The sequence below is a fragment of the Mauremys mutica genome, chromosome 7, assembly GCF_020497125.1.
Source record: "Mauremys mutica isolate MM-2020 ecotype Southern chromosome 7, ASM2049712v1, whole genome shotgun sequence".
In the NCBI taxonomy this organism is placed as follows: Eukaryota; Metazoa; Chordata; order Testudines; family Geoemydidae; genus Mauremys; species Mauremys mutica.
In genome coordinates, this window is record NC_059078.1 from 103,528,077 (window position 1) to 103,792,093 (window position 264,017).

General features: G+C 40.5%; 1 protein-coding gene and 1 long non-coding RNA gene across 2 annotated transcripts; one reads left to right on the forward strand and one right to left on the reverse strand.

Annotated features, from left to right (window-relative positions):
* Positions 1-3,509: 3,509 nt before the first annotated feature.
* On the forward strand, positions 3,510-211,433 carry TCERG1L (transcription elongation regulator 1 like). The gene is made up of 13 exons (XM_045025211.1): positions 3,510-3,761; positions 5,871-6,017; positions 6,968-7,148; positions 23,732-23,923; positions 153,346-153,471; positions 166,055-166,149; positions 168,091-168,179; positions 176,958-177,112; positions 185,534-185,603; positions 194,935-195,055; positions 203,083-203,172; positions 207,195-207,313; positions 210,036-211,433. Exons 1-13 carry the CDS (start codon positions 3,510-3,512, stop codon positions 210,190-210,192), a joined length of 1,794 nt encoding a protein of 597 aa, XP_044881146.1. The 3' UTR covers positions 210,193-211,433.
* LOC123374854 lies at positions 114,213-115,014 on the reverse strand. Its single transcript, XR_006581214.1, has 3 exons — positions 114,969-115,014; positions 114,818-114,872; positions 114,213-114,320 (listed from the first exon to the last, which is right to left on the reverse strand). It is a non-coding gene; the product is annotated as an uncharacterized LOC123374854 (long non-coding RNA).
* Positions 211,434-264,017: the final 52,584 nt, after the last annotated feature.

A 264,017-nucleotide genomic window follows, 5' to 3' on the forward strand; every position in this document is an offset into this window, starting at 1 on the left:
TGCAGGTACAATTCATTTTAATATATTCTATTTATTTATTTATTTATTTGGTTAGAGATGTTGGAAGCTGTGATGACATTAGCCAGTCAGAACACTTGCCTATTTAGTATCCTTCCAGCCGTGGTCGGTGTCTATATTTAAAGGGAGAGAAAAAAGCTAGCGTATTACACACTGCTGGGGGGAGAAGGGAGGCAAGGGAGGGAAATACCTTCCTGACCCTTACTATGTGCTTATCTTATGCCTTGCAGGAAAAAAGCAGCCAGTTAACTTAAATGAGTGAGCAGCAAAAAATCTAGTGATTAAAGTAGATGGAAACAGGAGGGAAGCTTTCACTGCACCCACCAGAGAGGAAGAGGTGCTGTGGGGGAGAGGTGCTTGCCCAAGCCAAGGGGGAGAGAGAGCTATAGAGAGAATGCGCCTCTCTGCTTTTAGCAGAGGAAGAGGAAACTCTGGTTTGCCCCTCCATGCATACACACACTTTCACGCTCACTATTTCTTAACCCCCGATTAAATCATCATACTAAAATTTGTCAACCCTTCACCACCACCTTTAAATTATCAGAGCTTTAAATGTGACCACAGAATATCTGACATTTTCATGTGTTTATCTTGACGGTTCAATTTTAAAATATGCAACAAATAATTTTGTTAGCAGCATAATGCAGAAGCCATCCTTTATCCTTTGGAAAAACATAGCAGATAAATCTGAATAACTAGTGGCCATGGATATTATTTTGTTCTAAGAATAGTGGGAGTACACTTAGATGTTTTTAACTGATAGTGCCAATAGAGGTCGGCGGTGCACCAAACGTGCTGCTGAAAGTGCATTTCTTTGACAGTTAAACTCTTGATACATTTATCTATAGTGGGAGCTGCTCACTTGTATGAAGAAGAGGGGTGATATATGTACTAATGATCAGAAAATAGACCCATATAAGAGAACATGGCTGAGAGGCTGAGAGTTTGGAATGCTTCTGGGTGGTGGTAGTTTTTTTTTGTTTTGTTTTTGTTTTTGTTTTTTTAAATGAAGCTCCTGACTTTTATGGGACTATATATATTATTTGGGTGTCGGACTACACTCCCCCTTCTATGTATAGAGAGGACTCTGTGTGTTCAGATCTTCCCTTCTCTCTCTATGGGGTCTAAATTGTCTTTACAGCATCCTTCTCTATCTGCATTGCACTTCTGCCTTCTGAAGGTTGAGGCTAGGGGAGCAAGGGAAGCTGGATGTGCATTATTCTCCCATCAGTGGAAAAAATTATGAAAACATTAATATAGCATGAGGCTGCATTCTCTTTCATGTAGAGAAGGGGACAGAAGAGGTAGGGGTAAGGTGGAAGGCAGTGGTGCTCTGGAGCCGCCATGACTCTGGGCCTTTGTGTAGATGGTCCTGGGCCTTTGACAAATTCCCTGATGTATGTGGGTTCTGGGGACTAAATATCTTCTGCAAGAAAGATAATGGAGGGAGTGGGGAGCAGGGAGATTCAGAGTCATGGAGTGGAAGATCTGAAGGAGTCTTCACCAGCCCTAAGCTCTCTCCTGCATGTTTTTGACAGGAAGGAGAAATTTCCCATTGTTCATTTTATTAGAAGAGGTGCGCCTCTCTAGGATAGTGAAGACTTGTCCTCACACAGGCGCCTTCTCTACAGTGCTATCTAAAGTACCTCAGCCCAAACTTGGACACATTCTAGGGGCCAGGTTATCTTGCTTTCTGTTGTCATGTTTCCTGAATGTCTTCAAAGCCACTGTACATTCATGGTGAAAACTTAGTTCTTAGTTCACACTGTTAGCTGTCTTTTTTATTTGATTTGTATTATGGTTGTATATTGTCCCATTGTTCTTGGTGCTATACACACAAAGTAAGAGAGAGTCCCTGTCTCAAAAAGTATGTAGTCTAAATAGACAGAGGATAAAAGGGAAAATGGGTAAAGAAGTGAAGTGTCTGTGGCAGGTCAGTGGCAGAGCCACTACTAAAACCTAGGAATCCTGAATCCCCATCCAATGTCCTAACCACTGGGTGCACTGCCTCCATCTGTAACTGTGGATAAGAGTTTTTAAGATCCAGCGTTTGCTGGTAAAAATGTTCAGTGACTTGTAGAAGTGTCCAGTCCGCCAGGAACTTAGCACTTGCATAGAAAATTATAAGTAGGGGTGTTAAGTGAGAAAATCCCTGCATCAAACCCAGACTATCTATAACTAGAGCTGGCTGGAAATTTTCCAGTGGAAGGTTTTGTTTTGTCTGTTTTGTTTTCCCCTAGGAAAGTGCTGTTTCATCAAACCATTTCTTGGAAATTTGGCAATTTTTTTTGTTTAATTTAATTTTGATTTTTTTTTCGATAAGAGCAAAATGTTCCATTTCAGGATGGCATTTTTCAAGTTCTGAAATGACTTTAGCCAAATCTTCTTAAACCTTATGTAATATAACGTTTAAAGTCAAAATCAGAACAAAACATTTCAATTTTGGTGAGACCAAACACTGCCGTTGACCCCCAAAAATTTTTATTATGCCCCTTTCCCCGGAAATCTTGGACTTATGTTGATGTTTTAAGTTTTGTTGTTCTTTCTCTGGAATGAAGTGAAAACACATTTTGAAACGTGGCTATTTCTGTGAAAGGGAAATTCTGACTTTCCACCAGCTTTACCTGTCACCCTTTTCCTGGGGTGATGATCAGCCAGGGCGCTCCTGGTGGGCACGGTGGAAAGCCCCTTTGCTCAGTGCCTGAGAGCGGAGCCAGCTTCTGGGAGCAGGGGCCTCGCTCCGCTCGCGTCCTCTTCTCTGGGGAGCTGCCGGGGGAAGGACTGAGCGTCCAGCGGTCTCCCCTAGGGGCACCCTCAGCCGGGTTAGCTGGGTGTGTGTGTGTGTGGGGTGTGTGTGATGCTTCTGTTAGAGCTGGGAGCTGGGCCTCCCCCCACAGCCCCCTCGCCCCCTGCTGCCTCCCAAGCCAGAGGAGCGGGCTCTCCCTCCGCCCCTCTTAGGCAGGGGCCCTCTCCCCTCCCGCTCCTGGCCGGTTAGCCCAGCTCCCCTCCCCGCTTTACACATCTCCCCCTTTCCTCCTGTCTCTCCCGCCCCCCCAGCATCCCGCTGCCCGGGGCCGTCCTTCCTTCTGCTCACAGAGGGGGAAGGAGTCGGTGGCGACGCTGCCTGAGACCTGCCACCAGCTGCCCCCCCACCCCCGCCCCAGTAGGTGTCTCCTGCCGGGCTATGCATCAGCAGAAGGGGAGGGAGGTCCGGGCAGAGGGCGGAGCCTGCCGGCAGCAGCCCCGCTGAATGGAGCGGAGTTTCGCTCGGCTCTGGTGCTGCCGCCGCCGCCGCTGCTCCAGCCGCTAGAGCCCGCGGGGTCACGGATGGGCATCGCGCCCTCGGCGGAGCTGTCCCGGCGCCGGACCCGCTGCTGCCTGCCCCTGCGCGTCCCGGCGGCGAGCCCCGCGAGCGGAGGGACGGCCCCGTGCCATGTAGAATGCTCCCGGCTCCGAGAGCCAAGCGGCAGCAGCAGCCTCTCCTCTGGCAGATGAATGCGGAGCCCCCACCGCCTCCCTGGATTTGGATGGTCCCGAGTGCGGCTGGGCTCTTCAGGATAGGTGGGGCCGGGGTGGTGCCCCCTCCGCTTCTGCTCTCCTCGCCACATCCTCCCCACCCTGCTCCTCTGCTCCAGGGGCTTCCCGGCTGGCAAGTCCCCTGCGAGCCTTTCCTGCCTCTCTCAGTGCCCTCTGCGCCAGATCAGCGCCCTGCCGTGCACCAGTATCCCTTCCTGAATGGGCAGGTAATGAATGCGGTTCCCTTCGCCTCGCTCTTTCCCGATCCGGGTGTTTGACTCCCGAAGTGCTGCTAGAATAGCACAGCCGACTTCATCCACGCAAGTTCGTGCGTGTCATTTTCGGGGCCAGTAAAAGCCACGCTGGCGAGGCGCAGGTTGGGGGCGCAGGGGGGATGCGGTGGTGACTGCCCGTGCAGAAAGCCGAGGGCAGAACTTTTGCCTGCTGTCCAACGCGCGGTGGTGCTGAAGTTACCCCGCACAGCCCCGTTTGTTGCAGACCCACACAGTTTCTGCGCATCCGTTAGTAACTGCACCGGCTGTGTCAGACTTCAAAGGCAGGGGGAGACCGCATAAACTATTAATCGGAGTTTATTTCGGATTCCGGGCGTGTGTCTTCGTTCTTAAGCCACATACCGTGTGTTTGTAACGTACAGAACCGCAATCCCCGCCGTCAGACTCGAATGTGCTAAGAGTTAATGTTCTGTAAGAGTCTGGGCCATACAGTTGGTCAGTGGCATAACACAGTTTATGAGAGTTCGACTGGAAAAAGCGGAGGATTGAGAGAGCAGAGATTGCATTGATTGCGTTGCAAAGAGAACCCTAATGCTGGGGCTGAGCAATGAACTGAAGGCTGTCTTTGGTCGGTTCCAGTGTATTTGTTCCAGGAAGAGGCATTTATTTTCCGTAGAAAATAATATTGTTTTATATTAGCTGCGAAAGGGCAGGCTAGGAATAGCGTTTATTACTCCATTTAAATAAGTGAAAGATAAAGATATAAGGGTCTTTCATTCAGCCAAGTAACTTAAGCCTGTCTCTCCTCCTTGCTTTAAAACAAAGTTGCCTTGCCATTTTTAATATCGCTCTACTAGAAGAGATAAGGCATTGATCACCTGAACAGTCCTATTTTTATAATATTTGTGAATGTCCCATAAGGCTTTTCCATATGCATAATATAAATAAAAAAATACAACTGGATGCCGTTGCAACATGTTTTTATGTTGTAGTGTCAGGATGCTGCCACTAGAGGTATTTAATGTCTAGGAACTAGATTTTTTCCCCTTAATGTTTAGAAACCCGTTACCTGCAATATTTTTTTTTCTTAATAAAAGAAGGGGGTGGGGGACGGCTCATGAATTGGCTCATTAAGGCTTGTCTTGTTCACTCTTTAACCCTTTGGTCTTTTCCTATTTGCTATGGAAAAAGCAGGCTGGTAATGAAGGGGCACTCTAACAATATAAGCCATTAAATTCAGTGTCTCCTATATATATAATAAATACAATAGACACTAAGATATTTTGAACCATATTAATGTAAGCAATACCTCTTAGTGGTGCTTTTTGATGAATGTTTCAATTTTTTGTCAGTGTTGTAAGGCCACTTAAAATTACTTTTGCTGGTCAGCTTTAATATTAATCTTAAGTTTTAATGTATTAGATATTAATAGCTATGTAATTTCATAGTAGTTTAGCACTTCTGATGTATTTTTAATGCTGTTTCACATAAAACTTTGAACTCCATAATCTTAGATTAATTTCATTTAGAGATTCCCAGTCAAGCATTTTAGCTGTGAATGTCTCTTGGAACTTAGTGATTTGGAAAGAGGGTGAGCAGGAGAAAAAGCTACATGCTTTTGTGTTTAATGGAAGGATAACAGCAATTATTTTGAAGTGGGAGGAAATTTGATTGAAATGCAGAAATGTTTGTACAATATCAATGTATTTGTCCAAAGAATTCAAGAGTCAGGAAATCACACATTCTGCCTTGTCTTTGTTTTGTCCATTGCCTCTGGAGACAGAAACACATACACTATCTTGTATGATGATATTTTCTATTTATATGTGACTTTTTTCCAGTTCATTGCTGATTAGTAATAGTATTGACTAGGTACTCTAACTCTGAGCCTTCTATTTGTAGATTTCTATAGCAGTGTAGCTTTGAGTGGCACACAATACATGAGACTGATACATTTTTTTTAAACCCAATGTTTAGACTAAAGAGGTTGATACATTACATTTGCTTGAAATTCACCTTTTTAATACAGTATGTACAGACATTGGTTGATTTATTGTAGAATATTTGTAATTAATTTAATTTTTTATTTTCTTTTTTTTTAAGTGGATGTTTGGAGCTCATTCTCCAGTTATAGGATTTTCACCTTCTTCTAGTGTGGAATTTGTTCCTATCTTCCCACATGTATACACATCTACTATTCCACCTCATGCCAGGAAAAGTTGGAGAGATAAGAGACTACCTAATTGCAAGGTAACTCTGAACTTTACTTGGAACATTTTTATATTAAGATCTTATCATAACAACTGGAAAACATTGAGTTTTGTAAACTGTGAAGGCATGCAGAAGGTCAGCAATCTAGGTCAAGCAAAAATCCTGTAGAAAAGTTAATGCTATAAAAAGTTGATCAATAAATAGGCTATTTCTAAAGGTATAAATCAACAATTCTCTTAAATAGTGAAAAGGACTAAAATAACTTTAATATTAGTTCTATATTAAGTCAGGTAAAATATGTTTGTACTACCCAAAATATGTGGTTTTGATGTGTTTTCCGTATTTTGGCTACTTGCAACACCTTGCTATCAACTGCATGTTTATATAAATTTGTTAGAAATGGACTCAGCAGCTGGAATCCTAGCAAAGCTGAAGTCAATGGGAGTTCTGCCATCAACTTCAGTGGAGCCAGGATTTCATGCAGTATTTGCAACCTCAGGCCTTGATCCTGCAAACAGCTAGGCATGTATGTAAATTTAAGCATATGAGTAACTATAGGATGGTCTTATCTTTTTTCACCTCCTCCATCTCTCAGCCCTCACTGGAACAACCTTGGGCTACTAAATGTTGTAGATACATTTGTTCTGCCATAGCTATCTCTGGGGTAGGATTGGCCTTATTCTTTCATATTGTGGGGTTTGGATTTTTTTTTTTGGTTTGGTAGTACTTCCTAAACTGGATAGTCCCCTTATGAGATTGTTTGTTAGATAACCATGCCCTCCCAATAGTTAGGAAGCATAAATCAATCTATATATAAGACTGTTCATGTACTTATAAGGCTGTTCATGATTTAGGACATGATCTATGGTATAAACATGTGTATATATACCTATGACAGCTTGAATCAAAGACCTAAAAAACAGGAAAACAATAAGCAATGAAACTATATTATCTTCAACTTCAACATACTTTTTATTTATCCTCTGCAGATATATTTAAATAATGCATTTGCTCTGGATTCAGCGTGGATACATCCTGAGGAATCAAGAATCTTCCAGGGACACGAGAAGCCTCTTTTAATGACAAATCAAGTAGCTATGGCTATATCTAGGCCAGCTATTGCCTCAAGGCCTCTTCCCACAGTGGTGTTAACACCTCAGCCCATACCAGGTTAGTAATAAATAATTATGAACACTTTTTTTCACTATCCATTTTCATTCTATTGATCTTATTTTTAATTTAGGTAGTTGCTTCAGTCCTGAATTCTTTTCTCAGGCAAAATTCCCATTTGGGTTGTAACCTTGATAACAAGATCCAGAACAAGAACATTTCACCTTTATTTAAATTTTAAAAAATGACGTGGAAAGAAAAAGTATAAATTTATGGAAAATTAGAACCCAGATTCCTCAGCAATCCCACTCCATTGACCGAGGGTATATCCAGCCCAATGATGACTTGGTTTATTTTCAAACATACTAGTGAGATTGTTGACATAATATTTAATGTGTAATTTTAACATTAGTTGCTTATTTTTAGAATTTGATATAGACTGGGTATAGACAGTTAATTATTAATAGGGAACACTAATTGATCCATCAGTTCATTAAAACTAACTTATGCAAGATAACATGCATGAAATAAATTCCATTAATCTACATAAATAAGGTATGTTACAGCTGCTGACGGTATAATAATATTTGTGCTAGTGCTACGTTTTATACCCAGAAAAGGCCAGAAAATGTATTGCTGAAAAGATGGATGTGACCTTTCATTAGTATTTTGTTGTATTGATCTAACATGCTAATTGCCCCATAGAAAACACTAATAAACAAATAATTAGAATAAAGATAATTGAAGCACAAATGTAGATACTAAAAAAAACCAACAAGGTACTTTTTAAATAAATGTCTGTCTTACTGAGATCAAAGCTAATGCCATTTTAAATAATGGCAAAACCATAGCTATCCTAGCCTTCATTATTATGGAATTGTTGTTATTCTGAAACTGTACTGTAGACATGTAATTTTCTACCTTCTTGAATTTTCTCAATTTTCTGCTGAATGTAATAAGGCAACATTCTTTAGGATAATGCAGGGATTTATTATGAGGGGAAAATCCATTTTCTGTCTGTTTGCCAGACTTTTTTATTTCAATTATCAATTAATCTTATTCAGCACTTAGGAATTAAGCAGAAGAATTCAAATAATTTCTGTATTTCAAAGGTTTTAATAATACTTTACAATAAGCTGCCTTCTGTTCTTGCCACTATTAATTATTGATCAGCTCTAGTGCTGTTCAGCTTTCCATAATGGATGATAGGGACCATAAATAAGTATACTGATGGGCAAAACAATTATACTGCTTATGCATCTCTACCTGGATGCCTTTTACTTAATTTGTGTCCCAAAAATGTATGCACTGTTTTGAAGTTTATATCTGTGGCTGGCTGCCATGTTGATGGATGCTTTTATAAGTGCCTGATGGAGTGTATTTGGAAGTAAAATACTGGTTCCCACATGCATTGGTGGTCTAGGAACTGGTAGCATTGGGTTCTTTTTCTTTTTTTTTCTGGTGACTTCTGTCTATAAATACCTCCTAGTAGTAATACACAAAGAGGGCCTAATGCTGTAGTGCTAACTTAAGTAAAACTCACAATCAACTCATATTAATGTAATTAAATGTAAACTACTGGAGTTAGTCTGCTCCAGCTCCCATTGAAGTCTATGAATGGGATTTTGTAAAACACCAAAATGAATTAGGTGCCTAATTTACATTGACTTTCAATGAGAGTTAGGTGCCTAACATACTTAGGAGCTTTCGAAATTCACACTCATTAAGAAATACCTCCCCGCCCCCTCTGCCCCCTGGACCCTCTGTATCTCTGTTAAATTTATTTCTGTTCATGGGGACTGGAAATGCCATGTTTGCATTTCTTGGAGTTTCTTCATTATCATATCAAAGGTGCAGGGGCGGCTCCAGGCACCAGCACGCCAAGCGCGTGCCTGGGGCGGCAAGCCACCGGGGGCGCTCTGCCGGTCGCCGCGAGTGCAGCAGGCAGGTTGCCTTCGGTGGGATGCCTGTGGAAGGTCCGCTGGTCCTGCGGCTTCGGCGGACCTCCTGCAGGCATGCCTCCGAATCCACGGGACAGGGGACCTCCTGCAGGCAAGCTGCTGAAGGCAGCCTGCCTGCCGTGCTTGGGGTGGCAAAATACCTAGAGCCGCCCCTGCAAAGGTGGATTGGGACCATCTATTTCTGTCATTGTGGATCCCCCAAGATCCTGGACCAGAGGCCTGGACCATCTACACTAAATTTAATTAGGAGTTCTTTTCATGAATAAAGACCACAGGATCTAGTCTACTATTAGCACTCAAATAGACACACAGGGCCAATCCTCAGCTGGAGTAAATCAGTATAGTTCCACTGACTTCACTTTCTCAGCTCTTGTTCTTGTGCCGTGTGTCTGGCAGAAGTCTTCTGATCATGCTGAGTGTCTCCATTACAAATTCACTCTTTCTTCATTTAATTGTGCCACCTTCTTAGCTCTACTTCTCCTTCAGTGAATCCGATACGTACATTTCCAGCCATCGTTGGAGTCTCTCCACAGTCCCTTTTTTCTGCCCTCCACTATACCATCTCCTTTCTCTGGCTCGGCATGCACCTCCATCTCCTCCAAGTTACTGGTGCGCACAACCTGGGTATCATCTTTGACTGCCCTCCCAGGCCCACACATTCAGGCTGTGTCTAAAACATGTTGCTACTTCCTACACAATACAGCCTTCCATCTCTCCAAACAGCTAAAACTCTCTTCCAAATTGTCCTCATTTCATGTTTTGACTATTGTAACCTCCTCCTATCTGGCTTGGACTACTGCATCTTTGCCCCCCTCAAGTTCACTCAAAATGCTGCTGCCAAGATAATCTGCCTGACTCATTGCTCTGCTCACCTCATGCAATCAGCACCTTCAGTGGCTCCCTTTTCATTTCCAAACTTAAGCTTTTTGAGTTAAATCCTGTCCCCACTGAAGTGAATGGGAGTTTTGCCATTGATCTCAATAGGGTCAGGATTTCACCTCTTTGTCTTCACCTTTTAAACCTTTCACACTATTCAACAATGCTCCTCTAATAACTTAACATGATGCCAACCCCTGCCTTTATTTCTGCAATGTTCTCAGCCTTTAGTATCCACCAGTCAGCTTCACTTTCAAATACTTTTGCACTTTCTTCTATTTTGCCCTTTATGCAGAAGGAAAAGTCCCTGATATAATTAAATTTAACATTCCTGTAGGGGAGAAAATTCCAAATAAACTCACCACTATAGCTTTTAACTTCAAGAAAGGGCATTACACAAACATGAGGAAGCTAGTTAAATGGAAATTAAAAGATACAGTCACAAGAGTGAAATGCCTACAAGCTCCATTGACACTTTTTTTTTAAAAACACCATAATAGAGGCTCAAACTAACTATATACCCCCACCAAAAAAAACAATAAGAGGATAAAAAAATGGCTAAACAACAGAGTAAAAGAGGCAGTTAAAGACAAAAACACATCAGTTAAAAAGTGGAAGTAAAGTCCTTTTGAGGAAAATAGAAAGGAACATAAACTCTGGCAAGTCAAGTGTAAAAGTATAATTAGGCAGGGCAAAAAAGTATTTGTAGAGAAACTAGTAAAAGACACAAAAACTAAGTGAATCAGAAACAAGAAATCGGCCAAATAATCGGTGGGACCACTGGACAATTAAGGTGCTAAAGGAGCACTCAAGGAAGACAAGGCAAATTAATTTTTTGCATCAGTCTTCACTGCAGAGGATGTGAGGGACATTCTCAATCTAAGCCATGATCTTTAGGTGGCAAATCTGAGGAACTGTGCCAGATTGAGGTGTCAATAGGGAAGGATATGGAACAAATTGATAAACAGTAATAAGTCACCAGGGCCAGCTGGTATTCACTATTGCTTAAATCAGTCTCTGTACCAGGTGACTGGAAGGTAGCTAATGTAGAGTTAATTTCTTTTTTTTTTAAACACCAGAGGTGATCCTGGCAATTACATGCCAGTAAACCTAACTTCAGTACCTGGCAAATTGGTTGAAACTGTGGTAAAGAACACAATTATCAGACACATAGATGGATATGATATGTTGGGGAAGAGTCAACTCGGCTTTTCTAAAGGGAAAGTATGCTTCGCCTCTCTGTTAGAATTTTTTGAGGGTATCAACAAATATAGACAGGGTGATTCAGTTGGTATAGTTGTACTTGGACTTTCAGAAAGACTTTGACAAGGTCAACACCAAAGGCTGTTAAGCAAAGTAAGCAGTCATGGCATAAGAGGGAAGGTCCTCATGATCAGTAACTGGTTAAAAGCTAGGAAACAAAGAGTAGGAATAAATGGTCTGCTTTCACAGTGGAGAGAGGCAAATAACAGAGTCTCCCAAGAATCTGTACAGGAACCAGTGCTGTTCAACATATTCATAAAACCATATGGAAAAAGGAGTAAACAATGAGCTGGCAATGTTTGCAGTTGATACAAAATTACTCAAGAAAAAGTTAAGCCCAAAGGTGATTTTGAAAAGTTACAAAGCGATCTCACTATGTTGATAAATGCAAAGTAATGCACACTGAAAAACATAATCCCAGCTATACATGCAAAATGATGGGGTCTAAATTAGCTGTTATCACTCAAGAAAGAGATCTTGGAGTAATAGTGACTAGTTCTCTGAAAACATCTACTTCTTCACACAAAGTACAGAAGAACTCATTGGCAGGGGATGCTGTGAAGGGGAAAAGTGTAACTGGGTTTAAAAAAGAACGAGATAAGTTCATGGAGTATATAGGTCCATCAATGGCTGTTAGCCAAGATGGTTAGGGACAGTATCCCGTGCTCTGGGTGTCCCTAAGCCTGTGACTGCCAGAAGCTGTGACTGGATGATGGGTTGGATTACACAGTAACTGTCCTATTCTGTTCATTCCCTCTGCATCTGGCACTGGCTACTGTCTGAAGACAGTATACTGGATTAGATGGATCCAGTATGGCCGGTCTTATGTTCTTATAATTCATTCATCCCCTGCCTTATTTTCCAATTCCCTTCTTAAAACTCACCTCTGCTGCAATGCCTACAAAACACTGTCTACTGACTATTGCTATTATAGGGATTATTCCTCTTCTCCTTCCTTTCTTTTCTTACTCCCTCATTCTTATTAATTTACCCATTCCTGCCATTCCTCACCCTCTTTCTACCTTCAATTAAAAAAAAAAAAGAAAGAAAAATAACAGAGTTGTTCCAATTCTTCACCATATTCATTTGCTTGTATGTCTTCCTTATCCTCAACCCTTCATCTGTTTTGTGTCTTTTAAGCCCTCCAGGATAGACATTTTCATTTAGCTGTAATTTGTACAGTGTCCATCACAGTGGGGCTCCAATCTTATTTAAGGTCTGTGCATGCTATCACAATAGAAACAATAGATGTTGTCACTGTGGAAATCAATAGCATTCTACTGAAGCCACAAATGTTGTCTAATCTTTCCTGGACTGAACTGTTGGAGCATGCACACAATGCAGAGGTTGAAAGTGGGGTGGGGAAGGGGAATGCAAAGGCCTTGGCTAGTGTGGGCTCTTAAAACCTGCTGCAAGCCCACTGTTCTCTCTATCCTCTCTAGCTGTGGCACACAGCAGAACTTCTATCCACTAGGAAAGCTGCAATGTAGGGACAGCAAATAGTGTTTGCCAACAAGAAATGGGTGTTTGTTTTCTCCACCATTTTGCCCTCTCCAGTTGCAGTAGGTGTTAAATCTTAAGCTGCCAAATAAAAATGACATTACAAGTAGGTCTAGTGTTGCTAAAGCCACCTTACTCTATACTGCTTTGAGTATCAGAAGGGTTGAGCCTTTATTGCATTGCAAATCCTAACTTTTCAGATTACTTGACACAGAACTATAAAAGGAAATGGAAACCCACACCACCTGGAATCAGATGCTTCAGTTGCAAATTGCGGAAGATGCTGGCCCTACTTAGATCAGAATGGTTTTCTGTTGTGTTCCCCCTCGCACCAAAAAAAAAAAAAAAGCCCTGGGAGACTCTTGTCCAGTCAAGCCCATACATTGGATCCATACCAGGAGTCAATTATTAGTAACAATGTCCTTGTTTCTTCAGTTCAGTGGTCATTTTAGAATGAAAAAAGAAAATTCATTAAGAATAGGCTTGTGGGATTCGATTTTTGTTTTTTATAATTTTGATGGATAATATTGATTTTTAAGCATTTTTTTTCTTTCACAGTTGTGGGAAACTGGTGGGGGGTGCAGTGTCAGGCAGTAGGGAAGTCAGACAATTATTTATTGACAGGAAACCTTGAGATTCACAAAGTTATAGCTTTATAACCATTAAAACACATTGTCAAGATCACATATCAAAATATACAAAATGAATAGCCATAAATCAAGCTAATAAGTTCTCAGGCAGTATTTTTCTTTGTCTAGCTGTACATTTCTATTATTGATAGAAATATTTGATTTGTGGTTATACAGTGAAATTGATATTTACTGATAAAAATCTAATCTTTCCTAGCCTAACTATGAACTGTTGGGGGTTGGTAAATGCTAACACGCATAATTTAGTGCTAACACAAATAATTTGGCAGTTGCACATACTAGGTACTGGAAGGTATTATTTGTTCTGAAGAAACGTAATTGGTTATTATTCCCTGGCAGATAAAAATGGATTTCAAAACCTTGAATTTATGCACTTACAATTTTATTTATCTAAAGAAAATAACGACACATTATTTTCTCACTCGAAATGATTGTTTATTTTTTTATTTCCACTAGACAAAGCACTATCCTGTATCTTATGTTGCAGATATAATGTCTACATCTTTTTGCAAGGAAAATGATTTATATTTTTCTCTACTACATTGTGCAGTCTGCCATATGGAATAAAGTCATGGCTGGTTTGCTATGAGTCGGATGTGCCTGCTTTTACTTGTATCCTCGCTTAGGGGATGAGACAAGGCCAAAGCTATATGAACACTGGAAGTCTTTCCAGGAGTCTTGAATTAGCTGTCTAAGCTGGTCATGGTCTTCAGAACTGGTTCCATGTGTTGAGTTGAATTATTAGAAATTCCTTGGGATTTTTGTGAGAAATTTTTTTGGGGGGGGGAAGAGGGAGCATGAGGAAAAATATCCCCTGTTTCATATCATTACTATTAAAATTATTGAAATTGTTTTAATGTTTCAAGCTGTGTGGTTACGGTTTGTTGGCAGGTTTGCTTCTCAGTCACTGTTTTGCAGGCAATGTTCTTTTTTGTTCTTTTTTTTTCTTTTTTTTTTAAAGCAGTACACTTTTTATTAGTGTTCAAAAAGGCTTTCCATAGAAATCTTGTTGAATAAGCCTTTCATATAGCATGCTGTGAAGAAATAGAAATATATCTTCATTATATTAAGAAACAGAGTTGCTGCTACTTAAACAGAAGTAATATATTCCATGTTATGAAGTATCCCAAAATACCTGACTGCTGATTACAATCAGTACAGGCAAATGTACAAATAAACTCAAATATATAGCGAGTTACAATCCCTCATAGCCTTAAGAGAAAATGCAGATGCAATGTTGCTGGGTGCCAACACATAGGGCTCGTCTTAAGCAACTGGACAAACACTCAGCTAGGCTGTCTGGGAACCTGTGACACTCTGACATGTGGAGGGGCTTCAGTTGGTTTGTTAGATAAATGATGATATAATGTCTCAATCCACCCATCCCACTATAGCTGAGCAAAATTCTGACAACTTCCACATTTGTTTAGTCATGAAACATTTTGGCATTTCTGAGAAATTTTTGTTTTGGACTGTAAAACCTCATTTTGACATTAAACTGCATTTCCCAATTGTCTCATGGAAGTTGTTGTTCTGGCCACCATTCTCTCATATGGACAAGGCTCCCTGGTGAGACTGCGCCTCCCGTAATGCATCTAGTCATGTGGCTCCCATGATGCACCATGCAGAAGAAATACTTTGTGGGAGATGTTGTCCTCCAAAGAGCCTGGCCCATGAGAGAAAATGGGGGCTAGAACTACCATTTCTGTAAGGCAGTGTGACTGTGGTTTAATGGTTTTTAGAACTGACTTGAGATTAAACATTTTTGATCAGTTCCAAATTTGAAATGTTTTGATTTTTGGCTGAACCAACCTGAAATAAAATATTTTGTTTAATTTTCCCAACGGAAAATCAATTATTTTCATCAAAAGGAAAATATTCCCACAGAAAATTTGTTTTGCAGAAATTGCATTTTCATTTGCAAAATCATTCCAATGGACAATTCCTGACTAGCTCTCCCATCAATACACTGTTGCTCAAAGAAGCAAATCTTCGGCTTCTTTCATCTGCTTGAAGGGAAATATCAAAAGGGATATCCTTTTTCATATTTTGTAAAGTATGCAGAAGGCTTTAAGATCCTAGATGGAACATATTAATAAAAGATGTTTCCAGCCCCTCCCATAATATGGTCACTATTATTCCTATTCTAAGACCCTGTCTTCAGTAGGTTATAATTTTGCTGACTCTTTTTAAAAAAAAGTAACTAATATATTTCATCTGTTTCCAAGAACAAAGATAGGGAAAACTATATTTTTTTTGCCCATGTTAAATTCTAGTGACTTTTTCTTGGAACAGTTCTAACATCTCCATGCCTTAGACCATGGACTTGAAATTTGGCAAAGGAGTGTCCTTTGTTTCAGGGGTACACTCTTTCCTGCCCCTGTAAAAATCTGCCCTTATTTGGCTAATTATAAGCTTTTGAAAAATTGCAGTTCACACATGCTCAGTAGAGATTTTTTTTACATTTTTAGCTGCTAAATTTCCTGAAAATTTGGTCTCCAATGAGCATGTTCCAGCCTTTCAATTGCTGTTATAGGCCATGCTGGATCCAGGTCTGGGTAGTTAAACTGAGAGCAGTGAGCCTGTCTGTCCTGTGCTATCGATGGAGCTTGCTGGGCCCAGGCAGCATGGAGGAAGAAATGGCCTGGTTCAAAGGGTGGCAACAGCTAGATCTGCAGTGGGAAGGGAGAACGGAGTAGATTGGGACAAAGAGTTTGTGGATGGGGGTGGAAATTGGGACTGGCTGGATGAGGAGATTGGGAGCAGAAGGAGAGTAGTACTTGCTGGGCAAGGAGACGGCAATGAGGGGCAGAGCCTGGGAGTTGGGTGGCAGGTGTGAGAGACAGGGACTGGTTGGGCAATGAGGCTGAAACTGGGAGATGGAAAGGAAAAATGGAGTGGACTGGGAGATAGTAGGTTGGACTTGTTCTGAGGATGAATCAGGGCAGTGTATTGAAGGAGGTGGATCCCTGCTTCATTTGTTGCAAAAGTTGGAAGGTGTGTAATAAGTGAGAGGGGATTGCAGGAAACGAAAGGATGATGTCACAGTAAAACAGTGAGCCATTCTTTAGACCTCTTTTAGTCCCTCTTAACTGCATTCCTCAGTGAGAGGCTCGGCTTCCTTCATATTCCTTAAGGGTGCAATCACATGGTTCAAACACTCTGGAACTGGATCTCTGGATGGTAGATGGGAGATTGTGCTATGTTTTGTAAGGAGGTATTGATTTGTTGTCTTCTCTGTGATGCTTTTATCCTAAGAAAAAATGTCTGTGCTGAGAGAGAGCTTTGTGGTAACTTGTAACTGCTAGCCATGCTGGTCATAGCCCTTGGAGAGAAAGCAAAGCACAGGTGCTGGCTGTTAGGTAGACTGGCTTTCTGGGGTTACCACAGTATATGGCAGGGGACTGTGTGGTCTTAAGACTCTTGGTCAGAAGGCAGTCGGACAAGGATCCCTGCCCAGACACAGGTGATAGCTGGACCCTGAGACCTGATGGGATCAGAAAGCAGGCCTGAGTTAGTTTAAATTCAAGCTATTTATCCAAAAGTCCTTTCTTTGTCTATTGGTCTCAGAAGAATCCACTTTGAACTATTATATGCGAGCATTCCCAGGTGGTGGTACCCTTATGGAGGTGCTACAGCCAGAGTGAATTTGCCTAATCATTCCCCACTGTTCTTAGTTCCTGGACAGGGCCACCCAGAGGGGGGCGCAAGTGGGGCAGTTTGCCCCAGGCCCCGCGAGTCCTGGCCGAGAATCCCTTTCCTCACCCAACGGCGGCATTTCAACGGCGGGTCCTTCAGTGCTGCCGAAGACATGGAGCGACTGAAGGGCCCCCCGCCACCGAAATGCCACTGTCGCAGACTCAGAGTGCCGCCCAGTGAGTACAAGCTCCCCCACTTTGCCTCAGGCCCCCTGAATCCTCTGGGCGGCCCTGTTCCTGGAGGAAGTGTAGTTACTCTCCCCCGTGAAATCAATCATACAATCCCTGGCCCAAAATTATTCATAAACTTAATTCAGTGAGATCTCCCAAAGATACTGCAAGGAATTGCCAGATCTGTCTCTCAGAATAAATAGTACTCTGCTTTACAAGAGTTGGCTAGTCAGTGGTTAACCCTGTCATTTCCCCTGAGAGAATAGGACTGCCTGTACTGAACGAAGGTGAGACCTGAATGCGAATTACAGGAATCTGCAGACCTAGGTCCCTAGTCTGGAGGGAGAGGATCACAAGATACTGCCCTGAGAAATGTAATAGCCAGAAGCCAAAGTGGAGTGCCCTCAAGGAGGCCACCTAGAGGTCAGAGGCGCAGTTAGCTCAGGAAATATCACAATCGTATGTTAGGATTGTGATATTTTTGCAAGTAGGCACGGCTCCTTTCCAGCTACTATATTAGCAGGACTGGCTCTAGGCACCAGCAAACCAAACATGTGCTTGGGGCGGCACAATTCCAGGAGTGGCAAAAAACCCTAGATCTGGCCCTGTATATTTGTGTGTGCTGAATACCTTAAATATGGCAACCTTTGTGGAAAACATCAGGCAAACATCACTGCATCACTTGAGATTCACATTTTTACAGGTGTCTTAACAATCATAAGTGATAGACATAATTCCTTGTTAAATGAAATCTTGGATTCTGCTGCACAATTACTTAGTAAATTCAAAAACAAGAGGAATTACATGGCAATATGCATGGCCACATGATGACATTATGCATGTGGTCGGCGGGTATGAGAGGGGAATCTGGCCCTTTGTTTATTCTGTTTATAATTCCTTGATTCAAGCTATTAAACAAGGAAATACATTCAACAAACTGGTTTTATGAATTAAAGAAATAAAACTCCATCTTTAAAAAAAATCGGGTGTATATCTTCTCCTATGTACAATGTGTTAAATTAAAAAAGGTCAACAACTGTACATTAAAAGTTAATACATTTATAATCCTAAAGGGATTTAAGTGATATTTTATTTTATAGTGCTTTCATTTGCTACAAATATATTTATAAGGCTTGAAAAATATTTTAAATTATTTTTAAACATAATTTATACATAAAGATTTAGCAGTTTCAAAGTGTTTTTTCACTTTTTTACAAGTGTTGTCCTTGATATTTCCTTCCACACTCTACTGTTGAACATGTATACAATATATGTTACAGAAAAAAAGTATTGTAGAAATGTTTTAGAGTTGTAAAATGTATCAATTGTTTTACAGTTTGTTATAAAGCTATTATCACTACATGTGGAGGGGTTGTGTGTAAGTACAGACACACGCACATTGAAACATAGTTCTATTTGTATCAGACGTCTTTTGAAGATATGCGGTGAAGTAGAAAGGACTGCAAAATTAAAGTCCGACTAATTCTCTCATCAAAGTGAAGAAAATGCCATTTTAATACAAAAAGTCAGTCCCTGTGAGGCAGTTAATAAAAAAAATAAACTATGGATGGGAATCTGCAACACAAATTAAAACAAAATTAAAAGCAAACCCCATATATGTCACCAATCCTAATGAACAGATATAAAGCAAGTTGCAAGGAGCACTATGCTGCTATATTTAAGATATTCCATGCCTCCTAGATTACTGAAGTATTCCAAAGGCTTTTAACTGTTTGACATAAGTGCTGGAATTAGGCGTGCTGGGGATACTGCCGCACCCCCTGACATGAAATAGTTTCCACCATAAACAGGGTTTACAGTTTGGTTCAATGGCTCTCAGCACCCCCACCATAAAAATTGTTCCAGCACTTCTGCTGGTTGATGCAATCACAGAATTTACTTTCCTTTTTGGATGACTTGATTTTGCTGTTTTAATTTTTTTCTGTAGATCTTATGGGAAAGATCTTTATAAAAGTCCATTGTAGGCAGAATTAAAAAAAAAAAAAGACAGTAAGCCTGTAAAACTGCAGAACATTTTTAAATGAGTTTAATCAGTTAATTTGCACAGTGAGATTCTATAGTACAAAGAACTTTTTTTAAAAGAAGAGCTGGAATTGCCCCTTTTCAGATAGGACTGAACCTGTAAATTCCAGTGGCATCCAAAATCCTTATTTCTGTTTTGTTAAAGAAAAGAAACAGCCCTCTTTGTTGATCCTGAAGAAGAAATGTAATGGTTTTAACTATTTGTTAATAGTAGTAGTAATGAGAGAGCACATTCTGATATGTCCTTTATGGCTGCAAAGAAAGAAGTCATAAAAGGAACATGAGGTTGGGGAGGACATTGGGGAGACAAAACAGCAGCACAGAATCCTGTTTTATTGTCTGTATGTCATGGACAAAGTCACTGTGAATGGAAAAAGTATGCTATTGTGGAAGAGAAAAAATGAAATAATTCATGACCTAAATGGAGCACAATCTGTGGCGTGCTGTGTGGCTCCTCAGGCTGGTTATTCCTGTAGGTCTCTAAGAGTAGTGGTTCATTCTTTAAACACACCATGCATGCACTGTAGTAAGAACTTCAGGATGTGTGAACTGTCAGACGGACATGAGGCACATAGGTCAAGAATAGGAAAGCAGGGATAATTACTGAATCCCAAAACTACATAGATAATCCTGTGAGAGAATAAAGAAGCAGGTCTAACAGGAACAGTTAGTCTTAGGCTGCTGTGTGTCTAGACACTTTACCATGTATTTGCCTATATAATGGATGTTTGGGGATCAAATGGTATCTGCTGTGGAACCTGGGTTATCTACCTACTCCCTTGTTTTCTTTAATCTTAGGTTGATTCTCTTGTCCTTTTTTGTTCATGTCTTTATGGCTACTCCTGCTATCTTGTTCTTCAGTTGTTTCACACATAAGTGTGCTGCCATCATTTTAAACAAAAACCTCCCACAAATATTTTCCCCTTAACCTGTGGTAAACATCTTGTAGCAGGATGGTGGATGTCTGCTTGTAAAGAGGTGTGGCAAAGAACTGTGCAACATATTAATGGGTTTTCTCACTTAAATAGAAATCCTCTGTGATAAGCAAGCATCTGTAGGTTAAAAAAACCTTCTTAGAAGTGAACATCAATGAAAAGCCTTAGTCTTTGTTTCTCAGACATATATTGATGATAGTGTAGAACATTATTCAACTTTTGAAGTATCTTTGTGTTGACCTTATAGCAGTGGTTCTAAGAAAAGTTTTTGAAAATATCTGTTTGGCACAATCTGATATGTTCCAGAGAAGAAAGTTTTATCTGAACGATGTATTAGGATCCCTAGATATGCCCTTTCTTCCAGGAATGATTTAATACTGTCCAGAGAGAGAGTAAACTCCATCAAAGGCAGGGAAATCACCAAAACTTTATTAATTGATTGGTGAAAGGGCTCAAGTCTTGAAAACTTCTAGCACTTCACTAATTTCACCCACATGTGCTCATGGCAAGGCTGGGGGCATGGATCAGCATTCATGTCACACTCCCCGTTAGTACCCAACCTGGGCCAGGGAAGCTAATGATCCAAACAACAGACCAAATTTGATGATAATTCTGGTCACGTGCCATCTGAGGCACATTGCACATACGCTAAGAAGATGATGGCATGGCTTAGTTTGCCCACTGTTCTAGTTCCTATACTATTGTTTTGTTCCTTTCCTTCACTCATGTTGAGAATTGTATCTTTATGTTGTAGAATCCTTTTTTAATGAAAAAAATCAAGCTAGAAGAGAACATTCTCCCTCCTTAATAACAGCCTTTTGGGAAATTTAGAAGAGTCTCTTTTCTTTATATACTTTGTCAGAGTCCATGAACAGTTATAGGATTTTTTTTTCTGTTGTGTTTGGTGACAGCAGAAAATCCCTGGAATTGGAAACACAGATTCTCTATCCAAGAGCAGACTACTGATGAGGATTTGATTAACTTAACCTATAGGCCTATGAGATCCCAGAAGGAAATGTTAGAAACCACAACAAAATCATTGTCATCAGATGGTTTGACTTGCCAATTTTGAATATTTCCTTTTTGGCCCTGGTAGATGTAATCTATCTTTCAATTGTTGCAAGTTGAAATATCAAAGATTTGGTATTTGTGTTTGCTAGTGTTTCTCTGGCCTATGTGCTTGTTGTACTAACAAGGACATGTGCTTATATATGGCTTACGTGTGGTTGTTATTTTGTTGTTTTTTTTAATAGAAAATATCTTAGAACTAACATCAGGAATAACAGAAATTACTTGAAATGACTACTGTATACACTTGGTATATGTTACTAATGTTGTAAAGCCTATTTTTTTGGCAACATATTTTGCTTACATCTGCATTGCAAACAAAGACTAACAAAGAGGGGAGTGCAAGCTTAGGAAATATAGATACTAAAGGAAATCTCTTTACTCACACAGCCCACTCTCCTGTTCAGCTAAATTCAAAACATTCACAATTCTGTTGACTTCAGTGGAATGACTCCTCTTATGCCTGTGTTAAATTTGGCCACTGGTTTACTTTACCTTTTTTAGAAATATACTGGAGTATAGTAAGAACCAAGGGTCAGAGTCTCAGATCTGACCCTTCTGTACCAAGCTCAGTGGTGGAGTGGGGCATAAGGGTAGTGGTATAAAGACACCTTCGTGTCCTCTGACTTAGCCATAATGCACAACACAAAGCAGCCTCTGCACGGCTGCAAGTTGTGTGAGATGTACATGGATGTAAGGGACTCTTCTAGCTGCCAGAAATCACCAGAACACAGGGGGCACTGACTTTCCAATTTTATCTTGGCCAAGCCCCCTCCACTGGGGGCAGGAGAGGTATAGCCTAATATAGCCAGGAGAGGTTCTCCCATGCCAGAGGAATCCCTAGATAGCCACATCTGCCAGCTCTTCAGGTGGTTTATGCCAGTAGGCATGTGGGAAATGGCCACAAGATGTACCAGAATCTGGCCCTAAGGGTTCCTTTAGTCTCCAAATTCATTTGGAAAAAGAAATGCTATAAACGTGTGAAATGCCTAAAGTGACAGCTCTGATCAAATAGTGATTTTCGCAGAATTACCAGTTGGCTCTTATTGCCTAAAGGATTTCCACATGAACTGAAAACATTCGCTAAATGACATAATAAGCTAATGATTGCTTAATTTTTGAATACATAGTGTCTGAGAGAGTAACAGCTGGTGTTTGTCAAATTAGGTTTCCTTCTTAGGATTTTTACTACTCATTTTCTTGTTTATTTAACATACTTAGACGTGATTGAGCTCTAAAGGTCTTCCCCTAAGCTTGTTATATGTTAAAGGTAAATGTTACATAGTATGGGCTACATTCTTCTCTTCAGGCCCAATGGAACTCCCATTTAAATGAGGCGGTTCTCTGTGGATAGAGTGCTTACAGTGGCAGGGTTTCTATGTACATGCAACTTGGTATCATTGATGGCAATTACATGTTTATAATTACAAGAGAATAGTCCTATAGATATAGGTAATATTAAAAAAAATACAAATGGTTCGATTGCAAAATCAAAAGTCAGGAAATGTTGGAATGTAGAGCCCATGCAGGATTCTGTTCCTAGTTCTGATGGTAATGTGACCTAGTAGTTACAGATATCACCCAAGTACAAAGATTTAGCACATTCATCCTAAAAAGTAGCATAGCGAAGTGGACGAGACTTGCCATTTTAGATACCTGGGTTCTATTCACAGAAGGGACCTCATGCTACCTCTTGGTTACTTTATTTGTAAAATGGGTATATAACACTTGTCTGCCTTTATAAGATAGACCTTGTTCAGTTATAAGGACAGTAAAGTATACAGAACTAACACCGTTCAGTGAAACTAGAATTCTTGGTCTGTTCATGGTTCAGTGCACTTTCCCCTCGGCCAAAGATGGGGTAAGTGCCAGCAGCTGCTACTATTGTGCCCTCCCACCTCCCCATCCAGAGCTCTTCATGTGATTTGTGATAACTATATAGATAAATTACAATATACATGATGTTTTCAAATCAGGCACAAATCACCATTTCTTTATGTTAGAACCTATATTTGAAAGCATGAAAACATTATTATTATTATTTTATTTTTAAATGTATTATACAGGGACATTTATAGCACAAAAGCTATGAGTTAAGGGTAGAGGGGTGGTCTGGTGGATAAGGTGCTCCCCGGGGACTTGGGAAATCTGTGTTCAGTTACTGGCTCAACCGTGACCTTGGGTGAGTCAGCGTGTGAAGCAACTTTATACTGTGTAAAATGACACCTACTTCTCCAGTGTATTAACATAGAATTCTGATGCATCTTGATGTCCTATGAAATTAAGTTGGATGGCTGGATGTGCAGCCAGTAGAAGACTAAGCTACTAATATTACAATAATAATGACATTTTGGTGTTTCTTATATTATAATATAGGAAGATTGAAAAACACTATTATTTATAGAGTGTGTGTCTTAACTTGCCAACAAATTTGTTTCAAATGTAAAATAAAACATATTTTACTTAACTCTTCCATAGGTGGTTGCCAGAATAGCCTTAAACAAGTGGGCAGTCATCAGACGATTGCATTAGCTGCTGCAGCAGCAGCAGCTGCCATGGTGTCCGTAGATTCAGAAGCACCTCAGGGACCATCACCTACAAGTATCCAACCTTGCCATGTGCTCACTCTGTCACCTGTCAAAATACCAGTTTTGACTTCACCTTTTCCAGGTAAGAGATTTTCTTTGATACCATGTAGCTGCTTTTATTCAATCTGAATCATACAGAGACTGTGCATTGTGTGATTTTTTTTTGTCACAAATGCTTTTTGTTAAATGATTGTTGAGTAGGAATTGAATTTAACAGTTTGTGCTATATGTGGGTTTGTGTATTTTAATCCCGAGGGAAAAACAATTATTTGTATTTATTGTTGTGCTAGATTGAGATGTCATTTTAAATGATCCATGCATTTATAAAACCACTACTTTGATTCAGCTTGATTCAAATGTGCAAATGAGAGGAAATTCAGAGGTGAGCTTGAAACTCAAATCTTAACCAATTCTATGTAGTTATGTAATTCTTATGAATTACAAAAATATGGGCACAAAATCTCAATTAAATTTTATCCCATACCACTCTATTTACTTCAGTGAGAAAGAACTGTAAATCTGTGCCAGGTTGGGTGGCCCTCCATATTGTAATCACCTACTATTGGAAGGCATCTGTTAGATATACAGTAGTAGTTGATTAAGAATAAAGTAGTGCTAGTTTTTGGTGAGTTAATCAATTATACTCTGTGACTCAAGAACCTCTGGATGCCAACTGGCAGAAAGCACTGGGGTATATCTGGGTACAGAGATCCACTGAATTCACCAAAACAATGTCATGTAAGATCTCTAGTGAAAGCCTGTGTCACACTGGTCATTAAAACCCTTGTGAGATGTATGTATGGAGAATGTGTATATATACTAAAAATTATGTTCTCTAGGTCTGTAGTTAAAAACAGGTTCTTTGAGAAAAATCTAAACACGGGGGAGTCATACTTTTCCTATACTGAAAAAAAAAAATCACATCATGCCAGATGTATCCGTTTAGAGAAAAGGCTTCTTGAACTGAAATACTGAAGTATTCTAAGAAACAGAAGTCACCATAAGAAATGTACTTTTGATTTACAGTTGCACTAACATGCTCTGCATGAATTGCCATAGACATGATAGAATATTATCAAACCAAGGAGCTATCACATTTAGATAACTGGCTCAGCTTTTCAATGATAAACATGTCAGGCTAGGACAATTGTCGCTTTCCTTACAAATGAAAGGCTGATAAGGTATCAAATATCAAGCTTTGAGTGTCTGAGCAATAATCCCATTATCAATCTTTCACACTAAACTACTTTTTTATGGGTATTTTCTCCTGTGGAGTATATAGTTGCTTCTTGAAGGCAGACAAGCTTGAAAGTATGTGCTTGAACATGCTAAATAGATTTGGGATTTCACCTAAACATTAATCAGTCAGCCCATACATTTGATGCTGTTCACTTTGCAAGACTATCAATATGCTTATGTAAAACACAGTAGAAAGGATTTAATGGAATAAGCTAACAGTGAGATGGGGATGAAGCTGTCCATCTTAGACAACCTTACTCAGTATAAGCCAAATGGAAGGACCGCTGTTGACTTCCAGGGACTTGGGATCAAAGTCTAAGTCGGAGTTGGCAACCTTTCAGAAGTGGTGTGCCGAGTCTTCATTTATTCACTCCAATTTAAGGTTTTGCATGCCAGTAATACATTTTAACGTTTTTAGAAGGTCTCTTTCTATAAGTCTATAATATATAACTAAACTATTGTTGTATATAAAGTAAATAAGGTTTTAAAAGTATTTAAGAAGCTTCATTTAAAATTAAATTAAAATGCAGAGCCCCCCGGACCGGTTGCCAGGATCCAGGCAGTGTGAGTGCCACTGAAAATCAGCTTGCGTGCCACCTTTGGCACCCATGCCATAGGTTGCCTACCCCTGGTCTAAGGTTTTTGTTCTATTATATTTATGCTTGTTCCCATTGCCTTAATAAGGGACATGTATATTTTCAAAATGTATATGGCATTCTGTGACTGAGTTCACAGAAATGCAATTAAGTTTATATAGAAAATGATAGAAAGATTCCTATAAATGCTAATGCAATAAACACCTGTTTAAAAGCCTAACTTACTATGTAAATATTAATGGAGTGAGCCGAATTCACTTTTCATTACATCAGTTATATCCTCTGCAGATGCTGCGTATTTTTAGTCATAACCTAGTACACATAACTCTTGTAAAATGACTACTCATGATCTCTTCTATTGAAATACACAGTGGATGAGATATTGAAGTTAAATTAAAGTTCCTTCCCTTGCAGGAAAAAAATGGTCAATTGGTCAAAAGTAGCCCTTTGCTGTCAAGAACAAAATTACATTTCTATTTCTCCACAGAAGTTAATGACTGGAAAAGCATCAAGGAAAAATAATCTAATATACAGATAATCCCCTGTGTAGGACATACTTTACAATGCTGTCTGCCTTTCAGTTAAAAACATCAGTGCATTGACATTTATTAAGGATGACTTATTGTTCTCAAAGAAAAATAAATCTTTAAAAGAACATAATTTGTGTACCCTGGGGGCAATTGCATTTTTCTTGTCTCATGTATGATTTATAAAGTAAGTTGGTAATTGATGATCTTTCCATGTTCTCCTTGCATAAAGTTTATGTAAGGCAATGTCAAAATAATTTGCATGAAAAGTTTGAAAATAGCAGAATATGTTATATCTGTCTTAAAGCTATCAGCCTTAACATTATCTTGTTAAAACTAATCTCTATAATCAGTTATACTGGACAGCGCTATTACGGTAGCGTGATGAGTATACTACTCACACTGGCCCTGAGAGAGTTGAATTAGCTCAGGCAGGCCCAATCAGTCAGTTATGCTGCAAATGCTGGGAGATTTAGGCTGTGTAGAGGCTTGACTTCATTGGGAGCAGTCTTAGGCCAAGGCTGAAGCCTTTTACATATACCACCCATAAGGTATATGCCTGTGACCTCCCTGTGTTTCCCAAATGTCTTGACCCTGGCACTGCAAGTATAAGACCCTTTGATAGAGAGATATACACCCTATCCATCAGAGGCAGCAATAGCAACATGTGAGGTTTTGTTACTACTGGTCATTGTTAGTTCCCCCCCCCCCCATAATGATGTTACTAAGGGGACATGGCGAGAGAGGACATACTCTGTGTATGGCAACAGTCTGTTGTAAGTGCACCCATCCACTGTGCCCCATATGCTTCTAAGTCAACTTGGTCTGGGCAGAATCTAGTCATCTTTCTAGGTCTGGATCTATAGGACACACTAGCAGGCTCAGACCTCTTGTCTGAGCCCTTCCTTGTGACATGGGACTGAGCAGTCCAGCTGTCCCAGACCCTGGTACCAGTACTTTAGATCTCCCAAGTCTCCTACTTGCTTACATGTGCTTCCTCAGAGTTTTGTCTCACTGTGGGAACTCTGGCTTCTAGTTTTTTCTTGTTTGGATAGGTAATATACAAAGATCGGACTATTTTTTCCCCTTAATTCCCTAAATTCCATATAGTTTAAAAAGTGGCAGAGCTGTGTACAGAAATTGAAGTGATAGTTTCCTCTCAAAGTCCAATCCATAAGAGCCTAAAACACTGAGGCCCTGATCCTGCATCATTCAGATCAGAGTTTTGCTATTGACTTGAATGATTGTATGATCAGGCCCATAAGCAGTGAGTAGAATGTTGGTGAGGCAGAAAAATTTGGGATCCTAAAGGTATTTATGGGTTCAGAGAGGTACTACTAGGTGCAGACCAAGTGATTACAGGTGAAAAGCCCTGACCTTGGCACCACTTGTTGGCTCATCAAAACACCAACACTGATAGAGATACTCTTCAGGACAGATCTCGCTTCCAATGAAATTGATTGCAAAATTCTATTCCTTTCCTCTATCTTGTCCAAAGCACCAAGGATTGAACTGGAGAACTCCAAAGCTAGTTGGATCTGAAATAGACTCAGATCCTTTGTGTATTGGGCACAGAAGGGAATAAGTAGCACACACTTACCAGTGGGCTACAGAAAGACCACCAGAAGTTTTGACATCTTAGTGGAGTAGCTTCTGCTTTGCTAATTTGGTCACAGATTTTTACTTTAGTTAATATTTGAATGTACAGGATAAGCTGCTGATATTATTTTTATCTGATATTGCATTGTAATTTAGTTTTAAATCTTATTGACTGAATGCCAATAAAAGACCTTCAGTGGAATACTTTAGAAATAAAAAAAAGATGATAAATCAGGCTCATGTACATATTTCAGATAAATATTTAATTTTTGTTTTTGTTTTTAACATCAATGACAGCCTTTCAGGTTTGTCTTTACATTTATTGGATCAGTCTTTTGTGTTTTTTTAATATTCCATTCTTATTGTGTGGGGAAAGTGCTTATTCAAATTCTTTGTTGACTAAAATTAAAACAGCTATTTTGTTTTCTATTGGGGATTACATTGAAATGAGGTTGCTCGTTGAAAGCTTCTGCTTTCTAGGCTGTACCAATGTCATTTATATTATATACCAAAATGTGTTGGACCAAATTCTCACTCCAACTCCAGGAGCACTGAGGTGCCGTGGCAGCTGAAAAGCCAGTTACCTGGTCTTCTGCCAATTCCTCTTGTCTAAGGTGATCCCTGGCTGATGGAGAGCTAGGTTAGACACTCTCTCCTGGCCCCTGGAACACAGCAGATTTCTTGGGGAAACAGGATGAATCTGGGATATGTCTCCACTCTGGCTATCTCCATTTATCAGAACAACCAGTTGGGGATGTGGGAAACCATGTATAAAGGAGAGTAGTCTTTGAGTTGCTACAGTTTACTGGGGGAACCAGGTTGGTCCCTGACTGGTTATAGAATCCATAGGCTACAAAAGGTAGTTTAAAACCAGTTACCCTGCATCACCTGGTCCAGTATTGAGTGCACCTCACTCAAATCAGATAATATGGATGACAGTCTTTAAAACTGAGAAAAGATATTTGATATAAACAATGAGATTATTTTACAGGTTCCAAGTCTCAAGATTATATAATTACAAATTGGTCTCCATAGGTTTTAGATAGTTAACTCTTCATAGTTCAGAGAATTCTTTCCCAGGTGTCTGGCTGGTGGATCTTGCCCATATGCTCAGGGTCTAACTGATTGCCATACTTGGGAAAGGGGAAGAAATGTTCCCCTGTGTCAGATTGGCAGAGACACTAGGTTTTATTTTTCTTCCTCTGCAGCATGGGGCATGGGTCACTTGTAGGTTTAAACTAGTATAAACGGTGGATTCTCTGTCACTTGACGTCTTTAAATCATGATTTGATGACTTCAGTAACTCAGCCAGAGGTTATAGGTCTCCAGGAGTTGGTGTGTGAGGTTCTGTGAACTGCAATGTGCAGGTAATTAGACTAGATAATCATGATGGTCCCTTCTGACCTTAGAGAGTCTGCGAGGGTAAACATAAAGCATGCCTAAAACTGAATGTTATTCCTGTGATAGAGCCAAAATTATAGTTATATTTTGGTTAGTCCCTAAAGATTCATGGATCCAGCTGGACTCCGGAAGATTCTGGAAAAGATATAAAAGACAGATTGAACTCAGTGGCCTAGAGGGGAGATCTAGCAACTGACTGTTCAAATCAAGTCCATTCTTATCCACACTTCACAAACTGACAGCCCTGACCATGGCTTAGATGTGAAAAGAAAACATAAAAGAGAGGGGCTGGTCTCTTGAGCAGGAAAGCACTGTCTTTGAAGTGTGTGTGTGTGTGTGTGTACTAGAGAGCGCTATACAGCCAAAGAAGAAGAAATACTCTGATTTCACAAGAAATGTGATAAAGAATAACTGACTGAAACTGTTCAGTCATGAACTATCTTTATTCTGACTATCACATATGAAGCAGTCCCTTTATTTAAGAGGTATTGGTAGAGAAAATCTGTCACATTCAATCTTAGATCATTGATAATGGGTAACAAAGCCTTTCACATATTGGTAGGTAGTTCTGTCCAAGGCCACAAGTGGTAGTCACAAGCTGTTACCAATGAATGGCTTTTCATTAGGCAATAATAATATGAATTGGTGGCATTAATCCATTTTCTGTGGACAAATGTCAACATCAGAAAAAGCAGAAATACAACTGACATTCTTAGAGAGCCAAGGACTGAATGCACATTGATAATGACCCCCCCTTTTGACTGTCTCTTGATGTGATCCTTTCAAGATAGGGATGCAGCCAGTGCAACGCTGACAAATCTTTTGTACTGTGTGCCAAGAAATTACAAAAGGTGGTGAGCATCACATTGTGCCCAAAGTTCAGAGACAGCTGTTCAGTCAGTGGGACTTCTGCCGTTGACTTTTGGAGGACAACATTTCAATTCTAGGCTTGTTTTATAGTTTTCTGCACTTCACATGCTGGTCTCATATAATTTCTTAGTTAATTCCTGATGACAAAGCAATTAATTTGATGAAGTTAATGGTTATAAAAGTTATTGATAGGTGTGTGGGGAACTGAAGGTCATCAATAAAGCTATGGCTAGGGTTTTTTGTCCTTTTGCATAAAAACAAAATAATTTGGCAATATTCTACATTCCATGTGAGTGCCCTAACACTAAGATAAAAGTTATAAGGTGGGTCAAAGACTGGGGCATAGGCACTTGTGCCTTGTGGTTAGAGCAGGTGTTTTGCCTAGTGGCTGGACATAGGCTTCAGTAGCCAGGAGTTGGATCCCACGGTCAGAAGCAAGGTGTCAGAGCCAAGGTTCACAGCCAGAGTCAGAGCCAAGGGCACAGGAGCTATCACAGCCATGGGCAAGTGCTCGGAGCAGCTGCTGAATTGCTGCTGGGCTTAAGACGTGCTCTGCTGACTTGTCAAATCAATCAGGCTGTGTAGCCAATTAGGCAGCCCTCAGTAGGTTTCCCAGAGACCGGCTGTACTGCAGGCCCTGATTCCTGACAGGTGGGAGGTGGTACTACCACAACCTCCTCTGGCCATTTGGTGACTGGCACCTAGTCCCCATGTGAATCTAGCCCCAAACATTTTTTTGGACAAAACTCTTAAATTAATTCAGATCAAATTTGTGAATAGTTTCGGATCGATCAAAACTGCATTTTTATTGAATAAAGTATTAATCTAAATCAACATTTTACTTCAGAAAGTTCATTGATTAAAGGGAATAGTCTTATAATAGTTGATATTTTCCAGCTTGGAACTGAGGTCTCCATCTTGGTTTTCCAGATAATTCCCCCGTAACTCAACCAGCTCTGTCTTAAGGTTTTTGCTATATAACCACTCAAGACCCATAATGTAGAGATCTTCTTTGTATTTATTTGCATGTGGCGACATGATGAATTGTAGTATATTTTCTAGCTTTTGTAACTTGAAAATATTTCCAACAATTTCCCGGTTGTAGTTTAATATGACTAGATCACTTTTGTTTCCAGTATTATCCATGAAAGGAGTTTATTTGTATGTTTAACAAATAAAATATTCTAGCTTTCCATTGTTCAAAAATAATTTTAAGGTCTATTTTCTTTTAATGAGATTTGATTATGTTTAACTCATCCTTCTTCAAACTTGATGGTCTACATATAGTTCATTTAAGTGTTGAGTGGATTATGCAAAAAAAAAAATCAAGTCACTTACCAATTACAAGCTTGATAGTTTTGGATAATCTTGTTCTTTCTGAACAAAGAACAACATGATGCCTTCCATACATTGTACAAAGCAACAAAACATATGATCTTGACTTAGCTGTTGTACATCAGCCATACCAGATATTGATTCAATGTCTTCTGAAAGTGGTCAGAAGTTTTGATAATTAAGAACTCTTGAAATGATGAAATTCACCTTCAACATATCGTCAAGCATTGCTAAACTTACTTTGGCACACATGCATGATGAAATTAAATGAAATTCCACTAATCATGACCGACTTCTTAGGTAAGTATTGAATAAAACCGACATTATAGCCACCATACTAGAAGCTTCACCTGGTGGCAGTGAATACAGTGCACTAATACAGTGCTCAAGGTGTTAATATCTGCTTCTGAAAATGCCTGAGCCATGGCAAAGACAGTATATCTACTTAATAGTTGTTTCTGGCAATTTCAACAATTTGAATGCAAGAAAAATTAAATAATCTCTTGCTACATGCCTTGCAGTAACCCCCAACTACACTCTCAGCTAAACACATCAAAACATATGGAAAATTACTATACAAAGTATCAGCGCAATAAAGTATTAGACAATATAATTCCCCTCTGAAATTGGGAAACAAATCTATGCAATACAGCTTTGATGAAGGAATAGCAACAAGATTATTTTGAATTGTGAACAAGTTTTGCAGTCATATTCTGATTTTAGACCTCTTGTAGTTCACTTGCCAAAGGTTCCTTTCATTCTTCTCTCATAAGTGAACAAAGATTCTTATGATTTAGTTGAGAGTAACAGTGAATGTTTTGGAAACCACACATTTGGACAGGCACAAAGGAAAACCCAGTGGCTGGCTTCTTTATTGTTGAGCTTATGTAGACATTTTTTGTGATTTAACAGTAACTTTGTGACTTAAGATGTTCAGAAGACTGCAAATGATGATGGATGAAGATAAAGAAAGGTCTTGCGGGCAAATGAACTGGAAAGGTGCTCACAGGTGAGGGTTAGGGTTAGGGTGTGTTTGACTGACCCTTATGATCTTTGTTTGAGGCAGAATTCACTCATTTCCAGCAATAACAGGAAGTGTGGGCATTGGAGACATTTGATGTGAAATACCAAAAAGTATGGGTTGGAGGATGGTGAAAGGGGAATGCAATAATAATCCACACAGCAGCATGCTTTTACATGGCTTTAGGTTGGAGGTAAGATACAAATGATTTCACAGGTCTGAGGGGAAGTGAAAAAAGTTCCAGAAATTACATTATATTTCATTTTTTCAGTTGACTTATTTCCCTTTCTTAAATATTTATTTATTTATTTATCTATTTACATACACTTTTATGCTGGGCCTTTGGCGTGGACAAAGGGGTTCTACAGTCCCAGTAGCTGTGTCCACCTGACACTCTTAGCTTCAGGACAACCATGCCTAGTGGCAACAGTCAATACAGCTGCCATCTCTCACAGGGCTATACAGCTAATGGCCAGTGGGGGATGGGCCACCACCTAGAGGCGTGGTGGCAAAGGTTAGGAGACCCAGGCCCTCCGTACTTCACCAAGTCCCATCCCAGGGCCCTGTCAGCAGTGAGAATACTAGCCACTGGGTCAGCAGGGATCCAGCCAAAACACACGAAGTTCCTTGTCCTGCAACTGGAACAATGGCTAGGCCTCCTGGGCAACTTCCTACCCTGTCCTCCAGCAGTATATTCTATGGGTCTCCAGGGTCTTTGGTTTGTGGAGCTTTTCACAGTTCCAAGGTCTCCTGGGTGTACACAGGTAGCTGGGTATCCATCCAGTCTCAGGGGGCTTGGCCTTCACAATCTGGGTCTCCACCAATTTCCCACCAGGGAGCCTGAACCATGCATCCTCTTGCCTTGGTGGTGAACTGGGCACTGGGAGTATCCTTTTAAACTGCTGCTCCAGTTGGAGCATGCCGATCAGTGGTGAGGGGGCATGGCTTCCTCTGCCCAGAGTACAGGTTTAACCCCTTCATCTCCAGTTCAGGGTAAGTACACCTCATCACAGGATCCATTGTGCTAAACTCAGCACACATGTTATTGATATGCCTCTAGAGATACAATAAATTATAGTAAGGAAAATCACACTCTAGCAGCTGTGCTTTATCTACTGTATGGTTAAAGAGAGGAATTCATTCTCGAGTGCTGTCAAGACAGCATCCTTCAAGAGTGCTAAATTAACTTAAAAATTAAAACTTAAAATTGTGATAAACTTCTGGAGTTTATACAACTCTGGAATTTAATTCAGATTTGAGGACTTTAGGACTCCTGGAATTAGAAATTACTGACTTTGTTTATTGAATGAAGATCAAGTAAGGCAAGTGAAAAAATTATCTTTTTAAAAATAATTATGGTGACTATTTTCATACTTTCTCTTACAGTTTTCTAATCGTTCAAGTAAAAAAGGTAAAATATGAGTTGGTAGTTGTGGACTTGGTATTGTAAATTAGCAGTGAGTACAAATATTAAAAAAGGCACCATCTGCCATATAAACCATTTGCCACCTGTTCTCTTGCTTTCAGAATTACTTAATGGTGTAAATTTAATGTTTTAGCCTTTCACAGAACAGCTGGGAAGTGACTAAGTATTTTTCCTATCAGTAGCTTAACAACCAAGCACATTACATGTAAAAACACCTCTTAATGCCAGGAGTTTGCTACATGGCCTTTCACATGTCTGTCAACTTACCTCATTAGCAAATTTTGCTGATAGTAAATACAGGTTTTTATAACAATTATCCAAACATTTTTGGATGGCATTTTTTTTAGAAGGGATATTTCCTTCTCTGTGATAAACAAAACCAATGGCCAATTCAAAATTGTCATAATACTTATTGCAGTATCAAAGGAATTGTTACAGTAGCAAAGGAATTACCCGTGCAATCCTAAAATTCAACTTCCTCACACAGGACCAGATTAATTCATTCTTACTCACTCTATCTACTCAGTGTGAGTAAGGCTGGATTAATCTGGCCCAAGATAAACATCTTTTGGGGGTTATAATAGAGGAATGAAATTAGACAGCTTAGACAAATTTTTAAAAAAATGTCAGCTTGGACTACATCCTATTGATTTCAATAAGTCTTGTGGGCACTCATCATCTTGCAAGTTGGGACTCTATAGGTGCCTCCTCACACAGCCCACAGAAGTGAGATCCCAGCAGGGTTTACAGAGTTGGGCTAGCGGGGCTCACTGTAAAAATAGCAGTGTAGATAGTGCTTTGACGTTGTGGCTTGGGCTCTGAAGCCTAGAGAGGGGAGTGGGCTTCAGCACTGTCTACGCTACTATTTTTAGAGTGCTAGTGTAAGTCCCACAAACCTGAGTCTATCGAACCAGGCTTCGAGGCTCGCTTCTGCGGACTGTGTAAATGAAATCCTGTCTTCATCGAAGTTAATGGCAAAACCTGAGAGGCCCTAATAAATTGTTTTGATTACACCTGTTATCATTTGCTTGAGTTTATTGGTGCTATTATACTATTACAAATTTTGTGCATATCCTATAAATTATTATATCACAAAATAATACAAGGTGGAATGCCACAAAACCATCTTCTCTGATGCATTGTTAAGTAGAAGTTAAAAACTGATGTATTGATATGTAGAAAGTTCTAGAGCTGTTTAGTATTCCCTGAAATACAAGATTTTCATTTACTTCAATGGACTTTGGATTGGACCCTAGTTTAAAGGAGAAATACAGGATTTAGCACAGAGAAATGATTATAAAAGCTTTGTGGGGAAAAAATGAGAATACCTGTGTATCTTAAATTGTTTTTCACAGTCTTCATGTTGTTCCATGCAACTGCTCATTGTTACGAATTCAACGTATCCAGACTTCCCCTATATTGCACTTTGCATTAATAGATATCTGTGAGAGAGGACATTAACAGAAATGAAAAAAGAAATCACTACATTTCCTGGGTCCTACTTATCAGAAATATTATTCATACACTCTATAAAAATTAGTCTACAAATGCATTTATTAATAGCGTGTAGTGGGGCAGCTCCCACTCCCACAGAACAGGGGTTAAAAGCAGCCCTGGAGAGGACTGCAGTTGGGAAGAGGAGTGAGAGCAGCCAAGCTAGGCTGATGGGGGAAGCAGCCACAGCCATGGCCACCTCAATTAGGGCCCAGCTGGCCCTGATAAGAGGACTGGGGGCCAGAAGCTGGAGGAATCTCTCTAGAAGTGTAAAGAGAAGGACCTGGCTGCCTGAGGGCTCAGGGTATCAGGAGTAGAGTAAGGCTGGGGAGCTCCAGCTTGGCAAATCCCCAGCCTGAGGGTCTTACTAAAGGCCCAAGCATGTACTAAGGTTGCAGAGGGTAGGCAGAGGCAGCTGGTCCGACCCCCTTGCCAATGATAAGTGGCTTTTACAGACTGCAGTTTGCCTCAGTGAGAGGGGGCTTGATGATGACTAGCAGTAGCCACTGAGGCAAGGTGGGTGTAGATGTTTGGGGGTTCCCCTGGGAGGGGAAACTCAGAGGAAAGGGGTACTGCTTTGGGCAGAACCCCAAGGGAAAGGGCACCAAGGGCCAGGAGAGACACTGGGCCAGAGGCAGGTGAGCCACTGGCCAGCAGAGGGCTCTCCATATGCCGGAGAGCTAATTCCTGAGATGACCAACAGGAGGCCCCGCACTGGTGACTCTTCACTTCACTACAAGTGTAAATGCAATAAATACTGAGTGCCTACATTATGGAATTTGGGCATATTAGATTGTATCTTCATATTTTGTAGAGCCAGATGACTACTGATTTTATTGTTTTTCCCTCATTCACATTATTAAGACAGTTGACTTTGTTGTGGTCTCTTTTTTGTGTTCACTCTCTGAAACTATCTTAGCAAATGAGTTTACTGGAAACTGAATTGCAAATGAATATTGAATAACACTTATGAATAATTGTAATTGCTTATTTGATCTTCCACAATAGAAACATGATTCTATAACAATCCTTTCAGGAAGGAGAAATTTACACGTGACCTATGTGTGTAACAATTAAATCGCTTGAATATTGATTAGTCACTACAAGCTTTCTTTTGTAAAGGTTCTAAAGAGCAAGAATTATTCACAAATTATATTATTCAAAATTATTTAAAAAATAAACTCATGAAAACGCGGATGAACAAGAGAGAATCAGCAGATCAATTATTCACTCCAAAATTATTTGCCCCTCTTTAATGCTGTGTAATGGAGCAAACAAATTAATGTCTATAGTTATTAAAGTGATATTTTTCTCCTCAAACTAATCTTGAGCATAGATATACATCTGAAAAGTAATTTAGTCTTTGGATTGCTTTCCTAGTTGAGATAAAGCCGCTATCAAATGTCAATTTTCTCCTATTGTTGGTGAGCAAACACCCACTGCAATCTGTGAATGTTCTGCTTCTCTAAATAAGTCTCTAGAAATTGGATGATCCGTCTTAAGGTGCTTTTTACTCTTAAAAGGAAAAACCATCTATTTCTTTTATTAAGTTTTAGTTGTTTTTCCTAAAGATCTTCTTCTGAAATTACTGATAACATCTTTCATAATTAAGGATGATTGCAAGGGTAAATGTTCCTTAGAAAAGAGAAATGGACATTTTTGATCTCCCTGAATTAACTAAGGCAAAAGATTTCCATACCATAATTTTTCCCAAAACTTAGTGCATATGTTGATCTGACACTGTTCTAAGAATGACCAGATCCCAGCTGGCTTTATGGTTGGTAATTCAACTGGTTTATCCATAGAGCTTGGATTTTTATGTCCAACTTGAGTATAGTGGGATGGAATGGATCTAGGAAAATATTTCGCTGATACTGCTTTTGTCATTGGCATGGTGGATGCCCCAATAAGAAGGAAAAAAAATCTGTCTTCCTAATTCTTGAACCTTTTCAGCAAGGTTAGAACTTCTCAAATGTGGTGAAAATACAACTGCCACTTGCAGAGATTGTGTAATTCTGAAATACATTTCGTCTCTGAAAATTCAGTGACCAGGCTGACTTCCTCTACTACAAATTCCTTCTTTCCTCCTTCATTTCTGCCATCTTCTTAGCTAAACAACTCTACTTCACCAAAATAATTAAATATTATGTCCTCAATCTCAGCTGGCTTTTTGATTCACTTCTGAAACTCTTCTCTCCTCTGTTTCTGCTGATTTTCCCAATTTCTTCTAAGAGAATTGACAAAATAAAATGTGATCTTCTCCCTCTGCTCAGGTTGTCTCCTTACCCTTACCCTCCTGCAACTCTATCCTCTTTCTCCCCATCAGAGAGGCAGAGATTTCTCATCTATTCTTCTCCTTCAACCCCTCCACTTGCCCTAGTGTTCCATCCTATTTCATGTCTTGATGTCACTTGTGCCCACTCTCAACTCCCCCGACCCTTATTTTTTTCCTTAATCTCTCACTTTCCTCTGGTTCCATCCCTTCACAACACAAACACACTTTAGTATCTCCCATCTTAACAAGCACACAAACAAAATGAGAAGAAAACACCACTGTTGACTCCACTTACATTTCAAACTATTCTCTCCCGACCCCCTTCTCCCTTTCATCTATAAGCTCACTGAATGCACTGTCTACCAGTACTCCACACTGACCCTTTTTGACCTGCCAGCCATCTTTGACACCATCAACCATGCTCTTTGTCTTGAAAACTTGTCTTTCCAAGGCTTTCTTGATTGATTCTTCCCTCTCCTGGTTCTCCTCCTACCTCTCTAACTGCTTATTGAGCTTGTCCTTCAGAGGATCATCCTCTTTCCTGCTCCAACTTTCTGTGGAAAGGACTGTCCTGGGTCTCCTTCTCTTCTCCTTCTATACCTTCTCGAAGTAATCTTATCCACAAATACAAATTCAACTCTCATTCCATCCTGGTGACTCAAAAATCTACCTTTGACTCCAGACCTGGCTTCTTCTGTCCAAACTAAAATCTCTGCTTGTCTCTCTCTGATATATTCTTGTGAATGTCTAGCAGTTAGCTCAATATGGCTAAAATGAAGCTCCTAATATTCCCCCCTAAAAAAAAAAGACCTATCTTTGTTACCTTCTCTTTTGATAGCACGCTATTTTGACTGTCACTCAAGCCGGTAACCTGAGCATCAGCTCTGAGGACTCTCTAGGTCCTCACATCCAAGCTATAATCTAAATCTTACTGATTTCTTTCTGCATAACATTGCTAAGATACAGCCTATGTACAGTGCTAAAACTCTCGGCTGACCTCTCATCTCACATCCTGATTTACTACGGTTTTTTTCTTGCCTTGACAAATACAATCTTGCCTCATATCCATTCAGAAAGCTGCTGCAAAGATAATTTTCCATGTCATTGCTATTACATGTTATGAATGGCAGCAACACACAACTCTCCACAGTACATCTGAAAATAGAAAATGGTCATGTGCAAGGTGGAGGAAGAAAAGATAATTACAACATATATAGTACCCTTCATAAACTTTTAAAGATGATTCCAAGTGAAGGCTGCCCTAATCAGGATGGACCCTTGAAATGAAGCCTAACAGAAATAGCAGATGAACCAGGCCACGGTAAAAAAAATCAGTGAAAATTCCATCACAGAAAGGAAGTTATGTGGGTTTTATGACAGTCTTTTCTTTTCTTCAGTTTAGGTTTTGATATACATAATACTGATGATACAGTGTCCAAAAGGCAATGTACTTGCCTTGTTGTTGAGGTATGGATTTTCTCATTCTTTAATGCAGTCTGTGAGCATAGATGACTACTTTTTGTCCATGACCATTAGATGGTATTGCAACATGTCTTTATAAACAGTTTTAACAGCATGTCAGAGTACAAAGTGTTTTGGGGTTTGGGTTTTATTTTTAATTTGAGGGTTTTTTATTTGTATGCTTTTTTCTTATGTATAGGCACCATATAGCTCAGGAATCATAAAATGAGGTGGTGTTTAATTCCCAAACATTAGGGCAATTTGTTCATTCTTCACAGATTAAACACCTGCTCCTGCTCTTGTTGAAGTCAACAGCAAAACTCATTAACTTCAGTGGTTACAGAGTAAGCTATAACAAGCCAGTAAGAGAAGAAATGCTAGTGGCCCACTGTCCTTTGTGCTCTCCGTTGATCAAAACATTGCACTCTAAACATGAAAACACTATGACCATAACTGAAATTCATGTATCAGCAAGCAGTAAACATTACAGATGTTCCCCTAGGTAAAGTACAACAAATGAACTGTGAAATAGCTGACTATCCATATATTATGGTAGTTGTAAACTATAGGATTTTTGGAAGTAAGATTTTCAAATGCCAAAGGAAACTAAACACCAACAAAATTGAATAATCTATAAAAATAACATACTATTAAAGAATCACTTTCTATTAGATGCTGTGTAGGCTCACCAGAAAGGCATATCACTCCAGTTAGGGATTTATATATTTGACTTGAGACACACCATCTGAACATAAATTAGGTATCTTGAATAAGTCAATAAGATTTTGAAAAGTCAGGTTAGGCACCCCCTGAGCCATCCTTTGTTCTGCTCAGCAAGTCTCATTGTCTCAAGTTGTGGGTAGCCAAAAGGGAAATCTTTTTGCAATAGTACAGTAAATATAGCATGAGTAGAGCTTGCCTCTCATTTTTATTTTATTATTATTCTTTATTTATTATTCAAAGTATTTATTTTCTCTTTGCTTATAATACCATATCATAAATAAGAGATCAAATTGCAATTTTCCTATAAAATTTGTCAAAGATTTTTCTGAAACATCATGCTGAGTGATAAAATGTGAGAGTGGTTTCTTAGCATTTACAAAATATCTTTTGATGTGTTTGTAAAGATTAGTCTCCTGATAAATATAGAACCTGTTAAAATAGTGCTGTTTTTTACATAAACTAAATTGTCTTGATTAGTAAGTCAGTGTTTCTTCTTATAGGCTGTGTAGAATAATTTTGAGAGTCACCGGTGTATTATTGACAGTCAAGTTACACCACACATTTTATATAGAGGACAAGAGATGTGGGGGTGAGGGAAGGGAAGGCGGTAGGGGGAGACGGAGACAAAAAGGAAGGTGTTAGGAACATAGGTCTGATCCAGTATGGCAATTCCTAAAGTTTATCTTGTCCAGTGGCCAGTATCAGATGCTTCAAAGGCATCAGAGCCCTACAGTGGGCAGATGTGGGTTAATTTGGCTCCCCACATTAGGTTCTTGCTGACATTTAATAGTTAGAGATTGGTGTAAACCATGACGTTTGATATCCCTTACAAATTTCTTCTTATAATTCATTATAACAACACTGGATATACTTGTTATGCTTGTAAATGTCCAATCTCTTTTTGAATTTTGCTAATTTTTTGGCCTCAATTACTTCCTGTGGCCATGAGTTCCACAGTCAAATTCTGCATTGCATTAAAAAAGTATTTCCCTTTATCAATTTTAAATTTGCAACCTTTTCATTCATGGAATTTCCCCTTGTCCTTCTCTTATGAGAACAGAAGCTCCTGATCTACCCTCTCTATATCATTCATTATTTTATATTTTTTATCATATCCCCTCTTATTTATCTCCTTGCTAAGACACAATTTCAGTCTGTTCAATCTTGCTTCATATGAGTCTTTCGATGCCTTTAATCATTTTTGCACCATGCTCTCTAATTCTGCAATATCCAGTGTGTGTATGTCCCCTTTTGCAGGTAGGTCTGCAGCAGGGAGGGCAACTAATTTTCATTTAGAAGTGCAGGGTGAAGAAAATATGCAATAACAGATATAAGATATTGAAAACTCTTAAGTATGGGTTAATGAAACCTATAGGGATGGGTAAATTGCTCCCAATGTACTGAACCAAACCCAATGTCTTTTGTGTGTTTGTTTGTATTAGTCACAGCTTTTTTGTTCTGGATACCACAGAATAAAAGACAAGACACCATGCGTAAAAGTCTAGCTCCCGTTGTCTATGTCAACACTCCCAAACCTTAACCTATTTCCAGCAGTGAGCCCACTAGCCTTTCCTATATGAGGCTTAAGGATATGGGGAAAAGTGGGGTGTCTCCTCACTGTACCAGACATTAAAAGCCTCAAGCTCCTTTCTGGGATCCCTACCCTAATCATGACTCCCATACCAGTTTATCAGGAAAACAGACTGCATATTGAAGGATTGCCTGCACTAGATCCCTTGCAAGTTGCAACAACATGAACACATTATGATCTAGCCTACGCACTGGGTTCCTGGGCTACTGAGAGGAAGGTGGCAGTGGTGAAAGCACCCTCACCCAGGCCAATTTGGCAGTGAGGAGAAAATTTCTTCCCAGCCCCCAAAAGGTGACTAAAATGGTTTCCTCAGCAAGGCCTCAAGCCCCACTCCTACTCTAATCCTAAATGTGGGAGGGAGCTGTTGCTCGCAGGTGTAGAATGGTACCCTGAGAAGGGAAAAGGGCTTATAAGCCCTCCTCTTGGGTGTAAATAACAAGTAGTCTTCCACTGTACACTGCAATCCAGCCAATCAGCTACAGAATGCTTCTTCCCCTCCAGGCCACCAGAAGGCTGAGAACCCATGGGTGGGGAATGGAGAATCCTTAAAAAGACCCTAGAGTTTTCCTTTTCCTGCTGGCCCAAATGAATCTCTCACTCTTACCCACACCCCTACTCCTGCGGGGAAGAGGGGGGAAGGCAACATGGCTTGCATTTTTCTTTCTACTTAGTGCATAATTCAAAGTTTCTTTACTCAATGTCACTTCTCTAATTTTTGTTTTACAGGAAAAATAAGTAGTGGTGAGAATGTATACACCAGACTTTGGTTAGAAGAAAAACAAGTGCTTTTAATAGCACGTTAGTGAAAACACAGCAGCAATAAAAATGAGCTTACAGCCTTCTTTACTAAAGTCAACTGCTTAATCTACAAAGATAAACACACTTTTTCCAGAGGGAGAGGGAAAGATGAACAATACATTTCATTTTTTGTCAGTTGGCTAGTGGAGAGAGCCCAGCAATGTCTTGGCTATAATAGAAACTTATTGACAATGACAAAAAGTTAAATATTTTATATAGTACTTACCGAATGCAGACAAATTGAATTTCCTCATACATGCTAAACTCTTTGCATGCAAAATATCATGAAATTCAGACTTAATTTACTAAAGTTTTGGCTTGTTAAAATAAAGTTTTTGGTTTTTTTCCAAAATGTCACTAGGCTGCAGCACTGCTAGAATACCTTGGATTGAGTTTTGCGTGTAATATGAGTCTTTGAAACCCAAACTGGTCTTATCCAGATGAGGAATGAGAGATGTAAACCTCAGCAATTTTGCCGACACTCGTGATATCACAAGTGTTATTTTGGGGGGCTCTCGGCAAAAAATAGAGGTGGCTCAGGATTTTTGCAAGGGCTGTAATTTCTTTTTTAACCACTAGGGGCTGCCCTGCCACTTGTGGAAGGGGCAGACATAGCAGCTGCCTGTAGTACTAGAGCCTCCCTATATGCTCTGTGTGGGCAGAGAACCAGACCTGGCAGAGTACAGCAGAACGGTCCTCTATCTAAGATAGCAGCAGTGGCCTCATCCCTTTCCCACCTGTGGGGTATGTCTACACACTGCAGGTGGCGGTGAGCCTCCCAGCTCACGCAGACAGACTCAGGCTTGAGCTAGTGTACTAAAAATAGCACTGTGATGTTGCAGCTAGGGGGGCACCTTGGGCTCTTAAGCCCACCCAAACTTCCTAGATCTGAGCTCGGGTGGCTAGCCCAAGTCTCTAATAGAACTTCAATGTCTGCACTGCTATTATTAGCACATTATTGTTAGGGCTCCCTCCAGCACTCCAGCAATTTAGACATACCATCAGAGCCTAGGGCAAGACCCCTCCCCTGAAGGCTGGAGACAGAGGTCAACAGCTGGAGAGGAATGGGCGACTGCCAGGGTGGAGGACTCTGGGCAGTAGGAACAAGAGCTGGGTAGCAGGCATACAGGGCAGCTTGGGCCTGCATTTGTGTGTGCATTTTACATGCAATGAAGGTTGCATTTTGAATTGTGATTGATACACCAGGAAGGAGGTGGCTGGGGCAGTTCAAAAGCCAGTTCACAAGCCAAAACCATGACTTCTGCTTGTTTTGTTTTTTAACAATGGTTAGTAGGCCAATCTACTGATGTTTTGAGGTCTGACCATGACTTTTAACTCTTGGGTTGTCAGTACTACAGTCATCGCCTTCCCACCAGTGTTTATGTTGAGTAGCTGCGTCAAGGTAAAACTACCTGTGCCTTGTCTTCACCTAGGATTGTACAGCTAATGGCATAGAGAGTACACTTATGTTTGTGGATGATACCAAGCTGGGAGAGGTTGCAAGTGCTTTGGAGGATAGGATTAAAATTCAAAATGATCTGGACAAACTGGAGAAATGGTTTGAAGTAAATAGGATGAAGTTCAATAAGGACAAATGCAAAGTACTCCATTTAGGAAGGAACAATCAGTTCCACACATACAAAATGGGTAATGACTACCTAGGAGTACTGCAGAAAGGGATCTGGGGATCATAGTGGACCACAAGCTAAATATGAATCAACAGTTTAACACTGTTGCAAAAAAAGCAAACATCATTCTGGGATTTATTAGCAGGAGTGTTGTAAGCAAGACATGAGAAGTAATTCTTCCGCTCTACTCCATGCTGATTAGGCCTCAACTGGAATATTGTGTCCAGTTCTGGGCGCCACATTTCAGGAAAGATGTGGACAAATTGGAGAAAGTCCAGAGACGAGCAACAAAAATGATTAAAGGTCTAGAAAACATGACCTATGAGGGAAGATTGGAAAAATTGGGTATGTTTAGTCTGGAAAAAAGAAGACTGAGTGAGGCCATAAGAGTTTTCAGTTACATAAAAGATTGTTAAAAAGAGGAGGGAGAAGAATTGTTGTTCTTAATCTTTGAGGATAGGACAAGAAGCAATGGGCTTAAATTGCAGCAAGGGAGGTTTAGATTGGACATTAGGAAAAAATTCCTAACTGTCAGGGTGCTTAAGCTCTGGAATAAATTGCCTAGGGAGGTTGTGTAATCTCCATCATTAGAGATTTTTAAGAGTGGGTTAGACAAACACCTGTCAGGAATGGTCTAGATAATACTTAGTCCTGCCGTGAGAGCAGGGGACTGGACTAGATGACCTCTCGAGGTCCCTTCCAGTTCTGATTCTGTAGGAGTATTGGAAGTCAAAAGAGAAAGAGTGTATCTAAAACCAGGAAGCAGAAGTGGTAAAGGGAGAATAGAAGATTTAGACTGGAAAATAATTGCAGTAGCCCCCTATAGAAAAACTGTGCGTTCATGAGTCTTTACTTTAACTGGAGTTAAAGTGAAATAATATAGCATTTTGGTTATTGCTGTTATCATTTGCTTGAGTTTATTGGTACTAGTATACTATTATGAATTTTATATGTATCTCCTTTTACCATATATGTTTACGGTTATGATGTTACATTGCTGCATCACAAAATAGCACAAGTTCCAATGACACAAAACCAACTTCTCTGATGCAGTGATATGCTGAAGTGAGAAATGTTGTAGAACTGCTAAGTATAGTATAAGAGCGAAATTCTGCTCTTGGTCAGTACAAGTAAATGGAAATTGTGCATTAGTGCTAAGTATTTTGTGTATTATGCAAAATATGCATCAGTCAAGAGAAGCTCAGATTTTCTTTCTTAGTTATTTTGATGCCTGTGTGCGTATGTGCTCTCTCTCTCTCTCTCTCTCTCTCTCTCTCTCATTGTAACCTTCAATTTGTCTGAATATTTTTAATCAAACTGTTCTGTTTTTCAACTTGTACTTTTGATTTGTTTTAATGTTATAAACTAGAGATGTGACCCACCCATGAAGTTGAGATTTATATCTGAGTCCAGACTTCCTCAAAGTTTGATTCTGATCTAGGGTTTTGAAATGGCCCTTATCTAATATAAATCAATAAATTAAAACTTACTACAGAAAAAACTAAGTCTGCTGAAAAAATTTCCTTGGTCTCTGTCAATTTATAAATTCTGATAGAAAATATACTTTGTGATATGTTACATCTGAAAATGATATTGAGCATTCCATGAAGTAGAGAATGCAGTGCATGCTCAAAAGGCTAATATTTTAATCTTCCACTTAACAGTTTGCATAATGTAATTATGAACCTAATAGATATCAAGTAAATTCCATGCCCCAAAAGTATGCTTCAGATAATTTAGCATCATTACATTTAATCTTGGAAGTTTAAAAGTAGTTTAGGTCTACGTGGTACTATTTCTTTGGAAGTTTATACTAAAGAACATTGGATTTGGATGTTAATTTCAGTAAACCATAGCAATTATTTGCTCTTATCCATTAGCAATTCAGATTGGACACTTAAGATCTGTTTCATTTAGCTTACAAAACAGTACCATGGAAAGGTGCCTTCTCTTCCATTTACTGATTGCTTTAAGTCCTGCAGCTTTTAACGGTTACCACCAGGGATATCAAAGATAACTGGAATGTGAGATAGTAGTAAACAGGAAAAAATACAGATATCATATTTTTGCCAGTGAAAGAACCATGTTTATTCAGTCCCCTAGACACTGGAATACAAATGTATAGGAATCTCATGATCTTGAATAAACTGGGGGAAGTCAGAAGTCAATGGAAGTCTTCCAGTTTACTTCATGAGGGATTGGATCAGGCCTCTATTGTCTAAAAGTATAAGAGTTTAAGAAGTGGAGTAAAATGAAGTTTAGCTTGTGGAACAGAATATTTTCAGTAAAAAATGACTTAAACTGTGGAGTCTAAGTTCATGGTATAGATGTTACCCTTGGATATTTTGAGGTGTTAACTAAAATTAACCAAGCTATTTTGAAATTTATATGGGTTGGTTTCAAATCGGGATATATAGACCCCAGTCTCTACTGACTGGACAAAGAATTATATTTCTCTTCCTAATCAAGAATGGAGTCTTACTTCCCTGTTTGGGAAGACTGCAGTGCTGGAATTATGCTGATTCCTAATGGTTACTCATCAAAAAGATAAATGCAGTTAGAGTAGGGGAAACAACTCTCTTTGAATTGAGAAAACATTAGTATGAGCTGGGATCTCATTGCAGGAAAATCAGAACCTGTTTAGCAGAAACCTGCATCCAAGAGGGACTCCAGCTGAAGGAAAGTAACAGTTATGGCATTGTGTGTGCAAATAGTTCTTTGCTCCAGATTTTTATCTTGCTCTGAGGAGCTGTTATGCTGTCTTGTAGAGAGGAACTAGATTGTATACTGAAGCACGTATATTTGCTGGAGAGTGGTGGTGGTTTTGAGCTCCCAAAACTTTGTTAATGCACAATGGCCTTTAATCTTTCCTAAGCCAATACATTATCTGTTTTAGAAATATACAAAGTGTTGATTGCCCTGGCATCTAGAGCACCAAACAATTATGAAGAAGTAAGGAAAATTATGGATTCTAACCAAATTCCTTGGCTGTGCATGGATGGACACCTAATGCACACATCTGATATGGAGGCATATTTACTGTGATTGTAAAAGGAACATGTCATAATCCATAACTGAAAATATGGAATAAGGTACATAATGTAGGAATGAAATTTGTACAGTTTAAGGAGTACCATGGGAACAGTTCCTTAACCATAATGACTGGATAACTGTTAAATTGGCAATGAACTGAAAAAGAACTTGAAAAGGAATACACTGAGAAAAGTGGATTGAGGGCCTCCAGTATATGATGACAGATTTGCAAAACCCTTTACCTGACTGTAAAACTACAAAAAAGACAAATAGGAATTCTGTACAGACCTCCATATTCTCTGTAAAAACTGTCACATCTGGTATTGTCAACCTACAAATGTAAACAAAAGAAATAAATATTCAAACCTCAGCTCATATACTACAGTGATGATTGTGCACAAGAATATACGTAAGCAGAATAGAGTAAAATCAGGTCTGTAGTTTGTACCAGTTTATTATTTTAAGCAATTCCAAACCTACACTGCAGCTAAGATCCTCCTGGGAATAAGAAATTGGAAAGATATTACTCTGAAATACAATGAACTCGTTTATGGAAAAATAAGTGCTCTGCTGTAACAGAAATGTGAAGTTCCAAAGATTTAAGATGCTGCATAATTTATCGTACTCCAAAATTACACACTATTTAACTGAAAGATTCATATTTGTGCTGGAGATAATTTTCACCAGACTGGAAGTAAATTGGAGAAGCTTTACAAATATAAATATATTATCAGGCAGTGAAAAGTTTTATAAAAAGAGAAAATATTCTTACCATCTTTATCTGTACTGAAAGATATGGCAAATATGCAGGGTGCTTCAGCTTAAAAAAAATCAGCTAGGTTCATTATAACTGTTGAATGCTAAGTCTATTGTTTTGCAACACTGAATGAAAGAGCAAACAACCAGCATTAGCAGAATGATATTCATGTCAAGTTCTACTACATATGAAAAAGTAATGCATAGATTGTAAGGCCAAACACAGTCATTGGTAAAAATACCTTTTGGCTCAGAAGTAAAAGCACCAAGGATCAAATGCTCCTACCTCTTTATTCACGTGAGTCATTTCATTGTCTTCAGATAGAATTTAGCCCATGAAGACAGTTGTTACAACTTTGCCATCCTAACTGGCTATTACTGTGTACTTGTGTCAGTAGCTAAAAGAAATTCAGAGCTACAGCATCTCCCCCCACACACAAACCAAAATGTTAAACTCCACCTGCCCATTTGAGAAAGTGTCAGAGGAGATCACTCTCTCTGACAAAAAATGAAAATGATTTGGATCTTCTAACAGAAGCAAACTCATTGGTTACAAAGAAAAGAACAGTGCTGCAGAAAAGGGGCTAAAGAGATCTTCAGGAGTGGACATAAAAGCCTTGATCCTTCAATGCATCCCTGTAGCACCATGCAGCCCTATTGTTGACTTTGCTAGCCAGTGTAGATTCCTCTTGCTAGTGCAAGGGGCATATCCAGAGAAAAGAGTGCATAACCAAGGCATCCATGTGCTTTAGTAATACCTGGATGTCTGAATGGTAAGCTGATCTAGCTTACACTAGCCACCTTTTCATCGAATCATAGAAATGTAGGACAGGAAGAGACCTTGAGAAGTCATCAAGTCCAGCTCCCTTCACTGAGGCAGGACCAGGTAAACTAGAACCATCCCTAACAGGTGTTTGTCCAGCCTGTTCTTAAAAACTCCAATGCTGGGAATTCCACACCCTTCCTTGGAAGCCTATTCCAGAGCTTAACTATCTTTATAATTAACATTTTTTTCTTTCCTTAATATCTAATCTAATTCCCCCTTACTACAGTTTAAGCCCATTATTTCTTGCCCTATCTGCAGTGGACATGGAGAACAATTGATCACAGTCCTCTTTTATAACAGCCCTTGACATATTTGAATATTGTTATCACGTTCCCCTTCAGTCTTTTTTTTTTTCTCAAGACTAAACATGCCCAGGTTTTTTTAACCTTTTCTCATAGGATCGGTTTTCTAAGTCTTTAATCTTTTTTGTTGCTGCCCTCGGACTCTCTCTAATTTGCCCACTTCTTTCCTAAACTGTGGCATTCAGAATTGGACACAGTACTCCAGTTGAGGCCTTACCAGTGCCAAGTAGAGTGGGACAATTTCCTCCCATGTCTTAGTAATAGTGAATAGTGAAAATAGCGAATAGTATCGGACCAGTACTGAACCCTTCAAGATGCCACCAGATTGCTAACAAATCACTGATAACTAGTCGTTGAGTACAGTCTTTCAACCAGTTGTGTACCTGCCTTACAGTAATTTTATCTAGATCTTTTCTCCTCCCCCTGCTCTACCTCCCCACTGACTCATAAGCTGCGATGGGTGCACAATGGATAAATCCAAGTGTGTGGCCTGATGACTTTTGGAAGGAGAAAGGTTTAGGGGTAAGGAATGACAGCATAAATAATGCATAATTGCTTATCTTTATGTAATATATATTGTGTCTAAAGAAAAGACGCTGTAACCTGAGACTATGGCTCAAATCCTACACTAAATTATGGAAATCTTCAGGGTTGCACTGGATGCAAATGACTAACAGTTTGGCTGTGTGACTGTATGGTCATGTTTTTTTCAGGATTCCTACGTTTATGTAATACACCAAATGAATAATTCAAAAACTATCCTACATTAAGTGCCTGACCACGCATATCTCACTCAGGAAAGCCTCCCATTGTAAGTAGTTCACACAGGTTAAATGTCATTGATTTGGAGAAATAGTTGAAATTGTAATATTATCTCTCTCTTTTTTTCTCATAGAGGATACCATAATAATGTTCTTTATGTTTCTTTAATGTAGAACCAACAGTGCTTAAAATGGATTCAGTGGAGTTCTTGTTCTATATACTAGAAACACATACAAACCAGGCTTAGAAAAACAGTGCGTCTCAGTAGCCACTGCGCCTCTGCTGCCTTTTAGAACTCAGTTACATCTCATTTGCTTTTTACTGAGGATTAAAGTAATAATGCCCTGATGATGCTCTGCATAAAAGGGAATTAAGAGTATATAACCTGTAAAATGCTATCATCTAAAGCACATCATTTGGAAATACTACATTATTTGAAACAAATCATTTCACTTTAAGATATCTGAGATATTGTGGTACAATAATTAAGAGGTTGGCTTATTCATACGCATTGAAGGCTCTGAGACATGCTTTGCTGCAATTTGTTGCAATACGCTTTCCAGAGCTGTCTACCCAAAACAGAAGCAGGTTTTACATAAGGACACAGCAGCACAAACATACAGTAGGACTTGAACATATGCATACATGACAGTTACTCTAATTCAAGTAGTCCTCTTCTGATGGAAGAATTTTCAAAATGTATATAGTCACAGCAAAATAATCAGAGATCCTTGATGTTTTAAATCTGTTTTTCCTATCTTAGTATGAAGCCCAGAAAATAAATGTTTGGATGCTAAAAGCACAGGAGTGAGAGGATAACTTTGTAAACAGAAGTTATGTCCTTTTATAGTAATGCAAATATGGCAGGCAGAAATTATTTAAGTGAGTTTAGTGCCTGAAAAGTCATCTCATGACTGCGTGGAAGACTTGAATCCTCAAAAATAGGTACAGAATGGACAGCTTCTGTGGAGTGTTATCATATTGCCCCACCAATGCACCTCATCCTTGACCTCCATGACTTTGCCTCCAGGGAAGAGTATGGGAAGTTCAGTCTCTATAGTCCAGTGGTCCTCAAACTATGGGGTACACCCCCCTAGGGGGGTGATGAGGAATGTTTGGGGTGTGTGTGGCAGGGCCAGGACCAGCCCCCTTAGCCCTCAGCCCTGGATCCGGCCCCAGTCACAGCTCCTCTCTACCCCCAGGCCAGCTCTGCCTCTAGCCCCAGCTCCTCTGCCATCCCCAGTTCTGCCTCCAGCTGTGCTGTCAGTCCAAGCTCCTCTGCTGAGCCAACTGCACAGTAATAAAGCAGGGACACAACCAGATTCCATTACTGGTAAGAAGGAGTGTTACAGGAAAAGTTTAGGCATCACTACTATAGTCATTCTTGGCCTCTCTACTGAGATTACTACTTGTACCAATTTTGGTGGAAGTTTTTTGTGACATGGGCATTGGTTCATTAGGAACTAACCTAAGATTTATTACACGTATAGTTTGCTATCAAGAGTCTTTGGATGTTGAGCTGAATCTGAATCAGGGACCCACCGACTAAACGGCTCTGCAGCCCGTTATCAGTAACTCAAGGCATCAATTCCCTCAAGCTAGAGATTTTCATTTTTGCTTTTAATGAGCACAAATGTTAAGTCACTTCGGAAATGAAAATCTACATGTTGTCATCTTTGCCAGGTGGTATTAATTTTAACTTGTATTAAAATGAGAGGGAAAAGGAGAAAGCTTTTAAAATGAAAAGGTAAAACAAATCATATTTTGTTGGAGCTTTATTTTTGGGGAAACATGCTTGAATTCAATTCACATGTTGATGTTATTTCTAGGCTAAAGCTGGATGATGTGATTTTACAAGATTTGTAAACCACATAATATAAGCATGCTAGTTTCATTAATTTTTAACAAAAGAATAGTCTGGCTTTCCATATAGTATTGCACAAATCTAGTGCCCTTTCTTTTATTATCTCTAACAGGTGCACTCTGTTTACTGTAGGCAAAGATTATTTTGTTGGAAGAATAGAGGTGTTTGAATTTTTTCTGAATTAGCATATTGTTTGCCTTCTGAAGGATCATATTTGCTTGGTTTTAGAAGGCTGTAATCATTTTGAAAAAGATAAAGATAACAGTCCTGTTAGTATTCACTGAAGAACACTTCAATGACGTAGGGTACGTTATGTATGCAAACATACATTACTAGCCACACATATCCAAGAAATGTATTGTGTGAATTAATTTAAATTATCCTTGTGCCTTTGCATAATCATATAATTTATGAAAATGGAGATTATTCAAAATACACAAAAATGAATTTTAGTTACAGTTACTAAAAGACAAAGGGCTACATTCTGCTCTGTTATTGTTAAAGTTAATGGAGGTGCCCTGATGTAACTAAGAACAGAATTTGCCCAGAAAGCTGATTTGGCTATTGCCTGTAATTTTAGGAATACCATGGACGTGATAAGAAGGCAGTCCAAACAATGTTCTTGAGCAATATGAACAGTGAGTTTTAGTACAGATTATAGTTGAATGTGGGCAATCATCCCTAGATGCTCGAAGTAGTTTATAAATACTTTACTCATGATTTTCCTACTTACACCAATTTTGCATTAGTGCAACTGATAGAGTTCTCACATAATCAGACAGAGAACTGGGCACTTCACTTCCACAGAGTGAGTTTTAGGATCTACCCTTGATGAAAGGAGCATAGTTACAATTTAGTTGCTCTGAAACTGGGGCAAAATATAGAAATGAGCCCAATAGGCTTTAAGGAAAATGCAGGGTGATGGCATAGGTTGATGATGTGTAAAATTGGGTAGGCAAAACTGGTATCTACAGGTTTGCTTGAGAGCACCATTCACAACAGCAGGTAGTAATGCCAACTGTAATGTTAAAAGAGAAGTCTTGGGATCTGAGATGCCACAGAAAAATATTTAGATTTTGGATGAAAGACCCACAGCACAGAAGAAATCCATAACATCTCGAGAGTAGTAAGCTGTAATGACTTTAAACCATAAGAAACACTGTCTCTGTGAAACTGGGTGTACAAAGTTTTGTTTAAATGAGATGCTGATCCAGGCTGTTCCCAGCTGCTAAATTCTTGCCCAAATGGTTTTTTTTATATCCCAATTTTTGGGAGTGTTTTCTGTGGCTCAGTGAGAATGTTGGGAGGCAAATAAAAGGAGGATCTGACCATACATTTAGGAGAGATCTAATCCTACAAAAACAGTGACTGGTACTACTTCAGGGTACCTTAACTCTTCTATATCAATATTGACATGAAATACAAGCTTACAATATATTAAATTAAAGAGTCCTTTTTGAGAGTTGAGGTAACATTTTCAAAAATGTCTTAGTGACTTAGGAGCCTAATTCCCATGACACAGTCACAAACATACAGCATTTCAAATGTATTTAGGCACCAAAAGATACAGATCAGCACCTAGTGGGATGTTCAAAACCACTGAAGGAGGTTACGTGTCTAACGCCCCTTGACTTCAATGGAAGACTTTCCCCCTTTGTATTATAAATCTAAGTAGATATGCAGGAGATGCACATTATCAATATCTTGTCTTAGGTCTTGCATTTAATTCCAATGCCTACTGTCTCATGAACTTGGTTTCCCCCCAATAATATTACTTTAATATTTCAGAAAATAGGCAGCATGACCACCAGTGAGTATCAAATATAAGGAAAAACCTAGAGGTGAGACATATTCTGCATAGTGAGAAATGATAGTAGCTAATCACAAAAAAAGCATAGTTTTCACAAAATATATTTCAAACTGCGACATTAAAGGAGTGTCACTTCCATTCTTCCAACACATTTTTAGTATCAAGTAGAAACATGTCATAATTCAGAATAATTTTGAGCCACCAGTAAGAGAATCAATTGCTTGCAGTTTACACTATATTTTTAAGACACATATAGACTATGTGGAGCAGATGTACACTAATGAGGGCATGGCAGGAACAGCTGAAACTTCAATTTTATATGCATTTAAGTACTCTGTAGATTTCAAACAGAAAGGGACTGACTTCTCTAAGAGCAGACAAGGTAAAAGTGTGGCAGAGGAAACAGAGATAACCTGACTCTTACCTGTCAAAATAAGAAGAGCCAAATATCGTGGTGGGGAAGTAAATAAAATAAATTGCTTTGCATTTTGTGGTATAACTGAGTTAATAGGTGTGCTGAGTTTGCAGCAGCAACAGCTCACTGTTCTCAGGGAGAGCTTCAGTATCTCTCATAAATCATTGCATCACCAAGACAAAGTGGAGTGTCTTGTTTTGTTTCACATGAACAGTCAGCTGGCAATCCCATAGAGCAAGACGGCACCAGTTGTTTCCTTCTTTGCCAGCTTCTGTTGTCAAGAATTGCTTGAACCAGTTAAACTGCATCAATACAAAAAGAAAATCTGGCATTATGTCAACTTGTGAATGACAATAATTACCTTTTTCTGAGCCATGTGTCTACATATGCTTAGGACTCTGCCATTTAAAAACAGCATGGTATTGAAATAGTGGCAGTGATGAAGAATCAGGCTGTACAAATTACTGAATGGGAATAATGTACTTAACTCCTTGAAATTCCTTTTTTAAATACCAATGTAGAGTCCTAGGAATTGTGCCTTAGTCACAAGTCAAATGCAGCGTGCTGTTGGGATGCCTACAGTATTTATGCTATAGAATTTAAAATGTTAGGTAACAGCATTACTTTTCATATGCTTAACCGAAGCTAATAATTATAAAAAGGTGTATATTTGATGCTACTAAATTATTTGTCTTTTGCTGGTTGTGATGTTTGTAGGTTTCCTAATACTTGTTTGCTTTTAGGTTTGGAAAATACAGTGTAAATGATTAATCTGTAGCCTCTACTCAGTTTCTTTAACCTTCAGAATAAATTCATACTGAAACTATTGAATTTTAATATACTGTAAATCTATAATATGTTAAGATTAAATTAGTTCCCACTGTCTAAGGTCAATGCCAGAATAATATGAGATAGTTACACTTATGCAGTTTATCTTTGACAGGCTAAAAGATTAAAAACCTAATTTTCATTTGTGACTATTCTTGTATCACTGCTGCCTCCTGAAGATTTCCTTTTAAAGTCTGGAAGGAACTTAACTGAGCTAAATTAACAGAATTTTATTGGAATTGCGATGTTCATTTAATATTACAAAAAAACCCTAGGTTTGAGAAGTTGATTTAAAACAACAGTCTCTGCCATCACCCATTTGCTGCAAAGTTCAGTTAGAAAGAAGCTTACAAAGTAATGCTGTGCTAATGCCTGTTTTGTATCACTCATTATTCTTCTGTATTGACCATATGAAATTTACAGATAGGATATAAACCTTTTAAATTTTTGTGAGTGATTTCAGTACTTTTGAAAATGAGTGATTAATCCCACTGGTTTGAGCCAAGTATGGCAACAGCTGGTAAGTATCGCTGTCAATGAACACTGTCAATTAATACTTTTAATCCTACAACCCTCTTCCCCCCACTTTTTTTTTTGTCCATTCCTAGATGCTTCTCGAATAGACTGCTAAACCATGCGAAAAGTAGTGGTTTTGTACTATGAAGATGAAAACTCCATAATAATTTTCACCTGTGAATAGAATTATGTAAAATGACCCACTTTCCTTTTAAAAATGTATGTGGAAAAAGTGATATTTTCACAAGTGCTTGGAATTCTCCAAGGATAAATGCCACTGGTCTGCCCATGGCCACAACATTTCAAATGTGTGACAAATGGAACCACAGGCTCAATTCTTTCCTGATTGTGGAGACCTTTGGATGTAGACGTCTGAGGGGAGGTCTTATAGAGGAGATGTCCTGGCTCCATTGAAGTCACCCCTGTTTTTTTTCCTGGTAGTTTTCACCATCTGTCCTCTATTTCCTGTGTTCTGAAACCTTAAGTCTCAGCCTCTTTGTTCTTATACTACTATAAATGTGTAGTATAATAAAACAACATGGTCCCTAATGAAACATGTTGATTTAAAAATAGAAATACAAACCAAATTATCTATGACATGTACCTTTTAAAAGAAGTACTGAATACAATTCTTCACTAAACCAATAGTACATAAAAATAGAAGACGTAATTTTATAACACACATCGTGCATTTTCTTGATGACTGAAAATAAAATCTCATCTTAGTTTGTGGGTTGATAGGCTGGACTTTGAATAATTTTATATTATTTAATACAAATATTTCACTGTTTGTTTTTAAAATCACAGTAACCTTGACATAGGTTGAAGCCACTAATACTCTGAAGTATTTTTTAAATAATGGAAATAAGATTGATATAGAACAGACAAACACATCTGTGTATTATCAGTGGAAACAAAGTAGCGATAGCTTAAAATATTGCTTGGATTCTTTTGGAAAAAAGAAAAGCTTTCAGATAGATGAAATATAACAGACTGTATTAAAGAAAACCCAAGAGATGGAATTGTGTGTGAAGGTCCCAACCTCATCAAGCCACATAGCGCTCCTGTGCTGGTTATTGCATCATTTTTGCTTACGATGATAGATCAGAAAAGTTCAGTCATGAAAGCAAAATTAAGATATCTAAACTAGCATTTCTTGAAGCAGTTCTTGAACATACTCAAAATGGTGGTTGAGGGAGTTGTTTTGCTAAATGGTTCGAGGTCTGTCTTTGAGCAGAGACTTTACGTGCATTAGCTTTCTTCTGCAAAATGTTAGAAGAGAACACTCCAGCTCTCCCCAGGACTGCCCTGATAATGTGAAACACTAGAAATGATGAATTCTATGCTTGAAGCTTCTAGTAAAAGTGAGAATCAGTTTTTAATGGATCAAAAATTGGATATTTTCTGGCTTATACATCTCATATTTTGAAGAAAAGAAAGTTTTTGAGATGTTAGACCTCACGTGAGGAGGCTGGGGATTAACTTTACACTTTTGTATCCTGCGAGGATAAGACTCAAATTTCCTAGCAAGATTTATATTTTCAGATTATTTAAAGAGGTGGAAACTGATCACAAGTAAAATGTCACAAGCATTAGAAACAATGGAAGTTCAGGCAGCTGGGGAATTAGATGGTACTAGCTGAGACTCTTTAAGCTTAGTTAATTTACTTTTTCAAAAAAGGAGTAGGTTTAAAAAGTCATAACAGTTATCCATTAGTCTTGTATTATTATTTGTCCATGCTTTTTATTTATTTGTAATACGAATAAATAACATTTTACTTTTTAAGATTACTGTAGTGAGAAATCTCATTACATGTTGGAAAATAACTGGAAACAGCTTCTGTTAAAACCCCATGTACAGAGAAGATCTCTCATTTGAAGCACTGAAGGAATTAATTCCTGGCTTTGACCTTATTCAGGTGTAAAGAAGTAGAGAAGTAGAGTTAGGGACTGCAGGCCCAGTCATGCTCTCTGGTGGGATATTTCTTCAGAGAAATCTGTTGACTTCTATAGCCATATTAAAAAAAAAAAAAAAAACTTAAAGTAACAAGAAGTTAAAAACCCATCTGAAAAGGATCCCTCTGAGGATTCTTTAAAAATTAGAAATTTCTGCTTTCCAAAATGTAGCATGTAGACTTTCTAAAAGCAGTTAGAAGTCTAACTGTTTGTAGTTATTTTCTTTTGAATGTTTAAACAGTGGGGGAAAAACAGATTTCTCCAAATTTCTTCTTCAGCAGCCGTCCGACTTTGAAAATCTTACACTCATTGAATAAGTTTGCCTAAATTAAAATCAACTAGAATATTGTGATCTAGTATGTTTACTAGAGATTTAATAGATTGGAGTCCATTTTCCCCCTCTGTGCTTCAATAAAAACCCTTCCTGGCAAATTGGTTATTAGTTTAAGATGAGGAGGTAGGAGTTTGAATCAGGGAACCTGCTTACTAAAAGACTGGCAGTGCAATTGGGTTTGTGTTAACTGGATGTTATGCTTCCCAGTCTACTCTGGGTTATAGACCACTGTGGGGTAAGGAGGAGCTTTTTCATGTGCAACAGATTGATCCCAACTTTTATGAGCCAAAATCCAAAGGTGAATATTGCAAACCCAAATACAGTGATGGAAAGGAATGAGATGTGGAATGCAGTGAGAGCTTGAAATAGGGGAAACACAGATTAGAAGCATCCCTCGTTCATGCCCAGTTTGCACCCAGAGAGAACTTGCTGGCAGATTTCTGTCCTGAGCATCATCTCAATGAGTGTGTCTTTCTGGCATTCTTTTCTCTTTGGAAGCCTGCTACACCTGTTGCCTGAGCAGGTAATTATTGGAATAGTTTTCCTGCTAGGTAGTTGAGGTTGGGGTTGTCCATATTACATAATGAATAAAGTTGTGGCTACTCACTCGGGGACTGCACAAGGCCCATGTACAGTATTAGGTATGCCTCTATTTTGAGGGCTTAAGTGGGACCTAAGTAAACCTGTGCCCATCCTCTGCAGAGGGGAGAATTTCATCTTTAAACTGTAACCAAAGTGGTTTAACAATGTAATTTTAAGCTTCCCAATAGCACTGTGAGGTAGGTAAGTAATTATCCCGATTTCACAAATAAAGAAACAGAGGCACCGAAAGCTTAAGGTCTTTCTAGTTGTCACACGGCAACTCTGCAACCGGGTAGAGAATCCAAATATCCTGTCTTCTAGTCTTATGCTGTAACTGCAAGTCTGTTCTTCCTGCCTTGCATATTTCAATACAAAGCACCAATATAAATCTCTGTGGTACAGAGCAATATTGGAAAGTTACTGAGTAATAATAATATACTGTGTAATCTTCTTTAGTTTACTATTCAGATGCCAAGATGCAAGATTTCTGACCTATAGAACAGCTATAGGCCAGATTTATCTCTGCTAGATTAGTTACTTTGCATGTTCTAGGACAGCCCACCATTTTGAAGTCCAAATCAAATGTGTGTTTGCTCTGAATTATTGCCTTCTCACTTTTTATCTACAGTTTTTACAGGTACTACTAATAAAAGTAGTCAATTGCTAAAGAAACTTAACTGAACAGTTCAACTGCTATTTTTCAAAGTTTTCTGACTTTTCAAACCCATTTCCTCTTAACCTTGTTTTTTTATCACTTATGGGAATTTATGGGGGAAAAAAAGACATTTGTTAGCAGTCAGTAAAGTAATGCAGATAACAGACATCTTATCCAATACCTATTCATTTGCAGCAGATGTGACATGCATTGACATACAATATTTTTTGCCAGAGTTGTTATCTGTACACCTTTAGTTCCCACTTCAACGAACAATTTACTTCCTCATTTACTTGCTTGGAAAGTTGCTGTATGAAAGCACAGTGAAATGAAGACTTAATATTATGTTCCAAAAACACAAGTATAGAAGATACTTCTGCTTAAGAAGCATTGAGGAAGCATCTAATAGCAAATAGTAGGCATTTTGCCATACCAAAGATCTTTGGGATTCATTTGTATTTATAGCATGACTTTTGGATTTAGATAGGTATACTCCATCTTCTGTAGTTACTCTAAGGAAACTGTTATGAATGTACTGTAAGTATGCTCAATATGTTTACTGTCTTGCTCAGATACACCACAGTTTTGTGTTTTCTGTTGGAGAAATAACACTTGTTATTAAAATGTGAGTGCTGACACACATTATCCCTTTATTTGGTTTAATGATGTTTATATTTGTTGTTCTAGATTTAAAAATGAAAGGAACAAATTTAGAAATATCTTAAGAAATCTCTCATACTTCTGATCAGACATGAAACAGTCCATAAACCTTTTACATGTTGTTTCTTCTATGGCTAGCTGAGCAAACCATTTTCAGCTCAATTTTATCAGGCAGAATTGCACACAAAATAACAAGGAACACAGTGAAATAGGTCACCAGGCTAAATGGCAATAACTTTATAATGTACTTAAAAGGGTATTTTATGTGGAACTCTGCAGGGATCTGGGGCACCTGTTCATCTATGTTTTTAATGGGCCAAATTGTGACTCCATTACTTCTGTTGCTGAACAGTTATTCACGTGAATCATCCCATTGGAGAAAATGGAAATACTTGTGTGAATAATCGCTCACCAATGAGAGCAAGGGAGTAGCTAATCTTCAACTACAATCCAACCATTTCCGAGGAACTGATACTTAAAATAGTGATGCAGGAGCAAAGTCTAGGAAAAAAATTATATTGAATACAAGCTAGTTTGGACTGAGCTGAGGTATTTATGCAGCACCATTGAGGTACATGGTTCTTTATGAACATGCTTAAAGAATTCCCAGCCCTTTGCAATTCTACCCAAATTATGTCAGATCTTTTCTGGAACTGGTTTACTGTGTAATATATAGATATATATTGGCTCTGTTTACACCAGTGTCACTTCAACTGGCAGAGGATCACTCTTTTACAGCCAGAACTACAGCAGAAATGCTTAATTTATTCAGATGAATTTCTCAAAACTGTATTTACTTTTATCCATACACTGTACATGTCCTTTCTCATGGTACTTCCAACACAGCTCCCCTTTGAAAAGACAATCATCTGCTATATGGTCTGTTCGGCCACTCACACTCTTAAAGCGAGGTTATTCAGTCCAACACTTGGTTACTGAGGCATTAATCACATAAATCACTCTGACCATGTGGCATTTCTTTTGTGTCTTTTAAAGGAGTCTCCATATTGGAATACATAAGTTCAGCCTCTGTTAGCAAATGATTCTGCATGGCTTCATATCACAGACCAGATGCTAAACCATCTCTCAAAGCGCAAGGCAAATCTGCTCCATATTCACAGTGCTGGTTTAAATTCTTCAGTGCTACCATGTATGCACTGATAGACTCTGCAGGATGCTGTTTTCCTTATGTTCTGTTATGACAGTGGGTTTGGGAGACAAATGTCTTTGGAAAATAGCTATAATCTCTGTATGACTCTTCTCTTTTGGCTTTAATTATGCTCTGCGTGTATGTACCAGTCCCTAAGGTTTACTTCATTTAAGGCTCAAAATGGATGCTACCTGTGTCATCTGTTACAGTACTTGAAAAAAGAAACTAATGTAGTCTTTCAATATGAGATTCTCAGTCATCACAGGAATACATGCAGGCAATGAACCCAGCTATTTGGGGGTGGAAGATCAAGGAGTTCTATGGACAAGGGGAAATTGGAAACATCCCTAAGGTAACGGGGAGCAGGATGGAGGCAGACTTTGGAGCCTGTTGAGTGGGAGGAAGAAAACTGCTGTGGTTTTTGAAGCTTGCATAGGGGAAAGGAGAAGGATGTGGGTAGGCCTTTGGAGCATGCCCAGGTTGGGGGGAGGCAGGAAGGAAGACTAGTGACAATGGACTGTTAGGGAGCAGTGTGGAATCAGGTTTGGGAGGAGAAAGGGGAAAAGCGACTGGAAAGACTGAGGGAAGTGGAGATGAGGGTTTCTGGGTAGGGCCAGATGGGAAGGGAATGGGTTCAGTGAGGAAAATGGTGTCAAGCACAGGACTGTGAGGGAAAACTGGTATTTGTTTCAGCAGAATGGGTTCCCATTTTGTGTTTGTGTCAGGTGCATTTTTGTGCTGACAGCTGCGCATGCACACACACACACACACACACAAATGGTGTTCAGGAAGCTCTTCTGCGAATAGTCAAAGAATCAGACCCCAAGCTGACAAGATGCATTTTTTTAAATTTTAAATCTCCTGATTTTTAAGCCAATGCCAGGATGTTTTGGGGAGTGGGGATCTGCCAAATGGTTTTTAAAATAGCGAGTCTGGAATTGTGCCTAGGTCCAGTGATGTCTTTACAACTGAATAGGAGTGTTAATGCAATAGTTAGTAGTCAGACCAAAATCAGTAAGCCAGATCATTTAGCCAGATCCTTTAAAAACATCCTTATGGCCAAATATGACTTTGTTAGGCTTTATTTACAAAACTAGCTGTAAATTGGAATAACTATAAATGTGTACATCTCTGTAACTTGCAATATTTATAGAAACACCATTAAGGGGAGCTCTATTAATATATCACAATACCTTACCACTGTGTATCAATCCCCCAAGAATTTAAAATCTAAATTAGACACAACACTGCATAGCATGATAATAAATAGCGGGTGGGGAAGTGGATAGAAGAGGGATGCAACAACATGTTTGTACCTAGCTCAATGGGGCCTAGCTCATGACTAGGTCTCCTACCTACTATGGTAATATAAATAATACATAATAATAGATTATGAAATAGTTGATTGTTAGGAACGCATTAGGTTTGTTCCTCATGAGGCCAATGGAATTAAGTGTGGGATGGAAGTCAATGATGGAAGATTGACCTGAAGGGCAAGAGTGAGACTGTGGGATATGCAGGTTTATGGGGATCCTTCCATGCATCCTGAGGGTCTTTTATTCAAACAGCAAGTGTAGATTTATTTTAGATTGATCTCATAATACTTGTGTTGAAGTACAGATGCATTCTTCATAATTCTTCCTACAAGTCTGAGCATTTGTAAAGAACGGGCAAAATATATTTCAGTGTTTTGCTTCACAGTGGCCTTTCATCAAGTTTTTTATTTCCTATTTTCATTTTGGGACTGATTGATGGAGAATGAAGAGATACTGACTAGAAATGAGAATTCATTTGAAGTTCAATCCTGCTGTTTGATGGACCAGTTTATAGAATTATGGAAATGTAGAGTAGAAGGGACATCAAGAAGTCAGCTAGTCCATCCCCCACGCTGAGGCAGGATTGTTGTATTTTAGCATCTTTAATACTGTGTGTGGGCCCTCATACTTTGTAGCAATTTCATTTTCATTACAGAGATTGACATAAATGGATGGAAAGAACTGGTGAGAGTCAGGAGGTTAGACAGTCTTCTGAACCAAGTCTCCATTAACAACCAGATTCTGTGTTTGGATATATATTGCACAGTGATTGCTATTAAAACTTTTACATATTGCCTTTTACCTAATTAACATTACTCTGGTATTTCCAGTAATATTGTGATTATTGCAGCCACTTTACCATAATTAAAGATTTTAATGACAATCACTATATATTATTCTGTGATTAGCAAGCTACCATGTGCCTGTAGATATATATGAGAGTGAGGGTCAAGGAAGTAGAAAAACAGCCTCTAAGTTATGTATCCCAAGCCTGCTAAGATCTGTAAAGACAAATACGTGGATTTGGACATTAGTGTAGAGCAGAGAGTGTCTGTGTAATAGCCTGTCTTGTTTCATTGCTGCCTTGTCCATCATGCTATTGATGCCTTTCATTGCCTTTCATTGCCAATTTATAGTTTGAAGTTCAAAGTTGGTTTTATATCACAATTTATTTGAGTGTTTATTTCCTCTCAATCCTTATAACTGTAGCATTTTTAAAGCTATTGTGCATCCTTAAAATATCTGGTTCTGAGATCTTGCAATAAACAATAAAAATGTCCTGGATAATGTAACTCTTATGCATAGTAATTAACACAAGTTCTCACAGGATTTTGTGGACATTTGCTTTTCTCCCTTCCATGTCTGGCACTGAAGCTTGTGGTTTAGGACTACCTGAGTACTGTGCTTAGGTTTCAGATCATATAAAGTTAAAACACAGTTTTAGCAATAAGGCAAAATTGTCAAACGAGCTTATTCCCACACTCAACTTCCCAAAAAGCGACATTAAAATGCACATGCATTTTGACCAGCAGCAAAATGCACTGTCTCCTTTGACCTACAGATCTTCCTTGGAACAATTTGTGTGGTGATGATAAAGTCTCCTATGGATTCTTCTGTTTAGGACAGGCCAGAGATGGAGATAGGATTTCTTTGCCTGGGTGCAGGGCAATGGAAAAATCAGACCCTGTATATTTTCAACAACTTGTTAAATATGAAGTCTTACCAAAAGCGTCAAGTGTCTACTTTTTTTGAAAATAGATTTTCAGTGGCAATGATGATCAGGAGAAAATATAATGGTAAAATATATGGAGTTAGATTTCTATAGGTGAGAAGTACCAGAGGGCATTATTTTCAGTGTGGGTCAAACTTAGGTCTTATCTCAGTTGTGTCCCAATGTCCCTTTTAAGATTTGAGTTGAAAATACCTTATTTGCACTAAATGAGATAATGAAATCATATTCTCTATACTTCACTTAAAATCAATTATCTTAAATATCATACTCAATAAAAGTTATAGATCATAGAGTCGATTTATAATTTGTAATCAAATAGTATGATCCAAACTTTTTTTTTTGTAGTTTACTTTTGGGTATAAAAACTGTCATCACATTAACCTGTGCTGAATGGAGAAGACAAATAGACAGTTGGGAATGCCTCTTTACTGGCAATTCAGTTTGGTGTATTTTAACATTCACAGTAATTGTGAATGTTAAAATACACCAAGTCCATGGCTTGTGTAGTCGCAGCACAGTGCTGGGAGAGAGCTCTCCCAGGGCTCTAGAAAAACCCACCTCCATGAGGGGCACAGCTGCCCGTGCTGGGAGCATGGCTCCCAGCACTGGTGCACTGTCTACACTGGCACTTTACAGCATTGAAACTTGCTGCACTCAGGGAGGGTGTTTGGATGGAAAAAGCACTACAGCTGAGTGGCTGTAGCATTTCAAGTGTAGACAAGCCCTTAGTTTTTTCCAGTTTTCTGAGTGTTCTTTCCCACCCTGGCTGTCCCCACATACCTACCTGGTTACAAATTCCAGCTGAACCCTCCACCCACCTGATGCTAGTTTATGGGCAGACTTTAGTAGGCTTTGTTTTAGGTGTGCCCCTTAGCTGTCTCTTACAACTGTGCTAAATGGGTGATTCATTCACACCTCAGTTTGAAAGAGATTTTAACCCAAGCCATAACACCCAGCTCATAACACCCCACCTTCACCCTCAGCTTTTCTCATCATCCTCATAAGGCCTAAAATGGTGACACACAATAACCCATACTGAAAAGAAATAATCTATTGCATTACAATTGATACAAGCCTAACTCTTTATAGTAATGGAGGGCAACTTGCAGCCCACTGGCTGCATGTGGCCTGTCAGAGTAATCTGCTGGTGGGCCACGAGAGAGCTTGTTTACATTGTTTCTCCACAGGCATAGGCGCCCGCAGCTCCCAGTGGCCGCAGTTTGCTGTTCCCGTCCAATGGGAGCTGCAGGAAGCAGCGGCCAGAACGTCCCTGCAGTCCGCACCTCCCATTGCCTAGGATCTGCGGGTGGCCGTGCCTGCGTACAATCAAACTGTCTCATGGCCCGCCACTGCCGAATGTGGCCCATGGGCTGCAGGCTGCCCACCACTGCTTTACAGTGTCTTTCTTTCAGGACAGTTTGACATCACTGATATAAAAGAATTTTATTCCCATGCCTCTTTTGGGGCTTTTCTTTCTCTTGATTTCTTTTCATCTACCAGGGAAGGATCCCGTTTCACTCACAATGGCTATTGGTTCCGTGGAATTTCCTGGCTGAGACAGACTCCACCCGTTCTATTCACACATCAGTTTGAAAGCAGTTTTAACTCAAGACATTTCATCAAGTTCATAAAAGGTGTAAAAGGTCTATATGTTTTGAGAGTGACTCTTGTGTGCCTTTAAGAGGGCCCCCAATGTATGTCTACAGAAAGAGAAGGTAACAGCTGCTTCATAGGGAAAACTCTGTTAGGCTTTGTTGGAGGTGTGGCCCTTTAACTATCTCTTACAATGTTTTTAAATCTTATTCTATTAGTCTGACACAAACAGCCATGCCAAAAAGAGCACCTCAGGGCTGGTCTACATTGAACATTTACATTGGCATAGATACATCTCTTAGGGATGTGAGAAATCCACACCCCCAAAAGGCATAGCTATGCCAACTTAACCCCCAGTGTAGACCATGCTAGGTAAGCAGAAAAATCTTCCTTTGAGCTAGCTACCACCTTTCAGGGAGGTAGATTAACTACAGTGATGGTAGAACACCTCCCATCGCTGAAGTGAGAGGCTACCCTGAAGCACTGCAGTGGTGCTGCTGCAGCTTTTTAAGTGTAGACATAGCTTTGATAAAATATTTCCATTTGAGATTCCATCAAATGCCTAAATTGGAGGGTTATTTACCTCAAAGGTGTACCTAATAGCTATAATTAATGCTGATATGTTAATGTTACTGGCTCATAATTCTAAACATATTTTACCCCAGCTAACACACATTAACTCTGCTTTATCTGGATTGACTTTTGCCAAAGGGCTCTCAACCTGGCTTCAGTCTCAGCTGGTTATAGAATCCTGGACAAAATAATGGAATGGCTGATATGGGACTTGATTAATCAAGAGGAAAATACAATTAATGCCCATAAACATAGCTTTTTATGGAAAATACATCCAGTCAAAGTAATTTGACATTTTTTGATGATTGAGTGTATAAGTTTGATTGATAAAGATAATAATGTTGATGTAATATACTTAGATTTCTGTAAGGTGTTTGACTTGGTACCACATGACATTTTGATGAAAAAATTAGGATGACACAATTAACATGACACAAATTAAATTGATTAAAAACTGGCTAACTGATGGATCTCAAAATATAATTGTAAATGGGGAATCATCTTCAAATGGGTGTGTTTTTATTTGGTTCTCACAGGGGTCAGTTCCTGGCACCATATTATTTAACATTTTTATAAGTAAGTGCTATGGAAGAAAACATAAAATCATCACTAATAAAGTTTGCAAATGACACAAAGATTGGAGAGGTGGTACATGAGGAGGACGGATCATTAATACATAGCAGTCTTGGATTGTTTGGTAAGCTGGGTTCATGCAAACAATGTGTTTCAATGTGGCCAAATGCAAAGTTATACATCTAGAGAATGTAGGCTATACTTGCATAATGGGGGAGTTCTGTCCTGGGAAGCAATGATTCTGAAAGACTTGGGATCCAGGTAGATAATCAGCTGAACGCGAGTTCACAATGTAACACTGTGTCCAAAGGGACTAATGCGATCCTTGGATGTATAAACAGGAGAATCTTGAGTAGGAGGAGGGAGGCTATTTTACCTTTGTATTTTGCACTGGCGCAACCAATACTGGAATACTGTGTCCAGTACTGATGTCAAAAATTCAAGAAGGATGTTAATAAATTGGAGAAAGCTCAGAGAAGAGCCATGAGAATGATTAAAGGAGTGGAAAATGTCTTACATTTATAGACCTAAGGAGCTCAATCTGTTTAGCTTAACAAAAAGAAGGGTAAGGGGTTCCACGATCACAAACTATAAGTACTTACATGAAGAACAAAAATTTGATAATGGGCTATTAATTCTAGCAGAAAAAGGCATAACAAGATCCAATGGCTGGAAGTTGAAGATAGGCATATTTGGACTGGAAATAAAACACAAAATTTTAACAGCGAGAGTAATTAATTATTGGACCGATTTATTAAGGGTTATGGTGGGTTCTCTATTGCTGTCAATTTTTAGATCAAGATTCGATTTTTTTTTTAAAGAGATGCTCTAGTTCAAAATGAATTATTTTGGGTAAATTCTATAACCTCTGCTGTACCGAAGGTAGACTAGATTATCATATTTGTCCCGCCTGGCTTTATAATCTATGAATCCATAAAATTACTAAACTGCACTATCTAGGTCCAATGTGCATACTGAAGGCACTTCATGATGTCTCAATTAGACTCCTCTTTTTAGGATGATAAAGTCTTTCAGGCCATACCATGGAATTCCTGAAGCAATTCCAGAACCTTAGTGAGTGACTCTGGCTGAGTCTCTAGCAAAGAAGACTATTTGTCCTCTCCTTCCCAGCATGGTTTTGTTTCTATAGAGACTAACAATCCCATTCAAATCCAAGTAATTGTTGGAATTTTCATTCTGATTTGCAGATACAAACAGAATAGAAGCAAGGCTTTGTAATACAACTGGACAAAAAACTGTTTGATCCCTACAGGTACCACTTTATTCCCCAATATTACTATGATGATTTTACTCTCACCACAGAACTGGATAAAATAGGATAAAATAAGGATAAAAGAGAACCAAACCTTCACCACTCACATAAAATATACATGAATCAATCATTTGTTGAAAGTTTTAAAAAAAATCAGAATAATTTGTTTCCCATTATATATTATCATGCACCTCTTCACTTCTTGGTTATAGTCTCTGTTGATAGAGATTTCTAACTCTTTGGGGCCAGGGACTGTCTTATGTGTTTGTATGAGCTGAAGTACAGTACACCCCAGCATGATTGTAGGCTTTTAGGTGCCACTGCAATATAAATATTAAATAATAATAATTTCTAGTCCACACTGTAGATTTGTAAGGATGCTTATCCAAACCAAACAACTTCCAGATCTGTTCAGCTGTGCCCATTGTTACAGAGCTGCCAGTAACTTCTGAGGTAACTCAGCACTGAGTGGAAAGCTTTACTGACCATTCTGGCCCTGCATGCCTATACAGCACTTGCTGAACACCCATAGTTTCATACCAAGATGCAGCTGGTTCAGTGTGAAAAGGATTCTCTGGAAGATCTTTGGGCTGTGTCTAGGGAAGTAGCATTAGGAAATATCAGACTCATAATTCATCACCAGTGCAGGACCATTTAATATATGGAGATATACCTATCTCATAGAGCTGGAAGGGACCCTGAAGGGTCATTGCGTCCAGCCCCCTGCCTTCACTAGCAGGACCAAGTACTCATTTTGCCCCATATCTCTCAGTGTCCCCCTCAACGATTGAACTCACAACCTGGGTTTAGTAGGCCAATGCTCAAACCACTGAGCTATCCCCCTCTGCATTGGTAGTAACAGTGGTGGAAGCTGTGATATAGTCAGAACTCAGGATTTTTACCACTATGTCATCTAACCCAGTGAATTATGGGTCCAAATTTTGCCACTTTAAATGCAGCTTTAGTAATTTTGAAAATCTTGTCAGGAATCTTATGTTCCTATGTCAATTGCACACATTTCTAGAATCACCCACCACTCAGAGAATCTTAATTGTATGAGTAAGAAAAAGTCTTATATAAATGTATCCTCTCATTTACAGAAGATGAGATGATTAAATCACTCACATTTTAGTATGATTTTCAGTTATGGGAATGGAAAAAACATTGCTTTTCATCATATGAAGAGAAGTACATAATTTGTACAGGAAAAATGATGTGCTATCGTATTCAAAAACATCAAAAGAAGTGTCATGTTCACACAAATGACTTAGCATGAGGCATACTGTTCTTGCAAAGAGCTGGCATTTCCTCAATAGTACATCTGCTTTGGTAGATGGCAGTTAGTAGAATACATGTAATAAGCAATGACATTGACAAAAGAAGGTACTTATGTTTAATGCCACTCATTTACTCTGCCAGTTTCAGATGCTAAGAGTTGCCTAGCAAATGAATGTGTGGTGTATGAAAATACCAGTGTTGTTGAGAAAGAATTAGGATTTACACCTCTGTCAAAAATGAATGTGAAATGAATGTCTGTAATAGTGTTAAGGATGGACAGAGTTTAATGATAATTCCTGTACTTAACTCTTTTCCTTGAAACCTGGTATCATGTCTCTTTCACAGCTGTCTAAACAAAGAAATAAAAGTATGATCACTGTTGCCTCCTGTAGTTAATGTGCCCTAAGTAAGAGAGGCTAGTCACATACAGGCCAAAATCTCTGCTTGTGTAAATTGGCATTGGAACCTATCGTTTTAAGCTTTAACCCTGATGAAGCTGCCTTGGTTTCATAATGTATTATGTAAAAATATTCTTCATCTGATTTTTTTGGTATGCTAGTCTGTATAGTGCAGCATAAGGGAGATCAGGTTAAAAGTTCATGAACTGAGGAAAATGTTACTTCCTTTTTTTCTGTGTTTGTATAAATCCTAAACAAGGAAGTTTGTGAGATCCTATTTATAGTCTTTCTCTTCTCACCCTACTTTGTATTTGAAGTGGGGTTCACAATAGGAAGATGAGGTGTAATCTGGAAATAGCTTGTTGGATTTAGAGATTTTTTTCCCCTACCCCAGTTCCCTCTTGTTTTCCCCAACTACAAGCTGAGTTTCCACTGTGTATATGACAGCAAAGGAAAGAAGGAACTTTGATTGAAATAGATAAGGATAGATGTACTAAGTCATTTTTAAGTTGTTCCCTTTAGTGCTTTGCAAAACTATTAATTCCAGTGGGCAAAAACTGAGCTTTACAAACTTTTTTGGTGTGAGTTAGTAAATTTAAGGGTGAAATGTAACTACTTCCACCATTAGTAAGGCAAGTTTATCCCTGTTAAAAATGTGAAAATTCCATCTTCTAACTAATAATAAATCATGCAGGCAGCATGTAACAATGGACTCTGGGTTTTGTAGAAAAAAGCAAAAGTGCCTCAAGCTTTATACAGAAAGAGTGAAAAATAGTTTACTTGCTGAGTTAGCATGGTCCCACAATGTTTCTGCATTGACCTCTGGAAGTGAATGAGGGTTTTGCATGTGAAAGGACTGGAAGATTGACCTTGACTAGGTAAAAAGTATATTTTATCTGTACTGAATAAATCCACATTATTTAAATACTAGTGAAAACAAAGCAGTTTTAGTTTCAATCCAGTCTAACTATTCAAGGTAAATCCTCTGCTCCCACCTAGGGTACACCTTGACCAGCTAACATAGGTTAAAACTACAGTTGCCTTGTCTTTACTATGATTATAAATAATGAGTTAGTTATCATGAGTTAGCTTAAGTTGGGTTAAAAATACAGCTTTTTCCTAGGCCTTGTCTACACTACAGAATTTTGTCGACAAAAGGTGGCTTTTGTCAATAAAACAGTGAATGCGTACACACTGAAATGAGACTTTTGGTGGCAAAAATGCTCTGTTTTGGTGACAAAATAAAGCCAACTTGATGAGAGACATAAGGCTTTTTGTGCAAAATTTTTGTCAACAAAGTGACAGTATAGACACCATGCTTGATTTTATTGCTTTAATTGGCCTCCAGGAGGTGTCCCACAATGCCCATCCTGACAGCTCTGGTCGGTAGTTTGAATTCCACTGTCCTGCAGCCAGGTAAACAACCATCTGCCCCTTCCCCCTTAGAAGCCCCGGGAATTTTTGAAATTCCATTTCCTGTTGGCTCAACATGGAGAGGTCTCATTGCATCTTCCTAGGTGACCATGACAGCTTATCGCAGCAAACATTCTCCTGCTTGGACCACTGCAGAGCTGCTGGATCTGCTCAGTATATGGGAATAGGAGGGTGTGCAGTCCTGCTGCGCTTGAGTCATAGGAATTTTGATACCTATGGGCAGATTTCTCGAGGCTTGCGTGAAAAGGCTATGATCGAGACATGCTGCAGTGCACTTTGAAGATAAAGTTGCTGAGGCAAGTGTACCATAAGGCGAGAGAGGCAAACTGTCACTCCAGTGCTGCACCAAAGACCTGCCAGTTCTATAAGGAGCTGGACACTATCCTCAGTGGCGATCCCACCTCCACCGCCACGAGCCCCATGGATACTTCGGAGGGCATGGAGATGGTGGAAAGAGGACCTAACCCTTAGGATGAAGTTGTTGATGAAGAAGTGGAGTTAAACGAGGATGTGCAGGTCCCAGTGGGGTCGCCCGGTGGGGCAGGCAGCCAGGAATTGTCCTCCACTCCAGAGGTGTCTAGCCAGTCTCATCAGCCGCTCTCCGGGGAGCAAGAAGCAGGAGATACGACGCCTGGTAAGTGGCTGTGGTTTGTGTAGTGCAGAGGTGGGTTCAAGGTATAGAAATGTAGAAGGCTGACTGTGTTTCTGTGAGGTGGACATTTCCCTGTGTAGCTAATCAGTACAGCAGAACAGGGTGTAGATGCATGCTAAGATTTCATGGGAATCCTTCAGAGAGATCTCTAGGAAAGTTTCTTCGAGGTACTCTGCAATCCTCTGCCAAAGGTTCCTTGGCAGAGCTGCTTTGTTCCTTCCCCCATTATAGGAAATTTTCCTGTGCCATTTGGCAATCACTTGTGCAGGGACCAAAGTGGCACACAGGCGAGCAGTATAGGGAGCAGGACAGAAGCCACAAGCATGTAGTAGATGTACTCTCACTTCCCTGCTTACCGTCAGCAGTGAGATATCTGCTATCATGACCCCGACCTGTGGAAAAGTGTGGGAGAATTTTAGAATTTTTCCCTAGTTGGCTGCACCACAACCCTTGCAGAATGCTCTTATTCCCCATGTAGAGCACTCCTCCCCTCTCCCCAGCCAACATTCACCATGCTTTGGGTGTTCGCCGAGATGTGTGCTTGCCAACAGTCAGTGAGAAAGGGATTGTTATGTTATCAGAGGTATATTTTACTGAAATGTTTCAATACTGTGCATTAACTTAACAATCATTCTTCGTGTGCATTGTTCCTTGTGTTTTGGTAGATGTGGCCTTTAGGAACACCCCAGACATACTGGCCGAGCAGCTCTGCCAGATAACAAAGCGCCAAAGATAGAGCAAAGAAGACATGTTCCGGGAGGTACTACACTTCTCCAAGGCAGAGAAAAGGGAACACAAGAAGTGAAGGGAAGCCAAAAAGCAGGACAGAAAAGAAAATCAGGAGTTTGTTAAGGATGCTACTGAGAGGATGATTAAAGTCAGGGAAGAGCAAATGCAGATGTGGAAGTCCTTAATAATGTTGCAGACTGAGCAGATGCATGCCCTCCCTCATGCATCTGCAGCAGATTCAGAACTCTTTTCCATGCCCCACACTCCAAACTCCACCCGCACAGTCCTTTTTGCTTTCCGGGACTTCTCTGTTTCCCCTTCACTCCATCGCCTTGGACAATTTTCAAAATGATAGCTGGACCTGCACACAGCTCTGAAAATCTGCTCTTCCCTCGTACTTCCTTTCCCACCAAGCATCTTTGTGTGGGTGTGTGTTTCTTGTGCAATAAAAGCAAAGTTTTTTGAATGGTAACGCATCTTTATTTGTTTCCTACAAATTAAGATAGCAGGCACTACCAATACATACACAGGCAGTTCAATCATTTGCTTACTGGAATGTAAGGCTCCAAAATTCACCATTGTTTCCTAGGAAAACTACATGTTATGTAATATTGCAGCACAAATCACAAAGTTATATATTGTTATATATCACTAGTTCACACATTTCCAAAGTGTTGCCTCAAAGCCTCCCTGATTCTAATTGCCCCACTATGGGCCCCTATGATAGTCCTGGTATCTGGCTGCTCAAAATCAGCAGCTAAGCAGTTTGCCTCAACACTCCACCGGGAGCAAACCTTTCACCCTTAGCTTCACAAAGATTACACGTACAACACGCAGCTATGGCAATGGGAATATTATCATCATTGAGATCTAACCTGCCAGAAAGGCATTGCCAGCACACCTTTAATCTGCCAAAGGCACATTCCACTGTCATCCGGCACATTCTCAGCCTGTTGTTGTGCTGCTCCTTACTGCTGTCCTGATTTCCCATTAAGGTTTCATGAGCCATGGCTGTAAGGGGTACGCTGGGTCTCCCAGGAGTACTCTAGGCATTTCAAAATCCCCCACTGTAATCTTCTGATCTAGAAAGTAAGTTCCTGCTTGTAGCTTTCTGTACTGGCCAGTGTTCTTGAAGATGCATGCGTCATGCACCTTTCCTGACCACCCCACATTGATGTCAGTGAAATGCACACGGTGATCCACAAGTGCCTGCAACACTATGGAGAAGTACCCCTTCCTATTGATGTACTCCATTCAGGGGTGGCTCTGTTTTTTGCTGTCCCATGCACGGCAGTCAGGCAGCCATCAGCGGCATTTGTGCAGCCAAATCCGCCAGTCACACGGATTTGGCGGCAGCTCTGCGGGTGATCTGCTGGTCACGTGCCTTCAGCGTACTCACTACCGAATTACCACCGAAGCCGCAGGACCAGCGGACGTCCCGCAGAAATACTGCCAAAGGCGGCCTGACTGCCGCTACTGGCACGCGCTTGCAGCGCTGGTGCCTGGAGCCGCCCCTGACTCCACTGCAAGGTGGGTTTGGTGCCAAAATAGGAATGTGTACGCCATCTATCGCCCCTCCACAGTTAGGGAAACCCATTTCTTCAAAGCTGTCTACTATTTCACACGTCACGGTGCTTTGTAGAAGGATGCGATTAATTGCCCTTCACACTTGCATTAACGCAGCCCCAACGGTCAACTTCCCAACTGCAAATTGATTCATGCTACTTTGGTAGCAGTCTGGAGTATCCAGCTTCCACACAGCAATTGCCACACATTTCTCTATCAATAGGGCAGCTCTCATTCTGGTGTCCTTGTGCCATAGTGCTGGGGCGAGCTCTGCACACAGTTCCAGGAAGGTCACTTTCTGCATCTGAAAGTTCTGTAGCCACTGCTCATCATCCCAGACCTGCACGGCAATACGATCCCACCATTCAGTGCTCCTTTCCCAAGCCCAAAAACAACAGTCCACTGTCTGCAGCTGTTCTGTGAATGCCAAAAACAATCTAAAGTTGCTCTTATCCCTATTACACAGCATGTCAGGCAACTGGGAATCTTCTTCAGTTAGGAACTTCGTGATTAACTGCACTGCCATCTACGATGTCTTAATGACAGTTATCAGAGCACAGGAGAGCTGGGCGGGATCCATCCTTTATTACAAACATGCCGGGGTATGCAGCAAAGAAAGGCCATTGAAAAATGCCATGAAAGAAAGCTGGAAGCCCATGGAGTACTGGAACAGAAAACAATGCTTCATGGGAAATTGAGCCCAGTCCCAAGATGCGCCGTGATCCGCTCTACCTTCCCACAAGACTTAGTGGCAGAAGGTGTCGAGCTGGACTGTGGGATAGGTACCCACAGTGCATTGCTCACACTATCGATGACAGTGCCCCAACTTTGGACATGCTTTGCCGAGTGCCCCAAGGGTCGGTGCTGGGGCCGGTTTTATTCAATATCTTCATTAACGATCTGGAGGATGGTGTGGACTGCACCCTTAGCAAGTTTGCAGATGACACTAAACTGGGAGGAGTGGTTGATACGCTGGAGGGTAGGGCTAGGATACAGAGGGACCTAGACAAATTAGAGGATTGGGCCAAAAGAAATATGATGAGGTTCAACAAGGACAAGTGCAGAGTCCTGCACTTAGGACGGAAGAATCCCATGCACTGCTACAGACTAGGGACCGAATGGCTGGGCAGCAGTTCTGCAGAAAAGGACCTAGGGGTTACGGTGGACGAAAAGCTGAATATGAGTCAACAGTGTGCCCTTGTTGCCAAGAAGGCTAATGGCATTTTGGGTTGTATAAGTAGGGGCATTTCCAGCAGATCAAGGGATGTGATCATTCCCCTCTACTCAGCACTGGTGAGGCCTCATTTGGAGTACTGTGTCCAGTTTTGGGCCCCACACTACAAGAAGGATGTGGATAAATTGGAGAGAGTCCAGCGGAGGGCAACAAAAATGATTAGGGGGCTGGAACACATGACTTATGAGGAGAGGCTGAGGGAACTGGGATTGTTTAGTCTGCAGAAGAGAAGAATGAGGGGGGATTTGATAGCTGCTTTCAACTACCTGAAAGGGGGTTCCAAAGAGGATGGATCTAGACTGTTCTCAGTGGTAGAAGATGACAGAACAAGGAGTAATGGTCTCAAGTTGCAGAGGGGGAGGTTTAGGCTGGATATTAGGAAAAACTTTTTCACTAGTAGGGTGGTGAAGAACTGGAATGGTTTACCTAGGGAGGTAGTGGAATCTCCTTCCTTAGAGGTTTTTAAGGTCAGGTTTGACAAAGCCCTGGCTGGGATGATTTAGTTGGGTTTGGTCCTGCTTTGAGCAGGGGGTTGGACTAGATGACCTCCTGAGGTCCCTTCCAACCCTGAGATTCTATGATTCTATGTCAGAGTGAGCAAATGTGAACATGCAATACTGATTTTTATTGTCCTCCTTTGAGTGTCAACATGACTTTTGTCGACAAAACTCTGTAGTGTAGACAAGCCCCTAGTTGGCATTCCTCTTTCTTTATGTGTGTTTTACACAGCACTTAATTGCCTTTTGCAACTATTGTTCCCCACATGTAAAGATAACCAAACAGGGAGTTTTGTAGTTCAAATAACCATAAATACTTAGAGGAATTCAGTTTATCAAAAACAAAAAACCCCCAAAAAACAAACAAACAAAAAAAAGAAAAAAAGAGAGAGAACAGATGAAATACCAAGAAATCTCTCTACTGCAGCATTTGGGCTCTCCAGTTATTACCAACAGCACTTCACCTTGGGGCTGCACTCACTACAATGGCTTTCTGCTGAATATTGAGTCAGGTTCAAGGCTTCTGTCCTTATTTTTAAGGCCTGCAGTGAAAAGGATGCAAGATACTTAAAGGGACGTCTCACCATTAGCCACCATGTAAACCATCAACAGCTACCTTCTTTGGCAGCAAAATGACAGAGGCTATTCCATGATGATACAGAGGCTGTTTGTGAGCTGGCTAATGCTATAGAACACATCAGGATGAGCACAAATCTTGCCACTGTCAGAACAAAATGAAAAATGCACTTCTTTAACCCAATTTTAAAAACAGGGGGAGGGGAGGGAGAGAGAGAGGGCAAGCAAATAAGATCCTTTATGTTATGCAATCATATGTTATGATGATGCTGTTGGCATAAACTGGAGGCAAATACAAGTTAACCCCCCCGACACACAAATGTACACTACAAAAAAAAACATATTAGGAATGGTTTTGCACTGGTTTACTAGTACTGTTGGGCATAAACCTTACTACCATGAGGTAATCCCATTTACTTCAGCTTTCAGGCTTAAGGTGAGTAGTAAAGTAAGTGTCTGAGAGACAGGCCTCCAATCCTGAAAGCTATTTTAGCCAGCAGAATTCTGCTTCTACTGTGAATGAGTCATGATTTAAACAGTTCTGAAACCATTTTCAATATTAGGGGGAAATTTTCAAAGGTACAATGAGTAGTTAGGAGTTCATTTCCCATAAACTCCCCTTAGTACCTCTGAAAATCTCCTCCTTAAACAATATTACGTCACAAATTTGTCCGAAGAAATCAATTAGCATCAATTTTTGACCTATCTGCTGCAGGGGCAAAACTGTGCACAGAGCTTTTGACAGATGCTTCCTAGCACAGTCTCTCTTTTGCAACACGATCATGCCTGGTGTAAAACTCTGCAGCTCCTCTGCTGTGCTTGAGAAGATGATGAATTATGGACTTCTGTTGAAAATAGCCTTCAGCAAAAGGGTCTTAAATTTTATTTCAAGAATATATCTTATTTGTTTTAAAAATGATACAATATATAATTGATTTTCAATATGCATTTATATAAGTGTCTAATTTATCCCAAATGTATCAAAACCAGATCCAGGATTATGTATTTTGCTTCCTTTCTCCCCATGCATTTCATAGATTATTTTTTTCCTTCCTTTGGTTGTTTGCTTAATAAGACTACGCTTCGGTGCTTCAGCTGCAGAGCAGAAAATCTGTTTCTTCTGTAATACTGATTTTTATGGCTATAATCCCAATTTTCATGGCTCCACAAGAAAACAGTCTTTTTCCAGATTCAGAATTGCTCTCAGAACAAAAATAAGCCTGTCAGCCTTTGTAAACTATTTTTTGTGTTCAAGGGGACAGGTTTATAAGCATGCTGTATTACTAAGCACAATGTAAAATGAATAAAAGGCCAAAGGAATTTAACAAAATTTTACTTTTTTTAATTGCCATTGGCATTTCATAATTCTCTCTTTCCGTGATCTCTATTTCAAATTATGTTAAAATGTTAGTTATTACAATGAGTAAAGACATCCATGGGCTTGATTGCAGTTATTTCAGCACACTGGTGGTGGTCAGTGTAATAGTACCTATTTTGAACATGCTGGAAGTATAAGATTGAAGAGGGTTTTTGTTGGTGGTGATGCTTGTATATTACTTTACAGACATGATAAAGCTTGGCCAAAAGGAGAGAGTTGTTGCTGGCTCTGAGATGCGGGTGTGTCCTGCTCAAAGTAAGCAACAGCTGGAATATATTTGAAGGTCTTAGCTCAAATCTGCCAAATCTCTAGTTCACCTCACTGCCACCAATGTAGTTGGGTATATATGGATCCAAAAGAACAGAGAACCAACATTTATTATACTGTGTCCCTGCCAGTTCCAGAATAAAGACAGATGTACAAATACCATGCAGTAGCTCAAAGCACAAAATCTTCTCAGAACATTGTAAGAACTCCATTTATGGGTATTTTTAAGTATAGATTTCACATTTTCTTGTCTCTGCTTCTTCACTACACTTGCTAACCAACTGAAAATAGTCAGTGCACCTTGGAATAGCTCATCAGATACAGAGAAGTGTGACAATTCTGGTTTTAGAAAAGTGGGAATAAAGGCAGAGACATTTATTTATTTATTTATATTGTGGCAGCACCTAAAGTATGCCAGGCAACATACAGACAAGAAGATATAGTCCCTCCCAAAACACTTAGTCTCAGATCCCAACCTTCCAAACACTTAAATTCATAGGGTATGTCTACACTACAAGAGTAGTTCGATTCAACTTAATTCGAATTTGTGGAATAGACCTTACGAATCACAAAGTCGAATTAGTGTCCTTAGTGTGGATACACAAATTCGACTTTGTGATTCCACACTAATGGGGCCAGTGTCGACTTTGGAAGCAGTGCACTGTGGAAAGCTATCCCACAGTTCCCGCACTCCCCGCTGCCCATTGGAATGCTGGGTAGAGCCCCCAATGCCTGCTGGGGGAAAAAATGTGTCAAGGGTGGTTTTGGGTAACTGTCATCATTGAACCGTTAATCACGCCTCCCTCCCTCACCGAAAGCGCCTGCGGGCAATCTGTTCGTGCACTTTTCTGGTCAGTGACAGCGCGGACGCCACAGCACTGCGAGCATGGAGCCTGCTGCAGTTATGGCCGTTTTCACCTCCTCGCACCTTATCGTCCACCTCTTCCTCAGTCAGCTGCTGAGAAATCGGGCTACTTTTCAATGGTGCTGCAAGCACTGGTGGAGCATAGGGGACGTTTTACCAACATCAACGTCGGGTGGCCAGGCAAGGTTCATGACGCACGTGTTTTCAGGAACTGTGGTCTGTTTAGACACCTGCAGGAAGGTAGTTTCTTCCCGGACCACAAAATAACTGCTGGGGATGTGCAGATGCCTACAGTGATCCTCGGGGACCCAGCCTATCCGCTAATGCCCTGGCTCATGAAGCCCTATACAGGCGCCTTGGACAGCGACAAGGAACTCTTCAAGTACCAGCGAGCAGCGAGCAGCGAGACCTGTGACTGTTCAGTTTCTTTACAGAGAAGCTGAACCTGCCCCTGTTTCTTTACCCGGTTACTGTTGACTATCCTCTGCAGTTACATACCCCGTTCACCCCGTTTCCCCCACTTCCAACACACGTGTAAAAATAAAATACATGTTCCATTGTTACTTAACAAAGGTTTCTTTATTAATGACTTTGCGTTAAAGGGTTGAAACTGGGACGCAGACTGTGCTGGGTAGGGTGTGCGGTGATGTGACCGCCTCTGAACTCGAGGAATGACAGGCTCCTGCTCCTAGAGCGGTCCGCAGTGCCGGAATGCTTCTTTCAACGGAGCCTGCCATCCCTCCTTTTTGGGATTCTGTGTGAGGGGGCTATGTGACCTTGTGGCGGAGGAGGACGGATACAGATTCCTCTGCTGCGTGACTCTGCGGTCCAGGACAAGGACCGCTGCATAAGATCTGTAACCGCCCTCCCCCGCTACAAAGTCACGTCCCCACCCACCCACACAGAACCTGGAAACCACCTTCCATACCAACCAGGGTGCCTACTGACTGCACTGTGTGTGTGACCTGCTGCTGATCCTGCCCCCGTGTCTGTACCCTGGTAAAGGTGACCGTCCTATGCAATTACCAACCCCCTTCCCCACCCCCCCTTCAAACACAGTCTTCTGTTAAAAAAGCATGACGGAAACAGTAATTAACAGCAAAGTATTTTTAATAATTAACTAGACAGTTAGGGGATGAAACTGGGATTGGGGCTTGGGTGAGTCTGGAAGGGAAGGACTTCTCAAAATTTAGGGTATGAGAGCTTTTGGGTACTTGAGCACTCTGCTGGAGTGCAGTGACAGTTTTAACGCCCCCCGGCGCCCCTCCTTCTGGTTATTTTGGGTGAGGGGGGTATGGGACTTTGTGGCGGGGGAGGGCGGTTGCAGATACACTGCAGGGGGGCTCTGTCCTCCTGCCTGCGGTCCTGCAGAACATGCACAAGGCGCCGGAGCATGTCCGGTTGCTCCCTCATTAGTCCAAGCAGCGTTTGAGTCGCCTGCTTGTCTTCCTCACGTCACCTCTCCTCCCGTTCGCTGTGTGAGCGCTGGTACAGAGAGAGGGTCTCCCTCCATTGGCTCTGCTGGTCCGCCTTGGCTCGGGAACAGCCCATAAGTTCAGCGAACATCTCGTCCCCTGTCTTTTTCTTTCGCCGCCTAATCTTTGCCAGCCTCTGTGATGGGGATGCTGTGGCAGGTCTGGAGACAGTCGAAGCTGTGTGATGGGAAAAAGGGAGTGAATTCCTTGCAAAGATACATTTTTGCGAACAATGAACACAGTCTAGTCTGTGTCTGTGAACAAGAGCATGCACATCACCTATCTCGTGCGCACTCCTGCTGCAGGCAATCCGGAAAGCATAAACTCTGCCCCTGTTCCACCCCATTGCAGTGTCCCCCGACCCTTGGAATTCCTGGTTGAGATCCCAGTGCCTGATGATGCAAATTTCATTGTCGCAGGTGGTTCTGGGTAAATGTAGTCAGTCATTCCTTCCTCCGGGAAAGCAACGGCAGACAATCATTTCGAGCCCGTTTTCCCTGGATTACCCTGGCAGACGCCATAGCGTGGCAACCATGGAGCCTGTTTTGCCTTTTGTCACTGTCACCGTATGTGTACTAGATGCCGCAGACAGAGGCGATTCAGCAGCGCTACACAGCAGCATTCATTTGCTTTTGCATGACAGCAGAGATGGTTATCAGCCATATTGTACCATCTACCATGCCATTGTAAATTGGCAAGGTGATGATGGTTACCAGCCGTATTGCATTATACCTTCTGCTGCTGTCATAGGTGCCCCTGGCCGAGATCAGCCGGGGGCGCAAAAGACAAAACTGGGAATGACTCCCCGAGTCAATCCCTCCTTTATGGTATCTAAAAATAGAATAATTCCTGTATAGAATATGGGGCTAGTGTAGTAGAGATCCAGTGTTTCAGAGAACCAGAGAGCACAGCCGCTCCGTGTCAGATTATGCAGGAATGATGAGCTGCATGGCATTCACAGGGGGTGCTCCTGCAACAACCCCACCTGTTGCTTCCCTCCTCCCCCAGCCTTCCCAGGCTACCATTGCAGTGTCCCCTGATTTGTGTGCTGAAGTAATAAAGAATGCAGGAATAAGAAGCAGTGACTTGTTACTGAAATGAAATGAGGGGAAGGCAGCCTCCAGCTGCTATGATTGTCCAGACAGGGCATTAAGCAGTGTGGGGAAGAGGAAAACAGCATCCTGCTGCTATGACAGTCCAGGCAGTACAGAATCTTTTCTTTACACATGAAGGGCGGGGGCTGATGGAGCTCAGCCCCCTGTTGCTATGATGAAGACGGTTAGCAGGCCGTCTACTTATGGGCTGATGACGAGGACGGGTACCAGTCATATTGCACTACACCATCTACAGCAAGGCTGATAATGATGACAACAGATATCAGTCTTATTGCACCATCAGCCACCCATGAGGCAGTGCGGGGGAGAGGATGCTACAGTACAGTGCCGCAGCATCGCGTATACCAGCAGCATTCAGTACACATAGGGTGACATTTAAAAGAGTCAAGAGATGATTTTTTTTCCATTTCCTTCTGGGGGTGGAGGAGAGGGGTACATTGACGAGCTATGCCCTGAACCGCCGCGGACAATGTGTTTGACCGTACATGTATTGGGAGATCAGCCAAGAATGCAAATGCTTTTCGGAGACTGCAGGAACTGTGGGATACCTTGCGTCCTCAGTCCCCCCTCCCTCCATGAGCATCCATTTGATTCTTTGGCTTTCCGTTACGCTTGTCACGCAGCAGCGTGCTGAGTCTCTGCTACGCCGTCTGTCTGGAGATTTTTAAAAATACTTTGGACCAGGCGTAACATTACAGTAATTCCCCTAATTAGATGCAGGAGTCTCCGAGCGAGATCACCCTGAGGACGGTCACTGAAGGAGATAGAGAGCGCATGCTGCGTGAAAGCCGGCACAAACCAGGGGCCTATGCAGCCGTGCTCGGGGAGGCAATGCTCCCTGAGTACCTCATGAAAGCGTGGCGCGGAAAGGTGTGCTACCGTGGAGCACCCAATAAGGCAGCTCTCCCCAGGAACCTCTTGCGGAGGCTTTTCGATTACCTCCAGGAGAGCTTCATGAAGATCTCCCAGGAGGATTTCTGTTCTATCCCCATATATATAGACCTCCTTTTCACATAGTTCAGATTCCTGTTCCATTAATAATAAAAGTTTACATGTTTAACGCACTTACCGACTGATCCTTCCCCTGATTCAGGGTCCGGGTTAATGGCCGGGAAGCATTGGTAGGGGCTCTCCGTGAGGGTGATGAAGAGATCCTGGCTGTCAGGGAAACCAGCGTTGTAAGCGCTGTCGCCTGCCTCGGCATCCACTAACCCTTCCTCATCTTCCCCATCCGCGAACATCGCCGAGGAACTGGCCGTCGACACTATCCCATCGTCAGAGTCCACGGTCACTGGTGGGGCAGTGGTGGCAGGCTCCGAAGCGTCCGTTTGCCGCTTTGGTCTTCTGGTAGCCTTGTCTCAGGTCCTTGATTTTCAGGCGGCACTGCGTTGCATCCCGGCTGGATCCTCTGTCTGTCATGGCTTTGGAGACTTTCTCGTAGGTCTTTGCATTCCATTTTTTGGAGCACAGCTCCGAAAGCACAGACTCCTCGCCCCACACACCGAGCAGATCCAAGACTTCCCGGTCAGTCTATGCTGGGGCCCTCTTTCTATTCAGAGATTGCCTGGACTCCTCTGCTGGAGAGCTCTGCATCGTTGCCGGTGCTGCTGAGCTCGCCCCGATGTCCAACCAGGAAATGAGATTCAAACTGGCGAGACAGGAAAAGGAATTCAAATTTTCCCGGGGCTTTTCCTGTGTGGCTGATCAGAGCATCCAACCTCGGACTGCTGTCCAGAGCGTCAACAGAGTGGTGCAGTGTGGGATAGCTCCCGGAGCTACTAAGGTCGATTTCCGTCCACACCTAGCCTAATTCAACATGGCCATGTCGAATTTAGCGCTACTCCCCTCGTCGGGGAGGAGTACAGAATTCGAACTAAAGAACCCTCTATGTCGAATTAAATGGCTTCCTGGTGTGGACGGGTGCACGGTTAATTCGAATTAACGCTGCTAAATTCGAATTAAAGTCCTAATGTGGACCAGGACATATATAATTTCACATATCTGCCTAGTATCATTGAACACAGCTGTTCCCAAGTTGTGTAATCCTCACAATGCAGCCTGGTTTTTCTTTATATAGTTTTGTAACTAATAATATTTTGTACACTAAGGTGTAATAATATACTAAATAATAATAAACTCTCCCTTTTTTCCATCTTTCATCAGACATTCTCAAAGTGCTTTGCAAACACTAAGATTCAAAACATCCCTGTGAGTTATATACTTCATTACATATTTTGACTGGCTGTGGTAATGTTTAGAGTGTGCGTGAACTTGAGCAGGCAATCAATATTTTGGTTTGCCTGGAATACTTTGCCCTGAGTCTAAGCAAGCTAAGAGAATAGGTGAAAAGCTAAGAACACCCATGAAAACTAAAGTAGAACATCACTAATTGGCACTAATGACTTCAAATGGCTGAATTCTGTGAATTGGGAGGTAAGCATCAAATGCAATTAATATAAATCAAGAAGCACAAAATGTACTTTGTGTATTTGAGTGTAGTATAATTGTAATAATTTATGATCATATTGATAGTGTATTAGTGTTTGCATATTTTTTAAAAGTAAAAACATTTTAGTAATCTCAGACCTCACTAGGGCACTCTGCTATTAAATTATTGCTCAAAAATGGGGAGAGACTTCTGGTGTGTGTGTGTGAATTATAGGTAATGTGCATTTTGGAAGTGCAAATTCCAGTAATCGTATTGTTTCTAAACAATAGGAATGGAAGAACAATAGGGAAGCCACAATAAATGTACGGTTACTGCAGCTTTTTTGTGATAAGACTTTTTAAAAAATACATGACTTTATACATCATGGCTCAGATCTTGGGCTACAATATGATTGTTTTGCTTCACACTGGTAGAGCAAAGCAGGCCTACAACCAACACAGCTGACCTTGGGAGGATTACAGCAATGTTGGCAGTTACTTTTAATGGCATGAAGCTGGTGTAATGACTCCTTCACATCCACCCTCACCCTGTGGCCAGCATAAGGACATTAACCGTGGCTTCTCTGTGATCCCCCAGGATCTACTTTTTGAGGACATGTGCAGCAGTGTAATTTAGAACTGTCCTTGGGCTGCTATAAATTGTGCTGAGGGACCAGAACAACAGCCAGTCAAAGATCGGTGTAAGACAATGGTGGCTTAAGTTCTTGGCATATTTGCTTTGGCAAAAAAAAGTCTCAATTCTGCCTTCTTCCTGTTCTACTCCTCTCATGGTACTGCTATGCTATCTACCCCAATAAAGGAGAACTAAACTTAAAATGCCTTGTTCAAAAATTTTAAGTAACACTTAACTTCCAAACACCTGAACAGCAAATGTAACTTTTCTTGTCTGCGTAGTAAACACTGGCATTTTTATCTGTTTGAATAATCAAAGTGGTGCTTTCCGTGCCACCTTGGTTGCAAAGATTTGAACTGCTACTGAAGGTCAACACTCTGGGCCAGCACATGCTCTATTGAGATGGTTGCAAGGCCGACCAGCTTCTCCTGTGTCATTGTGGAGCATAGATGTGTTTTTATTAACTTCAGCTTGGAGAAGCTGTGTTCTCCACTGGCAACTGTTACAGGAAGTGTTAGAAGTATGCGCAGAGCAACAAAAGCATTTGGAAAGAGGGTGGTCATCTTATTTGTGCACATATATTGCAGAACAGCCTTTGGAGTTGATCCTGCTGAAATTTATCTTGAAAGGGCTTTCAGTTCATCACCTAAATCACTCACATCAATATCATGAAGGTCATCATGTGTCAACATTGTCTCTAGTGCCATGCATTGCTGGTGCATTGTCTTCTTCAGGTACAGTGAGGAGTTTTGGAATATCATACAACATCCCAAATATACTGCTGTGTTCCTTGAGCTGCATGAAACGTTCAATTGACTGTATTGCACAATCTAGCACCTGGTTAAAGAATTCAACTTTGAATTGTTGTTTGGGGTCTCTTATGGGATTATCCCGTGCCTCGTAATCAAAATGTCTTCTTTGGTGACACAGAAATTTGAAGTTATGTATGTTTCTGGTGATTCCGTTTCCCTCTACCACTGTTCTCCCACAAACAATTCTTGTCATAACATTATCCTCCATAATGGCAACTATGGCATCATCTATCTTCCCAATTTGGTGTTTGATAGGCTTTATTGCCTCCAATTGACTTTCCCATGTGGCACTCAGTGGTTTCAGTGTTAGAGAGGATGTTCCCAGATTTTGCTTCATTGATGAGTTGATGCAGAGAAAAATACATAGATGCTTTGAATTACATTACAAAATTCAGCAGCCTCACTAGAAGCTGAGGCTGCATCACTGGCCACCAAGTTCAATGAATGAGAACTGCACGGGACAAAAAAAGCTTGAGGGTTTAACTCTTGGATCCATGTCTTCACTCCTCTGTTCTTTCCTCTCATATTGGCACCATTATCATAGCCCTGACTTCTCATGTCAGCTATCGCAATTCCTGTATCTTCCAGCTTTTTAAGAAGCACATTTGTCATACCAGCTCCTGTAGTATCATCAATGTCAATACATTCTAGAAAATGCTCTCTGACAGTCACCATTGCAGGGACATTTTCACTAGGTTCTATTGTTGTTACAAAACGCACCATTAAAGTCATTAGTTCCGTATGGCTGATGTCAGGTGTGCAGTCTAGAATAACAGTAATATCTTGCTGACTTCAGATCTGCCACAATCTTCTGTTTGACTTTTGTTGCCAGTAACTGTATGATCTCATTTTGAATTGTTTTTTTTTCCAAGGTAGTGGTGTGTGTACATTTCTTGGGTGGTGACTCTTCTTAGATGCTCCTGGAGTACAGCATCAAACTCAGCCATCAGCTGCACAATTTTAAGGAAGTTTCCATTGTTTGGCACATACAGCTGATCTGAAGTGCCACACAGGCTAGGTTTTGGGTAGCAAGCATTCTCACAATGGCAATGAGCCTTTTCAGAACATTTTGCCAGTGAAGAGACTCTGATTCAATCTTCTCTTGATGCTGATCAGCCATGGTGGCCTTTAACCTTAGTCTCATCTCAAGCTCTTTCCACCTATGAAATGCTTTCTGGTGATTTGCTGCCTTCTCGTGGCATGCCAGATTTCTAGCCAGATTTTTCCAGTCCTTTGTTCCTGTAGAACCCAATGTGGCTGGAACATTAGACTGGAAGAGTTTACAACAAAAACAGTATGCAGCATTCTGGGGTTTTGAGTACATAAGCCATGGCCTCTCCACTTTGTCACCATTGGGAATTTCACGCCAGTAATGTGTTGGATGGAAACCTATTTTCATTGTCTTTGGAGAGCATGAAGTTTTTCACTTGTTGTGGCCCATGCAGTACAAGAAAGTCCCTCAGGCTACTGCTCAAGTGTGTCCACAGTCCTGGATCATCTAGACTTAAGGAACTAAACTCAGCAGCAGCTGTTTCTTGCACCTCCACCACATTCTTCTCTGATCTACACTTTCCTTCAGGAATGTGCAAGGTTACATCCATTTGAGATGGAGATATGGATGCTGCAGTAGCTCCCAGGTCACCTGCACTCTGACTAACTGGAAGATCAGGCATCTCCTCACCACTCACATCCTCACTGGGGCCGGAAGGCTCACTGTGAACTTTTGTGTCTCTGTATCTCAGGAGAGCTCCTTCCTGCTTAGATAGAAAAGCTTCCTTTGCTTTCTTTCTTTTTCTGAATGCTGTCCCAGAGGGGCATTTTCTTCTTTCACTCATGACTGCTGTTCTGTGCCAGCTATAGTGGCTCTCAACACTCAGTTGAAGGGGACAAATACTCAGGCTGCTAGCAAGGCCTGAGTGAGGGAAGATGATAGTGTCTTAAGGGTCTAACTGGCTCCTACTACTTCAGTGGCTGCCTGTTCTCCTCACGTGGGTTCAGGGAAGCAGCAGGAAACAGGAAGCTCCCGAGAAACTGGTGTTAATCAGTCCAGGCTCCTGGGGGTGCTAGAGAGGTACATAAGAGGCTCCTCCTCCTCTCTGTCCCTGCAGCTCCTGCTGCTTTCTCACCTTATTCCCTCTCACCTTTTCTCCTGCCTGCCTGTTATGTATCTTGTGCCCTCTTTCCTCCAGCACAGCACTCCACCATCTCTGTGCACCTAGAGAAGAGAGAATACATATGCACCAGCAGCAGACACAATTTTCTACACTCTGGGTTTAAGTGGTGTCCCCCCCACCACAGTCTGGCACCTGAGGCAGCCACCTCAGTTTGCCTCATGGTAAGGCCATCCCTGGTTACATTAATATATAATGCATAAATATTGCCTAGTGTGTAGAACTGTCGTTATGATGTGGCTATTGTCTATTTAAAGGACTATTGTGTATTAAAAAAAACCTCTGCTTTTTCCATTCCAAACTATGAGCAAAATTATCACTGAAACACCTAAGCAACAGAATGTGCCTGCAAATCAGATATTTGTGTGTGCAAATGACTCTTACTGAGGCCCAAATTATTTGAACTTGCAAAATTCCTGGAGGCTGTGCTGAAAATCATAGTAAATCATTTCTATATGGACAGGGCCATATTTAGGGGCATGCGACCCAGACGACTACCTGGAGTGCCAGACATAGGTGGCACCGGCCTCGGGATGCTATTTTTGTTAGCGACAAAAGGGAAAATAGAATGTTTGAAGTAAAATGTTTCAGGTATTCTGCATGTGGATTCATTTTTCACTAATCTTCTAGAATTGTTCTGGTCCATTGTAGAATCTTGTGGAACCTTCCAGATTTTGAGAACTACATTTTCCTTGAACTGCCTAGAATGTTGTCAGTCATACCCTCACAGTTATATAAGGGGCAGGACATCACCAGTCAGTCAGTGAAATGTAAGAACGAAGTGAGAGCCCAGCTGCGATATTGTGAACCTTATTTTATTGTGTAATGTTTTAAGATTTGAAGAGTGTAAGTAGTGACTAATAAAGGACATATTTAATGCAACGCCAGAGATATCTGTCGAACCCCACACTATAGTACAAAAGAAATACTGTTACTTCTTTTGCCACGCTTAACATGTAATGTTTGATGACTTACTAAAACTGTGGCTTATAGACTTTTGCTCTCACTAATACTGTATGTTTTACCCAAAGAAGCCATCAGGAGCTCAGTATAGGAAGTGAAAAAGCTCAACTGCAATTTAGTTTGCAGGAAAGGTCAAATTTGATGGGGAAATATCTTAAATGGAACATAGACCAGGCTTTAGGCAGTAGTGATCATCCCAGTGCAGAAGAAATTGATGAGTGAAACATAAATGATGGAAGTCCTATTACTAAGAAATTAGCAGATTTACCTGAAGATAAGGAATGGAAATGTGAGGACTAAGGTTAATATTCTAAGGCTATCACTGACTGTAACACTATTTAATACAGGTGTACCCAATTTTAGTATACAGTTCAATTTCTTGATGTTAGTACATTTTAGTTATTATTAAAATTAAAAAGTTTCTATAAGATTAGAGGAAATTTTTTTATTTGCTTATATATATGGCATGAATAAATACAGATTTACAGATTCTAGTGTGCAAATTTATCATCTTATGAGAGATAAATCATGCATGCAACTTGTGCATCAAAGTTGTGAAATGGGCTACAAATGCAATAAAAATAGGTATTCAAAAGTTTAATAAATGGGAGGAGAGACACTGAAGACTGCTCCTTACCTGGAGCACCGTTTGGTCTAGGGCTGGCCCTGTATATGGAAGAATCCTAATGCCAAAAAAATTGTGTGATAGCACAGTGCGAGATAAATAAAAGCCCAGTTTTTTCCATCTCTAATGAGAGGCACAAAGGGATGGGATCTGGTGAGATCTCCCACTGCTTTGGGACTCCCCTGATTCTTGCTATTTTCACAGCTGTCCACCAGATCAGACTCTTGTCACCTTAACAAATGTCTGGTCACTGCTGCTATTCAATGGTGGGGAACAGTGAAAATGACAAGCACGTTCATTTTAACCCACCCCTGTCAGGGCTTCCATGTTCTCCAGCTACATGGCAGCCAGTATGGCAGGCTAAGGGAGAGTCAGGAGTCTGGATGTCCTGGGACCACTGACTCCCAAGCCCAAAGGCCCCATTTTAGCAGGCTGCTAAGGAGCTGAGTTGATAAGCTGGCAGGAAACCAGACAGGTTTCCAATGGAATCTTGCATGGAGTCCATCAGAAGTTCATCAAAATCGAACTATTGCCGTCTAATGTTCCGATTACAACAAATTGGCAATTTTTGAGAAAAAAAAATGTTTTGTTGGAACTTTTCCAAACAGCGTTAGTGATAATATATGCTAATTTCTATGCTAAGTAAGTTCCAGGAATCATTGAAAGGAGACACTGCCAGTGGGGAAAAAATGGTGCCAAGCAACTTCATTTTGTTAAGAACCCTAATCTGTTTTTAATGAACTATAATATCAGTATAGTTGTAAACATATGTTTGGCATATTTTTAAAATGTGCTATTTTAGAAAATATTGCATCTGTTACACTTACCTCTCAGCTGCTTCACATCTGATCAGATGCTCCAGATTTCCTTATAACACGTGCTAGCACAGGCGTTTTGTGTGTGACAAAGTCAAAGTGTAACATCATAACAAGTTTGGATAAAATTAGTACAGGGTTTTTTTGGTTCTAGAAGAACCTTTATTTTTTACCACTTTTCACCTGTTTGGCTGCCCCAGTCTGCTTCAGTTGCTTTAGGCTATGGCTTGTTTCTTCACCAAAACAAAGACTATATATTTAAGAAACAATAACACCATCTTAAAATACTTTAGTGCTCAAGTAAGAAGTTTCCTTATTGTGTCCACTGAATGATTATAGCCATTGAACATTTCCAGATGAAATACAGAAGCAAATGAACAGCTGGATTCCACACAGCTGCATTGTTTAAAATAGGGAAAATATACTAAGAAGGTATATGACAGATAATAAAAATACATGAGAAAAATATCTCAGCTCTTGAAACTCCTATAGAAAGGTTACTAAGGATAGGATTTGAACTGACTATAAAAGCTACAGGGCAGGCCTGAGAAATGGCTTCCTATATTACATTCTCCGTGTCTGGGTGATTGTCCAAAAAATTCCATGACAAGAAATTATGGAGTAAACATCGGAGTGCTTTTGAATCCAGGAACATCACCACAGATTGAGTGCAGTTTGTTGTGAAGTGTACAGAGCTTTGGTTGTGTCTTTTGTCAAATAAGCTAGTTCACATGTGAAAGTTTTACCTAAGGCTATTTTATATGGTACATGGTTATGCATACTGCAGGCAGGAAGGATCAAACTCTGTATGCGCAGCCCTAGGACTGATATGTTTCTTCATTTTCTGTTATGATTTATTTTTTCATGTAAGTATTGACTCAATTAAGTGTTTGGTGAATTTTAGGGGAGAGTTTTGTTATAAAATAAGCCAGGAAACTTTTAAAAATTGATTATGAGGGTACAACAGTGTGTAGGAGGAGAGGATCTCACAGGTGGAGCAGTATGCTGTTTCCACAAGGGAGATGTCATGAAGGAATCCTGTCACCAATGGGCCATTGCTTTTATTTATTTCACTGCCTTAGTTTAAAAGGGGAGTTCAATACTAATGACCCTCTCTAGAGAGAGAGAGAAATGTTTTAACACCCCTGATAATGGATCAGTTTATAAGTAGCACGGGCATGTAGTGATTCAGAGCTGTACAGAAATTTAAACCTGATTTATTTTCTCCTTCCTTCCCCTGTCTCTTCACACACCAGCGTCATTTCAAATGACTTGTGTTCAGAATGAGAGAATGGGGACAGGCCAATTTGCTTGTTTTCATCAAGTGGAAACCAAATAATGCACAAATTGATTCTAACTTCTATAATGGCTCAGTTCACACTTCTTTATTATTCATGAGGTCTCTGCAGCAAATGTCCAAAAAACACAAAAGCTTTTGTGGTCAAAGAAATTGGTTTGACATATTTTCATGCTTCTCTATCATTTGAAATGTTAGACTAGCACATAAATTGGGTGGCAAAAGAACAACTGTAAGTTAAATTATTAAGCAGTATTGCATGGTCAGCTAACAAATATAATATCTTGGTTTAGTCAGTTGTAACACTGAACGTTCATAATGAAAGATTCCACTTACTATTCACTGCCCCAAAAGTTCAGTAACACAGAGGTAATTTTGAGGGGAGGTCCTGCCAGAATGTTGAATGTACCTATATTTAAATATCTGAAAACCTGGAAATAGTGTTAAGGCACACACCAGCCTTGCTCCACAACCTTAACTCTGCTCCCTGGAACTGGCAAAAAAGTCATTTTTCAATGTACATATGTTTCACTGTACTATAATAAGCAGACATGAAGCGTAACTAAGTAAATCAGTCATTTTATGTGGCACATTGTGTCCCTCAGACTTATATTCTCATTCATCTGCATGCACTCCAGCTGCCCTACACTGTGGTAGGTATTGAGTGATGGAAGGATCACAATCACAAGTTATCACAGCTCACACTGTGATACGAGGAGAGATGTATCTCTACTCAAACAGATCACTGATAGAGCCAGGCAGAAAACAATTTTCCCATATTTTGACATTTTAAAAAAATGTCTCTGTTCCACATAGGGGTAAAAAGTCAAAATCTAAGAAGAACATTCTGAACCACAAAAATAGAACTTTTTGTTTCAAAAATGTCAAAATGGGACAACTTTGAAACTTTTTCCAAAGTGTTTTTTATATGAGAAATTTATGAAAACCAACCCTTTCCCTCAAAAAGTTCATTTCAACAAAACAACATTTTCCAACTGAAAAGGTTTTATCAACAAATTCCTGCCCAGCTCTAATCCCGGATCCTTTGTTTCTGTGCAGAGTTCTGTGGGTTGTGCAAGCAGAGGAGCACAAATAATCTCTTTGTTGCTGTGAGCATTTGTAGCAATTTGGCAGCATATCATGACCGTGTACTACAGGGCAGGGGATTTTCCAAAGGAAATCCTTAGGGCAAGGGTTAAGGGATAGTAACACCTGGCAATGCTGTGGCTTGTGTATAGCAGTGAAGTGGTCGAGCAGAGGCCAGGCAAAGTCAGGTGGTGTTCCCAAGACCTGCCTGTGATGGCTTGGAGCTTACCTCTCTGCACCCTTTTTTGGTTATAAACAAGTCCAGACAGACCTCTGTCAATCAAAAGAGCACTCTCCTTCCACGGGTCTCAAGCACAAGCTCACTCCAACACACCCAGGGACTTTCTTTACCTCAGGCTTAGTCCAGCAAGCCATCTCTGACTCCTTAGTTCCAGGCACTCTTCTTTCTTTCACTTGAAAACAGTCTTTTGGTCCAGGTTCCTTTCTCGGTTCCTTCTTGGGTCACCCCTCTCAGTCCTTCCTTAAGCAGGAATTCCCAGCTCTCCTTTTTGGAACTGGGCGGTATTAGTTTCACATTTCCTCCTTACCCAGGCGTCTTCCCAGCCCTCCTTTCTGGAGCTGGGTTCTGGTAGTCAGATGTTCCAGGCCTTTCTAAGCAGGAACGCTCAGCTCTCCTCAATAGAGCTGAGCTGTGGATTAGCCAGCTGTGGGGGCTTTACCACTTTCTCCCCCAGCTGGCCCCTTTTCCTTAATTAGGTTCCTTAAGAGGGCAGCCTTTCCCTGTTGTTATTTCCTGCTGTGAGAAAAGAGGAAGCCTTTATGCTGGTCATCTTCTCTCAGCTCATCCCCAATTGGTTGGCTGAGAGGGAAGTCTTGCCCTACCCTCTCTACCAGGCTCCTAGCCCCAAACTCTTCAAGAAACAGCAATGGAATTTCCTCCCAAACACTTCTTACTCCCAGGACCACTTTCTCTCTCCCAATGATTCCCAGGTCCTTGTGTGTGTATATAATCAGGCCTTTCAGACTCTTAATGGGTGATGGGGTGGGCTGACCATTTGGACCCACTACCCTTTGGTAATTGACTACCTCATCACACTGCCTTAAACACAACTTTTGTCTTAGTGAGGTCACAGTTTAGTAGTTTCTCCTATTGTTCCCCTATGCTGCATCCCTGCAATACCCCACACGATTTGGAAGGAGAGAGAGAGCTATGAAGTCTGCCGGGGTAAATTGGAAAATCACACACATGGAGCAGAGTTGAGATAGCAGGGTGGGGTTGGTGTGTACCTTAACTCTGTGAAAGCATGTGGCATGATTACATTATCCTAATGCTTCTGCTTAATAGAGTATTTCCCTCATTTAATTAATACTATTTTCCTTCACTATACTTCCAAAGTAAAATTTGAGTATGCACATGACTTTAGAGGACACTGAAATACAAACACTTAAGGGCAGCCCCTGTAGAATGCAACAAAAGTATACAAACCCATTCTCAGAATGCTGCAAGGGCAGGACTCAGACTTACAGTTCCTTGGTGCTTCTCAGGTTCAGTGGCGACAAAATGTTCTGTGAGTCACTCAGTTATTCTGACATCAACCTGGCTGCAAACACTCTTAATTGCAATAGAGTACCATCCCTGCTACACATGTACAAATTACTTTCTCTGGCTCATAAATTTGATTTGAGACACATTATAGGTCCACCTCCTACCCCAAATATCTTTAAAAATATTGCTTTCCCAAAGGGCCAGTGGGTGCTGGGCAGTAGCAGAGATCAGTCTGACAGGGTGATATCAGTTTGGGGAAGAAGAGGGAATCTGAGCCATATTTTGTGCAAAAGGAGTTATAAGAACCATAAAAGTGTATTATTGCATGATTTTTAGTGGGTCTGTGTCTTGGGCATGACTCAATCATATGACAGATGACTAGGGAGGAGTATACAAATATTGCTCGGGCATGCAGGGGTATAATCAGGAAGGCCAAAGCACAATTGGAGTTGCAGCTAGCAAGGGATGTGAAGGGTAACAAGAAGGGTTTCTACAGGTTTGTTAGCAACAACAAGAAGGTCAGGGAAAGTGTGGGACCCTTATTGAATGGGGGAGGCAACCTAGTGACAGATGATGTGGAAAAAGCTGAAGTCCTCAATGCCTTTTTTGCCTCGGTCTTCACAGACAAGGTCAGCTCCCAGACTTCTGCACTGGGCAGCACAGTATGGGAAGGAGGTGAGCAGCCCTCAGTAGTGAAAGAATAGGTCTATTTAGAAAAGCTGGACATGCATAAGTCCATGGTGCCAGCTCTAATACATCCGAGGGTTCTGAGAGAGTTGGCTGATGTGATTGCAGAGCCATTGGTCATTATCTTTGTAATCTTGTGGTGATTGGGGGAGATCCCGGATGATTGGAAAAAGGCAAATATAGTGCCAATCTTTAAAAAAGGGAAGAAGGAGAATCCAAGGAACTGCAGACAGGTGAGGCTGACCGCAGTCCCTGGAAAAATCATGAAGGAGGTCCTAAAGGATTCCAGTTTGAAGCACTTGGAGGAGAGAAAGGTGTTCAGGAACAGTCAACATGGATTCACCAAAGACAAGTCATGCCTGACCAACCTTATTGCCTCCTATGATGAGATAACTGGCTCTGTGGATATGGGGAAAGCAGTGGACATGCTATATCTCGACTTTAGCAAAGCTTTTGATACGGTCTCTCACAGTATTCTTGCCAGCAAGTTAAAAAAGTATGGATTGGATGAATGGACTATAAGGTGGATAGAAAGCTAGCTAGACTGTTGGGCTCAATGAGTAGTAATCAATGGCTCAATGTCTAGTTGGAAGCCGGTATCAAGCAGAGTGCCCCAAGGGTCGGTCCTGGGGGCCGGTTTTGTTCAACATCTTTATTAATGATCTGGATGATGGGATGAATTGCACCCTCAGCAAGTTCGTGGATGACACTAAGCCGGGGGGAGCAGTAGATACGCTGGAGGGTACAGGGATAGGGTCCAGAGAGACCTAGACAAATTGGAGGATTGGGCCAAAAGAAATCTGATGAGGTTCAATAAGGACAAATGCAGAGTCCTGCACTTAGTGCATGGGATCCTTCCATCCTGCTACTGGCTGGGAACCGACTTGCTAAGCTGCAGTTCTGCAGAAAAGGACCTGGGGATTACAGTGGACGAGAAGCTGAATTTGAGTCAACAGTGTTCCCTTGTTGCCAAGAAGACTAATGGCGTGTTGCCAGCAGATCAAAGGAAGTGATTATTCCCTTCTATTCGGCACTGGTGAGGCCACATCTGGAGTATTGCGTCCAGTTTTGGGCCCCACACTATAGAAAGGATGTGGACAAATTGGAGAGAATCCAGCAGAGGGCAACAAAAATGATTGGGGGGCAAGGGCATATGACTTATGAGGAGAGACTGAGGAAACTGGGCAGAAGAGAGGAGTCAGGGGGATTCGATAGCAGCCTTCAACGATCTGAAGAGGGGTTCCAAAGAGGATGGAGGTAGGCTGTTCTCAGTGGTGGCAGATGACAGAACAAGGACCAATGGTCTCAAGTTGCAGTGGGGGAGGACTAGGTTGGATATTAGGAAGTACTATTGCACTGGGATGGTGATGAAGCCCCTAGGGAGGTGGTGGAATCTCCATCCTTAGAGGTTTTTAAGGCCTGGTTTAGTTGGTGTTGGTCCTGCTTTGAGCAGGGGGCTGGACTAGATGGCCTCCTGAGGTCTCTCCAACCCTAATCTTCTATGATTCTATGATATAATCTCAAATTTGGATCACTAATCTGCCCCCAAACCCCATGAGGCACAGCCATTCTTAAGGCACTCTGAGTAAGCATGTACTGCAACCCCACTATAATGCTGTTTGCTAAAGTAAAACACAAGCTCTCTTACTAGGTATTGGAGCAGATTAGCCTAGATGATAAAGCCCTGGACTGGAACTCAGGAGACCTCTCTTCTATTCCCTGCTCTGCCACTGGCCTGCTTGGTGACTATGGGCAAGTCACCTTAGTCACAGTGCCTGAGTTTTCTCATCTGTAAAATGGGGAGAACAATGCTGACCTACTTTGCAAAGCATTTGGAGCTTTTCATCAAGAGATCGCAATCTAAGAGCTAGGTAGTAGTAGTAGTATCATTTTATATAGACTGGGCAAATAGAAGAATACCTTATACTTCTTTATTTGCGTTTAAGTAAACAAACATACCAGAATGCTTGTCTGTCGAGTTCAAAATACAATACAAAAACCATGAAAGACCAAAACAGATACACGTTTCCCCTCACGTGCACTCAAAGGGTCAGCAAGAAAATATTACAAACCTTATGTAAAATGCCCCATTCTTCTAGTATCCCACATAAACCTCATCACAAGCCACTTTGCCAAATTGTCTCAAAAGGATGGACTTGGTAAGGTGCCTGGAAATTCAAGAAATGTGGGCTACTTCACGTCACGGAAGGGATGTGTATTACCAAGTTATGAGCCTACCATGGAGAATGCTCAGTCAGTAGCTTCTTCCCTTATATATCAAGGAGTTTCCAGCTTGAGCATTCTTGATCAACTTCCACAGCAGCATAGGATGCAGGAAGAGAGGCAGTCTCCAGGGCTTTGGTGGTTTTATAAGTCAAATCCAAAACTTTAAAATCTACCTCGATGAGCATAAGCAGCCAATGTAGATCTTGGAGTATTGGTGTCATGTGTACATGCAAGAATTGCTATGTTCTGCACCAGCTTCAGCTTCCAAATAAATCAAAAGGGTAACACCATGTAGTGGGCTAATCTAAAAGTGGCAGTTGTGTGGGTCACCATAGCAAAATCCAAATACAAGAGAAAAGGTTGCAACCTCCTAGCCAGATGCAGATGGAAAAGAGCAGCAATAGCTATTTGATCATCTGAAAGCAGCTGAAAATCTTACAAGAGCCCCAAGTTGCAAGCTTTGGTATCAGAGGATGAAGAAATGTTCTCAGACAGGGGGCTGATCTAATCCAAGAAATGTTATGACTACTTCCTAAATTTCATCATAAATTAACTTATTCTTATCCATTATGAGTCTCAGTCAATTTACTGATAGTGAATAGATCATATTTTTAACCACTTTGGCTAACACTCACCTGTGGGGGTCTTGTTTTTCAGTTTTATTTACTATTTGTTGCAGTTTCATAATAAATATAAAAGTAACATTGATTAGTTCTGATATGATAAGAGTCAGCTCATACTTGCAATATTATGTGTAATCCCATTGTCTTCATTGACATTTTCTGCATGAGTATGGATTAGTCCTAGTGGTAAGAAGTTACAGGATCAGGCCCTGAAACTGTGGAAATGGCAAAGCTGCAATGTGCATGATCCCTGAGATCATCTCATTATGTATGTATTAAGTAGGGAAAACTCAGCCAAAAGCCATTTTATCCAGAGTTGACTTGCCAGCCTTGCGTTCAGAAACATAACAGAGGTTAATTTTAATGAAATGTAAATATTTTCAAAACACAGGGCTTTTTCTGTTTCGAATCAGCTGCTGTATATCAGAAATATTCAGACATACTGTTCAAACATCTGGTTCAATCATTTGTAGCTAGTTTTTGAACTCTTGGGGCTCTGAGCAAAGCTTTATTTCCACAAGGCAGAAAAGCTTATGAACTCCCTTCATATTCACTATACAAATGGAACATGTAAAGGGATGCTAGAAATAAAAAAAAAGGGGGGGTACATGCTATGCATACAAAACATAGTTAACTAATTTACTATGGGGAACCACTCTTTTCATTAGACTCTGAAAGTAAATCCATGCAGAATTCACTATTTAAAACAAAGCAATCCTTAATTCCTCTGAGATCAAATATACTAAAACAAGGCATTTAGAAGGCAAGATAACAGGCAATCAGCAATCAGCCAAGATAACACACAAAGGTCTGCCAAGATAAGAAACATCAGCTGGCCAGTCAGCATGCTAGCAGGTTGACTGTTATTCCCCGATAAAAGTTTGAAATGTACAACACTCTGTCCGGTATCGGGGCGGCACGTCCGGGTCTTCGGCGGTAATTCAGCGGTGGGTCCCTCATTCCCTCTCTTCTTCTTTGAGCTGCCGCCAAAGTGCCGCTGAAGAGGAGGAGAGGGAGTGAAGGACTCACTACCAAATTGCTGCCGAAGAAGCGGTGCGTTTGAGCTGCCGCCAAAGTGCTGCCCCTCGTTTTTGTTTTGTTTTGTTTTGTTTTTTTGCCACCACAACCCAGCCCTGCTTCCATTAGATGGTATTTGTATGTGTATGCAGTTTAGGGTGACCCATAGATACATTGGCTTTGAATTCAACATTCCTGATCATTCAAAGAGATTTAAGTTCAAGTTTGCTCTGAGCATGGTGTATATAGAAGCACGTTGACATGGTCTTTGATGTACTTGGTTGCAAAAGTCATCAAAGACTGCCATGTTACTGTTCAGGTTCTTGTCAATCTTTTGAAAATCATGGTCCCTTGAGGCCAAGCAGATATTGTGGTATAAATGCATCACCTGGAAATGGTGTCTGGTAGGTCATTAGTGAATATATTAAATAAAGCTGGTGCCAGCACTAAGCCTTGAGGGAGTCCATTCTTCTGAAATCTCCAAGTGCTGATGTAGTCTAGAGGGATCTGAAAAGGTCTGCTTGACCATCAGCTCAGTTGCCAATGAGAACACATCTAGGAATAACTCTTGACATCTTACATAGCAGATCAAGTGCCAGATGGTATCATAGTCTGCTCTAAGGTGGAAAAAAACGGTTCCAGTTTTCTTCTCCCTTTGAAAGCAATTCTCAATGCACATGGTAAGTGGTCACAGATGTTTTGATTTGCTTAGAAACCTGCCTGATTATCACTCAAAAGCTGTTCTGTCATGGGTATAATTCTTTGTAGGATCTTCCACTTCAGGATTTTGTAGCTACATATCAGGAGTGATAGTGGGTGATAGCTGGCTGCTAACCAGTGGGAGTTTTATTTGTTAGTTTTACCAAAGCCAAATGAAAAACAATCACCGTAGCTGTCTGCCATATCTCTGGTATCATGTTCTCCTGTATGACGCAGGATATGAAGATAGACAGTCAGTGGTGGTTTTTCTTCTAAAGATGTTGTAGGAGTCCAGGTAATACATTGTTAAAGCTGCAGGCTTTCCCTGTTTTCATTCATTTCAGTACCTTTTCTATTTCTTTCTAGAACTAGAGGATAGTTGAAAGTTTTCATCTTGGTTGAGTTGTGGAGATGGCTTGTATTGATGCCATTTCTTTGCCTCAGAAATTGTATCTTTGCCTGCTTTAGTGATGTTGGTCAGGTGTATGGCAACACTATTTGGAGACACCTTCTGTTTTCACGTATCTGGTGAATTTTGTACTACAACTACTTCTCAATAAGTGTCCATGATCTTGATATGTCTATTTCTGAGATTGCTTTTCCCACAATGCTTTTTGGGCTACATTCAGGCTGTCTAGGAGATGGTTGGCTATTTCTGTATTGCTGAATTTTTTTATACTGTTTAAAGAGTTCTGCACATTCTTTGTCGAGAGATTGTATATAGGATTTTTGGACAGCCACATGGGAGGGACTTGGAGACATCCTTAATATTTACCTTGGTAAACCCTGAATATGCTTTGGTTTTTTGAGATGTTATGCTGGATACAGACTGTATATCTGTCAGTGAGCTTTGTCCCAGTCTGCCTTTCTGTAATTCGAATGAAGCCTTAGGCTGGTGGTCAAAATAGGTATGATAACCTCTATTTGGATAAGGATGCTGACAGATGAAAGTGCTGTTCAACATATTCAGAAATGATCTGGAAAAAGAGGTGACCAGTGAGGTGGCAAAATTTGCAGATGATGTGCAATTATTCAAGATAGTTAAGTCCAAAGCTGACTGCAAAGAGTTACAAAAGGATCTCACTAAACAAGGCAACAAAATGGCAGGTGAAACTCAATGTTGATAATTATGGGGTCTAAATTAGCTGTTATCACTCAAGAGAAAGATCCTAGAGTCATTATGAATAGTTACCTGAAAACATCCAGTCAATGTGCAGCAGTAATAAAAATAAAAAAAAAACCTAGTAGAATGTTAGGAACCATTAGGAAAGGGATAGATAATAACATAGAAAATATCATAATGCCACTATATAAATCCACACCTTGAATACTGCAAGAAGTTCTAGTTGCTTCATCTCAAAAAAGACATATTAGAATTGGAAAGGTGCACAGAAGGCCATTGAAATGATTTAAGGTTATGGAACACTTTTATATGAAGAGAGCTTAAATAGACTTGGACTGTTCATCTTAGAAAAAAGAAAAATAAGAGGAGATATAGTAAAGGTCTACAAAATCATGAATGGTATGGAGAAAGTGAATAGGGAAGTGATATTTATCCTTTCACACAACACAAGAACAATGAAATTATATAGGAAGCAAGTTTAGAAGAAATAAAATGAAATAACTTCATACAATGCACAGTGAACCTGTGGAACTTCTTGGTAGGGGATGTTGTGAAGGCAAAAAGTATAACTTGGTTCAAAAAATAAGTAGATACGTTCAAGGAGGATAGTTACATCAGTGGCTGTTAGACAAGATGGTCAGGGATGCAACCCCATGCTCTGGGAGTCCCTAAACCTCCAACTGCCAGAAGGTCGGACTGGACATCAGGGAATGGATTACTTGAAATTGCTCTGTTCTGTTTATTCCCGCTGAAGTATTTGGCACTAGTCCCTGTCGGAGACAGGATACTGGGGTAAATGGACCACGGATCTGACCCAGCATGGCTGTCCTTATGCTGGCCATGGTGGGAATTTCCAGGGCCCCTCAGGCAATGTTTCCTCTTATTTTTTTCCATCCATGTGCGGAATGAATTTTGTTATGTGCACCAATATCAAGGTCATGTGCAGATGCGCACCACCAGTAGAAACAAAAAACCTAGATATAATATATATTTTTTAAAGTTACCATAGGGAGAATTACTCCAGTCCAGAAACTAAAATAACTTTAAAAGAATAAAATTACAGAGAATATATGTGCATTGCAGGAAGTATCAAGAAGTAACAACAACACAAGTATGTGTTGGAAGGTGAGTGTGAGACACACACAGTGGCTGTGTGTGTGTGTGTGTGTGACGGTGCCCCTTTAAGTATGCTGCCCTTTTAAGTAGATCGACACTCACCAGTCTGAAGGCTCCTTGTTCAGACACAGCAGCAGCCACCAGCAAGCTCCATCCTACGTCCCACTCCTGAGCCCTATCGTATCCCTCCCCTCGATCTGCGGAGATGAGGTACATGGGTGGGGGAGGAGGGGGACATCCTGACATCAACGACCCCCCTCCGCAATGCACAGCTTGCAGAAGGTTCCCAGGCGCAGCTGGTCAGTGGCTCCAACCCAAGGCCACTAGGGTTGGACTAGGCAGAGGGCAGGAGAAGCATGGCAGTGTGGGGAGAGGCATCTGAAGTGTGCGGGACTTGATAGACTGCTGGGCGGCCATGCGGCCATGCAGTTTAGAGGGAACTTAGCCCACAGGTGATTTGTAAAAGGCAGTCTCCAGGAGACATGACCCAACTGAAGTCAGGGAATTAGCCTTGTTTCCAGCAGATAGAATGAAAAGTTGCTGGTTACTTAAGGTCATGAAGAAAATGTAGTTTATTGAGAGAAACCCAGTTTGCAAAGTCTATTCTGCTTTGATCAGATTCTCTATAGTCCCAGATTGTGTGCTGGCTATTGAAGTCTCCAGCCTAGATGCTGGAGCGATGGTAAAGCTGGAGCTGATTAGGGGGCTTGTAGACATTAGCCACTTTAAATTGGCTGATGCTTCTAATGTCACAGTAGTTGGATGTGGAAAGTCTACCATCTACATCAACTAAGTTGGACTCAGCCATATTGTTCATACAAACTGTACTTTGAGGTCAAAACCAGAGCTTATGAGAATTAACACGTGTTTCATGAAGGCAGATGACACTAACGTTGTGTTAGGAGGTAATGTGTTCAAGAACAGAGAACTGTAGCACCTCGAGGGCAGGGGCAACATTTATAACATTTCCATGTCCTTGTCTAGGCCCACAGTAACTGGGATCCAATAGATTCAGTTTGCTAGTTGTAGTTTTGATTTTCCCTGAAAGTTAATCATAGGATACACAAGAATGCGGCTGCATTGTACTCAAGGGAACCACTGTCTCTTTTTATGTGCATTTATATGGTGCCTAGAACATTGGGGCCACGAAATGGTCCAGTAATATGAATGGCTAGTAATAATTAAGCACATGTTTCTCTTTTTCATTCTTTGAGTGAATCTGCCAGCAAGACATAAATCAAAACTAGGCCATGTGCTTCATAAGGGAAAAGCTGCAGGTGAGAATTTACATGCTGCAGTAACTATTGGAGACTCAAATAATTGAAATTACTATGAAGTGAGCAAATTTCTTGATTCCATGTTATCTGATTCCCAACATTTGGGAGACGAGGTGTTGGGGGAGGAAGTCTGATGTATCCTCTAGAAATTACTTGAAATTCTTTTCAGCCTGACATTAAATAATGTAAGTTTTTTTAAAAGTGTCACATGGCTTCACTCACCATCAATTCTCAAGCAATGTATTGCTATTTATGGCCAGATTGATTGTTTATTTTCTCTGCTTAATTCAAAATCCGATCCTGTATTCTTTGAGAACCCAAACACTAACATCTAATTACAGACAACTCTGTATTGTTCTTGTTCTGTGGTGTTCTTGATTGGTATTTTAATGTTGAATCCTCTCACTGTTCTCCATTTGACCTAGAACTGAGAACCCTGAGCTATAACATAGTACAACTTATTCATCGACTACATAGTGACCCCCCCCCCTCAGTTCTGCCAATCATGCCAGCTTTGACCACAAACTTGTCTCTCTCTTCCTCAAGTACCTCCATGTTTCCTTCTGTGCCACCCATATGGATGAAATAAACCTCCCAGTCAAAATTAATAAGACCTACCACCTTACCCTCTTTTAAATCCCTCCTCTGCTGCAACACCTACAAATCACTTGCATCTGGCATTGGGAAAGCAACCAGCTGACACCTCTGCTCTTTTGCAAATATGTTTGTTTTATTGCTACCAACTCATTCCCCACCATTCTCTGTTTCATCTTGTCTAAGATTTACCTTGTGAGTTCTCTGGAGCTGGGACTGTCTGCTTTACTTGTCAGTACGCGAGCAAGATAGATCCTTAACAGTGGTTCCTCGGCACTATTGTAGTACAAAAAAATAATAAAACAAACAAAATTGATAGTAAAAACACAAGAGGTGCACAGTGCATCCTGCATTACTTCATTGAAAACCAACAAGGGCTAATGTAGTGGGACAGTCACACCGCTCCAGCCCTGAAGAGGTTAAAACAGCCCTGGGAAAGGGCTGCCCTGGGGAGCCAATAGGGTAGGCTGATTAGGAAGGCAGCCACAGCTGGGGCCACGCCCCAATCAGGCCACACTTGGCCCTGTTATAAGGGCTCAGGGAAGAGCTGCATCAGTCTTTCTCCAGCCTTGGAGGGAGAAGGACCTGGCTGCCTGGGAGCTCAGGGTACAGGGAATGGAGCAGGGCTGGGGGAAAGGCAAGAGGAGCTGAGGAGCTCCAGCCTGGCAACTCCCCAGGCTGCGGGCCTGGTTAAAGGCCAAAACAGATACTGGGGTTGCACAGGGCTGCCCAGAGGGGTGGGCAAGTGGGGCAATTTGCCTTGGGCCCCAGAGGGGCCCCGTGAGCCCTGGCCGAGAATCCCTTCCCTGGCTAGAGGTGCCTTTTTAATTTTTACTCACGTGGCGGTGGTCCAGGTCTTTGGCGGCACTTCGGTGGCAGGTCCTTCAGTGCTGCCGAAGACATGGAGTAAGTGAAGGACTCGCTGCCGCTGAAGACTTGGAGCGCCACTCGCTGAGTACAAGCGCCGCAGTGGGTGGTGCCTTTTTTTATGTCTGCTCCCTCTGGGCGGCCCTGGGGTTGCAGAGGCTGCAGGCAGAGGCAGCTAGTCCAACCCTCTTGCCAATGATGAGTGGCCTTTTACAGGCTGCAGTTTGCCCCAGCGAGAGGGGGATAGATGATGACTGTCAGTAGCCACTGAGGCAAGGTGGGGTTAGAGGGTTGGGGGTTCCCCTGAGAGGGGAGACCCAGAGTGTGGGGGTAGAACCAGGGGCGGCTCCAGGCACCAGCATGCCAAGCGCGTGCTTGGGGCGGCAAGCCACGGGGGGCGCTCTGCTGGTCGCCGCGAGGCAGCAGGCAGGCTGCCTTGGCTGGCATGCCTGCAGACGTTCTGCTGGTCCCGCGGCTTCGGCGGACCTCCCACAGGCATGCCTCCGAATCCGTGGGACTGGGGACCTCCCGCAGGCAAGCCACCGAAGGCAGCCTACCTGCGGCGGCAAAATACCTAGAGCCGTCCCTGGGTAGAACCCTGAGTAAAAGGGCACCGGGGTCTGGGAGGGACACGGGGCCTGAGGCAGGCGAGACATCAGCCGGCAGAGGGCGCTCTGGAGATGGAAAAGAGCTAATTCCCAGGATGACCAACAGGAGACACCGCACCAGTGGGTCGTCACTTTGCTACAGCTAAGAATATTGAAAAGAGTAAACCAGAGAAAAGCTCGGATAAACAAGGGCAATGTAACTAGACTATTTCTGCAAAAGTCAGTGAATGCTGCCAATGCTTAAACCATAATCTATTTGTGTTTTTTACATTAAAAACAAAACAAAAGGATTGATTTGGAGAATCTCTTGTCAGAGATGAAAGTATGCTGGTACGGTCCAGTACGGCGTACCGGCAAGAGCCAGTACGCCGGGCCGGACTGGACCGGCTTCTGCGATGGTGGTTTAAAAGGGCCCAGGGCTCCAGTTGCTCTGGGTAGCCCCAGGCCCTTTAAATCCGCGCTGGAGCTCCGCAAGCCAGGCTTGGGCGAGGATTTAAAGGGCTCTGTGCTCCTGCCGCTGTGGGGAGCAACAGGCCCTTTAAATTCCCTCCGGACTTCCAGCAGCCGTCCCTTTAATTCGCCCCGGGGCTCCCAGCCACCTCTGCAGCTGGTAGCTCCGGGGTGATTTAAAGGCCCTGGGCTCCCAGCCACAGCCGGAGCCCCAGGGCCTTTAAATCTTGAAAGGCCCTGCCCCTTCTGGTTGAGGCCCTGCCTCTTCCAGTTGAGACCACGCCCCCCCACTCAGGACTCCAGCACACCGGTAAGTCCTTTAAGTTACTTTCACCCCTGTCTCTTGTATTTTTTCCAATATAAGTGCTGCATTTGCTTTGCAGAGTTATTGTCCTTCCATTGGGCGATGATCGATTCAAATCTCACAATGTTTTTCAAAGTGAAAGACTGATTAGCCTGTAGTGACTGGCAGTTTATTTGACAGTAGTTTTGAGAATGTTCAAACCTGAGGGAAGTTCTGGCTGATGCATGTAATTTAGCCCTCTTGACTGTGTGGATGGGGTTACTGATTTGCTGTAAGGGATACTTATGCTTCTGATGGATTTTTTTATGTGAATACTTGCTTAAATATTCATATAAAGTACAATGAATATTTGCCTTTGTGGCAGTTATTATCTACCTTTTTTTGAAACCTCCATCCCCAAATGTTGATTTGTTCACAGTGGCTTTGAGATTGTGTTGCTTTTCATTTCTTGTTCTTAAAACTGGGAGTAAATTATAGTGATCATGAGGCTAAAAGTAATGGCAAGAGCCATGAATCGCACTCACAAGCTATGCATGCTTCCCTCAATCCTGATTTACAGCAGCCATTAGAATCCAGCTTGATGCTTCCAATGAGCAGAGGTTACTAATCAGTCAGAATTGTGCTAAATTATGTTGTGCTGTATGTGAGAGGAGCAAAGTTCTGTAGGGACTAGGCTGAGACATCCAAACACATTTCATTTGTCAAATGATCCAAAATTGAACCCAGATTTTTATAGGGTTGAACAATTGCTCCTTAACTCGCTATGCCACTCATTCCCTGACATTAGATTTTGAAAAGAGAATAGAAATGAAATTGAAAACCAAATTCTCCATGATTTTTCCTTGGGGGCGGGGAGGACAATGAATCCATTATGTGTATATATTTGCTTGGAATATGGCCTACAATAAACACTGACGTTTAATTAAATAAGCAGATCATATTTGCACTTTCATATAGGGTTCTCAAAATACGTTACAAAGGTGTTTATGCATTATTAACCCCAAACAGCAGATGAATCTAGGGGTGTGAGATATTCACCCCCACTACAGCCACTTTATGCCAAGTTAAAAGGTCGGAGCGGCCTAAAGGGGCCCTCAAATCCCTGTATCCAGCTACAGGAGGAATCCACTGGCGCACACACTGGGGAAGACAGGCAAAGGCTACCTCCTAAGGAACCCTCACTGCAGTCCCTGGCATATGGGAGTGAGGCTAGGGGCAAGGGAGGAGCATTAGTGGGACAGCTGCAACATTCAGCACTGCAGAGGTTCCAAGCAGCACTGCAATCCATAAGGCAGCCTGAGTAGCCAGCTGTATCATAGATAAGCTCCAGAGCAAGCCAGGATTGTGTCAGCTCATAGATGGCTTAAACCCAAATTTAGCTCTGTCTCCCTCACCTTACCTGGGGCTGCAGGTTCTGTGCTGTGCCTCTTACAAACAGCAGTTTAGAATCTCATCCCATGGCCCCTCAAATCCATCACTTTCTCTGATTACTTGACAGCACTGCTTCTAAGGGCTAGTTGACACTAGAAGTGCTAGTTGGCACAGCTGCATCCATAAGTGCCAACTCCAGTGATGCTCTGGGGCTGGAGCACCCATGGGAAAAATAGTGAGTGCTCAGCACCCACTGGTGGCCCCACTGATCAGCTCCCCCGCATGCTTCCCACCTGCTGACAGACCTTGCCAATCAGTCCCTCCCTACCACTCCCCAGCGCCTTCAACCAACCGATCAGCTCCTCCTCTCTCAAATGAAGTAAAAATCTTAAATGAACTAAATTGTACTATAGAATCTGTATGTATAGTAATTCCATGCTTGTAAAATAATAATATAGTAGTAGGGCTAATTACAGACCACCTGACCAGGATGGTGTTAGTGACTCTGAAATGCGAAGGGAAATTAGAGAGGCTATTAAAATTAAAAAAAACTCAATAATAATAATGGGGGATTTCAACTACCCCCATATTGACTGGGTACATATCACCTCAGGAAGGGATGCTGAAATAAAGTTTCTTGACACCTTAAATGACTGCTTCTGGGAGAAGCTAGTCCTGGAACCCACAAGAGGAGAGGCAATTCTTGATTTAGTCCTAAGTGGAGCACAGGATCAGGTCCAATAGGTGAATATAGCTGGACTGCTTGGTAATAGTGACCATAATATAATTAAATTTAACATCCCTGTGGCGGGGAAAACTCCACAGCAGCCCAACACTGTAGCATTTAATTTCAGAAAAGGGAACTACACAAAAATAAGGAGGCTAGTGAAACAGAAATTAAAAGGTACAGTACCAAAAGTAAAATCCCTGCAAGTTGCCTGGAAACTTTTTAAAGACGCTATAATAGAGGCTCAACTTAAATGTATACCCCAATTTAAAAAACATAGTAATAGAACCGAAAAAGAGCCACCGTGTTTAAACAACAAAGTAAAAGAAGCAGCGAGAAGCAAAAAAGCATCCTTTAAAAAGTGGAAGATAAATCCTAATGAGGAAAATAGAAAAGAGCATAAACTCTGGGAAATGAAGTGTAAAAATATAATTAGAAAGACCAAAAAAGAATTTGAAGAATAGCTAGCCAAAGACTCCAAAAGTAATAGCAATTTTTTTAAAAATACATCAGAAGCAGAAAGCCTGCTAAACAACCAGTGGGGCCACTGGACGATCGAGATGCTAAGCGAGCACTCAAAGATAAGGCCATTGCGGAGAAACTAAATTAATTCTTTGCATCGATCTTCACCGTTGAGGATGTGAGGGGGATTCCCAAACCTGAGCCATTCTTTTTGGGTGACGGATCTGAGGAACTGTCCCAAATTGAGGTGTCATTAGAGGAGGTTTTGGAACAAATTGATAAACTAAACAGTAATAAGTCTCCAGGACCTGATGGTATTCACCCAAGAGTTCTGAAAGAACTCAAATGTGAAATTGCAGGACTACTAGCTCTCATCTGAAACCTATAATTTAAATCAGCTTCTGCACCAAATGACTGAAGGATAGCTAATGTGATGCCAATTTTTAAAAAGAGCTCCAGAGGTGACCCTGGCAACTACAGGCCAGTAAGTCTCACTTCAGTACCGGGAAAATTGGTTGATACTTTCGTAAAGAACAAAATTGTCAGACACATAGATGAACATAATTTGTTTGGAAATAGTCAACATGTTTTTTGTAAAGGAAAATCATGCCTCACCAATCTACTAGAATTCTTTGAGGGGGTCAACAAGCATGCGGACAAAGGAGATCCAGTGAATATAGTGTATTTAGATTTTCAGAAAGCCTTTGACAAGGTCCCTCACCAAAGGCTCTTAAGCAAAACAGTCATGGGGTAAGAGGGAAGGTTCTTTCATGGATTGGTAACTGGTTAAAAAATAGGAAACAAAGGGTAGGAATACATGGTTAGTTTCAGAATGGAGAGAGGTATAGAGTGGTGTCCCCCAGGGATCTGTACTGGGCCCAGTCCTATTTAACATATTCATAAACGATCTGGAAAAAGGGGTAAACAGCGAGTTGGCAAAATTTGCAGATGATACAAAACTACTCAAGATAGTTAAGTCCCAGGCAGACTGTGAAGAGCTACAAAAGGATCTCACAAAACTGGGTGAATGGGCAGCACAATGGCAGATTAAATTTAATGTTGATAAATGCAAAGTAATGTACATTGGAAAACATAATCCTAACTATACATATACAATGATGGGGTCTAAATTAGCTGTTACCACTCAAGAAAGAGATCTTGGAGTCATTGTGAATAGTTCTCTGAAAACATCCACTCAATGTGCAGCGGCAGTCAAAAAAGTGAACAGAATGTTGGGAATCATCAAGAAAGGGATAGATAATAAGATGGAAAATATCATATTGCCTCTATATAAATCCATGGTACGCCCACATCTTGAATACTGCGTGCAGATGTAGTTGCCCCATCTCAAAAGATATATTGGAATTGGAAAAGGTTCATAAAAGGGCAACAAAAATGATTAGGGATATAGAATGGCTTCCGTATGAGGATAAATTAATAAGACTGAGACTTTTCAGCTTGGAAAAAAGGCGACTAAGGGATGGGGGGTATGATAGAGGTCTATAAAATCATGAGTGGTATAGAGAAAGTACATAAGGAAGTGTTATTTACTCCTCCTCACAAGGGACCACCAAATGAAATTAATAGGTAGCAGGTTTAAAACAAACACAAGAAAGTATTTTTTTCACTCAACGCACTGTCAACCTCTGGAACTCCTTGCTAGAGGGTGTTGTGAAGGCCATACTATAATGGGGTTCAAAAGGGAGCTAGATAGGTCCATCAATGGCTCTCTTCCATGAATCTATTAGCCAGGATGGGCAGAAATGGTGTCACTAGCCTCTGTTTGCTGGAAGCTGGGTTTGGGTGACAGGGCATAGATCACTTGATGATAACCTGGCTGTTCATTCCCTTTGGGGCACTTGCCATTGGCCACTGTCAGAAGACAGGATACTGGGCTTGATGGACCTTTGGTCTGATCCAGTATGGCCGTTCTTCTGTCCCACTCCCACCCGCACCCAAACCTTTTACCAGCCAATGATCAGCTGTTCAGTGGCATGCAGGAGGCACAGTGGGGTGGGGGGGGAGGAGAAGGGAGAGGAAGAGGCAGAGGGAGGGTGGGTGAGCTCAGAGGAGGGGGTGGAGTGGGGGGCAGGAAGAGGTGGGGAAGGGGTGGAGTGGGGGGTTAAGCAACCCCTGAGAAATCGGAAAGACAGAGCCTATGGGAGAGAACTTTCCTATCAGCATAATAAATTTGCCTCTGTGAGAGGTGATAGCTATTTCTCCCACCAACATAGCACTGTCCACGCCAGTGCTTAGGGTCATTGTAATTTATGTCACTCAGGGTGGCTTATTCACCCCCCTGAGCAATATAAGTTATACTGAAGCAAGTGGCAGTGTAGACCTGGCTTTAAATGGAAGTATATTTACATCAAAAACACTGAAGAAACTGGGCAGAAAAAAATAATATTCTAGTTCTCCTGACAACACAAAATTACATACAATCTTTTTGGAATAAAACTGATTGAAATTCTCTTTCACAGAAATAACTTCAATATATGGTTATAATACAATGACTGAGCTCTATAAAGAAAATAATGGAAATTGCCCATTCTTACTAAAATTATGCCAACACAAATCCACATAAATCCTCTATTTAAAAAAATAGACTAGGCAATAGTTTTATGCTGCGTACTCAAAGACTCTAGCTGTGATAACAGCTAGCTTTCCAGATGTTCCCACCCCCCTCTTGTTTTTTTGAATAGTTTGTGACCCAGTAAATCTTTGGATTTGTTTTGACTTCAAATTGAGGCCCATAGTTGCTAGAAAAATCTTAAACCAGTGGTTTTCCACATTGTCCATACTATAATCCCATGTTACAGCGGGAGTGAAAAAAACTCAGGATCCTTGTATCTAGCCTTAAAAAACAATGGGTGATCATGACACATCTAGGAACCATAGGGCTCCCAGGTTGAGAATCCATTATTTAAACTCTTTCAACTAAACTCTTTCAACTCCCCTGCTGCTTCCCTCACTGACAAATATACATAGTGTTTATATCTTATTTTGTAATTCACTGAATTTTTTTTTTACTTTCCAAATGAGAAGTGAATGGGATATTAATATGTTCCAGACCAATGAACAAGATATAGTATTACACACGTATGTGCCATCAATCATCATTATTTAGTATAGCTGCTTTCATGATTACAAATAATAATTGCCAACTTTTATTTCAACTTGTAATTTGGATGGAGCTACTTAAAGACCAAAGTCCAGGGAGGGCTAGAGAGAGACACCACCAGAGGGGTACTGAGATAGGCCTTGGTGGACCGTATACCTTGGAAGGGGTTTGTGCTGGTTAACATGCAGACAGTGTGACTCGGCCAGAGCACTGTGTCACTGACAAACCCACCTGAGAAACATCAAAGGGGGTCACCAGAACTAAAGAACGTGGACATGTGGAACCAGAGAGGGGCACTAGCGAGATGTGAGTGCCAACCCCATTACAAGAGGATTACAGAGTATCTTCAGAAAAGTTTCCTAGAGATCTCTATGTAGGATTCCCAGGAGATCTCTGTGTGCACTAACAAACTTTTCTGCAGGGCCCACACTGTGTAGCTGCATAGGGGAATGAGAAGCAGATGCAAACAGTCCTAGTGTTGTTAATTTCTATCCCTTATCCCACTTCTATCCTGTAACAAAATAAAGGAGAGCTCTACCTCATGTGACCATGTAGCATCAAAGCAAACTGAGTACTTACTAGACCTCCCCTCTCCTGCTTCAGACACACTAGAGCTGGAGTGTTGGCACTGGCTAGATCCCTTCAGTGTCAAAAAAAGCTCTTGGCTCGCTGTGCCACCGGATGACCCTGTTGCCTGTCCCACATTCTCCAACAACTCAACTTCCTTGTCCACCACTTCATCCTCAGGGTCAACTCCATTGGCCGCTGCCTCCAATCCCCCTAAAGTATCTCTGGGGTTCTTTGTATTTGAGGTGGGGTCAGTGCTGAGGAGGGCGTGCAGCTTCTTGTAGAAGCAGCATGTCTTCAGCGCTGCATCAGAGCAATGGTTGGCTTCCCTCAGCTCCTTGATCTTAGCACACTCTGCGGCATGTCCCTTTTGTGCCCCTTCTCCTCCATGCTACAAGCAATCTGCTCGTAGGTATCAAAGTTCCTATGGATGGAGCGGAGCTGCGACTGCACAGCCTCTTCTTCCCACAGACTCAACAGATCCAACAACTGCAGTGTACTCCAGGCAGGAGTGCATTTGCTGTGGAAAGCCAGCATGGTCAGCTGGGCAGATGCTATGTGAACTCTCCACACCAAGCAAACAGGAAGTGGAATTCCTGTGCCTTTAAAGGTGAAGGGACACATGCCTGTGTACCTGGCTGCAGGGCAGGAGAGTTCAAACTGCTGATCAGAGTGGTCATGATGGGCATTATTGGACACCTCTTGGAGACTACTTAGTGTGACATAAACAAACATAGTGTCTACACTGACATTGCATTGCTCTAACTTCTTCACAAAAAGCTCTGTGCCTCTTGTCGAGCTGGTTTTATTATGTCAACACAGCAGGAGAGTTAAATTGGCAGGAGGAGCACCGCAGCGTGCACATCTCCACTGTTTTGTTGATGAAAGCTGCCTTTTATCGATAAAGCTGTGTGGTGTGAACAAGGCCTTATTCTGTGTTTGTACAGTGCCTAAGACAATGGGGCCTGATTTCTTTTGGGCCTTCCAGGTGCTATTGTAATACAAAATAAGACACTAAGGAAGATGTTGTTGGTGCAACTCTCGCTCTTTTAATAGATATTCAGTGACAACTGGAGCTCTTTTGTTGCTTCCCCTTTTTTCACTCTTAAACTTTGTCTACATGAGGGAAATTTGGGTGGAGGGGGGGAGAATCCCTGACACCATTTCTGCTGCACTACGGTCAGCAATATTGGGAATTCCAATACAGACAGCTCTTTGGCTTTAGCCCGGCATGAGTTGGACTTGATCTAATCATCATGGTGCTGAAAATGGCTGCCAGAGATGGGAGACGTCTATTTAAGGGGTCTCAACTTCACTAACACCAATGCAACTTGGACTAGTACTAGTAATAGTGATGTAGAAAAGGCTTTATTCTGTTTTCTTTATGCGTGTTTACAGTTATAGCTCAGCATCTCCAGCCATTGTTGCTCCACTGCAGACATTGAAGTAGCTATTTTGTTTTCTTGTTTTGAGCTAGCAGAACAAATATTGCATTCACCTCAACTGATGAAATTCATCCAAATAGCACCAAAGTCAGTGAAATTACTCCAGATTTACACCTGTGTAATTGAGAGAAGAATTTCACCACTTTTCCATTTCTTCATCGACAAACCGTGATGGGATATCATAGGCCTACTTTTTTTTTCCCTCACAATTCAAGCCCCTACATATAGGTAATTCCCAATGCCAGCTTCTCACTTGCTCCATGTACACATCTGTTTGGGGGCTCGCATCTGCAGTTTAATGGTTGTTTGGAGGTTCCTCTACAGAATCATGACGTGTGTCTTCTACATCAGACATTATTTGAGGGTCATCCTCCAAGTAGCCATCACTATCTCATTGCACACCATGAGTGACTGTGAACTGTTCTACAGAATTACCTGGGAATTTCCTAAATCAGACTGTGTGTGAGAGTTACCACTGCCCAATAGGCTCCCAGGGCCAGATCGCACATCCTCATTCTCTGGCATGTGAGTTTGAGACCCGCCACTAAGGACCTTCTTTTTCTTTTCTTTTTCTTTTTCTTCTTCTTCTCCTTATCTCTTTAGCTTCTTTTAAAATTTTTATTATGACCCAGCCCCATAACTTTTTGACAGCATTCTCTTTATCCCCTCAAACCCTGCAAATACAAACACTGACCCCTGTTAGGAGGCTTTCCCTTCACCCCTCCCCTGGTTCTTGTGACGCAGACAGAAAGCAGAAGACCAGAATTACAAACCGCAGGCAATGCAATGTTTATTGGAGTTAGTTTCAAGCAACTATATCCATAACTCTGACACCTCAGAACCTTTTCCCAGTGTCCCATCTGCTCCCCTCCTTAGCTGGCATAAATATACCTGAAGTATGCCCTTGGTCCCACCTCTTACAATTAATGGTCATGTTCTGTTTTGGGGGATCATGAGTCTGGGGGCTTCATTCCACCTCTTTTGTATCCTATGGGAGGGGTAAGGAGTGAGGCTGGTTTTCAGTCAGGGACAGGTATTTCTTTGGCCTTAGTGTTTCTTATACCTTCCCCCTCAGCCCCCCGTTTGCCCCTCCCAATTGGTTGCTTGACCTTGCCTTAGATAGGAGTTGAGGCAGTCTTCAAGTGTACGCTCGTATATTATTCTTCCACCATACCCAGTAGCACTTTAGCTGTTCTTATCTGTTCCCATTATATACCAAACCCATTTGGCTAGACAGAAGCAACACACAGTGTCGTCGTTCACACACATTAGTAAGGATATAAGTGTATCAGAAATCAAATGGGCAAACAAGACCTAAAATTCTAGCTCAGGCAAATATACAGGCCAAAATCCTGCATTGTCATCACTAATACTCCTAACAACCCGCAGCTTGTTTTCCCCACTGCTGATGTGTACCCTTGGGGATACCCCTTTTACCTTTTCCATGCCTAGTCATGCCTGCTCAGAACCAACCTCTAGAAGACTGCAGAATTTTTCAGTCAGCCACAAGAGCTTTTGCATTTTTGATGTAGTCTCCAGTTATCTTTTCTGTTAGAACCCCTTAGGATACTATATCCATCAGTTTTCTGAAGAGAGCATCATGTTTTTCCCAAATCATTTTAGAATACTGAAGAGCTGTACTTTGCTTATTGAGGTAAGAGAATAGTTCATAACAGTTTTCAGATACTTCATAAAGAGATACCCCTGCATTGCATGAGCTTTCAGTCCTTGTTTTTTTTATTCATAACCACTAAAACACATACTTCGGGTTTGTGAATTTTGTATTTTCACTCACAGCTTTCTTAGGGTTTTGTGTGGGGTCGACCACTGAAAAATTGAAGGTGTGTTTGGATTGTTGCTTTTTACCAGAGTTTTTTGTTTTGTTCTTTGGCTTGATATATCTGATACAAACAAAAAGAAACACCCCATTATTTTAAGCACCCAAAACCAAAACCAGTTTGCAACAAAATGCTTTAAAAAAAACAACCTACACACCTCTCCTTTTCATGAGGGGACATATACATTTTCCCACAGAAAAAAGACACATTGTACATGCCCCTAAAACACAAATTTAAGCAATAAAACTAACTTTAAAAAATGCCTCTAAATCACATAACAATTTAATCATTAAAACTAGCTTTTAAAAAAAGAAAATAAAATAACACATTTAAAAGCAAGGTTTCAGAAATTTATCTTCCATCATACATATGTGCTGGCGTGTAGCTATTCTGTCCCCCCTCCCCCCTCCACAAATGTATTTAGGCCTTTTGGTTAAAGAACACACAGTGTTTTAATTAGTATTATCCCCCCCCCAATGCACAAAACCTATACAACCTGTTTAAACTCATTTTTCAAAAAAACAATATTAAACACAAACATAGTCACTATGGGGTTTTACCTTGCTCTGGTGAATTACAGTTTGAAGTTGCTGCTTCCATACTAAACACATCACACTGCAATAAAGATGTATCATTATTAGCAAGGACAGCATGCACAAAGAGTAAGACTGTATAATATACATTTTCAGAGTTATAAAACAAGCAACGTACCTCGTCTTGCAGTCCGGCAGCAGCCATTCCATTCAAGGTGGTTTCTATTGTAAAAAGACAAAAAAGCTCACATTATTATACCATCTTACCTCTTTGTTTCACTCAAACTTCAATGTCTGTAGTTAGCAAGTTGATTTGATCACTACAGCTCTTAATTAATAGCTACATAAGGAAAGGATGCACTGCTGCTCAGACATTCTCTTTTGTGATCTGTGGGGAAAATTAAATTGTCCACACAGGTGGGCTGCTTTTGTTTACCTTTGGTTAATTTTTAGTTAAAATATATATTTTTTTCTGTTTCAATTAAAACTAAAACACTACAAAGCCTTACAGTATGAAATCCCCATACACAACAATCCTGAACGGTATTATACTGTCCTGGTTAAAGACTTTTCAGCTGATAATGAATCACTTAGGTATTTTGTTTTGTTTTTCAAGATGTCCTTTAGGCTTGAAATTTTGGTTTGTTTTTTAAATAAAAGTGGATGTAGTACCACTGTAGCATTGGTGAGCAACCTGCGGCCCATCAGCTTAATCTGCAGGTGAGCTGCCAGACAGTTTGTTTACATTTTCAGAGCTTCCCACAGTTCCCAGTGGCTGTAGTTCACCGTTCTTAGCCAATGAGAGCTGTGGGAAGTGGTGCAGGCTGCAGGGACGTTCTGGCTGCCACTTCCCACAGCTCCAATTGGCTGGGAACGGTGAACCGCGGCCACTGGGAGCTGTGGGCAGCCATGCAAATGTAAACAAACTGTCTGGTGGCCTGCCTGTGGATCACCCTGATGGGCCGCAAGTTGCCCACCACTGCCCTCAAATATCCTTAGCTTTTAAATATTTGATAGTGAAGATTTTGTTCTTAAAGTATATGCTTATTTTTTATAAATACAGGGAAGGTTTGTGGCTCCCTGCAACATTTACATTTTGGGATAGACCAGGTGATAGTTTTGAAAAATAATTATTTTAAAACTTTTCATGATTTTTTTCAGTTGCTAGAAAAAGCCAATAGCATTCTACAAACACCTGAGGCTTTATTTAATATATTGTTAATCAGAGCTCACCACCCTCATTTCTGTGGGTTAACTCTCATCAAACCTCTTTACTCACCCTGGTCCCCAACAAGGCATATTTTTAATCCTGATGGAGTGTTAAGGAAGTGTGGGTGGATAATCACATCTAGGCCAACAGTAACAAGATAACCGAAGGCAATAGAGTCACCTTTGCCATTTCAGTAGAGGATGGTTAAACCGAGTTGCCCGAATTCATTTCAATGTGTTTGATTCAGTGCTATTGTTCTGAACCACAAATCTCAAACCTCCATGTTTTATAAAGTTATCAAAATGTGTCCCTAGCCTCTGTTTGCCAGAAGTTGGGAATGGGCGATAGGCGATGGATCACTTGATGATTAGCTGTTCAGTTAATTCCCTCTGAAGCACCTGGCATTGGCCACTGTCAGAAGACAGAATATTGGACTAGATCAGTGGTGGGCAGCCTGCGGGCTGCATGCCACCCATCAGGGTAATCTGATTGCAGGCCGCAAAACATTTTGCTGATGTTCATCATCCACAGGCATAACTCCCCGCAGCTCCCAGTGGCCGCAGTTCGCCGTTCCCAGCTAATGGGAGCTGTGAGAAGCGGCAGCCAGTATGTCCCTGTGGCCTGCCACTTCCCACAGCTCCCACTGGCCAGAAACAGAGAACAGCGGCCACTGGGATCTGCGGGGGGCAGTGCCTGCAGACGGTCAACGTCAGCAAAATGTCTCATGGCCCACAATCAGATTACCCTGATGCGCCTCAGGTTGCCCACCATTGGACTAGATGGACCATTCTTATGTTCTTTAGTTTTTTGCTTTATTTTAAACACCAGAATTTTATTTCCCACAGTTTCAGCTATAAATGTTTCAGCTTTGCATTGTAAATAGGTCTCTTTTCTTAAATACCAATAGCAGGGTTCTCACGAACTATTTTAATTTTAAAAGCCCTTCAAACCCTGTTTTAATTCAAGCACCCCACAGGCCTTGTAACAGAAATATAGATAGAGACTTAGACTTGTTACTGAGTCATAGTTACAACCTTTTCCTCAGTTATCTGTTTTTCCCCCTTGGTCCTGACTCCTTAAATATTTTGCAATCACCCTACATGTCTTTTTTATTTCCGTCTATTGACTTTATACCTTTTAGTGTTTGATGAATGTACCCATATGCTCTACACAACGTGTGGAATTCTGCTCCTTTTAAGGATGGACACTTTTTGTGTGTTATGTGTTAGACCAGAGTTTACTTTTGAAAATATATTGTTTTTAAATTTTTAATGACTTCCTAGAAAATTGACCCACAGCATTTTACAAAATACTATGTTTTGTACTATTAATCAGTGCATACCACCCCCTTTCTGTGGGCATTTCCTAAATTGCTTAGTTTGAACATTCAGCAAACTTGTTTATTGATAACGCTGTAGCTTCTATGAGGCATAATATCTCTGTCACTGATGGGAAGTTAGGGGGCCCAGGTGAGTAATTACATCTGAACGCAATAGTTCCACACAACTTGATTTTTTCAATAGGTGGTTGTTAAACCAATCAGTTCAAGAGGGATGAGATAGATATGTTGTATTCAAGCAGTTGTCTCAAACCTCCATGTTTCATAAAGATACACAGTGTAGGAGCTTTTTACTTTATTTTAAATACATGGTATCTTTATTTCCCCTGGAGTCTACTACTGAAAGTTTTTTTTCTTCTTCTGTGAATAGGTCTTTAGTTTCCCCCCAATATTGGGGGTGTGTGTCTCACAGACTATTTAATTTAAAAGACATACAGCACTTGAAAATAAACCACCAGATTCAATCAAACCCTTCATTTTATTTAAGGACCACACAGACCTTGTAACAGAAACTGAGAGAGTCACAAAGTTCTTTTCAACAGGTATTTCTATCTTCAGATACCAAGTTTTAATACCCCATGTTGGTCTCCTCACCATTCTCTAACTTAACCCTTTTAGATTTTTTTTACAAATAGTCTTTTTCCTAAGTAGGGTTCTGTAGCTTTTCGTGTGGATTAGGTGGTCGATAATATATTAACATGGGTATCCTTTGCTTTAGTAATTTTGTTTAAAACACTGTTAGGGTCTCAAGTGCTTTGCACAGCATTTACCAAGGCTACTCCTTATGCTAAATTTTCTTGGGTTAAGAACAGACATTGCATTGCATAACCTACACCACCACCCGTGTTTAATTAGCTTTCAAGACACATGTCAGCACCCAGGGCCGGGAACTTGCAGTTTATACCCTCCGAAGTTCAATTCACTCAGCCCTCACAATCTTTAGAAAGCTTCTCCCTAAAACAAAGATTAGTGACAGCATAAATAGAAAGGGGTGCAAGAGACAGCATAATGCTTTTACACCCATTACATGGCACAGGCTCAGTTAACTCTATGCCAAATGCCTTTCTTAAATCCATATAGTCATCATCCTCTTCACACTTGGTGGCCTGCTTGCACAATCTGTCTTAATGTTGAGCAAAAACAAGTTAGGCTTGATTCATCTTTGCTCTCTGATGCAAAGCTGTCTAGGGCTTCTTGTTCCTCTAGAAAGGCATAATTGAGTTGTTGAAATATTTCCAGAAAACAAACAGCTGTAAGTCTCCTATTTTAGATTTACACAACTCCAGGCTGATTCCTGCCCATTCCATCCCCTTGAACTTCACTTTCTATAGTCTATTTACCTGAATGGTGTCTTCTCAGTCAATCTTGTCCAATGGTGACTCCAGGGAGTCATAGTCGCCTTCTCCAGGGAGTCAGACATCAGATGGGCACAGCACTCATCACTCTAACTCACAGTTATCTAGGTCTCACTGTCAGGCCAAAGAGTTCCTCTCAGCTGCTCCCGGCTCCTCAGAACTGTCACTGATATAGCGCTTTCTTTGCAGGCAACCTTAGGACCTAAAACAAATTCCATAGTTTACATGAGGGTGATGAAGGAGACCATGTTTCCTCTCAGTATTTCCATGATTTCTGTAAACACGTTATTGAAACAAGATGACCTCTTCCACACAGCAAGGGGTTTCTCGGCAGCACTTCCAATCAGCCAACAGTTAAGCTCCAGAGGCCGAGGTTTCCAGCCTAGATTCCCGTGCTATATCTATTCTGTCTATAGTCTTGGAAGTTTTGTGGGGCTGAAAATCACTCCAATTTGTAGAGGGAAGTGAGAGGAGGTCTTACAAGGGTCACATGATCCTCTTCCAGAGGGGCCACCCCAGAACTTGCCCTGATTAGTTATCCCTACTCTTGGGAAGGTCCTATAGGGCTGAAACCCTCTCCAGTTGGTAGAGGGTGGCGGGGAGAGTTCTTAGGTCACATGTTACGCCTTGGTTCCAACACATGCCAACCTTTGGCCAGGATGCAATTCCCCAGGGGGGAGGGGTTTATGGGGCAGGGCCTTATGGGATTGGGGGTAGGGACAAAATTTGATTGATGGTAGACCTTAAATGACACATGATTAATGTATATTTTTCATACAACTGAATTCTAGAGAGTAGCTAATGGGATATTAGTGATTTTTCACTTTGTATAGTTTTAAAACAAGCCAGGCACATGTACCTGCATATGGCTTTTGGTTTGTATGTATGAAGTTCCTAAAATTACCTTTTTGGTTGATAATGCTAAAGGCATGAGACCATTATATATTCTTGTAACATGGCAACATCCTACTATGCTTTCAGTAGGAGCTCTGCACCTTCCGTGTGCAGGCCTCTAGACCACAAACACCAAAGGACAGAGGTGTCACAGATCCAAGTAAGTGCCCCTTTCTGGCTACCCAATAGGATGGCTTTGAAGAGAATCTAAGCCTCTGTTTTCTGGATTCTCAGAGTTGTTTTAAGCTTGTGGAGCCTGAGCTGAGTCCTGCCATTCCCCCAGTCTCAGGTCTGTAGGCACACACTCGGCGCATCTCCATCAGAAACTGCAGTTGGAACTTGCAGTCCAGCTGCCTAGCCCTTCTGGGCAAAGCACTGATCCTTCAGACTTCCCAGTACTTGAACATCTTGGCTGAAGTCCTGACCACACTGAAGTAAATAGAAGTTATGCCATTGACTTTAATAAGGCTGGGATTTTATCTATTGTCTCTTAACTAACGTGTAGCGCTGTGTTTATGTGCTGTATCACACTACAGCCATGCAGCATATTATCAGCAATATATTTTGATGATAACGAGTAGCTGGTATATTACACAAGAGTAATGCTGTCTGTGCCCAATACAGTGGCTTTTTGTGTATGCTTGCCATAAAAAGCCCTAGTAACTAAATCTATGTGGGTGGGAGCACTGATTTTAATGTTTATATTTAATGTCACCATTATATTTTATATTTATATGTTGTGCTGTGCTCTGCTTTCTACAGCATGTAGAGATTGTTCGAAATGGTTTTAAGAGGCTAAAAGCTGCAGTACATCATATTGCCTTCCAAATATATCTGAAAGAGTCCATCCTGGGCTTTTTCTAAGGAGAACCTAGAGTGTCAGTAATTTTAAATACTTGTTGTTAATACATAGATCTTCTCTATTCTCTTTTCCATCTCTGTTTGAATCTAAAAATAAATATTTTTAAAATTGAAACTAACCCTAGAAATATGCATTTCCAGAGAATACCTGCTCTGCTCAGGACTCAGCATGGGATTTTCAAAAGCACATCAGTAATTTAGAAGCACAAGTCCTCTTGACTTTCAGTGGGATTTATGCTCCTAAGTCATTGATGTACTTTTGAAAATCCTGCTCTTGGACTCAATGGCTTTCATTGAAAATTACTGCCATCTTTTGATACCAATAAGATCCTTTATATATGCAACAGAAGATACAGAATACATTTACAAACAAGCAATAATAACATGCCTGACCAAACAGGAGAATCCACAATGACTGTGGATAAGGTGCCAGTAAAGCAAATTATTATGTAAAGGCAGCAAATTTCTCATCTTCCCAGACCTGAGCCCAATTACACTGGCAAGGAACTGATTTTATTGAATAAAGCTTTTATAGAAAACATTTCAGCATCTCATCTCTATACAGCCAAGCAATAAGTAATACTTTATAAAGCTGAGCAATATCAATTTTAGGGTCTTTGTCTCAACCATAAGATTAAGCTGGGAAAAAAGCGACAATAAAAAGACTGACTTTTTTTTATCAGAATGTAAAGCTCTGAACTCCTAAGCTCATGGACTTAGTGGGATAATTCTGCCTTCTGAATGGATGTATCATTTAATTGGAAAATTGTCCTCCTTCCTCCGCCTGTTGTGAACAGACACTTTCAGTTCTGCCATAATTACGGAAACATGTACTGTCTTTAGTGCAGTATTACAGTATTTACAAAAACACATTTTATAGTTATTCATACACTGGAGACCGTATGCTCAAATTAAATATGGAAAGGAGTAATTTTTGAATTTATTATGCTCTGCTGCTTTTGTTCTGTTTTATGAACTAATTAAGTTTCGGAGTGAGGTTTATACACTTTGGGATTGATTGGAAGACCATTGGTGTCTTTCCATTTAGTTAAATAGACTTTGTATCAGATCCTTTGAGAATCAAATGGCATGTGTATTGTCTTATCTCCAACTCCCAACTATCCTTCACATAAAGGTTTTAGCTTTATTTGTAAAATAAGGAGCTTAATAATAGGTACCATTGTGGTTGTTTTCTCCTATAACAAAAATAGGCTGTGCAGTTACTTAAGATTGCAATCTCTTTACAAAATGCCCAGTTTTTTGTTGCGTGAAACATACTGGTTTATTGAAATATGATTAGAGGGATTTAAACTAAAGCTAGGGGACAAACTATTCCTCTTTACTTAAAGGCCAAATTTTCAAAAGTGCCCACCCACCTTACACCAACCCTGGTTTCTATATGTATCTGCAGGCAACTGCATAAATCTGCCACGGCAAGCTTGCTGTTATGTTTGCAAAGATGCTTAGACCTTGTATCTTTAAAACTTTCTGTCTGAAAAAGAGAAAACAACAAAGCACAACCATTTTATTTCCTCTCAAGGCTTCACAGTGAGATTTCAATGGAAGGATTACACTCAGTTTCACTCCGCACAGCCTCCCACTTGGCCATGGGAGAGCTGCGTGTGACCCTCTCATTTTGAAGTTCATCAACTTTGCTCCTATCCTGACCAAAGGAGGGCAACATGTAATACTCCCTCTCCCAGGGGCTTGGCAGAATTTCCAACCCCTGGCAACCTGACAGCTCCTTGGGACATATGGCAGACTGGGACAGTGATGGGAGAGCAGTGCTTTCCAACAGCTAAGGGTACTGGAGTGCAGCAGCACTCTGGCCATGTTCTCAATGCCAGGGCTGATAGGGGGCATGGTATAGAGCTGGTTATCTGCTCTACAATACTTGGGGATTCCAAGTAAAGCAGAAGTAACAGTGACCGGGATGTGGGTTATCATGTAAGTTATTTAGTTCTGTTTTAGGAGAGAAATGAGTAGATACAGGATTAATAAATCATCATATCTCATTTACAATTCATACAGTTACTGAAAAATTAGCTTTGAATGCAGATACATAGTCAGTAGCCACTCCTTGACAACCCCTCACCCCCTTAATCCTATTTACTTACCAGCTGTAGCTACAATTTCTCAGAAAGAACTGTGTGTGTCACAAGCAGCACTAACACATTCTGTTCCTTGTTCTCCTCTGTTCTGGTTCAATTGCTGTTCTTAGACCCTACCCCCAAAGAGCATATTTTTCCCTTTTGCTTTTCAGATCAGTCATTTTGCCTTATGCATATAGCTATCCCTTCCCCACAGTTAGTCTCTGAGCTTTCCTGACTGTGATTACCGTGTAGTACAGTGGGAAACCACTTGGACTCAAGTGATATCAATGATCCTCATTCTATTTTGCAGAGACCCACTCTGTCATTCTCTGGACATTTTAAATGTCTTGTTTTCCATCTACTTGAATTAATTTGTTTTTGAAGTTGGGACTCTATCTTTGGAAGATTTCTATCCATTTCAGATATAAAACATTTCACATGAAGTCCTTTGTCAGTTTTTGCCATGATTTAAAATTCCATATGATGTTGCTTCATCTTCATGTTCTGTTTGAATAAACTGTGTGCACAGTTTGCCAATGTGGACAAGACAAGTAAGCTACCCAAGTGAAAGGAACAAAGGCAATCATTTAAATAGTGCTATGGTATCATACAGCAAAAGAATACAGACCCAGGGAATCATGGAGAGGGGTTGAATGAGTAGAAGTACTAGCAAAAAAACTAATCTCATGGGCCAGAAAAGAGTTTTTAATTATAATCTGGGGGGGAGGGGAGGTTTAAAACTAGATTGAAATTACCAGAATAACAGGAACATTACTGACTCTTTAGTTGTAATAAATATGAATTAATAGAAAGTTGTTTTAAGAAACAAGAGACTGTATTTTCACAATGTTGTAACTAAATCATCCATGCTAGGTCGTTTGAATCACACGTTTTCCAGTAGATTTATAACTAGTGCTGCTGAGGGAAAATAGAATTCTATTTTCAAAAAAAGTTCAAAGTTTTGGCATTGGGGTTCATTTTTTATTGGGATAAAACCAAGACCTATAGAAATTTTCAAGAAAAAAAAGCCATCCTCTTCCCATCCCCAAAGAGATAGTAACCTGGTGGTTAGGGCCCTCACTTCAGAGATGGGAGATCTGGGTTCGAGTCCCTGCTCCTAATTAGATAAAGCAGGAACTTGAACCTTCATCTGCTATGCCTGATTCAAAAGCACGGATGAACCTAGGTATCCAACACCCAAAGTGAGTGCTCTGACCACCAGGCTATTCTGGGGTCTTTTTCTTCCTTTACCACCCCCAGAAAATCCATCCTGGACCCGAAAAACCTCTCTGACAAAAAAATTTCATTGAAAATTCCTGACCAGCTTTATATATAAGATTGTTTCATCTTTGGCTGCACCTAGACTAGAACATTTTGTACCTATATTCCAGTAAAAATGCGGCTAGCAATGATGAAAGTCTTGGGGGAAGACAGACTACAGTCATTTCCACTATAGTATAATGAAAAGCTGTTCAAGGTTTCATGGCATGGTGCTGAAAAGATCTGAGCCGAGGCTACACTTGTTAATATCCATGTGATTGCACCATTACTGGAAAATGGGTGCCAAATTTTCTAGTGTAGACCCAGTATTTGGTGTCATTTCATTTTTTCTCCTCTCAGCTCTCTTCTTTTAGCCTTTTATGCTTCTCTCTCTTTCTGTTTTTTTGTTTGGTTGTAGATCATCATTTAAGCATTTCACCCTTATTTGCCAAACAAAGGCAATCAATCCACAATAGCATATTAGCAGTAGCATATAGTTAACTTCGAACCTTTCTGTTGCTTGACATTTGTTTGGTTTGTATATTTACTTCCCATATGTTTTCCATTATGTTAATATTCTTCCAAATGTATGCAAATTTTTATTCTTTTTTTTTAAAGAGGAAAACTCTCAATGAATCAAGAGGATTTTTGTGCATTCGAATTTGAAATGAGCAGCTCCTATGACTGTTTCTGTGAGGTCTGTAGAACTGGAAGGTCATAAACAACACAATCCATTTAATAACAGCCTGATATTGCATTGCACAATAACTGTTAAAGATGACAAGTTGCATGACCTCTTTCATTAGACTAATACTTTCTAATGATAGTCTACTGCATTATATATGGTAAACTGATTCTTTGGGTGATTTTGTCTTCAGCTTTAAACAATTTTTAACCTCAGACTCTTTGTTTACAGGTTCTCAGGTTAAATGTTGTAGTCCCATTGGCACAATGCTTTTTCTTTTTTTGTTGATAGTATACTATTACTATAGATCAGTATAGTATACTAGATTATAGACACTAGATTATAGATCTATAGTATACTATAGATTAGTATAGTATACTATTACTATAGATCATTTAATTTCCATCTATCACAGAGGTGAGCAAACTATGGCCTGCGGGCCACTTCACCGGCCCCTGAGCTCCTGGACTGGGAGTTTAGCCCCCAGCCCCTCCCCAGCTCTTCCCACTCCCGCGCAGCCTCAGCTCACCCCACCGCTGGCACAATGCTCTGGGTGGCGGGGCTGCAGAGCCGGGGCCTGACCCAGTGCTCTGTGCTGCGTGGTGCGTGGCTGTCTCCAGCCGGGCGGCCGCTAGCCACCAGTGCTCCGGGCAGAGGGCTGGGGGAGTTGGATAGAGGGCAGGGGGGTTCAGGGTGGTGGTCAGGGGGTGGGGTGTGGATAGGGGTCGGGGCGGTCAGAGGGCAAGGAATAGGGGGGTTGAATGGGGGCTGGGGTCCTGGGCGGGGCAGTCAGGTAGGAGAGGGTGGGTTGGATATGGCGGCGGGGGGCAGTCAGGGGCAGTCAGGGGACAGGGAAAAGGTGTGGTTGGATGGGGCAGGGATCCCAGGGGGGCAGTCAGGAAGGAGAGGGGGGGTTCGATGGGATGGCAGGGGGCAGTCAGCGGCGAGAGCTCCGGGGGTGGTCAGGGGACATGGAGCGGGGGGTGGGTGGATGGGGCAGGGATCCTGGGGTGTGTGTGTCAGGGGGCGAGAAGCGGGGGGGGAGGCAGATAGGGGGCAGGGGCCGGGCCATGCCTGGTTGTTTGGGGAGGCACAGCCTCCCCTAACCGGTCCTCCATACAATTTCCAAAACCCAATGTGGCCCTCAGGCCAAAAAGTTTTCCCACCCCTGTTTTATCATATGTCCACTCAAGCCAGGTGCAAATTGAGCATTTTTTAATTCTAAAATTCAAGAGGACACTTAGGAAACTTTGTAGAAAAAATACAAACAGAATAGTAACAATCTATCCTCTGTGTGTGTGTGTGTGCATGTGCATGTGTTTAAGAAAATGACAGAATCTGAGATTTCTTTTACAGACCGTTGTTTACCAAGTTCTAACTACAAAGTTGATACAATTGTGAAAATTATGGTGAATAACAAATCTACTACAAAAAACATTTTTTTAAAAAAACCTAAACCATACATGTGATTTTAATAAATAAAATATATTTCTAGTGTGGGTGGGTTTGTTTGTTTTTGTTTTAAAGAATGTATTACTTCTGGGTATATAGGCACCTGTCAAAAAAAACCAACATGTTCTTTCAGGGAAAATGAGGTAAAACAATGGCTATCTTCGTATGACTGTCATGTCTGTTTGGTTTCACCCATGGAAGTGTATGTGTGGGTTACCATTTTTTAAAAATTAGGTGCTGACTGGAGATTTTACATATTGATGATAGTTTTTTATTCAGGACAGGCACTTATGCTAGATCAAATTCTGCCTCTACTCCCTCTGGAAGTACATCCTTCTGTGACAATGAAATGATAAATATGTCCCAAGAGTTTTTGCACACACTCTGGGGTGATTGTGGTGCTGTTACAGGGCACTAAACTTCACCCATGCCAAAAGGGTAGGGTCTCTGACACTCTCCCTGAGGTCTTTCCAATTATGTCCAGGAAGCACTGTGAATGGCAGGGGAATGAAGGGAAGGATGTCTCCACAGAAGATTGACAACCAGCCACAGATAAAGTTACTGGGACCGTATAACCTAAGGCTACATCAATACCACATACCACTCTCAGTGGTGTGTAGTTTATGTGTAGCTACACACCACCATAAAAAGCACATCACATCCAAACACCATGTATAGCTACACATGTCAGCGAAAGGCTCAGGTGGAGGTGAGGCATTGGAAAAAGCTTCAGCCTTACCCCACTGCTTCCCCGCTGCTGGAGCCTTTCCCTGCGGTGGGGGAAGCACTCTGGAGCCCTTCCCCTGCCACAGGGAAGGTCTTTCCTTGCAGTGGGGAAAGGCTCCAGCATCCAGGAGCTGACAGAGCCTTTCCACGCTGCCTCTTCCCTGCAGAGCCTCTCCCCACTGTTAGAGTCTTTTCCAGGTAAAGACCCCAGCAGTAGGGAGGCAACAGGACACTATGCTGATAAAAATAGTGGTGTCGACAGGGAGGCATGGCTTGGGTGAGTAGGACAGCCAGGTAGGATATGGACATGAGTACCTATCCAAACCCTTCAGCCATGTCTTTACTTGCCTAAGCCGTGCCTTAGCATCTACTCTGCTGTTTTTACCCATGGTAATGGAGCTACACAGCTATGTACACTATACACTGCCAAAAAAAACATGCAATGTAGATGCATGCTGAGACTGGGCTCTTGGATGCTAGTTCTGAAACAGGGCTGTTGGATGTAATAGACAATGGGCCTATGGGAGAGATGATTTCTCTCCCCTTTTAAATGGCAATCTGAAAGAATCTCTCCCTACGCAGTCCCCACTCCCAAGAGGTACTGTGAATACATTTTGGTACAGACATGACTGTTCAGGGACTCGTTCCCTGTGTCATTTCTACTGGATTTTACCCCAGGACTGAAATAACCTGAATGAAGGACAGTGAGGGGCTGGAGGTATAAATGTCTGCTTTGGGAGTATTTGGAGCTCATTTAAAAAAACAACACTTTGTTGCCACTTCTTTCTGAGCAGCCACACTACTCTGCTATAGGGTGGCTGAAAAACTACACCCTAGGGCAGGGGTCGGCAAACTTTCACAAGTGCTATGCTGAGTCTTCATTTATTCACTCTAATTTAAGGTTTTGTGTGCCAGTAATACATTTTAATGTTTTTAGAGGGTCTCTTTCTATAAGTCTATAATATATAACTAAACCATTGTTGTATATAAAGTAAACAAGGTTTTTAAAATGTTTAAGAAGCTTCATTTAAAATTAAATTAAAATGCAGACACACACACACACACACACACACACCCCGGACCGTTGGCCAGGACCCGGGCAGTGTGAATGCCACTGAAAATCCGCTCCCGTGCCGCTTTTGGGACACGTGCCATAGATTGCCTACCCCTGTACACCCCCTGGTTCACATTGGGTCTGAGCTGCGGAGTACAGGAAGTCCTCGGACACCACTTACAATGCTTTTCAATTGACTGCCCATTTCATCCCTACAGTGCTTGTTTTGCCCGTAGGATGCTCGATTTGCATAAAGTTAGCTTGAAATCACTTCCTGGTTGCGTTTCAGTGGTATGGAGCTAGCAGGGGCCGCTTCTGATTGGCTTTTGGGCAGTAGGGTAGCTAGTTGCCAGGTAGGGTTGCTGCTTGTTTTTGATTGGCTGAGCCTGGGGCCGGAAGCCAATCAGAAAGTTTGAACAGTGATAGGCTGAGGCTCAGCATGTGTGTCATTCTCCCTGGCTTTCTGGCCTGTGTTGCTGGCGTTCTGATCAGTATATGTGAGTCTATATGTTTGTTTGACTGCTATTTACAAAATACAGTGTACAGTAAATACATTGATGTTGAAACATTAGTCATCTATAATTCATTTAGTACAAAAATCTGGGTTATTGTGGTGAAAATAGTGTATCAAGCCTTAGTTCAGGAACCCATTCCCCCCTTCATATCATTGATTCCTATGTGAAAAGTGGTTTACAAAGTTTCAACTTACAATTTGTTCCTCAGAATTACATTGTGTCATAAGTCCAAGGACTCCCTGTATAGGTCTGGATGGTATGGTGCCAGGCTCCATGGAAGTAAATGGCTTAATGTCCTTTACTGCCTCCTAACCACAGGTCAGGATTTATCCCAGAAAATGTAGGCAGGACACTTATTACTGAGAAAACAGAGAATGAACAAAACTTTTATTTATATTTCTTAGTTTAAAAGACCATTGGTTAGATCTATGCAAATTAAGTAAGTAAATTATGGTCTGAGGGGGCTAATCCTGTTCCTTGTACTGAGCCTCAGTAGCAGGGTTAGTGCTGGGATAGAATATTCTTCTCTCTCATTCACACCATGCGGTGGCTGCTATTTTGTGGCTAATATACTGGTTTGTGACCCCCCCCAACAGCAGTGGGAAATGGGCAATGGACTAACAGGGCCACAGAAGCACTCCCAACCCTCCTTTCCCAAATGAGATTTAATAAATCCCAGAGATTAGGCTTCCAGAACACGCAGAGTAATTCCCTCTGCAGAGTCCCAGAATATATTGGACCACTGATCTCAACTGGTATGGTGATTTCTACCCACCTTCTTCCCCCGTACAAAAGAACAACACTGGTGCTGCATCTGGAAGGTCCTCCAGTGACTGTGGAATAAGGGATTGGATTTTTCCCTGATTCAAAAATCAGTTAGCAGGATTTCTTAAAACAATAAATACATACCAATGTGAGATTTCTGAAAGTCATAAAATAATCATACCATTGCTAAAGGAACAGTCTCAAATACATATGTCATTGTATTAGGAGTTTAATTAGCCTATTTTTAAATTAACCATCATCTTAGTCTTGGCCAAATATAATATCACCTAAACCAAGTCAATACATTTGTCAAAATGGATGAATCATAATCAGGGATTCATAAAAGTTGGGCCTCTGCACCAGTGATATTATTACAAGTGTACTAAGCCATCTGGAAAACCACCTTTTCATAATATTTTTAGAAATTTTAAGAGAAAAATATGTAAACATACATATATATCCAAACACACACACACAAAGATGAGCACTATGCAAAGGTATAATTACTCCATGCCCCATTTATGTGCCAGATCCAGAACTATTATCTGTTGCTGATTATATTGATGCCAATGATAAAGAGTTATAAAGGGGCATCCATCCTACCACAGAAGCCTCAGCTGTGAGAAGTGGGCCAGGCTAGGATCTGCAATAGCTTGATGGTCCCTGGACTCCGTTCCCTCTGCTTCCTACTGGGAATGTTTAATTAAAATGGTCACTATTTGGAATTTAATGAAATGGGACTACTCTCATGTTTATAGTTGGGTAGGTACCTTGCTGAAGTAGGACCACAAAATCTGTTTATCTTTATATAAATCTTTAATTAAATTACCCACCTAGGTATGGATATATAGGAATATTGTGAATGAAGTCTTATACTGTATATCCTGGAAAAAAGGAACATTCCTATGTTGCTCCTTTGCTATCAAACTCATTAAACATTCTATACTCCATCTAAATGAGCTGTGAAAACAGCTGTGTCTTAGGTATAAACCCCCCAATGAGCAACACTAGGCAGACACATTGGAAGTAATGAAGGAGATCATCCACCCACTCACTTCAGTGAGTTTAGACAGATTTTAAGCTACTAAAGTACTAGCCATTTAAAAAACAAAGTACTCCAAAGCAAGATGTTACTGAAGTCTCTTTTTTTTAAATTAATAAATCTTTTTGTTCAGGAGTGGTGTGCTAGAATTTAAGTCTGTGTATTCTCCAGGTAGTCTTGATGAGAATTTACATGAATGGTGCTTCATAAACCCAATTTTTATTCAGAATGACAAACATTTTCAGAACCTGTATTCTAGTAGTCATAGGACCCTCTTAATCAGAGACTGCAAAATGTAGACATGCTCTCTTATTTTACTCTGAACTGAGAGGCATCTATTGAAAATCCTCATTCCTCTTGGATATATAAAAAATGCATAGTTCAGGCCTATGTTATTTTTACAGACAGGTTAATTGATCCTTTTTCTAGATCAGGGGTTCCCAAATGAATCGTGACTTGTTCAGGGTAAGCCCCAGGCGGGCCGCAAGACACTTTGTTTACCTGAGCGTCCGCAGGTACGGCCGCTCACAGCTCCCATTGGCCACAGTTCGCTGTTCCCGGCCAATGGGAACTGTGGGAAGCAGTGGCCCAGCCTGTGCAGCTTCCCACAGCTTCCCTTGGCTGGGAATGGTGAACTGCGGCCACTGGAAGCTGCGAGTGGCCGTACCTGTGGACGCTCAGGTAAACAAAGCATCTCGCGGCCCGCCTGGGGCTTATCCTGAACAAGCTTCAACCCAAGTTTGGGAACCCCTGTTCTAGACCACGCACACAATTACAAAGCAAAGCGGGGACCATAGTAATTGCAGTACGGATCAAACCTGTATTCCATCTATTCCCATGTCTTCCAATCTACATTGACCAGTACCAGATGTTACAAATGAAGATGCAAGAAACCTCATAATAGAAAATATAACATCATGCATATCTTGGAAATGTTTGGCTAATCTCAGACAGTTGGTGGTTGGCCTATACCCTGATGCATGGGGGAAGGAGGGTGTTATATTTGAAGAGAAGGCTAGAACTGAATGTCAGAACTTTCTCAGCACAGTCAATGGGGATCGATATACACAACTTTTATTAACAGTAGTTGGATTTGTGAGCGTAACTCCCTGCGTGTTCCTCTGAAAGTCTCCTTCAATTTCTTAAAAAGTAGAAACTCATTTCTTGAGCTATTAATCTGCCACTTAAACTCACAATTGATTGAACAATGATCTTATCAAGTAGTTAGGAGATGTTTGTTCTGTTATAATAAAGAACAAATGAATGATTCAGATAAATCCTTACTTTTATTTTGGATTATATTTTATTATTTTTGTAATTGATAATATAATTGTAGTGGTTTTAGTGTGTAAAAATATATCATGCCTAGAATTCATGATTGGTTCTTGATTTCAAACATAGTTATTCATTTCAAATGGAACATACTTTTCTTTGCCAAAAACCTATCATGCTTATCCTTCTATTTTAGTAATTTTATTTCAACAGTGCAGAAACACAAATTTGCAATTGAATCTGGATTTTTATACAACCAACTTTTAAAGTAAATTTGAAACACGTCATGAAAGTGAGAGAATAGAACCAGGTAGAAAATTTTTATATGCACGGAAAAATCTCTAACTGTTTGAAACTAGAACTTCAGTCTAATATTACAGATGGCCCCTGTTTTAATAGTAGACTAAATCAAAACCAAGATCAAATCAAGCTTGAAAGTTGAGGAATCCAAAATCCTGTTCCGGATCCAAATTTTGCACCTTGTGTCCATAGCTAGAATTTATAATTAGACAACAAAGAGATGAAAAAATGTATCTTAGCATTTATCATGCTATAAAGAAACAAACACCCAAAGTCATCATTTTTATCTTGACAGACAGTTTAAACCATCAAGGGGCTGGGGCAGCATGTGCAATATGTCATTTATATTTGCTTTTAATTGTTTGATTTGAAAACCAATTACTGTACTTTTGACAGAATAATTGGAAATATAGAACTATGACTCTTTGCTCAGTAGATAAACAAAGTTATTTTTTTCAAATTGAACAACTTTCTTCTGAACATTCATGCATTATGCCTTTTATTTCCAGAGTTTATTTTTTCTTGAGCTAAACTCTTGTACTTCAGTGTATAATAAAGGATAATTGTGTGGGCAGGTTCTTTTCTTTTCTAAAATCTTGAAAGCTTTTTCCAACATGTTTTGCACAGAGGATGGCATATAAATAATCACTTTTACTATGTTCCAGGGTGTTAGCAGGCAATTGAAGCTTTGCCTATCTCAGCTTATAAAATTTGGTATCAATGAAACTAATTACATCAGAAACAGTGAGAGATCTTCACAAGCTTTCCAAATACATAAATAAAACTACCAATTAGCCACCACCACTACAAAACACTCTGTCTTCTTGTCAGACACTGTGTGAAAGTGTCCGTAATTGCAAAGGAGGCATGGAACAATGATGTCTCTTTCCTGCCTAACACACCTTTTTTTCTCAGAAAAACACAAATAACTCTTTCCGGGGAAATTTCTATATCCTAGTGTTTCCCTATGCAAACTAGCATTTCCAAACTGGAGCTGAATTTTAGAATTTATTTATATCTCTGTATTTGTGCTCTCATCTGAAAAGGATTGCTGTTTAGAATTGATACCATTCATGTAACAGGTTTGGAGTGCTTTTAATGAAAACAAGTTTTGTTTTCTATCCACTGTAATTATACATGCTCCATTAAAATAAATATAAATGACAAATGATGCTTTTCAATAATACATTGTTATTTTGTCCCATGATACAAATACAGTAGCCAGACTAGAGAGAAAATGAATTCCAAGAGAGCAAAGCATTAGTTTTACCATATATACAAGGCCTGATCAAACTCCCATTCAACTCGATAGAAAGGTTTCTACTGACTTCTCTTAGTTTAAGATTAGGCCTACTACATATGTTTCCAATATGACTACATTAAAAAAAAACATTTGTAGCCCCAAATCAGTAAAGCATTCTTATTCAGGACAGCACTTGTGCTGACTCAGCGGGGTTGGAGCTATGGGTTCTCTGAAGTGCAGGAGCTGGCACTGTGAGCCAGGGAACTCAATCTGACTCCCTGGAACTCTGGATTTTGCAGTCACAAACATGAGGCAATGAAGGACCTGATGGAAGGAGGAGTTAGAGCTGCAAACAGACCTGGTCATGCAGAAGGATGACGGCAACAGGAAAGCATAACTGTTATTTTACTTTATTGTGGAACCAAGTCAGAGAAGTCTGCACCACCTTGAAGCTCATGACTGTGTCAAGCCTTACAACAGTCCTAGGAGCCCTGTGGACCTACTTTTCCTCAAAGCAGAAAGAAATTGTGAAGTGGCACAGGTTTTTCACTACAGATCAATCCGAAGGGGAGCATATAGACCCCTATGTTACTGCCTTATGCACACTGGCTGCTGCATGCACTTTTTCGGGCTTGATAGAATCCCTGATTTGGGACAGGATATTCTCGAGTGGCTGCTCCAGGAAGGCACCCTCTCATTAAACAGATCCTTAGATGGGGTTCGCAGCAGAAACCATAAGAGAACAGATGAAAGCCCGTGGAGGTGCAACACCCCCAGAAATACATGCAGTGAGACAGAAGCAAAGGAGAGCAGGTGGCCAGGCTCCATACCAATAGTGAGATGCATTTTCTGCAGAATATAATCATAGTGGATAAAGTTGCAGTCCTCCACACTAGGACAGCATTTCCAGGAATGTGGCATGTTGAACCATTTAAGCAGTATGCACAAGAGCAGAGAAAGGTTCTGGAAAGATTTGGTTTTGTACAAGAGGGTGATGGCAAATCAAACAGTGGAGATGACATCCTGACTCTCTCCTTATGTCTGAAAACATATTAGGTTCAGGCTGACAGGACAGAAAAACAACAAGGGAGAATGCCAACCTCTGTGCATGTGACAATGTTAATAGGGAAACACGCTGCACAATTTCAGCTGGATAGCAGGACCTCCTGCAGTCCTCAGGGTGAATTTGACTTGAACACGCCTGTTACAGAAAGCAGGCGCAGTCTAATAATGTACAATGAGAGCATAATGCAACCTATAGGAAAATGTGACCTCATAGTAACTCACCTGAAAAATAACAGACAGTACCATCTGAAGTTTGTGGTCGTGGATGATAACCACAACAGACCCCTCCTTGGGGACTATGGCCAGACAAGCCAGGGATCTGAGAAGGATGCAGTTTCAGAACTTCATAGATGCAGTACAAGATGCAAAAGGGGAAGTCCCATGGACAATGTAGGCAATTTTAAAAGCACATCAGGATAGTTTGAAATGCGATCGATACTTCAAAAGAAAGCAGCGACTGGAAGCCATGGAACCTGTGTGCTCACCAGTGGCAGTATAATCCAATATTTAATGAGCTTGAAAGTCTGCAGAGCACAGGCATTATAGCACCTGCAAAAGCTGGTACAAACTGTGTAGGCAGCATGGTGGTTGTAAAGAAGCCATTGGGCAAATTACATTTCTGCATAAATTCAAAGCCTCTGAACCGGGCGTTGAAAACATGCCACTTTCCACTGCCCACAATTCATGACATCTTGACAGAATCCAAAGCCAGAATCTTAATGGTGTGATCTGAGGCTTTGTCTGTTGTGTGAAGGTTTTGGCACTAATCCTGGATAAAGAGTCCAGCACTCTGACAACCTTTGCAACACTATTTGATTGCTAGAGTTGGCTGTGCATGCCAATAGGCATGAGCCCGTCACCAGAGGTGTTCCAGAGAAGACTCAACCAAGTACTGGAATGACTGTCTAGGGTGAAAATAATTTCAGATATCCTTATTGGAGGTAAAGAGAACAATGATACAGAAGCTGAACAAGACCATGAAAAAAACTACATGCTTTTTTCGAGTGATGCAGGGACAGGAACATAAAACACAACCTCCTCTCACCCCAAAATGACTGAAATAGCATGAGTGACATACATTGAATATTTACTCACAAGAGAGGGACTGAAAGCAATATCAAGGAAGTCATAGACCTGGTAGTGCTAGTTGATGTGAAAGGAGTGCAGCGCTGCACAGGAATGATAAATTTTCTGTCCAAGTTCTGTCCACACATGGCTTCAGTAGCAGAATCCATATAGCAACTCATAAGACAGAATATTGAGTGGGACTAGGCAGGTCCTCAGCAGCAAGCATTTGACACACTGAAACAGATGATAAAGGATGTGCCATCCTGAGGTACTACCAGCCAGGAGAGCCAGTGACACTCTGTGGTTTTTTTAATAGAAATAGAAAAAGAGTTTCTGGGTGTGGTATTTGGAGCGCATCAATTCCATCAGTACACCAATGGCCACCCAGCGATAGTGCAAACAGACCGCAAATCCCTAGAGACAATCATTTCAAGTATCTTTTTAGTACTCCAAAGAGTTTGCAGCATATGTTGATATGTCTCCAGCGCATCCAGGTAGAGAGTGGCTATTGTCCAAGACGATTACTGATATTATCTGACACCATGATCAGGGGACATAGCCAGCATCAGTGAGTTGGGGGAAGGGATCAAGATATTGAATCCATTAACATGCTGCACTATTTCCCAATTTCAACAGCCAAGCTGATGGACATCAAAGGGGCTATGTAAAGGGTCATCCAACTATATGCAGTCATGAGAGTGATGCTAGCAGTGTGGAAGACCAAAAGCCAACTACTGGTAGGAGCAGAACTGTATTTTCAAATGAAAGAAAGTGAGTGTTCAGAAATAAATCATATTGCAAACAGAGAGAGCTGTTGTCCCTGCCTTGTTCTGTAACGATGTACTGCAAAAAATATGCCTCACGCCTGGGCATTGATAGTTGTCTTAGACAGGCTTGAGAGTCTGTTTACTGGCCTGGAATGAATACACACCATCACCAAGAGGAGATGGCCAACAATCAGAGAAAGCAGACCCTAGAGTACAATCTACCAGTTTTGGAGACAAGCAGTCTTGTGAGGATTCAGCCATTAAAGACACACCAGAAAGAATGGACTAAAGGAGTTATGATAGATACAGTGGCACTCAGGTCATATGAGGTGACTACACAAGAGGGACAAGTACCTTATCCACTTGTCACAGCATTGACATAATCTGTTTGCAAGTAACTCATGTTGCTAGCAGTGATGTTATGGTATTGATGGCTTTGACCTTGTCTCACACTACCCAGATGTTAAACATGGCTGTGCAAAATACACCTCTACCTCGATATAACGCTGTCCTTGGGAGCCAAAAAATCTTACCACGTTATAGGTGAAACCGTGTTATATTGAACTTGCTTTGATCCACCGGAATGCGCAGCCCCGCCCCCCCGGAGCTCTACTTTACCATGTTATATCCAAATTTGTGTTATATTGGGTGGCATTATATCGAGGTAGTGGTGTACTTGCATTCTAACATATCTGATGCTATTCCACTCTCTTCTTCCAGTTTTTATGACCTGATCCATGATGGTGGCTTTAGGATTGCCTATGTAAGCTTCCAAGTGTGCGCTGGGACCAGCAGGTCCTCCCAACACGTGATCATCTAGCAATCTTTGTTGGAGATTTCAACAGGAATCACTCTGAGTGGGGGTATGCTGATTCAGATGATGACAGTGAGCAGTTGATGGACTGGCAATTAACAACAACTTCATGTTGATTCATGACACAAAAGAATGTGGCACATTTCTCTCCGCTAGATGGTCAAAAGAGTACTCACCCGATCTTTGTTGGATCAGTTTAGTAGATGGGCATCCACAACTAGTGAGTCATACAGTACTGGATAACTTTCCTCACAGCCAACATAGATCATCACTCATCCATGTTGGACTCCAGTTAACCATCATTCAAAGTTCAACCAAGCATTGGTGGAATTGTTGTAAGGCAGATTTGGGAAAAATTCTGTAATGGTCTGGAATGTAGTGTGGTTACCATTCCGTCATGTTGTACCCCAGTTGATGAAACCTACTGCTGATTCCAAGGAGCCATTTACAAAGCTGCATGCTCAGCTATACCACAGAGCTGTTGACCGATTTACATACCCTGCCTGAATGCTGATGACAAAGCCTTGCTTAGGAAATTTGAAATATCTAGAGATCCAGACATTGCAGACTATCTAGGTCTCTGGACAGAGCCAGCTTCACGCAGTAAAAAGAATGTATGGAGACGCTTGACTTCACTTATTCTGGGCACAAGTGCTGGAAACTGATCTGCTGGCTGGGTGCTGCCCAATGGCTACTAGGCCAAAATCACCCACTGGTTAAGCCCAGTGAGGTTGCAAACCATCTACTGTGGGTAGCAAAGGTTCCACTGGAGATGCAATTTAAATGAAAAGTATATGATGATTAGCATCAGCTTCAACATCAGAATGTGGGCAGGAGTCAACCAGAGCCATTCATGGCTGACGAGCTAGATAAGTCTCTTAACTCCATCAAACCAGGCACCAAAGCGAGGTATGATAACATCTTGTCAGAATTCCTTCAGCATCTTTGACCAAAGGCATCACAGTAGCTCACTAACTTCTGTATATGGGTCATTAATGAGAAGAAAGTACCACACACTAGGCATCAAGCAAAGATAATTGCCATTCTCAAGCTGGGCAAGGGCCCCCACAATGTGGCAAGTTACCACCTAATACTCTTGCTGTCAGTATGTTTTAAGGTGTTTGACTGCTTGATACTCCAACAAATTGCTTGAAAGTTGGATGATGTCTTGCAAGTTGAGCAGGCAAGGTTGAAGAAACGATGTAGCACCTTTGATCAAATCTTGACCTTGACCACCTTTATTGAAAATGGTTTTCAACAAAATTTAAAGACAGGAGCAATCTTACTGGATTTGACCACTGCTTATGGCATGGTTTGTCACAGAGGCCTTCTGTGTAAACTCTCTTAAGTTGCCCCACGTTGGATTGTTGAAATAATAGAGCTCTTTCTCCAAAATAGGTGGTTCAGAGTACACATGGTGACTGTTTCAGTTCCTGAAAGTGTCGATTAATGGTCTTCCCCAATGTTGAGTTTTTTCACCAATACTGTTCAGTATGTACATCAACGACTTGCCAGTAATGCTCTCATAAAAGTGTATTTATGCCGACGACATCTGCTGCAGCTATCAAGCTCAGGCCTTCTCAGAAATTGACATGGTCCTGAATGATGATATGAAGCTGATGGAAGACTACTGTAGTTGATGGTGCCTGCAGCTGAGCTTTTCCAAGATGGTTTCTAGCATACTTCATCTATATAATTCAAGTGCAAACCACGAATTAAATATTTTCTTAAATGGTGAACGCCTGCAGCATGACCCAAACCCGGTTTACCTCAACGTGACATTGGATAGGTCATTGAGGTACCGCAACCACTTGAAGAAGACAACAGCCAAAGTTAGCACTCGGAACAGTTAGCACAGAAAACTGGCCGGTTCAACCTGGAGGTGTGAGCGTCTGGACTCTTAGAACATCAGCCCTTGCCCTCTGCTAGTCAACAGCAGAGTTCTGTGTTCCTGTCTGCTGTCGCTTGTCTCACTCTAGGCTGGTCAAGGTAGAGCTTAACAAAGCTATGCACAGTGTTACCACTGTTGCTCTGGCTTCCAATACTTAGTAACATCTCTGAATCGGTTTCAAACAGGACAGGGCAATTATGCGGCAAATCTCTTCAGATGGGGTTTCTCTAACGTCCCATGATGTAGATGCAGTCAACTTCAGATTATATCACATATCCTTCACAAGCACCCACTGACTTATTTCAACAGCAGGCTCTTCACCTGGCTGATTGGCCTGCTAAACCCAGGGTTGTGAGTTCAATCCTTAAGGGGGCCACTTAGGGATCTGGGGCAAAAATCAGTAATTGGTCCTGCTAGTGAAGGCAGGGGGCTGGATTCAATGACCTTTCAAGGTCCCTTCCAGTTCTAGGAGATAGGTATATCTCCAATTATTATTATTATCAAATGGCTGGGCACACTGTGCATATGCTGAGAGAGGGACATGTGACCTGAAGGAACAAGAGACACTTATGATCCACCAGACGCAACATCCAGAGAAAGCCTACAGAGATTACTATGGAATAGAGAGACAGAGGAACCATTGGGAGGCCAACCTTACAGGGAGGGAAGAGACTGTTTGCTAGACTTTGAGACCAGTGACCAGGAAACAGAGAGAGGGCTGTCTTGATTTGGTTATCTGTTGAGGAGACCAAACTACCTCAAAGACTATGTAACCAACTAACTATGATAAAGACAAGTCTCCAGCTGTCTATGTGCTAGCAACCTCTGGCTGAAGTGACAAGGAGTGAGATTTGGATATCACTTGTTTGTTTTTAATGTTTATATTAAAACATTTCTAAAATAGGGAAGATGTATCATGCACAATGGAACTGGAGTCAGAAGGCCTGTGTTCCTTGGAGGGGATCTTATTGAGGGGACACTGGGAGAACAGGCAACAGATGAAGTTTAATAAAATTTAATTTGTTCAACTTTACCTGCATTCAGTTTTACTCTTTTATAATGAAGCAAGTACCTTATATCCTATCTCTCCTAGGGTCTATTAGGGCCACAAGCTACTAGACAGGAGACCTAGCAAAGGTGATAGATCTTCACGCTCCATGGGCAAAAAATTTCGCCCTTTTTAATACTAGTTATAAACAACAATAATGGTGTAAGAGTAATCTATTCTGGAAAAAACTCGAGAAGTGAAAGTGAAAAAGAATATCTTCTATAATTCTCACACATAGTAGATTGACTTCCCAGTTTCTTGTAACTGTAACCCTTCTACCATGTGGAGCTAGCAGCAACCAGGGCCGAGCTCAAAATCTAGGGGTTCCTTTTCAACAATACAACACAGAACCGGCTCCGAAAAAGTTACCAGGGAAAATTACACACCAGCCCTGGGCGATTCTGAGAGGCAATATTTCCCCACTCGCAAGCACAGTCTGAGTGTAGAAAATAAACTTTTAATGAAAGGAGGGAAGTCACCCGACATTAATTAAGGAAAATGCCAGTGGAGCCCATCAGATTGTAAACATATATGTTCTGCACTGCTTAACTTGTTTCCTTTGAAATTACTTCATATATGTCCATTAACATTCCCATTCTGGCTGGAACTCTCCTGTTTTGAGCTGCTTTCTGTAATGCTTCTGCCTAGGGACTTAAAGACATGCTTTAATGCTTTGAGGAACTGGAGCTGTGGAAAGCTGAGGAGATATTCTGTGTCGAAGGTATCAAACTCATTCGGAGGAGAGGGCCAGGTTTCCTGTTTAATTATGGTCCCTGGGCTAGGGTATATAATTCAGGACTTCATACTCCTCTCAATCAACAGCAGATCTGTCACTGGTGTCACAGCAAGGTTTTCCCAGGGATGAAGGGGTTATACAGTTTTTATGCAATAACTACATTTTTATTTATTATGGGTGACAACTTTCCCTTGTTGAAATAAAAATGTGCATTGAATTTAATTGACTGCAATTTCACCCTATTTGTTCAGTCCCTTATTTTCACATTCAGTATCAGACACCAGTGAGAACTCTCTCACCCCTTTTAAACCAGATTTTTTTTCTGATAATTGTTTCTCCTTCTTCCCAAATATTTTTTCTCTGTTTTTCTTCCTTGTTTCTGTTTTTACACGTTTCCTCTAGTCTTCTTTCTGCATTTTATTCACTGCAGCAAATACCAATTTCCACCCCAGGACAGCTTCATTCCCACCCTCTTTGCTGATCTTTCAGGGGATGGAACCAGAATAGAATGACCTGTCCTCATGCGGCCTGAGATTAATAGAGAACAGTGGAGTACACCTCTTTGAGTCATTGTTTCAGACTGTTTGAAGCCTCAGGCAGAAATTATTTCACATTTGGAGGGTTTCCTCTGCTGACATGAGGGCTAGAAAAATCCTTTAATAAAGGCTATTGTTCTGCACAGTAGGAATATGTCAAGCAGGCTGCTCAAATACACCCTGGGAACCAGATCCAACCCAACCCAAGAGTTGAATGTTTGATACTCTGCTCTGTACTGTTTCTTGCGGGTTAGGGCTATGCTAAGTTTCCAAGACTCTAACCTCAGAGTTGTAGCCACGAGCATAGTTCTCCAAACCATCTGTGGCTTTACAGTCAAACTCTCTCCCTGGCTACAGGAACTAGGAAGGGCAGCCAGACCACTTCCCCACAACACACACAATGAAAGAAGCAAGAGCTCCCACACTGAGATAATAAGTTACTACCCATTCTAGGCACCCAGCAAGGAGCCAGCACCCCAAGCAGAGCATCCCTCAGCTGACAGCAGAACTCCCCAGGAAATGAGCACCTCAATTGCAGACCTCCACCCAGTCCTGGACAAGGGGCAGAGCCCCAAGGAGCTGTCAGAGTTACTTGGATACTGCCCCGAGGCGACACCAGAGCCAGTCTGGATAATAGAGAATCCTATATCCCTAAAGCTCATTCAATGCTGCAACCATGTCGGTCTTAAGTTCTGGTACTCAGAATGTTTGCTGTCATTTATGTAAACAAGGTAATGTTTATTCATCAAATATGCAAATCAGGACACTGAGTCATTTGCAATAACTCTTCAGATTTCTGAACCTCCAGCAGATATGGTCTCATTGCTCCCAGTAATGTTTCCCTGAGCATAGTTATACTTACATATAAGTTGCTTGTATTTTTCAAATACATGTTAAATACTTCATTATAATTTTGCAACACAATATTCCTTAACTTAATCATAAATTGCTCACTGTATATGTTAGTATGTGTTCGGTTCTTTATGGTTTGTGCTTAGGTAATACTCCATTTCTGAAGGTTATATTAAGTTCATTTTGAAAGCTTATGTTACATTATGACATCAAACCAAATCCTTAATGTTTATCTGGCATTTGCATACCAAAGCAATCTATTGCAAAGATTGCTTTTTTATGAGTATGAAGTTGTAAAAATCACAAATATTTATTCCTTAAAGGATCTGATTGCCTTACATCAATCAAGTGTATTGGGGTGAACATAAGATAAACTTAAACTGAACAAGGGGACATGGTTCATACACATGAAGAAAAAAAAAGCCTGAATGAATGGGATGAGAGCTGTGAACTAATTTCTTCAGTTGTGGTGAGAGCTGCACTATTAAATTTATTGTAACTAAATGTGAAAATAAATCAACATCGAGAAAAGAGCTAATGAGATAATGAAATATAGAAAATCATGTCTGAACATAGAACACGCACATTGATAGAATTAATAGAATGAACCTCTCAAAAGGTATATGTATATAAATCATATGGCAAGCTATAAAGAAATAATTAAATATATACCATAACAAATACAGATACACTTATTTCCAAAGTTAGGCATACATAATTGTATTATGCATTTATGCATCTGTAATTTTTGTATGCAGATGCCTGATGTGCTTAGAAATCTCACCATTTGTGTGCATATATTTGTGAGCATTTTGTATGCCTAGCTTTGAATTGCTGGCTCATTTATATCTCACACTCTGTGTGGTTAGTATGACAGATATGGCAGCTTCCTTTAATATCTTTGAGACACATTTTTAAATTAAGTTTTGGAGTCCATTGTATTAAATCAAAAGGTTATGTATTATTGTGGGCCTGGATGATCAAAGGACTGTATTGAACAATATGGCCGACAAGAATGAACTTTGGGAAGTCAAATTCCTGGGAAATATCTAGGGAGAGCTGAATGCAAATTCTCCCCCTCCTGCCAACGGTTATGCAAAACCCAGCCCTTTGAAGCTATGCCCTGAGGAGAGGGTCTGTTGATTACCTGTTCCCAGGGTCCCAAGATCAAAGGCCCAAACTGTATAAAGGAGTGATGCACAGATCCACAGGTATGCTTGTTCTGAGCTGAAGTGGTTATGAATTTGTGATCACAGAAAAAAAAATATCTTTGATGGGGTTTGAAGGACTGACACCTGCCAGAACCCGAGGTTGGAGTTGAGGTGATCTCTGGTAAACTTATTAGCATGTGTGTAGGGTCTTTTATGGTTTTATATTTTTTTCTGTAATGTAATATAAAGAATAAATCTGCTTGCTTAGAAAGGGCTATGCAGTAATTTATGCTTGTAGATAATTATGCTGTTTGTAGCCTCTGGAGAGAGAGAGAAGTATAGATTCTTAGTTAGTGTGACTTGATAGGGAAATCAGCGTTCACAGGGAATTGTGCAGCATGGGAAAATCCTGGTCAGGAGAGGGGAGGGAGAGAGGGAGATGGGTCTCTGCCCAAGAGAGGTTACAGCTGAGGAGTCAGGAGCCTGGAGTGGGTGCCCTTGCTGGACCACAAAGGGGAAATACAAGTGCAGTTGCACTAAATTGTGATTGTCAGGATAGCCATGGAATGCTCTTTATTCCTGCAAACATGAAGTAAATTGCAAGCCATGGGACGGCACTGCATTAGTTTTAAATTTGTGACTTTCTCATAAGCATTCTAAAGCAGTTTTCATAAAGTTCTAATTTTTTTCTTTAGGCTGCCTTGCAAGTCATGGCAGCTAAGCCGTGACTGGGGTTTAGGTTTTGGGTCAGATTGCTGTTCTCTCACGATTTTGGCCCAGAGATATAGAACTCTCTTCAGACTAGCTGTTCTTGTTAGATTTTCAGCATTTGGTGCTATAACTGAACTGAATCCAACTTAGAAAGAAAACCGCAGAGAAAGGTTTAGATCTGCAGATAGGAACCCAAATCTCCTCCTTCCCCTGCAGAATAAATGATGTGAAGGGATAAACTTGAGGTTCTGATTCAAGCTCATCTCTAATATTTTTTTATTTTGTTCTCCAAATAGAAATACTCCCATTGCTTTTAACTATAGGAAATGAGAATAATTGTTGTAAGTGCTTATAATGATATTTCAGCACATCAACAGCAGCAAAGCTGTAACTAAGGATTGCAGTGCATTTCTAAAAAAAGAGTAAATCAGTGTGGGCAATCAGAAATGACTTATTTTGATTACTTTTTTAATAGAAGTCTGTAGTTTGAGGGTGTCAAAGTTGAAATAAATATAAAAAAGGAAGACAGGATATCATACTGCAGGTGATCTGGGCTCAATCCTGCACCTGTCAACATCAATAACAAAGCTCCCATTAACTTCAGAGGTGCAGGATCAGGCCCGATATATGCATTAAATGGTATCTTATCTCAGGCAAGGTCACCTGATCAATGCATTAGTTGCATATGGTGGAGGTGCAGGGTGGGCCACATGTATCATACCTAAGTTCAAACCCTTTCTTAGCTCACAAGCAAAAAGGTGGTCTCATCCTAATTGCCATTTGTCTACATCATTGAACCACTACTCAGGTTGTCAGAATTGGAAGTCATTGTAAGTACTGAAGAACCTAGGCAAAGCTATGTGGAGGAAGACAAGCAAGTGTTATCAGTCAGTTGTAATGAACACTAAGTTCATTATCATGTTAAACAGAAAAATTAAAATAAAAAAATAGCAGCTGCAAACCTTTTTCCATGAGGAAAAGAATTTGACCTTTTATATTCTTTTCATAGACTAGACTTTCATCAGTTACTCAGAGGTTATTTTTATCATCTGTCTGGGATGAATTTGGATATCTGCTATAGACACTAGCCACTCTGATGGCTCTCAGTCAAAGGCAACAACTACAGGGAGGTATAAATTCCATGAATGGCAAGCATCATTTGTGTTCTTGTCTTCTGTGGGTTTTCCATTAGGGAGCAGTTCTGACGGCTTGTGTTTGCGTAGGAGTTGTGCTGGTGAGAGAATATCTGTAGAACTACTCAATCAATTGATGCACCGGCCACACTGAGCATGGTCACTTTCCAGCCAGTGACTCCAATTTCAGTATAAGATATCGTGTTTACATTGCACCTCCACAGCCTTCTCTTTTGGAATATGGTCTGTCACTAGGAAATAACCCAGAAATATAGTGTAGTATGGGCTTTCAGGGAATTTGGCTCCTAGAGTCTGCCTGGAAATTTATAGGGAAATGTTAAAATGTTAATAATATGAGAGGACAAAGCATGACATTTCCCTTCTAACTTTCATAATGAAGCTTGTCATTATCTTGAAAATGACCCTTTTCAATAAATTCAAACTAGTTATCTAGCCTTCCCTGTCTATTCCTTCCTAAGGGAGATAACAAGGAACTCATTATGTACACATTGATTCTTGCCTCACCAAAATTAGAAGAGTCTAGAAGAGTAAATATCATTGTAACCTGTTTCTGTAATTGTTTAAAGTGATAGGAGAAATATTTCCTCTTTGTGAACATTAATACTATTTTACAAAGCTAAAGGAAACAATCTAAAATAACATCCTTAGCGGAGGGATAGCTAAGTGGTTTGAGTATTGGCCTACTAAACCCAGGGTTGTGAGCTCAATCCTTGAGGGGGCCACTTAGGGATCTGGGGCAAAAATTGGTCCTGCTAGTGAAGGCAGAGGGCTGAATTCAATGACCTTTCAAGGTCCCTTCCAGTTCTAAGAGATTGGTATTTCTCCAATTATTAAAAATAATAAATATTATATATTTAATTTCTAAACATGCTTATGTAGTATAAATCATAGCATAGATCTAAATCATAGTTTAAGAAATGGTTTTCCAATAAATGTGAAACAAGATTTTTACTCAATATGTCAGAGGATACTGTAGGAAGGCTTTGTAAGACAGGGGGACACCTTATATGAGTGGTCTTCTGTGGAGATTTCTTGTATATTCAGAGACACCTGAGACTCAGATGGTAGAACCCTTGTGAGCAGTGGTTGTTCCTCAGAGCTACTTTATCTTCTAAGACCCTGTTCTTATAAAAGTTAATATAAGTATTGTCATTGTCTTCAATGGGAGCAGAGGCAGGCCCTAAAAAGTAATCATCACCGGAATCTCTTCGAACTGGAGAATGGTTTGATATCGTGTTAATGATTGCCAAGTTCAAAGGCTTCTATATTTAGTAAAACACTATTTAAGGTGCCTATTATTATGGTATCTAATTCATCTCTTCCGTATGATCTATTTTGGAGACTTCCATTGAGTGTGTCTGTATTAAATTAATTACAGTACATTGCAAAGTGATTCCTTGCTCATGCTACTCAGATGTCTTGTAGGAATTTCTTGTCACTGATTTAATGACTAAAAATAAGAAGGGATAATGAAATGCTTCTTTACTGGAGAATTTCCCACAGCTGCTGGCAATTAAACTTTTCTGCATTTCCCTCAAGTAACCCCTACTAGCTCATTAAGGGTAATTGCTAGCAGGCAACTATCCTCCCAAAGGGATGGGGGTAGCAGGAAGAAGACTACGGGCTGTTTTTGTTAAGAGGTTAAGCAGACCAGAGAGGTCTTATGGCGTCACCGACTCTCCTTTTGTCCACCAAACATTTCCAGCCTAGCCTGTTCATTTGACCACTTCTTCCGCTAGCATTTCCTTGCTTTATTCTATGCTGCCCTTTGTGCTTGGAAAGCCCTCCTGAATTAGTCCACAATGACACTGCCCTCTCATCCTTCATATCCCTCAAGACACACATTTGTTCTGATGCCTACAAGAAATCAGCCAACCATGGATGGCTAGATTGTACAGCAGTTAGGGTTAGCTAATTCTATTTAGTTATTTCAGATGATTTTGAATCACCATGGGCTATGCAACCATGTGATCTTATTTCTATTACCATCACAATATATGGGCCCTTCCCTCCTAGTGTTTTTCACACTTACTTGTGTGCCTATGCAACATTAAGTACAATACAGTGCCAGTTATGATGTGGTCCTTTGGATGTTGCTACAATATAAAGATAAAAGTGCACCTTAATGTATAATGCATTCCTTTTCCATGTATTGCATGATTTAAATCTTTTTGCTTCTGTTTGAATCCTGTTTGATATAAATCTTTGTTTCATATTGAAGACTTGCAGAGTCTCTTTTCTTCCTGCTGCACTAGCTCCCAGGGTATTTAAAAAAACAGTGCCATTGACATGCAGCCACTTTGGATCAGAAGGTAACCCCCCCACCACCACTGTACAGCATGAACAGAACACAGGCCCAACTCCTACTATTATGGAAAAGTTCTATTGGATCATTAATGTCCTCATGGAGCAGACATGCCTGAGATTTTAAGATTTAAGTTGAAAGTCCCTCATGCAGAGTACACACATGCACAGTATGCAATTTATCAACCTCAGAAGGTTGAAAGGCTGGAATTGAGCCTGTGGTTAAAGGAAACTATGTATTCCAAAACTATGTACTACTAATATACCAGTAGTTTTAAATGCCAATAGCAAAAGCAGCATACTCATCACTTTGAGCCCAAAATAACTGTCCATCTCCATAGGTTCAGATCCTTGCTCCTAAATAACTCTGACAGTTCCACAATGCTCTCAGCACGTTTGGACTCTCATTTGGTCTATGGTTGTCCCATATTCCTGATGTCTCTTAGAGTTGGAAAGCATCCCTGCTGGGCAGGTGCCACTGGTATCTGCATTGCTTTCACAACACAAAAATGAAACAAAGTTGAAATGAATAGATCACTTTACCTCTGTCCTGTGCCATGTTATGATGTCTTGGAGCCATCCTGGTTTATACTAGTTTACGTTATAAAAATGCATCACCGTCAGTATTCACTGAACTGCAAAAATCTATCCCATCTTTTTAATGCCTTAAATAACTCGTAGCTCTTTCTCAAGTACCTGTCATTTTTGGCAGAACATTTATTTATTTATTTATTTATTTATTTTTCCTAGGTGGTTCCTTAGTTAAACCCTTTATAAAAACTTTTCCTTTCTAGTTCTATAAAGCATTATTACTTTAATAAATTATATATTTTTTGCCATTTCTGCTGCAGTAAAAGATCAAGTCTTCTGAAAAATGGAGCACCATTAAAATGACTTTCTGTTTTTTTAAATCCTTTTCACCTGTGAGCAAGGTAGACCTCATGGTGCTGGTTTGTAGCCTAAAATTCAGTGTTCATCTGGGAAAATGTAATTGATAATAGAAGAAACAAGGTATTAAAATAGCAGCTTTAAAACCTGTTAACCGGAAAAGACAATAAATATTAGTCAGTGATCTTGGAGATTTATTTTTGTAGAGATTCTACAATCCGCATTAGAAAATAGAGCTGTGTTGGGTAGTTATGATGGGCAAATAGGTTACTTGGGGTATGTCTACACTACAAGACTATTTCGAATCAACTTAATTCGAATTTGTGGAATCGACCTTATGAAGTCAAAGTTGTGTATCCACACTAAATACACTAGTTCGACTGTGTGAGTCCACAGTAACGGGGCCAGTGTCGACTTTGGAAGCGGTGCACTGTGGGAAGCTATCCCACAGTTCCCGCACTCCCCGCTGCCCATTGGAATCCTGGGATTTCCCCCCAATGCGTGCTGGGGGGAAAAATGTGTCGAGGGTGGTTTTGGGTAACTGTCATCATTGAACCGTCAATCACACCCTCCCTCCCTCCCTCCCTGAAAGCACCTGCGGGCAATCTGTTCGTGCACTTTTCTGCTCAGTGACAGCGCGGGCGCCACAGCACTTTGAGCACGGATCCCGCTGCAGTTATGGCCGTTGTCAACTCCTCGCACCTTATCGTCCACCTCTTCCACAGTCAGCTGCTGAGAAATAGGGCTACTTTTCAATGGTGCTGCGAGCACTGGTGGACCATGGGGGACGTTTTACCAACATCAACGTCGGGTGGCCAGGCAAAGTTCATGACGTGCGTGTTTTCAGGAACTCTGGTCTGTTTAGACGCCTGCAGGAAGGTAGTTTCTTCCCGGACCACAAAATAAGTCTTGGGGATGTGCAGATGCCTATAGTGATCGTCGGGGACCCAGCCTACCCGCTAATGCCCTGGCTCGTGAAGCCCTATGCAGGCGCCTTGCACAGCGACAAGGAACTCTTCAAGTACCAGCGAGCAATGAGCAGCGTGACCTGTGACTGTTCAGTTTCTTTACAGAGAATCTGAAGCTGCCCCGTTTCTTTACCAAGTGACTGTTGACTAGCATCTGCAGTTACATACCCCGCCCACCCCGCTTCCCCAACTTCCAACACACGTTTAAAAATAAAATACATGTTCCACTGTAACTTTACAAAGGTTTCTTTATTGATGACTTTGCGTTACAGGGTTGAAACTGGGACACGGACTGTGCTGGGTAGGGTGTGCAGTGATGTAAAGACCGCCTGTAAACTCGAGGAATGACAGGCTCCTGCTCCCAGAGCAGTCTGCAGTGCCGGACTGGATGTTTCAACGGAGCCTGCCATCCCTCCTTTTTGGGACTCTGTGTGCGGGGGCTATGTGGCCTTTTGGCGGGGGAGGACGGATACAGATTCCTCTGCTGCGTGGCTCTGTGGTCCAGGACAGGGACTGTTGCATGAGATCTGTAACCCCCCTCCCCCGCTACAAAGTCACGTACCCCCCCCAACCACACAGAACCTGCAAACCACCTCCCATACCGACCAGGGTGCGTACTGACTGCAGTGTGTGTGTGACCTGCTGCTGATCCTGCCCCCATGTCTGTACCCTGGTAAAGGTGATTGTCCTGTCAAATTACCAACCCCCTTCCCCCCCTTCAAACACAGTCTCCTCTAAAAGAACATGACGGAAACAGTAATTAACAGAAAAGTATTTTTTATTATCAACTAGACAGTTAGGGGATGAAACTGGGATGGGGGCTTGGGTGAGGCGGGAAGGAAAGGACTTCTCAAAATTTAGGGTATGAGAGCTTTTGGGTACTTGAGCACTCTCCTGGTGTGCAGTGACAGTTTACACGGCCTCTGGCACCCCTCCTTCTGGTTATTTTGGGTGAGGGGGGTATGGGACTTTGTGGCGGGGGAGGGCGGTTGCAGATACACTGCAGGGGGGCTCTGTCCTCCTGCCTGAGGTCCTGCAGAACATGCACAAGGGGCAGGAGCATGTCCGTTTGCTCCCTCATTAGTCCAAGCAGCGTTTGAGTCGCCTGCTTGTCTTCCTCATGCCACCTCTCCTCCCCTTCGCTGTGTGAGCGCTGGTACAGAGAGAGGGTCTCCCTCCACTGGCTCTGCTGGTCCGCGTCGTCTCGGGAGCACCCCATAAGTTCAGTGAACATCTCGTCCCCTGTCTTTTTCTTTCGCCGCCTAATCTTTGCCAGCCTCTGTGAGGGGGATGCTGTGGCGGCTCTGGAGACAGTCCAAGCTGTGTGATGGGAAAAAGGGAGTGAATTCCTTGCAAAGATAAATTTTTGTGAACAATGAACACAGTCTAGTCTCTCTCTGTGAATTCTGGGTTGAGATCCCAGTGCCTGATGGGGCAAAAACCATTTTCGCGGGTGGTTCTGGGTAAATGTCGTCAGTCATCCCTTCCTCCGGGAAAGCTACAGCAGACAATCATTTCAAGCCCGTTTTCCCTGGATTGCCCTGGCAGACGCCACAGCGTGGAAGCCATGGAGCCTGTTTTGCCTTTTGTGCCTGTCACCGTATGTGTACTAGATGCCGCTGACAGAGGCGGTCCAGCAGCGCTACACAGCAGCATGCTTTTGCTTTTGCATGACAGCAGAGATGGTTACCAGCCATATTGTACCATCTACCACACCATAAATTGGTAATAAGATGGGCATGGTTACCAGTCCTTTTGCACTGCACCATTTGCTGCTGTCATAAGTGCCCCTGGCTGCTCTTAGCCAGGGGCGCAAAAGCCAAAATTGGGAATGACTCCCTGAGTCAATTCCTCCTTTTTGGTATCTAAAAATAGAATCAGTCCTGCCTAGAATATGGGCAAGTGTACTAGAGAACCACTGTATCAGAGAACCAGAGAGCACAGCCGCTCTGTGTCAGATCCTGCATAGATTATGAGCTGTATGCTATTCACAGGGGGTGCTCCTGCAACAACCCCACCTGTTCATTCCATTCTTCCCCAGCCTTCATGGGCTACCATAGCATTGTCCCCCCACTTGTGTGATGAAGTAATAAAGAATGCAGGAATAAGACACAGTGACTTGTTAGTGAGAAATGAGTGGAAGGCAGCCTCCAGTTGCTATGATAGTCCAGATAGGACATTAAGGAGTGTGGAGGAGAGGAGCCCAGCATCCTGCTGCTAGTCCAGGGGCAATTGAATCTTTTCTTTACACATGAAGGGTGGGGGCTGATGAAGCTCAGCCCCCTGTTGCTATGATGACGATGGTTATCAGCCATACTGTACCATCTACCAGGAAAAATTAGGGCCAGGCACCCTTGATCGACCTCACGGATCTCGTCTGCATGGTTATCAGCCCTTTTGCACTGCCCCATGTGCCAATAGGCTGATGATGAGGACGGATACCAGCCATATTGCACCATCAGCCATCCATAGCGTGGGGGGAGCAAGGATGTTGGTGTTGAGTGCTGCACCATCACGTCTATCTGCAGCATTCAGTAAAGATAGGGTGACATGTAAAAGAGTCAAGAGAGGATTGTTTTCCCTTTCACTTCTGGGGGTGGGTGGGGGGCTGCGTAAATTGCCGAGCTATGCCCTGACCCACCGCGGACACTGTTTTTGACCCTAGAAGCATTTGGAGCTCAGCCAAGAATGCAAATCCTTTTCGGAGACAGCAGGAACTGTGGGATACCTTGCGTCCTCAGTCCCCCCTCCCTCCATGAGTGTCCATTTGATTCTTTGGGTTTCCGTTACACTCGTCACGCAGCAGCGTGCTGAGTCTCTGCCATGCCGTCTGTCCAGAGATTTTTTAAAAATACTTTGGACCAGGCGTAACATTACAGTAATTCCCCTAATTAGATGCAGGAGTCTCCGAGCGAGATCACCCTGAGGACGGTCACTGAAGGAGATAGAGCGCGCATGCTGCGTGAAAGCCAGCACAAACCAGGGCCCTATGCAGCCGTGCTCGGGGAGGCAATGCTCCCTGAGTACCTCATGAAAGCCTCGCGCGGAAAAGTGTGCTACCACGGAGCACCCAATAAGGCAGCTCTCCCCAGGAACCTCCTGCGGAGGCTTTTCGATTACCTCCAGGAGAGCTTCATGGAGATCTCCCAGGATGATTTCTGTTCTATCCCCATATATAGAGAGACCTCCTTTTCACATACTTCAGATTCCTGTTATATTAAGAATAAAAGTTTACATGGTTAAAGCACTTACCGACTGCTCCTTCCCTTGATTCAGGATCCGGGTTAATGGCCGGGGACGGTTAGTAGGGGATCTCTGTGACGGTGATGAAGAGATCCTGGCTGTCGGGGAAACCAGCGTTGTAAGCGCTGTCGCCTGCCTCGTCCTCCACAAACCCTTCCTCATCTTCCCCATCCGCGAACATCGCCGAGGAACTGGCCGTCGACACTGTCCCATCGTCAGAGTCCATGGTCACTGGTGGGGCAGTGGTGGCAGGCTCCGTAGCATCCATTTGTCGCTTTGATTTTTTTGTTGCCTTGTCTGGGGTCCTTGATTTTCACACGGCGCTGCGTTGCATCCGGGCTGTATCCACTGTCTCTCATGGCTTTGGAGACCTTCTCGTAGGTCTTTGCATTCCGTTTTTTGGAGCGCAGCTCCGAAAGCACAGACTCCTCGCCCCACACACCAATCAGATCCAAGAGTTCCCGGTCAGTCTATGCTGGGTCCCTCTTTCTATTCAGAGATTACATGAACTCCTCTGCTGGAGAGCTCTGCATCGCTGCCGGTGCTGCTGAGCTCGCCCCGATGTCCAACCACGAAATGAGATTCTAACTGTCCAGACAGGAAAAGGAATTCAAATTTTCCCGGGACTTTTCCTGTGTGGCTGGTCAGAGCATCCAAGCTCGGACTGCTGTCCAGAGCGTCAACAGAGTGGTGCAGTGTGGGATAGCTCCCGGAGCTAGTAAGTTCGATTTGCATCCACACCTAGCCTAATTTGAGATACCCATGTCGAATTTAGCGCTACTCCCCTCGTCGGGGTGGAGTACCAAATTCGAACTAAAGAGCCCTCTAGGTCGAATTAAAGGCTTCCTGGTGTGGACGGGTGCACGGTTAATTCGAATTAACGCTGCTAAATTCGAATTAAAGTCCTAGTGTGGACCAGGCCTTGGTGTATTCTGTTTCTTGATTGAATGAGTGTATCCCTGAAAATTTGTTTCCTGGGGAAACTGTTCCATGTTAACTAATTCAGAATCACCTTCTGTGATTATTCTCCAATATTTGCTTAAAATTCAGTCTCTATGAACATCCCAGCCAGTGAATATAGCAAACACAAAAAGGGGCATGAACACAGTGAAAATAAATTAGTTTAAACATTCAAATGATTATTCAGAAAAATACTTTGAAATATTTGCCCAGTTATATTTAATGACAACTGAATAAAGTCATTTTGAAATTAGATTGCACAAGCAAAGTCAATTTTTAATAAATTTATCTAGTGGGGAAAAAAGTAATGTTTTCCTTATGGTCTGTATGCAGGTGCTGCTGCCAGAGTGGATGCTCATATGACTCCTTTGATGCCAACGCAAGTCACCAGGGTTGCTGCTGTATCTACACCAGCTGTGACTTTCATGGCAACCAATTTCGTGGATCAGTCATTAACAGGTGTGTGTAGGTTTCAGTGTACTTATTATATTACTAAACCATATGTTCCATATTTCTGTACTTGTGACCAAATCATGTTTCCCATACTGCATAGTAATGCAAAACTGAAAAAAATGCTGTGCAAATTCTACAGAATTTACTCTGATTATTTAGGAGCTTGTTCAAAATATTTTAGATCCTGTTTTCCCTGCCTGGCACTTGGCAGCAGCTTTGCATTTGGTGGTGCAAAAGATGAATTTCTGGAGCCATCCTTAGGCCTCTCATGTTCCACATCAGTAGTGTTCACAGGGATTGCAGATATAATATAACCACCGTGTCATAGTTGGTCTGTGGAGTCAGACTGTCTGAAACCACAGAAGATGCTTTTTGATGTGCCCCACTGGTCCAAGTATTGTGTCCACAGCCATCTAAATGTGCATGTGTTTGAAGGCGAGAGGATGTGGTTAGAAGGAGGAGAACTGGTCCTTCCCAAAGGTGTGAAAGATCCTTGAGGCTTTATCTCAATTCATATTTACATATGGCAAGTCATGGTGAAAGGGAGACTGGAATTTGATGTGAAATTGTAATTATGTTTTTCTAACTATGTGAAATACTGGCTGACTGACCATGAATACAGCTGCATTTTAGAGTAGGATGACTGATTTTGGACTAAGCAAAGTGCTTTCTCTTCCTTGTTAGAATGAGGGGATGAATTGAACTGAGGCACCTCATGATGCTGGAAGAACAGATAAGCCATAGGTTCTCCAGCTTGTCCATACCCTGACCCCATGTTGCAACAGAAAAAACTTGCAAGAACTCCCCTCCCCCAGCTAGCATAAAGGAAGAGAAAGTGGTTGAAAGTAGTTGCAACCCCCCCCCCCACACACCCCTACCACTACTTGGACATGTTGGTAAGCACATGTTCTAGGGCATATTTTTGATAGTTTCTAGTCCTGGTGTAATTATATCAAATCTCTTATATTTAAGCAGTATTAGCACAAAAAAATGTGTTGCACGCAGAGATGTAGAGTGAGATGGTCAAATTTCAGAAGCTGATCTACTTTTTTGTGCTCAGAAATTACAGTTCAGCCATGTTCAAGTCACCTAAATCATGCTGGTAAAATATACCCAGGATGAAAATTAAGGTCTGGAGTAGGCTGGGCTGAATTGATGGAATTGATAATTATGGGCTGTTCTACACAAATACATTAATGGAATCATAGGTTCCCCTGAAGAGGAGAGTTGACTATTTTCTTGCTACGTCTGTCCCCAGATAAGATCTTCTGATTTATTTGTGATTGCACTGAATATTCTCTCTGTCTGTCTTTCTTACATATGTCTACACACAGTTTTCAGGCATTAGTCATATTTTCATTGTGAGATATTTTGGAAAACTTCAAAGACATTTGCGTGTGTTTCCTTTTTGATGTATTTCAACTCAAATGTGTTTGTCTTTCTTCAGTCATTATCTACTCTTCAGAAGTTTAGCTGCTTTCATCACCTGCAGAGTTATGTTGGAGACCCAAAAAACTCCTGCATGTGAATCATTAAGAATGAGAGGACTGTGCTTAATTGTGTTATGTTTCCTTATTGAAATCAAATCCTTTGGAGTAAATAGACTTTAATACTGTTTAAGGAATACACTGAAAGTAAGATGAAGGTTTACTCAGAGTCTTTCTGATATGTAGTTGTGTAGCCAATTGCAGGTGGGTAACAAGATTTATAGTTGTTCTGAGACCCCATTAATAATCTTCTTATTGACAGATTGAAAAACAACCAACTTCCCCATTTTATCCATCATAATGTTTGGTGATTTGATTGTATAGAGCCTTTTTGTGACTATCAATATTTTCAGTATGTCTGGTGTGACATTCGTTCAATAGGTTTCCTCAATCAAACAAGCACTATTGCACCAGGCTCATTGAAATGTCATAGGTGTAGAATAGCAATCATTACATTTTTCCACTTACCCATGTAATGTAAATAAGATGAGCATTATACTTTTGCTTCCAGTTTTTTCTTATAAATATAAAACTCATTCATCTTTCCCAATTTTTCTTGTTTGATTCCCTGGTAATTTCAGTGAAGGAAAGCCATGCCATGAGTTATTCTTTAATATTATCCAAGATGACACAACAGCATTTCCATGGATTACTACAAGTTAGCACTTTCAGTGGTCCTTGTGTTCAATGGAAAAATCAAATTAATAACAATAAGCAATAACAATTCACAATTGTGCAAGGTCTTTCATCCACTAATCTCAAAGTGCTTTACAAAGATGGTTAAATACGATTAGCCTCATTATGCAGATGAGTCACAGAAAGGTAAAACGACTTGCCCCAGGTCAAAAAGTGACTAAGTAACAGAGCTGAGAACCCAAATCTCTTACCTTCCAGTGTGTTGCCATATCAAAGTTTCTGTTTGAAGAAATATAGAAGGTGGCATGCACGAGAACTGTGCAATGCTTTCTTCTAGGCTATTAGATTACACCTACCTGTGGACCATTTTGCTTCCTTCCTCCCCCGGCTGAGATCCATCCATATGTGTTAGGGAAACTCCATCTATAGATCTCCCTTTTTTTCCATCAAAAGTGTACTGGAGTTTATTGGACCTTGCCTGCCTGGACCCTAGAAAGAAGTGAAGAGAGGGAAAGCAGTATATCATTGTGAGGTGTTTGCAAAGGAGTCAGAGGAACCTCCATTTTAAAAGTTCCCATCTGTGCAGGATACAGAACAAAGGGGAGGGAAAACATCCCTAAAAAGGTCAGAATTTGAATCTTTATAAAACAAAACAAAATATAAACCTTCCGGGGAACTAGATATCTCTTTCTTAGGCGCAATGAATCATATATGTATAGTCTAGCTAGGGCGATAACTGTACTGTGCTGCACTTCCTGTATTCTGACTGTAGTAAAGTAGTTCTTTATATCGTTGCCAAGTTTGAACATTTTCAGACCTTGAGTAAATGCATAAATGAAGTGATCTCTAAAGGCAAATAATTAAAATAGATGGAAATACTTTCCTACACAGTGTGTAACTAATCTGTGGAAATTCCCTGCCATGGGCAAATACTTTGGGGGAATTAAAAAAGCAATAGATCTTTTAACGTTTGCAACCAGACGTGCAAGTGTCAAAATGTCACAAGGATTATAAACTCTCATGCTGGGCAAATAATTTGGGGAGATACGAAAGGGAAGATATAGTGTAACATCTTCTCAATGTTTTTTTTTTCCCCACAGAACACTGTTGCATACCTGAGCTAGTGCTCTGAGTAAACTTTTCCCTGAAACATCAAATACTTGCCACGGTGGTAGCCAAGGTACCAAAAAAGGGCCCTGATTCTGAAAAAGACCGAAGCTTGTGCCTAAATTCATGTATATGAGTGGTTCCATTGATTTAAATGGATAGGGCTACTTACATCTAAAAAATTAGTCATATGCTTATGTATTAGTAAGATCGGAGACTAGACACAAACCAGTGACATCTGTTCTGGTACAGCTATGTTTCTCTGGTAATTATATTTCATAACCATACACATTTCAATAATTCAATGACCAATACTAAATATACCTTTCCTTATCATGACTGTCATTGACAGAGGGGAGCTGCATTGTCTGTAGGCAAAAATACAGTAAAACCTTGATAATTCAAATGTCATGGGGGACAGGTGAATACATTAGAGTATTGAGGTTCTATAACTGAGGAGAATTTGAATGTGATTAATAGACTTTGGGAATATGACCCTGTTTTAGAAAATACTAAGTATAATCCAGATTTTACTGTAGTGACAGATTCACTGGCCTCACTCACTAGAACATTTTTAAATTCAGATTATATTCACCACAAATATTCTGTAGAACACCGTACAATAATCTACATAGATAATACTGATTTTTTTCCCTTCATCACAAGTAACATGTAATGGCCCATTAGTAGCTTTTCCTTCTGTCAAAATATAAGTCTAAATAAGGAATTTTACAATGGTGATAGCCACGGCATAATAAAACTCACTTTCTTGAGTCAATGCTAAAACAGGAGAGATGGTCCTCTGAAAAGTTCATTCATTTATCAGACTTACTAAGAGACGTGATACATAACTGACCGCATACAAATACAGTATGCTTAGTTATTTCAACTGGATTGCATCTAAGTAAAGCCCTATCTAATTCTATAAATACCTTTAAAATCATTAGGGTGGATATGTATTATCGTAATGAGTTATATCTCTAAATTTTCTGTTAGCAACTGGGATTGGGAACTTTTTTATTCTATTCTGTTCTGATCTATTCTGTTTTACATAGGTTCTTGTACCACTATCATTACTGTAGTATCTGAGTGCCTTTCTCTACTGTATTAAGTAATGTGACTAACAGCCGTCACATGTGGTTTGTTCTTTCTCTCCCCTTCTTCCTGGGGGAAGAATTGTGTGCTCAGTGTAGTGTTTTGTTTTAGTAAAGTTTTGGTTTTTTTTAAAATGTATGTGTTGCACTTAAAACAGAAGGTGGTGAGATTTGTGATGGCCCTTCATTCCTGGAGGAGTTAATTCCACAGTCTGACCGGCCCACAGGAAAGCTCTGTCTCCTGCACAGATGAGTGTTATCCTTGTGGTAAAAAGAACAAGGAGTACTTGTGGCACCTTAGAGACTAACAAATTTATTCGAGCATAAGCTGAAAGTAAGATGAACATTTACTCAGAGTCTTTCTGAAGCCCACTTCATCAGATGCATGCACAGGAAAATACAGTAGGAAGATATCTATCTATATACAGAGAACACCCTGATATCACTACAAAAGTTTTTTTTCCTCCTGCTGATAATAGCCCACCTTAATCAATTAGTCTCATTAGAGTTGGTATGGCAACAGCCATTTTTTCATGTTCTCTGTATATATCTATATCTTCCTACTGTATTCTCTACGGCTACCACTCTGGATCCTTGTGGTAGAAAGTCCTGTTGCACCTGAGTAGAAGAGATGTTAACCACAATAGTCTTCATCCCAGAAATTTAGGTGATCTAAAAGATGCCCTAAGCCCACACCCACTGAAAGCTTTGAAGATTAGGACCAGTATCTTAAAGTGGATATTGTCTTGGAAGTCAGCATAGAGAGCGGAGGACAGCATGTCAACAAGAATTATCATAGGGCTGAATCACAGCCTAGAGACTAGCTTAAACTATTTTTCTTCTGTCTTGAAAAGAGTGTAGGAAGGATCCAGGGGGTGAGAGGGGTAGTATGATGAAATGAGAGAAGAGATGTAGGAAGGGAAATAATATATATATGGCTTTATAGATGCAAGAACTGGATGATAATAATGCTGTCTAAGGAATCTCAGATCTGAGAGTCAGCATATAAGATGGTGTAAATAGGCCATGCTCTGTTGTTTTCATTGATGCTTTCCTGCTTTACCACCAGCTGAGGATCTGGTCCTGAATCATTACAGTTAACTAGCATAAATGATAGGAATAGCATGCATTCATGTGAATGCTGCCTTTCCTACTTGGTTTTGTTTTCCCCTTTTGGTTAAATACGTAGCTCCTATAGTCTTATTGTTAATAAAATGTGTACAGACATTATCACATACTATTAGCAACATACGATTAGCAGCCACGATAATGTTGCTGATACAACTTTTACTTTTACACTGTAAAAATATATTATTCATTCAGCTCTATCTGCAACAAGTTGGAGAAATCAGTTATTGTTTTTGCACAGTTTCCAGTATACCAGTAGGTGGCAGTAAAGCAACTACAGCAGTATATCATTGTTAATTAAGGTGATAAGTTTAGAAAAAAATGTCTAATTATGCTGAAAATATATAATGGCATCATTAGTGTTATACTGTGGAATATTTTATACACTTATTTCAAATTGAAGTGGAAAAAGAATTGATTAAAAGGAGAAGAATAAATCTGTAGAAAAGAAATGTACCAACTTGAAGAGAGGGTAAACATGCATCTTGTTTGATGTCCTTCATTTCAGTAGATTCCCCATATAGGCAGCTCAGGCTTCCTTCCCACTGTGTAGAGTGGATTCTCTAAACCTTACTTTCCTATCTGACAAATCCAGTTCTAATGGATTGTTTTTCTAGTTCTTAGGCTGCCTTATTAGTTCAACATGACTTGAGCTGAAAGAACAATTCTCAGCTAGATGTACTCTAGTTCTACTTCAATTTTTTGGGGTCAGATGCAGGGATCACTTGGCTGAAATTCTATGGCCTGTGCTGTACAGAAAGTTAGAATAGAGGGTTATGGGGGTTTCTTATGGCTTTAAAATCTATGAAACATGCAGTGAGTCTGGTGAAGTTAGCCCTTTCCCCTGTTTATGAATGGTCTGTTGTCAGAATGTTGAATTCCTTCACTATTCAAAACTGTTTTCCAAAAGTTTTGTGCAAATGTATTGTCACATGGGGTCTCTCATGTGGGCAGAGTCAGAGTCCACAGTCACGGGACAGGAGTCAAGAGTCAGCTGAGTCAGGTTACTGGAAGATCAGATGCAGTAGGCAAACTGGAGATCAGAATCACAAGTCAGGAACCAGAGTCAGGTCAGGTGAGGATACCAGTGGGTCAGAGACAGAAGACAGACTGGAGCTTGGGAACCACAAGTTGGATGCCAGAACTTTCAGAAAATAATTCCTAGAACATAGCTTTTAGAAAAAAACATCCAATCTTGCACACACACACAAAATCTAATCTTCAGTGTTACCATCCTGGATCATACTTCCTCTCTCCACCACCCCATTTCCATGAGCAGGACTATAGAATTTTAGGATATTTTAAAGCTTTTCAATTCCTCCTTTCCACAAGGAAAAACATTACATTTGGCTATATATGTGGAATTTAACAACCGGGTTACTTCTGACAGAAGAAAAGAAAGAGAGACACAAAGGTCTGGAAGCCATACTTATTGGTTAACATTCAACTCCCTCTTATTGTTTTTACATAAAGTCATTGTTCTTTGTGAGTATGTGTATAATCCTATCTGCAGTCACATATCTTCCATTTGAGTATATTGCACTGGTGCCAGGATTCTGTCTGGAGTGGGAGATATTTGGGTGGAGTGAAGGTTAGATGCCCATATATATAAAAATACAAGAACATTGGCTGAATTTGTAGGCCTCCATTTTTTGTCACCATATCACCATTCACTAATGTCAGTATCTCAGCAGCAATTTAGTAATCGTGTGTGCTCTCAGTCTTAGCTGCTTGGGATGTAGTCATATCTTTGTGTATCTCATTTGATTAATTCCTACAATTTCAGGTCTATGAACAAAGTGTTGAGGAGTTGCTGAGTTAAGTGTCCCATCCCATATGCAACAATATTTCGTATATGCAGGGCTGGCTCCAGGGTTTTTGCGCCCCAAGCAGTGGGGAAAAAAAAAGCCACGGTCGTGATCAGCGGCAGCTCCACCGCGCTACTTTCTTCTTCGGCAGCAATTCGGCGGCAGGTCCTTCCCTCTGAGAGGGACCGAGGGACTTGCCGCCGAAGAGCCCGACGAGCCGCCCCTACCCCTTCGCCACCCCAAGCACCTGCTTGCTGAGCTGGAGCCGGCCCTGCATGTATGTACCAAAAGAATTTATTATATTTACCAATTAAATTACAACTGTGACTGTTTAAACTTACTAATGCCTTCTTTCTTTCCTTTGAGCTCCTCACACACACTTATAAATATATACATTATATATATAAATACATCTGAATAAGAAACAAAGAGATCTTGACCAATTTTGAAACCAGAACAGTGATTAATATTCAATAAAACATAAAATAGCTTCTTCCTTGGATCATCCAAGTCAGAAGGAAGAACTGGAGGAAGGGCTATTGTGATTTCCCCCTAAACTGGGAGGAAAAAAAATCACAATCCCCATTTTATTAGGCATTCATGTACAAAAGATTTTGCCTCACGTTTTCTTGCTTCTGATTATAATTATGTAATTAGGAGTATTTTGTTACTTTACCTTATAGTCATCTAGTGTCTTGACTATTCCATCATGAAATAATTCTGTTTTCCACACAGGGATTATTTCATGACAAGAGCATCAGAGTTTGTGGAAGAGCACAAAGCAAGGAGTACTTAGACATGTTATATTTTACACTAGCACTAGCCCTCAGAGAGCTATAGAATAAGTTCTGCTGTGCTAGAATAGGCACAGCACCAGAGGCAATTATGTGTGTAAAAAGCCTAGAGTACTCAGGTTAATCCACACGCCTCTGAAGCTGCAGCAAAATCAATGTCTGTTAAAGGAGTACCTACTACAAATGGAAATTTCTCCAGCTTTTTCAGCAGGCACATTAAGAATATTTAATTTAAAAATCCCTATCGGTGGGGTAGAAATTTATGAATAACACATTTTGTTTGTCCATTGCTTCTGCAGTTTCAGATAAAACAGTGAACGTCTGGGATTTCACTGGTAAAATACAAGCAGAGAACTAAACTTATTGTGGTATTGAAAATAAAGCGAAGACAAACAACCATAAGTTGGCTCTGAGACTGACACTGAAGAGAGAATCAAACTAATGGAAAGATATCATAGAGCAGAGCTAATGGACAGGAATGACTTTGTGAAACAATTCAGAAGAAATTGCAAATCTGAGAAAGATTTCAGAGGTGTCAACTCTAGAACAGTGATAACATAATATCAGAGTTGAGTCTGGATTAGGTTCTCGTAGGTGAATCCTCTATATTTCTCTAATGATCGTGAGAGTCATCTCGGATATTTCTCTAATGATGGTGAGAGTCAGCCTGGATTCTCAAATGTCACTTCTCTCTAGTTTTGTTAACAAACAGGTTTTGAAGGGTTTTTTTAATCTTTTCCCCCCCAAAAAACATAGAACAAAATATATTTTTCAATCTAATGAGAACATTTGCTACAGATGAAGGAAAAGGACAAACAATAAAAACAAAAGTAAAGTCTTCAGGAGAGAGAGTTGTGAGTGGCGGGGAGAGAGAGCGCCATGACTCACTCTATTATAATCAGCAGCAGAACCAAAACACAAAAAGCATAGTCATTCATCAGTGCAGGATGCTCCGCATCATTCCAGGATGCTCCGCCCTAAGAAAACATCTCTCTTCAATTACATATTTATGCCCACCACAGCCTCCTTCTCAGTATGTTTGAAATTTCATCTACCAGAATCACTGTGGTGTTCCTTTTGATTTGGGAAACTTTCTGTATGTGAGATTAGCATGTTGAGAAATTCAATATGGTGAAACATAGTTTGGAATACTTACAGTCAAATTCGTGCCAGGTGTGACTTCACTGTGTTATATCAGACTTGACTCTTGCCCTTAATGCTTTGATCCAGTATTAACAGGTGTCTAGTGTAGGAAAATATATTTAGAGATTATTTGGATATGTAATAGCCACTCTGCACTCTTCCTTGCTATAATGGGGAAATCAATTGATAAATGTATTCAGTCTTCCTCCTGATTACCCATAACATTTAACATGAGAACACCTAATCCAAGTCCTTTCTGGAAAAAGTGATTTCTCCATCACCCCCTAAGATATATATTTTCACTTTTGTGGAGCAGTGTCAAATATTTTCATGCTTCAGCACTTTTTCTCCAGAGTGGTGTTCGCTTTTTTAAAAATGTATATTTCTCATTCATCATGGCTTTAATACAGTCTGGGGAAAACATCAAGCTTCTTGTTTCCTAGAAGTATGGGCTGCAAGCCCTTAGACTTGGGTGAGGGGATCTGTGAGAGGCTGATATGTCAGATGGGCTGTTTGCAGCTCTAATCTCATTTTACAATGTTAAGCAAAACAAAGTGAGTGAGATTAATCACTCTAAAAATCAGGTTCTCCTACCTATTCATTATGTACAAAATAATGGCTGTATTGTGATTTTGAGAAGTGTGTGCTGAGGGGAAGCACACCAGCACTGGCTGTAGTCATTCTTCCTACGAATAACGGAGAATGCCAGTGGGAAGACTTCACTGGAGAAATCATAGATAAAAGGAGAATGTCTCCGTTCACTTATTAGGAGAGTAATGGTCAGGCTGGAATTTTCTTGTGCATGCTTGTTGATGTCATTTTGTTTTCTGTTATATGCTTACTGACATGTTCACGCTCTGGACTCTGAGTAACATCCATACTATTTGTGTGTAGTATTCTTGTATGTGGTTCTGCTTTATAATGCATTCTCGAAAGAGCATTACGATAATCATACTTTATAATGAATTCTCCAATAATCATTGCAAATATACCTTTTGTAAGATACTGAACAAAAGTCAGAGACTATAGTTTGCAGATTGACAACCGTTCCTGGACTCCAAGCTAAGGTGGTTGGCAACCAGGAGGTTGGAATGCCTTTGTGGATTGCCCTCATCCCACCAAGCTGGATCTAAGATGGAAGCATCTCCTCATTTTTATGTTATAGTGTTAACAGATCTCTTTGAGAGTTCAAGTATAAACTATTGCTTGGATTATGAATAATCTGTTAATATTAGTAAGTGACAAAATATAAAATGGCTATCTCATTGTGAAGCAGGCTTAATATTTGCCAAGGGCTCTCAGATGCACTATAGTCCCAAAGGGTGTGTAGTTAGAAAACTCATTTCTTTATGATCCAGTTCTCCTTTCGATAATTTGTACAGGGCTCTCATGATCAGAGCTCTTCATCTATGAATTTAGGAAAATATGGTAATGTTTATTTTATATGTAAATGCTACTGCAGGAAATTTTAGTTTGGATATGTTGAAGCATCATCACTGCTTGGTGTGATGTAGTGGAGGATTCCAAACAGAGAAACTTTACAGCTAAATATCCCTGAACTTTGGAGATCTGAACTTCCTGGTGTGGGGTCCATTTGATAGATTAATAGATTTTAAGGCCAGAAAGGAGCATTAGATCATCTATTCTGATCTGTATATCACAGACCCTAGAATTTCATCTCTGCATTGAACCTAATAAGTTGTGTTTGGTTAAAGCATATCTTCCATATAGGAATCCAATCTTGATCTGAAGACATCCAAAAATTGAGAAGCCAACACTTCCTTTAGAAGTTTATTCCAGTGGTTAATCACTTTTTCTGCTAAAAATTTCTAGTAAGAAGTGGCAATCCTGTATCCAGATTTTGTAATACTGTGTATAGGGCATATGTCTCCACTAACTCACTCACACTGGGGTAATTCCAATTAAGTTAATTGAGTTTCAAAAGCTTAAAGCTACTGGAAGTAAGAAGAGAATCACATCCAATACAATGTGATTACGGAGGGAGTGCAAGTTAATGATGAAGGAATCAATAAATAGACATATCAGGGAAAGGAGACTGAGGAGAGACATTCTCTTTTAAGGATCAAAAATAGTCCAGATCTTATCTTTTCTGGAGCTAAATTTGTCCATTAACAAAGGGAAATTTGTGTGTGTGCGCATAGGTCTGGCTATCCACTCTGCTACTCACCAATGTAACTTCATTGTCTTCACTGAGTGGCAAAGTAGTATTGTAGGAAAGAGCCAAAGTATCCTATCCTCCATTTTGAACACTTTTTTTCACACAAGTCAGGGGCTAGTTCTCCACTGCCTGTACTCCTTATGTTGCTGTTTCCCCCTATGCAAAAGAGAGTGTAAGATGCACTATTCTGATATGGCATTATTTTACACCCAATTTGCAGTCACTTTGTATGGGTATAATTGATTAAGGTACACAGCAGTAAATAGAATTAAATCTGTAGTACTGAAGACCACTCTAATTATGAACCTCCTGTTTTAAAGAACAACTTTAAGATATCCCCAAACTTATTGAATGCATTTTTATACTCCATTTATTAGGCCACTTTTGTTAAGCAGCTAGACTTCGGTCAGTCCCTTAAATGTTTGCTTAAAACAATTTACTGTATTGAGGAGACGATAGCCCAACAAACTTTGGAGACAATGAACTTCCAAAAGATTTTCCAGCTTCTTCCATGCTCTAAGCAGCTAAGGACAAATGATCATGCTTCTGTAGAACTCAAAGACAGTTTTGCCATTGACTTCCATAGGAGCAGAATGGAGACTACAGTACAATAAATACTCAGTAAGTTATGGTGTGTTTGAATGCAGCACAGTAAAATGTGTTAATTTATGTCAACATTTTGTAATGTAATATAGTCCTTTCCTTTTGTGTGGGGAGGGAGTTTTGAGGTAGGTAGGAGAAGATTCAGATCTCCGTGGAGTTCTCCATATTCCTTGTTCTAGAAAAAACATGCTGTCCTGAATTGGGTGATGTGCTAGGATGGAATTCATAAACACACAGTCCAGACAGCCCATGAATGCTTATATTTCCTGTATTTTCCAGCACTCTAGGCTCATTGTTCTATCCCTGACCTAGCACTGTTAGTGCAACTTCATCCCAACACCTTACAGAGGATTCAAGGAGGTCCTGTGATGTGGCCACATACGCTTGGAAACTGAATAGATCACTTCTAGTAAACACCACAATCACTCATTTTAAATAATGGAACGTTTTGTCTCACCATCCAGCTTATTCACTAATGGGGACTCTGTCTTTACAGCTAAACTCTAAGCTCCCAAGTGAATATAAACTCTTGAGATATCTCAGTGGGTCATTAGAAATATGTTTATTGTGGATTTAAATATATATATATATATATATATTTCCCTTACAGATAAAGGCAAAGAATCAAGCAGAGCCTCCTGCCCAGCAACATTGATTTTACATACCGACAGGAAAAGCAAGCCAACAGAGAATGATGAGGATAAGGTCTGATTCTCATTATGGATTTTGTTCTCATTTTTAAAATATTGAACTGTGGAAATCAGAGATTGAGTAAAGGACTATCATGTGATCTGGAGCTCTTCCTATCAAGTCAGGAGTGTTCCCTACTCCCTATTTTTCTAGACGTTTTTGTCAAATCTGTCCATTGTGGTATTTTATATATGGCCTCATTTATAGTAGCATCTGAGTGCTTCCTAAGTATTTAAATACAGAAATAAGAATCTCTGTCTTTCTTCCTCATCAGACTACTTACTGATTTTTTTTTATTATTTACTTGTTTATGTTTGTGCATGAGTGAGAGGGTGTGGGGTATGTCTATGTGTGAAACTCAGTTGATGGGAAACTAAAGAGAAGAATAGAGTTCCCTTTAATTCTGAAAGTGTTTTAGTTCCATAGACGTTGTGGGAGACTTTCTTTCTATCTACCCATCCAATCTCTTTCAGTTTTGTAATCCTCTACGTTCTAAATAGTGTTGGGGAGTGAAGGAGAGGGGACATTAAGGCAACACTTTAATAGAGACCAGCTCTTTTTGTCCCTTTATATGCCAATTTAAATGACTTGGAGAATCAGGATCCCCAAGGCCGCAACATCAAGCATCTAGAGATCCCCAAACTGCACAGAGAACACCTTCAACCTTTTGGAAGGGTATAGCAAGTGCCGCTGTTCAGTGTGTTTCATTCTCTCCACTCCCATTCCTATCCCACCCTCCCGCAGCACCTTGGAGACATTATGCTTTATATAATCATAATGTCTCAGTCCATCATCCCTCAGACTGCAGCTGCTCCAGAGTGCTGCACTGGTTCTCAGAAGCATTATTGAGTGCTTAAAATTTGTAAAGTACTTTGAAGATTAAGAGCTCTGTATATGTGCTTATTATTTTTTAATCATATTACATCCTCTCAAGCATTGACACTGCATGGGAGCTATCATAGCATCCCCTTCCTCCGTTCCATTCATTTCTTTAAGCTACTGATATAGATTGATTTTTTAACCCTTAAAACACTTATTACCTGTATCTTTCCAGACAACCTGATAAATAAATGTTTAGGAGATTGCCTGTCTGCAATTTTCAAATAGTTAACTGGTCTATATATGCCAGGCTTCCAGCTAAAGGGCAAAAATCTCTCAGTGCAATGGCTGGTATCATAAGAATGGTTGTCAGACATACACACAGGCCAGTGGAGAATCACTCTCAACAGCATTATCCTTGAGCAAAGTAAGGCGAAATTGTCTACAAATAGTAGATGACTGAATTATTAATAGAAATAACTGAATTATTAACTTATGCAGAGCACCCTCAACTCCCCTGATGCCTGACTTCCAGCAGTTCCAGTTGCTTACCATGCAAACTGCCTCCTGCAACCACATGCTCTTCACTGCCAAACAAGAGTGTTTTGCTGCCAACCCAAGGCACAAGCACCAGCACCCCTTCCCTTCTAGCCTTTTTGTCACACCCGTCCAGATGTGCAAGTTTTCTTTGCCCCTGCATGTTCCTTCAGAGCACTCTGCACTCTTAGCTGGCTTTCTGGTTCCAAAGCCCCACCTGATCCTGAGCTTTCTGGGTATTCCAACCCACATGGTTGGTTGGTTTCTTTCTTTCTGATGATGATGATGTGGCCTATCCTAGTTATGGTGAAATGCACAACATTATACACAGTATTCCAAGTGAGCTATCACCTGTGCTGTATATGGAAGACTCTTTATCTCTCAAGCTTTGCATGCATAACATTCCAAATAAGGCAGTGTTTATATTCTTTCCAATCTAAACTAGCTGGTTTAGAGGTAGATGGTTGTCCATATGGTCTCCAGTGGTATAATGATGATTTAATAATCCACCTCCAGTTTAAACAGAGTTGTTTGTATAATAGTTGCACTCCTGAGATCAGTTTCACTTTCTGACTAATTTTTGTCTCTTTCTATGTCAAGGATCATCCTTTGAAACTAGTAAATGAAAATGATAGCATATCAAATGGCAACAAGCCTGTGGCATCTACTCCTGTACCAGGATCACCATGGTAAGTATATTCAGGACGAATAATAATGACTCATCAATATCATTGTTATTGCCAAACATATATTAATAGTCTGTGTCTTTATGAATGCATAGCAACAACAGTAATACAATTCTGGATGTTTAACATTATTGCACTATTTTCTTTTACAAAGTGGCATTGTAGATTTACATCACTATTCATATAGTTACACAAAATGGTAGGACGTAGCCCCATGTACAGTCTAAGACAGCTATCAAGCATTTATAAGAAAGGTTGAGTTTGCACCTGATACCAACTCAGGCTTAAGAATGTAATGATTGTGGTTTTTTTGATAGTTCATATCACTAGCTTGAGCTCTGATCTTATCAGATCTCACAAATAAGGAGGGTCAGCTCTGGTTAGTGCTTGAATGACCGGAAGAGACAACTTTAGTACTGCACGAAATGCTATTGATTATTTAGGGCCTGATCATCCTCCTCTCCCAGTAACTTCAGTGGGAGTTGAGGAAACTCATTGTCTTGCAGGTTTGTAGTAGATCTCAGGTGATATTTATGAGTAACTTGTGTCCTGTGAGCTTGTTTTTCTGTCCAAATCCCAATTCAGGCAATCTGCCTAACTAAAACCCCTCTGTGGTCTCAACTGGACAAAGATAATTCTTTACTTTCTGTCCTGAACTCTGTGTGTGTGTGTGTGTGTGTGTGTGTGTGTGTGTGTGTGTGTGTGTGTTTCTTTTCTTTACCCCAGACATGGCTACATTTTAGTGGCAGAGGGAAGTGATCCCTGTTGTTTTCATCGGTTTGTAGAGATTTGTGGGATCTCTGGATAAAAGGTCCTATGTAAATATCTATAATTATGATTTATTATTATATTGTGTCTTATTGCAGGTCAACATGACATACATACAGCATAATGTAATCATTAATTATGACCTATGTTTAAGATCCTTGATAACCACTCCTCTTCATGACATCTGCTACCATGTGAAAATGGTGATACCTAGGGAACTGAAACCATTTAAATCCAACAGTATCATAAGCCATTTGTAGCATATCCTAGTGATCCATTCTTGTATAGTAGAGTCTGTAATCAACTGGAAACCTGCAAAAGGAATTCCCAGCATTCCATCATCTTGAGCAGCTTGTGTAGAATGGTGAAAGGGCCATTCAGCACATCAGTTGAAATTGCACATTTCTTTGATCCTGATTTGTGATACCCTTACTGACAATGAGTAATACCTTACTTTTCTAATAGTGCCATTGATTTCAGTAAGACTATTTGATGAGCAAGACACTACTCAAAGGGAGTAATGGTATCACAATCTCTGGTACTTTCTATTAGGTCCCACAATGACAGTTGTCCCCTGCTTGATGTGGCAATACCCAACATGCACCATGCTGATGCCCTCAGATCCACCATGAATCACACTGGAACATGGAGCATGCCTGTGTGGGGCGTCTATATAATTTACACCCTTTGGGATGTAAAATAGTTCTTTAAGAACAGGTTTACAAAGCCATGCCAAATAGCTAAATACATTAACAAGTTCAACAAAAGCCTGGAATTTACTTCAACCCCTCTCCACCTATAGGTTGGCTCTATGCTTCCGCAGGATTCCATGGTTGATGTAACATCACTAGGTGTATGCTGGGGTGTCATACTGGAGAAACCTGAGTGGGGCTGGAGGTTGTGCCACTTAAAACAAACCAAAAGGTGAGTTTTCAATTGTTAATGTGCTGCCAGCCCCTCTTAGTCTTGTAGGGCATTCAGCACATAGTGCCAAAGGTAATGGAATGTAGCTAATTCTGAGCCCCATCCTGCACGTCTTATTCAGGCAAACAGTTGCAAAGTAGAGTGAAACCCTCCTTTGTCTGGTCACCTGAAAAGAAGAAAAGTAAGCCACTTGTTGTGCTTTGTAAAAGCATTGATGAACATGTGTTGTAATGTGGATATTTAAAATGTACGGAATCCCATTAATATGTTTTACATACAATGTGTTGTATTTAAAACTATTTTAAATAAATATAGTTCCTCCAGATATCCAGTGAAATTGACCAATTTTGCAACATAAAATAAATATTTTACTTTGATTTTATATATATATATATATATAGTAAATATCATAGAATGAATAACAAATACATGTGAAGCATGTTATTTGAAGTTAACATCGCATTACAGTGAATAAGAGCAACTTGTGCTTCTTAGAGCTGTTGCTGCAGGCAATCTGTACACAGACTCAGGCAGAAAACACAGCATTGGTTTACATGTGACTCACATTTGGAAGTTTATACACCTCACAACTATAAGGGCTAGAAATTTAGGCCCAAATTCACCAGTCCACTCTGGCTGCTTTGCACTGCTTGGGCAATTAAATTTAGTTGGTGAGTTAAGCTGGGTTTCCACTATTTTTTTGTCATCAAAGTGACTTGAAAGAGATGGAGCACATTGTGACTCTCTACTTTAAATCTTTTAATGAAAACTTTAGGTTCTGATGTAGAATTCTGTTTCAAGTGCTGATGAATTCTGTAGAAAATTCAGCAGCCATGGAATCACAGAAAAGAGAGGATATGTCTTGTGTCTGCAAAAACAGCAGTTCAAATTGTAACTATTCACGCCTGTCTTCCTTTGTCTTCAGACAGTTAGTAATTACAAATAGCTATGAGAGCTATGAACTTGTTTCATCAGTCCCAGTGGGATGTTAATCATAAAGCCTAACAATAACAATTTAAAGGACAACATTAACTACTTCAGTGATGCATTATAACTGAAACAGCCCACTAATTTACTTACCACAGTAGTCAGAGATGGAAAACTACTGCTTAGTCACTTTACGCATCCCCTGGGGCCACTTGTTTCCCTGTACTATATTTATGCTTCCAATGGTTTGCCCGGTCTATTTTTAAAGGTCCCAAGAAGTTACACTTCCCTCACCTCTTGCAATGTATGACTTTTCCACAGCCTAACAGAATCTTCATCATTAGGAATTTTTGCCTAATTTTTCCAGCTGGAATTTTCCCTTCCTTCATTTCATTCTATAACTCCTAGGGAGAATTTCCAATCTGAATGGGATTCTCCATGGGAAGAGGACATAAAAAGGTTAGCTGCTAAGGCCCCAATCCTGCAAAGACAAATGCTTAACTTTATGCACTGAGTAGATCCATTGATGTCATAAGGACCATGGACAGTGCATAAAGTTCAGGAAGCATTTTCAGGGCCTGAAATGGAAGAGGAGCAGAGAGAGAGTGAGAGAGCTTCAAGGGCTAGGGACAGGGGAAGGGGGAAACAGTCGGTGAAGGTACAAGAGGCCACTGGAGAAAGAGCAAGATGAAGAGGGGAGAGCCAAAGGGAAGGGACCACTTCCACTCTTTTCTTCTCCCCAGTTTGATTGACCTCTGATGGTATCAAAAGGACTGGGGTTACTGCGGACGAGAAGCTGGATATGAGTCAACAGTGTGCCCTTGTTGCCAAGAAGGCTAATGGCATTTTGGGCTGTATAAGTAGGAACATTACCAGCAGATCAGGGGCGGCTCTAGGCACCAGCAAAGCAAGCAGCTGCTTGGGGCAGCCCATTTGCAGGGGCGGCAGCTAGCAGGGATTGAGCCTGGGAGCTGAGAACCAACCGGGGGCCCTGGGAGCTGTAGTTCCTTGGTTAGCTCCCTGCCTATAGAACCAGCCCTGGAGCAGGGAAAGAACTACATTTCCCAGCATTTCCCTTGGCCACTACCAACAGGAAAGGGGGGAGGGAGGATGGTAGCTGAAACCTCATGCTGCAGCTTGAGCTCACTGCTAGAGCGGGATGGCACTGTGAATGGGGAACAAATATGCCCAAGGAGTAGAAGGCTTTGCCCCAGAAATCCCCTTCAGAAGACATCCCCAGACTGGCTTAGGGATACTGGTGTGACCTCACTTTGCAGCCACCAAAGAAGGAATTGGGTGGACTAAATGGACAGTGCCCCTCTCTATCTGAAGCCTAGCAAGGGAGGTACATGGATCCCACTAGAATTTAAAATGAAAGGTAAGGGAGGGGAGGCTCTACTGGACCTGAGCAGCTTTAGATACAGTACCAGGCACGTAGGAGGATTTCCACTTCTGAGCCATGGAAGCAGAAATTGACTTTTCCTTTCCAGATTTAGCTAATATTCAGAAAGAGAATCTAGCACCTGCCTTCCAGATTTGAACACCTCAAAATTCAGGAGTGCTCAAGCTAAAGGTAATAATTGGAGACATACCAATCTCCTAGAACTGGAAGGGACCTTGAAAGGTCATCAAGTCCAGCCCCCTGCCTTCACTAGCAGGACCAATTTTTGCCCCAGATCCCTAAGTGGCCTCCTCAAGGATTGAATTCACAACCCTGGGTTTAGCAGGCCAATGCTCAAGCCACTGAGCTATCCCTCCCCCTCAATTTGGGTAGCTGTTACTTCATTTCTCCCAAATCAAATATACTGATCCACTGTAATTTGATGTAGAAAAAGTAGATAAAATTGAGCAAGAAATGCTTCCCAGTGGTTTTTAGGACTGGAATTGCTATTTTCAACAGCCATTGCTTTTTTTTTAGTTGTTTAAAAGACAGTGATATTGCATTGACAAATTCCCCATAGAAACAAAGAATGGTGGGGAACAAAAGAATAATAAAGGCACCTTGACTTTTCCTCATTTATGGAGGACAGTCTTATAATATGCATCCAGATATCCTCCAATCACACAAGCTGAAAATTGTTCCACTTTACTGCAGTTCTGTAACCATATGGGAACCAGTCCTGTCTGTGTTCTGTGCACATCCAAAATTCCTACTGAATGACCCGCCCTGGGAGCAAGTCACCAGTGACCCAGGGCTGGGACAGAAGGAGGGTGCAGGTGGTGGGGAGGAGGGGAAGAGTCCAGGGCTGGGGTGGCAGGGGATGCGGGTGGAGGGGGCAGAGCCCAGGGCTGGGGTGGCAGGGGGTGGAGGGAGCACTGGTGGAGGGAAAGGGGGGTGCCCAGAGCTGGTGCAGCACAGGATGTGTGAGAGCCCAGGCCTGGGTGCCAGGGGGTGCGGGTGGGGGGAGAGTCCAGGGCTGGGGCGGAAGGGGGGTGCGGGAAGGGGGAGGCCCAGAGCTGGGGCAGCAGGGGGTGCAGGTGGAGGGGGAGAGCCCAGGGCTGGGGCAGCAGGGAGGTGCGGGGGGGCAGGGCTGGGGGCAGCCAAATTTTATTTTGCTTGGGGCAGCAAAAAACCTAGAGCCAGCCCTGACGTGATCACTCCCCTCTATTCGTCATTGGTGAGGCCTCATCTGGAGTACTGTGTCCAGTTTTGCGCTCCACATTACAAGAAGGATGTGGAAAAGTTGGAGAGAGTCCAGCGGAGGGCAACAAAAATGATTAGGAAGCTGGAGCACATGATTTATGAGGAGAGGCTGAGGGAACTGGGATTATTTAGTCTGCAGAAGAGAAGAATGAGGGGGGATTTGATAGCTGCTTTCAACTACCTGAAAGGGGGTTGCAAAGAGGATGGATCTAGACTGTTCTCAGTGGTACCAGATGACAGAACAAGGAGTAATGGTCTCAAGTTGCAGTGGGAAAGGTTTAGGTTAGATATTAGGAAAAACTTTTTCACTAGGAGGATGGTGAAGCACTGGAATGGGTTACCTAGGGAGGTGGTGGAATCTCCTTCCTTAGAGGTTTTTAAGGTTAGGCTTGACAAAGCCCTGGCTGGGATGATTTAGTTGGGGATTAGGTCTTGCTTTGAGCAGGGGGTTGGAATAGATGACCTCCTGAGGTCCCTTTCAACCCTACGATTCTATGAATCTATGGTTTTATGTCACGTGTGACGCAACTTGGGCACCCAACTATTGTTGATTGCTCAGAGGAGAGCATATATTAATGAGACCAGAACACTAATGTCTGACTAAAAGGTATCAGCAAATTTAAGGACTTCAGGTCTCATAAACATTTCCTGGTCTCCACCTGATGAATAAATTCCAATAAAAAGGAGAGATTAGAGCAGGGCAGCAATTAGCCAGATTTGTTTATATGACTAAACAGTTCTCAGAAATATTAGTTAACCCTGCCTAACTAACACGTAAATACAGTATATGTTATATTAAGGTTATTTTCTTACATATTTAAATGTCATTATTTTAGTTAAAAAATAATTCCAGTGTAAAGAACATAGCATCATCTGCACTTTCAGTTTGTGATCTGTGACTGAAACCAAATACCATATTGTCCCTTTTGGATAATGAAATTTTTATTATGCCAAAGAGGTACAGGTGATATGTAATGTGGAGGAATGGGGTACTATTTTTAAATTAAATGTCAAATTGGGTTAGTTATGGAAAATGAAAAGGCTTCATGAGGGACCTGCCATTTGGATCCATTTTTACAGTTCTCTAGAAATGCTTACTTGGTCTTTCAATCAGGTGTGGAAATGTGCCATTTCCATTTTAGCAATCACCTTGTTTTTATTAGATAAATGCTGAGACTCCAGATGGCCTAGCAGTACACTTCAAAAGACTAATACATTATCAGCCTCGAATGTGGTCTCCCATCACCCAAAGTGGTAGAAACTGTGTGTGAGATCAGAGACTTTGAACTTTTGCATGGGAGAGGTCACTATTAAATTATTAGGGAGCAGCATCAACAGCTTTTTGAAAATAGCTTTGTACTCATCTCCTCCTGGCCAGAGATGCTGATGTGCACAATTGGCAGGTTCTGAGACTGTCCTAAATGTGTATGATGGCATGACTGTGACACTCACAGTATACTGGCTTCCTGCTTTTGAAGCACACCATGAGCTCCACAAAGTACTCCTACAGGGACAGATTCTGCAAAAGGGCTGAATGAGCTCAATGGCCATTAAAGCTAATTACAATTGAGAGTGCTCAGCATTTTGCAGGAGGCATGCACCATTTGACACTATTGGGCCCATTATTCACAGATTTAGGTAAAGGGAGAAATGTAACCGCATTATTAAATAAATCAGTTAACTGCTAATTACTCCCTTCTTCCCCCTAATGCTTGGCTTCTAAGGTCCCTGCCAGTAGGACTGTGATATTTATGGTAGTTTGGTTTCTTGTTCCTAAAGTCTTCCATCAACTCTATCCTGATCTATTATGAGCCAAAGACTAATGCTTAATGGTACATTTAGTGTTCTTGATCTGATTAACGGTGTCTGTGATAGAACTGAGAACTGTAGCTCTGAGACACAAGGTACCAAATGTTGTTTTCACCTAATTATTACCACATAAAAGAATAGGTCAGCCATTCTGGGATGCTATTTTCAAAGCTGAAGCATTTGTATATTATAATAATATGAAAATCATTAAAATATTTATCAGGTCCCCACTATTTTAACTCCAAAGGTACGAGGGATAAACTATAACTGAGAAGTCAACAATTTTGTGTTCACTTCCAACTTTGTCTTCTACCTTGGGAATGCACATAATTTACAATGCATTCTTAATTACTTTCATCTTCTTACTTTTACCAATAGAAAACACTTCTTGCCTCTGTTTTCTGCACTATAAAGATATACAGTCTCCCTTTAGGCCGCTCCAAAGGTTATATATATTTTTTATTACCAGGACAGGCAGTCAATGGTGCTCTCTTACTATTAGTTCACAGAAAACTTCAAATTATCCAATAATAGGACTTAGCATTTATATATCACTTTTTGTGTTCTCAGTCTTTTACACAGAACAGGTTTCGTTTTAAGCATGTCTTTTTGATAGCTCTATTCCCCTGTGCCATTGAGAACTGCCAAGTGGTGGAGAGCTTGCATTAATAAGATAAGTTCTTGCCAGGTGTTTCTGATTCAAGGAGGTCAGGAGCTGGGCCTTTATATGTATTTTATAATGGCATAATGCATATGTGTTGTATACTATTTTTCTTAAGTATGCACAAAGTACAGGCTTCAGATGCATATATGGTACTATATGTCTGTAAAAACTATAAGTTTAATCAAGTGCATCCAGGTGTACTTGAATATCCATCATTGTGATATAATACCTCTTATTAAAATAATATTTTTCCTGTTTTAAAAAGGAAATTTAATGCAAGGAACTAATTTAATGCAATGTGGAGGCTGACATTTAAATTGCACAAGTCAGGAAATTCTGGTTTGCATAGCAGTCATGGCTTGGGCACATTGCATATTTGGTCCAAAAGCTCAAATAAATCAATGGGAGGTGGGTTTCTTTATTGATTTCAGTGGACTTTGGATCAGGCCCTTTCTGTCTTTTGTAGCGTGGAACCCCTGTAGGGTTTGGCTGGGATCCATGGCCACGGAGACCTAATGGAATTCTGGCTAGGCCTTCTACCTCAGAGGCAGCCACATGAGGTTTCTGTGGCTGCCTTCTACCCAATGGCAACCCCCCTGAATCTATCATATATGGGTGTTGAGTAGGCACTGACTATGCAAAACAGCTTTAGACCTCTGTGGTTCACCACCTTCACAGATACATTTTGAAAATATGAAATGTAATCCTTTACCTTGGCCTCAGTTGTTATAAGCATCATTGTTTTACCTTGGTCCCTTTTTTTGTTTGTTTTTTCCCTGTTGGAGAGAGAGAGTGTGTGTGTGCATGTGCCCATGTACTGTTCTGACCACTGATAATGACATTTTATTAGTATGGGGAGAAATTTCCTTAGTGCAGAGGCCTTAAGTTGGAGAGGAGGGCTATCAGCCTGGCCAGGCTATCAGCCTGAGGTGAATTTCACCCAGGCTGTATATGACTATGGAGAATATTGAATTAGCCATGAGTTTAATATCTTGTTTCTATGTGTATGTGAGATTATCTAAGCATAGTTCATTAATTAAATTAGGTGTGTAGTCTGGACTGGAGATGACCGAGTCTTCTTCTTCAACCCTACAATGCAGCTGTCAGTATGGGAGAAACCAGTGGATCTAAAGAATCGTGGTGATATTAATAGAATCATTGAAGATCCACCTCATAAACGCAAGCTGGAAACTTCAGCAAGTAACTAAAGCTGTGATTATTTGCATCTATTTAAACTTAAATGCTAAATGAAACTTGATTGTTAAATATAGTAAGTAAAAATTATCAGAATTATGATTTTCCTGTTGGATTTTGTGTAAAGTATTTTGTTAACAGTGATGCTGCTTACAAAATCTTTATTTACACTGAAATTCTAACATTTGTACTGGAGTTCTCTCATTATTAGCAAGGAAGTAAAAATAGATGGCTTCTTATGTTGAAAGAATCTTTGATTTAAAAAATAGCACCTTCGAAGACTTTGTCTTTACCTTTAATGCACTCATAATTCCAAAACATACCTTAGGAATGTGTTAGGATAGCATGATTTCTGCAAATATCTTATTGACCATGCTACCAAAAGCAGTTGTACAGTAATAAAGGATTATTTAACCCAGCTGCAAGAAAATAATCCCAAAAGTAAATCTCTGAGGACTGCTGAAAGGTTTGGCGGACATGTGGGTACCACAATCCAAAAATGGCTTTGCCAATCAACCCTCAAGCACTGTAGATTTCAGAATGACATTCTTGGTGTTGACTGAAGAGAGAACTTGCTTTGCAGTAGTGCATGTTAAGTGTTTCAAATGTATTTTTTTAAAAAGATCACTTCTTGGAGAACAATGATTTGCCATCTGGTCTGCCATGAAGAAAGTCAATTTGATGAACTAATTTCCCCTGCCCATCTCTATCCCATCCCACCCACTTCTTTCAGCTTTAGTGCTCACAGCTCACTCACTGTATTTCTAATCTACCACCTCCTATTTAATTGCTCACTCAGCCGCCAGTGGTGCAGCAATTACTTACATTAGTGGCCGCTTATAGGAGTAGTCCCCACTGAGACAACTCATGTCAGTATCTGCTCAGTAACATGAGCTAGGCCCTCAATCTCCCCCTTTACCAGTTATTTAGCCTTATAAAAGTAAATACTGCTCCTTAAAAACCTGCTTTGCCAGCTGATGCCTGTCTGCCCTGGGCTATTACTGGTTTCCACACCATTTAGTGTTGCTTTTTGAGCTGTGTGATAATTCTTGGCTGCAGCTATTGTGAGGGAGTTGGGCGCAACGCAGACCTCAGCTGTTTCCCTCTTCTTCCCTCTCCCCAGTGTGGTACTAGAAAGACTAGAGCCACGCTGTTTGGACATTAGCACTGAGTGAACAACAACTTTTCTGCCCTTGTTAGGAAAAGGTCTATATGCAGACCAATTATTTGACGCACTGTTCATATTTAATTAGCTGATTGAATTGGGGGATCATCACCACCAGCACATAGGGATTGAATAATGTATTTCATAGTATAGTTACACTTGCGAAGCTCCTTTAATCCATGTCTATACTTAGTGGTGAGGACCATGAAGAAGAAAAATAAACTTAAAAATTATTTTTGAAAATCTAATATATTGTAACTAAGCGAAAACAATCCCCACATTTCCCATGAAGGTACATCAAATGAGATTTATTTTTCATCTATGATGAAAGTAAAAAGACACAGTAAATTTTAAAGGGCATAGTGTATATTGTTGATCCGCAAACAATTCCCAATGGACTACTCCTAAAAAGGAGTTGTGAGGATGAACTGAGGATATGAAAGGGTGTTCTTGCAAGCTGATATAAGTAAGTAATAGTCAGGACCTTGCTGTAAATGTTTGATAGAAAAAATTCCATAGACGGTAACTATAGGGGATATGTTAGTCTTTAAGGTGCCACTGGACTCCTCATTGTTACTATAGGGGATGTATTTATATATCACTTGACATCATTTAAGAGATGAGTTTCTTGCCTTTACAGGTATAAATTCAATTTTAAAAGAGACTTGGAACAAAATCAAAGCTTTCTTCATATGAAGCAGATAACTTTCTGTTAAACAGTGACCAAAGGCTTCAAGACCAAATCTTCTGAAGTTCTGGTTCAGAAGCACAATGCAACATAAGTTTTGTTTAGCATCAGCAATAAAGTTTAGGGCATTCTGGAGGATTAATTAATGACTGGGTAGGTGGGGATGATAACCCAAGACAAAACTGAGGGCCATTATTCATAGCCTATCATTAATCCTCAAAACATCTTAGTGCCAATGCCATTGTTGGTATGTGTTATTTAAGAAATTCCTTTTCTGTTGTGTGTCCTATTCTTTACATGCTATTGTGTGTGTGTCACATTATGCCTTGACTATTGTGTCAGGTTATTCTGGTGAATTATAGCTGGATTTTCATTGTTGCTAATAATTTGCAACTTCCATTGATATAAATGGGATTTGTATGAGTATTTCAGATGATGAGATCAAATAAATTATTTGCAGCATAACAATTAACTGAAAATCTTGAGTAAATAAATAAACCAAATAAGCTACACGTTTGTGAGATAGTTCCCAAATGTACTTAGTTTAGTTGCTGTTGAGTTTAATTAAAATTTTTAAATCAAAGGCATACAAAAATGTGAACAAGCATAATTATTTTCAGAGTATCATAGGTTATCAGTACATCACTGAATGAAAAGATCAAGTGCATTTGTAATTCAGGAATGACATTTAGGCATTTATCAATTATTCCACCTTTGTTAAAATTAGTTCTTATAGAGATTTATGAAGGTGTCATGATTCTTTACTAATGGGTTCATACTGGGCCATTTATCTCAATCCAAAGGTGGGCAAAATTTCCATTGTCTTTGAAATCTATGGGAGGAGTTGGAGTATGAACATGGTAAGGAATATATGATTTAATACAATATACTCAGCTGCTTAGAGATTGAAGACCTCATTCTCCACTCCTCAGTACCAGCTTTACACTAGTGCAACTCAGTTGTCTTGAATGGAGTTACACCAGCATCACACCACTGTAACATAATGGAGAAGCTGGAATTATATCAATTTAGGTAGTGTCAGGATCCTGGGCGAAGGTAAGCAAGGTTAGTGGCAAGAGCTTGGGTTTCCAGAATTGAAGCCAAGGATCAGAGCCAGGATCAGGGTCAAGAGTCAAGCTGAGGGTCAAGCCATAGTCAGAGTCAGGAATCAGGCTGAGGGTCAGTATCAGGTATTGGGATTCCAGGGATCAATCAGGAGTTATAATCTAACTCAGAGCTGAGACCAATACCAGGAGTTCAGGAACAGAGAGTCAGGGCAGGCAGCTAGCTAGATAGGGATCCACATTGTTGCCTAAATGCTTCCTGATACTTCCCCTGAGTTTATATCAGGACAATGAGCCAATCAGGGATTGCTAAGACCACAGTCAGTCAGACCCAATGAAGGCTAAACTTCCCATGGTGTTGAACCTCTGGATTGTGGGTGACAGGAAGTGACCAGGTTACAGCTGGGTAGCAATGTGGGGCTGTTGTTTGCCTGGTAGCCCTGCAGACACGTGTTCAACTCCTGCTGATCTTTACAGGCAAAGTACAAATCATTAATAGCAAAGCTTATGGCCAATTTATAGACTTTAACTTTTTCAGATCAGACAATACATATAAGAGGGCATATCCTTGACCTGTCATTTCTTGTAAGTAAGAGTCTCTGCTGTAACTCATTTTGACCATAGCACTATTTTGTTGGCGCTGTGTATCATTACTCCACTGTATCATATTGTGATCAGATACCAACCATAATATCCCTTTCTCTTTTCAAAGATTTTTGAGGATTTTTGTCATCTTATTTCTATAGGCAATGGCATTTTCATATATTGGAACAGTGTGTTCAGAAACATGTGTCTACTTCAATTTGTGTATCCAAAGTCATAAAACCACCCAGATCATTAGAATATGTAAATGAACTAGAAAAATGATCACCCAGTGGAATGCCAGGAAAGGCTACTGAGGTTATGAGCAATAATATTTAGCTTTTTAAAAAGAGTGTATTGGATACAAGGCAGTATGGGGCATCTACTATTTGGTCTAAAATTCTGATATCAATAAAATCAAACTTTTTAATAGATGAAATTGTACCAATATCCCTTCTTTGTTGTCCATTCCTACCTTAAAAAAACTAAACAAGAGATAAGTCTTACAGGTCCCATACACCAGGGCAAAAGCAATACCACCATAAATGTCCATCTAATGTCCGTTTCCACTCCATAGTAATCATCTGAGTAGTCCAGTGGTTGCCAGAAAGGGAGCAGTTGACTAAAAGTCCCACAGACTAATGAGGCAAGGTTAAGTTATTACCAACTTATTATTGAAACATGTACTTTTAAAAAGTTGGTTGGAATGAAACTTGCACCAGGGATTCAGTAGAGTTGTTGTCATTGTCCTTCCACACAGAACAGCCTACAGAGGTGGAAACTGAAGAATGGAACTTGGCACATATAGGAAACCAAGAAAAGAAAACCATGGCCTGAGGCCAATGCCTTCCCTAACCCCCATTTGTTTCCAGCCAAAGGCTGTGCTCTTGGCTTACTCCTTCTCATTCAGCCACTAGCAAGAGAGATTGAAACCATATAGATAGAACTAGATATAAGAATTCTTGTCACAGAGAAAACACTCCAGGCAGTTTGGGATGAGAGGAGGACCCAAATCGAAGGATTTTTCAATCTCTTTTGACAACACTGCCTGTGGTGCCCCATAATATGGAAATCAGGCTTTGGGATTTTTTTTTTAGCGGAATAGAAAGGCAGTTTTTATACACAGAGAACTGTTTTCTGTTTCATATTTAGCTCTTATATTTGGACAGGAGCCATATTCAAAAACAAATATGAATTGATCCACCCTCTTTCCTCAAGAATTCAGCAAGAAATTTGGTTTCATTAATATTCAGGCAAAAATATTAGTACAGGTCTATTAAATAGATGTGTAAAACATTGTCTCAGACCAGTGGAATATATTTATTAAGTTTACTTATGAATTAAATTATTTTTATAAAATAATGAGTGATTTTTCTTTGTCATCATGGAATCCTTAACCAAGTTAACACTAGTAATGTGGTGATATTTTTTCAGAATTAATGAACTAGTTAGAATTAAGCTTGACAGTCCATCAGATTTAGTGTAGCACTCCTTCTTAATACTATACAGAGTGATTATAATCAAGTAATATTGTTTCTCAAGTTATAAATCCATTATTCGATTTTTTTTCCTCTGGTCCCTCATCTCCCAAGAATATGATCCTGCAGTTGGGCCCAACAATAGTACCATACTTGATTTTTATTTCCTTGTGGAAGATCTTGGATAGTTTCTGTCTTGTGTTGCAAAGTTTGCCACTTAAAATTTGCAGAGGTGGTGTTTACTTTAAACATTTTGGGACAGATTTTGCACAACTTACTCAAGCAAGTAGTCCCATTGCAGTTAATAGGATAACTCAAGTGAGTAAGACAAGCAGGACGATAGGAGAGTTTAAGATGAGGCTGTGCATCAGAAACAACATAAAAATACTGATACATTCTAATTTGATTTCAGATTTTTTTCTTTCTAAAATGCATACAGTAACTATACACTATAAGAACATAAAAATGACTATTCTGGGTGAGACGAATGGTCCATCCAACCCAGTATCCTGTCTTCTCTCTTATATGCCCCCTCACCTCAATTGTCTCTTTTTCAAGCTGAACAGTCATCTTTTTAATCTCTCTTCATATGGAAGCAGTTTCATACCTTAATCATTTTTGTTGCCCTACTCTGTACCTTTTCCATTTCTAATATACATTTTTTGAGATGTGGCAACGAGAACTGCACACAGTATCAAAGGTGGATTTATATAGTGGCATTATGATATTTACTGCCTTAATATCGATCCCTTCCCTAATGGTTCCTAATATTCTGTTAGCTTTTTTGACCTCTGCTAGGTTTCTTAGATTTACAGTTTATATCTGTTTCATAGCAACGATTAACAGAGAGATGGCTTTCTTTAGAGAACTAGATGGGGTCTTATAACTGTTTTTCAGTCGATTTTATATATCCAACTTTCAGTTGTTTCAGAACTACGCATATTCATTGGACTGTCGTTGATCAATATTTTTCCTTGCCCTATTCAGATGTAGAGTGGAATAATCTTACTACTTCAGACAGGACCCATATTCTTTCTACTTGCTTTCCCTACCTTCTTTATTCAAGAAACATGGTCTCACATTGAGATTAATAACAGTTGCAGTATGTATCTTCTAGTCAATTCTGAGAGGGCTATCTATGGTGTGATAAAGTGTTTTGTAGATATTCAGTCTAAGATGTTTGCTAACGTGTTGAAGCTTAACTCAGATAAGAGACAATTGATTTTTATTTGGCATAGATGCCTGCTGAGCATGGCTTTTTTTTACTAGAGGTGCCATTTTGTAGAAATAGGATTGTGCTTGCCCAATCAGCCCTGTACCTCAGGTCATTTTTAACTTGAATTCTCTTTGAAGCAACATCAAGTACGCTGTTAAAAGATTACATATTACTCTCTTAGGAATTTGTTAAAGTTAAGATCACTGCTGTCTCAGCAGGATGAATAGCTCCTGATTAATGGCTTTAAAATAGCAAGACTGTATTATTTTACTCTATCTTCTGAGTCCCTAAATTGTTTTCTATGTAGGCTTCTCTATAGAAGAATTTAGTAGCTATGGATAACTATGTTCATGCATTGTACTGATACTGAAAACACTACTTAGATTCATTACCATATATCAAAGTATATTCATGATACTTGTGCTGATGTATTTATAAGTATTATATAGGCCATAGCCTTTTTATTTTAAAGTGCCATTCATTTTTGCTTCCCCTGAATTTACTCTGTAGTCAGCAGAGTTTAAATAATTTTAACCTGGTATATATTTCCTTCTGTTAGGGTCTCTGCTCCTAACCTCCAGCCTCAGAGTTTTTGAGGCTTTTTTATATTACTGTAGTTCTCCCTTATGCTATAGTTTGGTTTATGTTCTGTTCATTGAAACACAATTAATATTCCTTAAAACAAGGAGACAAAAACAATTTAGACTAGACTTTGCTCCCTTTGAAGTAAAATGCCAAATTCCAGTTGGCCTCAATATAAGGAGGATTTGACCCATAATGTAAATTTAGTATTAAGCACAAATACAAAGGACTTATTGGTTTAAAATAATTTAATAATATATATTGTTAAATATAGTTTAAGAAATCATACTAATATTTATATGTTAATTAGTGTAGGCTTCAGAGGTAAAATCCTGACTCGCTGAAGTTAAAGTTTTGCCACTGACTTCAATGGGGCTAGGATTATACTCTAAGGGCTTGCCTACACTACCGTGCGGGGTAGATCTAAGATATGCAACTTCAGCCAAGTGAATAGCATAGCTGAAGTCGATGTACTTAGATCTACTTACTGTGGTGTCTCCACTGCGGTAAGTTAACAACTGATGCTCTCCCATCAACTCCACTTGTGCTTCTCATTCTGGTGGAGTACTGGAGTCGACAGGAGAGCGCTCAGTGGTCGATTTATCACATCTATACTAGATAGGTAAATCGACTCCTGCTGGATCGATCTCTGCCCGCCGATCTGACGGGTAGTGTAGACAAGCCCTAAGGGTCAATGTAAGGCTGTGGATCTGGAAATCTGGATTCAGATCTTTTTTTAAAGTCACAAATGAAATTGTGTTTTTTTCATCTCATCATAGTGTTCTGTGTTCATATCACACAATTTCAGGATTTGCAGTCTGCTGCAGAGAGGCTCAGGGTTGGTCTTTCTGTTGTTTAAATATACTAGGAACTCAGCACATATAGGATGATATTTTCCCCAGTAAACTGCTTAAAACTCCAAAAATCAACCTAGGCATTGAGTGAAAATAAATTCTGGTAGCCAGTGCATTTGAATTCAGAGCACTGTTACGGTGGAGATTGTAATTTGTATGTGAAAAAAAAAATGAAGTACTTGAAATTGTAAAAATAGATGTCTTCTCAATAACCTTCACATTCATTATGAATTACAACCTCATCTCAAAGCCCTCTTTGGGAGAGTATCCAGGCCAAAGTAGGTTTTTGTACATTGTGAGTTTGAGAGTCCACAATATCTGCTTATCTTTGCTTCCATACCCACACAGTGTGTCAGATTTAACAAGAAAGCAGCATTATGTTTCAGTAAATGGGAATGAGAATTAGGAAAAAGGAAGCAGTTGTGATGGAAGTGAGCATTCTCAAATCATTCACCCTGTCAGGATTGAAATAACAATGTAACATAAACATCTTTGTGGTTATATTTTTCAGTTTATCAGCCAAATGTGATATTTAAACAATCACAAATGTACAGTGAGAAGCCCTTCACAGAAAAAATAAGAAAAGTGTCATTTTTTGGTATTTATCCCTCTGTTTTGATGAGCTCACCTATGCGGATTTTATAAAGTATCTTGTAAAGCTAAGAAAAATCATTGCAGAAATTAGCCAATATTATGAGTATCAGAACAAAAGGACAAGTGAAGGGGGACTTCTAAGACTTTTATTTTCATGTAGATAGTAACTGTCTAATAATTCCAATTTTATGCATTTCTTTTTAGCAGATAAAAGTGATAGTTCTTGTCCAGAGGAAGTAAGTGATGACCATGGCACCAAAACCAAGAGAAATAAGTAAGTTTTATTCTTTCTTAATTCATATGTTCTGTAGAGATGCCAAAGTCTACTATGGATATGGCACTAAGAAGAAACTAATTTATGCCATCTGCATGCATCATCGGTGACAGCAGTCCTCAAGATGTCTATTCCTTTGTTCGCACCCCTTGTGCTTCAGAAGAGCCATTTTCCATACATACCATCTATTGGTTTTCTAACTGGAAATTGTTTACATCAGAACAAATGAATGTTTAAATTAAGCTTTCAAGAAAGATGATGCCTGTTAAAAACATTAGATGAAATCCTGACTGCTGAAATCAATAGGAGTTTTGCCATTGAATTCCATTGGGCCAGGATTTCACTCAATGAGTCAAATTTTCTGCTGGTTTAACTGGGCAAAACTCAATCAAAGCTGTGCCTGTTTAACCAGCAGAGAATTTGGTCCCTAAATTATATTTCAAGATGTTTCTGCTACGTGTTGTTGGATTTGTCTCTCATTACGAGTCTTCATCCAATATCCTTTTGCACGTGCCATACCAGAACAGGACAAAAATAGTTCCTTGCAAAAAATAAAATAAAATAGGGAATAAATGCATTCTGGAGGATGGTTAGTGAGGAATTATTTCCTACCCCAAACAGTAGTTATTTGCAACACTGCTGGTTCTATATAAGATGACATAAGGATTGCCTGCATAATAGAGTCTGTATAGATGTCAACTGATATGCTTTGGGCCAATTTTGAACAGTGGAGACAAAGTGTTTCTACATTTCCAAGATGAACATTGTGGGGCTAATTATCTTTCCATTTATGCCGCTTTTCTACCACTGTAGTTTTACTGACTTCATTGGAGTTCCTCTTGATTATACCTGCCCTTATAGAGGTCAGTGTCCGTTTTGCTTCTTCAATAGGTGATAGTTTCATTATATCAGTGTAAGTGGATATTTTCAACATTTGAGTAAGATGGGGTTTTTAAAAGACAGGGTGGGAAAGTGTTAAAACCTCTGACTGTTAATATGCCCAAACTAAAAGTTCCAAGAACTCCTGACGCAGACTGTTCTTTAGTAATCTCAAGAAAACCATATTTATTCTATTCCTATGTGTTAATCATAGAACATTTGCTACCCAGAATGTCATGAGGTCAAACAGTGACTCCTCCACTGCCTACTTGTGAATAGAGATTATTTGTCCCATGTTGGTTGGATTGCCATTACTTATTCATCTTTTTAAAGGTGACTCTTTTATGGTCTCTTATCTTCTTTACATTCAAAAGGGCACTGTCAAAATTGAGAGACCCCAAATTTGACCTACCTTTTTGTCTATATTTTCCTTGCAAAGTCCATGAAATATATATTTTTGTTTTAAATAAATACATAAATGTCATTCAGGTTGAGGCAGTCAAATGCAGCCCCATACCTGGGGGGCCCAGGCCTCTGAATTGTCGCACCCAATGCACTAGGGCAGCATGTCTGTACTGCTTGCATAAATATAGCTCCTCTGGCTTATCTCCTCCATCACAGCTCTCATGGTGCAGCCAGTACAGAGACCACTTCCACCACAAACACAGAGTGAGCAAGGACCAGGGAAGCTCCAGTGTGATGAATAATTGCTGTAGAGTGCTTTATATTGGCTATCCACACCACAAATGAATTTTGCCTGTAGTGAATTGTACATAAAGGATGACAAGTTATCTTTTTTTTCTTTACTCTGAGGATAATTTGATTCACAAGCAAAAGAGACTGCTATCAGAAATAAATTTACATAGCAGTAGAAGTCAAAATAGCACCTAGTAAAAGTGCATTACATACTGTCTATAAAATACACTGCCTAAACATTGAATTTTGAGTTTGATAGCAAGGTTTTCTCACTCTTACCTGAAACAATATACTGCACAAGTGTAACAAATAGTGCAATTTTTATTATATTTGAAATTTGTGACAAGATATACACATATCTTAAAAGACACTGAGAGCCCCACAATTAAACCTACCTTCAAATTTTTCACTTTTTAAAAATAATTGCCCTGATGAGGAATGGTTGCTTTACTCTCACAAGGAATAAATCAAAGACATTATTTACATTATTCATATAAGTAAACAGAATAATATTTGGCTAAAAAATTTAATAGTCCTTCAAACTTCATTGCTGTGATGCCAATCCCTCAATGATTTGACCTCCCTAATGTGTTGATATCTCAGTCATAGCAAACATGAACATATTACTATATGGTTTAAGCAGTATCCTTTTTAATTTTACTTTATTTCTAGTAACATATAAGGAATTCCTGACATGGTCGAATTATCCTACAAGAAAATCAGCACTTACATGGATTTTTAGAAAGCTAATATTTCAACAGTTACTTTAAAGACATTTAGTCTAAATATATATTTTAAATATATCAACATTTGGACTGTAGCTGCAAATCTATGACATAGAAATTCTTTGAATGCTTTAGTTTTTAAAGAAATAAACTGCAGTTTTTCATAGAATGGAGTTTATCTTCCTTTCTTAGTTCTATTTCTCTCTTTTATATTAGTTTTTTAAACTAATTAGATACATAAGAGACTGGTCCAGATGACTTTCCTGTAGTACTAGTCATTGTTCTGGTGTTCTGTGTACCCCACTGATGATAGAAAGCTCATCAAATGTTCCTTCTGTATATTTCTAGTCTCTCCAGATAATTGCTCCAACAAGTAAATGTATGTATCCTCAAGCTGATACCTGATAATTGTTGCTTCTGCAGCAGTAGGAACCAGTGAAAAGCCAGCAGCACCTGGAACTGAAATACAGCTGCTTAAGTGCAATGGGTTCCTTATGCCAGCATATTTATGTGTACAAGATGTTCTGAAGCTGAAATTAGAATTTATTTTAAAATGATGGCACATAGCTTGCCCTATAGTAAGAGATGGGGCAGAAATACTTCGCTTCAGAGACAGCATAAGGATGCATTCTCAAGGCAGCAGAATGCCTCCTATAAATTTCTTACTTAGAAGGCTGTAGCATATTCTCCATCCCTAATTCTATGAACACAGCCAGCTCCACTGGCTTGTGGGTAATGGCAACAGAGTCATGGCTCCACCTACTCCCCATTTCCTTTGGGCTGTGTGTGCCATCAGGGCAGTACGGTGGGAGCTGTCCCTGTTCACTTGAGCACAAGGGCAAGAATTGTGGCTGGCACGCTTTTGGGCTGCTCATAGTATTTGTTGATGGTCTCCCTCCCTCACATTGTGGGCCCACATAAGGGCCAGGTGGAATCTGTATTGATAAAGGTATAGTACAGTTATTCCCCCTTTAAAAGTTTGTTGAATATTTTGAAATAGTTAACACTCCTAACTAGCTCTCCTGCCATAATACTGGGGTTATGAATGAGATTCTTAAGGGTTGGAGGTCATGACATGTATATGCCATTGGAAAGCCCTTCTACCTATATTTGTAGTAAGGTCTCAGATATAAACTGTTATTAGAAGCATGAGGATATTACTGTTCATTATTTCAGATTCTCATTTGTGCTGTTGGAGAGGGGTGGGCCACAGAACAACCAATTGCAGCGTCTAATCCTGGGTCTAGTTCTATATTGTCTCCAGCCCTGGCATATTTTCCAGTAGTCTCTGGGCTTCTCTAAATATACGAGCTAGCTATAAGCCTGTTATGCCACCCAAGAACAGCATGAGCACAAGAGCCTTTAAGGGTGGGTGATGTTGGAGCCATCTCTACCTTTTCTACCCAATTAAGACTATACACCTTTTCAGCTGCTTGAGTAGCACAAAGAGTCCAGAATGAAGAGGACAATTTGGCTTGGTAGTCTTGGTTCTGCCTTTCATATCTGTGTAAGACTATGGCAACTCATTTGGAGATATTGCCATACAGTTGTAAGTGAGAGGATAATTGGGCTCCTAAATAAATAGTCCTTTCTTGGAACATGTAAGCCCCGCCAGGCATTCCTGGCTTGTGGGGTGTGTGGTTGGGGGTGCCCTCCCATATGCCCCATAGCCCACTGGTTGGAGCTGATACCTGGGATGTGGGAGGGTACCCACAGGTTCAAATACTCACTCTGCCTGATTCAGAGCAGGCATTTGAACTCTGGTCTCCTACTACCTCCCAAGTGAGTGCCCTAACTACTGTCTTATGGGGTATTCTGGGGTGGATGTCTCTCCATTTCTCCTGTTGAGGCTGTTCCACTTTGTATAAAATACTTATTAATTGGAGCAGGAACTTGAACCTGATTCTCCAACAGCCCAGGTGAGTGCCCTAACCACTGGGCTATTAGGGGGAGCACTACTACAACAACTTTTTGTTTTGTTTTGTTTTTTTGGTGAGAGGGGACAGACCTGACTTAGGTGCTTACCTCCAGGAGAAGGTTCATGGATGGCTGAGAGTCCCAAGTGGAGATAGGTGCTTTCCTCTAACTCCCTTTGAGGGGTGGAGTTTATGCCATACTTCAGTTCTCCACATTTCCTATGTAGCCTGATCTATATGAGAGTCCCAAGATATCACTTTGAGGGTAGACAGGTTCTTGTCCCGATATCAGGCCCAGTATTATTAGAATTATTATACAGTTGAGAACCCTGAGGTGCACAGGTGCAACACTCACACTATAGGATCTCTTTTATTTTTACAAATAAATAAGTTATTAATACATTTAGCAAAGTCACACACACACTCTAACTCAGTAAGGTAGATAGATAGAATACAGAAAGTACATCTGAACATCCATACTCACACCATTCCTTGCAGAACAACTTGAAATGTTAGCCATTATCTTCCTCATCACCATCCCCTTCCTCATCTTCACCAGTGGCCATCAATCTGATCCCTCCCAAGGGTTACATCTCTCTCTCCTACTGCCCACATGTGGGGATGCCACTTTTATAGTATGTTACGCTGACATTACTATGTCTAATACATATTCAGTGGTGGGTTCTTCCCTCTTCCTTATTTGTATTTCTTCCCCTTACCGATGTTAGTGTCCTTTTTCTATAGGTTAGTATATTTATGATTTCACCCCATTATCATATATATCAATTTGTTCCCATGGCACTCTTGCAGTTGGATGATCCATCCAAAACCTTCCTGAAGCTGGTGTGTGTTCATGTTTCTGTGGCTGGCTGAATATCATTATGGACAAAATTCCCTCTTCTCTACTTCCAGTTCCTCAAAATGTAGGGGTTACCTAAGTTTATTTATGCCAAAATTCATAGGCCTCAAGCCTCATGCCAACTGCTGAAGCCAATGTCTTACAGGATGCAAGTTCCTTGCAGTACTGATGACTATAATAAAGCAGACTATAATACAAAGCAGTGACTATAATAGAGGTAAGCTAGCCCACCGGGCTACACCTATTTGCTAGCTCAGGCAGCTTTCCACTCAGTATGCTGGCTTCAGTGATTCCTATTCTTAGGCGCTTAACTTTCCCCATGCATTGTATAGGGAGTTGGACACCTAACTCAGGACTGTGGATTCCGTTAGGTGGCACAGCAACTAAAGTTAGTTTTGCAACACTGAGCCTAACTCTGCCCCAGAGTAACTTGCCCAACCTCACACAGGAAGTCTGGCAGAACAGTTAATTGAACTTGGGAACTCCCAAATACCTTGTGCCCCAACCAATAGACTATCTTTTATGCATCAGACCCCTTGTAGCTACATGTTGTAGGAAATACCTATTCGAAAATTACTACGTCAAATTTGGTTGAGTGTGATAAACATAAACATAATGGTTTGGAAAACCTGCCCTGTTCCTCACTGAATTTTCAGTTATTTTCCATCAGTGAAAGTAAACTTACCTAAGTAAATTATGTTATTCCTTTGACACACAATAAATCATTTGATACAAAGAAAGTCTTATTCTAAAGCTAATATCCACTTTCATCAAAGTTAAACCATAATTCATTATACTTAGAGCACAGCAAGTATACTGTATACTGTATATATATGTTAAAGTTTGCTAATCCTTGTATATTTATGTCTGTTGCCTTTCCTGATTTTCACATGGACAGGTCAGGTGCACATTAGCAGAAATGGTTTATACTTCACACTCTAATTATCTTCCTTTCATTGTTTTTTGCAATGGTAATATATTTTCAATAGCTGGTTTAAGGTCTGATCCACTGAAGTGAATGGAAAGACACCCATTTTACTGCAATAGACTTTGGATCAAGTCTATTTCATATTTCCTTATTTCATATTTCCAGTCCTGAATCTACACTTACAGTTCAGTAGTTTTGGATTCAACATGCTATTGTCTGTAAGAAGCCCTGTACCTATTACTATAGTTTAATTTGCATTTAAATACAGTTTAATTATAGTACTTAAAGTATGCAGGCCACATACTTACTCAAGCAACACACTAATTATACTGTATACAAAGGCGGCAAAATCTTTCTTTTCTCCTAAAGAGTCAGATTACTTAGAAGCAGGAGTTTATCTGTAATGTCTTCAAATTGCCTATTCTTAATTGCTTAAAAATATGGGGCAATTGTGAGTACATCTACTACATTGTTTCTGTGAGATTGTGTGAAAAATTTTCAGTTCTCATGTGACAGAATGTGCAATGTAATGTGACCTATTCAGTCTCTGGATTACCACATGGCTCCCATTTACTTCAGTGGAAGCTGAAGGCAGCATATGGCTTAATACCTTTATCTGCTTAGAAGATCCAATGCATTTTTTACACTAGATTTTAAAGGCTCTGGGAGTCCAGATTGTAACTCCAAGTGCATGGGTTTAAGATCAGGGTTTTTTAAATACCGACAACCACATTTGCCTACCAAGTTTGCCTTAAGGCCTTGGTCTACTTTAAAAATTCATCAGCACCATTCATGTCATAGGTTTTAATTGGTCATCTTCAAAACTGAATCCCATCTGCTATCTTGCTGTTTTTAGTCAGAATGTAATCCAAAGAGCATATTAAGGTAAATCAGCTGTGATAATTTGGAAAGTGTAGAAAACTAGAAAGATTCATCCCCTATCAGGAATGACAGCTTTTACTGTGATTCTTGTCCCCATAGAAAGTTTGTAAATTCAACTGCAAATCCCAGTACAAATAAGAAACAGAATTCTATGTAAAAAAAAATACTTCCTATCTATTTTGAGATTTGTAGGCTTCAAAAACTGTGATAGTAATAAAGTAAAAAGTAAAATAGACTATTTACATGTGTGATTTTAGCTATGAATTTCCATATTTGATTGCATTCTGTCACTACTTTTGTTGCCTTTATTGTAGTTTTTGGTTTGAGAATAAATGAAAAATCCATCTGATTTTAAGGATCGTTTTCAATTAACCAAACTAGAGGAGAAACAGTCTCTTCTGCTGTCTTAGCTGATTGAGTAGCATTGTGGGTTTCTATCAGTTTCAGCTTGAAAAAGTTCTGTGTGGATACTATAAATTGGAATGGAAGGTTCATGGATCATATTATGAAATATTATGATTTAGGGAAAGTGAAATTTGCTAACACAATATAAAAGTCACAATGATAATATGAAGAGTAACAATTTGATGCCTTTGAAACTGCTAATTCTATATAATACAATTTTAGTATGATTTAAGTACAATGCAATTATTGATAGAAGGGAGATAATATGCTAGGACTCATATTGCATTACTGACTGATGCAGTTTATTAGCTGAAAAGAATATTTTAACTTTTTCCATTTTCAAATTGTGCAAATTAAAGCACTTTGGATATTATTTCCTCCCTCTCCCTCCCGATGTTCAACAGTTTCAAATTTGGATGCAGAAAGTTAGTTATCTTTTCAATGAGAACTGCAGTGCCTCTGATAATCATGTCACCTTTATTAAGGTGCCTTAGTGTAGCATTGAGGTCTAAAAAATTTGGCCAATATTATCACATCTTTTGGCCCTTATTTTTTAAACATGGGTCAGGATATTGATAAATAGTAGAGATGGGAATAAGACAAAAACATTGAGTCTAGATCTATACTTCCACAATTCAATTATGGGTGTTCAGGTCCACACTAAAGCCCTGGATTCATCTTCCACTGTAATCCAACTTATTAGTAGAGACCAAAAGTCATTCTATACTCACAGATGTTCAGTGGACTTTGTGACATACGTTTATCGTTTCACTTTTGTCCATGTGGACAAATATCTGCTTCACAACAAACAAACAAAACTGCTATTGACAGAGCTATTGACATGTTCAAGCTGAAGTTTAGTTTCTAATTAGCCTATCGCTAGAGCTGCTCCTCACAAAGCCAGTGTTAAGACAGAGCTTGTACTACCAGTGCTGCACTTACATAGTAGAAAAATAGTGAATTTTAGTTTCCAAGTGGTGTGCATTGTTTTGTTGTTTGTTTTGCTTTGTTTTGGAGTTTTTAATGGTAATTTTAGAGATCACTAGACTAAGTTAAAAATATATGGGGCAGATCCTCAGTAGGTGTAAATTGGTGTAGCTCCACTGGTTCCAAGGGAACTATACATATTTACAGAGCCATCCCGTGGGTACGGCAAATCGGGGCAACCGCTCCAGGCCCCGCACTTTGGGGGACCCCGTGGGCCGGTGCAATTGGTCAGTGCAGTTGGTCCCAGAAGTGACGGATTTGTCACTTCCTGCCCCATGCCCCGTGCCCCCCTACGGACAGTCCTGCATATTTAGACCTGATGAAAATCTTTCCATGTATTTTTAATATCTTATTGATATACACTTAAGTAAAAATGTTCATGACTTCATGTTATCTCCTGCAATCAGCACAGTCATGCTGAATGTCTGTCATCCTCCAGTGAATCTTGTAAAGCAAAGTGGTAATTAGTTCCTTGGAAGCATCTATTTATTCTAAAATGAAGTCGTCCTGGAAAATTATTATAAGTGTCTGTAAAGATTTTTGCACTGATATAGGCACTCTTCACTGATGTTTCATTACAGGTTGTGTACATGTAATAATATGTCAAACTGTTTCCCTTAGGAGTGAATTTAAGGGATTCTTGGGAGCTTAAAATAAATATTAGCGTTGATTTTTAAGCTCAAAAGCAATAAGATTATTTTCTCTAGTCACTACTCTGAAATCTTCACTCATTGTCAGACATAATGGAGAATAGTAGTTTTCCCATCACTTGAAGCGCAGTGTAATGTCTCATGTTCAATCATGTGCTTCGACCACACTGAAATACTTTACTTCAATATACATATTTGTCCTCATCTTCAGTGAAGGGTCCTCAAGAACAATTATATTTTATTAATTAAATACAAAAGATTAGATTTAGCTAATTAGCAGTCAATATTACATACTTTTTACAAAGAAATCCTGCATTTAATCCTCTTTCCTAAAGTGTTTTCTAGAGAAAGTAAAGGGTTACACAGTGTATTTATTGAACCATTCATATCTTACATTGTTAAAGAACGGAAGATCCCCAGAATGCTGATCAGGAGAAGGTTGAAGTGAAAACATCAGCACATCAGATTATTCTTCCTTTAGAAGAACGCATTGCCCATTTCCGAGATATGCTTCTGGAAAGAGGGGTAAGAAACAGGTTTTGTTTATTTGAGTCTTGTAAATTATGGAAATATTATACCTAATCTGAAATCTATAGCAAGCACCTTGGAATTCTAGCCCCCAAATTAATTGGAATAGTTTTTTTTGCTTGCTTTTTGAGATGCTATGTCACTTTCCTGTAAACGTCTGGCACTGTGGAATGTTTTCATGTTAATGGTATATGAAGGAATCACCAGAAAAGAGAAATTGGAAAGAATTGTTAAGAAAATTGCCTGCTCTGTATCCTAAAATGAACCAGAGTAAATGGTCTTAACCCAGCATTTTGGCAATAAAATAGTGTTGTTATGAAATTGTGTTGGCCTATAAAAGCTTCCAGCAAAGATACATAGTTTGTCACTGCAATATTTTAAAAAGTGAACATTTTTCTATAAATACATTTTTAATTTTTCCTTACTTTATTCGATCAGTGATGTTCAGAAAATGTTTATTATTTATTTCTTCATTTAGATTTATGTTAGCACTAATGTGTAGGCACTATTGAGAATTTTTTTTAAAATACACCAAAATTAAAAGATCCGTCAATTCCCACTGATCGATTCAAATACTCAGCAACATCAATATAAGTGAAATTAATCGACGTCACACACAGTCCCTAGAATCCCATATCCAGCCCTGCCCAACACCGATTTCATCCTGAGGCAAAGAGAAAGGTAGGCCTTGGAGGTTGCCCTGAAAGCCAACACTTCACGTTGTTACAAACCTGGGGGAGAAGAGAGTTCCAAAAATCCAGGGTTCTAATAGCGAACACCCCGCCAGCCACACGCTCTCTCTTATACTGAAGGGGGGGCTTCAGCTCAGGTGCCTGCACTAAATGCAGCTGCAGTACATACACTTCCTATGTAGTGTTTTGTTAGACACTCAGCAAAGATGAGTGACACAAGCATTAATAGCTCTGTGTTTCCCTCCATGACTATTTGTGATTGTGAGACTGGAGCCACAGGGCACTATGATGTTTGCTATTCTCTCTGGTCATAGGAACTCGGCCTGGTTCCAGCTTAATATAGCTGAAGTTTAAAAGGCAGGTGGGACTGGCTGGGCTCAAATCATTTTTTGCCTGAAGCATCAGAGGAAAGCAGCACAGGTTAACACAGCCTGATAACTCACTTTTATGAAGAGAGAAGACCCTGAAAGCACAAGAGCTGAATTACCAGGGACCAGTGAAGCTGGGCAGCAGCACGGATGCAAGGAGCATCTGCACAAGTGCCTCTTGCCTCCTGCAAAATATCCCCTGGAATCCACACAATTCCTGAAAGTTGTGCAGGTTTCAGGTGTGGAGACTCAACTCTTGACCATATGCTAGGGCCTTTGGTTGCTGGTTGTAAATTAGACCAGCCTACTTGGATTTATTATTATTAGTTAGTGAAGTAGTTGGAGTTGTCCAGGCCATTTTAATGTTGTATAATCAACTTTATGACCGGGTAGATAAAGTGTACATTTAAATTACAGCTAAAATAAATCAGATCTATCAGTCCCATAATCCCCACCACAATATAAATTACAGATCTGTCTAATATTATGGCCAAAAAATTGCATCCACAAAATTAGGCCCACAGTGTCTCCTCTGCTCTCAATTCAAGTATAAAATCCTGTTGGAATTAACAGACATTATACATATATGCCCCAATCCTGCAAAAAATTATGCACATACATATCTATGTACATGCGTAGTCCCACTCTATTCAGTGGGCTACTCAGATATATATGTGTTATAGAATCAGGGCCTTTAAGCGTCCCTGCATCAAAAGGAGGATAGAGCCCCCAGATATATTTCCTATAGGAAAATATGTGATTTTTAAGCAAAAGCATTTCAAAGTGGTGGCAGATATCTTAACTCCCCCTCTCCCCCCCAGCCCGCACGCACACACACACACACACACACTGTAGGGTGGGGGGAAGTTTTTAATCAATAATCCACACACTGTGGGGGTGACAGAATTTAAGATATGCGTGTCTGCAGTCTAGCGGTAAATTATCTTATTAAGATTTCATTATTTATGCTAAAAAATGTACAGAATACTTTAAAATATTACTAAACATTTTTATAGCACCATAAATGTGCAATGATTCAGGTCAAATGGCATGGTCAAAGTTTAAAAGTACCAGCGTTGTTATATGAAAGACATTTTGAAATTGCTGTATATTGCTGAAATTCAGATTAACTTGTTCGAACAATCAGAAATTTGCCATTTCCGTTATTACTTAAATATATATTGATTCTACATTGCTTAATGACTGAGGCCCAAGGCACTTACTAAACACTAACTGTCCAGGGCAAGTTGATGGTTAATCCCAGTTGGTTATTACTTCCTCAAGAAATGCAGTGGAGTGAGGTCATTACTGCTGTTTTACACTGATTATTTAAATATCATTTGCCATTTTCCGGCAGTGCCATTGTTTCTTCAGAGATGATTTCTTTGAATAGCACTAGTGCTGCTGCAGGGATTTTTAAGAATACAAAGCACATCAGCCAGTCAAGACTACTGTTTAGCACAGAATATTCTGTTTGTATACCACTGTGTGTGTGTGTGTGTACATATATAAAATATTTATATATGTGTGTGAATAATAGAATGCTAAACATAAATATAGTTTTCAGTTATATGATTTTATTTATTATAGTGTAAAACAATAGCACTACATGTAAGTGTATGGCAAGATTTCCTATGTAAAAGCTCAGTTTCAATGATATGATCTCCTATTTAGGATTAATTTTGTCAGCTCCAGGGCCCAGTCCTGAATATTCTGTACAAAGGCAAAACTTAGAGTGAAGTCAAAGGCAGTTTCGTCTTATTAGGGACTGCAGAACTATACCCCTCCTCATATTAACCATTAGTAAAATACATTTCATTTTCTGCTAGGCTGTGGATGGCGGTTCTGTGTAATCCAGTGCCTCCATTTTTGTAGTTGTCCCCTTGGATGGGAGAAGGCATGTCAAATAAGGCACAAACTAATGCAGTTATAGGTTTACTGGAGAAGAGGGGCCAGGTTTTGACACACACTCTAGGAACCCCTGGCAGACACAGAAGTAATTATTCTGGCTCTCTGTCAGTCCCCCGGTTGTCATGGCTGTGCTAGAGCATGACTGGAGTGCTCTCAATTCAAGTGACACCTGCAACAGCAATGGCCACTAGGTGGCTGATACAATGCAACACAATTTAGAGAGTCTTGAAACTACTCTAAGTTACACCCCCAGTATTCAGAGGATGGAAAGGGGGTGGAAAAACACCTCTGGCCCCCTCGTCCTTATATGAGGCATGCTGCTCTGGCTGATTTAACGTTATTAATACTATACTAGAGGACGTGCATGTTGTTTATACTTGTGGAGAAGTAATAGAGTTTACAGTCCAATGGGATTCAGCTATTAAAGAGTGTCAGGATTGCACACACTTTAAAATGTCAATAACTTTTATGGTAGTATTTAGGCAATAGAGTTCCTATGATCTCTCTCTCACGCACACTCACCCCTGAAATTTCATGCAACAGATAGCCGTAGTTATCACACATCGATGTAACTTTTGCTGCTGATGGTGGCTGGCCTTGGGAATGATACACATGAAGAAGTCAGAGTACTTGGGGTAAGCGGCCCATACATGTGCTTAAATAGATAGCTCCTGCTGTAACTGAGCAGCAGAATTAAAACTATGCTGTAATGTACAGTTTCTTCCAAGGTTGCCTTTTCCAGACAGGCCCAGAACAATAACATCACCTGAACTGTATCTCCTACAGGGCAGCCTAGTTAACTATGTCTTGTCACTTTTGCCTGGCCTCACTAACTGGTGTCATGCTGTGGCATTCTTTCTCATTGGTCTGATGAGTCACCAAAAGCTGGGAATCTTTTACTCTTTGCTCTTTTCTGTTCTTATAATTTTTTATATTGAACACACAGCTTTGGAATCTAAGGGTAATAACATGAAATATTTCAACTTCCTTAAACTTCTAAACACACTCTCCAAACTCAATATATTGAATTTAATGAATTTGTTCACTGTGCTTTGAACACTGGTAAAAAGCACAAATGCATTATTAAAAAGCAAAAGCAAACTCAAATCTCTACTTTCTCTTCTTTCTGTGCTAGGGGATAAGGCTGCAGAAGTCATGGTTTGTTCTGGGAGGATTTTCTTGCTTGAATTCTGGATGTCATCGGAGTATCTCTACCTGTCTTCCACTCTGCATGCTCCAGTTCTTTCACAAAGTAGCATGTAACCAGTAGAAAGGCCACAGTACAATGTTCGCGTGGAGTTTAGTTTATTGTAGTCAGGATATTTACTGTTTCAAATTCATTTCCAAAATGTCCATTACAAACAGCTGGAACAGCATGCAGAGATCTATAGCAGCAACTAAAACAATAATGACTTTAATAGCCCAACTTTTTTTTTTTTTTTTTCTAAAAAAGAGAATTTGTGTATATACTCAGTGGAGATTTAAAAAATACCAAGGATAAAAAGGGAACACAAAATGGTAAATGATAAACCAACCCTAATTCATATGGCATAGACAGACTCCAGACAACAGTTGCAGGAGTAGATCCCCAGAGCTGATTACTCAGAATGGAGAAGTCCTTCACCTGGTCTAATTTGACAGTGAACCACAAGATACAAGGAGACTCTGGAAGTGTTACTCATACTAACATAATGTGGGTGTCTGTCCCCTACAGTGGCTATTCCATATCTAGGGGTTTAGGGCTGCTACAGCCTTTGAACTAAGTTACATTGATTCTTAGGCTCAGGCAAGAGAGATTTTTAGAGCCCTGGGTTTTTTTGCAAATGCAGAATGACATGAAATGAAACCATAATCAATGTATAAAATGAAATAAAACAAAAAACTCACCCTGCAGTTGCAGCTGGTGTCCTGAAGGCCTGGGTTTGGCACCCTGCTCCATGACCTCATGAAGAGAGTCTCGGTACTGCTCAGGTTTGACCTGACTGCCCCTCCATCAGGAAAACGGGGCAGCCAGGCCAAATTTGAGTGAGTGGAGTTGCAGCTTGGTACATGGGATCACAGTACCACTCACTCAAATTTGGCTCGGCCTCTATTCTGTCATCATGATGGAGGGGTGGCTCAGCCAAACCTGAGCAGCACTGTGACCCCATGCACGAGGTTGCGACACCTGAAACAAGGAACTGGGCTTAGCACCTGTGGGACAGAAGCTGCCACTGTGCAGTGCGTACGAGGCAAGCTTGCTATCCAGGGCCATCAACCCCACACATACACCCTTCTTGTATGCTTAAAATGGATTAAACAAAATAACGTGAAAGTCCTGAAAAATAAAATAAAATATTATTTAAAACAATTAAAAATTTTTTTCCAGGGCTCTAGAGATTTGTGCTTCTAGATCCAGGGATCCGCATTCAATCTTCACAGATGATGATGACCCATCCAGGGGCATCACGTTACAGAAGGATACAAGGGAGAATAACAGTTTAACTAGCAACATTTAAGTCAACCAATCTTTTTAAATTCTATAAGTTTGCTTGCGATAACTTTGAAACTTTCTGGCTCCCATTGCTTTCTAGTAGCAAAGCCAATTCCTTTAGATCCATTTTGCATAATCAAAAGTCTCCTGGTTGATTGTTAACTATTCTTTTTAATTATATTTCACATACTTATTTTATTTTTAGTGATTTACTCTTCTCTGTAATTAGATGTAGGAATTTGAAAGCCATGCTAGGGATTTAATGCATATGTATTGAGGATGCCGCATCATAAAAGTTTCTGGGCAAAGGTGAATAAGAAAATAAAAGATCCTCATCTCTAATGTTTTGTCCCCGCTGGCCCTATGAATTTAATGATGCTTCTGATATCAGGGACTTGGCTGCAAAGGAAAATGCTTGATTGATAATTGAGCTAATGGCAGCAAAATGAGTCCGCCTGGGGCACTAGAAAGATAATTCTGCACCAAAAGAGGCGGAGTCGTTTGCATGCTTGCCTCTGATGGCTTCCTAAAAGAATAACACATTCAGAGTGAGGAACCACAGGGATGTTTCTGAGAACATCAGGAAGTCCTTTTGTTACAATTTATTATTATTATTTAGATTATTCTATCACCTAAAGTGCTGCTGCTTTCCAAAAACAGATGGAGGCACAGTCCCTCCCACGAAGAGTATACAGTCTAAAAAGACAAGGCAGATGCTCCCCATTAGAGTGTTTCTCTCCATTCCATTGATTTGTGTATATACTTGTTTGGATTGAGTTGAGCTTTCATAATATTACTAAATGGCTCTTGTTTGGTTGAATGAAACCCTTTTAAAGTGTGTGTGTGTGTGTGTGTGTATATATATATAAAATAATGTAATCTAGGGTGAAATGGTTGTTTTGGGGGATCAGTGGGGAACTGGGATGAGCGCAATGCGAGATGGAACTGCTGGAACACCTGAAGAAGGGTGGTGGAAGGAAGCGTTATGGTTAAGGATAAGCATTTGTCACAGATTCCATGACTTTCAGAGACCTCCGTGACATTTTGTCCTGCAGCTTCAGCCCTGGAGTGGCAGGGCTGGAGCTGTCAGCCAATAGGGGCCCTGGAGTGCCTTGGGCGGCAAGGGCCTGGAGCTGTCAGCTGCCCTGGCAGTGGATGCTGGAGTCTCCTCTCCTCCACCGTGGGCCTCAGGCTTCAGTCATTCCCCATCAGCCTCTCCCCTTTTTAGTAAAGGCTATTGTGGCATTTTATAAATTTTTATCCACTTCCCCCCAAGCTGAGCTTACAGTTAGGGTAAATTTGTAGGCCCAATTATTATAACTTTCCTTAGTGCACCTTCTCATAAGCAGCCATAATTGGGCCCTTAATTTTATTTGGGTAAAGATGATGATATATATTGCTTTAAATTAACTGAAGTTTGATTTGATTTGATTTACTGGTGGAGAGTATTCTGCTGGAGCATTGAGGGGGCTACCTTTTCAGGACAGTGGCTATCGTTTTGTTATATATTCGTACAGTGCCTAGCAAATGGAGCCCAGGCCTCTACTCACTACCATTATGCAAATAACTAATGCTATCTTAATCCATTAAATCACGTGCATCATTCATTCACTTATTTTTAAAAATGTTCAGTGAAATCTTTTATTGGGGGGAGGGAGAGAAGGCATGTGGAATTTCCTTTTTTTATGCAGTCCTACCTAATGGTTACACTTTATCTTTAGCAATCAGTATTGATAGTCTGGCACTAATCAGATAAATTGTCATTCTGCACACACAGATTAGAATTCAACCATCCTTTGCCACTCAATCACAATATATTTTACCAACCTGTTTTCAGAGTGCTCATTAACTATCTGTCTGTTCTCCAGCTTTCAACTGTGCTTGCCCCACACAACATCCACAACAAGAGAGTTTTTAATTGTTGGGGGTTTTTTTAGTTAAAACCAACCTCTTTCTGTTTTAGGGGCTTATGGTTCTAAATATTTTCACATAAACAGACTGAAACTTCCAGAAAAAATAGAATTAAAGGCTATATTTAAGGAAATATTAGTAGTCAGATGGTCAGATTACACGTAAATAAAGATCAAAGGATATATTTAACTAGAGATAAGCAGAGATGGCTAAATAGAGGTGTCTAGTAAGTGAAATTATAAAATAATGTACAGTGAAGGTGAGAAAGTAATTAAAATTAACTCAAGGGATTGAAAAATTACAATCATTTTCCCCTGTTTTTTTGCTCATATATGTTTGCTTCCTTATATTTGTCCTGTCGGGTACAATATTTTCCCACACAAGTTCAAGAAAGCCTTCTATCAAAATCCTATCTTGTTTGTTTGAGTTGACAAGTCTCTGAAATGGTACTCTCACTTTCATGTTGGTTTTCTTCATCCAGTTTTCCCTTTAACTTTGATTCTTCATTTTATTTCCCTCCAAAAACATTCTACTCCAGTCACCTTTTAGTGAATATTTTGCCAGGGAAATCAATGCAATTAAACAGTGTTTTGGAAATTGGAACACTTCTTTATTACAGAACCTTCTAGTAATATTGTCTAAAGCAAAGGCATTCATGTACTTCTTCAGGTCTCAGCATTTTCTACATGGGAAAAAGAATTACACAAAATAGTATTTGACCCACGCTACCTTCTGCTAAACTCTGAAGAACGTAAACAGGTGAGTTCAAAAGAGAATTGGTAATGTTTGCTATTTGTCTATCCAGTATCTTATTGGTGACACTTACCATTGTAATTGTATGCCTCCCAAATTAAAAAATAAACAGGAGTAACCTCCCTCTCTTCCTCTCTGGATTTATAATGTTAACTACAGTTAAGATTTAAAAAAAAATTGTGAATGAGATTGAGTCTAGGCGCTGTTCTTGTGAAAGTCCTGTCTCTTGTACTCACAAGTATCCATGTTGATCAACTCATAGAACATAGCTGTCACTGTTGGCCAAGATTGTAGAGACAGATAGATGGGCACTCATATAGCTAGGACCAATCCCCAAAATAGCTTTGAAAATCAGGGAGGGTGGACAATAGAGTGATGTTTCTACAGTGATTTGTGTTACTTTAGCAGATGGACTGATGCACTTTGTACCAGCTAAAACTTTCTCAGGGTGTTTGGCTTTATTCATTGAGATATGTTGCAGTACTCAGCCCTGGAGTTAATGGATGAATGGAATTGGGATGGATAGGTCTGTGTCTGATAGGATGAGCACAGTTTTCTAGCAAGCTGTGAATGGAAGTGGATTTTTTTTTTGTAATCATGGTTATTTGGGTATCCAAAAGGACTCCAAGGCTCAAACCAACCTAACAAACTGAGGGCAACTGCCCCCAGTAATAGGAATGTTATGAAGAAGGTCTGTTCTCCAAAATCTTCCATCTTATCATTACCTCAGTCACTCTGGGTTTAGCTCTCAAGCAGATGCTCATCATCCAAGAGCTTGGGGAAGCTGGGATATGGTCGTGTTAACTTTTGTCATACAAGAGATATAGAACTGGGTGTTGTCCTTGTATTGCTGATGCTTCCGCCAATATTTTCTCCATTGTTCCCCAAATGGCTTCATATAGTTATTGAATGGGATGATGAAAAGCACTAAACTTTGTGGGACTCTATAGGGAGGAACAGTTGCCTGCGATACAGAGTACATATGGAAAACTTAAAGAAACACATACAGTAATACTCTTTTGTCTTTAATATTAAAAATATATTAACATACCCTTTCCATGTAATCCCTTTCCAAATTTTATTTTTCCTTAAATGTTTGATTGTGAAAATATGAGAGAAACATTTAGAATGGGAGCTTAGTAACTGATCAAGGAGTCAGGATGACATAGCAAGAAGACTTTGTATTTCCTTCAGTGACTCAACAAGGGCACAATGTAGACCTTGCTCAATCAATCAGGTTTTATTGCTTCTTTCTTTCTATCAAGCGTATGCATGATACAATAAAAAACCATAATGAATACACATAATAAAAACATATCATACAGGCTTTAGCTTGAAGTTTTGCTGACATGGGCCTCATTTATGGGATATATTAAATACTCAAGGGAAATGATTATGAAAAGCAAGGACTTGGCATAACTATATAGAGAAGATCAAAGTCATGCTAATGCTGGTACTGAGACAGAAAATAATTCAAGCTTAAAATCAATGTAGAAGTGGAAAATAATTAGACGTCGTGTTAAAAAGCATGGAGAAGGTGAAGAGAGAGCGAGCCCTGGATTTTCTGAGCCAGCAGTCAAATGAACCAGTCTGGGAACTATTTTTAAATGTGCATATACTAAAAACTAATCCATGCACTTTTGAGGACCTTTACCTAAAATAGGTCATTGTAAGTAAAGATCAATCAAAATAGAGATTTCCAATTTTAGATGACTTGCTGGATAGAAATATTGAACTGTGAGCCAGGTGCCATGGGTCTAACATATTTTAGTAGGTGGTTTGAATACTGGAATTATAGACACTTAGATGTTGTGGCCTCCGACTGGAGGCAATTACACTTATTTAGCCATCATTCTCTTTTATTTCAAGTGACCTGAGCAGGAGGGTGGCCTTGGACAAGATTAGATGACCGACTTAATGAATCATCATATATTAGTTTCAATATGGCTAAAATTAGTAAGAAACATTATTTCCCCTATCATCAGATGCATGGAAAATTTTGCCTTGTCTGACGCTGACTCCAGGGCCTTATTTCAGGTTAAACTATCAGAGTGTGGGGGAGAAAAATCATCTCTGCTGTAAATCTGTAAGTTTTTGGCATTAGGTAGATGCATGCCCATGCAGTTTTGGAGTTATCTGAATTAATCCATGTTGTGGAGACTCTATGATGAGTTTGTGAAGAACACATACAAATTAAATAAAGGAATCAGTGTCCACGTGATGGCTTTTTATACAATAAATAATTGATGCGGCCTCCTTCATTTGGTCTCAGACGAAGAGGAAGCTTGAAAAGTGTAGGTTAATTTTGCCCACAACCAGAAAGGGCAGGAACCCATTTTAGCTGCAGGTGTCTGAAAGACCAGGGTCTCTTGACTTGATCTTTTGCTAGTGTTTGTTTGATCGTGATGTGAACTCTGGTTTTTATGTTTTTGTGTAGCTTCTTGGTGCTGTCTGAGGAATGGAATGATCTTTTATGGAATGCTACATGTTTTGTCTGTTTACTTATCAGTATTTCCCAAGGGGTTCCTACCACTCAGTGGAAAGACTGCATCATACATTAGAGTATGGGGAAACCTATGGCAAGAAATAGTGATGTGCGAAGGAGATATTGTATTAGATAATGAGCGATCTATTAATTTTGATTTATTAAGATCACCAAGTGTCAATTTAGACACTCCTTTTCTGTAACACTAACAAAGAGGTTGTTTAAAAATTCCATTATTCATTGGAATTCTCTGTTGATAGAGGAGAGATTGAACACTCTATTGTATTTTTTCCCTTATACAGTTGAGATTTGGACAAGAATAATTACTGTGTAAGCAGTATGATTGGAGTGCCTTCCACTGGAACCCCAAGAGGCAAACTATATATTCTTTGACAAGCTCTCTCATATGTTAGTACTTCTAGAAAACAATTATGATTGCTAGCCCAGCACTTCTGCAGTTGATAGAACTAAATGATAATGGCTTTGCCAATATTGAAGGTGAAAGCATGGTGGTAACACTAGCAAAGGCAACATCAACTGGTTTTATGTATTTCATTTGTTCCTATCATGCACTTATTTAGCCAAAATGTAAGAACACTTACAATCAATTCATCTGCATTTTTGGCTTGAGTGTTCTGGTCCCTCTTTCTTATACCACTTTTGCGTGTACACTTTACCAGATCTATTTCTTCCCTTAACTGTGCATCGGATAAGAATCCATGTTACTACATACCAGTTTCATTTCAGTTTCATAGAGTAGACCGAATGATTTTTCACTTTATCTTTCATGAAATGTAGATTTGCACAGATGCATCATTCATGAGTGAATGGAAACTCCTTAGTACCCAGACTAGGTTTGTGTACTTTTTACAGTGCAAACAAGAAATTGGCAGATAAAGAGAAATGAGAGTGTTTTGATAAACAGCTCCTTTTGTTCCACCATTTCAGTGTTAAACAAGTGTAAATATTTGTAAGCAAAATATTTAATTTTTATTGTGCCTACACAGCTCTTTCTTTTTCAAGCACAATTCACAGAGATATTTAGGTGCCTAAAGATGCAGATGGGCATCTTGAGGGATTTTTAAAATAATCTAGGTGCCTGCATCCCACTGATCTCACATAGGCATTATTGACTTCATATACATGTGTACAGTGCATCAAGCTGAGCTGAAGGATCATTCAATCTTTCTTTATGTAACTTCCAGAAATTGCTATCTGAGCACCTTAGACAGTTTTCTGGTCCACAGTCAGGAATTCAAGCAATTCAGGGAAAATGCGTACTTCAAACCAAATAAATACAATGTGAATCTTATGAATATTTAGCTGTGAGCATGACGAGTGATCTACACCTATGACAAGAAGTTCTGATTAAGGTTGCACTTTGTGTTTGGATGTAGACACTAACTGCCTAAATTGGCACCTCCAACCCATTATGCAGATAAAGCATTGCAGTTGTGAAAATCTGTAACCCTTAGATCAAGCAGGTACACCCCAATGTGTTTGTTAATAAATACTTCTATATTTGTCTCCCTTTAAAAAAAAGATATTTGAGCAGTTTGTCAAGACCAGAATAAGAGACGAGTACAAGGAAAAGAAAAATAAATTATTGCAAGCCAAAGAAGAATTTAAAAAACTTCTGGAGGAATCCAAACTGTCACCAAGGTATGGAGCTACTTTGTGAAACAATTAATACTTATTGTCTCTTATTAATGAAAACAAAAAATAGTAACATTAGGTTATGATTGTTATTCTTGGCGTCCAGTAAAATTTCAATGTCAATTTTTGTAGAGAAAAATTACATTGCAAATTGAGTCCTGTGGGTGGGATAAAGTCATTGGCTTAGCCTTGTTTTACTGTTGCCCTAAACACTAAGGTTATCTTATGCTTTCTTTCTCAATAATACTTTGTAGTACCTTGTGACATCACTGGGAAGAAGTGTATACTACAAGAGGAGGACTAGCTTAGTGGTTTAAGCATTGGCCTGCTAAATCCAGGGTTGTGAGTTCAATCCTTGAGGGGACCACTTAGGAATCTGGGGCAAAATCAGTACTTGGGCTTGTTAGTGAAGGCAGGGGGCTGGACTTGATGACCTTTCAGGGTCCCTTCCAGTTCTAAGAAAGAGGTGTGTGTATATATGAAAGTGTCTTTAATGTAAAATCACTAAGCATTTTCCATTTGTCTGGTTTTTGACAAAAAAGAAATTACATTTGCTAAAGAAGTTATCATTAATGCTGTGCCTGTGCATCTCAATGAGATTTTAAGTTGCTATTGCTTGTTTCTTCAAAGCCTTTTCAAGTAATAGGGTCAAGAACTATATATAAGAAATGAAATTCTTATGATACTCCTTTTTCATTGTAAATCATGTAGATAAATAAAGAAAAAAATATTTTTTGACTTTGGGTAAATCATTAGAAATAAAGAAGAAATTACAGTTCTGTTACTAAAAATTGAAGACAATTACATGGCACTGTGTGCTCACATAAAAAAAAGAAGTAAACCTTTTTTCAAATTGTATTGAAGTAATAAGTAAAAATATCTCTTTGACAAAGGGACTAAGAATACTCCAGGCTAATGTGACAGCTAATAATTGCTCAAGCAGTTGTGTTTTAGTTGGAAGAACAAAACCACTCTGGGTGTAATTGTAATATTCATGGCCTACAGGAGTATATAGGATTTTACACTTTCTCAGGTTGCCCTATTCATCTGTGACACCCAAACTGCAGTAATAATCTCACCCTTTAAATTATCCTTGATCAGTCTCTAGTATTATCAAATAGAGAACGGATAATTTCCAAGATGAACATACAAATCTGTGTACTATCAACAGCACACAGTTAGTGAACAACCATCATTGCCAACATTCATATGGGAGTGAATAGTAACTAAAATAAAGAAGGAGGCAGCAAGCTAGCCCCAACGTTGACAAAATAAACCAATTAGAGTGTAAAGCAACCAAGTATTGTCACAATAGACACAGAGGAGCCCATAGCAAACCAATCTCCATTATTCCCAAAATTCATTCTAGAGATGATCCTAAACCATCTCTAGATATAACCCCCCTTGTACTTTCTGGATCCAAATGTCACAACTCCACACACACGCGCGCAAACACACACACACATTCTATGTTTATAAATTTTCGATAATATCCAAGTGCTGCATGGATGCATTAAGACAAAACTCTGGATCTTATTCCAACTAAACTTTTGTGACATTTAGATCTTTTATTTTGTTTAATACCAGTTATCTGAAGATCTCAAAGCACTTCACAAAGGAGTGTATCACAATCCGAATTGTACAAATTAAGAGATTGAGGCACAGAGAGGATAAATAACTTTGTGCAAGGTCACACAGCAAGTTAATGGCAGAATTAGATAGATCCCAGTATTGCTTTTTCAGTTTGGGCCCATCTCCAGTTCACATCACATTCTGTATACCAGCTCCTACATATTATAATTACTTTTCTCCAATATTCTGTTACCTCTGTAGTTTTCCAGGACTTATCAAAATAATTTGAGTGTAACTTAAAATAAACAACAACAACAAAAGGGGAATATCAAGTTAGACATCCAGGAAAAGAAAATAACATATTAATGACCTTTGAGTGAGTCAGAATGCCAATGTTTTATTATATTCTATAACTAATTAACATATTTCCTGACTTTGCTATTGGCGATTTCTGAGCAGAAACTTACTGACACATCGTATGACTTTGTTCAGCAAAATGTCTATTTATCCAGGTGCTTACCATGCTCAACACCATAATATCCAAGTTAAATATAATCCAGGAGCTTTGTTCTCATATATAGCAATCACATTTGAAAATACTGGGCCTGATCATGTCGTCCTTAGGCAAATTTCCTGTGTCTTATTAGAAGAGATCAAACTACAGTTCTTTCTTCAGGTATCATATACCATGTGTTGCTGACAAATATTTTTTGCTATTAGTTAGACATCGTAGTATTTTCTGTTATGATGCTGAATAAAAATGGAAAACCTGAGGATAAGCCTCTCTAAAAATATCATTCAGCAACAAAGAGTATTACCTAGCTAGAGTAGTAAATAAAAAACATATTTTAGCAACCACAATGTCCATGATTCTATATCACCAGGGTAAAAAAATCAATAAATATACAGTATGTAAATATGGGAATAATGATTAGTGCAGACAACTCAAGCTAGTCATGGAGCAAAGCTGATTTTGACCTTGGTGTTGCCTCTTCTCTCACCTTCTTGACAAATAGTTTCAGGTAGAACAATCTTGGTACTTTTAAGAGCAGTATGAAAAGTAAGATGTAAAACTAAGGACTAAATAATCTGATAATATATTCAAAAGTGCAAAGCTTTAAATGATGCCTTGCTCATGTATGACTTTTTTCTGCAGAACAACATTTAAAGAGTTTGCAGAGAAATATGGCAGAGATCAGCGGTTTCGACTTGTTCAGAAGAAAAAAGACCAAGAGCATTTTTTCAACCAGTTCATTCTTATTCTTAAAAAGAGGGACAAAGAAAACAGAATAAGGCTACGGAAAATGAGATAAGAATTCTTGAAATCTGCAATAAACACACAAGCTAATACTGTGACTGCCATAGAAAGTGAAATGAAGAAACAGCATTTTTTGTCTTTTTCTGATTCAAGTTCCAACAGTTTAAAGAAGAACCAGATATCCCTGAGAAATATCTTTTCATACTGAGGTTCAGTGAACACAAGTTAAATTTGTTCAGGTTCCTCTGCAGGAACCTGTAGGATATTTAGTTCTCAGAGAATTAATGTTTCATATTGAAGCTCTCTTTTGTACAACATTCATAGTTTGATGCATTTCTAATTGCCATGATATGTCAATCTCTTAATTGTTTTAATTATGCAAATTACTTGTAATATACACAAATTATAAATTCAATGCAGATTTGTAATTAAGCAGAAAACAGATGTCATCCATTACAATTTCAAGATATGTTCATCATTTAAGGGAATTATCTAAATCTATTTTTTGGCAACTTTATGCATTAACATAAATTGTTTAGAAGTACAGTGGTATTGAGGAATTCATCACTCAATGTTCATACGTCTATGTCTAGTTTTCTGAGTAGTAGTAATAGGGTATTAATTGTTAATCATAGTGACGAGTGTGTAAATCTTGGCATAAGTTTCATAGAAAAACTTATAACTTTCAAATATGGCTTTGGAATTACTTTGAATGGTGCTTTCAGGCACACAGATTACAGCAACACTTCCCCATCAAAGTTACTATAAAGAAGCTATCTTATAAAATTACCATATTAATATTTGAGTTATTTTTATTGTAAGTGAAGATTTTGCATGAGCATTTTCTCATCATCTTTGTATAAACAAATATTTTAACTTTTTTAATTAATAAATATTTTAAGCCAATTCATTTTTATTTTTTAGTCTCTAGCATTAGAATTCAGACAGTAATTGGTTTGAGAGCTACTATATGTATGAGGAACACATTGCTGTTGCCCTTGATTTTTATGTAAATTTTTACTAATGTCAACTGGAGTTATGAGAGCATTGAGGACCAAATAGATCCCACAATAACAATAAATTATATAAAGCATCTAGTGTAAATCAGTATAGTTCCACTGAAGTCAATAGAGCTAGCCCAATTTATACCAGCTGAGGAGTAAACTGTTCTATGTCTTCTTTCCATATTCCATGCAGTTTCTGAGCTTATTTTTGTTAAGATCTAATGTAAATACTTTAGAGTCGGTCTGGATGCTTTTCAGATTTTCTGTTTTCTGTTTGAAATTTGCCATTTCTTCCAAGTAAAGTTGTTTTCCATAGGTATTTCTCATGTATTTCTTACAATTTAAGAAAATAAAATCTACTTATTAAATTTAAATAATTACTCCCAAAGAATTCAAAATGAAGAATGGGCTTAAATTGCAGCAAGGGAGGTTTTTAGGTTGGGCATTTGGGAAAATTCCCCAACAGTCAGGGTAGTTAAGTACAGGAACAAATTGCCAAGGGAAGTTATGGAATCTCCGTCACTGGAGGTTTTTAAAAACACCTGTCAGAAATGGTCTAGTTATTACTTAGTCTCGCCTTGAGTGCAGAGGGCTGGACTAGATAATTTATTGAGGCACCTTCCAGTCTACTACTTTTATGATTCTATGAACCATTAAAATGAAGTGTGTATTGTATAGCACTCCAAGTGGCCAACTTGTAAACCAAAAATGTTAATGTCCTGCTGTTCTGCTGCTTCTTTTGGGTATATATATTTTTTCATCTTTGTTCATTATTTAAACTCTCTTCCAATTTGATTTAAGTAATATATCTGATGAATCACATGAAATGGAGCAACATAACAACATAGAGAGGACCTAATTTTACATCCATTGAATGGCAAAATTCCCATTTATTTCATAGAAAGCAGGATCAGGTCCCATAATTCATATTGGCAATGGTGTGAAACCATGTTGTTCTATTAGTATCAATATATTACATAGATGCTGTCATTTTATGTAATGCAAATAACTGATTTTTCAATTTGGTGGCCAAACTGAAAAATTGGGGAAAAAATTGTTTTCGCTTGAACTAAATATCAAAACATTTTGTTTGAGGGTTTGTAATTTCTTTAAATGTTTGAATGAAATTCTGAAATATGTCTTTCTGAACAAAAAAGGTGGAACATTTCCAAAAGGCAGAAATGAGCTGTCAACATTTTTTTTAAATTGACAATTTGCCATAATCAACCCAAATTTATGAATTGTTTCAATCAAATATGTCTTTTTTTCATGGAAAAAATGGTTCACACAAAAAATTTCAGCCAGTTCTAATTTTTATGTGCATTTTGTATTCATTAAAGTGCCAGACTGATACTTCAGGATGAAGTGAGCTAGAGTTTAGAAGGACAGAGGGAATCTTTTGTGTGATTCATCACAGATATACCAACTATAATAAATGGCCAATGTGCCTACACATGCAGCTTGGAAGTTTCATGACACCCCACACTCTACAAGCTTTGCTTTGATGGTTATCTGGATGTCACTACCAGAATTCACTGATGTGTTTCTAGCTATGGGTAGCTCAGAGATATGTATGAAGTATCTTGCTTAGACAGGTGCAGTTCACTTACTGTAAATATGGTGTGACTGGTGAGTGCAGACCACTAAAAGTGCATGGGTCTTTCAAAAGAAGGAAGTTCTTCCAGGTTAAATGAATGGAAGACTTGTTAAATTCATGAAGTCTTACTCCAGTGAGAGAAGACCACTCAATTTCCAGTGATTTGTCCTGCGTTGCTTTAAGTTTTAAATATATTTGTCTCTCTAAATCAGAAGAAAGGCTAGTCACCTTTATATCTAAGTAAAATAATTTCTTGGGTTTTTTTTTATTTAATCCCTTGCATTGTTGGAAACCATTAATACAATACCATTGTTATAACTAGTGCATGAGACTTGTCTGATTCTCTTAGTGTAGCAGAGTGAAATGCAAAAAGTAAGCACCCTAAATGGTGATATGTAACTTCAATTTTAATAATACTTTCAACAATAATAATCTAAAGGCCAAATTCTGCTCTGTTCTGCCATTCTAAATCTAGAGAAACTTCACTAAAATCAGTGCAGATGGTCCATATTTAATTGAGTAGAATGTGTCATATTACAACAGAATTTAGCATATTAGATAGTAGTAGTAACACATGTAATATGAGGTATTTACCTTGACAGTTCCCTTCAAGATTATACATGCTGACATGCTCTTATCCAAAATCATATATTGCTGCTTATCTTCTGTCACCTTGCCATGATGCTCCTAAACCTAATCTGAATTTATTTTAAAAAAAATCACAAATAATGACATCTGCTCTCCCTTATATCTTGCTCCCATAGACAAAAGTTCAAAAAACATAAAATGACTTTGTCAGTTGAGTCTGTCATATTTCTTTTTATGCTTTCCTACACAAACAAACTTCAAAAGATTTACCAGTGTCAGAATTCTCCTCAAGAAATGGGCAAAGACAACATTCAACATTTCATCTCCTTCGAGAGCACAAAATGAAACAGAGCTAAGTAATGAACATATATTAGGAGACTACTGGAAAACATCAATTGTGTGTGTGTGTGTGTGTGTATATATCTATATCTATCTATCTATCTATCTATCTATCTATTTATCTACCGGTATATAGATAGATAGATAGATATACACACATACAAAGACTGTAATGAAAATAAGATACAAACTGATGGACAGTGGGATGCTATATTTATTCTCCACCTTATTTTTTTGTATGGCTTAAAACTAGCAATGTTAGATGTCCAAGTCCAGATTGGCAATCCAATTGATTACTTTAAGTGATACAGAGTGGAAGTCAGACATACTGCTGGGATATGATCATTTGGGACATTGATTGATGAGGTTTTCCATAGTTAGAAGTCTATTTCTGCAGTCACAGATAGGATTGTATCCATCTCCATTTATGAAGAAGGTAGGTGCTTCTGCCATGTGAGGTGTGGATGCTGTTCAAGGTGGACCATATTTCCCATGGGAATGAAAAGCCACTGGATTGTTTGGTCTTTAATGAGGTATTAGTTGGAGATATTGGTGTCTTTTCATCTTGCTTTCCATTGATCTTTCGGGGGAAAAACCAAGTCTTCAAGCTCTTATGCTACAAGTCAAAGATTTTCTGAATTTGATTCATAATCTTGGTGTATTATTTAGGTCTTCATATTTTGGAAGAGCATCTATTAGAAATAGTTTATTCCCCTGATTACAAATGAGTGTTCAGGCATGTTTGCTCATCTGTCTTTGAATCCGGACTTCCCTTTTGAACAGTTAGGATAGATATGCTACTGCCAACCTTGTATATATGTTCTATACATGACAGGCCATAATGCGATATGTGCAATTTTTCAGATGTTGGGAGCATTTGCCTCCAAATCATGAGCCTCAGAACGTCAGCTGAGGTATGTGTATACTGCAACAGAAAACTCAAAACTAGTTCTTTACAGTTCTGAATAGTTGTATATAGATACAGGAGCATGGATAATGATTTTCATAGATTTCAGGCCAGAAGAAACCATTACAATCAATTTTATTCATGTACCATTTTTGCCATATTTGTAACTAAACAAAACATTGATATATTTACAAATATAATATTTATTATTCATGCATAATATGCCAGAGAAACTCCCTTTAATAAAACTTTATAGTACAGTCTCATCTTGATTTGTGGGTTTTTTTGCATGTACAGAATCATCTTGTGGATTGAGATAATATAGAATATAGAGTATCCATGAATATATTTGAAAGCATTTATTTTTATTATGTAGATTCATGTCACTTTAATAAATGTTAATGCTTTATGAGCTGCAGGACCCTGAAGATCTCATAAGTGTCATTTTTCCCTTTCTTCTCTGCAAAGTTTTAAAAGTTTCACAACTTTTCTCTGATCTAGAGTATTTCTCCAAATGCTAGCATTTCCACTACCATGCTGATTCCATTCATTGCAGAAATGTGCCAAGTGTGACTGACTGATTTCACATCCAATCCAATCGGTTGGTGGGTCAAGTGAGGGAATTTGTGCAACTGTGGATTAACAGGGGGTGCTCATGTTAGCACTGTGGCTGATACTGACAGCGTTTGGTACTACAGTGTGGGTTTGACTGGCCCCCCAAGGGGTGAACATTGAGAATATTCCCTATGGCAAATCCAGCAGCTTCTTAGGCAAAGAGGGTGCTGACATTTGAATTTCTAGCTAGTGAACCCATGCCCCTGCAATGTCTTCAAACAAGTGTGACTGTAGCAGGGCCCAAGAATCTGTCCACAGTAATAATTTCATGGAAATTTTGAAAATCACAGGAACCATGGCAGCCAAAGTCTGACTTTGACGCATTACCAACACACAGTGGCTGCCAGGGAAGGGTGGATTCAGAGATTCAGCAGGACTCAGTTATGGAAAAGTTCCCTCTTATAATTTCAACTCATTTGCAAAGTATCTGCCGTGGTTTTCAGAGAATAATACTGTGGAGAAGAACAGATTTCACATTCCTTAGATTGCCTTTGGAAGAAACATGCACATATAGGTCTACAATGTTGATGCAACCAGTTCCACAATGTTGTCAGACAGATTTCCCATTTTTTTTAGGAATCCTTTATATCTGGCTTGGAGATACAACTGCTGACCTTATCCTTCTTTCAGCTGGATAATCAAGGAGTGAGTTATGGATTATCTGTCACTGAGATATTGGCTCAGACTTACCCAAGAATCACTATCAGAAAGTAGCAGCCCAGCCAGATTGCTCAAATTCTTTGGTTACTAATTTATGTGCTTCATCATGTGATTCTCAATGTATCACAGGTGTCATGGCACTTGACCTGTAAGCGTATGTCTACACTGCAATAAAACACGCATGGCTGGCGCAGGTCAGATGATTCAAGTCTCTGAGGCTTGGCCTGCGGGGCTATAAAATCCCAGTGTAGAGGTGCACACTCAGGCTGCAGCCCAGGATCTGGGACCCACCCTCCTCACAGAGTCCCAGAGCCCAGGCTCCAGCCCACGCCCGAACATCTACACTGCAATTTTATAGCCCTGCAGCTTGAGCCCTGCGAGCTGAGTCAGCTGACACAGGCCATAGGCATATATTACACTTGCATTTTAGGGTAAGCTTTAAGGAGTGGCGTTGACAAGGTGCAACACTACTATTAATGAGCAGTGGAGAGTGGTCAGAGAAATCTTACCCTCTCCTGCTCGTTGAGCATCAGTCTAAAGATAAGAGGCATATGTTAAGGACCGTTCCTCTTTTTGATTGCTGGTAAATGAAGCAAGCAGTGCTCAACTTATGAGCTCAGGGAGGGTGCAAATAGGCAGACCACTGTCAAGCATCCTGAGATTACACAGTACCACCCCTAGGACAAGAGGAAACAGAGGCAGGTGTTAATACGGGTAGTACACTAGTGACAGTTAGTGGCAAAGATTTCACTGGCTTCAAAGAATGGAGTTCCTGATGTAGATATTTCAGGTGGGGCTGCCAATCCTATGGTGCAGTCCCATATTCTTGAAAACTGAAACTAGAAGAAATTTGAACGGGTTTAGAATGTACAAAACCTAAACGATTTTAAAGGAGATTTTGTGGATTGATTTTCTTTTTCAGTATGGAAAACAAGACAACACTGGTGGACACAAGAGAAAAGAAAGAACAGGAAAAGCTGAAAGTTCCTAGTGCTTCAAAAGATTGGGTAGCAGCCCAGTAGCATCCTACCTTTGCAGAAAAATCAGAGCTAAAGAAAAATGACTTAAGTTGGGCCCTCCACAAGGCTTTCACTTTGCTAAGTCCACCAAATATCCTGAGAGGAAGGAATGTTTCATTATCATCCAAACCACACAGAAGCTTAACACAGAGAGCTGTGAAGTGCAAGCCAGATGATGCAATAGGGAGTGAAACTAAAAATATTTATTGATCATTTACCTTTATTGAGAAAGAGGATAAGGATGAACGATGACATTCTTCAAGTGTGATGTGATGAAGCAGAGGAAACTGCCAGTCAGCACAGCAAGGGTTAAAGAGAGCTTCTGAGCCCTGCTAGCCCTGCCTCATTGTACCTGCATCCAATGCTAGGCCTGGAAGGGGGGAGATAAAAAGAGAGCCTGACTCAGTTTGGGGCTGACTGGTGAAGAGGCAGGAGATAGCTGCCTCCCTACCTGAGGGGAAGGAGCACTAGCTTGCCAGGCAAAGCAGCCAGCCGGGAGTGAACACTGTCTCCCCAGCTCATGGAGGCTGTGGAGGAGACCTAGGAGCATCCAGCACCTGAGGTACCTGACTGAGTGAACCCCAGAGACATTGAGGAGCTCAGCCTCACTAACTTGTGAGTGCCATGCCCGAAGGAGCCTGGGACTGTGGCAAGGTGCCACCCAAGAGAGGACCACATGGAAAGCAAGCTGCCCAGCAAATTGGAGCAGAGGGACCATGCCCCAAACTGAACAGACTGGTAAGAAGTAGTCCAGGGCAGTGGATTTTGAATCCTTGCTGGAAGAGGCCTTCCCTGTTCAGAGGTTGATGTACACGGAGACCTGGGCTGGAACCTGGTGGAGAGGGAGGGCCTGGGTCTCCCTACTCCCTTAAAGACTGAGGCTCCTCAACCAAGCAGGAGGCTGAGAGCTATGCACTCTAACCACTAGGCTGCTTAGCCCTCTAGTCCACCTGTTACATGTGATGAGCATTCCATTCCAGAAAGGAATATAATACATACATAATTAACAATATATGTGCATGTTTCTACTAAAGGGTACAGAGGCCCAGATAAAGCATGGAAACTTTCCTAAGAAACCTGTCCCTTTAGAAGAATCCAAGCCAGTCTATCTGTGACCAAGGCTGGTAAGCCAGCTTCAGAGCTTATTGATTGCCCAGGTGGCTTAATTGGTAGGTGATTATCTGACTTTTAATGAGAAGGCAGACAGAACTTATGTTTGAAGGGAGTGGAAAGGTGATCAGTTGAGAAAGCAGGGATCCTGGACAGAGTAGACCCCAGAGAGAGAACAAAGGGATAACATCCCAGTCTAGCTGTGAGATGGACTGGTGAGATCTGAACCTCAGCTCTGGGTGGCAAAACTGAAAAGGCTTTAGGTAAAGATAACCACAGGATGCAGAGGAGGACTGAGGGGTTCTTTATGTAGCAGAAACTGAAGGATGGATGAGAAAAGTACTCTTTCTCTGAAGAGAGAAACTGGGAGTTTCTTTACTGTGGGAAAATGTAAAGGCTATGCAAGAAAATCTAAAGGCTACGCAACTCCTAAGCTAGCAGTGGGACCTGGGACCTGAGTTGAAGGTCTTTGCCTGTTTGGCATGTTTTTTCTGTTGATTAAAATAGGCATTTTTGATACAAGAGTGTTTTGGATTTATTTACAGACTCAGGGTGGAGAAGTTGAGGCAGGATCTGTAGTTTCACAACTGGCCACATGTGAACAAACAGAATGTAGTGATTTTGCAATCAGTAAGAAAGAACACAAGCGACAATCGAGTAATTGGGATTCTAGCCAAGAATCATTCAGCTTTAATGTTGGGGCAAACTCTGCAACATGTAGTGCAGCTGGAACAGCAGTAGCTTGCAATAGTAAAGATGCAAATCATCCAGTACAAACATTATGAAAAAAGTACATGATACTTCATGGTTAAGGTAAAGATTTTGTCACGGTTATTTTGTAGTAAAAGTCATGGACAGTTCATGGGCAATAAACAAAATTCACAGAAGCCTGTGACCTGTCTGTGACTTTTACTAAAAATAATGAGTGGGTGGAGGGGGGGCTGATGGGGACAACTGAAGCCTGAGCTCTGCAGGGAGTGGTGGGAGGAAGGAATGAGAGCCCAAACCCTGCTTTGGGGGGAGGGATTCCAGCATCCACCACCTGCAGCACTCCGGGCCCCCCGCTGCCTGTGGTGGCTCAGAGCTCAGGGTCCCCACTGGCTGGCAGCTCCAGCCCCACCACCCTGGGGCTGAAGCTGTAGTGTAAAATGTCACAGAGGTCTCTGAAAGTCACAGAATCCATGACCTCTGTGAAAAACTCTTATCCTTATTCATGGTGTAAGAAATAATAGAGGAAAAAAAGTCCACAGGATCTTCCTTCTGACAAACCACTGTAGGTCCATATGCTTCAGAAGCTGAGGAAACACTAGTGCATCCCCGCTGCTCCTCTATTCCCCCACCTAGTCCTCTCTACTCTATTCCTCCTGCACCAAACTCCTACTTCTCCACCTCATAGCTCCATTCCCATCTCATGTCTCCAAGCTTTCCTAGGGCTCATAGAAGGGTCAGAAACATAAGGCCTGCAGGGCTTGTGGGAGGTACAGACAATCCTCGACTTTATGATGTTCAACTCACGATGAACAGTACTTATGATGTTTCTGAATTGACATCCTGATTTGACTTACAACAAATGGTTTCAATTTTACGACACTTGGTCCCACAATGGAGTGGACTGTGGTTCCGAGTTACGACGTTTCGACTTTCAACACAATTTTCAGGAACCAACTGTGTTGTAAGTCTGAGGACTGCTTGTATTTAGCTCATCATGGTCATAACCCATAGGTCTCGACCCCAGGCATGGAGCAGGCATGCTTCATCCCTCCACTTAGCAGCCTGCTGATGACTGCTGACCCAGGACCAATGAAGCCCAGCCCTAGTTTCAAGCGCGGCCCATGGCATCCCATTGGCAGAGTCTCAGGGCAGGCAATTGGCCCACTAGCCCTTCTTAAGTCATCAACAGGAACAGGGAGGTGCCTGAACAACTGGGATCCACCCTGCTCCTGCACTTCCGAGCCCTTACTTCTCTGCTGGCTTGACTTCTTGGCATTCTCACCTGGCTTGGCTCCTGACCTCTGACTCGTGGTTTTGAACTCCAGTTTGTCTCCTGCTTCTAATCACCTGGTATCCTGACTCAGCTGACTCACGAATCCTGACTGTACACTCTGCCTCTGACCATTACGACTGGCTGCCCACAACCCAGCTTTGACAACCACAGGACTGGTGAACATACCCAGGTGGAGTTCTAATCTTTTGCATCCCCTAAGCATAAACACTAAAAATTAAGGAAGTCATACATTAAGGTAACATTCAGGTGTAACACAATACCAAAAGCATTAATTCGTTGCCATGGCAATACCAAGCACACCAACATATTTAATCCCACTCTCTTTCAATTCAACAGTGCTACCAAACTCAACACAAACACAAAGAACTGCAAATCATATTGCGTTAAAGCAACTAGATTATTTCTCTCTGTGTTTTAGTTTCCTAAATAATGTAGTTTGTTTATATTGGGTTAACATGAAATGAATGAAAAGCAAAGAATGGGGTGAACATTTTACTTTTTTTCCCCTTGAACTTTCAGGGGCCCATAGATATCAAGAGAAATGATGTTGCTAATGAATTCTGACAAATATGGTCAAAGTGAAAATACACAAAGGTCAGAGTCCCTGGAAGTCAATTTGTAGTATGGTTCCCATTTCTGCTTTTTGCTATCCAATAAGGTTAAAAATTACCAGATGGAAGCTTCTTGGTCAAAGAAACAGTTGCAAAATCATACTATTCTTACTATCCAGTTTTTCCTTTTTTAAAAGTACGGGACCTCATTTTGATTTCTTCACTTGGCTTTACTTTGGTAAACATTACTTTCATCTGGAGTCTTTGGGGAACAAATTTTGATGTTGTTTACCTTCCCATATAATGATCAAATCTCTAAACATAAATGAAGATAAGTCAAGGAAATGAAAACAAATAGTTGCAACATTCCCAAGAAACTACAAATTTAATTTTCTAGATTTGCAGTGAGATGTTTTTGGTTTGTTTCTGTAGGCAATTTAACTTGATTTATCTTCCCAACCATCAATGAAATCTCTTTATATTGTATTTCTTCATCACTATTTTTGAAGTCTAGAATTGTTACTTCTCTACATGCTTTTCATAACGAATACATTTCTGGCAAGTTGATTTTTATATGAGCCATTTCATAACCTACCTGTTTCTCATATGTTTATTCTTCCTTTTTCTTGTCCTGACTAATGATCCCTGCTCCCCAAACTCTGTGTGTGTTTATTAGGTGAATGTTTAATTAAGTCAATAGTATTTAATCCTTGAGGACTTATGTTAAAATTTCTTAGTTACAATTGAAATTATTATGAAAAGCTCAGTTGAACCCTCATAAGTCCTATTGATTTTGAATGAAACAGAGAAAGAAATACTGACCCATTGATAAAAGGTTTAGAAAACCTGACTTATGGGGAAAGGTTAAAAAGCTGGGCATGTTTAGTCTTGAGAAAAGAAGACTAAGGGGAGACTTGATAACAGTCTTCAAATATGTTAAGGGCTGTTATAAAAAGAAAGGTGATCAATTATTCTCCATGCCCACTGAAGATAAGACAAAAAGTAACAGGCTTAATCTGAAGCAAGGGAAATTTAGGTTAGATATTAGGAATAACTTTCTAACTAAAAGCATAGTTAGCACTGGAATAGGCTTTCAAAGGCAGCAATGGAATCCCTGTCATTGGACACTGTTAAGAATAGGTTAGACACATATCTGTCAGGCATGGTCTCTATTTACTTGATCCTGCCTCAAAATGAGGGGCTGGAGTAGATGACCTCAAGAGGTCCCTTCCAGTCCTACATTTCTAAGGCCTGGTCTACGCTAGGAGTTTATGTCGAATTTAGCAGCGTTAATTCGAATTAACCCTGCACCCGTCCACACAGCGAAGCTATTTAGTTCGACATAGAGGTCTCTTTAGTTCGATTTCTGTACTCTTCCCCGACGAGGGGAGTAGCGCTAAATTCGACATGGCCATGTCGAATTAGGCTAGGTGTGGATGGAATTCGACGGTAATAGCTCCGGGAGCTATCCCACAGTGCACCACTCTGTTGACGCTCTGGACAGCAGTCCGAGCTCAGATGCTCTGACCAGCCACACAGGAAAAGCCCTGGGAAAATTTGAATTCCTTTTCCTGTCTGGCCAGTTTGAATCTCAATTCCTGTTTGGACATTGGGGCGAGCTCAGCAGCACTGGCAGCGATGCAGAGCTCTCCAGCAGAGGAGTCCATGCAATCTCAGAATAGAAAGAGGACCCCAGCATGGACTGACCGGGAAGTCTTGGATCTGATCGCTGTGTGGGGCGACGAGTCTGTGCTTTCGGAGCTGCGCTCCAAAAAACAGAATGCAAAGACCTACAAGAAGGTCTCCAAAGCCATGGCAGACAGAGGATACAGCTGGGATACAACGCAGTGCCGTGTGAAAATCAAGGACCTGAGACAAGGCTACCAAAAAATCAAAGCGACAAACGGACGCTCCGGATCCCAGCCCCAGACATGCCGCTTCTAAGAGGCACTGCATGCCATTCTCGGTGGGTCTGCCACCACTGCCCCACCAGTGTGCGTGGACTCTGACGATGGGATAGTGTCGACGGCCGGTTCCCCGGAGATGTTCGCGGACGGGGAAGATGAGGAAGGAGATGAGGAGGAAGAGGCAGTCGACAGCGCTTACAGCGCTGATTTCCCCGACAGCCAGGATCTCTTCATCACCCTCACGGAGATCCCCTACCAACTCTCCCTGGCCGTTAACCCGGACCCTGAATCAGGGGAAGGATCAGTCGGTAAGTGCTTTAAACATGTAAACATTTATTTCTAACAGAACAGGAATATTAACTATGCGAAAAGAAGGTCAATATATATGGGGATAGAACAGAAATCCTCTTGGGAGATCTCCACAAAGCTCTCCTGGAGGTAATCGAAAAGCCTACGCATGAGGTTCCTGGGGAGAGCTGCCTTATTGGGTGCTCCGTGGTAGCACACTTTTCCGCGCGAGGCTTTCACGAGGTACTCAGGGAGCATTGCCTCCCCGAGCACGGCTGCATAGGGCCCTGGTTTGTGCTGGCTTTCACGCAGCATGCGCTCTCTATCTCTCTCAGTGATCCTCCTCAGGGTGATCTTGGCGACTCCTGCATTTAATTAGGGGAATTAGTGTAATGTTAGTATTGGGAATGCTTCACTGTTCCTTTGCATAACAATAAGCGTCGGTTTACAGCCACGTGGTGGAGGCTGCAGAGGGGCAGCATACAGGGACAGCAGCGAGGGGGTGGAACAGGGGCAGAGTTTATGCTTTATGGATTGCCTGCAGCAGGAGGGCACTGCTATACATTAAGTTTTAAGCAGCCAAAAGTCTACGGTTTACCATGCCTGGCTGCTCCACGGATTCTGCTGTCCTGCCCCGCTTGTCTGATCTCCAGTGCAAGACCCCAGGCAATGAATGCGAAGGCCGAAAATTCGAACTTGTCCTGAGTGCGCATGAGATAGGTGCTGTGCATGGTGTTGTTCACAGAGACAGACTAGACTATGTTCATTGTTCGCAAAAATGTATCTTTGTAAGGAATTCACTCCCTTTTTCCCATCACACAGCTGCGACTGTCTCCTGACCTGCCCCAGCATCCCCCTCACAGAGGCTGGCGCAGATTAGGCGGCGAAAGAAAAGGACACAGGACGAGATGTTCGCTGAACTTATAGGCTGCTCCCGAACCAAGGCGGACCAGCAGAGCCAGTGGAGGGAAAACCTCTCTCAGTACCAGCGCTCACACAGCGAACGGGAGGAGAGGTGGCATCAGGAAGACCAGCAAGCAACTCAAACGCTGCTTGGACTAATGAGGGAGCAAACGGACATGCTCCGGTGCCTTGTGGATGTTCTGCAGGACCGCAGGCAGGAGGACAGAGCCCCCCTGCACTGTATCTGCAGCCGCCCTCCCCCGCCACAAAGTCCCATACCCCCTCACCCAAAATAACAAGAAGGAGGGGCGCCAGGGGCCGTGAAAATTGTCACTCCATCCCAGCAGAGTGCTCAATTACCCAGAAGCTCTCATTCCCTAAATTTTGAGAAGTCCTTTCCTTCCCGCCTCACCCAAGCCCCCATCCCAGTTTCATCCCCTAACTGTCTAGTTGATTATTAAAAATACTTTGCTGTTAATTACTGTTTCCGTCCTGTTTTTGTACAGAAGACTGTGTTTGAAGGGGGGGGGAAGGGGGTTGGTAATTGCATAGGAAGGTCACCTTTACCAGGGTACAGACATGGGGGCAGGATCAGCAGCAGGTCACACACACAGTGCAGTCAGTAGGCACCCTGGTCAGTCTGGGAGGTGCTTTCCATGTTCTGTGTGGGTGGGGGGTACGTGACTTTGTAGCAGGGGAGGATGGTTACAGATCTTATGCAGTGGTCCTTGTCCTGGACCACAGAGCCACGCAGCAGGGGAATCTGTAACCGTCCTCTCCCGCCACAAGGTCACATAGCCCCCGCACACAGAGTCCCGAGAAGGAGGGATGGCAGGCTCTGTTGAAACAACCAGTCCGGCACTGCAGACCACTCTAGGAGCAGGAGCCTGTCATTCCTCAAGTTTAGAAGCGGTCTTTCCATCACTACACACCCTACGCACCACAGGCTGCGTCCCAGTTTCAACCCTTTACCGCGAAGTCATTAATAAAGAAAACGGTTTTAATTAACAATGTTCCATGTATTTTATTTTTAAACGTTTGTTGGAAGGTGGGGAACGTGGTGAACGGGGTATGTAACTGCAGAGGATAGTCAACAGTAACTGGGTAAAGAAACAGGGGCAGGTTCAACTTCTCTGTAAAGAAACTGAACAGTCACAGGTCACGCTGCTCGCTGAGGAACCTAGCTTTCAAAGCCTCCCGGATGCACAGCGCTTCCCGCTGGGCTCTTCTAAACGCACGGCTGTCTGGCTGAGCGTAATCAGCAGCCAGGTGATTTGCCTCAACCTCCCATCCCGCCATAAAGGTCTCCCCTTTGCTCTCACAGAGATTGTGGAGCACACAGCAAGCTGCAATAACAATGGGGATATTGGTTTCGCTGAGATCCAAGCGAGTCAGTAAGCTCCTCCATCTCCCCTTGAGACGTCCGAAAGCACACTCCACCACCATTCTGCACTTGCTCAGCCGGTAGTTGAAGAGTTCTTTGTCACTGTCCAAGGCGCCTGTATAGGGCTTCATGAGCCAGGGTATTAGCGGGTAGGCTGGGTCCCCGAGGATCACTACAGGCATCTGCACATCCCCAACAGTTATTTTGTGGTCCGGGAAGAAACTATCTTCCTGCAGGCGTCTAAACAGACCAGAGTTCCTGAAAACACGCGCGTCATGAACCTTGCCCGGCCACCCGACGTTGATGTTGGTAAAGCATCCCCTATGGTCCACCAGTGCTTGCAGCACCATTGAAAAGTAGCCCTTTCTGTTAATACACTGGCTGGCCTGGTGGGCCAGTCCCAGGATAGGGATGTGAGTTCCATCTATAGCCCCACCGCAGTTTGGGAATCCCATCGCGGTAAAGCCATCTATGACGACCTGGACGTTTCCCAGGGTCACTACCTTTGAGAGCAGTAGCTCAATGATTGTGTGGGCTACTTGCATCACAGCTACCTCCACGGTAGATTTGCCCACGCCAAAGTGGTTCGCTACTGACCGGTAACTGTCTGGCGTTGCAAGTTTCCAGAGGGCTATGGCCACTCGTTTCTGCACAGTCAGGGCTGCTCGCATCCGGGTGTCCTTGCGCTTCAGGGCAGGGGACAGCAAGTCACACAGTTCAAGGAAAGTGCCCTTACGCATGCGAAAGTTTTGCAGACACTGTGATTCATCCCAGACCTGCAGCACTATGCGGTCCCACCAGTCCGTGCTTGTTTCCCGAGCCCAGAATCGCCATTCCACAGCATGAACATGACCCATTGCCACCATGATCTCCACAGCACGGGATCCCGTGCTTTGTGAGAGGTCTGTGCCACTCTCACACTTCATGTCCTCACTGCGCTGCTGGAGCCTCCTCGCCCGATTTCTCAGCATCTGACTGTGGAAGAGGTGGACGATAAGGTGCGAGGAGTTGACAACGGCCATAAGTGCAGCGATGATCGCAGCGGGCTCCATGCTCGCAGTGGAGTGCTGTGGCGTCCGCGCTACCACTCACCAGAAAAGTGCGCGAACTGATTGCCCGCCGGCGGGAGTGACGGTTGAATGACGACAGTTACCCAAGACCACCCTCGACACATTTTTTTCCCCCAGCAGGCATTGGGGGCTCGCCCCAGAATTCCAGTGGGCAGCGGGGACTGCGGGAACTGTGGGATAGCTGCCCACAGTGCACCGCTTCCAAAGTCGACGCTTGCCCCGTTAGTGTGGACTCACAAAGTCGAATTACTGTCCTTAGTGTGGATACACACGTTCGTCTTTGTAAGGTCGATTCCACAAATTCGACTTGTTAAATCGAACTACTCTGGTAGTGTAGACATACCCTAAGATTCTATGAAGTCAATAGCAAAGCTCCCCTTAACTTCAATGTAGCCAGGATTTCACCCTTTGGCTCTTATCTGTCTGTCACTTTTGGGTATTGAAAATGTTACCCCTTATGGGTGATATTTGTAGAAGTGCTCATTGTTGGGCTAACTCTGTTCCTACTGAAGTCAGTAGGTGGGGAGCAGTGCTATTGACTTCAGTGGGAATAGAGATAAGGCAACAACAAGCACTGTTGAAAACCCCACCCTATATGTTTTAAAATAAACCAGTCTTGTGTTGGATTTATATTCTATCACTTCTCTCTTTTTTTTTTGGCTCAGATCAATTACAGTGTAATTTAAATTCCCATATTGTAATTCTGAATGTAGGAACTGCACTTAATTCTTCCTAGAATTTAGTTTACTCTGACTAGTCTTTATACTACATAGACATGAACCATCCCCAGTGACCAAAATGACCCTAAAGATACAATGAAGTTGGTCATACAAGATAGACCATCTTCTTCAAATACTTACCTAAAGCCACCCTTCTTGCTCATCATCCGATTAGCATAAGCTGCTGCTGCTATCACATCAGATTTGAATGCTCTAAATAATATGAAATACTAGAAGGGGAAGAAGGAAATGGAGATAAACACTGTGATAAATACTAATGAACTCAGCAGCATATTGAAGGTGCAGCAATCAGGTCTACAAACTGAAAAAATTCTGTTGCTGCATCCTTAGATACAGTTTTACCAGCTGAAGCAAAATGTCTTTTGTAGATGTTTGTTCTTTTCCTGCATTCAAGGAAAAAGCTTTTAATCAAAACACAGCAGTCTTCCTAGCTTGGAACAAGTACTGCATCAGAAATAAGAATATACTTAACTTTAAAGAACATCAGCAGTAAAGACACTGTACATCTGAAAAGGCTCTGATTGTAAAACCAGGCGTCTATGTATCTCAGAATCTGTTTTGTTTGTATTAAAAATAATTTCTCATAAGCTGTGATTTTTTTTCTCCCAGAAAAGAAAATATTGCATTAATAATGCAGTGTGTACATTACAGTCAACTAGAGGTTTAAATTTCAAAATTGCATAGATCTTCTTACAAATTGCAACATTATGTATGTATTTTTAAACAAAAGCTGTGAATAGCTTCCAAATAATAAGCAGGCTAGTTAGAAGTGTTCTTTCCCAAACCTCACGGTGCTTTTCACAATATAAACTACAGTTTAAAAAGCAGATTGCTAGTTACTGTAGCTGTTGTTAGACACAAAAGAATAAAAAGAACATAGCTTGTTGTCAGAATTACAGAGTGACTATGATTGCAGGAAAATAAGTGCTGAAATTATGAAGCGAAAATGAAAAGAAAAAAATGATAATTTCTGTATGAGGTAAAGTAGGTTGAACATGAAAAAAATAGAAGCAGAACTCTGGAGAGGAAGGCACAACCTTCCATTAACCTTTCCTCTAAATTTAAATCATCTAGTGGTAGATATATGTACAAGCAAGAGACTACAACATATCAGGAAACCTATTCTGGGTGTCTCATATAATGAAAACAAATTTTAGTTTGCTTCGGTATATAATTTGGATCCCCAAAGAAGCCAAAATCAAAAATAGGATTGAGCCTGGAAATAATTCACAAGCACAGCTCTTAATTAAGATGGGGTTTCGTTTGGAGATATTTCTGAAAACACATTAGGCATTAGTTTTCTCAAAAAAACCCAACATTACTCTAGAAGTTCAAAGTTAAGGTGACACTATAAACACTTTGGAACATGTGAAAATATAATTAAGATCCAAACATCTTTAACTGTGCCTTCCTTTCATCACCAACCTTCTATCCTGTATATCCATCACAATTTGCATGTAAAATAGAAATTTTTCAATGAAGAGTTTGATAAGGACTTTAAGCTCATCTCCTGTGCCTGTGGGCAGCTTAAATTACTGTATTGCATACTTTGCTTGTGCACTCAAAAGTTTGACTTTGTATGGACTGGACATGGCTAATATGAAAGACTGATCCCTTAACCATCCTACAACACTGAAAATCATTTTTAAAAAGTTCATAAGCTGCTCAGGAACAGTCCTCTCTCGCTCTTTCTCATCTGCTTCCCCCACTGTGGGGAAAGGGCATGTAAAGTGGATTTAGTGGCTTTCTCTGGAGAGTGCTCTCTGTACAACTAAATGGATCCTACCACTCCCGTTACCACCCAGGTGGCTGTCTCCTTCCTGCTCTCCCTAGAGTGGCCCCCCAAAACCCTCTCATGTTGTTTCATGTTGTCACTTCTCCCATTATATATACTGTATTTGGACAGTCCATGAAGACTAGGTAAAGGTAGCATTGGTGCCAGACAGAGTTATATGTTCCACCAGCCCCATAAGGTATACACAAGCCACTTTTAACAAATGCATTACAACAACAAAGTTCCCATACCTAGTCAATGGCACCAGTTCTTTCTAAGCCCAACAGATTCAACAATTGCAGAGTTTCCTTGCCAAGACATTTTGGAAATATGGTGAACCAAAAAAAACCCCACTCCACAGTCCACACCTATATAAACATCAAAAAAGGGAGGTCATAGGATTTCTTTTTAATCTCTTGGATATCTTGTCTGAGATACTTCATGCTTGGCTGAAAAATTCTAGATTGGCGCAAAATCACCCCTTGAAATTTCAAACAAATTTGTTTAGTTTGGTCAAAATTAGAAGATTTAGGGCACCATAATTGGATTTATGATAAGCCAGTTTCATCCTTAACTATGGAAAACATATTTCTCTCCATAATTTCATTAATACCTGAATGTCATTAATATTTTTTCAGAATATTAACAAATAGTATGAGCTTTAAATTTTTGGTGGTACAATGAAAATGCATTTATTTCTCTACAATTACCTTTCAAAACCCCATTATAGTCAGAAAGGAGATTAAAGACATTTATTTAATCCATATTTTTATAAGTGGCCTTAGGTGAAATATTGGTTTTAATTAAAATAAGGTATTTACAGACTGTTACAGATCGCTGTTCTCTTCACTTTGCTTATTTAATACTTTCCAGTGAGAATATATATTTGATTTCTATTAATGTTCTGCTCAGCATTTTGTGGTAAATAACAACACAAAGTTGATTTTGTTACTGTGTTGTTTAGGTAGCAAAGTCCGCAAGTTGTGTGATGGTCTGAGTGGTCTGTTGGGCACATACTTTGGAGTACGTACCGTATCTAAACACAGCTGAGTCATTCCACATGAATTAGTTATAGTATCAGAATTGGCCATTATTTAAATTTATGGAGTACATGTTCCATATTGTGTCTTGGCTACAAATTAAGAATTGTTAGTTGTTTTTTTTTTGGACAGAAAAACTACATTTTAACCTTTTTGTACAGAAACCAACAAGAAGGGCAAGTGGTAGGAGCTAAGTGCTTTTGCAAGGCAGTTGTTCAGCACAGAGTCTCTGTCACTTACAATGTAAAGTAACTCAGTGTTGTTGACCTAAAAGCACAGTTAATTCTTTATTTTGGAAAAGCTTAGGTGAGTCTTGGTTGGGTGACTAATAAATTACCCATGTTGATGAGCAATAAAAGGTCTCAGTAAAGCTGAACTGATCATTAATGTGTTTCTGACATTTAGACAAGCCAAGTGCAGAATAAAGCACTGACAGGGCCTTCAGCTTTTCAAATTTGAGAATTAAGGATGACAGATGCAATTTACAGCTAACATTTTTGTCAGTGCCAAATTGCACAAATGTTGTCTACTTAAAATTATTAAATATTTAAAATATCTAACATCTCTTTATGCTGAAAAGCTCCAATGTGGTTACTTTAAATGAAAAGTATTTGATTGGATGTCAATTTGTAAAATTATTATTTCATAGATCTTTGTTGTCTCAAGTGGCTACTGTAGAGATAAATTACTGTATTATTTTTAAATTACTATTTTTGTTTTAATAAAAAAGTACTTCACTATGTACCATGAATTGTTTTGTGTTCAAAAATGCAAGCTATATTTCTAACAACAGAATTAATGGCACACCATTTCTTAGGACATTGATCTAAGATATTCACCTAAACTAAGTAAGGACAATGTTTTGTTAGGTTTTGCTGTCTTTTTTTAAATTCTTTCGTGATTTTTCAAGGAAAATACAAAAAAGCACAAACAAAAACAAAACGAATACAATTAGCAAGACATGTGAGGGCCAGATTGTGGCACATCCTCTGTGCCCTGACCTCCCTTGCACCAGATGCCCATACTATGGGTGGTAGTGCTGAGGGAAAAGCAAGTTCCATAGAACTGTTACATCCCACCTACATGTGAGAGAAGTGTGGATGAGAAGGGCTGATGGTATATCGCTTCCACCTCCAGACCAGGGGGAAATGAAAGGCAGATTGTGACTCTTGTTATTCACAAGAAGCTAATTTATTTGCTAATTGTAGTTCATGGACTTTTTGGAGAGGGGTAGATCTTTGTATTCCAAGCTGTTGAAAGACATTTGCATACAGGGTCTGATCCAAGGCCTTTTGAAGACAACAGGAATCTGTCATTGACGTCAGTTGGCATTGAAGCAAGCCCATATTGTAACAGTAATTTGTTTTCTTTTCTTTTCTTTAGCGTCAAGAAAAAAATATAGGACAGGATACCCATCTCTTACTATGGTTAACTAAACTTGATTTTCACAGGCATTCAACTGTCCAATAAACTCCCTTTTAAGATTTTGTTCTGGAAAATTCTCAGAGGTAATGAATGATGTGTACTTCTGCCGTATTTCTTCCCAGTCTTCTTCTATCTATTTGTATTATAGTAGCACATAGACACCAAAGCCTCATTCTACTGGGCAATGCACAAACATATAGCAAGATAGACTGTAAATTCTTCTGGGCAGGGCTTAAGTGTATGTCTACACCAGAGCTGGAGGTATAATTTCCAGCGTGAGTAGACATGGTCAAAATCTAAAAGTAATGTTTCAAAATTAACAGAACACAATGTTTTGATCAACCCAAACCATGGGTGAGTGAAGTTTGTTTGTTCGTTTGTGGGGGGCATGTTATGATTATTATTTTCAATTCCCAATAATTTTAAGAATTCAACTTTTTATCCTGATTTGAACTTTTTGAAATCTCAATTTGTTTTTGTAGAATGGGAAAGCCATTTACCACCGGAAGCCTTACCAGCCAGAAGGACAAGAACATGTTCCTAGCTATTATTTTGTTTCTTAAGATGGCATTTCTCTCCACTGGTCAAATATTTGTCCTGCCATATTGGTGGAAGATCTTATCTCCCAGTTTGAGCTGTAATAATCTGGGAATGTACATTCAGGAAGAGGCAAATTCAGCTTGTTACATTACTTTATTAGTTCAGACCTCCAGCTGAGGCATAGCTTGCATAAACAAAATGCCAGTGGATCTATGGGTTACAAAGGTTACAGAAGTCTCCACTGGTCACAATGTAGCTATTTAAACATATGCATAGTAGAGATAAAGCTCTTCCAAATCAGAATCCTTGTGTTCCACATGGTGCAAAGGATTAAACAGGTAAAAACAGAGTGAAGAATTGGGCCCTGTGTGTCAGCATAACCCATGAGAGAATTTACTTCTGCCGCTGCCCTCTCATATGATGACCTCACTCATACCAGTAAAAATCCATCCATTTAGTTAGTAGATAATTCAATTTTTTCATGACCCTAATGGTAGAAGCAGATGATTTTGCCCATGCATTAATTTCTATAAATGACCTTTTATTCTGGCTGCGGATAGCAAGGCACCAGATGAATATACATTATTTATCTGAAATGGACTTAGCTGTTATTGTGAATAATAGCAATTACAAAATTAGGCATGTGTTCACAGAGTGTTGTGTGTATATATAGTTACAGTCCTTGGTACCTGACACCCATATAACAGCAAACAAGTGGTTCGTCTTATATAATATAATCATTAGCCACACTTTCAAACTAAAAGAAATAACAGCCACCTTTGGTTGAAGTTATCCATTTTTATGATATTCCCTAGCTAGAATCGTTTATAAAAGGAACTTGCTAAACACCGTCAAGGGTATACTATATAAAATAAAAATAGTGCTAATACTGTACTGTACTGTACTTGGATGACATTTTTAATGAAAAATATACTGAGATATGTATATATAAACCCAACTCACCATGCACACAATGTGCCTTATGTTACCACAGCTATGTTTTCAGGGGAGATTTACCACAAATGCAGTAGTGGAGCTGGGGGCGATAGGTCACTGGTGGTGCCACCTGCAGTTAAACCAATTAGCTAGCATGTTATCATGCCTGCTGCACCCTTTGCCCTTGTACGGCAGCCCTTATCCCAGCCAGGTGCAGAGAGAAAGCTTGGGGCGGGAAGGGCTGGAGATTGTTCAATATCTTCATTAATGATCTGGAAGATGGCATGGATTGCACCCTCAGCAAGTCTGCAGATGACACTAAATTGGGAGGAGTGGTAGATACGCTGGAGGGTAGGGCTAGGATACAGAGGGACCTAGACAAATTAGAGGATTGGGCCAAAAGAAATCTGATGAGGTTCAACAAGGACAAGTGCAGAATCCTGCACTTAGGAAGGAAGAATCCCATGCACTGCTACAGACTAGGAACCGAGTGGCTAGGCAGCAGTTCTGCAGAAAAGGACGTAGGGGTAATGGTGGACGAGAAGCTGGATATGAGTCAACAGTGTGCCCGTGTTGCCAAGAAAGCTAATGGCATTTTGGGTTGTATAAGTAGGGGCATTGCCAGCAGATCGAGGGATGTGATCATTCCCCTCTATTCAACATTGGTGAGGCCTCATCTGGAGTACTGTGTCCAGTTTTGGGCCCTACACTACAAGGAGTATGTGGAAAAATTGGAGAGAGTCCAGCGAAGGGCAACAAAAATGATTAGGCTGCTGGAGCACATGACTTATGAGGAGAGGCTGAGGGAACTGGGATTATTTAGTCTGCAGAAGAGAAGAATGAGGGGGGATTTGATAGTTGCTTTCAACTACCTGAAAGGGGGTTCCAAAGAGGATGGATCTAGACTGTTCTCAGTGGTACCACCTGATAGAACAAAGAGTAATGGTCTCAAGCTGCAGTGGGGGAGGTTTAGGTTAGATATTAGGAAAAACTTTTTCACTAGGAGGATGGTGAAGCACTGGAATGGATTACCTACGGAGGTGGTGGAATCTCCTTCCTTAGAGGTGTTTAAGGTCAGGCTTGACAAAGCCCTGGCTAGGATGATTTAGTTGGGGATTAGGTCCTGCTTTGAGCAGGGGGTTGAACTAGATGACCTCCTGAGGTCCCTTCCAACCCTGATAGTCTATGATTCTATGGTGTCACAGAACCATATAACCTCATGTGCCATGACACGATGCCTGGAGTGGGGAGACGGGCACAGTCCCACAGGAGACACGACTGCTGGATGAGTGTGGGGCTGGTTTGCTTTCCAGACCCTGTGAAAATTGGTGTCATACACCTCCTTTTGTCAGTTCCTAATATGCTTGAAAAGGCACCATACACAAAGTCCCCCAGGCAGTATGGGGAGTTGCCCCCTTCCTCCCCCTCCACACTAACCAAATGGGGCAGGAGTCTGCTCTATTTCCTCCTCTTTCTGTATACTGATGCTACATGTTACGAATTTTCCCCCTAATTACTAGATGATTATTGGTAATAGCTGGGCCAATGAAAACAAGTAGAACACAATTGCTTCTGCAGTGCCACCCTTGTCAACTGATAGTTCTACTTGGGGTTAGTGGACAGGGTGGTAAAGCAGTTTCATGTGGTTGTATCTGCCCTGTCTCTTCCCTTTCCCCTCCCCATCCTGCAATTCTGATTACTATGATAGAATGTAATTTCAGTGACTACTAAATGGATTCAGTGACTAGTAAAAAAACACAGTAAAAGCAGTGATATTTCAACTGCAGATCTGTTAAAAAGTAACTTTACTTCAAAACAAAAAGCACAAAGAAAGCTAGTATGTAAAAGCAAATGGGGAACACAATGTGTGTCACTGAGAGTGGATTTGGATTCACCTGGATAGCCCCAGCTCAGCTCAGCTAAGCTAGCTAGTGCTCCCTCTCTCTCTGTATTGGCACAGGTGTAGATGCAGACAGGGAAAAGTTAAAGGGTGGGGTTCCCTAATCTATCAGGCCCAGCTGCTGGGTATATCTGGGGAAGGAAGGGAGCAGTAGGACTCTGATAGAGGAGAGACTAGGTTTAAGGAAAGGGTGAAATCTGTGCTTTTGCTTGACTGTTAGTAGGGGAGATATTTTATTTTAACAGGCTTAGTTTTGTAGATGGAGGTATATTTGAGCTGAGAAGCAAACAACTTCACAGTTTTTTGCCTGGGAGTTGGCTGCTCATGTCTGGGGGGAGAGATAAGGTATTCTCAGATACACTGCTTTAATTTTCAACTCACTCTTTGATCTGAATTACTCACTTTGATTTTTGTAGAAAATCTTCTAGTAAAACTGCACTCAAACTAGTTTGTAGGACAAATCCACTATTGCCTCACTACATTCCTATACAAATCAGGAATAATGTGTGAATTAATTAAATAAATAGTAAGCCACTGCTATCGTGGGATTTTGCTATTTGTAACTTTACAGTATTTGAGTGATTGCCAAGTACTGAAACTAAACTCATTTGTTCATATCTACTATTTTCCATTCATTATCTGTGAGGTATTGTCATTTATCCAATCATAAAGTACACACAATACCAGGTCAAATAGTCTGGCAATAATAGAAGTAATTGGCTTAGTTTGCAGCAAGGGAGATTTGTTAGATATTAGGAAAAAACTTTCTAACTTGAAAATAGATTAGCTAGGTAATCTGTTTCAGTGCTTGTTTGTGGAATCTCCATCACTGGAAGTGTTGGGTTGTTTTTTTTTTAACAACAGGTTAGACAAACATCTGTGAAGGATGATATCTAGATATACTTAATACTGCCTCAGAGTGGGGTTTGGATTAGATGACCTCCAGAGGTCCTGTCCGGACCTACATTCCTATGATTCTATGAGAACAACTCCTGGTCTGAAAGTATTTGTCCAAAATATTTAGTGAATACTTTCAAATACTGAATATATTCACAGCTAACCGGACTAGTTTATGAGCAATTTACAAACACAAAATCATTGAGATTTGTGTTGATTAATATTTGACTAGCTCTAATATATTCTTAATTCTGTACCTCTCCTTGCTTCTAACCAGAGTGATCACTGGTACCTCGTTCTGCTATTTCAAGTATATTTTCATTCCAGTAGCTCAGCAGCGAAGCCTCTGCTTTTTTCCCATTACTAACACATAGTGGATGCAGCTGCATTGCAAAAAGCACCCACATAACCCCGAGAGGTCATTTTTATTAGTAGCATCCACTCATGGGGCAGAAGAGGGCATCATCTATTGGCTTCTAGGACTGTGATTCAGTGACAGCCCATATGCTGGCACATAGCCTCTAGCAGATGTAATGCTATAGTTATCACAGACAGACTGAGCAAGCCAGAGGAAAAAAAAACTAGAAAGGAACAGCAATAGCTTTATTACAGAGGAAAGCAAGTGAGTGGATCATAAGTCCCTGGCAGTAATTGGTAACTCAGGATATAGTTCCTGGTAAATAAAAATACACAAAAGTGCTGTGTTTTTGAAGGCACACTATAACAGATACCCAATCAACTCCTGAAGTGAAGCTCACAATATTTAATTAAGTTGGAAGGAATCTAAGGGACTTATGCTTCTGTGTTCAGTAACATAGCAAGAAAGGGGAATGCAAGCAGCAGAGTCCAAAGCAGCAGCTTTTGTGAGTGAATCATGGGAGCCAGAGGGTGAGCCAGGTGCCCATTCCTATTAGCATATTATACAGAATTGTGTGTGTACAAAAGACAAGTAACCTCCTCAGGCAGTGGTCAAGACAAGACTGTGCTGATGAAAACAGAAAAGCACATTCCTGCTACATGGCAAGACTAAGCAGATTGTTTCTTCTTAACTCTTTTTCTGCACCGCTTAATATCAACAGTTATCAAAACTAAAAGCAGATTGGCTAAATATGGAACAAATAAATGTACATATAACAACCACAAACTTACCCCACATGAGAAGCTTCTGAAATGTTTGTCTTTTCTATTAAATAATTGCTTATGATAGCACCATTGCCAAGAAGCTTACATGGAAATTAGTGCAAAACTAAACTGTTTTTTTCCTCCCTCCCAACCCCCTGATTTTTTGAAAGTAAGGTCTATTTTTTCAAAAGCAACCAGTGATTTTGAGATTCTGACATGAGGGACTGATTTTTACCAAGGACTGCCCTCTGAACATTGGACACACTTAAGGCATCTCGGAAACTGAGGCACCCAATTCACCTGTCTCTTTTTAAAATCAGCACCAACTATGCATATTTTTTCTCCCAAATTATTTTATATATATTTAGCAAAGTATTTCATAAGCCAAGGTAAAAGTCTGTTGCCAGTCCTACAAAATGGAATCTATAATAGGATAATATAGCCACAAGTTAACTGGATTTTTCTGGAATTCCTGTACTAAGGAAAAAACCCTAAGCTTTAAGAACTATTTCATGTTGATGACTGCAGAATGATAATCTCACGTACTTCCGATTGGCTAAGGAGTGGGGAAAGGCAAAATCAGAGCATTATGTTCTCTTGTATATATGATGGGAGACAGTGTAGAGTGCATTAACCACTAAGACAATCAGCCCCTCACCCTTAGACTTTTTAGAATAGTTGTACTGGAAAAGGCTGTAGCTGCTCCAAGAGGCATAGCAGCTTTAAAAAAAACCAAAAAACACAGCCATACTCAAATACAGTGGTTTGTGTTCAGAGAATAAGCTTACAAATGATTATTATCTTTTTGCTCTTGATGTAGCAGCTGCCAGACACCGGCACAAGGCAGTCCCTGGAGGAGTTATACCCTACTTATAAAATTCAAGTGGTTTAGTAAGAATTGCAGCTGTTGAAGACTTAGGTTTGCCACTAAACTGGTTCATTCACCTGTAACAACAACTTAAGATGCTGCAATTCATTCAAAAAGGTTAATAACATATACCAATGTAGGTTCTGCATTTTTTGTTGGGTAGCTAGTTAGGTCTTAGGCACAACTGCCATAGTGAAATAAACACTCACAAATGTCAGAGTTCCTGTCCTCCAGAAGGGAAAATACAAAATATGTTAAGATCAAGGAAGACACACATGCTGGACTGCAAGTCAGTCTAAAACCATTTCACAAGGTAGCCACAAGATATGTACACAATATATTAGCTTGTGACCATAGTTTTGTCAGTGTAATGCAGCTGAAAATGAATACTAATACATTGGGAATCAGATGATTTACCAAGAGTAGCAGAAATGTTGACATTACCTCTATCATTTTTTCCCCACCAGAAATGTTCCTTAACTATTAGATATTACGATGAAGCAGTTAGCACAATGTGGCAACACAAGAATACATGACCCAGTGCACTGAATTGATGAGATGAGCAAAAGAAATGCTTACATTCTTTTGGTAGTGTTTTCCAGTGTCATCACAAAAAAGCCCTGATTCTCACATTGCTGATGCCACCCTTAGCTTCATTACCTTGGGCAATGTATTGCTAGCATGGGAAGGGGCAATATGAAATCTGTAAAAAGGTCTGCTACTGCTTCTTGGTGCTGACTCCTTTCTCTCATTCTTATCTTGTGCCTCAGCATTTTCCAGGTTCCCATTTGGCCAGGACTAGAAATATATACACACATACAGCTGCTCTGGCAGGGTTCTGGTGAGATCTGAAATACAGAGCATACTGAGTGCCACTAGAGGGCTTCCCAGCTATTTACGGGATACTCCCCAATTCCTATGCACTATAACTAAAATAGGTATTTTCATGGCATCTGTAGTCTGACTAGAAGCAGGAAATATCAGCAAACACCAGACTATTCAAGAAATATCCAGCCAAATTTTACAGACACGAAAGATTTAGATGACAATCTAAACTCCTGGGTTTCTTACCAAGACTAAATTCAAAGACAAACTTTCTGTGCAAACACATCAAGGACTGGATCCATTCCCAGGTGTACAATGGAGCTCCAGCAGAAAGTCCATTAGGAAGGAAGATTGGCAAAGTAGCTGCAAGTACTCATCCGGACTGAGAGAAGCAATAGAGCCCATAAGTGGGACACTCTGTCTTGGGAAGGGTATAATACCTGAGGATCTCCAAGGGGGATTTAAATCTGCCCTGCTCTGTTGGAATGCCCAAGAGAGGGCAGCAGCAGCAATACTAACTGTCCTCTATGAGGGCATAGTATTCCTCACTACATGGAGAGGTGCAAATTGTGGCTCCAGCTGGCATGTGTTTTGAACAGTTGATATACGGAAGATAAAATTAAATATAATATACTGAATAAGAAAAACTAGAGACTTCATTGCAAATGTCAATTCAGTCTTAACTATAGTAGCCCTATTGTCTGTAATAACTTGTAATATTTGCATGACCCTTTAACACCATTAATATAAATATTCAAAATCTCTTTTAGCTCAATCTGCACAATAATCTAACCTGCTCTGCGAAACTGCAGGTTCTTTAGTCTTTGGAAGGCATCCCGCTGAGCTGGAATTCCCTGAAGGCAGATTTCCCTTGGCTGCTGATTTACATGCATTAACCCTGGCAAATGTCCATCTCTCCCTTATCATCCACAATTAAGCACACATTGGCTCCAAACTGGCACATAAAGGCTGAAGCTTCATGTATCAAAGAAAATAATTTTGAGGATTCCAACAGTAATCATTACACCATAATTGCATTAGGAACTGGGTATGACTGGTGTTAACCTACAAATCTAGTTTGCATCTGTGACTTGGGTCAAACTTTTACGCCCCAAACACAGAAAATAGTATTCCACAACTAACTGCCATTACAAATCCTCATCAGACCAACCCCAACAAACTTACCTTCTCAGCACATCACATCCCTTGACCACAGAATTGAAGTAATATCAACGTAGGCTGAGATTCTCAAAGGGGCCTAAACGTTGTGTATTCAACTCCCCTGGATCTCTGGAAATCCCAGTCAGAATGTTATGGGATGGAGGGATATTGCCCAATTCCTACCTAAAAAAGAGAAAAAAACCTTGATCAGGAACATTACAGCTTCTACCTGCTCTTCACCCAATTAATCAATCCAAGGATAATAAGTTAGCATGAGTTCCTTGAGGGTGAATTACAGCCCAGTTGGCAGCAGACATCTTATCTCCTCAGCGAGTGGGAAAGAGCAACAAACCACACAGAGAGAGATTTGAAAGGTTGATAGGTTGAAAGGATCCAGATAAGGCTATGGCCTAATTTGTTTTCATGGTTGGATTGGAAGCTGGAAACTCTGTCCTTAGCATTGAATTTACCAAAGTGTCTCTTTGTTTTTCTGATTGGACATTGTATATTTATTCACCCTAGTCTTGGGGTTCAATTTTAAACATTTCAGCCAAACTATAGGAAATAAAAGATGTGACAGTGAAAGTAAACCCTGTCAGATTACATTCAGGTGGTTTTGAGCACCTGGAACTCCATAGAAAAACTAGACATGATCACTATGTAAACCAACCAGCTCAGACATATAAAAGTACTCAATAGACAAGCCTCCCAATGGCAAGACCTATCACAGCATGCAGAGTTGGGGACATCATGGAATAGCCACAAAGATTCATTATTTCCAGCTTGGATTTCAAGTCAAATCCAGGAGGGCGGGGGGGAAGGGGAGACAGATCTTTGGTAAGCTGGCTAACTGTTATTTACTCATGCAGACTGTGCTATGTCCCTTGCCGCACAATTCTGACAGTGCTGAGTTCTTCCTTAAACTAGAGGCTCTGTCTGCTATGCTATACTGAGCATTTCCCTTCAAACAGGGAGCTCGTCCCAAATATGCAGATACCTCTATAGCTTACCTGATCCAGCTAAGAAAATACCTAACCAACTCACTGCATCAAAAAATACAAATAATTGTAAAGCCATCTTGGAGCAGCTTAAGACCATCACAAATTAAAGCTCACTTTTCTGAATTCAGGCAAAGGGATCAGAAAACACCCCAGGCCTCCCCTTCTGTGGTATTGAGACCTGTACCTTTTAAGTGGTTTAGCTTCTCAGACATGAAGTCTGGGGGAGGGGTGCTGCAGAAGCCCATGTTCTGCTATGCTGAGGCAGCTGGGAAGTGCGTCCCTGAATCAAAATGATCTTTTTCCTTCACCTTGGATCCAGAGTTATTACTGTACCACACCTTTCACATTATTTAATGATGGGAGGAGTCTGTGGTCATTAACTAGATAATAGGAACTGTGGAAAAGGGAGTCATGAAAAACTGACTATTTTTCTCTTTAATTGAGAGTAATATCCACATTTAGTTAGAGATCATGGGCAGATTCTCTTCTGCCCAGAGCCCTGCTCGGCACAGGATTAGGGGCATCAAGGAGTTTGTCTGGCTCCTGGATTCTGAGGATCAGCTTTAGCTTGCATTCAGCTTCTTCCATTCCTCTCTAATTTGTGCTACTGACTTAAGATCCTTAAACCGTACTGCAGTGGAGCACAGCTGTATCAGAGCTGAGTTCTGCCACATCGCTTTCTCAACATTCCCTGCACCTACATGCCCCTTCCTGCTTGCAACATGCCATTTATACTTAGTGAGGGCGGGACACAGGGTAAGGATACAGATCTGTCACCTGTGTGCTAATGGGAGTACCCCTCCTACAGGAGAATTTTCTTCTGGTGATGTGTGGGCAGTTTCTGGCCCCTTTGTGCCTCCTGAGTTGTGCAAAGGGGCTGGATCTCAATAGACAATCTGGTCTATAGTCGTCTCAACATTTCTGTTTACTTTTCTATTATCACAGTATGTTTCTGAATATAACATTTACATTTTCTAAAACATGGACGGTTTTATCTCTCTTCAAATTATGACAGCAATAAAAACTTTTGTTCAGTAAAATACAGTTGAAAAAATAATAAAAAGAATGCAGCCATGACTAGTTTTCATTTTTGCCTCCCTCCTGCAGTAGTAGAATCACTGGAGCGCAACTAAATACTAAAAGAATCAGGTGCCAAGCTTTGAAAGCTATTCTTAAGGGAGTGCATGTAATTCTTGGCTTCACAGACAGCTGTTCACACTGCCAGTATTATCTCTGGATCAATAGCATGGTTGCAGCAGGATATTGGCTGGGATACCTTGTCCTTAGAGCTAGACACGGTTTTAATTTTTTCCTAATTAATTTGTCTACCATAAACATGTAGGCAAATAATTACCTTTATGAATTTAATGAGCAATCTCTAGATTAGGCTTTTAAGGAACAAGAAAGCTTTTATAGCTCATTAAATAAATCCACACAACAACTTACATATGGATCGTGCTTCACTTTTGCTTTGTATAATCCAGCTCTTTATTGTTGAGTTTCTATAGAGGAGTATTCATCAGCAGTTTGCTATTCCATCAGACATTTCTGAAATTATTCTTCAGTAATTTTTAAAAATGAATTGCTATTGAACAGATCTCGCTGAGTATTAACCATTTGCTATTCCAGAGGGATTAATTAGATATGATTTGTCATAAGATATACGACATTGCTACTCTTGATTGGACTAGTGTGCAACTATTTTTGGCATGAATACTCAGATGAATAAATTTAAAATGTTTGCTGCTAATATTCACATATACAGGGCCGGCTCTACGGTTTTCGCTGCCCCAAGCAGCGCACCGAATTGCCGCCGGCGGTGGCGGGGGCAGTCCATGTGCCCGTAGGGCGGCAGGCGCGTTTCCATGGCGGCTGCAATTTGGCAGCAGCTTCTATGTTTAGCTGAAGCCGCCACGGACAGCTAAATATAGAAGCTGCTGCCAAATTGCTGCCACCGCGAAAACGCACCTGCCGCCCTAAGGGTACACGGACGGCGCCCGCCGTCCGCAGCAGCAATTTGGTGCGCTGCTGGGGGCAAAACAACAGGGACTGCCGCCCCTTGCAGATTGCCGCCCCAAGCACCAGCTTGGAATGCTGGTGCCTGGAGCCGGCCCTGCACATATACAACATTTGACATTTGCTTCCTGCAAACAATCATGTTTGTAAGACTTATTCATACTGTTATAAACAGATAGTTAAGGGTTAAGGTCTCTTTTACCTGTAAAGGGTTAACAAGCTCAGTAACCTGACGGACACCTGACCAGAGGACCAATCAAGGGACAAGATAATTTCAAATCTCTGTGGAGGGAAGTCTTGTCTGTGTTCTTTGTTGGGTCTTTGTTCTCTCTTTGGATCTAAGAGGGGCCAGACATATCTCCAAGTTCTCCAAATTTTCCTGAAGTATTTTCTACTATTCAGTATAGTGAGTATTAGAAAGGCGGATTAGTCTTATAATTAATTTCTGCATTTGCAATTGAGTGTTTGCTGGAAAAATATCTTTATTTCTGTTTGCTGTTACTTTGATTATTCTGAGAAAGAAGGTGGGGGGAATGGATTATTTCCCTTTGTGTTAAGATCCAAGGAAGTTGGGATCTGTGTTCCCCAGGGAAAGTTTGGAGGAACAGGGAGTGTGCTAGACACTGGAATTTATAGCTGGTGGCAGTGTACCAGATCTAAACTAGAATTTAAGTTTAGAGGAGCCCATGCAGGTCCCCATCTTGTGGACGCTAAAGTTCAAAGTGGGGAATAAACCTATGACACATACAAATATTCTTAAAAAAAGAACTCAGGAGGGACATGCGGTTGGTCAAACCAAATTCATTTTTAAAATTCAAGAAAATTGCCACTTTTAAATTTACTTATCTTTAGTATTAATTCGCACAGCTCTAGCAATTCTAGTGACCTTTGTTACCCATGGTTCATTAGGAGTGAATCTGAGGTGAGTGCTTTCTTGTGCAAAGCTTTCTGATGTTGAAAAGAGCTTGAGGTGTCAGGTCAAATTTCTGGTTACTTTTTGATTGGGTCATGTTCTGTGAACATAAGCAAGTGTAAAGTAAATTATCATTGTTCAATAATAGGATCAGGGATATATTGTGAGAGAATTACATCTATTTTAGGTATTGCTATGTCCCCCATTATCATTGTATCTGAGTGCCTTGTATTTATCCTCACAGCACCTCAGTGAGATAAAGAAGTGATTTTCATTCCATTTTACAAATGGGGACTGGGGCTAAGTGACTTGCCTGAGGTCACACAAAAAGTCTGTGGCAGAGTAAGGAACTGAACCTGTTTCTCTTCAGTTCTAAGTTAACACTCTAACAGCTGGCTCATCCTCCCTTTCCACACTACTGTCTGTTTATTTAATTTTATTTTACTTTGCCAGCCCTCGCTCCATATGCACAGCTGCTCAAATGTCTGGAAGCCCTAGACAGCTGGTTTGCTGTCACCACAGCTTATCATAATTGTGTCATTGTTACCTTTTGGATCCACCTGTTGCCTCTACTCTGTACACTTGTTAGTACAAGAACTCTCTCTTTTACTGTGCCTAATACCATGGGCCTGGAGTCATTAAGTGCAACCAGAAATACAAATAATAATAAGCAAGACTTGAAAATAAGTAATTCCTAAAAGAGAGAGAGAAAAAAGCCCCCAGAAAATATGGGCAATAATTAAGAAGTTGATTGTTTCAGGGACAATACAAATTTCTCATTGATCAGAATTCATTAAGCAATCCAGTGTACTAATACATATGTAAAATCAACCATTTCTAACAACAACTCTTTCTTTTATATTTCCTGATTAAAAGGGAAACATTCAATGAACACAGACTTTAAAGGGGTAATTAAACAGAGCTCAGGAAATAATAAACCCATTTAATGAGCCAGGCCTTCTTAGGCTTGCTATTTAAGCTACTTTTGTTGTTGGAGAAAAAAAGAGTTTTGTCCAAAGAGCTGCTTAATATTATTAAATCAATGAGTTTGTAATGCCAATGTGATTACATGGCAGATTATAATGTAAATTGGGTACATCTTATTTGTATATCTGCAATTTAAAACAAATATTTTACTAGAAAGCAGCTGAGTAGAGAGACCTATCCCATATATAAGGTGAGTGCACTCTGCTGGGTGCACACTGAGATCCCTCTCACTTACAGGGTTCCATTGTGTCCTATGGCCATATATCCCTACCTAAAATTGCCACTGGTGGCTGCCCAACCCTCCCTTCTCCCAGCAGGGATTTTAGTCATACAAGGTACTCTGCATCGCCTATTGTGGTCACCGACTTCAGCAGGATTTCAAAATGCCAAAGCTTGGGACTAGCTGAGCACCTTGAAACTCACGGACACTTACAGGGTTCCATTGTGTCCTATGGCCATATATCCCTACCTAAAATTGCCACTGGTGGCTGCCCAACCCTCCCTTCTCCCAGCAGGGATTTTAGTCATACAAGGTACTCTGCATCGCCTATTGTGGTCACCGACTTCAGCAGGATTTCAAAATGCCAAAGCTTGGGACTAGCTGAGCACCTTGAAACTCACGGACACTTTGACAGAATTCTGCATCCGCTTTAGGATTAAGTTCCAGACACAAAAAGCAAACTGGTTCATTTTAGCACTTTTCCCATAGGGCTCTTGGATCTATTATTTTCTGCTGCTCTATCAGAGGGTGAACATAAAGCTATTTCCACATAATTGTCCTAGAAAAGAGACACATCATTTATTCTAAACAAAACAAAACAAAACAAAAAGCCACAGTTCCAGCCAATTTGCTTCAAGGGAAAGATGACTTTAGTTTTAGAAAGATGTCTTTCCAGAGCTGATTTCTGTGCTGTGTGGATCTCCACATTAATTTACTATGCAGAGTGCCATCTACCTGGTCAAGAGGTTTCTTATTTTAAGTTCAATAGATTTGCTTTCGCTCTAATAATGATTTCAAATTTTAAACTTCTGTTTTCTTTTTACTTGAGATATTGTCCTGTGGGAACGTTAGGCTGGTACTGAACCATGACTATTGCTTACTGTACAACACTTACTTAGTTCACTTGGCCCCTTCCCCCTTCTTCTGTGTCTCCTTCTTCTTTTTACATAAGACTTCAAGCTATCTGGGGCAGGGACTTGTTGCTTAAAGTCTGCTTAGCACAAAAGGCTTCTGATCCCTGACTGGAGTCTCTAGGTGCTTCTGTAATTTCAAGTAATAAATTTAGGTTTTGCTGTAAACTTCTAGTTGGGGCAGATTATACATAATATAAAGTGTTTTTATAATCCCCTTTGCTGTCTCACAACCTGCCCTCCACACCAGTTTTGAAGTCCTGCCGTTTTTTTTCAGTAGGGCAGGAGCTTTTGGTGTCATTTTCACTTGCTTTTCATTTTACAAGCTAATGAAGCTCCTGGGACAAAATCCCATGGGTGGGCCTAGTTCTCTGTAGCTCATTGATCCACATTAGTTTATATTATCAGAGCACCCAGACACTGTGAATGGCAGTATCCATATCTCATGGGGTATTGTGTGTAGTTTCCATCATGAACACCTATGTGGCAGTTTAAGCTGATTGCATTGTCTGGCTTAATAATGAGTTTCCTTCTTAACAGACTGGAAGGTGAGCAGGGTAGAAATGCTCAAGAAGACAAAAAGGAAGTGGCTACATATGAGTCTTTCTGGCTAGCTGACCTGAACCACTGAGAGGCCACACTCTGGGTTAGACCCAGCTCTACTCACTGATGGGGTGCTGTATGGTTGGCTGGACTGACAATGGAATTTGTGTGTGAATAAACCCACTTTTGTCTTTCTCTGCATCTAGTTAGTCTGAATGTTAGAACATCAGACCACTAATATGTGAGATACTGTTTCTTTGGGTAAGAGCATGAATAGCAAAGTAAATAACTACATCTTCCCAGGATAGTTGGCACAACCAACTCCCACACTGACAGATGGGGAAAATATACCCTTGGGCTAGACAAGGACTTTGTAGCACTTTCATCATTTACAAATTTTGGATCAATCACCTATAATAATCCCCCCCTTTTATTGATCTCATGCCACTTAGCGATTCAAATATTTCATTAACATCTGTATTTTTTCCAATCAAATGTATGCCTTTCCAATTTAACATCATCCCCAGAGTCTTTTACTTCTAAGTTAATTTTAACAAATTGATGTTTATGTTCCTCAGCAGTACATTACGTGAGTATGCCATTTGCCCATTCAATAGCCTTTTAAATAATTTGTAGAAAACCTAGATATTCTTCCTGGTGTACCTTAAATATACCCTTAAAACTAGCATTGTCTCAATGAGAAACAACTGACTTGGTTAAAACTCAGCAGTTTTCTTCAATGGGAATTGGTGAAAAAAAATTCTTAGCTTTCCATCTGAGTGCTTTTGTAAACCTGAGTTTCCCTTCCATGTCTATTCATCCTCTTGCTTTAAGTTTTCCTTGGCATCACTTAAGCTTTGATATCATGTTTTGAACAAACCCGAGACTTGAAAGTGAAACTCCTCTGAAACCATAGATTTCTACCTGGTTTTGGAAAGAGCAAAATATGCATTAATATGACATAAAACCATAAACTAACCTAGGTTTGGTGAAAACAAGGTTTACATTCACCAAAAGCAGGGCTAGGATACACCAAGGAGGTTTGTAAACCTGAAAAAGTTTAAACGAAGACTGTTTGAATTTTGGGATTATAACAAGATTTGAGACAAAGTTTTGAATGGTTTGTGTTTCATTCTGTGAACATTCTGCACACCTGGAACATATAGTGTGTATATGTTTGACAAAGTTTGACAATTTTTTTCCAGTGTGAACTGTATATTGATTGCATAATCCCTGGCTCTGAAATTTCCCAGCAATTCCTGTACTGTTTTCATACTCGTCATTTAAAGATATTAATTAAATATAACCATGGCAAATTAACTGCTTTATAGTTGCTTCAATATTACATGCACATCCAAAGAAATTCAACACAACCATCACTGAAGCTCATTCTGTATCAGTTACAATGTCCAGCAAAACCTTCAAATTGCAACAAATGTAAAACACCTTCCAGAATGAGCACTTCTAAATTAGCATATTCTAGTCATTATCACAGTGATATTTGGATCTGCATATTCTAAACTGTACATTAGTGCTTGATCACAAAAGGACAGTCTGTCATTTAACTTGTTGCCATTTTTCCTATCCGGTCTGTCCTATAACATCCTATTGACAAATGAATGTCCTTGACTTTTACAGGTTAATCATATAGGGTTTTCAGTTATCTGTGTCAAGAATAAACGGTGAAATTCTATACAAGACCCTTGAACCCAACCATCACAAGCTTTTCTATGTTTTCTAATTTCACCGAATCACTCTTATCTGTAGATACTCAAACGCTGACTGTTCTTATCTCTTAATCTTAACTATTTGACAACTCCACAACCATACTTACTGCGATGCTGTCATCCACTTTGAGATTCTGTGCAACTCATCTTGCCGCACTACATTATATTAAAAAAAAACCCCACCAACTAAAATGATCTTCCTCTCCCAACCTGTCATTCTCTTGTTTTCATCCCTGCACTGGCTTCCCCTCTCTTTTCACAAGCTACCTGTGCTAGCATCTTCAAAGCTTTTTACAGTTCCTCCCCATCCTACATCTCCATGCTTATGTAAGATATGTATGCATATAGTCATTTAGACATTGAGTATAAACTTTAATTGGTTATATTTTAATATGCTTATGTTAGGGTATTTAATAAGTAGCTTTGACTCAGCTTGACTCTGAGCCTTGATAGATGGAAATAACCTTTCATCCAGTATCCCAGATGTGGTGATAGTTCTGCAAAGTCCTATTTTGTTTGAGGCATTGGCCATCTTGGAGGAGTATAAGCATGAGATGTTTGAATGGGTAAGAAACTACTTTTGTATTTTTGTTCTTTTGTATGTCAAAGGACAAGGGGCAATAAGTTATGACCAGGAAGACGACAGGTGCCAGTATTCAAGTGGTCATTGAAGAGTGTCAGCTGTTCACCTAAACACAATGGGCTGAGATCATCTTAAATCAGCACCTCCTTTTATTCCTTCTGTGTTGCTTATTCACAAAGGACACAGGAACATGGAAAAGACTAAGAAACTGTACTCTAAAAGAACTCCAAAAGTGGACCAAGAATCAGTGCAGTAGGGGTGAGTAACCTAAAATTTCCTGATTCAATCCAAAGATCACAGGGGAAGTTCTGTGGAATGATACCACCCTGACTTTTACCCATAAAAGGCCAGGAAAACAAGGGAGAAGTGTGCTCCTAAAGACGTTGCAGACCAGCCATCTGATCCAAGAATGATACCCACAAGCATGACAATACCTCAGCCAGAAGACATGGCTTTATTCCCCAAACTACAGTTCCTGGCTGATTCTGAACCACCACAGGTTAAACAAATCTGAAGATAAGATGCTTTTTCTTTTTGTCTCCTTAACAGGACATCTGAACACCTGTGCAGGGATACCTGCCAGGAAAGGTCTCTGTGTGTGTGCAATATCATGTGCATATAAACACATAGTGTAAATTACCATTGAGTAACCTATGTTCAAAGCAAAGCTTATCACAGCTCTCTAAGAGTCACCTGGGATACATAAGCTTTAAACCTTAACTGCTCTTTCTACAAGGAAAAGAACCTAATGTCATTACATTGAGGTCAATGGAGTGTTGTTCTTTCAGTTGGTTAATTGACTCCATAGAATAATTCTATTTAGATATACTTGAAGGACCAAATTAATACATCATATAACTACTGGGATTGCCTCAAGGATGAATTTTACTCAATATGTTTAGCAACGTCTATGACTACTATTTGTATAACAGTAGTGTCTAAAGGCTCCAACTAAGAGTGGAGGCCCCATTGTGCTAGGTGTTACAAAGTTGTACCAGTTGGCCTACATTGTTCTAGGTATTGTATTAAGTAACCCCTAAAGTCCCTGCCCTGAAGAACTTGCTATCTAAATAAGTAGATAAGTCAGACATAGAGGGGGTTAAAGAAATACTATTATGCCCATTTTACAACTGCAGAGCAGAGGCCCAGAGAAATTAAGTGACTTGCCCAAAGTCACAAAAGGCAGTCTGTGTCAGAGACAGAAATTGTATTCAAATCTCCTGAATTCCAGTCCAGTGTTTTCACCACAACATTTCTCTTTCCTCTCATAGGCAATGAATTTAACAGTTGCCTGATCAAAAGATCCTGGTGCTAACCAAACCCAAACAAATTTGCACATACGCCTGAGTGTTATCAGCCACCCCACATTTTCCTTGCGTCTCTTTTTAAGGCATATATTATCTTCATCTAATCATACAATAAAGGAGGTTTATATTTCAGGTGGGTCACTTTGCAGTATATTCATCTGTGCTACCCACTCTTACCCTATTAGTTCATACATTCCTTCCTTTTACTAAATGTTTTGCTGCTATGACACCATAACACCAATAGTTAAAGTCAGTGGTGCAAATCAACTTGCTTAGGTCAGTTTACTGTTTCATTAGGTAATTCAGTGTAACTGGTTTTTATTCTAATATTTTGTTACTAAGGGTACATCTACACAGCAAAAAAAGAGACCCATGGTAGTAAGTCTCAGAGCCCGCGTCAACTGACTTGGGCTTGTGGGGCTCACACTACTAGCAATGTAGCTGTTCAGTCTCAGGCTGGAGCCTGGGCTCTGGACCTCAGCAAGTGGGACAGGTCTCAGAGGAAGACTCCAGCCCCAGCCCTAATGTCAACACTACTATTCTTAGCCCCAGTCCCAAGCTGTGATAAATGAAGGAGAGGGGGTAACTCCCTTTTATGGACACCCAGCCAGCTAGTAGCTATAAAATCCTTCTTAGTAGCTGTTCTTTAATTGCTCTACCTGTAAAGGGTTAAAACGTCTCACTGCTATGCATAGGTAAAAGGAAGTGAGTGGGCACCTGGGCAAAAGAGCCAATGGGAAGGCTAGAACTTTTTAAAATTAAGAAAAAAACCCCTCCCCTCTTGTCTGTCTGTTGTTGTTCTCTCAGGGAGAGGCGGACAGGACAGAGTTATGCTGTAAGAAGCTTGGGGCCAAGTATGAAAAATCCTCAGTATCATATTTAGAAACTACTCATTTGAAACCCCAGATATGTAAGTAGATCAGGAAATGTCTAGGAAGACACAATTAGGTTTATTTCTTTATTTCTTTATGGCTGGTGGACTCCTCTGTGCTAACCCCAAGTGCTTTAGTTTTGCTCATAACCTTTAAGCGGGACCCCAAGAAAGCTATTATTGGTGACTAATCCTTGTAGTTATTCTTTTAAAATCTAGCAATAGCCTGAGTTTCCAGATGTGTTTTCTCTCTTTTTTTTTAAATAAAATTTACCTTTTTTTAAGAACAGAATGGATATTTGTGTCCTAAGAGGTTTGTGCACATGTTGTTTAATTAGCTGGTGGCAACAGCTGATTTCCTTTGTTTTCTTTCTCGGCTCTTTCCCGGAGGAGGTGGTGAAAGGGCTTGAGGGTACCTCACAGGAAGGAATTCCCAAGTGCGCCTTCCTGGGCTCTCAAAGGAGTTTTGCACTTGAGTGGTGGCAGCATCTACCCATCCATGGTCAGAGAAAAACTGTAACCTTGGAAGTTTAATACAAACCTGGATTGACCAGTATTGATTTTTAGTATCCTTGTGGGCCCCCATCTTCTACACTTTAAGTGCCAGAGTGGGAAATCAGCCTTGACACAAGCCCAAGTCAGTTGCTTGGGGTTCTGAGACTCACTGGATGTGAGTTTTTTGTTTTGGGTTTTTTGGGTTTTTTTTGCTTCTAGATGAACCCTAAGTGAATAACGTTTTAATTGTTCTTCCAACAAAATTTCTTTGTACTAATCATCACCAATGCTGTATCAACTCTGAGAACATAGGGCCAGTCTTACCATCCCCCTAAATATTTTAGTAGTCTATGTAAGAACTCATCTCCATCTTTTTCCACCCCTGTTGTACCCGTCATCTGAAAACAAATCTAAATTTAAGATTAAAACTTTCACAACTGTTTATTCCTATAAGCATGTGATACATAATACCTATGTATTAGGATGAACTTGTTTCATTAGTGATTAAGCATTTGTTGACATAACCTCTGGTAGAGACTAGAGAGGAGTCAAAATGTCAAATCAGAATTATTTCAAATTCAGAAAGGAGTTAGGATTTGAATTCCTGTAATTGTGGTTCCAGGTCAAAGTGAAAGCCAGTGGGGGCCTTTTTCAGGTTAATGTTTGGATTCATACAAACTCTTAGAACAGCAGCTATTCTCATGAGATTTCCAGCATTTAGGGCTAAAACCATTTGACAATAGCTCATAAGATTTCAGTACTATTGAATCCAAACCCTAGATTTGATTTATCCACAAATGTTGAACCTTATGATGCAGATCAGATTTAGGCTAACACCATCTCATCAGTCCATCTCTAATAAGTACATCAATATCTTCCCAAAGAGCACCATGATACTCAAACTGTACAATTAACTTACATTAGCTCTATAAATGCATTTGCTGTGTTAAACCCCAGAAGTGGCTGCATTTCATCTGAGGCCCATATATAACTATTTTAAGTAGTATCCTCTCAGGATAAAAGCCTGTTGAAAGTCTAAAGTTTCAAAAGAAGAATAAATCTTTTCTCCATACATAATACAATTACAAATTCTTAGAGCTATAACCCAAATATTAAAGCTCAGCAGGATGACAAAGAGAACTGATTATTCCATAAGCTATAAATATTGTACAAATCTCCTGTTGTTTTGCAAATGACAAACCAATAATCAAGGCTATTTTATGGAGCATTGCAGAGACTGTGTGGACCTATCAGTCAAGAATAATAGAGTGTTAAAAAACTGTGCGACCTCCAACTTGCAGCAGATCTCAGCTTCATGTTAGTGAAAGGAATGGGAGTGATTATTCTGTAGACTAAATACACTCTCAAATTCCCTAACATTTTCTGCAGTATTTCTCATCTCCGCTTGGATTGCTAGATCATATTGCTCATGATCATTCTAAATATAATAAGATGGAGTTTCAATAGCACTATGCATTGTAAAAAAACTTTTGCATATCATTTTGATGGTCATCATGAGTATAGGCAGTCAAATAATGTTCATCTGATGATTAATTTGGTCAATATTTTGATATTTTACAAATGGATTTATTCTGTATAACTATACTAAATTATTTACCCTGCTAACACACTTGGCTGATAATTCCACAAGTATAGTCAAATAATTAATCTGGTTACACAGATATCTTTGGATAAATAATTTTAATGCTTATAGATAACTATTTTTACATTCTGCTTCTTATTCTGGTCATGGAGATGTCAATTAGTGAGCTGAATTGTCAGTACAAAGGTCATATCTTACCTTCGCTTGGCAGGTCAGTGACCATTGGCCAATCTCAGGTTCTGTTTCATGGCTAGTTTTGGAGGGTGTTTTATGGTGGAAAAAAGACCTGGGAAATGTTGGATGTGCCACATTTGTTCAGAGACTAAACACCAAACAAGAGGCTATGAAGAAAATAAAGCAATATTTATCCCATGATATTCTTGCCAACAAGTTAAAAAGTATGGATTGGATAAAGGGACTATAAGATGGATAGAAAGCTGGCTAGATTGTCAGGCTTAACGGGTAGTGATCCATGGCTCCATGTCTAGTTGGCAGCCGGTATCAAGCAGAGTGCCCCAGGGGTCGGTCTGGGGCTGGTTTTGTTCAACATTTTTATTAATGATCTGGATGATGGGATGAATTGCACCCTCAGCAAGTTCACAGATGACACTAAACTCGGGGGAGAGGTAGATATGCTGGAGGAATAGGGTCCAGTGTGACCTAGACAAATTGGAGGATTGGGCCAAAAGAAATCTGATGAAGTTCAACAAAGACAAGTGCAGAGTCCTGCACTTAGGAAGAAAGAATCCCATGCACTGCTACAGGCTGAGGACCAACTGGCTAAGCAACCGTTCTGCAGAAAAGGACCTGCAGATTACAGTGGACGAGAAGCTAGATATGAGTCAGCAGTGTGCCCTTGTTGCCAAGAAGGCCAAGGGCATTTGGGGCTGTATTAGTAGGAGCATTGCCAGCAGATCTAGGGAAGTGATTATTCCCCTATATTCGGCACTGGTGAGGCCACATCTGGAGTATTGCATCCAGTTTTGATGCCCACACTACAGAAAGGATGTGGACAAATTGGGGAGAGTCCAGCGGAGGGCAATGAAAAGTATTAGGGGGCTTGGGCACATGACTTATGAGGAGAGGCTGAGGGAACTGGGGTTATTTAGTCTGCAGAAGAGAAGAGTGAGGGGGGATTTGATAGCAGCCTTCCACTACCTGAAGGGGGGCTCCAAAGAGGATGGAGCTAGGCTGTTCTCAGTGGTGGCAGATGACAGAACAAGAAGCAATGGTCTCAAGTTGCAGTGGGGGAGGTCTAGGTTGGATATTAGGAAACATTATTTCACGAGGAGGGTAGTGAAGCACTGGAATGGGTTACCTAGGGAGGTGGTGGAATCTCCATCCTTAGAGGTTTTTAAGGCCCGGCTTGACAAAGCCCTGGCTGGGATGATTTAGTTGGTGTTGGTCCTGCTATGAGCAGAGAGTTGGACTAGATGACCTCCTGAGGTCTCTTCCAACCCTAATAGTCTATGATTCTATGAACTGCATACAGAGCTGTGAAAAGCATCAAAGAGCATAGCTAGCCAATGGATATAAACAGGGAACTAATAGATGAACTGTCCATGCTTATGAAAATGGGGGTAAAACAGCAATTCATCTAACCTCTTCCTCTTAATAGTCTCCCTCTGAAGAGATATATAAAGTTATATACAGAGAACAAAGGGCCCAGCTCTTCCCTTTGTTGAGCTTCTTGAATTCCTTTATAGACTTCCTCCTGTGAGCCGTGCAGATAACAAGGCCAAACACTCATGCAAAAGATGTGCAGGGTGAGGAGGATTAGGATGGAGAAACTTGGGTCTACATTGATCAGGAGGAGATGCTTGAAATCCAGAATGTATTAGTTGAGCAGGGACTGCCCTGAGTATTGGGCAATAGTTTGTGACATACAGACTGACTCTTTTCTTTAACTTTCCATTGTAGCTGTCCTGCAGGAGCCAATTCAAAGAAGACTGGATTTCATTATCATATAAAAATGCTCATTTTTGCGAAGCATCACTATAAAATTATTTTTAGCAGAAAACAAATGCTTGTTCCGCCTGGCTGTGTGGCTAAGCTAAATCCCAGAAAAGTAACAGATTATGTTTCATGTAAGCAGTTTTCTTAATCTTATGGGTGCTTGCAGGCTTTAATCTCTGTTGTGAGGATCACAGAGAGCTATTGTATTAACTCTGGTGTTGCTGATCTGGTTATGCTATAGACTTCCTAATAGAAATCCTGTATTTCCTTTCCCTGTAGATCAAAACTTTCTTATTAAATTTTTGTAGCACAGTTCATCCATAAAAGAGAACAGGTCTGGGCTTCCCTTGTCAGCTGATTGGAGTATGTTTAAAACTAATTTGATTCCCTCCATTCCATTTGTAGCTCAGCAATCAGGGTCCCTTAAACAACTTCAGAGTGACGACAGATTGTGCCAAACTATTCTACTGCAGTTTTTAAACTTTGCTCCTCACCCATGTTATCTACACACCAATACAGGCCATTCACTCATTTTGAAGTCCACTCAACTTTCCTGGGTGGTTAACTCAGTAAAAAACCCTCAGTTTTAATTTCCTTTGATGAGAAAGTGCTCCAGATTTAATCAAGTTTTAAACTCACTTACTGTAAGTGACACTTCACAGCACAAGAAGTTGAGGGAAATGGCAGCACTGGGACTTTATTAAACAGCATGGGTTTATCATTGTATTTGTGCTCTTTGATATTTTTTAGGCAGTAAAAGTAAGTAGTCAAGAAAACACCTTAAACAAATTCTAATTCTTTGGGGTGGTGCAGGGGGGAATAAAAAAGAAAAAGAAAAAACTTCAATGCACCAGGAACGAAGAACAAAAGGCAAAGGAAGAAAAAATCTCAGGAAATGCAAAGAAGTGCTTCCACTCAGGCTCAAAGGCAGCTTCTTCCCTAAGGGATAGATTTTAAGCATTTGATTTAAAGAAGATGGTGAAAATACAACAACAGAAAAAAAGCAGCAATAAAAATACCTGAAGGATGCAAGAAAATAATGTTCTCAGTAAATTCTGTGGGAAGAAGAAACAAATATTCAAGCAAAAAGGCATTTGAAACTAAGAGCTACTATGTAAAATATAATAGATGGCAACTGTATTATTGCTATGGTATCTGATACTTTTGTTCAGGGTGCATTTTGTCTCAGCATCATATGATTAAACTCAGTGATTAAAGCAGATCTAAACAGAAAGGGAAACTCAGTCATTCTGGTGGCAGTTTATCAGTATGGCATCAGAAGTCACACATAGTGAAGTGACATTGCGGCATTTTGTGCAATGGGACATGACACTTGAAAGAAAACTAAGGTCAGGTCTACACTAGTAATATATATATTGGTATAGCTACATCTCTCAGGGGATGTGAAAAATCCAACCTCCTGAGAGATATAGCTGTGCCTACTACTTGAGTTTACTTACAGCACAAGGTTGACTGAAGAATTCTTTCATCAAGCTAGCTACTACCTCTGGGGATGGGGGAATGGGGCCAGGGACAGTGTGGCAGGGGGCAGGGGGAATAGGGCCAGGGACAGTGTGGAGAAGAAAGGGGATGGGGTGGGAAGAGGAAGGGGAATGGGACGGGGGGGAGAGAAGGGGATGACTCAGAGTGCTGTCACCCAGGGGAGCGCTACCTCCTCGCTTCTGGGTGTCTGTCTGGAGAAATGTGGGGGCACATCTCTTCCCACTAGCCACTGCTATGTGTCACCTCCAGGGGGGATGAGCATGCTCCAGGCTGCAGTGTGCCCTGGGCTGCCTGCACATCCCCTACTGGCCACTTTCAGACCCTAATGTAAGTGAGACCAAATTAATGGCTAATGTTTTGACTTAAATTAGCTAAATAAAATGTTCTTGGTAGACATTTTCCAGTGTTCAAATGAAAGGTAGTATATTGATTTGAATCACATTGCTGTCAGATAACATACTAAACCTTTTTTTTGGGTAGATATATAGATAGTATATATATTGCATGGATGTGACCCGCATAACACAGAGAGAGAGCTGCATATGTGACACACAATGGTAAATAGGTTGAGAACAACTGATCTAGATGGAGCTACATTAAGGTGGCTGTATAACTGGCTGGAAAACCATTTCCAGAGAGTAGTTATCCATGGTTCACAGTCAAACTGGAAGGACATATCAAGTCGGGTCCAGCAGGGATCAATTCTGGGTCTGGATCTGTTCAATACCTTCAACAATGATTTAGATAATGGAATAGAGAGTACAAGCTGGGAGGGGTTGCAGGTGCTTTGGAGGATAGGATTAAAATTCAGCATAACCTGGAGAAATGGTCTGAAGAAAATAGGATGAAATTCAATAAGGACAAATGCAAAGTACTCTGCTTTGCACACATACAAATGGGAAATGACTGCCTAGGAAGGAGTACTGCAGAAATGGATCCGGAGGTCATAGAAGATCATGAGCTAAAAATGAGTCAACAGTGTAACACTGTTGCAAAAAAAGCAAACATCATTCTGGGATGCATTAGCACTAATGTTGTAAGTGAGATAAGAGAAGTAATTCTTCCACTCTACTCTGTGCTGATTAGGCCTCAATTGGAGAATTGTGTCCAGTTCAGAAAAGATGTGGACAAATTGGAGAAAGTCTAGAGAAGGGCAACAAAAATTAAGGGTCTAGAAAACATGACCTATGAGGGAAGAGTGAAAAAAAATTGGTTTGTTTACTCTGGAGAAGAGAAGACTCAGGGAGGACATGATAACTGTTTTCAAGTACATAAAAGATTGTTACAAGGAGAAGGAAGAAAAATTGTTTTCTTTAACCTCTGAGGGTAGAACAAGAATTAATGGGCTTAAATTGCAGCAAGGGCAGTTTAGGTTAGACATTAGGAAAAATGTCCTAACTATCAGGGTGGTTAAGCACTGGAATAAATTGCATAAGGAGGTTGTGGAATCTCCATCATTGGATATTTTTAAGATCAGGTTAGACAAACACCTGTCAGGGAGGTGTTAGTCCTGCCTTGAGTACAAGGGATTGGACTAGGTGACCTCTCGAGGTCCATTCGAGTCCTACAATTCTATGATTGGGCCAAGCTCCCAGCTGGCATAAATCCATTGATTTCAACTTCTGTAATAATCCCACCACATTGATAAAAACCACACAGGCCCATATCTTTTATTATTTTTATCTACTCTTCAGTCATGAATGCAAAATTGTGACAAAACAAAAACAACAAAGGAGCCTGGTAAATGTGTTTGTCTGGAGGCGGACGGAAAGGGGGTTACGTGTAGGTCCTCGTGTCACACTGTGGAAGCATGATGTATACTGGGAACAGAATGACTTTTTTAACATGTTGGTAAACTTTGAAATATATGCTTCCTGAGTTATTCCTTGGGGACATAGTGAAATATGCCTTGAAAGGATTAGCTTCACAATACCAAATCTACTTACATTTAAGCTAAAAAATCCCCATGAAACTATTCCAAGTCAGGCTTTTAATTCTTCTGTCACAGAAACACACTGTAACAACATTACCTGAAAATACTGACAAAAACCTGAGAATGGATCTTTTTATTCAGAGGCGTATAACTAGTATGTATGGGCCAAATGTTTCCCCCGCATCCACTCTGTGCATAGAAGACTTTAATCACACTGTAGCTTCCATGGTTGCATGCTCACTGCGTCAAGCTATAAAGCCTTCGTGCCAAGCAGAGTACACAACTCTGTACCACCTACATGCTGTGCTGCTCTTCTCTCTGATGCCTTGCTCTGCAACAGCATGGAGGATGAATTTATGGGTGAGGGGACAGTAGAGCTGCCATAGAATATAAAGGGTTGGAAGGGACCTCAGAGGGCATCTAATCCAACCCCCGGCTCAAAGCAAGACCAGTCCCCAACTAAATCATCCCAGCCAGGGCTTTGTCGAGCCTGACCTTAAAACCTGCTAAGGAAGGAGATTCCACCACCTCTCTAGGTAACCCATTCCAGTGCTTCACCACCCTCCTAGTGAAATAGTTTTTCCTAATATCCAACCTAAACCTCCCCCACTGCAACTTGAGACCATTACTCTTTGTTCTGTCACCTGCTACCACTGTCCTTTCATGGATTGAGAACTGGTTAAAGGACAGGGAACAAAGGGTAGGAATTAATGGTAAATTCTCAGAATGGAGAGGGGTAACTAGTGGTGTTCCCCAAGGGTCAGTCCTAGGACCAATCCTATTCAATTTATTCATAAATGATCTGGAGAAAGGGGTAAACAGTGAGGTGGCAAAGTTTGCAGATGATACTAAACTACTCAAGATAGTTAAGACCAAAGCAGATTGTGAAGAACTTCAAAAAGATCTCACAAAACTAAGTGATTGGGCAACAAAATGGCAAATGAAATTTAATGTGGATAAATGTAAAGTAATGCACATTGGAAAAAATAACCCCAACTATACATACAACATGATGGGGGCTAATTTAGCTACAACGAGTCAGGAAAAAGATCTTGGAGTTATCGTGGATAGTTCTCTAAAGATGTCCACGCAGTGTGCAGAGGCGGTCAAAAAAGCAAACAGGATGTTAGGAATCATTAAAAAGGGGATAGAGAATAAGACTGAGAATATATTATTGCCCTTATATAAATCCATGGTATGCCCACATCTCGAATACTGTGTACAGATGTGGTCTCCTCACCTCAAAAAAGATATTCTAGCACTAGAAAAGGTTCAGAAAAGGGCAACTAAAATGATTAGGGGTTTGGAGAGGGTCCCATACGAGGAAAGATTAAAGAGGCTAGGACTCTTCAGTTTGGAAAAGAGAAGACTAAGGGGGGACATGATAGAGGTATATAAAATCATGAGTGATGTTGAGAAAGTGGATAAGGAAAAGTTATTTACTTATTCCCATAATACAAGAACTAGGGGTCACCAAATGAAATTAATAGGCAGCAGGTTTAAAACAAATAAAAGGAAGTTCTTCTTCACGCAGCGCACAGTCAACTTGTGGAACTCCTTACCTGAGGAGGTTGTGAAGGCTAGGACTATAACAATGTTTAAAAGGGGACTGGATAAATTCATGGTGGCTAAGTCCATAAATGGCTATTAGCCAGGATGGGTAAGAATGGTGTCCCTAGCCTCTGTTCGTCAGAGGATGGAGATGGATGGCAGGAGAGAGATCACTTGATCATTGCCTGTTAGGTTCACTCCCTCAGGGGCACCTGGCATTGGCCACTGTCGGTGGACAGATACTGGGCTAGATGGACCTTTGGTCTGACCCGGTACGGCCTTTCTTATGTTCTTATGTAGAACAGTCTAGATCCATCCTCTTTGGAACCCCCTTTCAGGTAGTTGGAAGCAGCTATCAAATCCCCCCTCATTCTTCTCTTCTCTTCTCTTCTGCAGACTAAACAATTCCAGTTCCCTCAGCCTCTCCTCATAAGTCATTTGCTCCAGCCCCCTAATCATTTTTGTTGCCCTCCGCTGGGCTCCTTCCAATTTTTCCACATCCTTCTTGTAGTGGGGGCCCAAAACTGGACACACTACTCCAGATGAGGCCTCACTAATGTAAAATAGAGGGGAATGATTATGTCCCTCGATCTTCTGGCAATGCCCCTACTTATACAGCCCAAAATGCCATTAGCCTTCTTGGCAACACGGGCACACTGTCGACTCATATCCAGCTTCTCGTCCACAGTAACCCCTAGGTCCTTTTCTGCAGAACTGTTGCTTAGCCAGTCGGTCCTCAACCTGTAGCAGTGCATGGGATTCTTCCTTCCTAAGTGCAGGACTCTGCACTTGTCTTTGCTGAACCGCATCAGATTTCTTTTGGCCCAATCTTCCAATTTGTCTAGGTTCCTCTATATCCTATCCCTACCCTCCAGTGTATCTAACACTCCTCCTAGTTTAGTGTCATCTGCAAACTTACTGAGAGTATGGTCCACGCCATCCTCCAGATCATTAATGAAGATACTGAACAAAACCGGCCCCAGGACTGACCCTTGGGGCACTCCACTTGAAACCGGCTGCCAAATAGACATGGAACCATTGATCACTACCCGTTGAGCCTGACGATCTAGCAGCTTTTTATCTACCTTATAGTCCATTCATCCAGCACATGCTTCTTTAACTTGCCGGCAAGAATACTGTGGGAGACCGTATCAAAAGCTTTGCTAAAGTCAAGGAATAACATGTCCACTGTTTTTTCCTCATCCACAGAGTCAGTTATCTCATTATAGAAGGCAATTAGGTTAGTCAGGCATGACTTGCCCTTGGTGAATCCATGATGACTGTTCTTGATCACTTTCCTCTCCTGTACTTCAGCATTGATTCCTTGAGGACCTGATCCATGATTTTTCCAGGGACTGAAGTGAAGCTGACTGGCCTGTAGTTCCCCGGATCCTCCTTCTTCCCTTTTCTAAAGAGGGGCACTACATTAGCCTTTTTCCAGTCATCTGGGACCTCCCCCAATCACCATGAGTTTTCAAAGATAATGGCCAATGGCTCTGCAATCACATCCGCCAACTCCTTTTAGCACCCTATGATTCAGTGCATATAGCCCCATGGACTTGTGCTCATCCAGTTTTTCTAAATAGTCCTGAACCACTTCTTTCTCCACAGAGGGCTGGTCACCTCCTCCCCATACTGTGCTGCCCAGTGCAGCAGTCTGGGAGCTGACCTTATTCAGGAAGACAGAGGCAAAAAAAATCACTAAGTACATTAGCTTTGTCCACATCCTCTGTCACTAGGTTGCCTCCCTCATTCAGTAAGGGGCCCACACTTTCCTTGACTTTCTTCTTGTTGTGAAGAAACCCTTCTTGTTAAGAGTAACATCTCTTGCTAGCTGCAACTCAAAGTGTTATTTGGCCTCGCTGATTTCACTCCTGCATGCCTGAGCAATATTTTTATACTCCTCCCTGGTCATTTGTCCAATCTTCCACTTCTTGTAAGCTTCTTTTTTGTGTTTAAGATCAGAAAGGATTTCATTGTTATGCCAAGCTGGTCACCTGCCATATTTACTACACATTTTCTACACATCGGGATGGTTTGTTCCTGCAGCCTCAATAAGGATTCTTTAAAATTCAGCCAGCTCTCCTGGACTCCTTTCCCCCTCATGTTATTCTCCCAGGGGATCCTGCCCATCAGTTCCCTGAGGGAGTCAAAGTCTGCTTTTCTGAAGTCCAGGGTCTGTATTTTGCTGCTCTCCTTTCTTCCTTGTTTCAGGATCCTGAACTTGACCATCTCATGGTCACTGCCTCCCAGGTTCCCATCCACATTTGCTTCCCCTACTAATTCTTTCCTGTTTCTGAGCAGCAGATCAAGAAGAGCTCTGTCCCTAATTGGTTCCTCCAGCACTTGCACCAGGAAATTGTTCCCTACACTTTCCAAAAACGTCCTGGATTGTCTGTGCACTGCTGTATTGCTCTTCCCTGCTTGTTTCCCAGGCTTCTTGCATTTGTGTATAGGCATTTAAGATAACTTGCTGATCGTCCTGCTTTTTCGGTATGAGGCAGGAGTCCTCCACTCTTGCACTCTCCTGCTCATGCTTCCTCCTGGTATCCCACTTCCCCACTTACCTCAGGGCTTTGGTCTCCTTCCCCTGGTGAACCTAGTTTAAAGCCCTCCTCACTAGGTTAGCCAGCCTGCTTGTGAAGATGCTCTTCCCTCTCCATTAGATGGAGCCCATCTCTGCCTAGCAGTCCTCCTTCTTGGAACACCATCTCATGGTCAAAGAATCCAAAGCCTTCTTTCCTACACCATCTGTGTAGCAATTCATTGACTTCCACGATTCAATGGTCTCTACCCAGATCTTTTCCTTCAACAGGGAGTATGGATGAGAACACCACTTGCACCTCAAACTCCTTTATCCTTCTTCCCGGAGCCACATAGTCTGCAGTGATCTGTTCAAGGTCATTCTTGGCAGTATCATTGGTGCCCACGTGGAGAAGAAGGAAGGAGTAGCAATCCGAGGGCTTGATGAGTCTTGGCAGTCTCTCTGTCACATCGTGAATCCTAGCTCCTGGCAAGCAGCACCCTTCTCGGTTTTCCCTGTAGGGACGGCAGATAGATGACTCAGTCACCCTGAGGAGGGAGTCCCCGACCACCACCACCCACCTCCTTTAATGCAGATCTTCCCAAGCAAGAACCTCACTGGAACTACTGAGATTTGTAGTAGCCACAAAGTGACTTTGTTACCCTTCTGCAGCCTGTACAGAGGATTCCATTCCCCTCCTGACCTTCTATAACTCATCTGTGCACAGCCTGTTAGACTGACTGAGAACAGGGCACAGGATTTGGGCCATAATTTACAATGCATGACAAAATACTCATTCCCAAGGAATATAGGAGCTACCATAAGTGTGCAAACCACTTAGGATTTGCTAAGATATTTGTAAGGCTAATTCCTGTACAACGTGGTAAATGGATAATATAAGCAAAATGATGAACAGGACATAGGAATTGCCTAGCCGATCAGCCCAGTGGTCCATCTAATCCTGATAGTGGCTAGTAACTTTCTTCAAAGGAGTATAACAGAATGGGCAATCATTCAGTAACATTTTAATGCAGGAGTGGGAGAGAGACTGCCCCAGGGAAATGAGAAGAAAGAGGAAGAAGAGAGGGAAACTAGAGGGCAGAAAAGGTAGAGGAAGAAGATAGAAGAAAGCAGGAGCAAGGAGAAGGAGGAGGAGGGAGGCTTAAGGGACCTCATAAAGCCTTGTCAATGCACTGTTGCATATGTGACTGATACTACTATAACACTGTAAATCTGCAATATTTTAATATGTAAATATTGTTTAATTTAAAAAAACAAAAAAACCTTTTGGGAAGGCCATATTGATTTGGTACCACAAGCAAAATTCTTATATGGGCAAACATGACACACTGTTGAAATCAACTTTGATGTGAGAAATCAGAATCAGAAATCACATTTTGAAATGAGTGAACTACTAAATGCTGAAAGAGAGGTTTCTAAGGAGAAAAGATCACACACATCTAAACTATTAAGGCACCACCAGATACTGGCAAAAATTGTATTACACGGACAGCATCATATGCACTAGACCTGTCTAGTACTGTACAGTCATAATGTTTCTTTTTTACTGTACTATACAATAAGCATGTAAAATTGCTTTAAAATTACTTTAACAATGTTATGATTCCTTCTGGCACATGAGTATCTACATTTTCACCAAGAGACCTTACAAGAATTCACCTAAAATAAAGGTTGGCAGAGCACTTTCTGATGGTCGATGGAAAACTAGCTGGTCTTATGGTGCCATAAGAATGGCCATACTGGGTCAGACGAATGGTCCCTCTAGCCCTGTATCATGTCTTCTGACAGTGTCCAAAGCCTGGTGCTTCTGAGGGAATGAAAAGAGCAGGCAATCATTGCGTGATCTATCCTCTGTCATCCAGTCCCAGCTTCTGGCAATCAAAGGCTCGGGACACCCAGAACATGGGGTTGCATCCCTGTTATAGTTTTGGCCTTCACAATATCCCTTGGCAATGTGTTCCACAGGTTGACTGTGTGTTGTGTGAAGAAGCACTTCCTTTTGTTTGTGTTAAACCTACTGCCTATTAATTGGTAGTGTTA

What these genes read in the sequence shown, in the direction of transcription:
- TCERG1L (XM_045025211.1), top strand. Translation starts at nt 3,510, where the DNA reads ATGAATGCGGAGCCCCCACCGCCTCCCTGGATTTGGATGGTCCCGAGT. An exon ending in ACTCTGAAGAACGTAAACAG is followed by an intron (nt 203,173 to 207,194) that starts GTGAGTTCAAAA and finishes TTTAAAAAAAAG; the next exon opens with ATATTTGAGCAGTTTGTCAA. An exon ending in GAATCCAAACTGTCACCAAG is followed by an intron (nt 207,314 to 210,035) that starts GTATGGAGCTAC and finishes TTTTTTCTGCAG; the next exon opens with AACAACATTTAAAGAGTTTG.